The sequence below is a fragment of the Schistocerca nitens genome, chromosome 8 (assembly GCF_023898315.1).
Source record: "Schistocerca nitens isolate TAMUIC-IGC-003100 chromosome 8, iqSchNite1.1, whole genome shotgun sequence".
Lineage (NCBI taxonomy): Eukaryota > Metazoa > Arthropoda > Insecta > Orthoptera > Acrididae > Schistocerca > Schistocerca nitens.
Genome location: NC_064621.1, coordinates 244,840,045 through 245,128,402, shown reverse-complemented (window position 1 = coordinate 245,128,402; position 288,358 = coordinate 244,840,045). Strand labels below are relative to the sequence as shown.

Below are 288,358 nucleotides of genomic sequence, written 5' to 3'. Positions count from 1 at the left end.
ACACAAGATCCTTCACTATCAAGCTGGTGTCATCAGCAAACAGAAATATTTTTGAATCACCTGTAATACTAGAAGGCATATCATTTATATAAATAAGAAACAGCAGTGGCCCCAGCACTGACCCTTGGGGAACGCCCCACTTAACAGTGCCCCATTGGGACTGAACATCACTACCACTCTCAAAATTGCAGAGAATTACCTTCATCTTTCTGTTCTTAAAGCAAGAGGCGAACCAATTGTAAGCTACTCCCCTTACTCCATAATGGTCCAACTTCTGCAGTAATATTTTGTGGTCAACACAGTCAAAAGCCTTCGTTAAATCAAAGAAAACACCTAGCGTTCGCAACCTTTTATTTAATCCGTCCAAAACCTCACAGAGAAAAGAGAATATAGCATTTTCAATTGTTAAACCATTTCTAAAACCAAACTGAACATTTGACAGCAAATTATGTGAATTTAAATGCTCCAGTAACCTTGTATATACAATCTTCTCGATAACTTTAGCAAACACCGATGGCATAGAAATAGGTCTATAATTGTCAATATTATACCTGTCTCCCTTTTTATAAAGTGGCTTCACTACTGAGTACTTCAATCGGTCAGGAAACCGACCACTCCTAAAGGAAAAGTTACAGATATGGCTAAGTAATGGGCTAACATACATAGAACAATACTTCAGTATTCTGCTAGATACCCCGTCATATCCATGAGAGTTCTTGGTCTTTGGTGATTTAATTATTAACTCAATCTCCCTCTTGTCAGTATCATGGAGGAGCATTTCAGGTAACAGTCTCGGAACACTTTTTTCTAAGAGTGCTATATGATTCCCTGTTGGGACTAGGTTTCTATTTAGTTCACCTGCTATATTCAGAAAGTGATTATTAAATACTGTACATATATGCGACTTATCAGTAACACGGACATTCCTACTATGCACTGATTCTATATCCTCATGGTTTTAATTTTATCCTGAGACTTAGCTATTCTATCTGCACACCACATACTTTTTGCCTTCCTAATAACATTTTTAACCACCTTACAATACTGTTTGTAATGGGCTGCTGCATTTAGATTCTGACTGTTTCTAACGTTTTGATATAATTGCCACTTTGTTCTACAAGATATTCTTATCCCTCTAGTCAGCCACCCAGGCTGCCTGTTTGTGCTAGTACCCTGTTTTGAACGTTCTAACAGAAAGCAACTTTCAAAGAGCACGAGAAAAGTCTTGAGAAAAGCATTATATTTATCGTCTACTGTATCAGCGCTATAAACATCTTGCCACTCTTGTTCCTTGATAAGGTTTACAAAGGTCTCTACAGCAACTGGATCAGCTTTCCTAAACAGCTGATGACTATATTTAACACGTGTTGCAGCACAAAAACCTTTTAGAGTTAAAATTTGTGCATCATGATCTGAAAGGCCATTCACCTTTTTGCTAACAGAATGCCCTTCTAGAAATGAGGAATGAACAAAAATGTTGTCTATGGTTGTTCTACTGTTCCCTTGCACTCTCGTTGGAAAGAATACGGTTTGCATAAGATTATATGAATTAAGGAGGTCTACCAGCATCCTCTTCCTTGCACAATCACTTTATACAATGAATGTTGAAGTCACCACATATAACTAACTTTTTGTATTTCCTATAAAGTGAACCAAGAACCTCCTCTAGCTTTAGCAAAAATGTTGTGAAATCGGAGTCTGGGGATCTATAAATAACAACAGTTAGAAGTTTAGCTCCATTAAATTTAACAACACCTGCACAACATTCAAACGCCTTTTCAGTGCAATACTTTGAAACATCAAGACTCAAATTGGATGCCGTTTTTCACATACATGGCTACTCCCCCACACCGCAAAGAGCTCCTCGAAAAGCTGCCAGCCAACCTGTATCCTGGTAAAGAAAGCCTCTGAATTATCTTCTTATTTAAGAAGTGTTCAGATATACCAATAATTTCAGAGTCAACATCTATAAGCAATTCACTAACTTTATCTCTAATACCTTGTATATTTTGATGAAATATACTAATTCCCTCATTACTCGGATACCTAAGATTTGTCAAAAGTGGTTCCTTTGTTAGAGAGACTTCCCTTAAGGAGGAATACCTATCAACTGACTTCAATCTAAAAAAGGTGCGGCTCTAACACCCACTACTGCAGGAATTTTCCCGAGTGATCCCACCAACCCCACCTATGCTGTCACCTATAAGCTTTGCAACCTCCGCTTCCCATACCTGTTGAGGTAGTCTAGTGAAACCCATCCTGCTGATAGACTCCACCGACACCACTGAAATGTGACCCATGCTTTCTGTCATCAGCGCACCCCCAAGTCTCATGTTATTACGCCTGACGGCTGTATTAAGATGAGGCCGATCGTGACGCTGAAACAGTTCCACGAAATGCACATTCGTGTTGCCAGTCTGAGTGGCTATCTTTTCCAGGTCACCATCTATGTCATACTCCCCATCCCTATCAATACTACTACCAGCCCCACCCACTATCACTACCTGATCCTCTTTAGTAAAATCTCTACATAACCAACCTATGTTAACAGTCACCTGAGCCAATCCTGCATTAGGCTTCACAATGCTGGTGACCTGGTACTCACTCCCGAGCACTTCCTGCAACTGCTGGCCTACACCTCTGCGATGAGAACTACCTAACAGCAGAACCTTCTTCTTCCTCTTTGACTTTGCAACTGTTCTAGCCACCGTAACTACTGAGGTCTGTTGCATACTTCCTACATCTACAGCTACTAGAGATTCCTCTCCACTAGACTCTGACAGTTGATCATATCTATTGTAAACACCAATAGTAAAACTATCTGAAAATCTTCTTCTCCTAGCAGATCTCTTGCCAACAGCCAGCTCCCATTCCCCAACCCCTTTCTCCCTCCTCACCCTATCTAGCTCCTCCTGTGCATTTTTCAACTGCACCTGAAGGGCACAGATCTTACGCTCCTGCTCCTCTATTAACTTACTCTTGCAACATAACCTGCAGTTCCAGGAGAGGATTTCACCAGAATGCCCACTGGCTTCCCCACTGCATTCCCCCCAGTGAAAATACTTCGAACAAGTCTCACACCGCAATCCACTACTCACGAACCTACGGCAAAGCCCACACTTCTCACTCATGGTAAAAGTTTACTTTTTCTAAGTTCCGCTACTACAATAAGAAGATGTTAAAAACCTGACTGCAATAATCACAAACTTACTCTACAAGGGAAGTAACTACTATTATTAACAGTATTAATAAACAACAAATGTGAATATAACAAAAGACTAATACAGAAAGAGAATCAAACGTCTAATGACACAGTAAGGAAGCTGAAAACAGTTCCCAAAAGGTTCTTCTGAAATTATTTCACCAGAAAACACAAAAACACCGGTTGAAGACTACTAAAGTTCCTAAATAAACCACTATACACAAACAATTAATTAGTACTTAGCTTTCGTTGCGCCGCTACAGCTGCAACTGCTCAGCGTGGAATGTAAACACAGGTAAGAGGTTACGTTGCTCGATATGAAACACTTACAAATATCAGGTCACAACACAAGAAAGGCAGAGGTGAATGAAGAAACCACTAATAAGTCACTTATATAGTAAATGTTATCACAAAAACCGTTAAAATATGTATCTGAAACCTAAAAATATATAAAAAACTTAGAGAGCGATCTCACACGCAGTCACTCGCTTATGACGTCACACCAAAGATCTGAACGTAGGAGTCCTATGATTGACAAGAGGCACAGGTAATTGTAGGGGCTATACAAAAATTGTTCTGTAATGTACATGCATGTCATTTTATACTGATAGCTGACCACATGCCTCTTGTAGAAATTTCACATCCAGAAATTTTTTCACCTCTTTTATGCATCAGTTACAGGTGAAGCATGATGATTAATTATCTTTCTCACTTCTACTCTATTTAGGTACGAGTGTGGTCAGGTACAAGCACTGCATTACACACACACACACACACACACACACACACACACACACACACACACACACGGACACTTGTCTCTGGCTGTTGTGGGCTGACTGCAGACTGCAAATGCATCCAATGTGAGCAGATATGTGGGGTGGGTGGTGTGGGAAAGGAGGTGGCATGGGGGCAGGGAGAGGAGGGATAGCCATTATGGGCTGGGTGAATGTGGGGAGAGGATAGGGCTGCTGGGGAAGGGGGGGGGGGTGAAGCAGAGGAAGGAGACAGGAGAAGATAAATAAATAGAGAAGGAGGAAAACTAGTGTGAGCATTGGTGGAATAAAAAATGTGTGTAGAGCTGGAGTGGGAGCAGGGAAGGGATTAGGTAGGTGGAGGACAACAACTAGCGAAGGTTGAGGCAAGGGGGCATATGGGCACGAAGGATATGTTGCAGGAAGAGTTACCAGATGTGAAATTCAGAAACGCTGGTGTTGGTAGGAGGGATCCAAATGATGCAGGCTGTGAAATAGTCATTGAAATGAAGCACATTATGTTGGGCAGCATGCTCAGGAAGTGGGTGGTCCCACTGCCTGTTGGCCACAGTTCGGCAGTGGCCATTCACGTGGACAGCCAGATTGTTAGCTGTCATACTCATGTAGAAAGGAGCATACTAATTGCAGCTTAGTGTGTCAATCACAGGGCTGCATTACAGGTAGCCATGTCTTTGATGGGATAAGAGATGCCTGTGACGGGACTGGAGTAGGTGGTGTTGGTGGAAGATGTATGGGAAAAGTCCAGGTTTTTTACATCTAGGTATATTTTGTTATTTCATCTTGGATTTTCCATTGTTTGATCAGTTACTTTCATATTTTTCTCTCACATTTAGTTTGCTGTTATAACATTACTATCTAGTTGTTTGAATACAAAAAATGTATTATTTGATTTTTGCATAAATGGTTTTGCTTTGCAAGTGAATTAGTTGGAACATTAACCCAGTACATATCACAAAGAGTCAACAGTTGATTGGATAATAGTTAGAATAAAATATTGTCAATACTATATTTTTATTCTGACTACAAAAGTCCAGGGTTCTTCAAGATAAATATTAGCCTGATGACTTCTCATTTATTTTTTTTCAGATGCAGCACATATACACAAATTTTAGCAAAATTTGATTCAATTTACCTTATTAATCCAAATGCTGGTATTACTAATGAACAAATCATAACTGGTAAACAACTTGTAATTGGTACTTCATACAACTACTGCCATATTATAACTTCAATAATCACTAGCTCTGCAGATACAGCTGCCATTGTACATACTGCCATGAGCTGTACTGCATGCAGTGATGCAGTGTGGCATAGTGATTAGCATTCTTAGCTGCTGTGGTGAGGGTCACCAGTTCAAACCTGACCCACAATCATTTGTTATTTACTGTTTATAATGTCTGGAATGTTCTCAATTTTTTTTATGTTTGTAATTGATTGTGACTGTATAAATATCAGCACTCTCCATCTAGGAGTTCAATTGTATTCTGATTGTACATCAGTGTTCATAAGAAATATGTCTTCAGTGCTAAGTGTTGTACATCACTAATGACCCTACTTTCAGATTTGGACTTCATTCTGATTATGACATGACACTGTTTGGTTAAGAAGCTGGATACTTTAAAACACACATATGCTGTGGTACGTTTTAGGCAATGTAAAAGTCATTGTGTGCAAGATTCAGGAACTGGTGAATACAAGTGGTGCATTGTTCCCACAGTTGGCGCATTCAGGAGACCAAAGGATTCCAAGCCAGTAATAAGTCAGCTGCACATCAGGCATCCTCCACTATTTTCTGGAGATCCTGGTCATCACAGCCCATGGTTTGAGAGCAATAAAGAGATGCTCAATAGCAGGAATGAATACCAGTCTAAACTGAAGAAAACATTCAGTGACAATCGGCAGCAACTCTGCTTGGCAGAAGAACATATGAAGGACAGGTCTCAGCATCACAGGGGAATGACGCAGTCCTACATACAGAATGTTTTGGCTTTATGCCAAGATCTTCTGGGAGACATTACAACAACCGATGAATTTATCAAGTGGTACCAGCTCATTGAGGAAATGCAACAGAAAGAATTGGATGAAAGAAGCATAACTGCCTCCTGAATGCAGTCTGTGCAGCAGTTGTAGAAGACCACCATGACCTAGCTTTTCTCATATGCCAGGTTGTAACAGAATAGATATAGCAATTTATGGAAGCCAGAACTGCCACATCAAGTAAGCATGAACTAACAGCCATGAATTTTGAGCCAATATGTCAGGAGGTAACAGAGAACACCGAAGAAGAGTTTTATCAATCTTTAGCACCAATCTCCACAAGCTGCCAAATGTAGCAGGAAGAACATACTAGACTAAGTCACACTTATTCTACAGCGATTGAATGACAATGCAGCACCCAACCAACACAGTTACAACCAACTCTTACCCCGGGTATAATAATCAGTGGAAGAACAGACATTTTGTTTTCACCAAGGACACCCTACACATGTTGTATGCCACTGCAGAGAAGTAAGGAGAGTTTCGATTAATACACTATCAGATGTCAACCACCACAACAGTTCTATTCATGACACTCAACTGCAGGTGATTATAGTTGATCACCAAGCTGTCAAAAATATCATTGAGGGCATTATTGATGGCTACCCTGGCCAAGTGCTAGTCAGTGCAATGGCTTCCTCTTATGTAATGGTGGTCATCAGCTACCGAAAACTGTGTTCCATGATATGAAAGCGATTCTGCTGAAAGTAATAAATGGGAAAAACATCCTGCTGACATTAACATGTATTGCATGGGTAATTATATATAATGACAGAACACAGCCTTTTGAATCTGTCATTTTAACAGAAGGTACACATTACTTTCAGATGGGACTTCTTGTGTGACCACAAGCAGTCATAGACTGCAAGATCAGAGGCCCAGACTGACAAAGATGTTCCAGCAAGCACAGATAACAAAGATTGCTGTAGGCGGTTGTGTGTTGTTGAAGACATTGTTATCCCGCCATCATTAACGAGACAAGTTCAGTCATTAATCAAGAGGCAAAGTTAAACTGAAGTTTTTGTTAACTGTAAAAAGCTACTCAAAATCACAAAAAAATCTACATATTAGTGACATTCATAAGTATTTTATGTGACTTGATCAGCACCTAAAGTTGTGTGTCCAGGGATGGATGACCAGTCCAGGAAGGATAACAGCTTAGTTTCATCAATGAACAATCATACTCAGCTACCACTACAAATAATGATGGGGAGGAAGCTACTAACAAACTGCCAGTTGGATCTGACCTGACTGAGGAACAATTTCAGCAAGTGTTAGGCATTCTGTGCCAATTTTCAGATGCTTTCAGATCTGGGATGGAGAGAAGACAGACCAAGCAGCCTACAAAAAACACTGTATCAATACTGGGGTTCAGCCAATAGTTAGTTGTGCTTATGTAGTATGTTGCCAGCTGAACAACAGATAATCCAGGAGAAAGTGGACAAGATACTGCAAGATGACATAACTGAATCTTAAGAATTTTCTTGCCCAATTTGTATGATCCTTGTGAAGAAGAAGAAGAAGAAGAAGAAGAAGAAGAAGAAGAACAAGAAGAATGGTACATGGAATTGTGTATCAACTGTCAGTTAATGAACAAAATCCTGAAGAAACAGGTCTGTCCATTGCCATGCATTGATGACATCCCAGACTGCCTACGCTGTTGAAAGGAACAAAGTATTTCTCAAATATGGACAAGGAGACATGCAACTGGCAAACTGAGAAGACTGATAGGTTACAGGCTCTCTTCATATCTCCTGACAGCCTCTCTGTGTTTCAAGTTATGCCATTTGTATTGTGTAATGCACTACCCACCTTTTAACACATGGAGGATAGCCTGTTCTGACACTTTAAATGGATGATGGATGACACTGTTATTTTGAAGACATTTGAAGAACATCTAAGCCATGTGATAACTGTGATGAAGTGTGTTTGACTGCATGCTTCTGACTAAATTAGAAAAGAGTCTCTTAACTGCCTGAGAAATAAAAATCTGGGGGCACTTAGTGAATGGTGATGCAGTCCATCTTGGTCCAGAGAAAACAATAGCATCTACATACTTTCTGATGCCCTTGGCACATTCATGATTTTTTTTTTGGGTCACATATCAGAACTGTAGAACATGATGAAAAAAGAGAAGTTAAAAATGACTACACATTAAGTCCAATTGATGGAAGGAAAGACAGCTAAAAATAGGGACTTGGAGAAAGGTACATAAAATACTCCATAGAGAAATGAAGATCCTGAACTAAAGGTTAAATATCCTTCGCCATTTTCCACAATGGATAAAAGGTAAAACACAGTCAACAGTCCGTGCGTTGTTTGCTAAAATGGCTGATAAATCAGACAGCTAACATAAATGAGAACGTAAATGGTTAAAAAAAGTGTATTCCATTAGGAAATGGTGAACTGTCAAAGGTTGAAGGCAGTGAGCACAAAGTGGTGGGGGAGCAACACATAACAAATGGTGATGGCTAAAAAGATAGTGCCCAATATGCAACCTAATTAAAATGATCTCCTCATGGCGAGAGGGCCAAGAGGAAGTCATCCTAGCCACTGGGAAAGGAGAAAGGTACATAAAATACTCCATAGAGAAATGAAGATCCTGAACTAAAGGTTAAATATCCTTCGCCATTTTCCACAATGGATAAAAGGTAAAACACAGTCAACAGTCCGTGCGTTGTTTGCTAAAATGGCTGATAAATCAGACAGCTAACATAAATGAGAACGTAAATGGTTAAAAAAAGTGTATTCCATTAGGAAATGGTGAACTGTCAAAGGTTGAAGGCAGTGAGCACAAAGTGGTGGGGGAGCAACACATAACAAATGGTGATGGCTAAAAAGATAGTGCCCAATATGCAACCTAATTAAAATGATCTCCTCATGGCGAGAGGGCCAAGAGGAAGTCATCCTAGCCACTGGGAAAGGCTTAATTCCCCAGAGCTTGTTCTCATGAAGGGAGGACCGGTGATCATGCCAAAGTGACACCATCTGTTGACAGATGGCAACACAAAGATCATCAGAGGGAATGGAAGAATTAGCAGGCTGGGGTACCAGGACTGCAGCCTTGGCAGCAGTATCAGTGGCTTGGTTTGCTGTCAGACTGAAGTGAACAGCAACCTACATAAACATCACAGTGGCTCCATCAAGAGCGAGCAAGTGACAGCTTTCCTGGACTCGTTGCACTAAGGGATGGATGGTGTACAGCACACAGAGGCCCTGAAGGACATGGAGAGAGTTGGAGCAGCCAATGCAATTGAAAAGCCTATGTAACTGGATGTACTGCATGGCCTGATACAAACTGAAGAGCACCACTGTAAATACTGAACCGTGTTATGGAAGCCTATACCGAAAATCGTCGGTGCCAATGATGAAGGCACACCCGACACCACAGTCAATCTGAGAGCCATTAATGTACACAGAAGTACAATCATGAAGTTCCGTGCAAATGTCGTGAAACTAATGGCGATACAGCGAGGCTGGAATAGTGTCCTTTGGAGGTGAATGAAGGCCAAGGTGAACACGGGCCACCACACAAAGCCAAGGTGGTGAAGAGCTCACACCCATTGGGAAAGTGGCAGGTAGCATGAAGTTATGCTGCTGGAGCAAGAGCCAAAAACAAACTGCAGGAGGTAACAGAGAAGAGGGGTGCGCTTCATACTGGCGATCAAAGACATCATCAAAGGAGGCAGCATAGGATTGGTGGCCAGGCATGGCAGACAAACAGCATTCATATCTGCTGAGGTGAAAGTCACAGTGGTATGACATCAATAGTTTGGCAGGTTCTGCATACAGACTCTCAACTGGCTTAGTATGAAAGGCACCAGTGGGCAAACGGATGCCACAATGGTGGATAGTATTGAGACAGCTTAAGAGGGACAGACGTGCTGATGCATAAATGAAACACCCATACTCTAGTTCCAAATGGACATCGGCCCGGTACAAATGGAGGTACTTCCCAGGAAGTACCGCTGAGGACACGTAGGACATTGAGGGGCCACGTACAATGGGTGGCCAGATAAGAATTTCATAGTTTCAACGAACAGAAGAGCAACAGGCCCAAATGTAAAGACAGTGGAGAAATCAATTGCATTGTAATAAATTCATACAAATGGCTTTGTCAGTGGAAAAACGAAAGCTTCATGAGTAAAGACGATTGAGACATCACTGAAAATGCTGCACAAGGAGACAAGACCATGGAGAACGGCAACAGATGACAAAATCGTCAATGAAAAGGGATGCCCGTCGGGAGACAGGCCATAATAGGGTTAATGGTGATATCAAAGAGAATGACACTGAGGACAGAACCCTGAGGCACACCATTTTTCTGGATGAAGGTGTCTGTCTAGGCAGAACTCACATGCACCTTGAAAACACGGACTTTTAAAAATCCCTGAAGGAAATGGGGCATGCTGCCACGGAAACACCCGTTTGTAGAGAGTACAGAGGATACCAGTACTCCAGCAGGTGCTGTAGGCTTTCTCCAAACTGAAAAACACGGCCACAGTCTGGTATTTGTGCAGAAAACTGCTTATGGCATGGATTGACAAAGTGACAAGATGGTCAGCTGCAGAAAGGCGCACTCAAAATACACACTGTGCAGTGGTCAGTAAATTGCAAAACATGAGCCACCATACTAGCCAGGTATGAATAATATGTTCCATCACCCTGTAAACATAGCTGGCGAGAGAAATGGAACAATAACTAGAAGGAAGGTGTTGGTTCTTACCAGGCTTAGGTATGAATATGACAGTGGCTTCATGCCAAAGTCTGGGAAACATGCCCTCTGCCCATACACCATTGTACATATCAAGGAGAAAGTGCTTGTCCGCAAAAGAAAGGTTCTGCAACGTCTGAACATCGACTGGCCCTTGGATAGAGGACTGGGATGAAGTGGGAGCATTATCTAACTCCCTCATAGTAAAGGCGGCATTGTGGCCTTCATGATTCTGAGCAGAGAAGGGTATTGCCCGAGCCTGCCCCAATTGTTTCTGATAGAGAAATTCAGGGTGATAGTGGGTGGATCTCAAAATCTCCACAAAATAGCGACCCAAGGTGTTGGAGATATGTAGCAGTAGGGTCCACTATGACATCATCTACTATGGCCAGGCGGGAAATTGGGGAATGGGCCTTGGTCCCAGAGAGCCGTTGGGGGTTGGTCCACACGATGGAAGAGAGAGTGGAACTGTTAAAAGACCTAGTAAAGGATTTCCAGCTAGCTTTTTTGCTACCCCAAAGAACATGACAACATTGTGCATACAACTGTTTATAATGAATGAAGTTTACCATTGTAGGATAATGGTTAAAAATGCAGAGAGCATGCCTCCACAAGCGAATTGCATTGTGGCATGCCTCAGTCTACCAAGGGACCAGGACATGGCACGGTAAAGAGGAACTGCGAGGAATGGAACGTTCTGCAGTGGTAAGGATAACATTTGTAAGACACTCTACCTGGTCATCACAACTGGAGAAATGTTGTTCATCGAAGGTCGCCCAGAGTAAAGCCTCCAGTCAACCTTGAAAAGCTGCCATTTGCATGTGCACGTTGTGGGGTAGGAGTCAGCAAATGGATAGCTCATCGGAAATGGTTACTCGAGTACATATCAGAGAGAATGGAGCACTCAAGATGATGGGAAAAGTGGGCAGTGTAGAAGGACAGATCCAAATGTGAATAGGTGTGTGTGTGTGGAGTCTGAAAGGAACATGGGTGCTCCCATATTAAGGCAAATGAGGTTAAGTTGATTGAGAAGATCAGCCAACAAGGCACCTCTTGGACAGTTTCTGGGCAAACTTCTAAGGAGATGGTGCACATTAAAGTCAGCGAGTAGCAGAAATAGGTGAGGGAGCTGCCCAATAAGCTGGAGGAAGTCTGCTTTGGTGACACCAAATGATGGAGGGATGTAAACAGTACAGAGGGAAAAGGTCAAGTGAGGAAGCAAAATGCAAACGGCAACAGCTTGAAGCTGGATAGTCAGGGAGATGGGTTGACTATGAACATAATCCTGGATGAGTAGCATGAGTCCCCCATGGAATGCTGTCCCTGGGGGAGAAAGGCCAAAGCAGACAGGAATGAAATGCGAGGGCTCAAAGAGGTCGTGAGGATGCAATTTTGTTTCCTGGAGGTGGGAAACAATTAGATGCTGTGATTCCAAGCACAGCCATAAGTCCGCCTTGTTACATCAAAGGCCACAAATGTTCCATCGGAGGAGAGTCATGACGAGGAAAGGGGAGAAGGGAAAAAACGAAGGGGTGTCACCTCGGCAGCTGCCGAGGGCAAGCCTTTGAACACTCACTGCTACTTGGCACAGAGGCTGGAGGATTCTGCTCCATGAGATCTACAGAGGCATTGGAATTCTCCTTCTGTAGGTCTGCAGAGTCGAGAGAGGCTGGAGAATTCTGCTCCATGAGATCTACAGAGGCATTGGAATTCTCCATCTGTAGGTCTGCAGAGTCCAGGTCAGAAAAATGGTCGGTAGTGCACATCAGTGACATGGAGGTTGGCTGGGTGAAGGTATCATGTGGTGACACCATCAAAGACGATCTCCAAATCAGCAAAGGAGAAGTCCATTTGTCCTTGTTTGATTTCTTGGAGTCTTTCTGGTGGGCAGAGGAAGACTCAGATGTTTATTGGCTGGAGGTACAAAAGAAGTCTTCTCAGGAGTATTCCTTCTGTCCTTTCTGGGCTGCCAGTTGTGTAGCAGCTGACTTTGCCCCATTAGGTGAAAGGTTGGTGGCTTGTTGCACAGCTGGAGGAGCAGATGGGGATGCTGCCATGGCACTGGGTGATTTGACAACTGTAGTGGTGAATTTGTGGTTGCATGTCTGTGTGGCCATGTCCTTCATGGAGCAAGATGTAGCAACAACAGTACTACAGGTGCCAGCTGGTTGAACGCAGGATTTATGACTAGCCAAAAACTTGCAGGGTAAGGCACTTTTCCTTCACCTGGATCTCCTGGATGGCCCACCCATTGAGATACAGGACAATTTTGGGAGGTGCTGGCATGGTCACCATTACAGTTGATACAGTAGGGAGAAGGAGGTGGACAATTGTCCTCATGAGCATCCCTACTACAGGTTATACATTGGTCAGCTGTCGACAGGACATTCAAGTGTGGTTGGAACAATGACACTGGTAGCAGTGCATCAGATTTGTAATGAATGGTTGAACTGTGATAACTTCATAGCCTGCTTTGATCTTTGACGGAAGCATCACTCTATCAAAAGTGAGAAAAAAGAGTGTGTGTGGGCACTAAGGCTGCATCTACCTCTTTCACCACCTGATGAACTGCAGTGACACCTTGATCAGAGAGATATGTTTGGATTTCTGCCTCAGTCAGACCATCGAGCAGCCTAGAATTCAGCATTCAATGGGCCTCGACATGAAGAGGATAGCTGTCGAGGAATGAAGCTGCAAGCAGTTGTGCTTGAGAATCAGAAGTAGTCTCCAAAAGCAAAGTACCATTGTGTAAACGAGAGCAGGATTTAACAGGGCTGGCAACGGTATCAACACCTTTCTGAATAATAAACAGATATACCATAGCAAAAGATTGACCATCTTCAGTACATGAAACCACAAGTAGCTGTGGTGGAGCTAGGAGGGTCTTTGAATCACTAGCCTCATTCTGTTTACATTTAGTAGACATTGACTGTGAAGAAGATTGGCTCATTCTGAGAAGATCCCCCATGATTGCCAGCATCTCAAATGGCACGTTCTTTCGATCTTGGGTCTGCGCTTTAGGTAATTGTTCACATCTAAGGTCTCACCTTCTTAACACCTGACAGAGGGACCAATTGGCAATTTGGGAAGTTAGCAGCTTAGGCAGTCACTCCTCTCTGAGCCTGACCCGTACCAGGGGGTATATGTGAACCCTACCTGTCGATCTGTGGCTGGAAATTATGTGTTACCCAGTATTCTGTTATGCATAAGATCTATGGGCCAGCCTTCAGGAGCGCAGACGGAGGAAGCAGCAAAAGAGGAACATCAAATGCCGAAGTGAAGGAAGGATAAGAGAAAGGGAATGAAGAAAGAAAAAAGGAAAATAAACAGTGGGGAGACTTCTGATACTGGCTACTGAAAATACAGAACACATTTCCAACAATGTCCCAGAAATGTTCCTCAAGGAGGGGAAAACAGCAGTAGGATAGACATGCAGCACGAAACGGTAAAGAGGTTGGAAAGGCTGGGGATCCTCCAAAGAGTGGCGAGCCCCATGGGGAGGGGGGCACATTCATCTTGTGAGAAGTTTTCTCAGAAAGCGCTTGTATTACTGGTGATTTGCCTGATAGGTATGTAAAGTCTGCTGGCGAGATGGGCATTAAAGTTTCAGGAGTATGATGTCGTAGTGGTACACAAAATTGAATGAAAACATGATGACACCAACTGCCGTTCAAAGGAATTGCTTGGTAGAGCAATTCAGTATATATGAAACCTCAGTCATCTATGCATTAAATGACATTATTGCTGAACAGAGGGGAGATACAATGCTGCTGAAAACTACAGAAGCCCAGACAAAGGAGGTGCCACCAAATGAGAATTCCTATCAATAAAAGGAGTATTGTGTAAGATGAACTATGATCCAGCAGGACAGAAATTTTGTTTATATCCCAGTTCATCTACAGCCAGCTTTTCTGAAGTATTTCCATTATGCTCCAACTTCTGATCACCAGGGCTTGTGAAGACTCTAGACTATTAATCTGGTAGACACTATGTGAACGAATACAAGCAATACCAATAATGGAAGCATATGCCTCTGTTACCTCTGGGGAATACAGTACTAAGTCTTCCTGCAGCAGCACCGTTCCAGTAAACTGGCTTCAAACTCTTGGGGATATTTCCAAAGTTGACAAACAGGTATCAATGCATGACAGTTTACACTAACTACCTAACCTGCTACACTGTCCCCAAAGCTCTATAGACTGCCAAAGCTCTAGAAATTGCAAGGTTCCTTGCAGAAGACATTTTTAAGCAAGGAACAACCTGTGTGATAATCTCTGATCATCAAAAATTTTTCATTTGAGACTAATACCTGAGGTAATTTCACATTGTGATGTCAACCATAGGATGACAACTGCCTATCATCACAGGCACATGGCCTCGCAGAATACTTTAATTAGATTTCAGCAGATATGGTCTTAATGTATGTTGATGTCAACCAGAGAGACTGGAATACCGGACAGTCCATTGTGACGTTCACATACAACATGGCAAAGCAAGATGCTGTAAGCTTCACATCATTCTGTCTGCTCCATGGTCATGAGGCCTAAATGATCACAGATACGATGTTCCCATTTCAACTGGATGATACTCAGGATGACTATGTTTAACACTCAACAGCAGGACTGAAGAAGCATGGAAGCTGGTTTGTATACGGGCCCTGAACGCCAGGGGAAAGACCAAGAGCACTGTAACACCAAGCAAAAGCCAGTGAGATACAGCCTGGAAGACTTGGTATGTACTTTTACACCTGTGCAGGAAAAGTTACTAATGTGCTGCTTTAGGATGTATTGTATCCTTTATCACTTGTCGGACATCACTTATGAAGTCACGGTTTATGACCCATCATGAAGACGACAAAAGTGAAGAGACATTGTCCATATTCTGTATATGAAGCCCTACTACAGTCCAGAGGTGCAGACTGATGATGGGAAGCTCAAGGAAACTGAAGACCTACATGATTATTGTGAAGATTGAATGGGAGGGGCTATCATCAATTCTCATCCTACTGAATAGGATGTAACCAGATGTCCAGAATCCAAGGAACTGCCAGAACTGTCCTACAGAGAACCACTGACAAGATCTAGATCCAAGCTGCTGCAATCGGCTCCAATGAGAACTTCTGAAACAGTGTGTCACTCTTTCTCCAGGAGAGGGAATAAGTGGTGTAGTGGTTAATGCTGCAGGCTGGTGTGCCATGGGTCACCAATATGTAGCTGACCAATAGCAATGATTCGTTATTTAGTATTGTGTGTTGGTGTACGTAATAAATGTACCCCAGTACTAAAATATTTTGCTTGACAAGTCAGCTTCAGATTTGGACTTAAGGATGTTCATGTCACAACAATATATACTTTTATGAAAAAAACATTTTAGTTACCATAACAATACATACCAATCACACATTTAAATTTACAGAAAATTCTTGGCAGGGTTTGGAATTCCCCTTATTTGTTGAAACTTCCCTCTTATAAAATTGCATCAATAATTTTTTAATTATACAGTTTATAGTTAAACCAAAATCACTTCACTGTCTAATGTGTGTTTGTATTACCTACACTCAGTCAGTGACAGTAGTGGATACATATGGGGGGCGCGTGGGATGTGTGCCCCCCCCCCCCCCCCCCCCTCACTGCCCCACCTTGTGGGGCCGCCCGCATTACCACCTGTGCTGCCCCTGCCAGTCAGCCCACATGCTATTCGTTTGTTTCTTTCATCAGTCGACTCAACTGGATCGAGTAGTTGTACTTTCCTATGTAACATGCGCGTCCACATCATCGTATTTTATAAGTTTCTGTCTGGTACATAGATAACTAACACCTACCCACTGGAAAAGTCACTGCCATTCTAGACATCTTGATATGTTATTCTATCTGGCATTTGTTCGAGAAAAGTCATGAATATTTTACTATTTTATTATACAGAGAATGGCTTAGCTGTTGAACACTCACCCTGACATTGATTGTCCTATTAACGATGTAATTAACCAATTTGCCAGGAAGAATAGGCGCACAGAATTCATTGTTTAAGGAAGAGAAGCACAATTGTAACTTTTTTATATAATAAGATGGGACTGTCTTGTATATGTGTATAATCAGTTTAATTTGCATGTGACTTGATTATTTTTTACTACAGTAAAAGTAAAGGTAGCTCAAGATATCTTTAGTGCCACCTCCTTGAGGTTTTTCTGTATCTGCTGCTGGTCAGTGATGAGCATTCAGTCAGTAGAATCACAGTCTTAATTAGTCTATCAGTCAGTCATAGCTGAGTAGTGAATGAGTACATATACTCGTCGAGCAAACTTCATGCTACATTTTGGAGTTATGAAGTCACTAGTGGTCTTTCGACTACTGATTTTTGCAAGTGCGTGTGAACAACCCATTTCCTTTGTAATGTGTGTGTTCAGATGCTATGAGAAAGGCAGAGTCGACTTTTAAAGGATATCTTTTGATTTGGTCACTGCCAGCCGCTTTGCACAATCCCAATTCTCGGAGACACAACCAGGAGTACATATGGTGCCATATCCCAGTTTCTAGCAAAAGAATACATACAAATCTAAAATGAGTTGAACTTAACAAAAGAACTTAGTTAAAAAATAAATTTTTAGCAGTCAACTGTGTTTTGTAATCTAATTACAACAATTTTGATCTGAAAACATAAGAATGTATGCCCTAAACAGTATGTATGATGATGAAAAACAAAATGTTACCTTGTCATGTGTGTCAGTACATTTATTTATGATGGCTAAAAGGTTTGTATGCTAGAAGCCAATATTAAACAAAGAAAAAGTGTGTGTTCCGTGTCGCAGTATGCCGTTTCAAACCAGTGCTGCATCGAAAATGTATCACAAGCATGACACCCTTATCGTTAAATGTCAGTTAATAAAGTATCAAAGCTATAAGGCTTCAAGAGATATGATGATCGAGGCAAGAGACAAAACTCATACAATTAATCTATAGTGTGATGGATAGCATCGTTGTTTACAGAGGTGGCAGGTTCGCATTCTGCTACATGCTGACATTTTTTTCTTTACATCTTAGAGTTGCTAACACATTCTGCAACTATGTTATGAATGTAATACAAGTATGTTCTGCAATATTCAATCTTATTTAACATTTCCTTCTGTATAGACAACAAAGGATGGAATAAATATTTGGCTGTCCATTTCCAAATATTTGGTGATTTCTGAGTGTGTGGTCAGGTAAACACCTAAGAGGACAGCCTATATTGCTGTGACGAAACATGCAGCAATAAAATTCATATTCTTCCCCATAACAAATACTTCACTGTTTATTTCCAAATGTGTGGCGATTTCTGAATGTGTGGTTAGGCAGGAGTCACAGAGGACAGCATTAATTCCTGAGATGAGTAGCAATAAAATTCATATTATTCCTTCTCACAAATTTTAGCTCTTTGTTTCCGAATATGTGATGATTTCCGAATGTGTGGTTGGGCAGGAACCTAAGAAGACAGCTTCAATTGGTGTGAGTGAAATGATGAGTAATAACATTCATATTCTTCCTTGTTACACATATTTTGCATGTTGCGCAACCACAAACACATTCCCATACAGAACTCTCTTTACAACTAAGAGTCTCCTGTCACTACCATATACATAAACATCAGCTTGGTGCTATCGATATCGACAAATCGACACCCGCATTTCTGGTCACCTTCACAATGCCACTACGTCATGGTTACACCAGTTCCCACGAAAAGTAGTGTGAAACATACTCAATGCATATAGATACCTTGTGTTAGTCAGTTGACACCCAGTACTAAATGTGTAAATGTCTACGTCAATCCCATGTGTCAGTACTATTCAGTCATAATCTAGCATGGAAAGAACAGAGTTACTACATCAGTTTGTGGAAATTTGTTGGATCCCTCAAAGCCTGTGTGAGTTGCTGACCTGTGTTGTTAAATCTATCAAAGACACTACTCTGAATTCAGTTTTATGATTTCCAGCTTAAAATTCCACAGAATTCTAATTTTTTGTAGAAAATAGTTGAATATTAAAGGTGATAAGCCATCCCATTATCTAACACCAGCTTTTATTTATTTTTATTTATTATCCTGACAAGTCGTAATAAATTCATCATTAACTGATGTCATTATTGCATACATACATACATGTACAAACAGATATATACATTGTGAAGAAGATATGGTAAGATACATATATTAATTAACAGGTACTCTTACTGATCAATACACTATTTGTCTGTCATCAATTCATGACATATTAATTACATATAATATATATGCTTGTGTGTAATTAACATGCTGCTGTCAACACATTAGAGGGCTGTACTTGTATGTATGTGTAACTTCCTTGAGTTTTCGTAAATCTGATCGCTTGGGTGGCTACTGTTTTTGGCATGTGTCGTGTTAATGAACAGACTGTCAGAGTTAATGGTTCTGTTACTTTTCCTTTGTGTGTATCAAGCAGTGTAGCTGTTAGCACTTTTTTATTAGTGTGGCCTACAATATTCATTACTTAGACTCCAACATTGCAACCAGCTGTACTTTTTTGCTGGATAAGAAATTTTTTCTCCAGATGAATTGCCCCATACATGTGCCAACTTTGTACATATATATTTTGCATGATATTTTCATGTTAAATTTAAGCTAAGAAGGCCCCAAGAAATTTAGTTGTACATCCATTGTATCATGCTTAATACATAAAGTGAAAGGAATATTTAGTTTGTTTCCATGAACAACATGTAGTTAATTGATTTCAAAACATATGCTTGCTTACTTTGATATTTTAAGGGTTCGAAGTCTTTCTCAGCTGTAACACATGTGCTGTTAACTCCATATGCTGTGCAGTTACAAATCGCAATGCTAAGCAACTAGTTCACATACATTATGAATACCAAAGATCCAAACACAGAACTCTATAGCACACCATATGTGACCTCAAGAAAGTTTGATCTGCTTTTGTTGAACTGTACAATTTGTTCTCTGCCACTCAGGTATGATCTGATTAGAGAGTTATGAATCTCAAAATCTGTAATAGGAGAATTTTTTAACTGAATTATGTGCTGAAAATGAATGTAGTGCACAAACATATCACACAAAAAATAGCAATAATAGCAAATATTGCAGCTGAAATGGAAGTATTACATTTTTTAAATTTAATTTTGTCCTTAATGCATGGAGCTGGATGATGTCTGTGACTGTATGATGAAATTTATAAAAATAAATTTTTTTCTAGTTTCAGTCACATTTATTTTACCCAGTATTTTCTGCTACAACACATTTCGGCTGCATGCTGCCATCATTAGGTGCTTCATTGTTACCTGCACATAATTTGCCAGTTACAGGCTGCTGTGAAGTGAGAGTGTAAAAAAGGTTCAATGAACACACAAATGCCTTAATTAAGGAATAGTCACTCAAATTAAGGATACTGGGCATCCATTCCATGATATTAAAAATTATATTCATATATTAAACAAAGTGGAAAAGGAACATCCAATGAAACTGCAGGAAGAACTAGAAATTTTCATCAATGACTCAATATATGACAGCAGATTGCTCAATGACAGGTTTGAAAGTAAAAATATAAATTTCTTTCAAAATTTCTTCAGCACTGAATGCATGTTCCTTTAATAATAAATACATTTAGAGAATTCTTAGCCAATACATAAAGATAATTAGTGACCGCTTGTTACAAAAACAGCAGAATAAGTAAATAATGTACCATACTGTATAAATATCTCATACTGTAAATATGTTTGAAAAAAGTTTATACAATTACTCATAGTGTAATGTGGGAACACTACTCACATTATTGCTGGTGAAATTCTGTGTGGCCCAGGTGCAGACACGCGACAGCTGCTGTGGCAAATGGACAGCGTCCAATGGGGGCAAAGGTTGCATCAGGGACATCCACTTGTGGGAACACTGTCTACAATGAAAACGGTACATAACTACTACAGGTGAAGTACTGTAGTTTATTATTGTGCACTTGCAAAAGGATACAGCACAAAACAATATTAGAAAATCAACCATAGAAGTAAGACAATAAGTTGGAATAAGATAATTGCACAAAAGATATTACACACTATATCTCTTCAGCAACTGTCTTTAACATTTGATTAATTGTGTTGCCACATATATACGAGGGTCATTCAATAAGTAATGCCCCACATTTTTTCTCAGAACATATTTATTGTTAAGAGTCAGAATTTGGTGACAAGACACATCAACATGTCTTGTCCATGTCCTATTTTTCTACATCAAGTTCTATGGCTGTATGCCAATGTTGTGGAAGAGCATGTATTCCCTGCTGGTAAAAGCTCTTGTCCTGTGGATGTAGCCATTGTATTCACTGCATGACTGACACTCCTGTCATCTTAAAAGTGCGTTCCCATAGAGAATCTTTAAGCAGCCCAAAGAGATGGAAGTCAGAGGGTGCCAGGTCTGGACTGAAGGATGGGAGAGACAATGATGTCCAACCTAATTTGGCGATGTGTTCCCGGGTTCTCAGATTTGTATGTGGGCGTGCATTATAGTGTTGGAGCACAAGCTGGATTCTTGTCTGGTTTAACACATCGGAAACGGGTCTTTATTCAGAATCTACATGTATGCCTCTGAATTGATGGTTGACCCTCTTGGCATCACATCCACCAGAATGACGCCATCACAATCCCAGAAGATCGTCAAAATGAATTTTCTGGCAGAGGGGGTTGTCTTGAATTTCTTCTTTTGTGGTGAATGAAGATGATGTCATTCCATGGATTGCCTTTTTGTTTCTGGCGCAAAGTGGCGCACCCAGCTTTCGTCCCCTGTAACGATTCATGTCAGGAAGGCCTCTCTGTTGGTCTTAAAACGCTCCAACAATTCAGATGAAATGGCCTTTCTTTGAATCTTGTGGTCCACTGTGAGCATTCGTGGAACCCGTCATGAGCACCTCTTTGAATATCTGAGAGTCTCGATCATTGCAAACGAACTCCCAATGCTGACCAACAACTGCAGAACCAATTGCCTAGTTGTGATGCGCCAGTCGGCAAGAATAACGGCATCTGCACGATTCAGCATGTCTAGAGCAGTGGCTGTGACAGGGCGTCCCGAGTGTGGCTGATCATGGTTATTCTGCATTTCCCGAGGCTGTAACTTTCTTTACCTATCGCCCAGCTGTACTCCTATCAACTGCAGCATTGCCATACACTGCAAACAAACGTTTATGGATGTTCGTCATGGTTTCTTTTTCTGCACACAAGAATTCAAAAACAGCACGCTGCTTGTAACGTGAGCCGTATGTAGGCGCCATTTTGACGCTGCACTACGGCCCTGCCATACGCCAGAACGATTCGAAACTTTACTGGCGCACGTAACAAACATCAAATGTGAAGCACCAACAAGGACTTTTGTCTATGTATATTAATGGCTTTTTAAAAAATGTGGGGCATTAGTTATTGAACGACCCTCATACTAACGTAGCAGTGAATGTATTGTAGCATACAACCACAGCAGATATGGAGACCCTGGAATATCAAAGGTACCAAAAGATGTCTCTGTTGTCACTAAACTGCAAAGTGCAAACTATACTGTGTTAGCCATTCCAGCAGACGAATTACAGCAGTAGCTCATTATATATTCAGTTGGTGTTTTCATTACAATTCTAAAGCTTCGTTTGAGAAGACTTATTAGCTTCATATAAATCATTTAACTTATTATGTTTGACAAAAACTAACAACAAGTTCACCAATAAGCATGTTAGGTTAAGATAGCTTCATCTGTTGTGGTTTGGTGGCTTAATTCGAAATGCCCCATATAACAAATTTCAAGATTTGGATTTCAAATCCACTGCAGTGTTAGAATTTGTCACTTCTTTCACCGCTCGAAACGATTTGTTAACGTGAAAAATTTATATGAAATCCGTGCTAAAGTGGATAATTCAGTTCTGACGTGGGACAATGGCAAGGGCATACCAGGTACAAAAGGATCATTACAGTGGCACCAGAATTCGTTTATTACAGTGCTCTATAGGTTTCCATTTCGGCACTGCAAACCATTGTGCATTGCATGACAGGAGAATACTTCCCATTGTGCCATCTATTAGTATTTCTTCATCTAACATCTGCATATGGAGGGGAGGAAGAATGACAATTTAAACGTCCATGTGCGTACAATAATTACTCTAATATGCTGCGAGCTGAACAGTATATGTAGATTCTTCACTTTTGCTGGTTCTTGAAACTTCATTAATACTGCTCACTGTGTGCCGCAAGAGTGCAGTGCCAAATTAATGCATGCAGCTCAAGTGATAAGATGTTTGAATGCATTAATCGCACATCTGTGATCGGTGAAAGTCGGCTTACTTTGAGCAGCTCCGGAATGTTCATGGTCGCTTTCAGCATTAGCTACTTAGTAAGGCAAGGAGCAGATTGAGATGTGAATAGCTAGCAGTTTGGGAGAGGGCTTTTGTACCGCGCATATGGGCAATGGTATTGGCTTACTACCGAACTTTACAGTCATTGAGTAATGTTTCGTTTTTCTCCTTTTAAGTTCTTGATCGAGTTATTTACATCTGTATAGCATTGCTGGTTTGTTTCGTTATTGTTTTTCTTTTGTTACGAACAATGCACAATTCAATGGTGAGCCATTAGCCACTGGGATCATATCTTCTGCCTCCACATTTTCTTCAGTTCGTAGGAGGGGACAGACGATTCATCCTGAGGGTAGCGAACTCGTAGGGAATATTAGAAAATAACGTGATCAAGGAAGAACACAGGAACTTTTAAATATGTAGTGAAACAAGGTTGTCTACATTCTCTCTATTATTCTGGCATATCTGTAGAGCCGTGGCGAGCTGGCTCCAGTGTTATTTTGTTCATGTATCATTGAGATCGATTGTGGTTGAGCTAAAGCGGATTAAGCTGGTGGATGTATACATATATATTGTATGTAACCTGTTCATATATGAACCTGTTTCCTTAAATATTAGGGACTGGCAACTGGCTAAACCTTAAGCTGCATAGCATCAGCTGAGTTCCTTGTGCAGTCCTTTCTAGTAATTTTTTTATTAACACCTCTGAGCATGTGAACATTTATTTTTAAAAATCAGTGTTTCTGCTGTAGTTTTTTTATTTAAGTAATTCTATCATGTTATGTAATTGGATCTTAGCTTGGCACAAGTGTTGAACTGTCATTAAGTCACCTTTTACTGGTTGGTCTAATTGTTTTCATTTCTATAAATACCTGGCACATTAAGTTTTTATAACTGTCTCTTAAGGGACTATTTATTTGAGTACTGAGTACGATGGGTTTCAAACTGTATTTGCAAAGCTTTATCTAGTGGCTCACCCACAATTTGTAATTGTAAAATTCCTTAAAAGGTGTAATGTCAATAAATTGTCTTAATTATAAATTGTGACTACCAACCATGATTCCATCCAGATTCCTCTTTTATGGTATTTAAGATATGGTGTGTAAGTGTGGTACGATTAAGGAAATCACGTACCATCTTTACAATCTTTTACAAAAATTCGAAAAGTGGATATTTCCACAGGTGTATCCTCCGTGTGCTTCTGACAAAAAGCGTGCAACACCTGAAGTGTGTAAGTTTCACTGTGATAATCTGGATATGGATGTAATAAGAGACATTATTCAAATGGTTCAAATGGTTCTGAGCACTATGGGACTTAACATCTGTGGTCATCAGTCCCCTAGAACTTAGAACTACTTAAACCTAACTAACCTAAGGACATCACACACATCCATGCCCGAGGCAGGATTCGAACCTGCGACCGTAGCAGTCGCGCGGTTCCGGACTGCGCGCCTAGAACCGCTAGACCACCGCGGCCGGCTAAGAGACATTATACTATATGCATGTAGACATCATGTTTTCACTGTAAACTATCAAAAGTCGAGAAATGACAATGATTTAATCATGACGAGAAAAAGCTTTCATTGGTTGCAAACATGGTATCAGTATTAATAAAACTATTATGCAATAGTCTACACAGATGAGGAATGCGGTCAGTAATAATTAGAAAGTATCAGTAGCCTCAGAGAGTCAAATGTTGCGAATTCTTCATTAATGATTGAAGCAACGCTTTGTCCTCAGCTTTAGCATCCAAATCTGATGCAGAACTCAAATGTGACAATAATAACTCTTTTATTCGTAAACCATACAGTGCCAATTTTCTAAGCCATGGGTGAGCAACCAGTGTCTGGTGCGTGCACCTCACTCCTCTTGAAGGGCAAACTCGTCATCTACGTCTCAATACAGGGTGTTACAAAAAGGTACGGCCAAACTTTCAGGAAACATTCTTCACACACAAATAAAGACAAGATGTTATGTGGACATGTGTCCGGAAACGCTTAATTTCCATGTTAGAGCTCATTTTAGTTTCGTCAGTATTTTCTTCCACCTACGCTCAATGGAGCACGTTATGAGGATTTCATACGGGATACTCTACCTGTGCTGTTAGAACATGTGCCTTTACAAGTACGACACAACATGTGGTTCATGCACGATGGAGCTCCTGCACATTTCAGTCGAAGTGTTCGTACGCTTCTCAACAACAGATTCGGTGACCGATGGATTGGTAGAGGCGGACCAATTCCATGGCCTGCACGCTCTCCTGACATCAACCCTCTTGACTTTCATTTATGGGGGCATTTGAAAGCTCTTGTCTACGCAACCCCGGTACCAAATGTAGAGACTCTTCGTGCTCGTATTGTGGACGGCTGTGATACAATACGCCATTCTCCAGGGCTCCATCAGGGATTCCATGCGACGGAGGGTGGATGCATGTATCCTCGCTAACGGAGGACACTTTGAACATTTCCTGTAACAAAGTGTTTGAAGTCACGCTGGTACGTTCTGTTGCGGTGTGTTTCCATTCCATGATTAGTGTGATTTGAAGAGAAGTAATAAAATGAGCTCTTGTGTGTGAGGAATGTTTCCTGAAAGTTTGGCCGTACCTTTTTGTAACACCCTGTATACGCAGGACTGCACAGCACGTGTGGAACGTGCGCTTTGTGCTGTAATGTCGTGTCATTTCACACGTACCATAAGCATCTCAATTTTGGCTTAGCCTAACACTACTGTGCGCCGTAACAATAAGTAGGAAGTGTGTGGTTCAAATGGCTCTGAGCACTATGGGACTCAACTGCTGTGGTCATCAGTCCCCTAGAACTTAGAACTACTTAAACCTAACTAACCTAAGGACATCACACACATCCATGCCCGAGGCAGGATTCGAACCTGCGACCGTAGCAGTCGCACGGTTCCGGACTGCGCGCCTAGAACCGCGAGACCACCGCAGCCGGCGTAAGTGTGTGAATAGTGTCCAATCGTGTGCAGTGTTGTGGCTAATGAATGTCAATATTATTTTTAAAATAATGAGTGGAGAGATGTTGCCAATACCGGGTCCTTCTAATGACTCGCCATCAACTTTCATGTCACTTCTGCGACGTATTAACGTATTACATGTTAGTCTTTTTTGTGAACTGTAAGCTGGCTGCCCTGGAAGGACGCGGGCGGCGAGTCTTCACGAGCAACCAATGCACTACAAGCCGACAGTACTTCTCCCAGCAAGCCTCCGTAACTTATTGTTAGGGGCAGCTCAGCCCAAAACAAGAATAACCAATAGCTGAAATAGGAAAGCAGTCACTTGATGTTCCTCCGTTCGGCTGAAATTGGAAGTCGGTCACGTGACGCATCTCACTCGCTTTGTTGTGTGATCTTTGTCTTGATCGCTATATGTACGATACCATTGTTAAGGATACGATCGCAGCTAAATGTTTGTGACAAGCGAGCCGTTAAATGTGACTGCAGCTCTTTTCTTTCACAGCAACGTAAGCTGTGCTCTTCGGTTCCTTACTATCTACACCGTCGAAATCGTGACATATTCAGAAATAAACAGTCAGATATTTGTGACACGCTGGAACGTAAATGTGATTTAAGCTGTACTCTTTGATTTCTGGGTAAACACACTACCGGAAGTCGCGACATACTAGGGAAAAAACGGTCAAATATCTGTGCCAAGAAGGAATATACACTGGTATAGGCAAGCGTATTCAGTTACAGAGATATGTAAACGGGCAGAATATGGCGCTGCGATTGGCAGCGCCTATATAATACAAGTCTCTGGTGAAGCTGTTAGCTCGGTTGCTACTACCACTACAATAGCAGGTTATCAAGATTTAAGTGAGTTTGAACGTGGTGTTATAGTCGGCGCATGAGCGATGGGACACAGCATCTCCGAGGCAGCGATGAAGTGGGGATTTTCCCATTATGATCATTTCATGTGCGTATTGTGAATACCAGGAATCCAGTAAAACATCTAGTCTCTGACATCGCTGCGGCCGGAAAAAGATCCTGCAAGCCTTACGCCTCGCGTGGGCCCATCAACACCGACATTGGACTGTTGATGACTGGAGATATGTTGCCTGGTCAGACAAGTCTCGTTTCAAATTATATCAAGCGGGTGGACGTGTATGCGTATGGTGGCAACCTCAAGAATCCATGGACCATGCATAACAGCAGGGGACTGTTGAAGCTGGTGGAGGCTCCGTAATGGTGTGGGGCGTGTGCAGTTAGAATGATACGGGACCTCTGATACGTCTAGATATGACTCTGACAGATGATACGTACATAAGAATCCTGTCTGATCACCTGAATCCATTCATATCCATTGTGTATTCCGACGGACTTGGGCAATTCTAAAAGGACAATTCGACACCCCACACGTCCAGAATTGTTACAGAGTGGCTCCAGGAACACTCTTCTGAGTTTAAACACTTCCGCTGGTCACCAAACTCCCCAGATAAGAACATTGTTGAGCATACCTGGGATGCCTTGCAACGTTCTGTTCAGAAGAGATCTCCACCCCCTCTTACTCTTATGGATTTATGGACAGCCCTGCAGTATTAATGGTGTTAATTACCTCCAGCACTACTTCAGACATTAGTCGAGTCCATGCCACGTCGTTTAGCGGCACTTCTGCGTGCTCGCAGGAGCCCTACATGATATTAGGCAAGTGTACCAGTTTCTTTGGTTCTTCATCGTTGATGTCACTGCTGGATGTTTCACCCACAGCATTTTTATCTTTCCCTTTTTAGTTGGACTGTAGTCACGAAATAGAAGAAAACTTATTGCTGAGGGAGCACGCTCTTATTCACAAACAACATCAAATATTGCAGACTCAGCTGTTTTACGTGAATAAAAAGCTCCCAAGAAAAGGAAAAAAAATTGCACGTTCCTAGGCCGAAGATACGCCCCTAAGTTCCACAGCTGCGTGTCTCTAACAGGACGAGCACACATCGATCACTAACCATCTTTGGCTATGTAGGGTCCTTCCGTAAGAGCGTGTAGAAACTTACGGGGCATAGAGGATGCTCCACTGAACAGTCTGGGGTAGGGATTTGGGGTCAGAGAAGCCACCTTAAGGAGATAATAGCAATAAAATCACATTACTGTGTCCTTTTTTATTTACATTACTTACAGTTAACTGCAAATATCTTCATTGACACAATGAACGTACCACTTGTACTGTATCTTACAAAAAGTGCTGAAACTGACGCCATCAACCTCAATGACATAGGCGACACCTCATGGCATAGGCGAATGAGATTCTGACGCACCTTAACGAATCTCTCTTGTGTGTTTCGAATCACATCACAGGCACCTGCAATTCCGGCAACTAATTCCATCTCCGTATCTATTGTCGTATCATACACAAGTAACTTTAGATTTCCCCATAGGAAATAATCAAGGGGCCTGGGTTCAAGCCAGGTGACCCCGCAGGCCATGGAACACGGCCTTCTCTTCCCAGCGACCAGGAAATACACCATTGAAGTGGTTGTCGACATCCACACTGAAGTGATGCGGTGTACCCTCATGTTGTATCCACATCCTCTCACGAACAGCCAATGGTGCGCTCTCCAGCACCTCAGGTAGAACTCTTTGCACGAACTTGAAGTACAGGTGGCCATTCAGACGGCCAGGTAGGAGATACGGCCCAATGAGATTGTCGCCTATAATGCCGGATGATGCCTGTTAGGGAATCTGTCCCTGTACAGGCTTTCAGCAGCGAGAGCATTGCAACGTACTTCCCCGTACACAAGGTGTAAGTCAGTGAGTTCTGCGAAACTTTAACGATAGTGCTTCATCGTACTGTATTGTACATCTCTGAGTAGCACTGAGTAATGAATGAGGCTGTCGTTGACCCATAGTACGTTCTGTCATGGGACGACGTAAATACGATACAACAGAGCCATCTTACGGACAAATAAACAAAACCTGCATCACGACTTCCTAGTAATCAGGCTCGTCCTCCTTGTTTCCTTGCAGCACAGTACGTGTAAACGTGTACACATTTTAGTTGTAAATAAGCTGGAAAACAGTAATGCTAGTCAAAGCAGTAGACAAGTTTACTTCCATATCTCCTCAAGCTGGCTTCTTCGACCTCAGGTTCACTACCTCAAATTGTTCAGTGGAGCGTCCTCTGTCTCCTGTTGAATTTTTGTATGGTCTTACGGAAACACCCTATATAAGTGGTTATGTTCAAATCTGCTTAGGGCTTTTATAGCAGAAATGATATTAACTGACATTTAATTATAATAAATTGTATCTACAGTGACATGTCTGTGATAAACCTTCATTGCACCATTGCCTTGAAACGGCATACTATCATAACACATATGTTATGTTATGTTATGTTAACCGGGGACCTAGAAACGACGGAGAGGCTCCGTCCCTGCTGCAGCCGCAGTGGTCCGCAACCCCACGACGAGTACCGCAGTCCACTTCACCCCTCCACCGCCCCACACCGAACCCAGAGTTACTGTGCGGTTCGGCCCCCGGTGCCCCCCCCCCCCCCCCCCCCCAGGGAATGTCTCACACCAGACGAGTGTAACCCCTATGTTTACGTGGTTGAGTAATGGTGGTGTACGCGTACGAGGAGAACGTGTTTGCGCAGCAATCGCCGACATAGTGTAGCTGAGGCGGAATAAGGGGAACCAGCCCGCATTTTCCGAGACAGTTGGAAAATCGCCTAAAAACCATCCACAGACTGGCCGGCTCACCGGACCTGGACACAAATCCGCCGGGCGGATTCGTGCTAGGGACCGGCGCTCCTTCCCGCTCGGAAAGCCGTGCATTAGACCACACGGCCAACCGGGTGGGCATCATAACACGTAAGTCATACCCAAATACGATGACCCCAATTTGGCGTCTGGTAAGTAGCGAGTAGTGGACGTCACATGCCCCGAATGCTAGATGCACGCTGTGGTGCTTCCGAAGCAATCCTGTTGGCTCTCGCTACCCTGAAATGCTACTGCTTATTCATGTTTCAGGCCGAGCTGTCCCTAATGATATGTGCCTCCGTACAGAGGCCAAGCAAAAGTGTGCGATTATTACAAATTCAGAACAGCTTGCCACGTAGAGAAGTTAGAACAATAGCAGAAATGAACTCACAATAGCTCGTCAAATCGGCATTTTTCGTATTTCCAATTATTACATGCTCTTGTGCAATAGCCGGCCGGGGTAGCCAAGCGGTTCTAGACGCTACAGTCTGGAACCGCGCGGCCGCTATGGTCGCAGGTTCGAATCCTGCCTCAGGCATGGGTGTGTGTGATGTCCTTAGGTTAGTTAGGTTTAAGTAGTTATAAGTCCGAGGGGAATGATGACCTCAGACGTTAAGTCTCATAGCGCTCAGAGCCATTTGAACCATTTTTTCTTGTGCAATAATGTACATGAAACGTCAACAGATTTCGAAGGAACGGGGTAGGGGAACGGTACGGCGAGGGTGAGAAATGTATCAGTACATTTGAACACTGAGGTGGGAGCGGGGGGAGGGGGTAAAACCCCAAATCTAAATAATGGGGGGGGGGGAAGGTGCGGGGAGGGGGCCAGAAATACCTTGCTCTATCCCCCCTCCACCCCCCCCCCCAAAAAAAAAAATCGGCGCCTCTGCCCCTCGCGATAATAACAGTTGGGCATCTGATGATATCAGCATGCTATAGTAAGTATTGGATGAAATAGAAGTTGTGGTGTCACCGCCAGACACCACACTTGCTAGGTGGTAGCCTTTAAATCGGCCGCGGTCCGTTAGTATACGTCGGACCCGCGTGTCGCCACTATCAGTGATTGCAGACCGAGCGCCGCCACACGGCAGGTCTAGAGAGACTTCCTAGCACTCGCCCCAGTTGTACAACCGACTTTGCTAGCGATGGTTCACTGACAAAATACGCTCTCATTTGCCGAGACGATAGTTAGCATAGCCTTCAGCTACATCATTTGCTACGACCTAGCAAGGCGCCATTATCAGTTGCTATTGATATTGTAAATAATGTACAGACAAGAGCTACGTTGAACATTAATGGATTAAAGTTAAGTATTCCACCATCTGCGTCCGTTTTTCTAAGTTCTAATTTCCTTGTCCTGTTCCGGACCTCACGCCAGCCTGCGTGAGCTAAAACGCGTGCCTTTCGGCTTCCTCTAAATTTAGTGGGTTGGTCTCCTGCCAATCCACAACAGAAGTGACAGTATGGTAGTGTAATTTTATAAACTGACTTGTTTCGTGTAGTGGTGACTGCGTGGTTGGTGCCAGCTCAGCTGAAGGTGAAGAGCAGGACGGCGTAGGTGGTGAAGGTGGAGAGGAAGCCGGTGAGCAGGCGCAGGTCCAACCAGACGACGCCGAGCACGCTGAGCGACGGCGGGTGGTCGGCCAGCGAGCGCAGCATCAGCTGCATCTCGCAGGTGGCGCTGCCGGCGGCTGGCAGCCGCAGCTGCAGCCGCCCCGCCAGCTGCGACACGCGCGCCACCTCTGCCAGCGACAGATGCGCGGGCAGCGTCAGCGCCAGCATGTAGGCGCAGTCGAGCACCACCACGGTCCACAGGTAGCCCGCCGGCCTGCGCAGGCGCATTGGCTCGCTACGAAAACCCCTACAATTCCTGGACAAATCTGTAGAAACACCGCAAGAAATGCATTGTACAACATAAACGCAGCTGCTGGTCAAACTTGCACGTTCTGCTGTCGTACTTGGCCAAGAACGGCGCTTGGGCAATCTAGTCAATACGTTTGCAAGTTTCAGTTACAGTTGGAACAATCTTTTGTGTGAAATTACAAAGAAGTGAACACCCTTAGCTGCTTACAGGCGTTGACATACGTCAACGGAGACAGATGAAAATGTGTGCCGCGACCGGGACTCGAACCCGGGATCTCCTGCTTACATGGCAGACGCTCTATCCCGCTGTGCCACCGAGGACACAGAGGATAGCGCGACTGCAGGGATTTATTTCTGGCACGCCTCCCGCGAAACCCACATTCTCAACGTATTGTCCCGCATTACATTCGTAGTGCCCCCGCCCATTACACTCATTACTCGCGGCGCGTTGCCGATTTCCGTTAGAGTTCGGGCACTGTTTGTCCATTCGCACAGAAGAAGAAGATGGTCAAGTGGCCGGTGAGCCTTAACTGTATATTTGCGGGACAATACGTTGAGAATATGGGTTTCGCGGGAGGCGTGCCAGAGATAAATCCCTGCAGTCGCGCTTTTCTCTGTGTCCTCGGTGGCTCAGATGGATAGAGCGTCTACCACGTAAGCAGGAGATCCCGGGTTCGAGTCCCAGTCGGGACACATTTTCATCTGTCCCTGTTGACGTATGTCAACGCCTGTAAGCAGCTAAGGGTGTTAATTTCATTGTAATTTTATTCTAACGAGCTGCATGGTCACCGATGGTATCTGTTCTTTCGGACATGTCCGAAAGAACAGATACCATCTTAGTAAATATATAGTTAAGGCTCACCGGCCACTTAACCATTTTCTTCCTCTGTGCGAATGCACAAACAGTGCCCGAACTCTTACGGAAATCGGCAACGCGCCGCGAGTAATGAATATAATGGGCGGGGGCACTACGAACGTAATGCGGGACAATACGTTGAGAATGTGGGTTTCGCGGGAGGCGTGCCAGAGGTAAATCCCTGCAGTCGCGCTATCCTCTGTGTCCTCGGTGGCTCAGATGGATAGAGCATCTACCATGTAAGCAGGACATCCCGGGTTCGAGTCCCGGTCGGGGCACACATTTTCATCTGTCCCCGTTGACGTATGTCAACGCCTGTAAGCAGCTAAGGGCGTTCATTTCATTGCAATTTCATTCTAACGAGCTGCATGGTCACCGAAAGAACGGATACCATCTTAGTAAATCTTCTGTGTAGCTGTGAAGGCATTATGTCGGATCAGATCAGACAGTCTTCTCTAGGCAGGGACGTTTCTACGGTTAGGCAACAGTAGGCAGTTACCTAGGCTAGGCAGTTGCCTCGGGTGGCAAAGGGTAGAAAAAATTAATTTCAAATAAAACAGCGAAAAAATTGAGCAAATGAGGAGGGGAAATGAAAAAGAGGAAAAATTAAAACATGAAATTGTTTTCAAAAGCATATGAAACAGTTAGTTAATAACTTTTTACGTACTTTGACCGAAGAAGATGCTGAAAAAGATGACATTTATTCACTATTCTTGTGGTATCGATAGCTACGATGCCACGGCGTAGGTGAAAGTTCTTAAGTTGGCACTACGACAGACACCGAAGACACCGCCCTCTAGCCAGTGCTGTGGAGGTCTACGAGCTCCGCTACAGATTCTGCCCATTTGATCAAGAGCAGACGGCCGGGACACTTCGCTTGCTATTGAGACTATGTACTACTTACGACGGGTCTAAGACTTCGCACCTCATTACAAAGTTATGTAACCATTTATTAACTTGTTGTTGCCTATAGTAAACATCTATACTTTGACACACGCAGGACCGACGTGTTTTACCTTTTCCTGCTCCTACTCAAAAAAATGGTTCAAATGGCTCTGAGCACTATGGGACTTAACTTCTCAGGTCATCAGTCCCCTACAATTTAGAACTACTTAAGCCTAACTAACCTAAGGAGATCACACACATCCATGCCCGAGGCAGGATTCGAACCTGCGACCGTAGCTACTCACTACCTTCATTCGGGCAACCTTTCAGTTTTCAGGAGCAGCCCCACGCGCCGGCTTCCAGGCGGGATACAAAAATTCTAAAAATATTTCAGATAAAACGTAAAAGAAATAACATCACGATTACCTAGATGACGTAGTCTAATGCTTTGATATGTCTCCAATCAGTACAACACAATTTCTGAATATAAGGGAAAGTTCATTCGCTCCAGAAAATAGTTCCACACCTTTATTAGCCATTTTATTGCCATTAAATAAAAAAAGTAATTGTTGCCAAATTTCGTGGCATTGGTACATTCAGGTGACCCTTAATTTAAAATGTTTAGCGCATTATTCCTATTTTACAGTTATTTCGGGAAATTTCAAATTCTAAGAACAAAAAAATAAGAAACTGAAATCATTTGTCGTCACTCAGTTTTAAATCAACTGAGGACAAAACATGAAATTTGAAAACTGTCCTCAGCATGGAGTACGGACGGTCACCTTAGTTTAATAATTAAAAGTGTGATAGAAGATTTGCGTTTTTATGCCGTTGGATGTTGGTGGTGATGGAGGGGGTGAGACGGAAACGGGGAAATCAGTAGTAGTAAAAAAGAGGGCGGTGTCATTTTTCAGTTCTCATGTAGGGCGCTAAAGCACCTAGCAACGGCCCTGATCAGGCCAGTCTTCTGTATAGTTGCGAGTACGTTATGTCTTAGCTAAGTGACTTCAAACGTGGACAAATCACTACTGTTCGTATGGTGGGTCCTTCCGTAAGCAAGGCAGCGAACTGTTCTGTGTTTCAAGAGGCACCCTATCGAAGGCTTATACCCCATACAGGGGAAGCGGAAGAGCATCATCCGATAAGTCAAAATGCGGACGAAAGTGTGTGTTGAGAGATCGTGACAGACAGTCATTAAACAGGATTGTGACGAAAAATAAGAGGCCGAGAGCTGAAAAAGTCACTGCAGAACTGAATGTTGCACTCGCGAGCCCTGTCGGCACTAATACGACCTGAAGGGAGCTCCATAGGCAGGGAATTTCAGGAAGAACTGCTATTCCAAAGTCACTCATCAGTGGTGCGGATGTCTGTTAGAGGAAAACATTGTGTCGAACCCATAAAATCTGTATTATGGAGCAACAGAAGAAAGTCATTTAGTCAGATGAGTTTTGTTTCGCCCTGTTTCCAACTTCTGGCGGATGTTACGTCTCAAGAATGAAACATGGCGGCCATATCGTGCTGTTGCATGGGCCCCATGGTTACACTCTAATGTCACATAACTGCCAAGAACAATGTGACCATTTTGGCTGATCAGGTCCATTGCATGGAACAATGCTGTTCCTCTGTGATGCGGTGTTGTAAGACAACAGGTTGCCCGTTCAAACAGCTTCCCTAGACCAAAACTGATTTTGTTAGCTTGAGGATGAACTGTCACATCACACCTGGCCGCCAGTCACCAGATCTCAGTATTATTAAGCCTTCGTGGTCTACTTTCGAGAGAAGGGTGCGTGATCGCTGTCCACCTCCATCATCGTTAACCGAACTCGTCCGTATTTTGGAGGAAGAATGGTATGAGGGTCACTCCAAAAGAAATGCACACTATTTTTTTTTAAATCCATCTTTTATTCTACATGTTTGAAAGTTGTACAGAGTGTAGATAAATTCGTTAGGAACAGTATTTTCTAAATAATTTCGATCCCTCTCAACTGCCTTACGCCATCTTGGAACCAGCGCCTGTATATCCATACGGTAAAATTCTGGACCAACCTGCTGGAGCCACTGTTTGGCAGCGTGCACAAGGGAGTCATCATCTTCAGACCTTGTTCCACGAAGAGAGTCTTCCAGTTTCCCAAAGAGATGATAGTCACATGGAGTCAGGTCAGGATTGTAAGGCGGGTGTTTCAGTGTTGTCCATCCGAATTTTGTGATCGCTTCCATGGTTTTTTGGCTGACATGTGGTCGTGCATTGTCGTGCAACAGCAAAATATCCTGCTTTTGCCGATGTGGTCGAACACGACTCAGTCGAGCTTGAAGTTTCTTCAGTGTCGTCACATATGCATCGGAGTTTATGGCGGTTCCACTTGGCATGATTTCCACAAGCAAGAGTCCTTCGGAATCGAAAATCACCCTAGCCATAACTTTTCCAGCAGAAGGTGTGGTTTTGAATTTTTTTTCTTGGGCGAATTTGCATGATGCCACTCCATTGATTGCCACTTCACCTCTGGTGAAAAATGATGAAGCCATGTTTCATCACCTGTCCCAGTTCTTCCAAGAAACTCATCTCCACCATTCTCGTACTGTTCCAAAAGTTCGCTGCATACCGTTTTTCTTGTTTCTTTGTGAGCCACTCTCAACATCCTGGGAACCCACATGGCATAAACCTTTTTTAACGCCAACGCTTTCAGTATTCTGCAAACACTTCCTTTCCCTATCTCAACGTAGTGTGACAGTTCTTTCACTGTGATGCGGCTGTCAGCAGTCACCAATTCGTTAACTCTCTGCACATTATCTGGAGTGTGTGCAGTACGAGACCTGCCGCTGCGAGGACAATCCTCAATATTGCCGTGCCCGCTTTCATCACGTAACCTGCTTGCCCACCGACTAACTGTACTGCGATCGACAGCAGCATCTCCATATACCGTTTTAACCTCTTGTGGGTGTTTCCCACTGTCTCGTTTTCACAGCACATGAATTCTATGACAGCACGTTACTTCTGACGAACGTCAAGTGTAGCAGCCATCTTGAAAACATGCTTGACGGCGCCTGTAACGGAAACAGGTTGAACTAAGTTTGAAAACAAGCGGGAAGGATGTATCTACACACTGTAAAACTTTCACACATGCAGAATGAAAACTGTATTTTTACAAAATTAGTGTGCATTTCTTTTGGAGTGACCCTCGTATAAGATTCCCTTGGAAACCATACAGCATCTGTATTTATTCTTTCCGAAAGATTGGAAGCTGTCTTGAATGCTAGCGGTTTTCCTGTACGGTATTAGACATGGTAATGTGTCGTATTATTGATGTTCCCATGTTTTTCTTCATCTTCTGTGCACTGTGTGTAGTGAAACGGTGCGAAAGGTGTTACATTTTTATTTATTTAGCATACGGCAAAACTATACAAAATGTGACTCATGTAAAATAGAAAAGAAACCTCATCCATAGCAGAATTCACGACTGATATTTACAAAATCATTTCACCTGGTGTGCGAGATATATGAGACAGGCGAAATAGCCTCAGATTTGAGGAACAATGTAATAATTCTAATTTCAAAGAAGGCAGGGGCTGACAATATCAGTACTACCGAATCATCAGTTTAACGAGCCAAGGTTCAAAATATTGACATGAATTATTTACAGAAGAATGGAAAAACTGGTAGAGATGTAGGAACACGCGAGGCAATACTCACCCTTCGGCTTATCCTAGAATATGGTATACACCACGTGTACGCCCGCCGCGTGATCCACACCGATCCAGAGCATAGTGCGGGCTGTGTCACTGTGAGTGGAGCAGTGCAGAGGGGAGTGGGAAGATCAACCTGGTGGTTGCCCAAGCTGGCCATCCAGCTCACTTGATCTGTCAGTGCGCGATTCCTTTGTATGGGGAGCTCTCAAGTCTAAGGTGTACAGCAACAGCCCTCGTAGTCTTCAAGAAGTGCTGCAGAACATTTCCGATGCAATTGCAGCAATACTAGCAGTGCCGCTTCGATCCTCACACTGGAACTCTGTTCTCCGGGGCACTTTTATTCGCTCCACCCTGAGTTAATAAATAGAAAATTTAAGCACCAGTGCATTAGTCACATGTTCCGTCATCTAATTAGATTTGACCTGTTTATTCCTTTGAGGACCATATACGTAACGTAATGCTGTAGTGGTTACGTAGACAAAATTATAGATGCTTTATACACCACAATAATAAATATACTATTACCAAGAAACTCTTCTGAAACCGTAAAAAGACTGTCAATACGGAATATCGTTGTTACTGTGGTAGCCATTCTTGCACAGCAATTAAAGAAGCAATACATATCTTCAACTGGTGCATTCATTGCAATTTTGTGAACTATTGTTGCCTTTTCTTTCTTTGAAAGTGAGAACCTGCCGAATTCATACTCGTCATTTACGTACAAGGGGCGTTCAGAAAGTAAGCTCCGATCGGTCGCGAAATGGAAACGACTATGAAAATCCGATAAAGCTTTGCACAGATGTGTTGGGTAGTGTCTCTAGTATAACCCCAGTTAGCATCACGTCGCTCTTCTCATTTCTGAGCTCGCAGTGAGTGCGTAAAGATGTCTAGAAAATAGTGTCTGCCGCCAAGTACGAGGGCCTGGTGAGAAATTTCGCCTGAAGCTATGCAGCTAACATTACATAACTGTCGTGCTGTTTCTTCTTCAAGACAATTCTCAGCCGCATTCTGCAGGGGCAATGAAGATGCTCCTGCATCGTTTTCAAATGGAAATGTGAGATTACCCACAATACAGTCCGCAATTGTCTCCCCCTGAGTTTCATCTCTGGTCACATGAACCGCTGTCTTTGAAGACAACATTTTGACACAGACAACGAGGTGTAGGCCAGCGTGGAGAATTGGCGGAAAGCACTGGCGGCTGCCTTCTATGATGAGGCTATTGAAAAGTTGGTACAACGCTATGACAAAAGTCTAAGTCAGAACGGCGACTACGTAGAGAAGTAGCTGAAAGGTGTAGCTAATTGTTACAAGTAAAACATTTCTGATGTTCACTGTGGTTTCAATTTGGCAATCAATCGGAGCTTACTTTCTGAACAGGCCTCGTAATTATGTACTGCGAAAAGTACTGAACGATAAGCATCCCCAATAGTAAAACGGTGCTGGTTGTGTGAAGTATGTTGTAATTTGTGCGAAAAATCACGAATCACAGAGGGAAAAATGAACTTCTTCCTTTGCACTTGGAAGTAACTGAAACGACGAGAAAAACAGAAGCAGGTGCATTCCTGTACCAGTACTAGAATATATATCTTCTGCATGATGTTCTTGTTCGGAGAAGAAGTCTCCTAATATAAGTAGCTTGTAAATTTTCTTTTATTCTTTATAGATGGCTCAGACTTACGTTGTACTGGCATTTGCATGTTTCATCTCAGATTGTAAATTATTGACAACGACACTAGCTCCTGGGAGAGACCGCTATTATATGCACATAATATCGAATATTACAGAATATAATTTTCTTAAATTAATAGGTTGGTCCCAGAATCTTTTAGAAAAGCGAAGATTTTTTTGTTTTTATTTTAGACACAATAGGATGCGACCTAGTGCACCACCTACATTTCTCTTCATATCTCAACACTGCATCCTTTATGCCGCTGTAGAACGTTACAAATTGAAACTTCTTTTCTCATTTAGGGAACCTGAAGATTTCAGCCGCTGTTATGTTTTTACCTTATGTTTAATTGTAACAAATTGTAGTAATAACGGCGCGTTTTATTGAGATCCTTAGAATATGAAGCAGCATATATTCACAGAACATACATTCGAGTGCAAGTTTCAACTACGAGGGTTGGAACTTTAATAGTGTCAGCTATTTATTTACAGCTCGTACAAAATAGATCCGTGTATCAAAGTTTTACTGACCTTCAAAGTAGTCATCAGCATTGTGTATAGCCCGTTGCCAGCATTGTGGAAGTCGCAGGATACTCTCAGCAGTGCCAGTTGTGTTGACAGTTCGAGCGGCGCAGTCTATTGACCGACGAATTTGTAGCAGTTCTGAAGCGAATGCCGTGAAGTGTTTCCTCCAGTTTAGAAATCGAGTTGAACTTACGAGGGGTTAAGTCAGGGGAGTGCAGTACGTGGTATAGCACTTAGCATCCCCATCAGTCAAACAAATCACTAACAGCTTGCACTGTGCGTGCTTGAGCATTGTCCTGCAAAATGATGGTCAGGTCCTGCAGAAAGTGTCATCACTTCTGTCTCTATGCTGTTCATTTTTGGAACACAACCTACGACGACACTTTCTGCAGGACTTGACCATCATTTTGCAGGACATTTTACTGGTAGGTGGCGATGAGACGCAATATCGATGTTGAACTTGAACCCGCGGGCCGACATGGGTCAAATGCTAATCATTTCTCCGGAACGTACTAATGTACATGTCCTGTGAATACGATCATCCTATCTCTGGTGATTCAAGGTGCACTGTTTTTTGTGAAAACGAGCGTATTTTCAGCGCCGCCGAATTCCTTTGACAATGCAGAAGACAAGTGCTACCACGTACTTCAAGGTTGTTGACACATTAAGAAGTCTGGCTACCGGGTGGTAATATGTGTCGCTACTGTGGAAGCGGACGTAACAGCGATTTGTTGCATCTGCTAGCTGTTGGTAACGCCCTGGGGACGGGACTGGGCGCTGACTTTGGCCCGTGCTTTTAACAGCTGAACCATCGCAGGATCTTTAGTTACAGATTAGATGTCCCGTCATCAGGTTCATATCGAGAGGGTGGTGAGACAGGCCCCTGCCATAGGTCGAGTCAGAGAAGGCTAAAAGAAAACCTGGCCGTAAATAAAGCAACAAACCAAGACGGTTTTAGTATTAAGATGTTCATACAAATACCGAAATACTTTTGAGGATATGTACAATTATGTCAGTGACTACAGCATGTTGAGAATGCGGTTTTAGCAAATTAAAGGTAGTAAAAAAGTACTTAGGTCAATTATGGGTGAAAGCAAACTGTCGTATTTAGCTATCCTCTCAGTAACACTATGCAGCGTCTAAACTTCAGGACAATGACAGAGTCAATGAGTTTCCTTAGGTCAAGAAAATGTAACTTCAAATTGTCATATCAGTGCAATTTCTGGAAAGGTATTGTGTACATAGTAGGCGCATGCTCGCTAAGCCACAACTCCGTACCACGATGCCCTCGGCTGCCGCGATATAAAGCAGTCGGCGCAGCTGCTCAGCTCCGCCTCCCCGAAATTCTATGTCCCTCCAGATCCTCGAGCGCCATGCACCCCACCTCGTCTCCTGTATACGCGTCCCGTCCCCCACGCGGATCCTCTACGACCTGATTCGTTTCCCCCATCTCCTCCTATTCCTCGAACATATCCGCATACTCTACACCTCCTGCCACCTTGATCCCCTTCATCCCCTGGTTGCTCTTCACCTCTCCAACCCCCGCCCTCTGCCGCGCCTTCATTGTCGTGTCCCCCCTACCCTCCATCTCTACACCCTTCATCTCCTTTCCCAAGGTGGCTTCCGTCAACTCCCCCTCTTGGATTATGCTCTCTCTCCCTCCTTTTATCCCTCCTATCAGCTCTGATCCTCACCTCCCCTTTCCTTCCTCTGTCCTTTTCCTGGGCTCCCTCTCCCCCCTTCCATCCTGTTTTCCCCCCCCTACCCTCCCTCTGCCTCCCTTCTCTCCCCTGAGTCGTTTTGCGTTTCCTTCCTCTGCCTTTCCTCATACCCTCTCAGGTCTGCCCTGCCCCCCCCCCCTCTTCTGATTCCTTTCCCTCTATCAGTTCCCCTCTTTCGTTTTTCCTCTCCTGCCCCCCCTTTTTTCAGCCTCATCTGTCCAGGTCCCCCCCCCCCCCCCCAATCTGTCCTTGGCTGTGGTGTGTCGTCTTCGTGCCGACTTTTTAGTGCAATGTTTCCAGTGATTGTTAAGTGTTGTAAGTCTTTTCCGAAGTGTTGTGAACGGACATCATACTGTTGCTGGCTGTGATTTTTATATCTCTTGCGAACAGAAACCAGCCTGTCGCCGTGTCTTTTAATTGTCTGTCTACTATTTTTCCTGTCTGTTTCCTGTGTATTTTATTATCATCGCTCACCGTTTGTTTTAGGTTTTAACTTTCCACAATTTTCCGCTGCTTTACAATTTACGTCTCCGTTTTCTCGCTTGCTTTTATTGTTTCTTATCTTCTTATGTTTTAAAAATTCTGTAGGCTGAAGAGCAGCGTACTAAACTGCTGCCTGCCTGCCCCCTTGGGGGGGGGGGGGGTGTATCGAAATTCAATGAAGGAAAAAAAAAAAAACTGCTCAGCTCACTCGTACTTGGAGCCTCTTCCTTTTGACACTAATAGACGGACTCTGTTTCTTGTTATATCATTTGTAATGAGTCTTCGTATGTTTGGAGAAAAGCAACTTACGTAAATCTTCTGTTTACCGTGTTACTCGCTCACTGATCATTTCTGCTTCTGTCCATCTTCCCTATGGCGACATTTGCCGCACCACCCTGTAGCCCACCTCTCCGTGCCATTGTGTACGAAGTCGTATACGACAAGCCTCCCAAATAAGACTACGAAAGCTCACTCATTATATTTAAAGGTAACAATCTTTTTAGATTAAAATCATTTTTATTTCTTAAGTAACTAAGATGTATAAATAATTCACATGCTTAGTTAATAGCAGTTATATTGTTATTTTGTTCACTGGGAACTTACGTTAACCTAGAAATCATTCTGCATAGCTATGTTAACAATTAAAAATTAAACTTTTGACATGAAATATATTTTAAACTATTGACTCAATAAGCTCCAGCGAAAATTTTATCGCAGAAATGAGATTCTTAAAATGGCAGTTACGCCTTTTATATTTTCTGATAGTTAGCAAGTAGAACGAAAATGACTATAGTGATGTTTGAAGTATGTGCGGAAGCTGTTGCATGACATTATACTGTTGCATGACAGTGAATGAAGAGATCCTACAGACCGATTTTAGCACGTTTACATTATGTCATTACAGTGTTTGCAGCTTGTTTTTGACTGTACGTACATCAGTTGATTCTCTGTCATTTTCCTCTTACTACGAGGTTGGATTTTAGCTTCACCTGGCACCGAATTTATTATTCCGCCTCCTGTTCAGGCATGTTCCATGGGAAACCGAAGAAAACCGGAAGGGAAGCGTCCAAAAATATTTGCTGATCTAACGAGTTTTGAATTTGATTTTGCTGACATAAAGTTTATGATTCACAAAAGTTAACAGTTTTTACCAAGTCAGCTTTTAAACAGAATTCACTTTTGTTATATTCCGTTAAACACAATGTAAAATATAACTCAACTGTTCAGTGAAGGCTAACAGCAATCTTTTAATAAGAGAAGAATTTTTGTCAATAATTGTAATGAAAATTGTACTTAATAACTGTATGAGTAATTTAAGTGCGTGTCCTAACTGGACTGGCTACCGTTTACGGAACTGCTATAGTGTCGACAGGTTACTTTTTCTATGCTCATTCCGACTGATGACCATTGGCCTGTACGGCGTGAAACATCTGAAAAGAAACACGCTGCAACAATCGTCGGAAGGGTCCAGACCGGAGGAGGGAGCATGTTTTCGTGGCATTGCCTGGGTGATCTTGTCATTCTGGAAGGCATAAAGGATCAACACAAGTGTGCATACATCCTCGGGGACAATGTCTACTCCCCAGACAGTTTGTTTTTCCTCTGCACGATGGCATTTACCAATTCGACAACGCAACGTGTCACACAGTTTGCAGTGTACGAGCGTGGTTCGAAGAGTACCAGCGTGAGTTTACCGCATTCCCCTGGCTATCTAACTCCCCAGATTAAAACCCAATCGAGAATATATGGACCACCTCGATCTGGCTGTTTGCACCATGGATCCTCAGGTAAAAAACCTATCGCAGCTGGCCACAGCACTTTCGTCGGCGTGGCGGCAGATTCCTGTCGGTGTCTTCAAGAACCTCACCGACTCTCTTCCTCCACGCTGTAATGAGTGGTTATTCAGACTTTTGACAAGAGGTCACATTAATGTGACTGGACAGTATAGCATGATAATATTAAAACATTTCACGTGCTTTGTTTTATGATTATTAAAATCCTATGCGTAAAATGTGGATGTGATGGTAAGTTATACTTGGGGAGTGGGTACAGGAAGTAAAAGACTCTCACTCTTCCCCTCCATTTCCCCACAATGGACTATGGATCCCCGCCTGGGCGCAGCTTCATCTCGCTAAGGCTCTCCTGTCATAGGCCTCATTTTTTAGATTACGTTATTAGGGACTGGTGAGCAACTAATACAAATTTGTTACCTTTCTTGGTTGGCGCGAGAAGACGATAAGACGAATGTGACACAGCTGAGGTTCATGAGGAAGAAGAGCAGCACGGCGAGCAGGAAGATGGCGTGGTTGGAGACGTTGCGATGCGCCACCTCGCACAGGAGGTTGTAGCAGACTCTGAGTGTTCTGATGGAGTCCGCCAGGCAGTCGTCACACATTCTCGTCTGCCCTGAGGAAGGTCTGTCGGCCGGAACGTTGTCACCAGCACCGCCGGTGTGGCGAGAACTGGGAGTCGGCTGGACGTTAACGACTCGTCGTGTGTTGAGAGGAGGACCAGGCGTCTTGTCGAGACCAGGCGTGATGAAAGGCTTCCTGTGAATGCCTGGAAAAATCTTACTCGCTGTCTTCACGCGCTGCAGACCGAATTTTATCTTTCTCCACGCTTGTCCATCATGTGCAGTGGCAGTCATTAAGGTAGCAGGAAGTTTGGGAGCCATTAACTCAGCTGGATCTCTGGGTGAATAAATAGGGTCAACGGTAAAGACTTTCTCTTTATCCAGTCGATCTGCACGTTTCGAATGCATATCAAGACCAGCCAGCAAACCATCGGAAACGTTGCTTCCCTGTGAATGTAGAACATTCTTAAGAAATATATTGTGGCGTACGCCCCATCTACTAATATTACTTTCTGAGACATCCGCTATGGAACTTATAGATTTTTGTGTACGATTATTTGGAATTCTGTGTGCCAGAATCTTCAGATCGACAGGGGAATCAGTCACAACAGTCTTTCTGTCTTTGTTTCGGAGGATGACTTCTGCAGCGTCTGTAGAGTTTGGCTCGTAATCGTCGGGGGTTCGTTGAGGCAACTGTTGGTTTCCTGAGCCGATGTGAACACCTTCAGTTGCTTCGCTGCTGATTCCACTTTCCAGCCTGACCAACAATTTGTTTATGTGAGACACTCGACTGGACGACGTGAGCAACACACTGGTGAACCTGGTGAGTATCATGGCCAGAGAAGTACACTGGATGAGCGCAGATGCGTTGTGGATCGCTGCCGAGACCGTACCGTCCACGCTGAAGTAATACAAGTGACTCACAGAGTTTAAGACTAAAACGGCTGCTATAGCAACGCAAGTAACTCTCTTCATTTTGGTATACACTTGTGGGACTTCTTGCGGCAGGCGTAAGGCCACGTCCACTGAGGCAATGTCGACCAGAAACTGCTTGTAATGTTTCGTTCCGGAAACGCGATCTGAAATGGCTGTCGCAGTTACCCCGAAAGCCACCGCACAGTCACAAAGGAGAGCTATCACTTTCAGCATCATTCTTTCGTGTGTGTCTAGGGAGTGAATGTTTCCGTGCGAAGTGCCGTACCAAACCCCACAGCGCAGAAGCAGTAGGCTGAATAAGAAATAGATTTTATCCCACGCGGTGGCGGTAAACTGTAAGCTGGTCTGGGACTTTAGGCGGAAAGGTGACAGTCCCAGCAACTTGACCGCCCTGTGCAGCGGCAGGTTCGCAGCGAAGAGCTTCAGCGCTACCTCCTGCGTCTCTAACGGGTCGACTTCGCTCCAGCAAAGCCTTCCAGCACACGCGTCTCGCGATTTAGCTAAGCCGCTCGGCGCCCTGGCGCACGCCATTGCGCGAATATCAGACATTTCGCTCGACTTGCTGCCAGGTATGTGCGTCAGGCGACACTAGCAGTCTCAGTAGGATTTGGGGCTGCCACACGCAGACCTTTCTCAGCTGAGTGTAAGGAAAAGTGAAATCAACACCCTCGCGAAGACTTTCAGAGAAAAACAATGCCCTTGCGCGAACGACAGCGTCATTTGTCACTTCCAAACGATTGAACTGCCTGCCCAAAGTCCGTGGTAAATCCACAGAATGCGGACGAAAATACGAACGTAATTGCCGGTGAGACGGACACGTGTCAACGACGGGCTACTGTAGAAGATTGATGGCAGAAATAAGATACTAATTAGGGTATTAAAAAGTACTCTGCGGGAAAATAACTCATAACAACATTTTCTCTTCCTTTGATTGGCTTACTAAATGTCATACTGTCACAGAAGGGCGGAATTATTTTCTTTGGTGACTTCTCCTTTACATCAGAACCATCGCTGCAGTGAGACAGAAGAATTTTTTATCTTACTCGCGCATGCTTCGCTTCAAAATTTTTGAATCATCCTCAGAAGCCTGTAATAGATGACTGGAAACTAATATACAGGATATCACAAGCATTTATCAACAAAATTATAAAGATGTGGAGTATTTTAAACTGAGATCTTGAAAGGTAGTAACTAACAGTAGAAAATGAATAATGCGTAATTTGTACATCCTATAGCAAATATTCAAAACTGGTACAACTTGACCACGGGGCTCTAGAGAAATGTAGGAAAACCACAGCAATATTGACCATTCACTTATCTTAGAACATAGACAGAAGAAGTTCAAAACTATGTTTATAGCATTTGTAGATTTAGAGAAAACTTTAGACAGTGTTCATTAGAATATACGCTTTTGAAATTTTGAAGATAGCAGGGATGTACGAAGACAGAATGGTTATTTACACGTAGTACAGCAACCAGACTACAGAAAGACATGTAAGGGAAGCACTAGTTGAGGTGAGATTGAGAGAGGATTGTGCACTATACTCATGAGCGAGTAGCAAAGGAAACAATGGAAAAATTTCGAAAGCACATTAAAGTTCACGGAGGACAAATAAATATTTCGTGATTTGATGACGACACTGTGATTCTTTCTGTCACAGATGTCAAAGGATATGGAAGATAAGCTGAATGGAGCGCACAGTGTCTAGAAAAAAGAGGTTATAAGATGAATATCCACAAGAATTAAATCAGACAATGTTGGCGGAATTAGACTAGAAAATGAGACGCTAAAAGCAGTGCTACCAGTTGGGCAGAAAAATAAGTCATGGTAGCCAAAACAGACTCATTTAATAATTTTTTCACAATGCGGGGCCACAGTCATAATATATTTCTTTAAAGTTAGTACCGCCATTAGACTGTTGTTTATTTACAGTGTTACATTTACACTTACACAATCATTATTTCGGCTTCAAAGTGCCACTATAAAGTGTTTTAAGTGTTATAAATTGCCTGAGATGGCATACTGTCGTATTAAAATACACTATTAGACACATTGTCTAAGAGACGTTATTTCTGGCAGAGCCTACTGCTTTGTTTCATTACTGAGTACACCATCTTGACTGAATGACAGTCTAAGTCAACAACACTCGTGAGATGGTCGTACGAGAAAATCCCCACTTCATCGCTACCTCGGAGATGCTGTGTCCCATCGCTCGTGAGCCGACTATAACACCACGTTCAAACTCACTTAAATCCTGATAACCTGCCATTGTAGCAGCACTAACCGATGTAACAACTGCGCCAAACACTGGTCTTACATAGGCGTTGCCGACCTCAATGCTGTATTCTGGCTGCTTACATATATCTGTATTTGAATACGCTTGCCTATATCAGTTTCTTTGGCGCTTAAGTGTATTACGGAAGGTAACACCCAAATGCTTGTAACACATTACACTGGTGACTGAGTTATCCCGATGCGACTTTCTGAATGTAGATTCCTGAAAGAGAATGCACTGCGTGGTGTTCTCGTTGTATATTTTCACTGTTCACGACTGGTCCTCAAAATACATTGTGTCACGGTACATCAAGGCTGCAGGAATTTTGGTGATCAACATTGTAGTTATTTGAGGTGATGATTTGAATTCTGACGTAAGTGGTACGATTCATAGTCTGAAAGCGCTACTTTCATGTTACTAAATCGTGAATTTTCAAAGATTACCATGAGCTGAGGTCAAGCCCACAACAACCCATTTACTGTAATCACATTCAGCTTGCACTTTTCAGAGAATAACTCCCCTTTCAAAGATGTACTATAACATGGCAGCATCTCAACAAGTTGTGCAGAGGTTAGTGATAGTGGAAACTGAACTGAAAACAATTCTGCGTGCCCACTTGATTTCTGCTCCAGTGCATCAAGTGCACTATGCAATGCTGGTGGCTCGACAGTTGGTGAATATGTTTGCAAATCGTCAGTCAGGAAACAACGTCTGTCCTGCTCTGATATATCAAGCGCTTTATCATGAAATCTACACTCCTGGAAATGGAAAAAAGAACACATTGACACCGGTGTGTCAGACCCACCATACTTGCTCCTGACACTGCGAGAGGGCTGTACAAGCAATGATCACACGCACGGCACAGCGGACACACCAGGAACCGCGGTGTTGGCCGTCGAATGGCGCTAGCTGCGCAGCATTTGTGCACCGCCGCCGTCAGTGTCAGCCAGTTTGCCGTGGCATACGGAGCTCCATCGCAGTCTTTAACACTGGTAGCATGCCGCGAGAACGTGGACGTGAACCGTATGTGCAGTTGACGGACTTTGAGCGAGGGCGTATAGTGGGCATGCGGGAGGCCGGGTGGACGTACCGCCGAATTGCTCAACACGTGGGGCGTGAGGCCTCCACAGTACATCGATGTTGTCGCCAGTGGTCGGCGGAAGGTGCACGTGCCCGTCGATCTGGGACCGGACCGCAGCGACGCACGGATGCCCGCCAAGACCGTAGGATCCTACGCAGTGCCGTAGGGGACCGCACCGCCACTTCCCAGCAAATTAGGAACACTGTTGCTCCTGCGGTATCGGCGAGGACCATTCGCAACCGTCTCCATGAAGCTGGGCTACGGTCCCGCACACCGTTAGGCCGTCTTCCGCTCACGCCCCAACATCGTGCAGCCCGCCTCCAGTGGTGTCGCGACAGGCGTGAATGGAGGGACGAATGGAGACGTGTCGTCTTCAGCGATGAGAGTCGCTTCTGCCTTGGTGCCAATGATGGTCGTATGCGTGTTTGGCGCCATGCAGGTGAGCGCCACAATCAGGACTGCATACAACCGAGGCACACAGGGCCAACACCCGGCATCATGGTGTGGGGAGCGATGTCCTACACTGGCCGTACACCACTGGTGATCGTCGAGGGGACACTGAATAGTGCACGGTACATCCAAACCGTCATCGAACCCATCGTTCTACCATTCCTAGACCGGCAAGGGAACTTGCTGTTCCAACAGGACAATGCACGTCCGCATGTATCCCGTGCCACCCAACGTGCTCTAGAAGGTGTAAGTCAACTATCCTGGCCAGCAAGATCTCCGGATCTGTCCCCCATTGAGCATGTTTGGGACTGGATGAAGCGTCGTCTCACGCGGTCTGCACGTCCAGCACGAACGCTGGTCCAACTGAGGCGCCAGGTGGAAATGGCATGGCAAGCCGTTCCACAGGACTACATCCAGCATCTCTACGATCGTCTCCATGGGAGAATAGCAGCCTGCATTGCTGCGAAAGGTGGATATACACTGTACTAGTGCCGACATTGTGCATGCTCTGTTGCCTGTGTCTATGTGCCTGTGGTTCTGTCAGTGTGATCATGTGATGTATCTGACCCCAGGAATGTGTCAATAAAGTTTCCCCTTCCTGGGAAAATGAATTCACGGTGTTCTTATTTCAATTTCCAGGAGTGTATGTGCATGCTGAATTGATTTCTGTTGCTGCTCAGATGTATCAGATATTGCATTGACTGTCAGGGAGCTGCAGTACTGATGGAAAAATAATTGAAACCATGAAAACATATACACACAGTGAATAATAATAATAATAATAATAATAATAATAATAATAATAATAAATATCATTGAGACAGAGGCGTGGTTGAATACTTATAATCATGTGTATGAGTTAGCTTTTTTCTGTCTGAAGGCGGAATATCTCTGATGACACTTCTCGGTGATCAACCTTTCACTAGTGTATACTGAACACAACATCTGATGAGTAGATGGAGCAGAGGAGTGATGGTGATAAATAATTTGTGACAACTATTTTGGACTGTGCCTGCATCGCAAAGTCCACCATCTTAGATTCTGGCATTATTAGTGATGTCCTGGATCGCCATCTTAGATTTTATGAGTGACCGTCTTGAGTTCTATAATTAGCACAAGCGACCTACTTCCAGTGTGATGCTAGGGAAAAACTGAGTTGGATATTGCTGTACTGAAGCTAACAGGTCTTCAGTAACAGCACAGAGCACTTGCAAAGGCTTTGATGTTATATCTGATAATAACTTCATATCAGCATCATCAGTGTGTGGGTGATGTAGAACTTGTACCAACCTATTATGCTGGATCCATCCTAAAACTCTCACAGAACTCTACAGCTCACACGTGATCACTGTAGTATAGTGGTGTACTGGGTAATTTGTTACAATTTTTGCGTTGCAGGGATCGGTTTGTTAGAATTCATATGTAACATAGGGTATTTTCTTCCAATTTCATTGTAACATGGGGCAATTTGTTACAATTTCACTTTAACATTTTATCAGTTTTTCTGTAATTCGGGTGTTTTGCTGTAATATTGGGGTTTGAGCAACACTCGTGTTGATGTCTTAGCCATCAAATTCGTCTGATATAAACGCATCTGGGGCGTTATTGGACGTCAGCTCTACAACCAAAACTGTGGGAGTTGTATGTACATAAGATCTATGGATATCTGGAATAATCTGCTATAGCATTACTTCGCTAGCACATTTGATGTGTTGACACTCCTCAACAGTCCAATGCTATCATAACTTTTCACAACTTTGCTCAGTAAAACACTTCCTACACAAATGCTCTTGGTGAAGAAACCACACCTGCATTCATCGGAAATGATTTAGAAATCCTTTGGAAACACCAGATATCTATACTGTGCTTATAGATCCATATCCTGCAGACCAATGTAGCTATCCTGTTCAATGTGAGCACTTCTCTCTTGGAATATTTTATACGAACTAATTTTGACATGAAATTTAATGTTTTCGATGCTGAATTGTCTGATTTACTCTCGTTTCAGATAATTTTTTTCTTTGTTTTGGTTGATCTCTAACCTGATGTTTGTATACCTTCATCCTGAATCTTTAGATCTTGCTTTTCATTGTGCTAACCATGCGTTTTCCGATTATTATTTGGTCGTTGTAAGCATAAGAGAGAGTGCTCTTAGGTGAATTTGTCTGTGTTGCTAAAGTTTCTACTTCAAAATCGGATCTACAAGCCTTCAAACAGCGGACAGTAGAGGATAGCTTGTGTCAGTTATATTTCTTCCCTTTCGTACTGAAATCGTGAAAGGAGTGATGTGAGAACGACTACGTGCTTCCATTAATTAAGTGTTCTCTGCTAAGGAGCTTAGCTTATGTAGTGCTGTAAATGTCCGGTGTGGCTCAACATAGTACTGCTCTGCTGATTTTCATTTAAAATGTAGAACTAGGGAGGTTGTATGGCATTAAATCACCGCCACATTAGTCCTGTATGTTTTGCATTCTCATCTCGTATGCATACGTAACAGGAAATGTATTCATCTGCATGCATTTCACTTGAGAAAGGTGTAGACTATCCTACTGGTTCAAAAAATCATATTTTTCACTTACTTTAAACTTATCGAGGGTTTGTCCAGTCCCTGCCACACTTTATTTTGCGCGTGTGTGTGTGTGTGTGTGTGTGTGCGATTGTGTGTGTATACGTACACGTTACGATTTCATAAGGATGTTATGATAGTAACAGCCTGTCTCTAACTATTATATGTACGTCATGACGACACCAAACCCGCCGATGGGTACTTTAGAACTGAGTAGTTGTAGAAACTAGTTTCTTGAACGTCACATTTTGTCATTTCCCGAGAACTTTCGTTGCAAGTGCATTAACAGTATATTATATCACTGCACTCATTTCAGATTTTGCAGGGTCATAGCTTCTGTAGACTCTTAAGGGGTTCTCTGGCATCTGTGTAAGTAATAACATCATGGCATGTAAGTGTCTTGAGATATCATGTGTGTCATGTCATTGCCTTGCGGTGTGTACTTGGACAGGTACCTTAACTAGCTGATATATCATTATTGAACGTTAATCGTTCTCTTTATCTATAGCACTGCGTTTTGCTAGAAAAGTGTGTTGAACTCCATACATGGGGAAAAATTGTTAGGTGCTGGAGATAGATTTAGTGTTAATAACATCGCATTCCAGATGACTAAGGGACCTAAATTAGAAGCCACAAACCTTATAGAGGTGTAGCTTTAGTGCTTTTCTACCTTATCCCACGTTTGATGACTCAAAATAACTTCATAGCAGTAAGACTGATACACGACAATCTCTACTACAGAGGGTAGTGGGTACATTTGCAGGTGTTGTTGGATATGAACTATATGAGATAGCTGTTGTCCTGTTCTAAAATTAGAATAGTGTTAAGTCTGAAATCATTTAGTCAACTGTGGTGTCTGCACACTGTCTGTAGCAAAGAATAGGTATTTTTCTGCACTCCAGACCGCAGGTATATGCATGTCAGTGATGGTAGACTCTGGGTACATAAACACTGTCTGATGTCATGTGGTGCACAGGGAGTGGGAGAGGCTGTTGTTACCACTTCACACACAGCTCGCAATACAGTCTGATGTGGTAGCCCATGGTCATATGGTGCTGAGTGGAGCTACAAATTAGCCCTTGTTGATTCAGGAGTAGCCCACCAATTTACGGGATTCAGTGGTGGAACCATGAGATCTTTGAGCAGTCTGTTGCGGTGTGTGTTGAACAAATAAAACTCTTGTGACAGGCATACAGGCTGCACCAGTGGGCTGTACAGATTTAAATTCAGGATAACTGCTTTAATTCTGACAGCTAGTGAGCTTCCTTTCATTTTAAACATGGGGCAAGTGTATTTTTTTAATCTCTTGCTTAAGGCAAGAGATTTTTTTGAACTTCCACCATTTTAAAATTAGCACTTGTGGATTTTCTAAAAATCTAGTCATTTTAAATTAGGGTAATTGGGGTGGGGGAAACTGTTTAAACTTTGGACAAGTCAGTTCCAAACTTTGAGTGGTAATTGTTTAAACCGTGACATCAGAGCTCACAAAGCATGGGACCTTACTGGTGGAAACTTCATGATATGTGCATCTGGATACCACATAAGTCTCTCCCCACTGTGATATTTGTTTAAATAATAAAGAAATTGTTCCTATACTACCCCAGCAGTGGAGGCAGTTGTTTAGGCATAGCAATGGTGGACTGTAATGTCATAGGAAAACCAATGATTATTTGAATTTCTCACCACTTTAAACTTAAGACCAGATTCTATACTTATCAAAAATGACCTGGCAGCCATGCAAGCTGTGATAGTATTCACAAGCACCACAGTCTTCATTGCATACTCAACACAAGAGATCTGACAAGTGTGTAGACTGTACTAATATTCAACAAGTCAGTCATCTTGGTTGGTTGGTTTGGGGAAGGAGACCAGACAGCGTGGTCATCGGTCTCATCGGATTAGGGAAGGATGGGGAAGGAAGTTGGCTGTGCCCTTTCAGAGGAACCATCCCGGCATTTGCCTGGAGTGATTTAGGGAAATCACGGAAAACCTAAATCAGGATGGCCGGACGCGGGATTGAACCGTCGTCCTCCCGAACGCGAATCCAGTGTCTAACCACTGCGCCACCTTGCTCGGTCAGTCATCTTGGATTCTGACATGATGACTGTGATGTCATCTCCTGGCTCCAGTTTTTTGGATCATTATCTTGAATCCTGATGTCCTAGAGCCAGTGCAGGAACAGATATTTTGAATTCTGATGTTGTAGGGCCTGTCCTAGCATCTCTAGGTCCTCCACCTTGCATTTTTTGAATTTCACACCAATAGGACAGTGCTCCATCTTGGAGTTTTAGGATTTCCCACCACGTTACACTTAGGACAAGTACCCCACATCCAGTGTGACATATGAGTGGGGGAAAACGCAGCCTATTTTGAATTTACCACCAGTTTTTGAATTTCCACAGTATAAAACAAGGCGTGATTGACCTATATCAGAGGGATGGGGGAACGGGGAATCTAGCAACAGTGGACGACATCGTCGACGACAGGGTGTGTGAGGGGGATTCTGTCAACAATGCAGACTGTGCCAGAACCACCATAGTTATACTACATTGGAATACAGTATATGTTTCCTTTTAGGATTGTGGAATCACTCTAGAGGCTCGATTATATATGTTCTGCTTTCAGATAGGGAAAAATATCATCCCCATTAAATAAAAGGAACAGCAACGACCATGGCATAGCAGAGAAAGGAAATGTTAATACAGTATTAATTAACTGCCGGAGGGTTCATGGAAACTGTTGTCGCTAATAGATGGTAATGATGGAGAGTGACTGAAACCAGATGATAACAGTAGTGAAATTTTAAATTCAGACTGGAATATATGTCACAAAGAAAGATTGAATGCCTGCGGTTCAGGCGTGTTTATAGCCACAAAAATACTATCTAGTGAGAATAAGGCACAACTTAGGTGAAGATAAGTGTTAAAGGTGGCTCAGGCATGGTAATCGGATGCCTTTACAGACCTCCTGGCGCAGGAGCATTAGTGGAGAAACATTTCAGGGGAAAAATTCGAGAACATTGCACGTAAGTTTCCTTGGCATGATATATTATTAGGAGGAGACTTCAACGTATTGGCAGTAGTCTGGGGGACTCAAGTGCTTAGGACAGGTGGTACGTAGAGGGGACTGAGTGAAATTGTTAAAAATGCCATTTCCAAAAATTATCTTGACTAGTTTTTCTGAAACCCAACTCGTGAAGGTAAGATATTTGATTTCTTTGTTACCAGTGGGCCTGAACTTCTCGACTTGGTTAACGTAGAAAAGAGAATCAGTGATCATAAGGCCGTTACAGCATTTCAAAATACGGCTGTAGGAATGTAAAAAAAGGTGGGAAGATATTTCTATTTAGCAAATGGAATTAAAAACAGTTTTTACATTACCTGAACTGAAAACGTTGAGCATAACTGGAAAAAGTTCAGGGAGTATTGTAGAGTAGGCATTAGACAAATATGCGCCGAGCGTTGTTGTGACGAATGAGAAGGAGTCATCATACTGCGACAGCCGTGTTAGAAAGCTGTTTCAGTGACAAAGACAGTTTCCTTGCAGATTTAAACGTGGCCAGCGCCTCGCAGACAAACAAAAACTGAACGAAGTTAAAACTCGGTTAAAGAGAGCCATATGTGAAGCATACAACGAATTGGAAATTAAATTTCTGTCTAATAATGATAGAATATCCAAAGAAGTTTTGGTTTTATGTTAAACAAATAACTAGATCAAAGGCATCTGTCCAAACAGTCTGTGACCTCAACAGTATCGATACAGAGAATGACAGTATAATAGCGCTTGCCAGGTACTATTATAAACATACGACTACTATGAGAGCAGCGATAATGGTAATTTGGTGCTAATATTCAGTACGATAACAACATGTGTCTTATCTGGTGACAGTTGTTATTGGATGAACTTCCTATTTATTGTCTAATCCGAATCTTTAAAATTGACACGTTCAACAGGTTCACAGAGCAACAAAATGTAAATGTATGAACGTTGACTCTGAAGTTCTAACTTCATGGTATTGCATGTCGATACCATCCCAAGAGGGCCGTTAGGCAGGTAACGGAATTTCAAGATTCCATCCGACGTCGACAGCAGTCGCGGAGATCAGGCAGACCCAATGGCGCATGCTCGCTAAGCCACAACTCCGTACCACGATGCCCTCGGCCGCCGCGATATAAAGCAGTTGGCGCAGCTGCTCAGCTCCGCCTCCCCGAAATTCTATGTCCCTCCAGATCCTCGAGCGCCATGCACCCCACCTCGTCTCCTGTATAAGCGTCCTGTCCCCCACGCGGATCCTCTACGACCTGATTCGTTTCCCCCATCTCCTCCTATTCCTCGAACATATCCGCATACTCTACACCTCCTGCCCCCTTGATCCCCTTCATCCCCTGGTTGCTCCACACCTCTCCAACCCCCGCCCTCTGCCCCACCTTCATTGTCGTGTCCCCCCTACCCTCCATCTCTACACCATTCATCTCCTTTCCCAAGTGGCTTCCGTCAACTCCCCCTCCTGGATTATGCTCTCTCCCTCCTTTTATCCCTCCTATCAACTCTGATCCTCACCTCCCCTTTCCTTCCTCTGTCCTTTTCCTGGGCTCCCTCTCCCCCCTTCCATCCCGTTTTTCCCCGCTACCCTCTCTCTGCCTCACTTCTCTCCCCTGGGTCGTTTTGCGTTTCCTTCCTCTGCCTTTCCTCATACCCTCTCAGGTCTGCCCTGCCCCCCCCCCCCCCTCTTCTGATTCCTTTCCCTCTATCGGTTGCCCCCTTTCGTTTTTCCTCTCCTGCCCCCCCTTTTTTCCCCCTCATCTGTCCAGGTCCCCCCCCCCCCCCAATCTGTCCTTGGCTGTGGTGTGTCATCTTCGTGCCAACGTTTTAGTTCAATGTTTCCAGTGATTGTTAAGTGTTGTGAGTCTTTTCCAAAGTGTTGCGAACGGACATCATACTGTTGCTGGCTGTGATTTTTATATCTCTTGCGAACAGAAACCAGACTGTCGCCGTGTTTTTTAATTGTCTGTCTACTATTTTCCCTGTCTGTTTCCTGTGTATTTTATTATCATTGCTCACCATTTGTTTTACGTTTTACCGTTCCACAATTTTCCGCCGCTTTACAATTTATGTCTCCGTTTTCTCGCTTGTTTTTATTGTTTCTTATCTTCTTATATTTTAAAAATTCTGTAGGCTGAAGAGCAGCGTACTAAACTGCTGCCTGCCTGCCCAATTGGGGGGTATCGAAATTCAATGAAGGAAAAAACAAAACTGCTCAGCTCACTCGCACTTGGAGCCTCTTCCTGTGACACTAATAGACGGACTCTGTTTCTTGTTATATCATTTGTAATGAGTCTTCGTATGTTTGGAGAAAAGCAACTTACGTAAATCTTCTGTTTACTGTGCTACTCGCTCACTGATCATTTCTGCTTCTGTCCAGCTTCCCTATGGCGACATTTGCAGCACCACCCTGTAGCCCACCTCTCCGTGCCATTGTGTACGAAGTCGTATACGACAAGCCTCCCAAATAAGACTACGAAAGCTCACTCATTATATTTAAAGTTAACAATCTTTTTAGATTAAAATCAATTTTATTTCTTAAGTAACGAAGATGTATAAATAATTCACATGCGTAGTTAATAGCTGTTATATTGTTATTTTGTTCACTGGGGACTTACGTTAACCTAGAAATCATTCTGCATAGCTATGTTAACAATTAAAAATTAAACTTTTGACATGAAATATATTTTAAATTATTGACTCAATAAGCTCCAACGAACATTTTATCGCAGAAATGAGATTCTTAAAATGGCAGTTACGCCTTTTATATTTTCTGATAGTCAGCGAGTAGAACGAAATTGACTATAGTGATGTTTGAACTATGTGCGGAAGGTGTCGCATGACATTATACTGTTGCATGACAGTGAATGAAGAGATTCTACAGACCGATTTTAGCACGTTTACATTATGTCATTACAGTGTTTGCAGCTTGTTTTTGACTGTAGGTACATCAGTTGACTCTCTGTCATTTTTCTCTTACTACGAAGTTGGATTTTGGCTTCACCTGGCACCGAATTTATTATTCTTGTTCAGGCATGTTCCATGGGTAACCGAAGAAAACCGGAAGGGAAGCCCCCAAAAAAATTTGCTGATCTAACGAGTTTTGAATTTGATTTTGCTGACATAAAGCTTATGATTCACAAAAGTTAACAGTTTTTACCAAGTCAGCTTTTAAAACAGAATTCACATTTGTTATATTCCGTTAAACACAATGTAAAATGTAACTCAACTGTTCAGTGAAGGCTAATAGCAATCTTTTAATAAGAGAAGAATTTTTGTCAATAATTGTAATGAAAATTGTACTTAATAACTGTATGAGTAATTTAAGTGCGTGTCCTAACAGGACTGGCTACCGTTTACGGAACTGCTACAGGTAACGCGAACGAAGTTCTATTGTCTGTTTTGAACACTACACGCTCGTACTTAACTATATTTTTAAACACTGAACTTTGAAATCACTTTTATAATATTGCGCAGGACACAAAATCATGTTGAGAAATGACTTATCAATTTCGATACCTCGTTCATATTTAGGCAACATTTCACGGTCAAAATGTCTTTGACCTAAATGAAATCGGCAGGTTTACCTTTCAGTAAATTTAACATAGTTAAATTACTGTATTGCTTGGGGACAGGAACTTTAATACAGCTATTGTTGTTGTTGTGGTTTTCAGTCCAGAGACTGGTTTAATGCAGCTCTCCATGCTACTCTATGCTGTGCAAGCTTCTTCATCTCCCAGCAACCTACTGCAACCTACATCCTTCTGAATCTGTTTAGTGTATTAATCTCTTGGTCTCCATCTACAATTTTTACCCTCCACGCTGTCCTCAAATGCTAAATTACCGATCCCTTGACGCCTCAGAACATGTCCTATCAACCGATCCCTTCTTCTAGTCAAGTTATGCCACAAACTCCTCTTCTCCCCAATCCTATTCAATACCTCCTCATTAGTTAAGTGATCTACCCATCTAATCTTCAGCATTCTACTGTAGCACCACATTTCGAAAGCTTCTATTCTCTTCTTGTCTAAACTATTTATCGTCCACTTTTCACTTCCATACATGGCTACATTCCATACAAATACTTTCAGAAACGACTTCCTGACACTTAAATCTATAAAATTACGGCCGGCCTCGGTGGCCGAGCGGTTATGGTTACTGGCACTGGGACAGAGTTTATGTCCGAGCTGATACCACACATGTTCTACTGTGGACAGATCTAGGGATCTTGGCCGGCCTTTGTGGCCGAGCGGTTCTAGGCGCTTCAGTCCAGAACCACGCGGCTGCTACGGTCGCAGGTTCGAATCCTGCCTCGGGCATGGATGTGTGTGATGTCCTTAGGTTGGTTAGGTTTAATTAGTTCTACGTCTAGGGGACTGATGACCTCAGATGTTAAGTCCCATAGTGCTTAGAGCCATTTGAACCATTTTATAAAATTGCGGTCGCTGCACGACTTGGGAACCACATGGAGTCCACAATTCATCACTTAAATCTATACTCGATGTTAACAAATTTCTCTTCTTCAGAAACGCCTTCCTTGCCATTTCCAGTCTACATTTTATATCCTCTCTGCTTCGACCATCATCAGTTATTTTGCTCCCCAAATAGCAAAACTCCTTTACTAATTTAAGTGTCTCATTTCCCAATCTAATTCCCTCAGCATCACCCGACTTAATTCGACTACATTCCATTATCCTCGTTTTGCTTTTGTTGATGTTCATCTTCTATCCTCCTTTCAAGACACTGTCCATTTCTTTCAGCTGCTCTTCCAGGTCCTTCGCTGTCTCTGACAGAATTACAATGTCATCGGCGAACCACAAAGTTTTTGTTTCTTCTCCGTGGATTTTAACTCCTACTCCGAATTTTTCTTTTGTTTCCTTTACTGCTTCCTCAATATACAGATTGAATAACATCTGGGATAGGCTACAACTCTGTCTCACTCCCTTCCCAACCACTGCTTCCCTGTCATGCCACTCGACTCTTATAACTGCCATCTCGTTTCTGTACAAATTCTAAATAGCCATTCGCTCCCTGTATTTTACCCCTTCCACCTTCAGAATTTGAAAAAGAGTATTCCAGTCAACATTGTCAATAGCTTTCTCTAAGTCTACAAATGCTAGAAACGTAGGTTTGCCTTTCCTTAATCTGCCTTCTGAGATAAGTCGTAGGGTCAGTATTGCCTCACGTGTTCCAACATTTCTACGGAATCCAAACTGATCTTCCCCGAGGTCAGCTTCTACCAGTTTATCCATTCGTCTGTAAAGAATCCGTGTTAGTATTTTGCAGCCGCGGCTTATTAAACTGATTGTTCGGTAATTTTCACATCTGTCAACACCTGCTTTCTTTGGGACTGGAATTATTATATTCTTCTTGAACTCTGAGGATATTTCGCCTATCTCATACATCTTGCTCACCAGATGGTAGAGTGTTGTCAGGACTGACTCTCCCAAGGCTATCAGTAGCTCTAATGGAATGTTGTCTACTCCCGGGGCCTTGTTTCGACTTAGGTCTTTCAGTGCTCTGCCAAACTCTTCACGCAGTTTCATATTTCCCATTTCATCTTCATCTATATCCTCTTCCATTTCCATAATATTGTCCTCAAGAACATCACCCTTGTATAGACCCTTATAAAATAAATAAAATTAAATATAAATATTAATTATTGTATATTTATGATAATGATTGGTTGTAATTAATATTTGATTATTTGGAACGTGGACGTTTAATTATTTGGTATCAGGCGCTTGACAATGGCTTTTTCGTAAATGCAGTGTTATTCGTAGTTGACCGTGAAATAAGACTCAAATAATCGGATTTCGTATTTAAATCGTTTCCAAAGACTGCTGCGGTAGGTGCGGACTCAAAATCTCAATATTAGAATAATTTGCCAGCCATGTCAATACGTCGTACAGAGGTGACTGCCTACTAAACATAAAAAAGTTTACACAGTTAGTTAAATCAGATATATTCAACGAATAAGCCTACAGTTAAATAATTCAACTTACTTTCATAAATATATAATCTTTACAGGGTCGAGTGCCTAGTGAGATTGTGAACTCGCAGTGTTCTTATCTAACACCACATATGGCGGTGTGCCAGTTTGTAAAATATACGTGCTTCCCGCACCAGCTATTCTCCTCGACCTCCTTCTTCTTCATCAAACATGAGAGTGTCATAATTGTATTTTGTTTTATCAGCGGCATAGCGCTGCAGTTTTGTGCCATAGGCTTTATTTATTTGTCAGAAATTAATTATTTAATTAAGATTTCGCGTTTCCGAGGAAACTCACGCACGGCATGCAAATGTGCCTTTATATTGCCCCCTGAATTGCGAGGCGAAAGGACACACCTGCAGGCGAGCAATTCACCTAAAGGCACAAGAAAATCTGAGTTATCTACAACTATTTACGTGACATACATTAAGCAGTATATTATATACAAAATTTGAATGACGTGTGTGCGCCGTAAAAGTTCTTATGTTGGCAAAATAGAGTGCGCGCATGCGCAGAAGCGTCTATGTGCCTCCGGCACTGCCGTTATATCGTAAATTTAGATCATGCGGCACGGTATTGCAGTTCATATTGTTCGTGTGGGCGTGCGTTTCTTAGTCGTTGCATAAAGAAAATATTCCTCCAAGATTACATATGAAGAGTACATTCTATGACAGGTAACTTAATTTTAAAATTACAATATTTGTTATAATACAATACAACTTTAGATTGTCGAATGTTCTTAGTTACATAGTATTGCATTGAAATGCTTCAAAGAAAAATGTCTTTTTGTTTCAGGTGCGATGACCTATACACATAGTGTCGTTATTACAGTTTATATTCATCTGCTACACAGTAATGTTTCACAGGTTAGTGTCGTCGAGGTAAAGTTTTTTGATCACAGTAACATCGCTTTATAACAACGTAATTGATACATAAGCATGTCCATTTCCTATTTCCATTATAGTCGTTGTGATGCAGTTCGTTGTGACAACAAGCATTGTTTATTACAGATCGGACGTGACCCGTCGAGTAATTGGTCCATATGCAGTTCGTTTTCAATATTCCGTGGAAGCTTGGTTGCAGAACCTCGGACGGCACATAGCTGGCGTCGATCCTTGGACAGTCCAGGTAAGTGTGTCCGTCACATTTCGAGAACATTCCATTCCATGAATTTCCAACCAAAATTCTTCCACTCGTCGTGTTGTTTTCCGGACAGGCACGTTGTGACCATTTAATGCAGTTAACATCTTAAAGTTAGATACTGTAGTAATGTCACTAGACGATGCACCAATTACGCACTTCACATTTTCAGTTTTTTGCTAAATATAGCTCACCTAAATGTTTGTAGTTGCTTATCAAAGAAATCGTTCATCGCGTTTACGAAGGTACGATGCATGATGAATGTCATTAACAGTTTCTTTCACATAGGTTTCTGTGTAGTTGCAGACTTAGTAATGTACGTTAATGTCTGTGAACAGTGGTTCACATGCAATTTTTTTTTAAGTTTTTCACATTTTGGCACTCGTTATCGTTCAAATTTTCACATAGTAACAGTTACATTATACATAATTTTTTTAAAAACACATGAGTAATCACACATATACACGTCACATATTTTCTTAGCATAAACATAATACAGTTACACATAAACATGTTTACATCATCATTACATAGCTATAAATTATTACATTATGTCACATTTGATTACATGAAGCCGGCCGCGGTGGTCTCGCGGTTCTAGGCGGGCAGTCCGGAACCGTGCGACTGCTACGGTCGCAGGTTCGAATCCTGCCTCGGGCATGGATGTGTGTGATGTCCTTAGGTTAGTTAGGTTTAAGTAGTTCTAAGTTCTAGGGGACTTATGACCACAGCAGTTGAGTCCCGTAGTGCTCAGTGCCATTTGAACCATTTTTGATTACATGAATTGCAGATAATTACGTTCTCTTTAACGGTTTTGCTGGGATTTTATCGATGTTTTTTGTGATGTCATCTGAAATTAAGATAGGTTAGACACAACATTCATTACATCAGTAGGCAAGACCAGGCGTTTTCACTACTCAATAAATATTCAAAATAATAAGAGACGGAAAACTGTTAGATTCCTCGCGTTTTGTGTGTGTGTGTGTATAGTGTCTGTGTGGCCTTAGCTACTGGTAGATCCTTTTCTTGCTGAGAGATGTGCGTCTAATCTATTTCTCGAAGTAAAAGGTCCCTTCACAGATGACGTCTGTAGGTTCGTCGGGTGTCATACCAAGTCAGTGGTACCTACAGTCACAAATGTTCCGTGAAAATTTAATATATCATTCACTGCTACGTAATCATAAATTTTACTTTAATATTCAGTCTTCTTGGTAGAGCCGCGGCGTTGAAATAAAAGTTCTTCTGTCTTCAACTGCGTCACTGGTACAGCTGAAATGAAAATTTCTATACTACTTATTATCTATGTTGTAGCAAACAGGGTTTTGCGAGTTGCTTAGCAATGTTTTCATGGATATGACTTTGACATTATTTAGCATGAAATGCTCTAAGATCTCAGTGTGCGTATAGCCCAATAATTTTGTTAGTTCTAGGATGTTGTAACAGATACGCACCAAGATGCGGTATGTTAACAATAATATAAGGTCCTTCATATAGCAGACGCCACTTAGCATTGCGTCGTTTGAGTGCTACAGATTTATGATGAGTACGAAGTAGTACAAGCATTCCTGCCTTGAATTTTTGTTTTCTTTTTATTATGTTTGTGTGATGTTTGTTTCGTATCTGTGCGTGATGTTTCAGTGTAGTCAATACTTCTTTTATTTTCTGTTCAGGTGTGATTTCCTTGTCTGACAACTTAGGTAATGGTTCTATCCATTGATCGTTCTGTTTGCAGTTGAACATGATCTCGTTAGGTGCGTAATTTGTATTGTAAATATTTATGTTATTGTGTACGTCTTCGAAAAGACTTAGGTAGGACACCCAATTAGTATGTTTTGATGAAATATAGGTCCTCATGAATCGGTTTAGTTCTCGAAAAAGTCTTTCAGTCGCGTTACATTGTGGACTAAACCTTGAAATAAATATACTTTTAATGGTATTGTCCTTCAAGAAATTGCTCCGTTTGTACCCAGAGTAGTATGCTGCATTATCTGATAGAATTGCTTTAGGTTTTCCCACGTGCGTCAGGTAATCACTTGTGAGAATCTTCGTATTATAGCATTTGCAGTGGCGGATTTTAAAGCATAAAGTTTTACATGTTTAGAAAATATATCGTAAAAAGCTAAGACATTTTTGACGCCTCCAGAGCTTGCTGGATGCGGTCCACTGATGTCAGTACACCGAATTTCCAGGGCTCTACTCGGTAAAATAGAATGTAAATCTGTTTTTGTGGATAAATTCTGAGGTTTTGATTTTTGACATATGACACATGTTTTCAGTTCCCTGTAAATTTTTCTTCTCATATTGCTAAAATAACAGTATGTGCTGAGCTTTGCCAAACACTTTTTCGTCACATAATAACTAAGTGTGTGTGCCAAATCAAATTACGTTCAGACTCTTTGGGAATGCATACACACCAATTAGTAGCATTTGGATGTCGTCGATAAAATAATACATCATTGTGTAACTTGTAATACTTAGTCAAAGGATGATTGTGTTTTTCTACCAGTAATGTTATTATCTTATACCAGTGAGGATCAGATTTTTGTAATTTAGCCATGTTTCTGCACATATCAATATAATATTGGTGATACTGATTGTCTTGCATTCAGAGAATCCTCTAGTCATTTATATTTTCTAAGTCACTGTTGGTTTCATTCATACCTTGTGGAAGTCTAGACAAAGCGTCGGCAATGGTGTTGTCCTTACCTTTTATGTACTTAATTTCAAAAGAGTAGTTCTGAAGAGTAACTGCCCATCGTGATAGTCTAGGATGTACAAGTTTACAAGTTAACAAAAATGTCAGGGCCTGGTGATCGGTATAAATTACTGTATGTTTGCCAAATAAATAATAATTGAATTTCTTGAATGCCCATACTATAGAAAGTGTTTCTAACTCAGTAGTGGAGTATGTACACTCATATTCACTTAGAGTATGACTTCCAAAACCAATATTTCTTATCTGTTCCTTTTCTTTGTTCTTTACAACTTGAAATAAACAACAGCCCAAGCCAGAGCATGAAGCGTCACAAGTCATACAAAAATCTAAATTGAAATCTGGATGGCTCAATATGTTTGCATTCACTAAAGCATGTTTAATTGTATTAAAGTCATTCTGGCACTGTTCCGACCAGATCCAAACTTGATTCTTTCTGAGTAGATTTAACAGATGTTTACTGTTCAAAAGTGGTTGTGGTAAAAAACGTCTGAAAAATGAACATAGCCCAAGGAATGATTTTAACTGCTTTTTTGTTCGAGGGCTAGGAAAGTTTCTGATAGCATCTAATTTACTGGGATCAGGATGTATGCCCTGTGAATTAATGATATGTCCTAATTATTTTATCTCACTGCAACCAAATTTTCATTTTCTAAGATTGGCTGTGAATCCAGCTTGTGCAAATTTTTCTAAAATTCTTTGAAGTGTGTCAATGTGTTCATTCCAAGACTGTGTAGCCATCAGTATATCATCTACATAGTGTGTGACTGTCTCAACTAAATCATCGCCAAGCACGGTATCCAGGGCTGTAATGAATACTCCAGAACTGACATTCAATCCGAAGGGTAGAACACAAAACTGATAGGTTCGCCCCCAAATATAAATGCAGTATGTTTCCGAGAATCAGGAGTGATACCTACTTGCCAAAATGAATTAGCGAGATCTATTGTGGAAAAATATTTTGCATCTAGAAATTTCTGTAATTGCTCTTCTAAATTTTCGGGTTTTGTGTGAACCGGTAAAATTATTTCATTTATTGCTCGTGCGTCTAGCACTAGCCTAATGTTACCATTTGGTTTCTTGACAACAAGTAGAGGACTACAGTAAGGTGAGGTGGATGGTTCAATGACTTTCCAGTCTAACATTTGTTTTAGTTCTTGCCACACAGCAGGTCGTTGAGATGACTGTACGTTATATGTCTTGTGGTAGAAGATCTTGTGAGGCTTAACTTCAATTTTGTAGACATACGTGTTGATAACACCTAATCGTTTGGTAAAAACTTGTAAATATTTGGATAGCACTTCCTGTAGTTTCATACGTTCATGTACAGTGAGAGCTGTAGCTTCATTTATCTTATGATCAATCAATGTTTTCAAGTCCATTAGCTCTGTGTCAGATGGGTTTGTGTGCGTGTCTTGAATGTCATTGTCAAGTACTAACTGAACCTTGTACCCTGTACAGTGTTTGTCATGCTTTAGAGTTCTCCTGTCCAAATCAATAATAATTACACTGCCTTTATCATTTAAAATACATTTACCTTTGGAGAAGTCTATAATGCAGTCCTCGCTCATAATATCCAATCCTAATATGCAATTTTTCACAAGGTTTGGTACAACCAGGAATGGCCATTGTACGGTTCCATTACCTATTTTAATGTTTACAAAAACTTGCTTCGTAACCCTGCATGACTTATTACCTAGAGCAGTAGTTATTTTACAGTTTTGGGCAGGAAACTGAGGCACAAGCTCCAATTCACACATCTTTTTATAGAAATTAAAAGACAAAACGCTCACAGCTGCACCTGCATCTAAGATAACAGTAGTTGGAATCCCACCTACTTCACCAGTAGTAGAGGCTAAAACAATTTCATTTGTGTTTGAACGACATTGTGTACTGTCTTGCAAACGGTTCATCTGATGTATTCTCATTGTGGTTGTACCTTAGAAATAAAACAGGTAGTTTTTGCTTACAATTATTAGACATATCAATATTTTGTTGTTCAATGGTGGTGTCAAATAACTGATTAACATTGAAGTCGCCTCCCAAGAATTCATCAGCCACGACCTGGGGCATAGAAGTGTCTGTTTCTAGTTTGTTGGATTAGCATTTGTATTAGGTACTGACACGGATTGAGGTTGTGTATCAGGTGTCACTTCTATTATATTCACATTCGGATATTGCCTGTTGTGATCTCCAAGCTTTTGCGGTTGTTGTTGCAGTTGCGCATTATGACTTACCTGTCGGTCGTAAGGTATGCTCCAATTTTGTCCTGGTGGCTGCTGTGGTATAGCAGCGTTTGAATGAAAGTAGTGATCGCTACGAGTCCAGCCTTGATGCTGTCTTGGCTCGTAGTTATTATTGTTTCTGTTTCTGTTTGTGTTTTTGTTGTTATATTTATATCCGTTGTTACTGTTGTTGTTATTACCGCGGTGCCTTTTGTATGGATTGCCGCATGAAGTGTTATTACTGTTGTAACTGTTTTTTGTATTGGAATACGCGTGTTGATTTTGATTTCCGTATTGAGACGGCATGTGAGTTTGCTGTTTTTGCTGTACCGCGTATCCAACTGTCGGCGCGCTAGAATTGAGTTGGCAAGCCTGCATGTTTTGCATACCACTAGTATAAACATTGTGGCTGCTGTTTTGCCGCGCGAAGCGCTGATCTTCTAGTAACATGTCAACCGAATCTAAAGCTGTTAAAAAATAATCTGGATCGTCATCCGGAATATGTAAGAGTTTTTCTTTAATGTTGAAAGGCAATTTGGCCTTCAACGCACGGAGTATATCACGTGTTGCGACAGGTTCGTCCAAAAAATGTCCCATGTTCAAATATTTTTCAAAATATCTGCGTAAGTTACCATTTTTACTGTTAAAAGTTTCAGATTCTAAAATTTGTCTTCTGAGTCGCTCCTGGACGGATTGCGACCAGAATTTGTTCAGAAAGGCACGCTCAAACTCACTGTACGTGGTACATACGTCAGCTTGACTGTATGCCCAGACAGCTGCACCGCCTTGGATGTAACCGACAATATATGAAATCTTTTTCCGGTCACTCCAAGTGCGTGGAAATGCGTTACTAAAAGATTTAAGAAAAATCACCGGATGAATGGTTCGTTTTTCTGGGATAAAAGTCTGAAATTGCCTGTGTTTTATTAAGCTTTCTTCTTCCTTTGCATTATGATATGGATTTGTTCCACTGTAATTACTGTAATGTTCAGATGGCGAGTAATTACGATAATGTTGCCGTGGTTTACCATGATAATAGCTTGTGTTTGTGTTTGCACGACGTGGTATGTGTTGTTGTCGTGGTGTATTTTGTTCTTGTGTGTTTGTTGTGTGCGGTATGTGTGCGTCATATTCGTATGTAGATTGGTTTCTGAATTGTACATTTTGACTGATATTTTCGTTACATTCAGACTGTGGTTGATCGGTGAATTGTGTCATTGGTGCAGTGACAGACTGTACTGCGTCACTAACCAGCTGTTTGTTATTAGTGATGTATTCCGCTACGGAGTCGTGCACAATTGTTGGTAAATTTTCACGTATGCATCTATCAAAATGTTTGTTTTTGTTCTCTACCCAATCATGAAATTCTTTATTAATATTTTGAAAATGAGCTGTGGCATCAGATTGTAATCTGTCAGTCAGGTGTTGTTCAACATCGTCAAATTTATTCTGCACGTCAGTAATTCGTTTTTCAAGGTTATCATGTACTGAAGGATATGTTTGAATTTGTTCAGTAAGAGCTTCACACGTGACATTAAGGTTTTTTACTTGTGTCTGTAAAAGTGCTACGTCGCTTGTAGTCTTTTCTTGTATCGTATTAAGCTTGGAAAATTTCGTACTGAGTTCAGTCATCTGTTTGGTCAGTGTGGCGTCTATAAGTTCCACACGTTTACATAAAGTGTCATTACATGTCTTGATTGCTATAAGGTCAGATTTAATTTCGTCATTTTGTGTCTTTAAGGTTGCCATATTTTCTGCGTTTTGTTTCATTGGCATTTGTAACATTTTGGCAATGTTTACTGTTTGCAAGGTCACTGCCCCCGCCGCGTCATTAGACGTGACGTCATGTATTAACATGGGCTCTGACTGGGACTTTGAAATTTTTGTGGTGGACGGCCTATTGTCAAAATTTCCGTTAGCACTTGCGTCAATATTTGATGAATCGTCACTACCGGATGCTGTCGTAAAGTCATTTTCAAACAATTGTCTATCGTCCGAGTCGGATGCGTCTGAATAGTATGTCTTTGCTGTTCCATCTTTGAGTATTGTTTTCTAGTTATGACCATGCCACACGTAAGATATGCTTCAAGAAAATAAAGTTTGACACTGGTTTTAAAATAAAATGCAGTTGAACATGAATCGCTCGTAGCAACAATGGCTGTTTGTTAATTTAAAAATGTAACTGAATATGGGATTATTGTTAATGGCTGCTGGCCATGTTACAACGCATCGTACAGAAGTCGGCCATATTGTACACTCGTGTACTGGTATTGTTGCAGAAGTTATTGTTTAAGGAAAAGCACTGAGAATGAAATTTATCACTGAAAACTGCTACGCGCGAAAGAAATACTACAGAATCTACTGAAGAGCTAATACACTGAATTATGCGTCTGGTCAAGCCTGCCAATGCAAAGATGCTGCGTCTTACCTTATTTTGCTGGAAGCTTCGTTGCGTCTTCCGCAAAATTTTAGAATTGGAAAATATCTTCAGATTTTTGTTATTTATCATATATTCAAGTCACAAATGACAAAATAACAAGTCCGACACGCAGTCGCAATATAAAATAAATAAATAAATAAAATTAAATATAAATATTAATTATTGTATATTTTGTATAGTGATTGGTTGTAATTAATATTTGCTTATCTGGAACGTGGGCGTTTAATTATTTGGTATCAGACGCTTGACAATGGCTTTTTCGTAAATGCAATGTTATTCGTAGTTGACCGTGAAATAAGACTCAAATAATCGGACTTCGTATTTAAATCGTTTCCAAAGACTGCTGCGGTAGGTGCGGACTCAAAATCTCAGTACTAGAATAATGTGCCAGCCATGTCAATACGTCGTACAGAGGTGACTGTCTACTAAACATAAAAAGTTTACACAGTTAGTTAAATCAGATATATTCAACGAATAAGCCTACAGTTACATAATTCAACTTACTTTCATAAATATAGAATCTTGAAAATGAAATTGAAAAAAAACGACGCTATACAACAGTAATTAGACCCGAAGCTCTACGCATCTGAGACACTAAACCTTCAACACAAAACACTAAAAGAGGAATTAGAAGTGAAAGAACGTAAGATAATGAGGAAAATCCTAGAACCAAGAACTAAAGATGGGGTACATTATCCAAAACCCAATGCAGAAATATATAAAAATATCTCCAAAATAACAGACACAATGCGCATGAGAAGAATCCAATTCATGGGGCACTTAGAAAGAATGGACTCAAACAGGTTAACGTACAAAATCCATACATTTTTAAAGAACAAAACTACAAGACCGAACTGGTACAAACAGACGGAAAAAGACCTGAGAGAATTAGGGTCTCCAAATCTACATGATAGAAATGAAATCAGAAAAATCACAAACACACGGGGTTTTGAGGAAGAAGAGAGAATAACTAACCGACATACATGGTCCACGCAACGAAAGCTAGCCCATGCGTTGTTTATGAAGGAATACTGGGCGAAAAGGAAGTCCAACAAATGTTGATTACGCGTGGTCCTAAGTGATCCATCCGCGAAGAAGAAGAAGAAGAATCTTTACAGGGTCGAGTGCCTAGTGAGATTGCAACTCGCAGTGTTCTTGTCTAACACCACATATGGCGGTGTGCCAGTTAATAAAATATACGTGCTTCCCGCACCAGCTATTCTCCTCGACCTCCTTCTTCTTCATCAAACATAAGAGTGTCATAATTGTATTTTGTTTTATCAGCGGCATAGCGCTGCAGTTCTGTGCCATAGGCTTTATTTATTTGTCAGAGATTAATTATTTAATTAAGATTTCGCGTTTCCGAGGAAACTCACGCACGCCATGCAAATGTGCCTTTATACCCTCTATATGCTCCCCCCACTTTTCTGCTTTCCCTTCTTTGCTTAGAACTGTGTTTCCATCTGAGCTCTTGATAATCATGCAAGTGGTTTTATTTTCTGCAAAGGTCTCTTTAATTTTCCTGTAGGCAGTATCTATATTACCCCTAGTGATATACGCCTCTACATCCTTACATTTGTCCTCTAGACATCCCTGCTTAGCCATTTTACACTTCTTGTCGATCTCATTTTTGAGACGTTTGTATTCCTTTTTGCCTGCTTCATTTACTGCAATCAATTAAATTCAATATCTCTTCTGTTACCCAGGGATTTCTATTAGCCCTCTTCTTTTTACCTACTTGATCCTCTGCCGCGCGGGATTAGCCGAGCGGTCGGGGGCGCTGCAGTCATGGAATATGCGGCTGGTCCCGGCGGAGGTTCGAGTCCTCCCTCGGGCATGGGTGTGTGTGTTTGTCTTTAAGATAATTTAGGTTAAGTAATGTGTAAGCTTAGGGACTGGTGACTTTAGCAGTTAAGTCTCATAAGATTTCACACACATTTGAACATTCTTTTGATCCTCTGCTGCCTTCACAATTTCATCTCTCAAAGCTACCCATACTTCTTCTACTGTATTTCAGCTAAATACAGCTAAAGGCTTTCTAATCTGTGTAGATATTGTATCTTGATGGGAACCGTAAAGAGACAGACGTCAGTAACTAAGATTTCACGTACCCGATATTTCTTAGTAATGCTGGTGGTGACACATCCTTCTGGTGTTCACAACCAAAGGAAGGATAGTTTATGCTCTCGTCTTCTCCGCAGTCCTACAAAGAAGACAGTGTGATGGTGGTAAAATGGAGCCGTTATTTAAATCGTGCAATATTAAAAACCATGCGGAAAATAACGACAAAGAGTGCAATGAACCTACGGTAACAAGGTTTGGTCAGTATCGCTGGTGGTATTACGGGATAGTATCTTCCCCTAGTCACTTGCTGAGCTCTACATTCATTGTTACACTCTTTCCTAACGAGATTCTATTAAAAAAACACCACAGAGAAATTATGAGAATTGGGCACAAACTGATATTCATACAGGTATCGACGGAGTATGAAAAACTGTAAATTTTGGCGGCCGATGGATGAATGTGTGACGCTGCAGCATAATTTCACCGCGCAGCTGGCAAGAATAGTAAACAGGGTACGCCTCAATATCAGGGCATAAAATCTTTTTCCGTGTAATCAATTGGACAGTAACTATGCCTCCAGACAGGTGCGTGAACAATATAGGCAGATGTCAGCATTTGAGACAGGACGTGCAGTGGGGCTCAAAGAATCCGGTTGGTATAATCGACTAATCGCTTGACATTTGAATAGGAGCGATGGCACTGTTCGGCGATATTGGCAGAAATGGGTGAGCCATGTCCGGACACAGCTTTAAGACGCGGTCGACCTAGAGAGTCGACAGAGCCTGAGGGCCGACCAATCGCCAGAGAGGCACTCAGAGCCCCGGATTCATCATCATCGTCATTCCGACGTGCAAGCTGGTGCTTCAGTGACAGCAAGAACCATTAATAGGCGTCTCACAGAAGTGAGGAGCTCACAGTGCCCTTGCGCCGACTAACATTTACCTCTGTACACCAAGTCGGCAGCTGGTAGTCTAGTGGCTAGCTTTGCTGCCTATGGATCACGAGGTCCCCGGTTCGATTCCCGACCGGGTCAGGAACTTTCTCTGGCTGGAGACTGGGTGTTTGTGTTGTTCTCATCATTTCATCATCGCCATCATCATTCGTGTCAGTGGCTACATTGGACTGTCTAAAAATTGAGACTTTGTACGAGAGCTGATGACTGCGCAGTTGAGCGCCCCACAAACCAAACATCATCATCTCTACACACCAGAAAGCCCGTTTGCAGTGGTGTTGGCCGCCTTCGGCCTGGACTCTCATTGACTGAAGTAGAATTGTCTTCACTAAAGAGTCCTTCTTCGAACTGAGCCTCGATGATCAGCGAAAACATGTCCCGAGACGCCCTGGACAACGGTGGGATACCAACCTGAATGCCGCCCGCCATATGGCGCAAAAACCAGTGGTAATTGTCTGGGGTGCCATTTCTTTTCATAACAGGACCCCTTTTTTTGTCGCCGGCCGAAGTGGCCGTGCGGTTAAAGGCGCTGCGGCCTGGAACCGCGAGACCGCTACGGTCGCAGGTTCGAATCCTGCCTCGGGCATGGATGTTTGTGATGTCCTTAGGTTAGTTAGGTTTAACTAGTTCTAAGTTCTAGGGGACTAATGACCTCAGCAGTTGAGTCCCATAGTGCTCAGAGCCATTTGAACCATTTGAACCTTTTTTTGTCATCCGTGGCAGTCTTACAGCGTAGGGGTACATCGACGATATTCTGCGACCCGTTTTGTTGCCCTTCATGGCAAGCCATCCTGGGGTTACTTTTCAGCAAGGTAATACCCTCCAGTATACGGCGAGAGTTTCTACTGCTTTTCTTCGTACCTGCTAAACCCTACCTTGGCCAGCAAAACCGCCGGTTCTCTCCCAATTTCAGAACGTTTGGAACATTATGGGCAGGGTCCTCTAAACAGATCGGGATATTGACGATCTCACGCACCAACTGGAAAGAATCTGGCACGATATATCTCAGGAGGGTATCCTACACTCCTCTCACTCAACGTATAGCCGAATAACTGTTTGCATTAGGGCCAGAGGGGGACCAACGAATTACTGACTTGCTCAGTTTGTAATGCTCTTTCTCTTTAGTAAATCATCCAGTTTCTTCTCAAATTGTAATCATTTGTGTGTCTACAGGGTGGTCCATTGATCGTGACCGGGCCAAATATCTCACGAAATAAGCGTCAAACGAAAAAACTACAAAGAACGAAACTTGTCTAGCTTGAAGGATGAAACCAGATGGCGCTATGGTTGGCAGGCTAGATGGCGCTGCCATAGGTGAAACGGATATCAACTGCGTTTTTTAAAAATAGGAACCCCCATTATTATTACATATTCGTGTAGTACGTAAAGAAATATGAATGTTTTTGATGGACCACTTTTTTCGCTTTGTGACAGATGGCGCTGTAATAGTCACAAACATATGGCTCACAATTTTAGACGAACAGTCGGTAACAGGGAGGTTTTTTAAATTATAATACAGAACTTAGATACGTTTGAACATTTTATTTCGGTTGTTCCAATGTGATAGATGTACCTTTGTGAACTTATCATTTTTGAGAACGCATGCTGTTACAGCGTGATTACCTGTAAATACCACATTAATGCAATAAATGCTCAAAATGGTGTCCGTGAACCTCAATGCATTTGCCAATACGTGTAACGACATTCCTCTCAACAGCGGGTAGTTCGCCTTCCGTAATGTTCGCACATACATTGACGATACGCTGACGCATGTTGTCAGGCGTTGTCGGTGGATCATGATAGCAAATATCCTTCAACTTTCCCCACAGAAAGAAATCCGGGCCATGGTATGGTGCTTCGACGACCAATCCACCTGTCATGAAATATGCTATTCAATACCGCTTCAACCGCACGCGAGCTATGTGCCGGACATGCATCATGTTGGAAGAACATCGCCATTCTGTCATGCACTGAAACATCTTGTAGTAACATCGGTAGAACATTACGTAGGAAATCAGCATACACTGCACCATTTAGATTGCCATCGATAAAATGGGGGCCAATTATCCTTCCTTCCATAATGCCGCACCATAGATTAACCCGCCAAGGTCGCTGATGTTCCACTTGTCGCAGCCATCGTGGATTTTCCGTTGCCAAATAGTACATATTATGCCGGCTTACGTTACCGCTGTTGGTGAATGACGCTTCGTCGCTAAATAGAACGCGTGCAAAAAATCTGTCATCGTTCCGTAATTTCTCTTGTGCCCAGTGGCAGAAGTGTATACGACGTTCAAAGCCGTCGCCATGCAATTCCTGGTGCATAGAAATATGGTACAGGTGCAATCGATGTTGATGTGGCATTCTCAACACCGACGTTTTTTAGATTCCCAATTCTCGCGCAATTTGTCTGCTACTGATGTGCGGATTAGCCGCGACAGCAGCTAAAACACCTACTTGGGCATCATCATTTGTTGCAGGTCTGTGTTGATGTTTCACATGTGGCTGAACACTTCCTGTTTCCTTAAATAACGTAACTATGCGGCGAACGGTCCGGACACTTGGATGATGTCGTCCAGGATACCGAGCAGCGTACATAGCACACGCACATTGGGCATTTTGATCACAATAGCCATACATCAACACGATATCGACCTTTTCCGCAATTGGTAAACGGTCCATTTTAACATGGGTAATGTATCACAAAGCAAATACCGTCCGCGCTGGCGGAATGTTACGTGATACCACGTACTTATACGTCTGCGACTATTACAGCGCCATCTATCACAAAGCGAAAAAAGTGGTCCAACTGAAACATTCATATTTCTGTACGTACTACACGAATATGTAATAAAAAATGGGGGTTCCTATTTAAAAAAACGCAGCTGATATCCGTTTGACCTATGGCAGCGCCATCTAGCGGGCCAACCATAGCGTCATCTGGTTTCCCACTTCAAGCTAGACGACTTTCGTTCTTTGTAGTTTTTTCGTTTGATGATTATTTCGTGAGACATTTGGTCCGGTCACTATCAATGGATCACCCCCTATACATGTGGAGGACATCTACCGACTTCCGTCCCATTCTGATAGTTTTCTTGTTCCAGAGTGTGCATTGCTTTACAGAAAAGTGAAATACCTATAAGACTTGGTTGGATAACTATGTAACTTCATACACGTACACGCCATCGGCGGATATGCAAATGATTAGATTTTCATTTCTCTGTGATAGTCAGAACGGACACTAGAAGGCATTAGTGTCGTTCGTTTTAAGTGACGTGGCCTGGTAGGGTATATGAGGGATGTGAACAGTGCCAGCTGTTGAGTGATTACTGTGAAGGACACGGAGAACCTGATTAATCGTGTGAGACAGTGTTAGCAACACCTGACAGTCTGAAGGGGTCTTCATGGCGAATCTCCATTTGGCCGGCTGTTCGAATCGTGCAATATGTAGACTTATGGGCTTTCGGATGTGGCAGTAGTCCCAATACTGGACTTCACGAAAAGGCGAGGACAGGTACCTCCTTCAAGACTGACGACAACAAAGGGGGATAGCCGCATTGTGCACCAATTACACCGTAACCCCTTCACTGCTGTGTCCGCCATTCTACAAGTGGTAATGACTCCCTGCAACATTCTGTATCCTCGCGCACAGTGTTCAGCCGAACTAGGAGATTACGGTTCCACGCGTAGGCTGCCGTTATCACCACAACACAAACAGCTGTGTGAAGTGGTGCCACCCCAGGAAGGATGGACTCCTCATAAATCAGCGTTGAACTGCGTTTCTGTATTATCGCGGATCATCACTATCGGGTGGTATGTCGGCGACATGAGGAGACGTCCCCTTTTTTCAATGTTTTGGATGGGCACAGCGATCTTCGTCCTGACACCGTGGTGTTGGAGCTATCGGGTATCACTTCATGTCAAGCCCTATAATTACTGAGTGAACTCAGACGGCAAAAGCATACGGTCACGGACATTCTACGTCCTCGTGTCTTACCTCGCATGCTACTGTATAGTGGTGTCAGTTTTCAACAGGACAATGCTCGTCCTACCATGTTACGTGTTACTATGAACTGTGTGTATTTCCTTGGTCAACAAGATCCCTAAAAAAATGGTTCAAATCGCTCCCCTAGAACTTAGAACTACTTAAACCTAACTAACCTAAGGACATCACACACATCCATGCCCGAGGCAGGATTCGAACCTGCAACCGTAGCGGTCGCGCGGTTCCAGACTGAAGCGCCTAGAACCGCTCGGCCACACCTGCCGGCCAAGATCCCTAGATCTGTCCATAGTAGAACATGTGTCGTATCAGCTCGGACATAAACTCTGTCCCACTGCCAGTATCCAGGATATCAAGAACCATATACAACAGTTGTGGACCATTTTGCATCAGGAGATAATACAGTGACTTTCAAGACGAATAAATACATGGATACAGTATGTCGAACTGGTGAGTGGACTTATACTGCCAAGAGCTTCGTGCATTTGACTCGATATTGTAATTACTGAAATATTATCATGTATTCTTTCAACACGTAAAGTTTCGTGTCGTTTCCTCCGCTCACCTGAGTACTTCATTTTTTTTTCAGGTACCGCAGCTTTCTTCACCACAGCATCATAGCCCGGTGGATTAATGTACGCGACAAGCAACGTCTCCTTAACGACTTCCTTTCCATCCCAAAAGAGTCTGAACACATTTTTTGCTTACGACTATTCACATGGACAGTCACCGAATGTCTCTCCGTTGCCGGTTTCAGGAGTTTAAGGAAAGCAGGAAGATCGAGTTTAACGTTCCTCCGCCATGGAGGTCATTAGAGACGAGGCACAAGCTCGCATTGTGTCAAGGATGCAGAAGGAAATCGGCCTCGTCCTTTCAAGGGAACCATCCCGGCATTTGCCTGTAGCGATTTAGGGAGATCACGGGAAACCTGAATCTGGATGGCCATAGAGAGGGGGGGGGGGGGCCTTCCTCCCGAATGCCGGTCCGGTCCAGTATGCTAACCACTGCGCCACCTCGCTCGGTGGTTTTAGGAATTTGTAATAATACTTAACGTTTATGCGCCCACCTGCCAGGTAGCCGAGAGCGCTAATGCGCTGCTTCCTGGACTCGGGTAGACGCGCCGGTCCCGGATCGAATCTGCCCGGCGGATTAACGACGTAAGTCGGTATGCTGGCCAGCCTGGATGAGGTTTTAGGCGGTTTTTCACATTCCGCTTGGTGAAAACAGGGCTGGTCCCCACGTTCCGCCTCAGTTGCACGACTCGCATGCATCTGAAACACTTTCGCACTATTCCATGGCCTACACTAGATGCATTCAACTGGGGTACACTAATTCCACCCCGGGGGGACGGGGGGGGGGGGGGGGTTCGGAGTGGTGGCAGGAAGGGCATCCGGCCACCCTCTACAACTAACACTGCCAAATCAATAGTAACAAGGCTGACCCCGCATTGCAGCGGGACTTACACCTCAAGAAAGAAAGAAATTTAAAGTTTATGCGCTTCTCCAATGTGCACTGTCAAACGTACGTTTCGGCGACAGAGAGCTGGAGACGGATGTGTCAATAAACGTGAGCTACACCAGTGCGGCACGGCCGCCATTGCACGGAAATATTTCCGCAAGTATTGCGTTCGAGTTGCGTAAACACTAATGTAAAGACGAGCGAACGAATAACGCGAGGGAATTGTCCTTGAACTATGCCTTACTTATCTGACGTGACCTCGGGTCGCACGTGCAAATGCAGTCGCCTGAAAGCTCGCATTGCAGGAACAACTTGCTTATATTTGTGGACGTGAAATATCCACAAGACGGCGAAAATGTTCGTATTCATCAGAAACAGGAAGGTCCAAAGAAAGTGCTAGGGACAGAGACTGGGCCATTTTAAATGCCAGGGTCGAAAATCCACTCATGCCAGCTACATGTGAATTTTTATCTGTCTGCGAGTGCTATTACTGTGCGCTATCTGCTTCATGCTGTTGGTTTCGATCACTAAAAGCTTCAAAGAAAATAAACTACTGAATTTCGCTGTCGTGAAATAGGCATGTATTCTCGCTCCGGTTCCTCCCAGCTGGCAAAGACCAACACTTTGTGGGCGGTCTGACGAAAAACTGATTGTGCGGATCGAAGTGGCAGACTGTCTTTATGGAGACTCGATGATATCCTCTACTCTCAAAATAAGAGCTTGAATGTTGGGACTGGCTGACTGCCGCTGGAAAATTGCTTGAACTTAGATACAGAATGAACTCGGAGGGACATATGTAAAAATGCATTCGCCTCAACGCTCGCATTGCAGAAACAACTTGCTTCTCTTTGTGGCCACAATATGTATCATCAACCGTTCGATCTATTTATCCGGGGAAGAGATGCTCATCATCCACTTCTTGTACAACAGCAGCGCGTACACACGGAAAACAATAAAAGCACTGGCTGAACATATGCCGAGAAATATCAGCATTGTAATCACCTTCAAAGTCTCTAGATTTACAGCGCTGTGGACAAAAATATGGAAAGACCGCCGCAAATGCATCCTTGAACGTAACTGCAGGCGCTAGCCAAGCGCGCAGATTTATCTGTTGTAGCTGACCACGTACGGTACCTGCATTGTGTCATCGATACATTGCAAGTGTCAGTCGTCGCCACAACATTGTTCTGTATAGCTGTGAGTCCATTAGGTCGGAGCTAAGTGCTTTCGAGTGCACGCAAGTAGTATTGCTCGTATGGTGGTGTTTCCGTAACCAAGGTAGCGGAACTGTTTGGTGTTTCGAGAACCACCGTATCCAAGATTTATATCGCATTCAGAGGAAGCGGGAAAACGTCATCCGCTGTCACAAGGCGGTCTAAAGGGTGTGTTTAGTGATCGTAGTGGACGGTTATAGAAGAGAATTGTGACGAGAATTATGGGGACGACAGCTGCAAAAGAACTGAATATTGCACTCGCGAACCCTGCCAGCGCCACATCAACACGAAGGAAATCACAGGGCGACATGGAAATCCAAAACCACTCATCAGTGATGCAGATGCCCATAACAGGAAAATGTGCTGCCGAAGCCATAAAATCAGGGCTATTGATCAATCATTTGGTCGGACGTGCCGTGTTGCGCACAGTTTTGAACTAGTGTTCGAGTTTATGTCCTAAGAGTGAAACTTGGTGAGGGTCCGGTGCTGATTCAGGCAGCTCTATAGTCGTATTCCGTCGATACTCTGCAAGGTCGCTTTAGTACCACAGATTACGTGACCATTTTGGCCGATCAGGTCCATTCCATGGTACAATGTCTGTTCCCCAACGGTTCTGCTACTTTCCAAGACTACACGGCTCCTGTTTAGACAGCTGACATCGTGCAGGACTGGTTTTGTGAGCACGAGAATGAACGGCCTCATCTCTCCTGATCGCCAGTCACCGGATCTCAATGTTACGGAGCCTTCGTGGCCTTCCTTGGAGAGCAGATGTGTGATCGCTATCCAACTCCATCATCTTTACCTGAACTTGACCCTATTCTGCAGGAAGAAGGATATAAGACTCCCTTCAAACCATACAGGACCATTATTTATCCTTTCCGAAACAAACGGAAGGTGTTTTGAATGTCATCATGTTTCCTAGACAATATTAGGCGTGGTAATGTGTTGTACACTACAGGCCATTAAAATTGCCACACAACGAAGATGTGCTACAGACGCGAAATTTAGCCGACAGAAAGAAGATGCTGTGATATGCAAATAATTAGCTTTTCAGAGCATTCACACAAGGTTGGCGCCGGTGGTGACACCTACAACGTGCTGACATGAGGAAAGTTTCCAACCGATTTCTCATACACAAACAGCAGTTGATGGCGTTGCCTGGTGAAACGTTGTTCTGATGCGTCGTGTAAGGAGGAGAAATGCGTACCATCACGTTTCCGACTTTGATAAAGGTCGGATTGTAGCCTATCGCTATTGCAGTTTATCGTATCGCGACATTGCTGCTCGCGTTGGTCGAGAGCCAATGACTGTTAGCAGAATATGGAATCGGTGGGTTCAGGAGGGTAATACGGAACGCCGTGCTGGACCGCAACGGCCTCGTGTCACTAGCAGTCGAGACGACAGGCATCTTATCGGCATGGCTGTAACGGATCGTGCAGCCACGTCTCGATCCCTAAGTCAACAGATGGGGACGTTTGTAAGACAACAACCATCTGCACGAACAGTTCGACGACATTTGCAGCAGCATGAACTATCAGCTCGGAGACTATGACTGCGGTTACCCTTGATGCTGCATCACAGACAGGAGTGCCTGCGACGGTGTACTCAACGACGAACCTGGGTGCACGAATGGCAAAACGTCATTTTTTCGGATGAATCATGGTTCTGTTTACAGCATCATGATGGTCGCATCCGTGTCTGGCGACATCGCGGTGAACGCACATTTGAAGCGTGTATTCGTCATCGCCATGCTGGCGTAATACCTGGCGTGATGGTATGGCGTGCCATTGGTTACACGTCTCGGTCACCTCTTGTTCGCATTGACGACCGTGAACAGTGGACGTTACATTTCAGATGTGTTACGACACGTGGCTCTACCCTTCATTCGATTCCTGCGGAACCCTACATTTCAGCAGTATAATGCTCGACCGCATGTTGCAGGTCCTGTACGGGCCTTTCTGGATACAGAAAATGTTCGAGTGCTGCCCTGGCCAGCACATTCTCCAGATCTCTCACCAATTGAAAACGTCTGGTCAATGGTGGCCGAGCAACTGGCTCGTCACAATACGCCAATCACTATTCTTGATGAACTGTGGTATCGTGTTGAAGCTGCATGGGCAGCTGTACCTGTACACGCCATCCAAGCTCTGTTTGACTCAATGCCCAGGCGTATGAAGGCCGTTATTACGGCCAGAGGTGGTTGTTCTGGGTACTGATTTCTCAGGATCTATGCACCCAAATTGCATGAAAATGTAATCATATGTCAGTTCTAGTATAATATATTTGTCAAATGAATACCCGTTTATCATCTGCATTCCTTCTTGGTGTAGCAATTTTAATCGCCAGTAGTGTATTTTTGGTGCAAATGGCTCTGAGCACTATGCGACTTAACTTCAGAGGTCATCAGTCCCCTAGAACTTAGAACTACTGAAACCTAACTAACCTAAGGACATCACACACATCCATGCCCGAGGCTTGATTCGAACCTGCGACAGTAGCAGTCCCGCGGTTCCGGACTGAAGCGCCTAGAACCGCTCGGCCACCGCTGCCGGCTGTATTTTTGGTGTATCCATAATTTTGTCCACCCTCTGTATGTCTACAAGGAGTCTGCAACAAGTACTCCCTTCTTACAATGCGCCTTTTCTCTTGCGGAATTGTTTTAGGTAGACGACATGTACAACTTACCTTTTGGAAACCGCTCGTGATGCGTGTATACATGGCCAATCACATAAAACGTGCATCATAAATATTGTGGAAATGGAAAGCGCTATTTAGAGCGGTTTTCAAAGAACGATTGGTAGTCATGGGCTCGTATTTATAGCCAATAAACAAGTTGTAATAATACTTAGGAAGTATGTTTTTTGTGCATACATAATTTTTTTTAAATGGAACAAAGCCTATTGACATAAACACACTGAAAACAGGATAAATTAGAATGTCAGTGCTGATAGTTGCAGGATTCTATTGCAAGTCGTGTACGACTTGTCGTGTTGGCTCAAAAACGGGCTGTTCGAGCTATATGTGGTGTAAGTTCGAGAACCTCTTGTCGACCCCTATTCAAAAATCTGGGAATTCTGACATTGCCCTCACAGTATATATTTTCTTTAATGTCGTTTGTTGTTAGCAATATTAGCCTATTCCCAAGAGTTAGCAGCTTTCACTCAGTTAATACTAGGCAGAAATCAAATCTGCATGTAGAATGCAGATCCTTGACTCTTGTGCAGAAAGGAGTGCAGTATTCTGCTGCATCCATTTTCAATAAGCTACCACAAGAACTCAAAAATCTTAGCAGTAGCCCAAACTCTTTTAAGTCTAAACTGAAGAGTTTCCTCATGGCTCACTCCTTCTATTCTGTCGAGGAGCTCCTGGAAGAGCTAAAAAATTAAGCAAATTCCAGTGTTACATTGTTGATTGTCTTCATTTAAACTTATGACTTGTCACCTGAATATGTTTTTTTTTCTATATTTCATTTTATCTGTTTCTAATATCGTGTTATAATTTCATGTATTGACTCGTTCCATGACCATGGAGATTTCTCCTTAATTTGGTCCCACGGAACAATAAATAAATAAATAAATAAATAAACGAGATGTCGCAATTTGAAAAGTTTTCATGCGGACAGTAGTTTGTGCATTTCAACCTGCGTATTTACTAGACACAATGTTGTTATGTTCGATTACAGTGTGCTTGTGTGTTCCGTGAGTACACTGCGACTTGCTAGTCAGTATGTGACAGTTTAAGCAGTAGGTCGTGATAGGACGATCGGATTTACCAGTGAAGAAAAGGCCGACATGTTCATGGCGTATGGAGGATATAGGATCAATGCAGTTCGTCGTTATACGGTGTATGCGACAAGATATCCCAATAGACGTCAACCACCTCGGCAGCTATTTATCAGCCTCTTCGACCAATTACGTGAAAGTGTAACACCTATACAACGTAACAGAAGGAAACGAGCGACGATATAAGAGGGGAAAATGAACGTTCTTGCTGCTGTTGCAGTTGAGCTGCACGTTAGCTATCGTGCAATCGCACGAGGAAGTTGCAGGAGTCAGGCAGGTATCCTCAACATTCTCCATCGACATAGGTTCCATCCCTAACACACCTCTCTTCAACAAGAGCTGCAGGGAATCGATTAGTACAATCGTGTCGTTTTTGTACATGGGCATTAAGACAGGATACTCCAGACGTATCATGTAACTTGTTTAGTTCAAATGGTTCAAATGGCTCTGAGCACTATGGGACTCAACTGCTGAGGTCATTAGTCCCCTAGAACTTAGAACTAGTTAAACCTAACTAACCTAAGGACATCACAAACATCCATGCCCGAGGCAGGATTCGAACCTGCGACCGTAGCGGTCTTGCGGTTCCAGACTGCAGCGCCTTTAACCGCACGGCCACTTCGGCCGGCTTAACTTGTTTAGTATAAATGGCTATAAGCACTGTGGGACTTAACATCTAAGGTCATCAGTCCCCTAGACTTAGAACTACTTAAACCTAACTAACCTAAGGACATCACACACATCCATGCCCGAGGCAGGATTCGAACCTGTGACCCTAGCAGCAGAGCGGTTCGAGACTGAAGCGCCTAGAATCGCTCGGCAACAGCGTCCGGCTAACATGTTTAGTCATGACGCCACATTTACCAATAATGGCCAGGTAAACAGCAGTCAGGTGGAACGTCAGGGTACTTGGAGTGTAAACGTGTGGTGTAAGATAGTGAACCTTAGCTGATAGGCCCGTTTTTCGTAGACAGAACACTGAACGCGCCTGAGTATCGCAGCCTCCTAATACACTATCTTCCACGGATGCTAGATAACGTTCCTGTGCAGACTAGGAGAAACCTGTGGCACCAAAATGATGGGTGTGCAGCCCGTAGTGCACGAATTACTACAGCATGTCTTCACAAATTACATTGCAAGTCGTTGGATTGGATGCAGAGGGCCTGTGCCTTGGTCGGTCCGTTCCCCGGATTTGACGCCTGTAGACTCTTTCTGTGGGGAAAGTTGAAAAACGCTGTGTGCAAGGACATACCAGCTACACTCGATGATGTGTTACTGTAGCCTTCTCTCACATCTCCGCTGAAGTGCTAGCACGTGTGCAGCAGTCGTTCCATACCAGAGCGGAAGCGTGTACTGCCGCTGCCGGTGGTCATTTTGAACACAATCTATGACGGTCAGTTGCCTCGTTACTGGTCAGAATCCACTTCAATAGAATATGCACCTGTCTAGTTCTCTGGTGTGTTCCACTACATGTATTCTACAAGTGTCGGAGTGGAAACTTTTCAAAATACGGTATCTCCTAAACGACTCACACTAGAATCCTGCAACAAACACCCCTGACATTCTAACTGACCCAAACTTTAGTTTGTTAGTGTCAGTAAGCATTGTTCCATTTAAAAAAGTGTATATTTGCACAAAAACACAATTTCTAAGTATTGCCATCTGTTGATTGGCTAACAATACGAGCCCCCGATCACCGATCCATACTGTCAAAACCGCAGATCAATATTACTTTCCATTTCCGCAATATTTGCGGTTCAAGTTTTAGGTGATTGACCCTGTATCTGAATTACTTTAGCTGTTCTTAAATTATAACACCTTCATATGTCCAATTTGCTTGTAAAATGATCTACGGACGAGTAAAAGTGCTATTAACACTCTGCCGCCCGGCGACACCACAGTGGTGTCGTGAGCGTAGTATCGCGCAGTGGCCGGCGACAGCACTTTAGTATCTTTTGCGTTCTGTTGGTGTTTTGTTTTGGTAACAAGAAGTTACACACGTCAACAAGTTTTTTGTTTTTATAAGTACTTGAGCCCTTTCATCATGGTACACGAAAGAGACTATACGATTATTTACTATGAATGCGCGGAACAAAACTTGGCGGTTTCCACTACATCGCGTGCGTCTCATCGTGATCCGGTTGACAGATTTTCCGGTCACATAAAGCAACACCAACTGACAAGCCTACGTATTTCCGAAACGAATAAACGAAAAGAAGAAACTGCCATGTATGCTGAAAAAAAAAAAGAACTTAATGTGCAAGTCTTGTGGAGTTGCGTTACATCTTGGAGGATGTTTTGCTGCATAAGGGAAATACTAAGCACCAAAGACAATGCAAATAAACAAATTTATGAAACAAACAAATTTGGTATTTATTTACGTATGTATATCTTCGAAATTTCATGAAAATAGGGGAACAGAGTTGAGAACTTATGAGAACTAACGACGAGATTAGTAAAACGTTACAGTTTATAATATCCTAATAATATCAAGAACGGCCTGCGACAAGCCAAGTAATCCGAATTAGCGCTGCCGGCGCCAAGCGAATAAATTTGTACGAGACGTGCGGACGGCAAAGTGTTACGTATACATAGTCTTCTTTCGTCGAAAAACAAGAGCGCGAAAATATGTTAACTGAACGAAAATTTCATACAAAAAGAACAACCGCAGTTTGTCAACATTGGTATAAAACTATTGATCAAATTTTTCGCATCATTTCAATATAGTCGGCGCGACACTATTTGGTCCATATATTATAAGAATTTCACAGCGAATTTATGCAATTTACACGTTTTATTTACGGATAGTGCCGTCGCGGGTACTTCGACGTTTTTCCAATTGCCGAGCCATTTCATTCCCAGACTGTGATGCTTCTGTTATTTATCAGTGTCTGTAGTAAACGCAGAACATGTATTCTCTCCTGTCATTGTGTCAGTGGTGTTCCCCAATGGTCTTAGCGTCGGAAGATATCTAAAACGAGTCTTCTGCGACACGAGTCCCCACAATTACCATACCTGGTCACGTAATAAAGTGAACCGCCGTGACATTTATCTACGCGTTTAGATATCGGTAATGTCCAAATTTTGGATTCGCTTGTGGGCAACGTAGCGTGTCGAACTCGGCATGAACACCATATTCGCCATCATTATCGTTATCACATTAATCGTCATCTATGCTGCAGATGACTGTTAGATCCTAATTGTAACCTCCAAAATGTTAAAATTTATGTGAAATCTTATGAGACTTAACTGCTAAGGTCATCAGAAGCTAACACACTACTTAACCTAAATTATCCTAAGGACAAACATACACACCCATGCTCGACGGAGGACTCGAATGTCCGCCGGGACCAGCCGAACAGTCCATGACTGCAGCGCCCAGACCGATCGGCTAATCCCGCACGGCAATTGTAACCTCCAAATCTCCACAATTCGCGGAATAATTATTTCTGACTTAGCTGTTTGTATGCTTTATTTTCAGTGTAGTGGAGTGGAGAAGAATGCCAATCGCTTCTGTAATGGGCAGGTCAAGGAGTGTGGAGTTTACATTAATGAATAAACTGCACGTATAGACAATTACGACTTTATTAATAAGGAAACCCGAGATGTGTTAATCACTTTGTCACATGAGTAATGCTTTGATACCACAGTAGAATACTAGGGAACTCTCCTGACTCGCCCGTGACTACTTGCGAGTGCTCTCAGATCACTGGCTGATACGACGTTTGCCGTCACTGCGCCGTCTGCTCGGCTTGTGCGGTGAGAGTCTGCAGGAGGTTCGCCCTCTTCACTTTGCCCACCACGGTCCTAGGGATGGACGACACAAAGTGGACGCCGCCCCGTAGGTGCTTGTACGGGTAGCTGGACAGCTTGTCTGGAACACACACACAGGGTGCCGTTTCATCGTTGCTTTTCAGACAGACAAATTTATGGTTATATTTTTCGTGCATTTAATGCAATAGGACTGACACGCAACACATATCGCATAAACACAGGTAAAAAAACTAAATCATCTTATCAGTTAGGAAGGAAACGTATTTTGATTAATGCACTACCACTGACATACATTTCTCTCAAAACAGCAAGCATACAACAGTAACGCTAAAAGGACCAAAATAAACTTCACAGTTCATCATTAACCTCTTATCGTCCACTACTGGATACAAAGCTATTCCAAGATCCTGCACACGTTACCGTCATCTGCCTTTGGCATCCATATTTTTTATGCTTATTTTTATATTTTTAATCCATTTTCCATGAGATTAACTTCTAGCTCTTTTCTCATCACGTGGAATCCAACACATTCTTCGTCCATCTCCCATCCTTTGTCTCACTATATGACCAGCCCCTTTCCATTTATTTATTCAAAGGTCATTAAAAGCATCTGGCATCGAAATGAATCGATGGTAACAGGTGAAAATTTGTGTCGGATTGGGACTCGAACCCGGATCTCCCGCTTGACTCCATCGACCGCTTTGACCGCTTCGGCCATTCGAGTACGCTTCCCATCCGACAAAAATCCCAGCTTGTTACACACTGCTAGCACGGCGTCGGTACCCATGAACCCCTTACTCGCCATTTCGGATTGAATGGATTTTTGGTCGACGTCACATTATACAGGGTGTTACAAAAAGGTATGGCCAAACTTTCAGGAAACATTCCTCACACACAAATAAAGAAAAGATGTTATGTGGACATGTGTCCGGAAACGCTTAATTTCCACGTTAGAGCTCATTTTAGTTTCTTTCTTCCACCTACGCTCAATGGAGCACGTTATCATGATTTCATACGGGATACTCTACCTGTGCTACTAGAACATGTGCCTTTACAAGTACGACACAACATGTGGCTCATGCACGATGGAGCTCCTGCACATTTCAGTCGAAGTGTTCGTACGCTTCTCAACAACAGATTCGGTGACCGATGGATTCGTAGAGGCGGACCAATTCGTTGGCCTCCACGCTATCCTGACCTCAACACTCTTGACTTTCATTTATGGGGGCATTTGAAAGCTCTTGTCTACGCAACCCCGGTACCAAATGTAGAGACTCTTCGTGCTCGTATTGTGGACGGCTGTGATACAATACGCCATTCTCCAGGGCTGCATCAGCGCATCAGGGATTCCGTGCGACGTAGGGTGGATGCATGTATCCTCGCTAACGGAGGACATTTTGAACATTTCTTGTAACAAAGTGTTTGAAGTCACGCTGGTACGTTCTGTTGCTGTGTGTTTCCATTCCATGATTAATGTGATTTAGAGAGAAGTAATAAAATGAGCTCTAACATGGAAAGTAAGCGTTTCCGGACACATGTCCAGATAAAATATTGTCTTTCTTTGTGTGTGAGGAACGTTTCCTGAATGTTTGGCCGTATCTTTTTGTAACACCCTGTATATATATTTGTAGATTTAGATAAGCTTTTTGACGATGTTGACTGGATACACTTTTTGAAATTCTGAAGATACCAGCAATAAAATACACAAGGCGAAAGTTTACCTATGATTTCTGTTGAAACCAGACTGTAGTTATAAGATTCAAAAGGAATGAAAGGGACGTAGTAATTTAGACAGGCGGGAGATATAACTCTAGCCTAACCGCAATTTTATTCAATCTGTACCTCGATGAAACAGAAAAGAAAACCAAGGGTGAGAGGTGAACAAAGTTAACGGAGAAGAAATGAGAAAACATTAAGTTCTGCCTATGATAATGTTATTCTATCAGAGAAAGCAAAGGCTTGGAAGAGTAGTTGAACGGAATGGGTGGAGTCCTGAAAAAAAAAATTGTAATATTAACACGAATAAAAGTAAAGCAAGGATAATGGAATGCAATGAATACAGGCGATGCTGAGGGAATTAGATTATGAAATGAGACAGTGAAAGTAGTAAATAAGTTTTGACATCCGTGTAGTAAAGTAAGTGATGGCATAAGTGGAGAGGATTTGAAATGCAGTCTGGCGATGTGGTGCTACAGAAAAATGATGATGATTGGATGGTATACTGGATAAGTAATAAAGAAATACTTAATTTAATTGGGGAGGAGAGAAATTTATGGCACAACTTGACTAAAGAAGGGATCCACTGATATGATACATCCTGAAGTATAAAGGAATGGGAAAGGAGAGGGGACGAAGGCTTCATCACAGTAACGAAATGGATCAAATGGATGTCTTTCGCAGTACGGAACAGTTGAGGCGTATACAGGACTAACTAACGTGGAGAACTACAAAAAATCATTTATGAACGGTAATACTATTTTAAACATTCACCTAGGCTGAAAAACTCTTTATACGGTAGACCTTTCGTCGTGTATCACATTACATTGCTGGCCAGTTTTGGCAATCTCCGTTCGTTGCTACGGTCTTACGCCACCTCATGTGGGCCTGTATGGCCACATGATATCACTGTACTGATCCAAGTCGTACCCAGCCTCTTGGTGCATCAATCACTTCCCCATGATCGACTACTGCTTCCTGCGGAGTGCGTCTATCATTGGGCCAAAGAGTGGGAAGGCTGAAGGTCTGAGATGCTGGCTGTAAGGTGGGTGAGGAAGACTGAGCTCCTGTCGGGTGCGCAGACTTGCGAGGCCTTGCATTGTGATGGAGAAGGAGACGATCATTTGCATCTTTGTGGCGACGAACAGGCTGACGTCGTTTCTTCAGTTTCTGGAGGGTAGCACAATACATTCAGAGTTGATCGTTGCACATAAGGGAGGACAGAATAATCCCGTCAGAGACCCAGAAGACCATCGACATGCCTTTACCGGCAGAGAGAGTGGCTTTGAACTTTTTCTTCGGAGGAAGGGTGGTGTGGCATTGATTTGTTTCCGGTTCGAAGTGATGAACCCATCTTTCATCGCCTGTGACTATATTCGGCAAAAAATGGTCACTATCAGCCCTGTACCTCGCAAGCAGTTCTGCACAGATGGTCCTTCGTTGGTTTTTATGGTCTTCTGTTATGCGGCGAGGAACCCGGAGGGCACACGTCTTTGAGTACCCCAACTTATGGACGAGTGCGTCAGTACTAGCAACAGAGCCGTCCAGTTGCGCAGCGAGATGTTTGTGGTCCGTTGGTCACCTCGGACTAGTGTCTGCACGCCCCAGCATTGCAGGAGCCGTAGCTGTGTGCGGACGGTCGGCACGCGGGAGATCGAACGGGTTTGCGCGACCTTGTTCTCTATGACCACCCAACGACTCACCGTGCTTTTGTTTACTGCCATGTCTCCGTAGAGATTCTGCAAGCGCCTATGAATATCCGCAATGCTCTGGTTTTCCGAGAAAAGAAACTCCGTAACAAAGAGCTTTCTGCTTGGAACGCACCTCCGCTACAGCCGTCATTCTTAAGGCCACGGTAGTGGCACCTCCTGTCGGAACTTTATATGAAACTATAGATACTGAATCGGGAATATTCGTCGATGTACCACAACGAATTCCGCATTTTTTTAATCGAAATTTGCGGAGAAAAAATCTGTCGCTCTTATAATTGCTCACATTTTCTCACTTCGTGAGACGTATTGGCAGGACTATGTTGTCCAACCCTTCCTGTAGTGTATTCTCCCGCATTTGTTCAATCGAAATTGGCCGGTGAAAACGTGTGTTGCATTACTTATTGAACGCCCCCTGCATCACAAATATGACACACGTATGACCGATGCATCTGCATTTGAAAATGGCCACATGGAATGTGATAGATGATACGATAAAAACCACCTAGCGTATGGAATCTGTCAGCCTACGTGGATTTTAAAAATGTTTTTATCATTCAGAAATTAAGGCGAGGCTGTGGACCTTCACACGAAGAAACTAATTCATCAAAACCAGTTTTCGAAATGGAGATCGCATTAACCATGGTCTATCACATACTCAATATTTTTCCCTACCTTCTTTTTGGGCTCAACACGCAACTTTCCCAATACTCGTTGGACAGCGCGCAACCCGCATCCGTTAGATTGAACTGCGAGTATATGTCCGAAATATTAGTTTAACACTACGTTTTTCTTCTAAATGTCAAGTCTTTAAGTCCTAGAAATTTAGTGTAGACACGTAGTCTTTTTTTATACATAAAGGCGATCATTTCCTTCGAAGATATTTAGAAAATTTGCTTCATAAGCAACCGAAGAGAAAATCCCCCTTTGAAGGAACATCACGATAATGCTATGTAACACGGCTTCAAGCCTCGGTAACGGCCTCAGTTTGGCGAGGAAGGGAGGCGACAAGTTGCTTCATGTATGCCATAACTATCAGAAGGAACTCAGTGATTGGATCCCCGAATGCCGCAAAGCAACGTGCATGTTTATTGCTACGTTTCACCAGACATTTTGTATGGGATGAAGATGGGGTCATTTAACGCACCAGTCGTAGTGGGATACGGTTCCTGAACGTTCGCCACCCCAGAGCCGTCAGCGTTCAGCGCTACGAACACGGCTGTTGTCATCTTGGAAAATACCAGTATCTCCAGCGTACTCATCATGAAGTTGTAGAACAAAGGGCAACACTTGGTCAGTGAGAATGTAGATGTAAACATATCGGCTTATATTAAATAGGGAAACAGTTCCTAATGTTCTGCAAAATTATGTTTACTAGTATCACATGTAGTCGAAATTCGACCAGTTGTGTCGATGTCATAAAAATATAACTGCCCATCACAGGGAGAACGACCATACGTTGAACTCATTGGACATGACATATCTTGCATTGATACACTCCACGTAAAATTGTGTCTGAAATTTTAGTCTCAGAGCTGACCACAGCAAATACTGTTTTATAGCTACGAATACGAGTATTGTTGAAATAATTCTTTGATTTCTCTTTAATTGTTTGATCATTTGAAGTGAGCCTTCATACAGTGCGTTGAAAAATAAATTTGTGTTAACAGCGGTAAATTATATTTCCCTTATGACAATACAACTTAAACGTCGTTGTATCACGTAAAGTAACGTCAGTTGCGAAATGTTTTGCATCACAAAATCAGCATTGTAAATTCATCAAACTGCAGTTATAACTCTCAAAATTATTTGGAATTGCATTCAGTGCACATCTAAATGTCTGTTTCGAAACAGCAATAGAATTATCATTACTGATGTCCACATTATTCCTACTACTTTGTCTACGCAAAGATTGGGTGTCTCTAGGTCTTTGTCTTACAGGCCGACCCGTTAGCTTTTTTTTCCGAGGTACAGCTTAAAGCAAGTGTAGTTTCCGTGTTTTCCTCTGCTGACAACATCAATGGGCTCGCAGTCGTTGCATTGTAGCTGCCGGTAATACACTGATAAGCCAGAAATTTATTATTACCTACCTAATAGCCGATATGTCCACTTTTGACAAGGATGGCAGCGGCAACGTGTCATGGCATGGAAGCAATGAGACCTCGGGAAGTCGCTGGAGGGGTCTGGCACCATATCTGCGCACCCAAGTCACCTAATCCCCTTAAATTCCGTGGACGAGGGGGGGGGGCGAGTTGTGACGTCACGTTGAATCACATCCCAGATGTGTTCAGTCGGATCCAAATCTGGCGAGATAGGGGGGGGGGGGGGGGGCACTACATCAACTGGAACTCGCCACTGTGTCCCACGACCCAGTCCGTCTCTCTCCTGATCTTGTGACATGGCGCATTGTCTTGTTGGAAAATGCCACTGCCGCAGAGAAACACGATGGTCATGAAGGGGTGTACGTGGTCTGCAGCCAGTCTACAGTTCTCCTTGGCCGTCATGATGACTTGCACGACCTCCACTGGACACACGGATGCCCACGTGAATGTTCTCCAGATCATAATGGAGCTACCGCCAGCTTATCTCCGTCCCTCAGGAGCTGTTTCCCTGGAAGAAGACGGATTTGCGCCCTCCCATCGGCATGGTGAAAAAGATATCGGTATTCATCAGACTATGCGAAGCCCTAGCACTGCGCCAGCGTCACAGGAGGCTGTCAGAAGACGGAAGAGTTGCTAATTTTGCGAAAAAAGAGGAATATCACTTTCGCTTTGAGTGTTGTTCTATACTTTATTTACATAACATTTTCTCTGATGATATTATTACTGCTAATGTAGGCGAAATATATTGCCTTTAGATAGACGCAGACGTGGATTATTACTGAGTGGGTCATTGTCGGTCTTCAATGGGCATAATTCCGGGTTCGACCCCAGGTGGTCTTGTGACTTTTTGTTCGTCAGTTATCGCTTCTTTCACTTCCGCAAACGATATATTAATGTGAATAATGTCAAACTGCGCTGTGATTTGGATTCTACGTTGGACTGTAGGCTCTCCTATAACTGGCTCGACAAATCAGTTATGAGGTCAGAGGAAAGCAGCTCCGACATGGGTATACGTAATAAAGCATTGTATCGCTCAAGCCAACCTTCAGGATAAGGACAACTTTATTTCCTTATGTCATGACGAAGATCGGATGCGGAGCAGTTGTTTTCAAAATCAGAGAAATGGAAGAGTTTTCTTGCCGTGTGGAAACGTCGATTTTTTATGAGTCACTCCAAGTTTGAAATCCAGTGTGTTTTCTTTTAATACAAATGGCCAAAGTCAGAACTGCTCCCTTATTAGACGTTCTCGATTCTTTCTAATCTGCTCGTCAAAACCAACGATATTATCTGCACTTTAAATTCAGTCTCCATCTGCGACCCTTACCGTTCCCTTATAACAGTCTCTTAGTTTTAGAAAACAAAATTTGCTTATATATTAGCAGAAATAGCAGTAATTTTAGACAGTTTTCTTCTTTCCTGCATTTCTAATTGTTGTGAAGCACACACGAATACCATAATCGTGGTCGATTTTAGCAGTCAAATGCATCAAAAACTTCTGACGTGAAGAGAAGGTAATCACTTGGACTCACCTACCTGAACTTCCCACCCTTTCCGACCAGCTAGAGAAAATCAGAGACACTGCCTCCGGAACACCCAGCTCACGACTGGCTCCTGTTATGGTGTGACGAACCCGTTTCTTGAGAACGATAATTGATCCCAGTTCCAACTCCCTCACATGATTCTAGCTCACAGTAGTACCGAGTTTTACTATTCCACTTTTGTCGATGGCTCTTCACTGAATGAGCTTAGAGCCACACTTACCTGTCTGGCTAGAAAAGAAATGATACTACTGTGCCTACGAGAGTAACTTCTCTCTGCAATCTTAATTACTCATTGCTGGTGCACATCACCCCAGTTTTGAGTAATTTGGGAGTTTTCAAGGGTTTTTGCTGTTTTCAGGACATCAGAGTATTGAATCTCTAGTTTCGGATTTCAGTGGTAGGCTGCCGCTGGCCCTTGTCCCTTACGTACCGGCCACCAGGTCGACGAGCTGTTGTCGCGTGACGGAGGCGCCGGGGCGCAGGACGACGAAGCCGGTGGGGTGCTCCGTGTCTGTGGGGTGCGGCTTCCCCAGCACCACGGCGTCCGCCACGGCCGGGTGCGACACCAGCACAGACTCGATCTCTGAGGGTGACACCTGCAAAACAACGTAGGGAACACACTGTTTACTGGACAGCGGGACTTCACTTTGAGTACAAGCACACTTTCAGAAGGCAGCATACAGGGTGTGTAAATAAAGTTTCAAGACAAATCTAATCCTGAGTAGCGGTGCGCGCGCAGACCGGTCTCGCCACCTGCGCCAGGTGGTGGGGGGGGTGTTGGGTAAGCGAGCCAAGCATCCGCATTCGCTGGCGAAACGCTGGAGTGAAAACATCGCATGCGCAGAGACTGTGTGTTTCGAAACGTCGTCGAGAAATCGCAGCGTCCAAAATGCAGCGCCTCTTGGAGCAGCGGTGTTCTATCAAATTTTGTGTAAAACTGAACAGAACCGGTACAGAAACGTTAAAAATGACTCAGAAGGCCTCTAAAGAATACTCCATGTCAGATGTCATGGTTTTCATGTGGCACGTTCAAAGATGGCCGCGAAGACTTGGAGGACAATGAACGCTCTGGAAGACCTTCAACGAGGCAAACTGACGAAAATCTGGCCAAAATGCATCAAATTTTAAACAGTAACCGACGTTCGGAATCAGAATAATTTCAGATGAAGTGGGTTAGAATCACCAAACTGTATTTTAGCTGGTGACAGAAGATCTAATGATGAGAAAAGTGTGTGCGGAACTTGTCCCTAAAGTGCTCTTGCATGGGCAGAAGGACTGGCGCCTGGAAGTTTCGCAGGAAATGCTTGAACGTTTACAAACCGAACCTGATTTTTTGGACGAAGTGGTCACTGGTGAGGAGACCTGGGTCTTCGAATACGATCCAGAGTCGAAGAGGCAAAGCTTGGAGTGGCACACCACCTCATCACAAACCCGAAGAAAGCCTGTATCAGCAAGTCACGTGTGAAAAGCATGCTCATTGCTTCCTTTGACGCAAAAGCAGTGATCCACAAAGTGTTTGCGCCTATCGGACAGACTGTCAATGGTCAGTATTATACTGGAGTGGTCCGCCGTTTAAGGGATCGAGTCCACCGAACTCGCCAGGAGAAGGAGGAGGACTGGGTGCTCCACCACGACAAGGCGACCGTTCACACCTGCTTCGCTGGACTCAATTTTTGACCCGGTTCAATGTGGCAGCGCTGCCGCAGCCACCCTATAGCTCCAACCTCGACCCAAGTGTTCCGCCAAATGAAGAGAGACCTGAAAGAGAAGTAGTTTGACGGCGTCACATCGGTCCAAAAGGCTTCGACGAGGGTTTTGGACAGCATTCCGGTTAAGGAGTTCCAGGGAGCCTACCAGCAGTGGAAATATCGCTGGCAGCGATGCCTGCATTCTCAAGGCACATATTCTGAAGAATTTTAGTCTGATGTATGAAAGTAATCAATAAATTTTATGTTCTGAGACCAGTCTTGAAACTTTATTTACACACCCTGTATTCCAAATGCAATTAACAAATTGCCTGTCAGCTCCCGTCTCGGTTCCTTCGGCCGACGTTTGTTCGATGATTATTCTGAAATTTCATCAGCACAAGTGGCTGGCATTGTCAAAGCTTAACCCTCCATTTGCCGACATGGAAGTACCTGCTGTAGACAAGAGCTATCACACCTGCTTGTTCAGAGAAGCCATAGAAATACACAAACAGTTTTGCGACCATGAAACTCATTGGCAAATGTGGGTGGACTGCCATTCCACGTCTGTTGTACTCCTCATTTAGCACCTTCAGAACTCCATGGCTTTGGGCCTACGAAAGATGGACTGTGTGGTCGACAGGTTCCAGTCTCAGGTGTTGTTGTTTTTGTCTTCAGTTCTGAGACTGGTTTGATACAGCTCTCCATGCTACTCTATCCAGTGCAAGCTTCTTCAACTCCCAGTACTTACTGCAACCTACACCCTTCTGAATCTGCTTAGTGTATTCATCTTTTGGTCTCCCTCTACGATTTTTACCCTCTACGCTGCCCTCCAATGCTAAATTTGTGATCCCTTGATGCCTCAGAACATGTCCTACCAACCGATCCCTTCTTCTAGTGAAGTTGTACCACAATCTCCTCTTCTCCCCAATTCTATTCAATACCTCCTCATTAGTTATGTGATCTACCCATCTAATCTTCAGCATTCTTCTGTTGCACCACATTTCGAAAGCTACGTTCTCTACTTGTCCAAACTATTTATCGTCCATGTTTCACTTCCATACGTGGCTACACTCCATACAAGTACTTTCAGAAACGACTTCCTGACACTTAAATCTATACTCGATGTTAACAAATTTCTCTTCTTCAGAAACGCTTTCCTTGTCATTGCCAGTCTACATTTTATATCCTCTCTACTTCGACCATCATCAGTTATTTTGCTCCCCAGATAGCAAAACTCCTTTACTACTTAAAGTGTCTCATTTCCTAATCTAGTTCCCTCAGCATCACCCGACTTAATTCGACTACATTCCATTATCCTCGTTTTGCTTTTGTTGATGTTCATCTTATATCCTCCTTTCAAGACACTATCCATTCCGTTCAACTGCTCTTCCAAGTCCTTTGCTGTCTCTGACAGAATTACAATGTCATCGGCGAACCTCAACGTTTTTATTTCTTCTCCATGGACTTTAATACCTACTCCGAATTTTTCTTTATGTTTCCTTTACTGCTTGCTCAATATACAGATTGAATAACATCGGGGACAGGCTACAACCCTGTCTCACTCCCTTCCCAACCACTGCTTCCCTTTCGTGCCCCTCGACTCTTATAACTGCCATCTGGTTTCTGTACAAATTGTAAATAGCCTTTCGCTCCCTGTATTTTACCCCCGCCACCTTTAGAATTTGAAAGAGAGTATTCCAGTCAACATTGTCAAAAGCTTTCTCTATGTCTACAAATGCTAGAAATGTAGGTTTGCCTTTCCTTAATCTTTCTTCTAAGATAAGTCGTAGGGTCAGTATTGCCTGACGTGTTCCAACATTTCTACGGAATCCAAACTGATCTTCCCCGAGGTCGGCTTCTACCAGTTTTTCCATTTGTCTGTAAAAAATTCGTGTTAGTATTTTGCAGCTGTGATTTATTAAACTGATAGTTCGGTAATTTTCACATCTGTCAACACCTGCTTTCTTTGGGATTGGAATTATTATATTCTTCTTGAAGTGTGAGGGTATTTCGCCTGTCTCATACATCTTTTTCACCAGATGGTAGAGTTTTGTCAGGACTGGCTCTCCCAAGGCCGTCAGTAGTTCTAATGGAATGTTGTCTACTCCCGGGGCCTTGTTTCGACTCAGGTCTTTCAGTGCTCTGTCAAACTCTTCACGCAGTATTGTATCTCCCATTTCATCTTCATCTACATCCTCTTCCATTTCCATAATATTGTCCTCAAGTACATCGCCCTTGTATAGACCATCTATATACTCCTTCCACCTTTCTGCTTTCCCTTCTTTCCATAGAACTGGGTTTCCATCTGAGCTCTTGATATTCATACAAGTGGCTCTCTTTTCTCCAAAGGTCTCTCTAATTTTCCTGTAGGCAGTATCCATCTTACCCCTCGTGAGATAATCCTCTACATCCTACATTTGTCCTCTAGCCATCCCTGTGTAGCCATTTTGCACTTCCTGTCGATCTCATTTTTGAGACGTTTGTACTACTTTTTGCCTGCTTGATTTACTGCGTTTTTTTATTTTCTCCTTTCATCAATTAAATTCAATATTTCTTTGGTTATCCAAGGATTTCTACTAGCCCTCGTCTTTTTACCTACTTGATCCTCTGCTGCCTTCACTACTACATCCCTCAGAGCTACCCATTCTTCTTCTACTGTATTTCTTTCCCCCATTCCTGTCAATTGTTCCCTTATGCTTTCCCTGAAACTCTGTACAACCTCTGGTTTATTCAGTTTATCCAGGTCCCATCTCCTTAAATTCCCACCTTTTTGCAGTTTCTTCAGTTTCAATCTGCAGTTCATAACCAATAGATTGTGGTCAGAATCCACATCTGCCCCTGGAAATGTCTTACAATTTAAAACCTGTTTCCTAAATCTCTGTCTTACCATTACATAATCTATCTGATACCTTCTAGTATCTCCAGGATTCTTCCATGTATACAACCTTCTTTTATAATTTTTTGATTTTTGAACCTAGTGTTAGCTATGATTAAGTTATGCTCTGTGCAAAATTCTACCAGACAGCTTCCTCTTTCATTTCTCTCCCCAATCCATATTCACCCACTATGTTTCCGTCTCTCCCTATTCCTACTCTCTAATTCCAGTCACCCATGACTATTAAATTTTCGTCTCCCTTCACTACCTGAATAATTTCTTTTATCTCGTCATACATTTCATCAATTTCTTCATCATCTGCAGAGCTAGTTGGCATATAAACTTGTACTACTGTAGTAGACATGGGCTTCGTGTCTATCTTGGCCACAATAATGCGTTCACTATGCTGTTGGTAGTAGCTTACCCGCACTCCTATTTTTTTATTCATTATTAAACCTACTCCTGCATTACCCCTATTTGATTTTGTATTTATCACCCTGTATTCATCTGACCAAAAGTCTTGTTTCTCCTGCCACCGAACTTCACTAATTCCCACTATATCTAACTTTAACCTATCCATTTCCCTTTTTAAATTTTCTAACCTACCTGTCCGATTAAGGGATCTGACATTCCACGCTCCTATCCGTAGAACGCCAGTTTTCTTTCTCCTGATAACGAGGTCCTCTTGAGTAGTCCCCACCCGGGAATCTGAATGGGGGACTATTTTACCCAAGAGGACGCCATCATCATTAACCATACAGTAGAGCTGCATGCCCTCGGGAAAAGTTACGGCTGTAGTTTCCTCTTGCTTTCAACCGTTTGCAGTACCAGCACAGCAAGGCCGTTTTGGTTAGTGTTACAAGGCCAGATCAGTCAATCATCCAGTTGCCCCTGCAACTACTGAAAAGGCTGCTGCCCCTCTTCAGGAACCACACGTTTGTCTGGCCTCTCAACAGATACCCCTCCGTTGTGGTTGCACCTACGGTACAGCCATCTGTATCGCTGAAGCACACAAGCCTCCCCACCAACGGCAAGGTCCATGGTTCATGGTGGTAGGGGGGGGGTCAAGAACAAGTCTCAGATGTTGTCGACAAAATAGCAAGGTTGGCTGGCCGCAGCTGTTTCAAGTTTATACCACCGCAGTGTAGATTCCTGTTCATTGTTGGCAAAAGTGTGAGAAGAATGGTGACGACAAAGTGGAAAAAGCACCGTATCAGATGAAATCCTGCTGTATTTGTTTTATTTCCCTTTCTATATCTGAGGTAATTTTAATGAAAACAAAAGAAGCATTAGAAACAGAATTTTTCCTCATAATAACGTTAGCACGTGGACTGTACGCTAGTGAGCTTGCGCGGCTACTGACATGTATGCCCTGGAACTTGATGAGCTCCTTGACGCGGTCCACGACGAATATCCAGCCGGCAGGCTCGTAGTGTCCGATGTCCCCGGTGTTGAACCACTGGTCCGGGCCCACCGCGTTGCAGGCTGTGGGCCCACGGAAGTGCAGCTCGCCTTCCTGGCCAGGTCCCAGTGTTCGGCCCGTCTCCACGTCCACTACCTGCAGCATACAAAGGCGCCTGCTGGAGAGCGTAACCTTTCAAGACAAAGTGAGTATATTGAAAGCGCTGTAGACCACTGGTGGTCAAACTGCGACCCGAATCAAGTTTTTATATTTTTGTGTTTTTACTTCGTGCAAATATAGAGTATTATACAAGATTTTTCGTGCGGTCCACGGTGCTCAGCCACATTTTATACACTCATGCTCATAAATTAAGAATAATTGCAGAATGTGGTGCCACACAACGTGGTACTTCGCAAAATTGGTGCTAATAGAGTAGGCACATAGGCAACACACACGTCACAGATGTGTAAGTTCACGATATTGGTTATAAGTTGAGAAAACCGTCCTGAAACACATGTGCTACAAAACGCCACTGTTTCCTGCGCATGTGCCCCGACATCAATATGGGATATGATCACCATGCACACGTACACATGCCGCAGAACGGGTTGGCGTACTCTGGATCAGGTGGTCGAGCAGCTGCTGGGTTATAGCCCCCCATTCTTGCTCCAGTGCCTGTCGGAGCTTCTGAAGTGTCGTAGGGTTTGAAGACGTGCAGCGATACATCAACCCAGAGCTTCCCAGATGTGCTCGATGGGGTTTAGGTCTGAAGAACAGGCAGGCCACTCAATTCGCCTGATATCTTCTGTTTCAAGGTACTCCTCCACGTTGACAGCTCGGTGGTGCCGTGCATTATCATCCACCAGGGGGATGGTGGGACCCACTGTACCCCTGAAAAGGTGGACATACTGGTCCAAAATGACGTCCTGATACACCTGACCTTTTACAGCTCCTCTGTCAAAGACATGCAGGGGTGAACGTGCACCAATCATAATCCCACCCCACACCATCAAACCATGACTTCCATACAGGTCCCTTTCAAGGACATTAAGGGGTTGGTATCTGGTACCTGGTTCACGCCAGATGAAAACGCGGCGATAATCACTGTTCAGACTATACCTGGACTCGTCTGTGAACATAACCTTGGACCACTGTTCCAATGACCATGTACTATGTTCTTGACACGAGGCTTTACGGGCTCTCCTGTGACCAGCGGTCAGTGGAATGCACCTTGAAGGTCTCTGGACGAGTAAACCATGTCTGTTTAGTCGTCTGTAGACTGTGTGTCTGGAGACAACTGTTCCAATGGCTGCGGTAAGGTCCCGAGCAAGGCTACCTGCAGTACTCCGTGGCCGTCTGCGGATACTGATGGTGAGATATCGGTCTTCTTGTGGTGTTGGACACTGTGGAAGTCCCGTACTGTTGCGCCTGGACACGTTTCCGGTCTGCTGGAATCGTTGCCATAATCTTGAGATCACACTTAGTGACACACAGAGGGCCTGCGCTACGACCTGCTGTGTTTGACCAGCTTCCAGTCGCCCTGGTATTCTACCCCTCATAACGTCGTCAATATGTGTTCCTTGAGCCATTTTCAACACACAGTCACCATTAACACGTCTGAAAACGTCTGCACACTTAACTCGCTGCACCGTACTCTGACATGCACCAACATACCTCTGCTATGTTGACTGCTGCCAGCGCCACCGTGCGACGACCGCAGGTCAAATGCACTGCATGGTCATACCCCGAGGTGATTTAAACCCGCAAACCTCCCACCAGAGCGTTGTTTCATCATGTATCAGCATTATCCTTAATTTGTGAACACGAGTGTAGTAGTTTCTTAAGAGTTTAGTTTTTCTGTTCAATAACAAACAAAAATTCTTACAGAGACAGCAACATTTTAAAATCAGCGTAATTTTGATTGACGCTGGGGAATTCGACCGTAAGCTGAGGAAGTTGGCGCTTATCTCAGAGGCAGGTAATGTGGGTGAGGGAGGGGAGGAATGTTTCATTGTTCCAGTAGTGACAACTTGCAGGCGTGCAAGATTCATACCGATCAGCTCCATGGCATAAATTCTGATTCAGAAGTAACATGGATTCGTGAACCACATTTTAGAGACGGACGTCTTCAAATGCAATACCTATTTGACCAAAAAATACGAAATTAAATTAACGAATAAGTGATTAAAAGAAGTATGATATTCAAATCATTTAGGAAACATTTCAAAAGCAGAAATGGAAAAGGTTCTAAATGCCAAATCTCAAATTTGTCAGGAGAATCAAAAAGCACTGTATCAGTTTTTGTACAGTACTTATTTGTATCCAAAATATTGACAAGATATTCGCATACTATAGATCAGACAAATTAGAAAATAATTTATTAAGATCGTTCGAAATGCCACACTAGGAAACTGACTTATTCTATGTGCCAAAAAGAAAGTTTTTGCTTCAAGTGCCATTAGGCTAATACAGATGCACTACATTTCATTTGTGGTAATACAAGTACAGAAATGAAGCGGTAATATTTTAACTGGCTGAACAGCGGTCAACAAAAACCATGCACCGTTTCTTTTAAATTTGTTACAACAGTAAAACATAAATAAAAAAAGGTCTCTCGGTGCTGACTTCCATTTGTTACAAAACACTGTTCTTGAGATCAGAGGGTGTGAAATTTACTGTGGGATTTTCCATGCTTAGAGGAAGAAACAGCAACATCATCAACAGGCGTTTCAGCTTTGCAACTGATAAATATAGCTGGTTCTTCAGATGAAGCACAGAATGGCAAGCATCTACCATGATCTTTCCTCTTTCGAATACATTGACGTTTTTCTACTCTTACACTGTTACACAGTAAACATTTTTATATAGGTTTTTGGGCAGGATGAGTATGAGACACATTGCTCATAATTCGGAGGTCTTACAGATCTCCATAGACAATGTTCTGGCAGTGATTTGTAGGGACTGGAATTACATAGAATGGGTTCATAGCTGCAGTGTGGTAGAGAGCTGGTGTTGAGTGAAAGGATACTGCACCATAAATTTATTAACATATTTATTAAAGACACAAACCAATTTGTTAGAACACAGAAAATGATACAAGACAAGCTGAGTAGCTACTCCAAGGATTAATCGAATTAATTTCCAAGAACACAACTGTTGGAGGATATTACATAACTGTTAGAAAAAAATTAATGAATTTAAAAAAATTGAGAGAACATTGAGTTTAAAAAACACCATATTTTCTTGCAGATCGATGCGTAAGTTGAGAACGGCTCAACTGAGGGCTGACATCAAGTAAATGTTAGTAGTAGGATGAAGAGAGCATCAGGCCATTTTGTTACTGCCAGTTGCCTACACCAGGGGCAAGTATATATTTAGGGTCAAACCTATTGTTCTGTTCCATGTCAGCCCTTAACCTATTGTTCTCTTTTGATTGAGAGGTCCTTAAGCTATTGTTCTACTAAGAGGATTATGGCCCCTGTGGATAATCCATCCTTCTGAGAAACCCTCCCCTACCCCTCTCCCCCACCCCTCTCCCTCACTGATACAAGCACACTTTGGGTATCAAATTATTGGCTAATTAATTTAATCGATGAAATTAATTGTCCAACAATGTACAGGAGTCAAATAGGGCACTTAAAATACTCACTTCCACCTTCTCCATAGTAAAGCTCCACCAATCCCCCAACAGTCACTTCATGAACCCCTGCTGTCGTGGGAAAGATCAGACAGGTTGGCGCATTGTTTGTACCTAACCGCCCGTCACAGGCTAAGCTAATCCCCGAATTCAAGTTGCTGAAGCCTCGTGACCACTCCTGCCACTAACAAAGCAAGCAGCTGCTGCCTGCATTCATACAGTGCCTCCAACCAATTCCACTCCGAAATTGACATGCCAGTTTAAAAAATCCACATTACCCAATCTGATATGGCAACATTCTTGACTGCACACCTCAAATTTCTCACACTAAATGCAAATTTCCTCTTTTTATACGAGTTATTTTCGAAGACAGAAGAAATCGGATCACATACACGTTTCCACATCTCAAAACTATCGTTACTTATGTAACAGTATGGCATGGCTACATTTACTCTAAGTTTTCTCTCATCAGGTAAAAAAATCTATCCTAATCAGCTTAATATCTATTGCATGCTGCATCACAGCACTAGAATATTAAAATGATTTTTGGCTCATGATAGAGTGCTAAGATCTACCTCTGTCTCAGGATGTCTTCTCACTTTCGAACTCTCACAAAGTAACAAAATGCTTCGCCATATATGAAGTCTACAAGAAGTTTCAAATATCAGGTTTATACTACATACCACTTTATAAATTCGGTAGTACATGTGACATTATTATGATGGTCATCTCTCCATGTGTAGTAGGGATATTGAAATTTTGTTAAAAGAAAAGATGTCTGATTACCACTCCCAAATCATATCAGTGGTACCCTAGCCATCTCCTCATCTCCTGCACCTACCATGTGGTATGTCATTGATACCAAAGCGATATGCCAATTAATTAAATTGGTCAAGAGAGTCACCTTGCATGGTGAGTTACTTTTCTTTTCAGCAGTCAGAGCACACTCGCCACTAGCTAAAATGGGAAATCCTGGAGAGAAGATGATGTTCATTCCAAGGAACACCACTGAGAACCGACATTTGAAGCTGAATGCAGAAGGATTCTACCACTGGCAACATACATTTCGGATATTAAAAACACTATTACAACGACTATGTTACTGTCACTCTGCATAGAAGAAATGTACAAAAGCCTAGGCCCAGTACACTGGCTTTTCAGATCTATAGTATTACATTGTTTGGTAGAAATGCTGCCTGTGATTTGGAATCAAGTCTTTCCATTCAATCACATACTTGCATTGGATCCTATGGAGATATCGTACAGTTTCTGGTGAATCATATTCGTACTACACTCATATCACAAAACGAGTCACCATTTTGGACCTGTCTCCTAAGGACCCCATACAGCAAAACTCTAGTGTGGTTTTAGATAGTCCCTCTGCATGTTTTAACTCTTCCTCTATCTTGCCCTCCCTTCTACTTTGTCGAAGTGATCATGCCAACTTATATCAGAACTGACCAGAAGTTGGAGTGCATTACATGTAAGACCTTCTGCATCCGATGGAGAAATGGGGCGAACTGAGCTAATGCGACAGAACCGTATTTTGACTAATTGGTGGAAATGATAACATGTTGTCAAAGCTCCGCCAGCTGTGAAGAATGTGCAACGCCAGCGCCAAACAAAGCTTTCTCCTGAAGCCCGATGTAGTAGAAAAAACAGTATGAGCAATTACAGTGGTATTTGTTGTTGGGAAAATTATGAAGAGCATAGATCATATGGTAACTGGAGGAAGGATGAGAATTTTGCTACTGCATTGTGGTATATCTACAAACTACATACAGGTACTGCAATCTGAAGGAGATCTGCATCCCTCATGGTGCATTCATGTCTGTCACACAAACATTCTCTCTATCCTCATTATTTTGTGCCATTCAACAGAGAAAAACTATGAACTATAAAAACTCTGCTACTGTCACCCAGTAGATAAATCGATAAGATGTTACCGCATCCATCTCTTCTGATATATTGAAAACAAATACTGTCAACGTGCTGACATCACGCGTATGTGGTGATCCTATGAAATAAACAAGTACTGGTCTCCAGAATGAAATTTTCACTCTGCAGCGGAGTGTGCGCTGATATGAAATTTCCTGGCAGATTAAAACAGGGAGTGGCCTCTTGAGAGAGACAGAGACAGAAAGTGAGTGTGAATTCCCGATCAACAAAATGCCGTCACTGGATGCGTTGTTTGGGAGCCACAAGACCAAAGGGGGCTGATATCCGGTCTGTGGTCGGCGGTATTTAGTAACGTGATCTGTAGTTAGGACATTGGGCGGTTCTGACCTACGTGGAGACACTGATGACAGAAACACAGGTGGGAGACCGCAACTGGTGGTTACTATATCACACTTCATTCCATTCTTCAGTGATTGCAGTTATTACGTCATGGGAATGGGGTGTGTGGTGCAGATGTGAGTTGTACCCAAGTGGGGGTTTAAATGAAGAATATGCATCAATATGTTATTGACTTTGAGTTGAATCATGCTGTGAGATCCTTCCTGTCTAGCATGGAGTGAGTCCTTTTCCTGCCAATTTTTTCTTGGAGGGGTAGGGTGGAAGCTGGGTGAGGGATGGAGCCATGGTGTGGACGTCCTCTGGTGGTGGCACTGTGCACTAGCTCTGTCAATTCTTGCATGTCAAGGTGAGTACACACACGAAAATATTCCAACAAGACGACACTTCCAATCTGCAGCAGTGTGATTACAAAAATAGGACATGTAGCTGTTGGATGTGACCTTTTCCCACAAAATGAAAGATATCCAACCTCTGAGAATTGAATTTTTTGAACAGACTGTATATCCTTTTGCTATGTAATTGGCATTGATTTGAATTTCTGAGAGTTGGAGGGGTTAATTAACTGATTGATTTAATTAACTGGTCAGTTAATTTGATATCAAAAGTATGCTTGTATCGGCGAACGAAAGGGGTGGGGGAGGGTGGTAGGGAGGGTTTTTCAGAAGGACTGATTATCAACAGAACAATAACTTAGGGACCTCTCACTCAAAAGAGAACAATAGGTTATGGGCTATCATGGAACAGAACAATACGTTTGCCCCTGAATGTGTGCTTGCTCCTGATGTAGTCAACCTGCACTAACAAAGTGGGCTGATGCCCACTTTACTCCACTACTGGTGTTTTGATGAGTTTTCTAGGAATCAGGAACCAACGGATGCTATACACGAGATGCTCCTGCACCCAGTTCTCTAAGGTGGCAGACACGAACCCAACACAGCACCACAGTTGACTCTGGCATCTTGCAAACTCAGATGCCGATAGCAAGTCTGGTGCTGTGCATTGTGCGGAGGTAGCTTTTTCAATGACTAATCTTTAGGGCTGCAGCTGACCATCAGTCCAACTGAAACTGCAGTGACCGAAAACGCAACTTTTAGCAGAGGGCCAAGGATACTGTCAGCCCTGATTTTAGGGCGTTTACTCCATCCGCTGTCAAACGCACTGGTCAACAACCTGACACTTCGAATGCGCACCTTGGATGCAACACCACATAAATGCTAGCCCACAGACCTGCCCTCTGCAAGCGACAAATCGCTCTAAAAGCTGTTGTGGCCGGAGAGGCTAGTAACAAGCTGGAAATGTAGATGTCAAAACGCGCCCACACAGCACTATAGCTTCAGCTGAGTCAATCTTGCATGAATATTGTGGAACAAACGAGTTTCTGACTTTTCTACGTTTCTTTATAATTGGAAAATTTCTGTCAAAGGTAAGTAAGCTGCGTTCACTAAAAAAAAAATTTGTGTTATCTTTTCAAACCACTCCAGATTAAATGGAGATCTTGATGCTTATCAATTGGAACTAAACTGGGGAGCATTGCTGGCCATGAAGACCGTATACCAGTGTCTGATACTTGGACCGAGTCTAGGGACATGCAGCAGAGTACAGAGAACACAACGGTACTGAAAACGCGTTTTGTGAAAAAATGGCATTTAGAACGTTTACCATTTTCACTCTTCCTTTGCGATCGTGTCTTGGTAGGGGCTTGTATTGTTAGTCAACAAACAGATTCTAATGATACTTAGAAACTGTATCTTTTGTGCAAACACACACTTTCTTAAATGGAACAATGCTTAGGGACATTAACAAACTAAAAGTAGGATAAATTAGAATGTCAGTGGTGTTTCTTACAGGATTCTAGTGCGAGTCGTTTACGAGATATTGTATTTTGAAAAGTTTCCACACCAACACTTGTTTGTGCCATTCAACCTTTGTTGTGTTCCTCAAGTGCATTGCGACTTGCTAGTCAGTCAGTGTGCGACAGTCCAAGCAGTAACTCGTGAGTAGACAGTGGGATTTATCAATACAGAAAAAGTCGAGAGTGTAGGAAGAATGGAGTTCGTTCTTGTACAATGTATGCAGCATGATGTCCCAATAGAAGTCAACCATTTGTGCAATTATGTACCAGTCTCTTCAGCTGGTAATGTGAAAGTGGTAGTGTAACACCTAGCCAACGTAAAAGAAGTAAACAACTGGCAACAGAAGAGAGGGGAATTAGTGTTCTTGCTGCTGTTGCAGTTGGTCTTCATGATAAGCATGAGGAAGTGGTATTAGGTAACTATCCTGCACATTCTCCATCGGCGTAGGTTCCATACCTATCACATCTCTCTCCATGAAGAGCTGCATGGAGACGTTTATAAGAATTTTGATAACTCCTTTTTTATACAGGATAGTCTATATGTATCATGTATCTAGTTTAGTTATGAAGCCACCTTTAGTGACCATGGCCAGGTGAACTGCCTATATATATTCTATTGATCTGTTGACTATCCCTGTTGGCTTCGCCGGGTGGAACTTCCTCGTCCATTGAGTGTAAACGTGTGGTGTGGGATGCGGAACTATTAGCCCACACCCCCGTTTTTCATAGATGGAACCCTGAACGTGCACAGGTACTGCAGCCTCATAACAGAACATCTTCACAGATGCTAGAAGACATTCCTCTGCAGACTACGAGGAACCTGTGGTACCAATGTGAAGGCTGTCCAGTCCATAGTGCACGAAGTACTAAAGCACATCTCCACGAATTGTTTCCAAATTATTCGACTGGAAGCAAAGCCAACTGTGACTTGGCTGGTCTTTTCCACGTATTTGAGGCCTGTAGAATTTTTCTGTGGGGAAAAGCTAAAAGACGCTTTCCACAAGAGCATACCAACTACATCCGATGAGAAGCAACTACTTATTACTGCAGCCTGCTCGGACATCTCCGCTGAAATGCTGACATATATCACATGTGCAGCAGTCGTTTCATATTCGTGTATTGCCGCTGTCGGTTGTTATTTTCAATACAACGTGTGATGGTCAGTAGTTTCATTACTGGACGGAATCCACATAACTAGTGTATGCACTTGTGTTTTATTTTAGTGTTTGCTACCACAGGTACTACCGAGCGAGGTGGCGCAGTGGCTAGCACATTGGACTCGCATTCGGGAGGACGACGGTTCAATCCCGCGTCTGGCCATCCTGATTTAGGTTTTCCGTGATTTCCCTAAATCACTCCAGGCAAATGCCGGGAAGGTTCCTTTGAAAGGGCACGGCCGACTTCCTTCCCCACCCTTCCCTAATCCGATGAGACCGATGACCTCGCTGTCTGGTCTCCACCTCCAAGCAACCAACCAACCAACCACAGGTATTGCACAAGTGTAGGTGTGCGAACTTTTCAAAATACGATATCTCGTCAACAACTAGCACTAGAATCCTGCAGCAAACACCACTGACATTTTAACTTACCCGACTTTTAGCCCGGCAATGGTCTTGCCGCAGTAGATACACCGGTTCCCGTCAGATCACCGAAGTTAAGCGCTGTTGGGCGTGGCTGGCACTTTGATGGATGACCATCTGGGCCACCACGCGCTGTTGCCATTTTTTGGGGTGCACTCAGCCTAGTGATGTCCTCCATTGAGGAACTACTCGACCGAATAGTAGCGGGCTCCGGTCAAAGAAAACCATCATAACGACTGGGAGAGAGGTGTGCTGACACATGCTCCTCCTATCCGGATCCTCAGCTGAGGATGACACGGCGGACGGATGGTCACGATGGGCCACCTGTAGCCTGAAGACGGAGTGCTACTTTTATCCTGTTAATGTCAGTAGTCATTGTTCCATTTAAAAAGTGTATGAATGTACAAAAATGCACTTTCTATGTATTATTACAATGTGTTTATTGGCTAACAATACGAGCTCTGACTACTAATTCATTCTGTGCAAACCGCACATCAATAAGAGTTTCCACTTCCGCAGTAGTTGGGGTGAAAGTTATAGGTGATTTTCCCTACGTTTTTCATGATGGAAAGAATAGAAAACGAGGTAAGAAACATACTGAGCCGGCCGTTGTGACCGAGCGGTTCTAGGTGCTTCAATACGGAACCGCGCTGCTGCTACAGTCAACGTTCGAATCCTGCCTCGGGCATGGATGTGTGTGATGTCCTTAGTTAGGTTTAAGTAGTTCTAAGTCTAGGGAACTGATGACCTCAGATGTTAAGTCCCATAGAGCTTAGAGCCATTTGAAACATGTTGTTGTTGTGGTCTTCAGACCTGAGACTGGTTTGATGCAGCTCTTCATGCTACTCTATCCTGTGCAAGCTTCTTCATGTCCCAGTACCTACTGCAGCCTACCTCCTTCTGAATCTGCTTAGTGTATTCATCTCTTGGTCTCCCTCTACGGTTTTTACCCTCCACGCTGCCCTCCAGCACTAAATTGATGATCCTTTGATGCCTCAGAACATGTCCTACCAACCGATCCCTTCTTCTAGTGAAGTTGTGCCACAATCTCCTCTTCTCCCCAATTCTATTCAATACCTCCTCATTAGTTATGTGATCTACCCATCTAACCCTCAGCATTCTTCTGTAGCACCACATTTCGAAAGCTTCTATTCTCTTCTTGTCTAAACTATTTATCGTCAATGTTTCACTTCCATACATGGCTACACTCTATACAAATACTTTGAGAAACGACTTCCTGACACTTAAATCTATACTCGATGTTAACAAATTTCTCTTCTTCAGAAACACTTTCCTTGCCATTGCCAGTCTACATTTTATATCCTCTCTACTTCGACCATCATCAGTTATTTTGCTCCCAAATGGCAGAACTCCTTTACTACTTTAAGTGTCTCATTTCCTAATCTAATTCGGGCCACATCACCCGATTTAATTCGACTACATTCCATTATCCTCGTTTTGCTTTTGTTGATGTTCATCTTATATCCTCCTTTCAAGACACAGTCCATTCCGTTCAACTGCTCTTCCAAGTCCTTTGCTGTCTCTGACAGAATTACAATGTCATCGGCGAACCTCAAAGTTTTTATTTTTTCTCCACGAATTTTAATACCTACTCCAAAGTTTTCTTTTGTTTCCTTTACTGCTTGCTCAATATACAGATTGAATAACATCGGGGATAGGCTACAACCCTGTCTCACTCCCTTCCCAACCACTGCTTCTCTTTCGTGCCCCTCGACTCTTATAACTGCCATCTGGTTTCTGTACAAATTGTAAATAGCCTTTCGCTCCCTGTATTTTACCCCTGCGACCTTCAGAATTTGAAAGAGAGTATTCCAGTCAACATTGTCAAAAGATGTCTCTAAGTCTACAAATGCTAGAAACCTAGGTTTGTCTTTCCTTAATCTTTCTTCTACGCATTTGAAGCATACTGAAATAATTAGGACAGAGAGAATAGTTATACATCTTAAAGGCAATAGACCTACAGGAAAGTGAGATACTGGAAGACCAAGGAATAATTGGCTCTTTTGAAGACGGAACAGACTATAAGCCTCCTTGAAATGAAGCAGAAGAAGAAGAAGAAGAAGAAGAAGAAGAGTTCGCCATTGGACTTGGGTAGAGCGGGCTGAGTTCCCGCTGTTGCTCTCACCCTGGCCTGCGTGTAGGCGTTGATGCGGCCCACGGATCCAGTGGGCGGCAGTGCTCCCCTCTCGCCCTTGGTGATTCCGGCTATGGGAAGCACCTCTGAAGTGCCATACCACTGAGCCATGCGCAGGCCCAGCCGTTCGTGCAGCAGCGCCGCCTTGCTCGAGTCCAGCGTGGAGCCCGAACTGACCGGGAAGCGCAGCGACCGGAACTGCTCGTGGGTCGAGTCCTCCATCTTCGTCAACCGCGTCCACACGTGCGGCGGGGTCAGCACGGTCGTTGCCTACCAGCACACCAGCGTAAGACATCAACAGGCACTGCCACATGTCACTAATACACTAAGGTGATAGAAGTCGTGGGATATCGATAAGTACATACACAGATGGCAGTGGTAGCGTGTACACAAGGTATGAAAGGGCAGCGCATTGACGGAGCTGTCATTTATACTCGGGTGATTCATGAGAAAATGTTTCCGATGTGGTTACTGCTGCAGGACGGCAATTAATGGACTTGGAACGCGGAATGGCAGTTCGAGATAGACACATGGGACATTCCGTTGTGGAAATTATTGGGGAATTCAATATTTCGAGATCCACAGTGTCGAGAGTGTGCCGAGAATACCAGATTTTAAGCCGACAGCCTTCACTTAACGACCGAGAGCAGCGACGTTCGCGTAGGAGTGTCAGTGCTAACAGACAAGCAACACTGCAAGAAATAACCGAAAAAATCAATGTCGGACGTTAGACAAACGTATCCGTTGGGACGGTGTGGCGAAATTTGGCGTTAATGGGATATGTCAGCCAACGACTGACGTAAGGGTGATTCCTAATAGCGCGATATCGCCTGCACCGCCTCTCCTAGGTGCATGACATATCGGTAGGACCATAGACGACTGTAAACTGTGGCCTGGTCGGATGAGTCCCGATTTCAGTTAGTAAGGGCCGATGGCAGAGTTCGAGTGCGGCACAGACTCCACGAAGCCATGGACCCAAGTTGTCAAAAAAGCACTGTGCAAGCTGCTAGTGGCTCCACAATGGTGTAGGCTGTATTTTAATGGAATTAATTGGGTCCTCTGGTCCAACTGAATCGATCATTGACTGGAAATTTTTATGTCCAGCTACTTGGAGACCATTGGACTTCATGAATTTTTATGGAAGGCAATGCCTATGTCACCGGGCCAAAACTGTTCCAGACTGATTTGAGGAACATTGTGGACAATTCTAACGACTGATTTGGCGACACATATCAGTCAACATGAAACTATCGAATATTTATCGGACATAATCGAAAAGTCAGTTCGTTCACAACATCCTGCTCCGGCAACACTTTCGCAATTATGGACGGCTTTAGAGGCAGCGCGTGTCAATATTTCTGCAAGGGACTTCCGAAGACTTGAGTTCGTGCCACGACGCGTTAGTGTACTACACTGGGCTAAAGGAGATCTGACGTCCGACACGATATTAGGAGGTATTCCCTGACTTGCCACGTCTGTGTAGGTACACGTTGTGGTATAATTTCGTAATCGAGTATCGATTAAAATCGAACGCCACACCTAGCAACTGACACCATGTCTCTGACCTAAACTGATATTATGGAAATTCTTCTTAGAGTTCCGTACATTAATCGGTGAAAACGTAACGGTTATAGGATGGCTTTGTTGTCCGACTGACTGTCAGACTATTAAGAGCCCTTTTCGTAAGGAATGGTTATATGGATCAAGTTGAAATTTATGTTACGTACTAAGGTCTAAGATCCTGTGGTAGTGTAAAACATTTAAACTTCTAAGTCAATGCAGTTAAAAAATATGGCCATTTATGTTACATATTTTGACACCTGCAAACTTACTTGTCAAATATTACAGGGTACTTTCCGTTGACCTAGAATCATGAAATTTGGCAAGAAGCAGGGTTTCACAGGTCAATTAAAGGAAAAAATCTGAAAATTGTCAGATTATAATTATATCATATAAAAATATCGTTCTGCCGTTGAACTTAAATTGCATTCGTCATACGTAAAAAGCATAACAGGGAAATATTACTGCACGAAAACGTAAAATTTAAATTGTTGTCGTGTAACAGTAATGAAATAAAATGTTTTATGAAATCTTTTCTCATTACCTACATAAACAGAAGTCAACTACTCCGTTCTTTTTTATGTCCAGGTTAATCTCAAGAATTACTATAGAGATTTTGATATGATCTTGGAATTCCTGGAACTGAAATCTTGTCAGTACTGATATCGATGACAGGAAACTATCGTCGAAAAACTCGATTCCAGTGATGGATAAACGATCTGTAAGTGTACATAATTAAGTCTGTACAAAACCCTCAGTGCGAGCGTCTTCCTTGAACTTGTCCAGTTCTTTTTAATACGTCATACATGTTTGTAAGAACAGCACAACATCGAGAGTTACTTTCTGATTTCTCAGATACCACACAATCCTTCGGAAATGATATTTTAGGCTTCCTGTAAGAAACCTATATTTAAAATGTTGAAACCAGTTAAATTCATTACCTCATGTGTCACTACCACGATTTGTGGATTTGTAACAGCTAAAGATCTGAATTGGATAGTAATTTTCATGGGAGACCTACCTATTTGGTTAATCCCAAAACTAACACTGGCCTATTAACAAAAGATGTTATTCACTAACAATGAAATTAAATGGAACGGCTGTTTTGAAAAGTAACGTTAGTTCAAATAATACTAGACAATGAAAGAGCAAATTTTACACATGCAACTGTAACTCACGTGCAATAGGTGAATTAATATTAGTAAATTATTAATCATAATATTAAAGTCACTAAAACTTCAGAAAAATTGCAGACTCTCCAAATCTAAGGCAAGTTTTGGAATCAGCACAAAATTACCTTTAAGATGAGACATTTTACTCATCATTTCATAGTCGTTTGAAATTTCATAAACGATCAGTGAGGTGTTCGCAATCGATTTCGCGTGCCTTGATTTCTGGTATTATTTACTGGCGCTACTATTGGCAGCTCGAATCGATTGTAGCTTTTCGCTAATTATCTCTGGCTGGGCGACTCGTAAAATACGCCTTGAGCAGCGAAGGTGGGGCAGTGAGAGCGAGGCAGCGCGTGACAGCTGACTGGAGGCCTGGGCCGAGTTCCAGACGTAGTGGGTTAATTCGCCGTTAGCTCTGTAGCACATTGTTGGGGACGTGCTTACCAATTCATAGGATTCCACTCTTTGATGCGCATTTGAAGTTTTAATTTGACTTGCTTTGGCGTCAAAATAGGAAAGTTACGATGAGCAGTGAGTTTACATTATCTGTTCGAAGTCGTTTTGTACACTCATTGTCAACAGATATTTGGAAAAAAGTGCTTTACAAACTAGCTAATCAAAATGATAAGGAAACAGTGAGATGTCTGCTGGACGCTGATGGAAATTAAATAAAGCCTCTCCCTGGTTGACATTTTTATACAAGTACGATCTTTGTTTTTAAATTCCGCTACAGATTTCACGTAGGCATCATGTTCTGCTAACTTGCGATGGAGAGAATGTCTATGACCCTTTTTTTTCTATTTGAGAAGGCCTTAGTTCACCGAACACTGAATGTAGAAGCTAAACAGCCCGTTGTCAAGTCTTCTGCCAAACGATGGTCACAGTAGTCAAGTTGTGGTTAGCTCGATATATCACGAGCTCGACATACCACCTCAAACTATCCCAGAAGAATCACCCTACTAAAGGATTGCAGTCTCCAGAGACGAGCTTCTTTTGCCAAGGGTTAGCTATTAGAACTGAAGACTGTGCCACCAAAGCATGTGCACAGAAAATGTGGGCCGGAAGTCCAAGTAAGCGAGATCTATTCACTGTCGAGTCCCGTCTATGACGAGTTTTCAGTCATTTCCCATGGGAGCCATGGTACCAGTACTAGACATAACACGCATCTGTCGCAGATGTAAACACTTGGGTAGTCGAGAGAGAGCTGTATGGGTGGTCATTCTCCGCACTGCTCATGGTTAGTAAGAACTTGCTTAAGAACACAAACTTTGTCAGAATGAGTTCATGGAGAGAACTAAAGGAACGGAGTCACAAGATCAGATATGCCATCATAGCGATTTCACGTGAGTTATATAGGTCTACTGTTAATTGTCTTCTTCTGGCAAACAAGGCACTGTCCTCACTCTTATAAGTTGAAAATATTAAACACTGTAGAGTGTCAACTCTAAAGTGCCTTTGAATTTAATAATGGAAAAAGAATTAAAGATAAAATCTGAAAATTCTAGCCGGCCGTTGTGGCCGAGCGGTTCTAGGCGCTTAAGTCCGGAACCACGCTGCTGCCACGGTCGCAGGTTCGAATCCTGCCTCGGGCATGGATGTGTGTGATGTCCTTAGGATAGTTAGGTTTAAGTAGTTCTAAGTCTAGGGGACTGATGACCTCAGATGTTAAGTCCCACAGTGCTCAGAGCTTTTTGAACTATTTTCTTTTATTAATTCTAGACTTGATGCATGTGGTGTAATATTTCGCAGCCTGATACTCATGAAAAAAGGGTTCCAATTAAGCCGCGCTTGGATATATTGAGACTTCCCTGAAAGCCACAGAAGATGGATGTATACTGTTTAACTGAAGTGTTTGCTCCGCTCTGAAAGGGGTGTCCCGTTTAGAGGCGTAACTGACAAATGAGGGATGCAGACGCTCTCCACGGGCCTGAGAAAACTGAGTGAGGGCTTAAAGGCATTTTTGTTTGTCTGCAGCGTTCTCGATGGCTCAGAAATACAGAGACACTACTGCAGGAATCCTCAGTGGTTTTCACAGGAAAATCCGGGATGTAAGCCACTAGGGACCCAGAGACCAATGGCGATAGATGCAACAATGCAGACGAAACAGTGTGACAACATTGCGAGAACTCCCCCTTGTTACACTCTAGTCGCTGACCAAGGATTTTCAAAGTAAGATCGGAAAGTTTGGTATCCTGTATGGAAACTAGCAGGGGTGGTCGCCCAGCGTTGATCGTTCATTGGATGACATTACAAACTGATTCCGCCATTGACATAGATGATGATATCGAAAATTCAGACCTGACGTAGGGGGGGGGGTGCAGGTGGGGGGGGGGAGGGGGGCGGCGGCGCGAACACGGTATCAACCTAGGTATAATTCAAACAGACTGATCCATCAGTTGGAGATCAGTGAAATGATTCTGGGGCTCTTTTGGTTAAGGAGTGGAAAATTGGATTCGAGTATCCTGAGAGAAATCGGAGGACTTACATACTGATTTTGTTTTCTGCAAGCGTGACGGTCTATTTTCTACTCAGTTTTTAGACTGAGTCTGATCAGTGCATTCGTTGCAACGTCTATTTTCAGTCTGTGAGACATTCATTTCCCATTCTGTATCATACGGTCTTTCTTGTGGTCTGATACTTGCATTTGACCACAGCTTCCAAATACAACGCTGACACTATGCCTACGTCCAATTACTACTGCCGTGAGCGTGTTGGGAGCCGGAAAGTGTCTACTCGACACTGTAAGGCCAATAGCATCACACTGGCTGCCGGGTAGCATGCTACTTGGAGTGGGGGGAAGTAAGCTGTGAGGGCAGAAGGGCATGAAGATTAAAGCTGCTGCCTATCAATCAATGACCGCGCAACACCACAAGAGATCTAACAGCGGTCAGCACACGACGCCGACATTACACAAACCACCTATGCCTTTATGTAACGCAGATATTGTCACATGGCTAATTGTCGCTCCGCTCCCCTTCGACCCCGTTCATGCCCAATTACTGAGTCAAACCTATGCCCAGTCAAATCAGACCTAATTTTATTTTCGTTTTGATTGTTTAGAAGATGTGGTGTGACACATCACTTTCATTTCGACGAATTACGTCCGCTTTTTTGAAAAAAAAGGAATTTTCTTGTTGGTTTAGTGGACGTCTACGACCGGTCTTCTAAGCGCGGTATTTTTGGCATTTTCTGTGCATGTACCGTATGCTGGGGTGACCGCAGCACGTGTGCAAAACGGGGCGGTGGCAGCGATATTACGGCGTGTTGATGCACTTGCTGCAGCCAGAGATTACTGCATGCCACTGGCACCCAGCCTAGGAGATACGCTCTAGGCCATAGAACCAACATGATTTGGAACATTGCTGTTAACGTCTCTGATGTTAAGTCAGTCGTTGCTTGACAGTAATGACGTACGAGGGATGATGTAACAGCTCATACTGTATAGCTTGACTTTGGAGGCAACTTTTAAATGCAACATACAAGTTGTAACGGGAATTTAATATATTACAAAGAAGAAGAGATCTCGGTCATTGAGTAATTGCTGGTTTTCTAAGTAAATTTTCAGGCTGACACAGCAGTGGAGGAAAAGGAATCTGTAGCCCAGGTATCTGAGCAACGGCTACTTCTGCAAGTGATTTCAGATGTAAGAAAGTAGAACTGATAATCTGCAGTCACCGAAAACTATACGCAAATACACTGAAGCGCTAAATAAAATGGTATAGGCATGCGTATTGAAATACAGAGATATGTAAACAGGCAGAATACGGTGCTGCGGTCTGCAACGCCTATGTAAGACAACAAGTGTATCGCGCAGATGTTAGATCGGTTACTGTCGCTACAATCGCAGATTATCAAGGTTTCAGTTAGTTTGAACGTGGTGATTTAGTCGGCGCACAAGCGATGGAACATAGCATCTCCGAGGTAGCAATGAAGTGGGGATTTTCCCGTACGATCATTTCGCGAGTGTATTGTGAATGTTAGGAATCCTGTAAAACATTAAAGCTCCGACATCGCTGCGGTCGGAAAACGATCCTGCAAGAACGGGACCAACGACGACTGAAGAGAATCGATCAACGTGACAGAAGTGCAACCCTTCTGCAGATGCTGGACCATCAACAAGTGTTAGCGTGCGAACCATTCAACGAAACATCAGCGATATGGGCTTTCGGAGCCAAAGGACCACTTGTGTACCCGTGATGACTGGACGGCACAAAGCTTTATGCCTCGCCTGGGCCCATCAACACCGACATTGGACTTCTGATGACTGGAAATTAGTTGCTTGGTCGGATGAGTATCTTTTCAAATTGTATCGAGCGGATGGACATGTACGGGTACGGAGACAACCTCATGAATTCATGGACCCTGCATGACGGAAGGGGACTCTTAAAGCTGGTGGATGCTCTGTAACGGTGTGGGGCGTGTGCAGCTGGAGTGATATGGGACCCCTGATATGTCTAGATACGACTCTGACAGGCGACACGTTCGTAAGCATCCTGTCTGATCACCTGCACCCATTCATGTGCATCGTGCATTCCGACGGACTTGGGCAATTCCAGCACAACAATGCGACACCACACACGTACAGAGTTGCTAAAGAGTGGCTCGAAGAACACTTTTCTGAGTTTAAACACTTCCGCTGGAACCCAAATTCCCCAGACATCAACGAGCATATCTGGGATGTCTTGCAATGTGCTGTTCTGGAGAGATCTGCACCCCGTCGTACTCCTACGGATTTATGGACAGACCTGCAGGATTGATGGTGTCAGCATTACTTCAGACATTAGTGAAGTTCATGCCACGTTGTGTTGAGGCACTTCTGCGTGCTCGCGATGGCCCTACATGATATTAAGGAGGTGTACCAGTTGCTTTGTCTTTTCAGAACATACAGACGCATCTAACAGTGCAAATATAATTGTAGTTAACTGTTACCATGATTTAACATTAATGTAAATTTTTACAACATTTTTGGTGCCTAATATGGAGCATTTTCTTTTCAGTTCCTCAGTTCTTCATATTTTCGTGCCGAGTGTGGGGCCTTTTCAGATTCCTTCAATGTATTAGAGTAGTAATCATAATAAGGTGTTATTTATTACTAAGGTATCTGTGAAAAAATAAATTATTTGTAACAAGCTATGATACGAAACAGAAGGGCTGAAAGTGCATAAGCACCCTCTGCTGCATCGGATCGTATTCGAATTTCGTTGAGTGGTTTCGAAGGGTCCCTATTGTTTCCACCCTATATACCAAACGGCGCTCTAAATAGATGCGATCTCGATCAGTGTGAGTGCTAGTCCGCGATGTCCTTAAAGATGGTCTGAACCGTCCTGAGGGCCTCAGCAGTGTCAGCGGTTGTCAAAAACGTAGTTCTGTTGCTCGTCATACTGCGGACTGTCGCTTTTGACCGCGAACTGTGTAGTAATCAACGCACCAAGAGAATGCGTCGTTTCATTGACGCCATTTAAGCCACCCCATAAGATCTCTTTTTGTGTAGTTGCACTTTCTGGTACAGTGGAGCAGGGAATGCCATGAACAACATAATAGAAATCCTGAGCGGTGGTGGGTGAGTGTTGGAGTGAGGTTGCGTTTGAAGATAACTTTTTTACCTTTTTCTTGAACAACTCGAAAAACGCAGCCTCTGGCGAAAACGAATCCCAATACAAAATTAAACTGAATTAAATTTCCTACAAAACAGGCCCTATTCATTTATCTAGGACTTTGCGCAAAGAGAGCGAGAGAAGATTGAAAATCTGACTCAAAGTGTATGCACTGTAGCTTAGGTAGTTTTTGTAGCCCAAATGGAAGTAGTTTCCAGACCAGAAGTGTCGTATATCAAATTACTGTACGTCATTGTGGTACATTATAAACAGTCACTGTTTACACCTTGTATTTCCGCTCTTGATTTGAAAAGAAAAAGTACAATTTTAGAAGCCCAGTCAACAGTTCACTCAAAAGTTCATAAACATTACTTCTCGTCCTTTGACATGGGATCATACGTTGTTGGTGACCATGGGAGTTGCACAAGCTGTTATCCTCAGCCACCACTTGCATGGAGTGGATCGCAGTGTGACTCAGGAGTCACTCTCTTCCCAATGGCTCACTGGTCTCTCTCCCCCCCCCCCCCCTTCTCTTCTCAGGAGGAACAGATCGGTTCACTGCACCCCTTGGAGCGGATCCCAAAGTAACTCAGGAGACACACTGCTCTCTTGGCTCATTCCCAGATTCAGATAGCTGTTTGTTCCTCCAATCTGAGTTCAGATCTGCTGGATACAATTCTTTGTAGTGATAATGGTACGTACGTTACATAATTATTTTTGCATATATCGTAGTGCATGTATATATCAGTTGGTTTTGCTTTTATTTTTTATTTATTTAACCTGATCATATTAATGCTTTCAGGATGCCTCTTACATCAGACCAGCGTTTTGTACTTACTTACAGAACACATTAAATCACAGTTACTTAAAGACATACATTTTTTAAATATGATGTGTCTTCTCTCTGCATGTATCAGGCATTTTTTTTTTTTTGCCCACTTGGTTAAAATTATTGGTCTCTTCACCTTTTCTTCAGTCTCCCTGAAGGTCTTCTGCCCACTGAATTATTCATTTTGATGTTCTGTCGTCTTCCACTCTTAGTCTCTTCAGTAAAATCTTTTTTCCGTAATGTGCTCATTTAAGATTTCATGCCCAGTTCTTCTCTGATGTCAGTATTCATCCTTCTGTCAGTATGTACCTAGCTACTTTCCTTAGGAGTCACATCTCCAACGTTTGTATACTTCGATCATTTCTTTTTGTTACAGTCCATTCCCTACGTCACACATGATACTGACAACGTTTTGTAAAATTTAGATGCAGTTTCCTTTCTTACTTTAATTCTGATGGATCTACAGATTATGCTTTTGTTGTGATTGAATCTTTCTCCTCTCGAATGTCCTTTTCTTGTTATGTATGAGACCATTTCGTAAGATGTTGAGCGAGTTTGCTCTATTTATTTCCTGATCATTTATTATTATTTTACTGATAAGTGGCTCCAGGTTATTGGAAGCCATTATTTTTGTTTTCTTTGTAGACACTAATTATATAATTTAGCTGTTGTGTATAAAATATAATGCCAGAAAAAACCTTAGTACGCCCATTTAGATGGTTCCAATTCACTCATGACCTGTTGTAACAACAGTGCATGTGGAGTACATGAAATGATTATACTTACAAACCAGTAGCACAAGCGGTTCTGAGGTACCAGGTATCGACCCGCGATGAAACACACATATTAGTACATGGTGTAACTACCTTAGCCCTCTTCTATGTGCTGTGGTAGCCGTGTGATGTACCACTGCTTTCCTTACAATATGACAATCCCGAAAAGGCTGTGCTGCTTGGTCATCCAGAACCTCGTCTATGGGTGTTCATGTGACTACTGATTCCAGCATCGCTGCACAAGTGACGCAGCACATCCAACTTACGTAACAATTCTGCAAGAGGACCGTCCCATTACTCGGAAGGCCAAAATTTGATTCCTTTCAAACTCGCTCAGTTGACTGTACGAAGCACGAGTGTGTCTCCATGGCATGGTTGTCTGATTGTTTCATACATTTGCACCACACTGAGCCATCTGACTGTCAGCAGTCACTATTAAAGGGTAGACACAGTAGCGCTCTGTCACCTATGCCACTACGCTACCTGTTTGTTGACAGGTGGCATATGCTGTCATCAGATGGAAATCAACGTTGTCTTTCCTGGTGCACTAATTTTTATTTTCTTGGCAGTATATGAGCAGCTGTTTGGAGTTCTAAGCTCCGAGGAACTGACAGACCTCGGCTGTACAGTGGTTGTCAGACTAGACCAATATTTATCTGAGGCACGTTTGCTGGAAACAGCGGTCTCAAACTAGTGGGAAACCGGAAAATTGCTGTACCAAACGCTATACCGATTAATTCTGAAATTAGTATGTGTTCAGGTAGGTCAGCGGCCTATGAGCATACCATTTCAAAAGCAGAAATGTGGACAGAGAAAAATATCTGATTCTGTTTAAGTAAAATTGACCATCTTCATCATGTTGAGACCACAACTGATATTAATATATCAATGATTAATGAAAACCATTTCAACTTTAATACAGAAGAGTGTTCCTAGAGTCGCTTTAGGATCTCTCCTTGTGAAGGGAGTGACACTCGAGTCACTTCTCGATCCACTATATGCATGATGTTGCTGAAGACCACAGCTCGTGTGACTCACTTTATTGGGGTTGGGTTATTTGGGGAAGGAGACCAGACAACGAGGTCATCGGTCTCATCGGATTATAGAAGGAAGTCCGCCATGCCCTTTGAAAGGAACCATCCCGGCATTTGCCTGGAGCGATTTAGGGAAATCACGGAAAACCTAAATCAGGATGGCCGGATGCGGTATTGAACCGTCGTCCTCTCGAATGCGAGTCAAGTGTGTAACCACTGCGCCATCTCACTCGGTCACATTATTGCCAACAACATGCAATGCCAAATCAAAGGATGAGAAGTAGCAATTCACTTAAAAGTTTATAAACATTAACTGGGATTCTGAAATTTGATTTTTCTCTATTCAGATCCAGAGTGGAAGTACAGCATGTAAACGATAACTGTTTACAATGTACCATAGTGACATAGAGGAAGTTGAGATAAACAGTTTTATCATAAGACACTTCTGGTCTCTCAGTTTTCAAAACTATCTCAAACTGGGCTACGAAATCTACCTAAGCTACAGTGCACTTTGTGCAAGATTTTCAGTGTCCTCCCACTCTGTTTGCAGAAACTATTACTCCGAGATAATAATGAATAGAACCTGTTTTGCAGGAAATTTAATGTAGTTCAATTTTGTACTGCTATTCATTTCCGCTAGAGAAAATTGTAAAAGGTTCCTTCAAATGGGCCCCCACTCCCATACTCTCCCCCCCCCTCCCCCTCTCTGTTCAGGATTTATAGAATGTGGTTTTCATCAACCATTAGCATAAAATAGGACATTTTATTTATAAATCTATTAGTTAAAACCAGTCTTGGTTGCAATTTTAGTTTTTTATTTTTCAACGACGTGTTTCGCCTTATTAAGGTATCTTCAGGTTATCTTTTCTAGATGGACGCGAGAGGCACCAAGATCTGCATAACGTGTTCCCGTTCACAGGAGCGTCTTTGAAAAATAAAAAAAACTAAAATTGCAACCAAAACTGTTTTTAACTAATACTGTTCAAAAATGGCTCTGAGCACTATGGGACTCAACTGCTGTGGTCATAAGTCCCCTAGAACTTAGAACTACTTAAACCTAACTAACCTAAGGACAGCACACAACACCCAGCCATCACGAGGCAGAAAAAATCCCTAACCCCGCCGGGAATCGAACCCGGGAACCCGGGCGTGGGAAGCGAGAACGCTACCGCACGACCACGAGATGCGAACTAATACTGTTAAGCACTGGTTTGCTGTATGCCACATATGGATTGGAAGAATTTCTATTTATAAACAGTAATAATGATTAATTTTTTTCTTCTTGAGTTCATATATTGTCATACTGATTGTATGACCAGAATTAAACAGGCAAGGTGAAATCCTTTTATTTATTTTCATGAGTGAATGGTGAGTCATGAAAAAGAGCTAATTCATTCCAGTGTGTGAGCTATACTGATCTGATCTCTGAAAATAATGGTTTTGTCACATCTTCTAAGAACCTTCATCAGAATGATTTCTGGCTGATGAAAAAAAAAAACAATGTGGGCAAAATGAGCAAATCAGAATTTTAAGTTACATATTGGAATGTTGCAAACTTATGACATCTACGTAAGTATATTATGGATGAATTAGCCTTTCACTGCTGTCCAGTAAAACCACACCCATGTTAATAACATGTGTTTTATTGAAAATGCTTTCTAAGAGATCCACATAAAAAAAAATTAGATGCATTACTTTTCAACACGCCCTCATAGTTTAGAGGCTTATTTACTGACAGTTGATTTAAGAGAGCACATACAAAATTTCTGAAAGTAAAAGTGTTGTTACAATGCGACTACGGAAATTAATTGCATGACTGGCTAAAATGAAATGACTATTAAAAAAATGGCTCTGAGCACTATGGGACTCAACTGCTGTGGTCATAAGTCCCCTAGAACTTAGAACTACTTAAACCTAACTAACCTAAGGACAGCACACAACACCCAGCCATCACGAGGCAGAGAAAATCCCTGACCCGCCGGGAATCGAACCCGGGAACCCGGGCGTGGGAAGCGAGAACGCTACCGCACGACCACGAGATGCGGGCGAAATGACTATTAAATGTAATAATATATTCATAGATTTGTGGACTAAAAAAAGGACTTGACATTTAATGCTGAAGTAAGTTCTTAGGAAATTCTAACTACTCTGGAGATAAAAAGCAGACAGAAATAGCACATAATATCTATAAAAATCAAACAAAAGTAACAGGAGAGGAAGATTCAGAAGGGTAAGTTCAAAATTCCAAGGTTCTCAGAAAGGGTAACAGCTCATTTTTATTATTACTTGAAGCTGTTGAAAAGACCAACGAAGAAAGTGTTAGAAAAATCTGGGAATAATGAAAGAGCAAGGAGGGCATAACAATCTAAAAATTCACAGACGACTTAGTCCTTTAGTCAGAGGATTTGTAAGAAATAGGTAGACTATTTGAAAACTGGGGTGATGCAATCAAGAAATGAAATATTCTAGTAATTAGGAATCGATGTAGCCAGAGACGACTGAAGCTAGGAACGAGAATGAGCAATGAAGTTAATTGTGGTCAAACACCAACATAAAATATTTCAGTGGCTAAACTGGTTCAGAATGACCAGTCTTTGTCAACAACACGTCAATAATTCTTGCCTAAGGCTGTGTGAAAATTTGTTGTGACATGCCATTTGTGCGGGGCTCCTATCATTAGACTCGAAAAAATGAGATGACCAAATCATTGGAGACATCAGAAACAGATTGGCATAAGTAAAAGTAGTATTCGTCACCAAGATAAATCTAGGTCTGAAAATGTGAATTTTGAGAAAGTAGTTAACTTATGCTGGAAGCCTAGATCACTATACTGTACGGAAGTGAAATGTAGGCTGTGGAAAAATAGAAGTTGTAATCGAAGCTAAAAGAAAATGCATTGCCTAAAATTGGATGGTTTCATAAACAGATAAAGAAAGAAATTGAGAGACACTGGATAGTACTGATGAAGTAAGAAGCCTTTGAAGTAGAATGAGAGATGTGAAAGTCAGCGGGATTAATTTGCTGGATACAGGTGCAGATGAAGTCTGTTAATAGCGCAGAACTGTACTGATGGACAGGACTGTTGCGAATTGGTGGATACCTATATGCATAATGGGAAAAAATTAGATATATTCTTACCTGGTATTTTTGTATTGCGTCACGAAAGGCTGCGGGGTCCATGCCTTTTACTGCCACCACTTTGACAGGGAAATCCATCGACATCAGCGTGGCGACTACTTGTGTCACCCAGAAGAATGGCGTGTTTATCACGAACACATCACCTTCACGGTAGTTTGAGTCTTTCCTCCTGCGGTAAACACGAAACGAAACAAGCTGTGAATTTCAAAATAGTGACACCCATCCATACATGGTACAAAAATGTGTGTGTGTGTGTGCATATTCCGCATCTCCTCCTAAAGCACAGGACCGACTTCAACCAAATTTTCTACACACATCCATTACTGTCACGAAACAATCGCTACGGGGGTAATAACCATCTACCTATCATAATTCAGGAGATGCGTGAAAAGCTGCCACATCATGCATGACGTTCAAACTTGTTACTTCTTTGTTACCAACTCTATTCGCAACATACGTCGCAGACAGTACCCCTAAATACACTGCTGAATGTACCTACATAAATATATCTCGAATGACACGCAGTTCAAGAGACACAAAATGAGACACTGAGATGCGTGAAAAATGCCGCATTGTATATGAAATTTTAACACATTTATATTTTACAATTAAGACACTACTACAGTCATCTTAAGGAAACCCTTAACAGTGCTTTCGACAACTTTCAAAGGTGAAGCTCAAACGGCTGTAGGCAAAAACAATAGCCGTCTATAGGGCTTTGATCATAAATACAATTACAAAATCGCGTTGTAAACACATGCAGCAGCTGCGCCCACCGTACAGAAACTGGACACGCGGCTAGAAATATTGCCTACAATCAAGTTCTAAGTTAAATAAATATTACTCTTACCTTTGTACAGTTTGTATATTTTTTGTAGTACTGTTTTATAACTCCGAAGGTGTTTTCACTACTACATGGAAATGAAATTTTTTCGATATTAAACTACAAACACAGGTCATTTTTTTGTTTTAGTTTTTAATATCACATTGGTAAAATGAATACCTGGATGTTGAGTTTGTCCGCTAGTTGTTAAATAAACAAACAGCACATTAATTTGTTTCTTGGTGTTTGTAAACACTTGAAGGAAGGAAGGAAGATTAAGAATTACCACCCTGTCCCCGACGAGACAAGAGACTCAACACAAACTCTGAATGGGGAAGGCTGTGGGAGGTATTCGACCACACTCCCCTTGAGGACCATGTAAGCATTCGCCTTATACGATTTAGGGCAATAACGGTAATTACAGATTTGAAGTGGACTCTCCGTGCTCTAACATGGAACTTCCTAGAGGATTAAAACTGTGTGCTGGCCAGAGACTCTAAATCTGGACTTTTGCCTTTCATAGGTAAGTGCTCTATCGGCTTTTTATTTTTGTTCTTTCTTCCAATTTTTATAGACAAACTGTTTCTTTAAGAACAAAAAAAGGATGTACTGTGTCCCTCTTAGTGGCAGCTTTCCTTGCCGATTCCGTTGCACTTCGTGTTGGAGCTGGCCACGTCTTCACATTTTTTTATACAAGTCTAAGGAAGAAGAGGAACCAAAACTCTCTGAAAATGCAACCACTCAGACAAAATACACCCTTTTCTAAGTTTATAGCGATTCATCCACCGGACGCTCTTCAGTAAGGAAATGACAGGTGTTCTCTAATAACTAAGAAAAAGAGAGAGAAAAGAAACACGTGGTCTTGTAGAACTGAAGGTGATAACCGTTTCGTCATTGCCACAGTCTCCTCATAGTGTCCAACATCAGCTTCTCATTGGTGAGAAGTTCCAGCTGCACAGAGTATCTCGTAACTCACTTCCCACGAAGTTAGGCAAATATTGTCGGTATTTCTGGTTCACGCCATTGCCGTATGTCGTGGATACAGATGGTTCCAGAAGTTCGGCGCATTCTTTGGGCCGTCGCGAAGCAGATGATGCACCGCTTGCGCTCTTAGCCATGTCACCGCGCTGGTATTAGCTCGTGGATAGCATATTCTGTCTGGAAAAAGAATTATGGGAGCAATGGCTTGTTGTCTTACGGGCAGATGGAAGGCAATTATCTTCGCCACTAGATGCAACATTACCGCAGAGGGGCTGCACGTAAGACGGTGGGCGTCTTCGTCTTTAACCTGACACACGTGGCACAACGTTGAGGCAGAATCCGGTGACTTGTTTACCATTAGTTACCAAGTTCCACATTTTTCGTGTTTCTGTGCCATGGGTTTAATGGTGAATTGTCCGCGATATCACCGGCCCGTGGGATGTGGGGTGTCGTGCTTCCACAGGCTTGGCAGGCACCTGCTTACGAGTATTCGATAGATGTCGCTCGCTGTCGTCAGTCTGTTGCCCGTTTAATCGGTCATTATGTAGCTATATTAAAGGAAAAAATCTCTGATATGATGAAATGGGTGGGAGATGTCCTTCACCATTACCGATGCAGTTCTGTAAGCCGGCGCCAATTTGTCTTTCAAGAGCGGAATAGACTCCGCTCTTGTCTACCCCATGTTTTCAATGTCACATTGATATAAAGCGCCACCATGCGACGGTCAACGTGCACTAGCCCGATGCTTCCTCTAGCAAAGGGAAGAATCAGGGCGCCAATCAGATATTTAAGAGTAATCCCGTCGAGCGACCGTCTTTGGCATCGGAGGTATCTGTGTGTAGTGGGAGATACGTGACGTCAAGTAGGTATTTATTTAGGTGACCCATTGAATCATGTCTAAGGCGTGCAGACTGTTCCCTCCGACGCAATTCTAAACGGCTTGGAGCAACCTCTAGAAGAACCTCGATATGTTGTCTCGCGCCGACCGCTGTTTCTTCCAGATGAGAACGCATAATAGCAATGATTTTTACTTTGGCTCGTTGTACCACCACCTGTCGGTGGGAGAGGAGGCGTGATTGGCACATTCTCGTAATATCGTGAATTACAAGTTTAAAGTCTGCCGTCTCCGCGGTGAATGTTCACGCCCAAAGGCAGTCAGTGCATTCTGTATCGTCGGTTTGGTACATTCCAACCGACAAAGTACTGTCGTAGGGTACATCCGTCAACGCCCTTCACGTGATAGCCAAACTTCTTCACAAACTTCGTGACACTCTGGAGTTTTAAGGGGGGCCACACTCGTTTTACATAGTCCTCAGCTTCGCCACACCTGCTGTCTTCGGAGGGCGATCGTGCAGATGTATACCGTGTGGTCGGTGAAGGCCACTGGCCGTTGTTATGTCTCATGGATGCCAAGTTGGAGATGGAGTGTGACGTAGATATGATATGCGATTGGCAGATTGGCTGTTTACATATGTATATCTGGTTCGATCTCTATGGACATGTTCCCAGCCCAGTGTTCTCAATTCTGGGGACGGGTTATAACGTGGGAATTGATCTTTCGACGCCAATACACAATTGAAGTCGCGGCCGTGGCTGTAATGAGCGTGCCGTTCTAGAAAGAGCAAAGCTATTTCTTTTGCCAAGAAGCGTCATCGTTCTCTTTGTTTGTCCGTACCTGACGGCGCATAAATGATGATAAGCTGCACTCCATGTACTGCCAGAGCCATCCCGTGTGCCGATGGTAGGTAGGTGACGTCCTTCTTACCTTCCTTAGGGAGTATCGCTGTTCCACTACCGGTTTTTGAAGCTGGTGCCATCAAGTTATCGTAACCACAGAGGGACTGGAATCGTCGGCGTATACTTCCTGTAAAAGAGCGGCATCTATATCTGCCGCATGTAGCCCGTCGCTGAGTAAGGTGTCTTGACCCTTGGTCTGATGTACCGGTATTAGTATTTCTGGATGCGATGTAGCCGTCCATGTTAGGCGCACAATATCCATTTCGGTTCTCTCTCCGCAGATGGCGTCAGTATGTCGGCCATCATCAGTTATGATGTGGGCTCTGATACAGACAAAGCAATAGTCCAATGATGTGCGACGTCTCTTTTTTCGCCGTTTTCGTAACCTGTTTGCACCTTCCTTTTCTTCATCGGAAGCACTCTGAGCGTACGTGGCCCTCCTTGACACAACCCAAAAAGGGCTTGGGCTGCCCGTCGTAAAAAATTATCGGTCTACAGCCACCAATATGAAAGTAATGCGGGACATGCCTCGTAAGCTCGATCCGAACTTCCCTCAGTTTAGAACGGCACATGTGATAAAAGTAGTCCATTCGTCGGCGACATGGCTGATTATGCGTCCATATGGTCATAAAGCATTGACCATGACTTCTTACGGAACCCCGAAGGGAAGTTCAAAAACCCTAATAGTGCTTAGTCCTGGAACAGCTTGATCGATTGAATTTGTGGTCAGACACGGACTATGTCGTTGATCAATTTAACCTAAACCACTCTACTCATAGTAGAGAGATGGATGCCTATGGATCTAGTCTGACCTTTCCCGTAATAATCGTTCGATTTCGAATGCCTTAGGTCACGCGAATCCATTAGAGAAGCTGATCTTGATGGTTGGCTTTCTATGAGTGAGCCATGTTGCTTCTATACAGAAGAGCCAAAGAAACTGGTACACCTGCCTAATATCGTGTAGGGGTCCCGCGAGCACGCAGTAGTGCCGCAACACGACGTGGCATGGAGTCGACTAATGCCTGAAGTAGTGCTGCAGGGAACTGACACCATGAATCCTGCAGGGCTTGCCATAAATCTGAAAAAGTACGAGGGGGTGGAGATCTCTTCTGAACAGCACGTTGCAAGGCATCCCAGATATGCTCAATAATGTTCACGTCTGGGGAGTTTGTGACCAGCGGAAGTGTTTAAACTGAGAAGAGTGTTCCTGTAGCAATCCTGGACGTGTGGAGTGTCGCATTGTCCTTCTTTAATTGCCCAAGTCCTTCGGAATGCACAATTGAGATGAATGGATACAGGTGATCAGACAGGTTGCATAAGTATGTGTCACCTACCAGAGTCGTATCAAGACGTATCAGGGGTCGGATATCATCCAACTGCACACGTCTATCACCATTGAAGAGCCTCCACCAGCTTGAACAGTCCACTGCTGACATGCAGGTTCCATGGATTCATGAGCTTGTCTCCATACCCGTACATGTCCATCCGCTCGATACAACTTGAAACGAGACTCGTCCGACCAAGAAACATATTTCTAGTCATCAACAGTCCAATGTCAGTGTTGATGGGCCCAGGGGAGGCTTAAAGCTTTGTGTCGTACAGCCATCAAGGGTACACGAATGAGCCTTCGGCTCCGGAAGTCCGTATCGATGATGTTTCGTTGAATGGCTCGCACGTTGACTCTTGTTGATGGTCCAGCATTGAAATCTGCAGCAATTTGCGGAAGGGCTGCACTACTGTCACTTTGAACGATTTCTTCAGTCGTCGTTGGTCCCGTTGTTGGAGGATCGTTTTCCGGCCACAGCGATGTCGGAGCTTTGATGTTTTACCGGATTCCTGATATCACGGCACACTCGTGACATGGTCGTACGTGAAAATCCCCACGTCATTGTTACTTCGGAGATGCTGTGTCCCATCACTCGTGCGGCGACTATGACACCAAGTTTGCGCCGACTATGACACCAAGTTCAAATGGATGTGAATTCCTAGCCGGCCGCGGTGGTGTCGCGGTTCTAGGCGCGCAGTCCGGAACCGCGCGACTGCTACGGTCGCAGGTTCGAATCCTGCCTCGGGCATGGATGTGTGTGATGTCCTTAGGTTAGTTAGGTTTAAGTAGTTCTAAGTTCTAGGGGACTGATGACCACAGCTGTTAAGTCCCATAGTGCTCAGAGCCATTTTTGTGAATTCCTAAGGGATCAAACTGGTGAGGTCATCGGTCCGTAGACTTACACACTACTTAAACTAACTTATACTAAGAACACACCCATGCCCGAGGGAGGACTCGAACCTTGTTGTCTAATGTAGGCCTTACCGACCGCAGCGCCGTAATGTGCTTGTTGATGTATCTCTCTATTTGAATACACACTCCTATATCAGTTTCTTTGGCACTTCAGTGTATAACGCAGTTACTCGAGAGAAATGCAGTAAGTAAACAACACTGTGGGTGGAACGCTCATCGGCATGGACGTGAACAGTTGTCCGAGCCGCTCCGCCACTGGAGGCGAACTGTCGGCTGAGCTACGCGAGCACGAGTCACTACTGTGCTCACAATAATAGTGTCCAAAAGTGTCATCTCGGGATTAAGAAAGGCCTCTGAAGGCGGAATTGCAAAGCCAAAGCATGCCGATGACCGCAGACGGACCACCACACCGCAACAGGATCGATGTGTAGCCCTAGTGGCGAAAAGGAACAGACATCTCACTCCTAGGCAGATCGCTGTAGGCCTTGCAGCCACTACCGGTACATGTGCATTGCCAGAACCGTTTCGCAGCGATTTTGTTTACTTGGAAGGCTGTTAAATTCATCCCACTTCAACCACGCCGTTGTCGAGAAAGAGTTGGTTGTTGTAGGGAGCACGTTGTTTGGGGCCACCTACAGTGCTTAAGAGTGATGTTCCCCGACGAATCTCTCTTCACTGTGATAAGTGATTTTGGCTACCATTTAATGTGGAGAGAGAAGGGAACACGTTAACGTAGTCTTCATGAACATCGTCAAAATTGCCTGCTGTGGGCAGCCATTATGCACAATAGCCGAAAACCGTCGCAGATTTTTGCTCTAGATACCGTTAGAGAACAATGGTATCGCAGGGAAATTATTGCGAGTCATGTCCGCCTGTAACGGTACTAGCGCAAAGATATGCGGCAGTGCTCGGCTATTGTGCATGATGCCTGCCCGCAGCATAACGTGTAGGCTGTACTGATGACTTTCACGAACATTCCGTGCAACGTGTTCCCCTCTCACTCCACACTAAGTGGGTACCAGGATCACCTACCACAGTGAAGCGAGATTCGTCAGAGAACATCACTCTTAACCACTGTTGGTGACCCCAAGCAGAATGCTCCCTACACCAACGAACTCTTTCTCGACGATGGCGTGGTTCAAGTGAGATGGGATGCATTTAACAGCCTTACGAGAAAAAAAAGGTGCGCAATGTTTCTGGCAAAGACACGTATACAGGTAGCGGCTGCAAGGTCTACAGCGATCTACCTAGGAGTGAGGTGTCCCCTTTCTCCACTAGGGCTACATATCGATCCTCTGGCGGTGTGGTGATCTGTCTAAGATCACCGGCATGGTTTGGCATTGCATTTCCACCTTCAAGGGTCTGTTTCAATCGCGAGATGATGATTTTGGACACAGCCATTACTGAGGCCATAGTAGTTATAATTTGACAAACTTCGAGCCGTACAACTGCTCGTCCACGGTTGTAAGCACTCATATTTTGCAGCGATGTTGCCGTACCACACGAAATGTCGGTCTACTCAGTTCCACAACATTCGTCAAACACCGTAGGGCGTGAACCGTCAAATGCATGCAGCACATTGGTGCAAAGATTTCGATGCAGTTAACACGTTCCACCCTTTAAATTTCCATTTACTATCATTGATCGCCCCCCCCCCCCCATGAACCATGGACCTTGCCGTTGGTGGGGAGGCTTGCGTGCCTCAGCGATACAGATGGCCGTACCGTAGGTGCAACCACAACGGAGGGGTATCTGTTGAGAGGCCAGACAAACATGTGGTTCCTGAAGAGGGGCAGCAGCCTTTTCAGTAGTTGCAGGGGCAACAGTCTGGATGATTGACTGATCTGGCCTTGTAACATTAACCAAAACGGCCTTGCTGTGCTGGTACTGCGAACGGCTGAAAGCAAGGGGAAACTACAGCCGTAATTTTTCACGAGGACATGCAGCTTTACTGTATGATTAAATGATGATGGCGTCCTCTTGGGTAAAATATTCCGGAGGTAAAATAGTCCCCCATTCGGATCTCCGGGCGGGGACTACTCAAGAGGACGTCGTTATCAGGAGAAAGAAAACTGGCGTTCTACGGATCGGAGCGTGGAATGTCAGATCCCTTAATCGGGCAGGTAGGTTAGAAAATTTAAAAAGGGAAATGGATAGGTTAAAGTTAGATATAGTGGGAAGTTCGGTGGCAGGAGGAACAAGACTTTTGGTCAGGTGATTACAGGGTTATGAATTCAAAATCAAATAGGGGTAATGCAGGAGTAGGTTTAATAATAAATAAAAAACAGGAGTGCGGGTTAGCTACTACAAACAGCATAGTGAACGCATTATTGTGGCCAAGATAGACACAAAGCCCATGCCTACTACAGTAGTACAAGTTTATACGCCAACTAGCTCTGCAGATGATGATGAAATTGATGAAATGTATGACGAGATAAAAGAAATTATTCAGGTAGTGAAGGGAGACGAAAATTTAATAGTCATGGGTGACTGGAATTCGTCAGTAGGAAAAGGGAGAGAAGGAAACATAGTAAGTGAATATGGATTGGGGGGAAGAAATGAAAAAGGAAGCCGCCTTGTAGAATTTTGCACAGAGCATAACTTAATCATAGCTAACACTTGGTTCAAGAATCATAAAAGAAGGTTGTATACCTGGAAGAATCCTGGAGATACTAAAAGGTATCAGATAGATTATATAATGGTAAGACAGAGATTTGGGAACCAGGTTTTAAATTGTAAGACATTTCCAGGGGCAGATGTGGATTCTGACCACAATCTATTGGTTATGAACTGCAGATAGAAACTGAAGAAACTGCAAAAAGGTGGGAATTTAAGGAGATGCGACCTGGTTAAACTGAAAGAACAAGAGGTTGTAGAGAGTTTCAGAGAGAGCATAAGGGAACAATTGACAGGAATGGGGGAAAGAAATACAGTAGAAGAAGAATGGGTAGCTCTGAGGGATGAAGTAGTGAAGGCAGCAGACGATCAAGTAGGTAAAAAGACGAGGGCTAATAGAAATCCTTGGGTAACAGAAGAAATATTGAATTTAATTGATGAAAGGAGAAAATATAAAAATGCAGTAAATGAAGCAGGCAAAAAGGAATACAAACGTCTCAAAAATGTGATCAACAGGAAGTGCAAAATGGCTAAGCAGGGATGGCTAGAGGACAAATATAAGGATGTAGAGGCTTATCTCACTAGGGGTAAGATAGATACTGCCTACAGGAAAGTTAAAGAGACCTTTGGAGAGAAGAGAACCACTTGTATGAATATCAAGAGCTCAGATGGCAACCCAGTTCTAAGCAAAGAAGGGAAGGCAGAAAGGTGGAAGGAGTATATAGAGGGTTTATACACAAGGGCGATGTACTTGAGGACAATATTATGGAAATGGAAGAGGATGTAGATGAAGACGAAATGGGAGATAAGATACTGCGTGAAGAGTTTGACAGAGCACTGAAAGACCTGAGTCAAAACAAGGCCCCGGGAGTAGACAACATTCCATTGGAACTACAGATGGCCTTGGGAGAGCCAGTCATGACAAAACTCTACCATCTGGTGAGCAAGATGTATGAGACAGGCGAAATACCCTCAGACTTCAAGAAGAATATAATAATTCCAATCCCAAAGAAAGCAGGTGTTGACAGATGTGAAAATTACCGAACTATCAGTTTAATAAGTCACAGCTGCAAAATACTAATGCGAATTCTTTACAGACGAATGGAAAAACTGGTAGAAGCGGACCTCGGGGAAGATCAGTTTGGATTCCATAGAAATGTTGGAACACGTGAGGCAATACTAACCTTACGACTTATCTTAGAAGAAAGATTAAGAAAAGGCAAACCCACGTTTCTAGCATTTGTAGACTCAGAGAAAGCGTTTGACAATGTTAACTGGAATACTCTCTTTCAAATTCTGAAGGTGGCAGGGGTAAAATACAGGGAGCGAAAGGCTATTTACAATTTGTACAGAAACCAGATGGCAGTTATAAGAGTCGAGTGGCATGAAAGGGAAGCAGTGGTTGGGAAAGGAGTGAGACAGGGTTGTAGCCTCTCCCCGATGTTATTCAATCTGTATATTGAGCAAGCAGTAAAGGAAACAAAAGAAAAATTCGGAGTAGGTATTAAAATCCATGGAGAAGAGATAAAAACTTTGAGGTTCGCCGATGACATTGTAATTCTGTCAGAGACAGCAAAGGACTTGGAAGAGCAGTTGAACGGAATGGACAGTGTCTTGAAAGGAGGATATAAGATAAACATCAACAAAAGCAAAACGAGGATAATGGAATGTAGTGAAATTAAATCGGGCGATGCTGAGGGAATTAGATTAGGAAATGAGACACTTAAAGTAGTAAAGGAGTTTTGCTATTTAGGGAGTAAAATAACTGATGATGGTCGAAGTAGAGAGGATATAAAATGTAGACTGGCAATGGCAAGGAAATCGTTTCTGAAGAAGAGAAATTTGTTAACATCGAGTATAGATTTAAGTGTCAGGAAGTCGTTTCTGAAAATATTTGTATGGAGTGTAGCTATGTATGGAAGTGAAACATGGACGATAACTAGTTTGGACAAGAAGAGAATAGAAACTTTCGAAATGTGGTGTTACAGAAGAATGCTGAAGATAAGGTGGGTAGATCACGTAACTAATGAGGAGGTATTGAACAGGATTGGGGAGAAGAGGAGTTTGTGGCACAACTTGACTAGAAGAAGGGATCGGTTGGTAGGACATGTTTTGAGGCATCAAGGGATCACAAATTTAGCATTGGAGGGCAGCGTGGAGGGTAAAAATCGTAGAGGGAGACCAAGAGATGAATACACCAAGCAGATTCAAAAGGATGTAGATTGCAGTAGGTACTGGGAGATGAAGAAGCTTGCACAGGATAGAGTAGCATGGAGAGCTGCATCAAACCAGTCTCAGGACTGAAGACCACAACAACAACAATCATTGATCGAGTGTTTTGCAGACGTTGTCGGTTGTTCATGGCAATTGGGAGTTGTTCCTTAGCGGTTGTCAAGCCGTGTACAATTTTGAAGTAATTTATACACTACTGGCCATTAAAATTGCTACACCACGAAGATGACGTGCTACAAACGCGAAATTTAACCGACAGAAAGAAGATGTTGTGATTTGCAAATGATTAGGTTTCCAGAGCATTCACACAAGGTTGGCGCTGGTAGCGACACCTACAACGTGCTGACATGAGGAACGTTTCCAACATATTTCTCAAACACAAACAGCAGTTAACCGGCGTTGCCTGATGAAACGTTGTTGTGATGCCTCGTGTAAGGAGGAGAAATGCGTGCCATCACGTTTCCGACTTTGATAAAGGTCGGAATGTAGCCTATCGTGATTGCGGTTTATCGTATTGCGACATTGCTGCTCGCGTTGGTCGAGATCCAATGACTGTTAGCAGAATATGGAATCGGTGGGTTCAGGAGGGTAATACGGAACGCCGTGCTGGATTCCAAAGGCCTCGTATCACTAGCAGTCGAGATGACAGGCATTTTATCTGTGGTGTCACCGCTAGACACCACACTTGCTAGGTGGTAACTTAAATCGGCCGCGGTCCTGTAGTACATGTCGGACCCGCGTGTCGCCACTGTGGGATCGCAAACCTAGCGCCACCACAAGGCAGGTCTCGAGAGACTGAGGAGACCTCAGCCCAGTTGTACGGACAACATAGCTAGCGATTGGACGTGCTAAGCCTTGCTCTCATTTGCCGAGAGATAGACAGTAGAATAGCCCTCTGCTAAGTTAACTGGCGACCACCTAGCAAGGCGCCATTTGTATCAGTGCCTATAGCTTACTAATATTCAAGAGAGATGTATTCCAAGGACTAATTAAAAGTTAAGTAACAAGCATCTACGTACTTTTCTTCTTATTCATTTATAAGTCTCATGTTCCAGACTTCACGCCCGTCTGCGTTAGCATTGCGTGCCCTATCGGCTACAGCATTGTGTCTAGGCTGTATGGTCTAGACACAACATTATTGGCGACGAGGATGGGATTTTGTATTAATTCGTTTGTGTCATGGCTTCGCCACATTCTCCGGATGTACTGTCCGAATTTTATCGCTTGCAGAATCAGCAGACGCAGGCGTTATTGGATGCACTTGGACAGCTCGTCCAGGGTCAACGTGCGCTGCAACCCGATGCGGCAGCCGCCGCTTCTTCGCTACCGCTGCCACAAAACGCTGTTGCACCTCCCTTTAGGCCATACGTGGCGGCCGAAGAAACATGGCAAGAATGGTCCCGCCAGTTCCAGTTTCATCTAACAGCCTACAGAATTCAAGGTAACGAGCGGCAGCCGTTTTTGCTTTCTTGTGTCGGTGTGTCTACCTACCGTGTGATAGTGAAATTGTTTCCCCGACGCGACGTAGCAACTCTGACCTACGAAGAAATTTTGTCTGCTTTAGATGCCTATTTCAAGGAAACAGTGAATGTCGTTGCAAAACGGTATACGTTCTTTCGTACAAAACGTACGGCCGGTCAGACTAATAGGGAGTGGGTTGCGACATTGCAAGGACTTACTAGGGAGTGTGCGTTTGAATGTGAATGTGGCCTCCCTTATTCAGATACTATGGTGCGTGATGCAATTGCACAGAACGTTTCTGATGTTCGCATACGGGAACAGATTTTGAAACTAGTAAATCCCTCCCTTCAACAAGTGATAGACATATTGGATAGGCAAGACACACTTGACTCTGCTCAGGACTCATTTGAAACTTCGCCAGCAGTGTGTCACATTAACCGGCCCGCCGGGCCCGCTGCACGGGACGCTACGCGGCCCTCGCGCCCGTCACAGCAGCGGCAGCCTCCCTTGCCAACACGTGCGCCGCGTAAGCAAGCAACTGCAGTGAAATCATGCCCGCGGTGTGCAACTAGACATTCGCGTGAAAATTGCCCGTCACGCCAAGCTATTTGCTTTTACTGTCAAAAGAAAGGACATGTTCAAAGTGTTTGCCAGAAAAAGCTTAGATCAGACAATCACAATAATTCCAGGCCCTTTGCTTCGCGCCGGAATCGAACCCAGGACAATCAGGCTCGTGGACCTTCGCCCATGGACATTCATGTAGTTCATTCCAACCAGTCCAGTGACACTTTAGCTAACAGTGACTATGTTCGTCCCACCAAAAGTGTGCGTCGACGTCGCCGGAAATCCCGTACAGTCGCCAGTGCTTCTGTACCTGTATCAGTTCAAATTGCACGTGACAGTCGCTCTTGTCGTCAGCAGGACAATAAACTTTTTGTGGACTTAGACTTTGACGGCACAGTGATACCATTCCAGCTCGATACCGGAGCTGCAGTTTCATTGCTCAATCACGACACGTACAAACAACTGGGCAAACCGCCATTGCGTGCCGCAAATGTTAAGTTACATAGTTACTCTGGACAGCATATACCTGTGTTAGGACAGTGCAGCCTTCTTGCCACATACATGGGACAGACAAAACTTGTATCATTTTACGTTCTTCGTTCTACTTCTGCAGTGAACTTGTTTGGTTTAGATTTATTTCAATTGTTTAATATGTCTATAGTAAATCAGGTCCTATCAGTGAATCAGACTGTGCCTTCCGCCAGTGTTTCTAGTCTTTGTGAAGAATTTGCAGACATTTTTGCACCGGGCCTTGGTTGCGCTAAGAACTATGAAGCGCATTTGGAACTGCAAGAAAACGCGCAACCGAAATTTTTCAGAGCGCGCAATGTTCCCCACGCATTGCGTGATGAGGTCGCCAGAACATTAGCCGATTTAGAATCTCAAGGTGTAATTGAACGTGTGCAGGCTTCTCTCTGGACCTCACCCTTAGTAATTTTGCCAAAACCTTCCGGTAAACTGAGACTTTGTGTGGACTTCAAGGCAACAGTGAATCCACAACTTGTGAGTGCCACTTTTCCTTTGCCCCGCCCGGAAGATCTTTTTGACAAACTGTGCCCGGGAAAATATTTTTCAAAATTGGACCTAGCAGATGCGTACTTGCAAATACCTGTGGACGCAGAATCCCAGCGCGTCTTGGTGGTAAACACGCATCTTGGCTTGTATCGCTTCAAAAGACTGCCATTCGGGTGTGCATCCGCCCCTGCTTTGTTTCAGCAATATTTACAAACTGTTTGTGCGTCGGTCCCTACTGCTGCGAACTATCTGGACGATATTGTGATCTCAGGAAAGACAGAAGCCGAACATTTGCAAAATCTCCGAACATTATTTCAGGTCTTGCGTCAGAATGGTCTTCGCTTGAGGAAGGACAAATGTGTGTTTTTTGCTCGGGACTTACCCTACCTGGGGCATGTCATAAATGCCCAAGGTATACATCCGAGTCCAGAGCACCTCCGTGCCATACAGGAGTTGCCTTCGCCACGGGATGTTAAACAACTACAGAGTGTGCTGGGTAAAATTAATTATTATGCAAAGTTTGTGCGCAATGCTTCTTCCATTTCAGCTCCGCTTCATCGCTTACGCCGTAAAGGTGTTCCGTTCGTCTGGACGACGGAATGCGAACGCGCCTTTCGCCAGTTGAAATCGGCGTTACTTTCAAATACGTGCCTTACGCCATTCGATCCCCAGAAACCCCTTTTGTTGATAGTAGATGCATCGGATTTCGGGATCGGTGCTGTGCTTGCGCACAAAGATGGATCGCATGATCGCCCTATTGCCTTTGCGTCCAAATTGCTCTCATCTGCGCAAAGAAATTATTCACAGATAGAGAAAGAAGCTTTAGCTCTCGTGTTTGGTGTTACAAAGTTTCACGATTTCTTGTATGGTCGTCACTTTACCATCATCACGGACCACAAACCTTTGACATCGCTTTTTCATCCGACCAAGCCTGTACCTCCACGTACAGCGCAGAAATTCATTCGCTGGTCACTTTTTCTCTCGCAGTACCGCTACGATATCTTGTATCGGTCCACTGCTAAGCACGGAAACGCTGATGCGTTGTCCCGTTTGCCTGTTGCTGAGGATAAAGCATTCGATTCTTCCGAACTTGCTTGCATGTTCATTGATTCGGAAACCGATGACGTGGTCGAATCGTTTCCGATTGATTTTCGTCGTGTAGCTACAGCCACAGCTGCTGACCCTGTCCTTGCTACTGTTTTGCGTTTTGTTGCTACGCAATGGCGCTTGTCCAAGTCACGGATCGAGGATCCTTTGGTTCGTCGTTTTTTTGCTCACAAGGAGAGACTTTTTGTCCGACGTGGTGTTTTGTTGTTGCGTTCCGATAATGATCAGTCCAGAGTCGTGGTCCCACGTTCGTTACAGTCCTCTGTCTTAAAGCTTCTTCACCAAGGACATTGGGGTATAGTGCGTACGAAACAACTTGCTCGTCAGCACTGTACTTGGTTCGGAATCGATGCGGCGATTACGAATATGTGCTCTTCTTGCGTGGCGTGTGCCGAACACCAATCCGCACTGCCGCGGAAATTCTTTGCATGGCCGAAAGCCAATTCCCCTTGGCAACGCTTGCACATCGATTTTACTGGTCCATTTTGGAATGCTCGATGGTTGGTTGTGGTCGATGCTTTCAGTAATTTTCCTTTTGTTGTCCGGATGTCTTCCACGACGTCTTCTGCCACAATCCAAGCCTTGTCTGCTATCTTTTGCATTGAAGGTCTTCCGCAGACTATTGTTTCCGACAATGGCCCACAATTCATGTCCGCAGAATTTCAGTCCTTCTGCGAGGCCAATGGTATTCAACATCTGACATCCGCGCCGTTTTCGCCTCAGTCAAACGGTGCCGCTGAACGATTGGTCCGGACTTTCAAGTCACAGATGTTGAAATTGAAAGAGTCGCATTCTCGGGAGGACGCTTTGTTGCTCTTTTTGTCTTCGTATCGCTCTCAGCCCCGCGATGGTCGCTCGCCGGCTGAATTGCTCCATGGTCGTTCTCATCGCACCTTGATGTCTTTGCTGCATCCACCACATCAGGTTCCTGTGCAGCGGCAGACTCCTGCTTTTGCTCCTGGCGACGTTGTCTATTATCGCACCTATCGCGGTTCACGGCGTTGGCTCGCAGGGCGCATTCTTCGCTGCCTCGGCCGCACGATGTATTTGGTTTTGGGGGCCTCTGGTGAGGTGCGTCGGCATCTCAATCAGCTGCGCCTCTGTCGTCGCCTGGGTTCTGCCGCTCCCCGTCTGCTTTCAGCGACGGAGCCGTCCGGTCAGCGCCTTGGGGACCCATCTACTGGCTCGTCTCATCCCCAGGTGTTACCGACGCTGCCTTCCCTTTTGCCTCATGGCGTCGCGCCGCCGCCGCAGCCGCCGCCGGCGCCGCCCGCAGTGGACGCTTCGCTGCAACCGCCCGGCGCCTCCCAGGGTCACGCGCCGCCGCTCGCTTCCCGTGACCAGCCGTCCTCCGCCATGGACCTCTTGCCCGCTCCGGACCAGATGTCGTCATCGCGCGTCGGATTCCCCGACGCAATGGAGGTCGACCCTTCGGCCCCTCCTGTCTCATTACGTGCGCATACGCCGCATGTTGACGTGCACCCTGGACTAGGTTTTCAGGCGTTTCCTAGCTCCCCTCGGACCGAATGGCCGGGTGCGGGTGGCACAGCCTCGCCTGTTGTTAGGCTCCCCACCTCATCGCATACGTCAACATGCGGTCCTCCCCACGGCGGGCGGAAGCCTTATCTCACGACCGTTCGCCGATTTGCGGGGGAGGAATGTGGTGTCACCGCTAGACACCACACTTGCTAGGTGGTAACTTAAATCGGCCGCGGTCCTGTAGTACATGTCGGACCCGCGTGTCGCCACTGTGGGATCGCAAACCTAGCGCCACCACAAGGCAGGTCTCGAGAGACTGAGGAGACCTCAGCCCAGTTGTACGGACAACATAGCTAGCGATTGGACGTGCTAAGCCTTGCTCTCATTTGCCGAGAGATTGACAGTAGAATAGCCCTCTGCTAAGTTAACTGGCGACCACCTAGCAAGGCGCCATTTGTATCAGTGCCTATAGCTTACTAATATTCAAGAGAGATGTATTCCAAGGACTAATTAAAAGTTAAGTAACAAGCATCTACGTACTTTTCTTCTTATTCATTTATAAGTCTCATGTTCCAGACTTCACGCCCGTCTGCGTTAGCATTGCGTGCCCTATCGGCTACAGCATTGTGTCTAGGCTGTATGGTCTAGACACAACATTATCCGCATGTTTGTACGGATCGTGCAGCCACGTCTCGATCCCTGAGTCAACAGATGGAGACGTTGGCAAGAGAACAACCATATGAACGAAGAGTTCGACGACGTTTGCAGCAGCATGGACTATCAGCTCGGAGACCATGGCTGCGGTTACCCTTGACGCTGCATCACAAGCAGGAGCGCCTGCGATAGTGTACTCAACGACGAACCTGAGTGCACGAATGGCAAAGCGTCATTTTTTCGGATGAATCCAGGTTCTGTTTACAGCATCATTATGGTCGCATCCGTGTTTGGCGATATCGCGGTGAACGCACATTGGAAGCGTGTGTTCGTCATCGCCATACTGGCGTATCACCCAGCGTGATGGTATGGGGTGCCATTGGTTACACCTTTCGGTCACCTCTTGTTCGCATTGATGGCACTCTGAACAGTGGACCCGTGGCTCTACCCTTCATTCGATCCCTGCGAAACCCTACATTTCAGCAGGATAATGCACTACCGCATGTTGCAGGTCCTGTACGGGCCTTTCTGGATACAGAAAATGTTCGACTGCTGCTCTGGCCAGCACATTCTCCAGATCTCTCACCAATTGGAAACGTCTGGTCAAAGGTGGTCGAGCAACTGGCTCGTCACAATACGCCAGTCACTAATCTTGATGAACTGTGGTATCGTGTTGAAGCTGCATAGGCAGCTGTACCCATACACGCCATCCAAGCTCTGTTTGACTCAACGCCCAGGCGTATCAAGGCCGTTATTATTGCCAGAGGTGGTTGTTCTGGGTACTGATTTCTCAGGATCTATGCACCCAAACTGCGTGGAAATATAATCACATGTCAGTTCCAGTATAATATAGTTGTCCAACGAATACCCGTTTATCATCTGCATTTCTTCTTGGTGTAGCAATGTTAATGGTCAGTATTGTATATCTTCACTTCTAAATTTGACTTATTTGTCTTGTAGGAATAAAGATAGTTGGTGATGACCAAAACCTGTAATATTGCAATTGTGCGTGATTTTGCCGGAATGTAAACTGATTTCAAAAGAAGCTTGTGAGCAGTCACTAACATTACCACCAGGACTGGAACGTCACTCATTGCAAACTGCCAGCGCTGCGGAGGCCTCCAGCGATGTTGGTCTCACCTGATGACGTCGAGCAGCGCAGAGAAGCTGGACTGGGAGTGCAGGATGGTCTTGGGGTCGCCCGTGGTGCCGGAGCTGTGCAGCGCGATGACGGGTCGGCGCGCCTCCTCCCCCTTAGGCGGCGGCCGCGACAGCTGCTGGGTCACGAAGCGCTGCACGTCTGCTGCCGGCACGGGGGCGGCGGCGCCCAGGGGCTGCGGCTGCACGGGGCTGGCCGCAGACACCGCCCTCAGCGCCGCCTGCTCGCACTGCACCGCCGCGGGGGACAGCCGCACCAGCAGCCGCCGCAGGTCCTCTGCGTCACAAACAGAAGTGCACACGTGTGCTCTCACAAGAGGAAAACAGGAACGGCTAAGATCACGCGGGGTCTGTAGCAAAGCCGGCCACTGTGGCGAGCGGTTCTAGGCGCTTCAGTCCGGAACCGCGCAGCTGCTAAGGTCACAGGTTCGAATCCTGCCTGGAGCATGGAGCTGTGTGATGTCCTTAGGTTAGTTAGGTTTAAGTAGTTCTAAGTCTAGGGGACTGATGACCTCCCACACCGAGCGAGGTGGCGCAGTGGTTAGCACACTGGACTCGCATTCGGAAGGACGACGGTTCAATCCCGCGTCCGACCATCCTGATTTAGGTTTTCCGTGATTTCCCTAAATTGCTCCAGGCAAATGCCGGGATGGTTCCTTTGAAAGGGCACGGCCGACTTCCTTCCCCATCCTTCCCTAACCCTCTGAGACCGATAACCTCGCTGTTTGGTCTCTTCCCCCAAACAACCAACCAACCTCCCATAGTGCTCAGAGCTATTTGAAACCCGCAAAGTTAGCCGAGCGCGCTAATGCGCTGTTTCCTGGACTCGGGTAAGCGCGCCGGCCCCGGATCGAATCCGCCCGGCGGATTAACGACCAGGGCCGGTGTGCCGGCCAGCCTGGATACGGTTTTTAGGTGGTTTTCCACATCCCACTAGGTGAATGCTGGGCTGGTCCTCACGTTGCGCCTCAGTTACATGGCTCGCAGACATCTTAACACTTTCGCAATACTCCATGGATTTCACTCGTCGCAGACAGTTTGGATACACTAATTCCTTCCCGGTGGGTACGGGGTGGCGGCAGGAAGGGTATCCGGCCACCCCTTTCTACTAACCTTGCCAAATGCCTTCCTAACTATGTCGACCCAGCGTCAGTCCGGGACATGGCACCAGTGAAAGAAGAAGTGCTCAGAGCTATTTGAACCATCTGTAGCAAAGATGAACTGCACTGCACCTATTGAGCAATATACAGACTTGACAAAAGTCATAGGATACGGCCTGATGTCGTATCAGACCTCCTTTTGCCCGATATCGCGCGCAACTCGATTTAGCATAGACTCAACAAGCCGTTGGAAGCTCCCTGCAGAAATATTGTGCCATGCTCCCTTTATATGGATGGAGAGGGTTGCATAGGCTTACGACGGCAAGGTCTTCAGCGCCCACTCAGTAACAGATTGAGACGAGCGTCAAGAAAATACTCAGAACTGGAAGATAAAACAGAACGGAAAACGCAGGTAACAAGGTTGGAAAAATATGTGCCGACCGACACCGAAGCGTGGGACGAAGCATACCGTCAACAGTAAAGTGCGGACAGCACAGGAAGAAAGTGGTAGAGTGAGGTGAAACAATATAGCAGATGGAAGTGGCTGACTGCAAGGAAAAAAGGGAGGAGCCAGCCACTCTACAATACACTAAAACCTCCAGCCTAAAAGTTTAGGCCAGAGTCCAGACATATCACAAAACTTTAAAACCCTAGACACACACGTCTCATCGTTAGCTAATATACAGGGCAGATCCCCATCAATTTGTGCTTCTGCCCTTGCATCACGGTATAAAATGCAGTCTGTTAAAATGTGGCGGACAGACATGTGCACACCACAAGTATCACAAAACGGGGGTTCCTACCGCCTTAATAGAAAGCTATGTGTGAGAGGACAGTGCCCGATCCGAAGACGCGTGAGGGGCACTTCTTCCCGCGTGAGTAACCGGCAGGAGGAACGCCATGGCCGAGTTGTTGACTTCACCAACCGCAGTTTATTGGCCGTCACCACCAGCCATTTTTCCTCCCACAAGTCCATGCACTTCTTGTGGAGTGCAGAAATGACAGACTTCAAAGGAATAGGACACTGGACCACATCCTGCTCCCTGCAGGCCTCCTTGGCAGCCCGATCGGCCTGTTCATTGCCACATATTCCTATATGACCAGGCACCCAGCAGAAGGACATCTCCTTACCCCGCCGTTGGAGCAAGTACAGTTGGTCATATATCAGCTGGACCATCTCCTCAGTTGGGTACAGATTCTGCAATGATTGTAAGGCACTAAGAGAATTGGAGCAGATGGGAAACCGATTGCCCCGAATACGATTCATCTGCTCCAGTTCCTTCAGGATCGCGTGGAGGGAGGCGAATCCAGATAACATGATCAGAGAACACTACAGAACAGCCAAGGAAATTCCCTTGTTTGGAGCCATCTGTGTAAATGACGGTAAAACCGTGAGGCACATCTAAAATGTTAAAAAACAGAGATGGGAATGTAAAATTTGGCGTACTATCTTTCTTAAAATTAGTCAAGTCTAATATGAGTCTGGGTCTCCGGAGCAGCCAAGGTGGAAATCTGCTCCAACCGCGAGGGAAAACAGGAAGACCAGCCATATCCATCGCAGAGAGGCAATCCTGTGCGCGAATCCCATAGCTGCCTTTAAAGCCGTCCATAACTGCGAAAATGTTACACGTGCAGGTTTTTGTACACGAAATGACCTCTCTATTATGTCCAATGAATGATCGATGGGATTAATGTCGCTCGAATTGTCCAGAATATTCTACGAAACAACTGTGAACTGTTGCGGCCGGGTGACATGGCAAGACGTATCGTCATCCATAAAAATGAAGTCCATGAATGCCTGCAAATGGTCTCCATGTAGCCGAACATAACCATTCCCAGTTAACGATCTGTTCAATTGGACAAAAGGACCTACTCCATTCCATGTAAACATAGCCCAGACCGTTATGGAGCCACCACCGCTTCGCACAGTGCCTTGTTGACAACTTGCGTCCACGGCTTTGAGGTATCTTCGCCACACTCGAACCCTATCAGCTCTTTCTAACTGAAAATGGATTTTATCTGACCACGACACTATCTTCCAGTCGTCTATGGTGCAACCGGATTGATCATGAGCCCAGGAGAGGTGGCGCAGGTGATGTGCTGTTAAGCAAAGGCACTCGCTTCGATCGTCTGCTGCCATAGCCCATTAACGTCAAATTTCGCAGCACTGCTCAAACGAAGAAGATAGTCTTACGTCTCACATTGATTTCTGTGGTTATTTCATGCAGTGTTGCTTGTCTGTTAACACTGACAATTCTACGCAAACCTTGCTGCTCTCGGTCGTTAAGTGAATGTCGTCTGCCTCAGTGTTGTCTGTGATGAAAGGTAATGCCTAAAATTTATTCTCGACACACACTTGACACTGTGGATCTCGGAATGATTAATTCCCTAACGATTTCCGAAATGGAATGTGCCATGCTACTAGTTCCAACTACCAATCCGTGTTCAAAGCCTGACAATTCCCGTCCTGCAGCCATAATCAAGTCGGAAAGGTTTTCACTTGAAAAATCTGGGTACAAATAGCAGCTCCACCCATGAATTGCCCTTTTTTACCTTGTGTACGCGATACTACTGCTATCTCTATATGTGCATATCGCTATCCAATGGCTTCTGTCACCTCAGTGTATAAAGTACATCAAAAGGATATAGAGTGCAATGGATATTCTATTGTTAAATGCAGAGAAGAGTGTGGACATCTGGAAAAGAGTACCCTGAAGGCTTCTACGAGAGGGAGAACTTGTCTGATGACATGATAGAACAAGGAGTCGCTACGGAAAAGATAGGCAATCCAGTACTAGAATCAGAATTTAAAGGAGCTTTGGAAGACATAATATCAAACAAGGTAGAATGGATAGACAAGATTCCTCCAGAATTTCTAAAATCATTGGAGGAAGTGACACCAAACCACTATTCACTTTTGTGTATGTGAGAGGCTGGCGATATAAAATCTGACTATCGTAAAAATATCATCCATGTGATTCCGAAGATAGCAGAGCCGAGAATTACCGTACAGTCAGCTCAACAGCTTGTGCATCCAAGTTGCTGACAAGAATAATATACAGAAGAATGGAAAAAAATTGAGTATCTGTTAGATGACGATCACTTTGGCTTTAGGAAAGGTAAAGGCACCAGAGATACAGTTCTGACATTGCGGTTGATAATGGAAGCAAGGCCAAAGAAAAATCGAGACTCGTTCATAGAATTTGTCGACCTGAAAAAAAGTTCAACAATGTAAAATGGTAAAAGATGTTCAAAATTCTGAGAAAAACGGTAGTAAAGCTATAGGAATATACGGATAGTATACAATATATGCAAAAACCAAAAGGGAACAGTAAGAGTGGGAGACCGAGAACGAAGGGTTCCGATTAAAAAGGGTTTGAGACAGAGATGTAGTCTAGGATCTACTGTTCAATCTGTACATCGAAGAAGCAAAGACGGAATTAAAAGAAAGGCTCAAGAGTGAGATTACAATTTGAGGTGGAAGGACGTCAATGATATGATTCGCCAACTACTCGTACATTGCTATCTTCAGTGAAAGTGAAGGGTTGAAGCATTTTTTTGTTTCGTTTTGTTTTAGGGTGCAAGAACAACTGGGGTCACACGCGCCCAAATCAAAGCTATCGAACAGAGAGGAGCTAAAAACGACTACACGTCAATCCCAGTCGACGTAAGAGAAACAGCGAAAAACAGGGACGTGGAGTAAGGGCTATAAAATACACCATAGAGAAACGGAGATCCAAGACTCAAAATTAAATAGCCTTTACCATACTGCTATGACGGATAAAAACTAAAACGCGGCCGACAGCCCGCGCGTCGTTTGCTAAAACGGGCGATAACTCAGGAGGCAAACCCAAGCGGGAACGTCAACGGTTAAAAAATGGGCATTCCGTCAGGAAATGGTGGACAGTTGAAAGTTGGGAGCAATGTGCATGAAGTGGTGGGGGAGAGCCACTTAACAAATGGCGATGGCTGAAAAGGCAGTGCCCAATACGCAACCTAGTTAAAATGACCCCTCCTTGCGGTGGGAAGGCCGGAAGGAGGTCGTCCAAGCCGCTGGGAGAGGCTTAAATACCTGGAGCTTAGTCCCACGAAGGGGGGACAAGTGGCCATGCCAAGGCGACACCACGTCCTGACAGACGGCAACACAGAGATCAACAGAGGGAGTATAGGAACTAGTAGGATGAGGCACGAGGTCTGCAGCCTTGGCAGTAGCGTCATCAGCCTCGTTTTCTGACAGATCGACATGTCCAGGAACCCAAATAAACATCACTGTGGCTCCATCAAGAGTGACAGGTTTCCTAGATCCGTTGGACTAAGGAATGGGCGGTGTAGAGTGCACAGAGACTTCGAAGGGCGCTGAGAGAGTCTGAGGAGATAACACAGTTGAAAAGCCTGAGTCGTCGGATGTGCTCCGTAGCCTGATACACAGCGAAGAGCTCGGGGGTAAATGCTGAGCAGTGTGCCGGAAGCCGATACCGAAAAACGTCGCCGCCAATCACGAAGGCGGACCCGACGCCTCAGTCATCCCGAGATACATCAGCGTACACAAAGGTAATATAGCGGAGTTCCGTGTGAAGGTTATGAAATTGGAGGTGATAGAACGAGGTTAGAGCAGTGTCCTTAGGAACCGAATGAAGGCCAAGGTTAACATGGTGGGGTAGGAGTTCACATTCACCGGAAAAGTTGAAGGTTGCGTGAAGATCAGCCGCCGGCGCAAGTGCCGAAAGTGAACTCCAGGAGGTAGCAGAGAAGAGGGACGCGCCCCATACTGGCGATCAAAGGAGTTATCGAAGAAGGAGGCACAGGATGGGTGGCCACGTATGGCAGACAAACGACATGCATACTTCCTGAGAGAAAGTCACAACGGTAGGTCAGTGGTAGTTCGTTTAGCAGCTTCGGCATACAATCTCTCAACTGGGCTAGTGTAAAAAGCACCAGTGGCCAAACGAATGCCACTCAAAACATTAAATAACTAAGAAGTGCACGGCACAGTCACTGTATACGTGTATTGAACCATAACGTATGAAGATTTGTGAGATAATTGCATTCTTATGACTTGTAGTTGGTGATAATTGATAACGATGATTGGTTTGTGGCCCGCATCTCGTGGTCGTGCGGTAGCGTTCTCGCTTCCCACGCCCGGGTTCCCGGGTTCGATTCCCGGCGGGGTCAGGGATTTTCTCTGCCTCGTGATGGCTGGGTGTTGTGTGATGTCCTTAGGTTAGTTAGGTTTAAGTAGTTCTAAGTTCTAGGGGACTGATGACCATAGATGTTAAGTCCCATAGTGCTCAGAGCCATTTGAACCATTTGATTTGATTGGTTTGTGGGGCGCTCAACTGCGCCGCCATCAGCGCCCGTACAAAGTCCCAATTGTAACACAGTCCAATTTTTTCGTAGTCCACTCTAGCCACTGTCACAAATGATGATGATGATGATGAAATGATGAGGACAGCACAAACACCCAACCCGGCCGGGAATCGAGCCCTGGGCCCCCTGATCCAGAGGCAGCAACGCTAGCCACTAAACCAGGAGCTGCGGGCTTGGTGATCATTGATGTTTATTATTTGAAGTGATGCTTTATTACAGTTTTTCCCAGAATCTTTTTTTTTTTTTAGTCTGAGCAATATCTACGTGAAAGAGACAGGCTATTTATTCTTTGGAAAAGCTAGAAATTCCATTGGACACTGCAATTTTATCAGCCGTGCGTAGGTGCGATGCCTCTTCTCTAGCCGCACGCAGTCAGATACTAGAAGATCTCACGGCTTATTAGCTACTGAAAAATAATGATTATTAGGGATTTAATTTACGCCCATTTCGTGATCTGGATTGATAAAATTCTGATGTGTTTCCTGAATCCATGCTGACTGTGTCAACAGATCGTTTTCCTCGAGCAAATTCACAATGTTCGAGCACAATATACGTTGCAAAATCCTCCGGCAAATCGGCATCAATGATCTGGATCTACAATTCGTAGGATTATCCCTACTCATTTTCTTGAATATTATTGTAAGCTGTGCAGCTTTCCAGTATTTAGGTTCAAATGGCTCTGAGCACTATGGGACTTAACATCTATGGTCATCAGTCTCCTAGAACTTAGAACTACTTAAACCTAACTAACCTAAGGACATCACACAACACCCAGTCATGACGAGGCAGAGAAAATCCCTGACCGCGCCGGGAATCGAACCCGGGCGCCCAGTATTTAGGTACGGATCTTTCGTCGTGCGAGCAGTTGTGCATGATTATTAAGTACGGAGATCTCTTCCACATGAATAAGCAGAAAACCTGGTTTCAATCATGCATCGGAGATGTCAAGTGATCGTTGACGCTGTGGGTGACTACGTATTTTGTAATTTCATTTGTCTCTTGTTCATATATGATGTATGTACACTGATGTGCCAAGTCATTATGACCACCTACTTAAAGGCTTGTTGGTCCGCTTCTGGAACGCAGTTCAGCAGTGATTTTACGTGCCATGAATTCAACTAGTACTTGACCGAGCGAGGTGGCGCAGTGGTTAGCACACTGGACTCGCATTCGGGAGGAGGACGGTTCAATCCCGTCTCCAGCCATCTTGATTTAGGTTTTCCGTGATTTCCCTAAATCGTTTCAGGCAAATGCCGGGATGGTTCCTTTGAAAGGGCACGGCCGATTTCCTTCCCAATCCTTCCCTAACCCGAGCTTGCGCTCCGTCTCTAATGACCTCGTTGTCGGCGGGACGTTAAACATTAACCACCACCACCACCAACTAGTACTTGATCGTTTTCAGAAGTTTTGTGGCACCAGATGCCTACACGCAGGTCACACACTTTCCCTAATTTACTGGCGGTTGGTTTGTGGGCACGAGCTGCCGCCCGATAGCGCCCCAGTTTGGTTTCATCGGTTTCAGATAACCCGAATTTGATGGCCAAGAGGTCAACGTGAGTTCACATGCTCACCAAACCGCTGCAGCACGATTCTGGCTTATGACACGGAGAGTTATACAGTTGGAAGATGCCACCGCAAGTCCCATGGAAGCCCAGGTTAATGTCCCCCACAGACGCAGGCCGTAGGAGCAGTATTACGTTAAGTGCGGCATTCACAACATACTATTGCTCCCATCGGCCTGCGTCCGTTCTGGACACGACCATACACCTGGTTTAAGAATAAACGGGATTCATCCCACCAGGAGACACGATTCCACTGATCCGCGGTCCAGTCCCGACGATCCCGTGCCCACTTTAATCATAACTGACAATATTGTTGTGTCAACATGGGCACACGCAGGAGTCCTCTGAAGCGGATCACAATGTTCAACACTGTACACTGAATGGTGTGCTCCTAAACGCTTGGGTCTTTGCCAGCACTGTACTCTGTCGCCAGATCTGCTACAGATTGCCGCCTATCCTGCTTTAGACAGAGGGCAAGCCTTCGATCCCTACGTTCTGTGATGAGGCATGGAAATGAAACTTCTTGTCGCCTAATCGTTGTATCAGCATTGTGTGTGTATAAAACCGAGGACCTAGAAACGATGGAGAGGCTTCGTTCCGCCGTAGCATCAGTGGTCCACTACCGCAGAACAGGTCACAGCAGTCCACCCACCCCACCGCCGCCCCACACTGAACCCAGGGTTATTGTGTGGTTCGGTCCCCAGTGGACCCTCCCCCCCCTGCCCCCCCCCCCCCCCCAGGTCCCCCGGGAACGTCTCATACCAGACGAGTGTAACCCCAAATGTTTGCGTGGTAGAGTAATTATGGTGTACGCGTACGTGGAGACTGTTTGCGCAGCAATCGCCGACGTAGTGCATAGTGTAACTTAGGCGAAATAAGGGGAACCAGTCCGCATTCGCCGAGGTAGATGGACAACCACCTAAAAACCATCCACAGGCTGGCCGGAACACCGGGTCTTGGCACAAATCCGCCGGGCGGATTCGTGCTGGGGACCTGCACGCTTTCCCGCTCAGGAAGCAGTGCGTTAGAGCGTGCGGCTAGCCGGGCGCGCGATATCAGCATTCAATAACAACTTTCCATGGATTTTCAGTATGGTAGCACGCGAGCAGCCGACCAGCTTCGCCGTTTCCGAGATCCTCGCTACCAGGCAATACGTCACAACTATCTGGCTTTTATCAAAGTCGCTTAAGTCGGCGGATTTCCACATTTGCGCTACTTATCGTTGCTAGAATGAATCCCCATTCGTCTCTGCTCCACTGATATACTTCTCTTACCGCGTCACGTGCCTTCGGCGCCACCAGACAGCGTACAGTCTTGGGGTGGGCAGTGATCATAATGTTTTGGCTCTTCAGTGCATTTGCTTAAGTTTGTTTTCAAACAAGGCAATGGCCTTGCCGCAGTGGATAAACCGGTTCCAGTGAGATCACCGAAGTTAAGCGGTGTTGGGCGTGGCCGGCGCTTGGATGGGTGACCATCCAGCCACCATGCGCTGTTGCCATTTTTCGGGGTGCACTCAACGTCGTGATGCCAATTGAGGAGCTACTCGACCGAACAGTAGCGGCTTCGCTCAACAATACCATCTCACGACTGGGAGAGTGGTGTGGTGACCCCACGCCCCTGCTATCCGCATCCTCCTCTGAGGATGACACGGCGGTCGGATGGTCCCGGTAGGCCATTCGTGGCCTGAAGACAAAGTGTTTTTATTGTCAAATACATTCCTCTACTCATTAGTTAAATCACGATCTTACTTAACTGACTCTATAGCAGTATAGTCTGAAAGAAATCTGATTGGTGTTCAGTCTGGACTGAAGAACTTCGCTTTATTAACTGACGTAAGCTGCTTTGCTACTGCGAGGATTTCTACCTCTACGTTACTCTTGTTGGCAGCTGTTCTCGATGCGAAATCAGGTATATTTACTTCGTCTTCTTTGGTTTATGACTTTCGGGAAACTGTCACCTGTACCATTACCTTTGCTGTCGCGAAGTGAATGTATTGTGTCTTTCCGATGGCGTATTTCACTTATGACCAGAATCTCTCTGGTTTTCTGCTATATTTCGAAACAGAGTTTAGTTGTGGAGTCTACTGAAAGCACCTGTTTTTGTGTTTGTGCCAAATTTTGAACTTTTGTAAGACTTCGCCAATCTTGGGGATTTTGCATTCTCTTACATTCGGCAAGCTGTTTTCGTTGCTCCTGCAACAACGTTCTGACCTGTTTTGTGTACCATAGGGAATCAGTTCCGTCAATTATTAATTTTTCGTTATAAATATCTTCTGCAGTCGGTGCTAACACTTTCGTTATTGGTTATGAATGGAAGCTGTCTTAGATCGTTTATTTAATGAGTCTCTTCAGCTCCCTCGTTTTCCGCTTAGCGCCTGGAAGCGAACTCACCTGTGGGCTGGTCCGGGTTGAGAGGGACGAAGATGGCGTCGCGCGCGATTGTTGCCAGCATCAGCGGCGCGAGGTGCGGGCTCCAGCTGCAGCAGGCCACCACCATGTCGCCGGCGCCGACTCGCAGCACCGAGTCCTCCGCGGCCGCGCGCTGCAGCAGCCACTGAGCGCTCGCCTCCTGGGCCCCGCCTCCAGCCTCTGGGTACACCTGCGACCACGCACTCTGCTTCAGTTTCTTCAGAATTATTACCACGCGGCTGCTGCTGTGGAAGCCAGTCTGAGAACCCGTCCAATGAAATTACACTACTGGCCATTAAAATTGCTACACCACGAAGATAACGTGCTACGGACCCGAAATTTAACCGACAGGAAGAAGATGCTGTGATATGCAAATGATTAGCTTTTCAGAGCATTCACACGAGGTTGGCGCCGGTAGCGACATCTACAACGTGCTGACTCGAGGAAAGTTTCCAACCGATTTCTCATACACAAACAGCAGTTGAACGGCATTGCCTGGTGAAACGTTGTTGTGATGCCTCGTGTCAGGAGGGGAAATGCGTACCATCACGTTTCCGACTTTGACAAACGTCGGATTGTAGCCTATTGCGATTGCGGTTTATCGTATCGCGACATTTCTGCTCGCGTTGGTCGAGATCCAATGACTGTTAGCAGAATATGGAATCGGTGGGTTCAAGAGGTTAATACGGTACGCCGTGCTGGATCCCAACGGCCTCGTATCACTAGCAGTCGAGAGGACAGGCATCTTATCCGAATGGCTGTAACGGATCGTGCAACCATGTCTCGATCCCTGAGTCAACAGATGGGGACGTTTGCAAGACAACTGTGGTGTCACCGGCAGACACCACACTTGCTAGGTGGTAGCCGTTAAATCGGCCGCGGTCCGTTAGTATACGTCGGACCCGCGTGTCGCCACTATCAGCGATTGCAGACCGAGGCAGGTCTAGTGTAGACTCCCTAGCACTCGCCCCAGCTGTACAGCCGACTTTGCTAGCGATGGTTCATTGACTACTTACGCTCTCATTTGCAGACACGACAGTTTAGTATAGCCTTCAGATACGTCATTTGCTACGACCTAGCAAGGCGCCATATTCTTCAAGAATGTATTCTGAACAGATGATATTGTGAATCATGTACCGTCAAGAGCGACGTTCATCATTAATGGATTAAAGTTAAGTATGAAACTAATTGCGTCCGCTTTCTGAATTCTAATTCCTTTTCACGTTCCAGACCTCACGTCAGTATATTCCTTCCCTCCTCAGGCCAGCCTGCGTTAGCTAAGCGCGTGCATTTCGGCCTTCTCTCGTAACACAATGTGATCGTTTCATAAGCTTTGGTTACTGATAATAACTTGACAACAGTGCCTATGAGTTTAATTTGTACACCATAGCACTGAAGATGATCACTATGTGATAGAAAATCGACTTTGCTGTCAATAAATCATCAATATTACGGCCAACTCTGACCTTCTCTCTAATAATTTTGACTAATGCTGTTCGTGTTACGACTCAAATTGTGCACAACAGGCTGCATGACGCGCAACTTCACTCCCGACATCAATGGCGAGATCCATCTTTGCAACCACGACACAATGCAGCGCGGTACAGATGGACCTAACAACATGCCGAATGGACCGCTCAGGATTGACATCGCGTTCTCTTCACCGATGAGTGTTGCATTTGCCTTCTTCGTTGGAGACCTGTTTGGAGGCAACCCGGTCAGGTTGAACGCCTTAGACACACTGTCTAGAGAGTGCAGCAAGGTGAACCTCCACCTGCTGTTTTTGGGTGGCATCATGTGGGGCCGACGTACGCCGCTGGTGGTTCTGGAAGGCGCCGTAACGGCTGTACGATACGTGAATGCCATCCTCCGACCTATAGTGCAATCATATCGGCAGCATATTGACGAGGCACTCGTCTTCATGGACGGCAATTGGAGCCCCCATGTCGCTCGACTAGAGTGGTCAGCATGTTCTCCAGACATGAACCCTATAGAACATGCGTGGGATGGATACAAAAGGGTTGTTCATGGACGTGACCCACCAACCACTCTGAGGGATCTACGCCGAATCGCCGTTGAGGAATGACAATCTGGAACAACAGTGCCTTGATGAACTTGTGGATAATATTCCACGGCGAATGTAGGCATGCATCAATGCAAGAGGACTTGCTACTGGGTATTAGACGTACCAGGTGTGTACAGCAATCTGGACCACCACCTTTGAAGGTCTCGCTGTATGGTGGTACAACATGCAATTTGTGGTTTTCATGAGCAATAAAAAGGGCGGAAATGAATTTATGTTGTCACAAACATGACAGAACTGAATAGTATTAAGTGAAGCTACTTGAGCCAAAAGTGCAAACTTAACACCATTTGCAAATTGTAACAGCCCTATACTCAGATATAGTCTTGTAATTTTATTAATTTTTTAATTATACCCATATTTGTACCTTCAACTAATTGTTTTTGTAACTGTATTAACTTTTCACTATTTTTTTGTGTCTGTAGCTCTAACCATTACTTAATTTTAGTTACTGCTAATACTTTTTTCATTTTCTCAGTTTATTCTCTTCCGTTCTGAATTAGTTCTATTGCAATTATTAGTTTCTCCTTTAGTTCATTAATCACCCATCCCTTCGGTTTAAATTGTACATAACAAAAATCACTATCAGTATCACTTTAGCAAATTTCAATCTAATTGTAGCTTCCTACGATAATCACTACCAGCATCACTTTAGTAAATTTCAATTTAATTCTAGCTTCCTACGATAATCTATTAATTATTAAGCTTACTTCTCTCTGCTGGCAGCATCGGCCTCTTAAATCACTCCCTTTTCCCTTATTTCCACCCTAAGCTGTTTCAAATACGCTAATTACATTTCTCCTCTTACGACAGAGGATACACAGTGACACACAGCCGTCACTATTTTGGTCATATTCTCCTTGCACCGAATACCACTAATCCATTTTCTATACTCCCGCAACCTCAGGAAATCTCTAGCAGTCGCCTTACTTTCGGCACTCGCGGTGTCACACACAGGGCGCGCAAAATCTCGGACACCCCTGTGTTATGTCACTTGGCGGAAGCAGCGGCCAGTGCCCCTCGCGGCAGGTAGTGCCTAACAAAGGGACAAACCAGTCTGCCACCCTAGTTCAGGCTGCCCAGCGGAACGCATCAGAGCTTTTAGCAGCTCACTGCAACATCCAGTCTTTACCTGCACATTACGAAGAACTTAGCCTCCTCTTCAACCAACTAAACTACCACGTAATCCTCTTATCCGAAACGTGGTTGAAACCACACATATCCTCTGCATCTATTCATCTCCCAGGGTACACATTTCTTAGGGCAGACAGATCAAAAAAGCGAGGTGGCGGCGTCGGCGCGTATATACGAACAGATCTCAAAGCGAAAGTCTTATGTACGTCAAATCCTGCTGAAGAAAAAGAGGCTGAATTCATGTTCATTGAAATAAATATACAAAGTCGGAAATTCTTGACTGGCGTCGTGTACAAGCCGCCAAAAATAAGCTCAATGAGTTCCTTCCAGTCGGAATTACATTCACTTCAATGTCAATACGAACATGTCATCGTAATGGGTGACTTGAACATAGACCTGTTAAGAGACACTCCCTCCGCAATAAACCTAAGAAGACTGTTTAGTTGCAATAGCATGAACATTCTTCCATTACAACCTACACACCATACGGCGCACAGTCATACTCTTATAGACGTAATCGCAACGAAACAGACTGACAAAGTAAGAGATGTTGGTCAAACATCGGCCCCTGGCCTCTCAGCACATGATGTAATATTCCTGGCCTACTCTGTGCAGCCCCCAAGGATCAAATCGCGTTACATAACTTGTAGGAACATGAAACGTATTGACCTTGACGCTCTAACAGCCGATTGCTCAGAAATCTCATGGCATCAAATAATCAGAAAACCCACAATCGACGGCAAAATTAATGAACTTGGTGATAAACTCACTGCCCTCTATGACAAACATGCACCTGTGCGCACAATCCGTGTAAGAAAATCTCCTGCTCCATGGCTGACAGCTGAATTACGTCAAATGATGACTAATAGGGATGCTGCCCACAGGCATTTCAAGGCAGATCCGAAACCCGAGCGTTTCGAAGAATATAGAAAGCTACGGAACAGAGTGAAACAATGCATTCGCAATGCTAAAATCAGGCACGCTCGCTCCCTTGTATGCAGCGATCTGACGCCCACGACTCTATGGAAGAATCTCCGTAGCTTGGGGGTCGGAAAGGCAAAATCGGAAACCACTTTTCATGTGTCAGCTAACGAATTAAATGAATTCTTCTCTGCACCTCTGAATACCAGCACAGCTGATAATTACCGTCCACAAGAATCCCTAAACAGGATAACTAACAACGATACCTTCCATCTAAAACATGTAACAACAAATACGGCAAGAAAAGCAATAATGAGAATCTCTTCTGATGCAATAGGCAACGACAGTATCGGTATAACCATGATTAAGAATGTTGCCGATATCTTAGTGCCTGTCTTAACTGACATATTTAATTTTTCCCTCGTGAACGGAATATATCCCACTGCATGGAAAAGAAGCCTAATTCGACCCATCCCTAAGATCGAAAACCCGCAACTGCCTAGTGATTACCGACCAATTAGCATACTGCCTGCTGTTTCCAAAGCACTTGAATATATTGTTCATGACCAAATCACTGAACACTTGCATGAATTCAGCCTATATGACAAATTTCAATCCGGTTTCCGTAAACATCACAGCACAAACACTGCTCTAATTAAAGTAACTGATGACCTGAAATATGCCATCGACAATCGAAAGGCAACAATATTGACGCTACTGGACTTCAGCAAAGCTTTTGACACTGTTAACTTTGACATAATGCTCAGAAAAATGCAACAGCTTAATTTCTCTGAAAGTGCAATGAGATGGTTTGAAAGCTACTTAAAAGACAGACAGCAATGTGTTGTCTGCGTAAATGAAAAATCTTCCTGGAAACATGTTTCCTCGGGAGTGCCACAAGGATCAGTCTTAGGACCACTTTTGTTTTCTTTATATGTCAACGATATTTCATCGGTTCTGTCCTCCTGTAAATATCATTTCTATGCCGACGACCTCCAGCTCTACCTAAGCGTCAGACCTGAAGATGTAAACACTGCAATCGCTCAGATGAATGATGATCTGTCTTCAGTAGTGACATGGGCGAAAAACCTGGGGCTTAAACTAAATGCAAAAAAGACGCAAGTAATCTTAATAGCCCATCAGAAATTAATAAGTTCAGATTTCCGCGAACGGCTACCTCCTATTCTGCTCGACGGTACTCCAATACCATATCAGAAAACAGTGAAGAACTTGGGTGTAACTTTGGATGAGCATCTCAACTGGGCGGAGAATACAGTCGCAGTGTGCCGAAAGACGTCTGCTTGTCTCTATGCTCTCAAAAAGTTTCGGAACATATTTCCACAGGACTTGAAACGCCAGCTCGTGCAAGCACTCGTTCTACCGAACCTCCACTATTGTGATGTGATTCAACAAGGCATGAGCAGTGAAAACAAAAGACGGCTAGAGCTAACCATGAATGCCTGTGTGCGTTACACCTGCAACATTCGCCGATACGATCATGTTAGTGCTTCATACTCCCAGCTAGGGTGGCTGCGGCCGGACAAATTGCGCGACTACCACACTCTATGTCTACTCCACCGACTCCTCGAGGCGCAAACACCCCAGTACCTTGCTTCAGAGATTAAAAACCTGTCATGTCATCATAATCGAAACACGAGGTCACTCTTATTTGGTATCCTAACTGTGCCCACTCACAAAACAAAAACTTTTGCAAACTCCTTCTCAGTTGCCGCTGTCCGCCTCTGGAACAAACTGCCCCTTACCTTGCGCAAAATTCAATATCCTGCTGCTTTTAAGAAGAAGTTGAAGCATTTCCTACTATCATCCTTATAACGTTCTCCACAAAATTAATGTACAAGGACAATCCCCTCATCTGTCAAATAGCAAAGCTAGCGTCTCCTATGTTGCTCCTGAGATGCCTTCCTCTTCATCTATCTCTATTAGCCACGCAATATTCTTTTCCTTTATATTTCCTTAATTATGTTTCATCATGTCTCTCTATTCTTCTCCTCCCTTCACCATGAGTCTCCCTCATACTCCCTGCTGCCAGCACTCCTATCTCAAATCTGCCTGTTCAATAATGTCTAATTATAACAGTACTTGTGATCTAAGAATATAAACTCTATATGTATGTATTTTTCCAGGTGTACCTTTCAAATTGTTTATTTCACTTTTTGTACTAGATGTAGTTTAACATGCCTACTAAAACATATGAATGTAAAATAAGTAGAACGCCTGGTTAGATGTAAGAGAGGGCCTGATGGCCCTAATCTTGCCAGGTTAAATAAATAAATAAAAAAATAAATAAATAAAAATAAATATTCCAATTTTCTGAACAAGTTTCGGAACTTTTAGAACCGATGTGATGCAATGCATTTTTTATGTGTATTTGTAACAGTATTACAGCAAACTGTCAAACCTAATGAGCACAACCACGAAAGTACGTCAACGCGATCATATTGACTCAGCCATTCGAGACAGTAGCTACTGCTTTCGCTAAAAATTTTTTCGAAATAATCCTAGTAATTGAGGAAAGAAGGCAGCACCAGTCAAGGAACAGAGAGCGACATGTCCGTACATTTTTCTCATACGAAATGAGTCCAGCTCTCAGGTGATAGGTGGTTTGCATGTCAAGAAAATCATGGACCGTCTGCCAACAACACGAAGTTGCGGCCAGACCTATGATCGGGCTTGGTCTGCAAAGTGTTAAAGGTGACATGCAAACACAGTGGGTCACTCCTCAAGTGCTGACACCTTGTTACATATAACGTGGAGCAATGCTGGGTGCGACTGCTCACAGGTATGATATGAACGCGACATTCTGTCGACAGCTGACTAAGTGACTAATCACTGAAATGCAGAAGACGACGCATTTTCAAGTCCTGAATTGGCACACGTCAATAAACTGTGGCCCAACTATTAATCACGCTCACTTTGTTGATGGAGTTTAACGCTGACCTCTACTAGCAAACTCGAGACAAAAAAATGTAAGTCAGTACTAAAAACGAATGTAATTTCTCATTTTCATTGATTACCTGAAACTATCCTCACTCGCTGTATGAGTTGGAGCGATATTAACCTATGAACAGTCCTTGTTAGCACGTTAGAGGCAACAAAGGTGCACTTCAAAAGATGAAAGAATGAGAGAAACAAAAAGTAAGAGCAAATAAAAAGTCAATAAGATGATGAAAATGCAAAGTAGTAAAAGTGGTAGTACTACAGGTAAACCAATTAACTCAATAAAATAATAATCAAACTCTTAGAAAGATTCTAATTAATATGGCGCTTAAAGCCTTGTCGTTCTAACACGATTGTCGATTGATTCGCGGTAGACTTAACATGTTGGCACTGACGTTACAAAAATATAGTTTTGAAGTAAAATACCAACTAGGGAAACGAAACATCATAGCAGATGTGCTCTCTATATTGGCAGTCTGTATAGATATTACTTTGCAATGGTAAATACATCAGTACATCAGTTATCAGGTATATTCCATTTAAAATTTATTTGAAAAGGACTCTACAGGATATGAGGAATGAACAAGCTGATGACTCCAGTTTGAAGATGATTAAAGCTGTTCGTTTTTGGAGCATCACGTGCAACTAGCTTTGCGAAAGAAGCGGCGACACTTTCTGCGCAACCCACCCATCATTTTGCTCGACAATGCGCGGGCGCATACAGCGCAAGCTGTGCTACTCTGTTCAGTCGATGGGACTGGGAGGTACTGTACCATCCACCGTACTCCCTGGACTTAAGTCCTTGCGACTTTGATTTTGTTGTGTCGGCAGACTTGCCAACACTACGCACACTAATTGAAAGAGGCGGCCAAGATGCACGCACTAACTCACGAAGGATGGAGTGAGGTCTGAAACAGGAGACTTAATGAATGCTATAAAGAAAAGTACGTAGCTCCTTTGGTACTTATCTTTTAATCCATCCTTTGTATACATCGTTCTTTATGAGACATCTGGAGATTGTGGCGATACAAGTGAGACTCTTTAGATACAAGCTATCTAAGGCTAATGGCGCCTTGCTAGGTCGTAGACATGAACTTAGCTGAAGGCTATTCTGTCTCTCGGCAAATGAGAGCAAAGGCTTCGTCCGTATAGTCGCTAGCAACGTCGTCGTACAACTGGGTCGAGTTCTCGTACGTCTCTCGAGACCTGCCGTGTGGTGGCGCTCGGTCTGCGATCACACAGTGGCGACACGCGGGTCCGACATGTACTAATGGACCGCGGCCGATTTAAGCTACCACCTAGCAAGTGTGGTGTCTGGCAGTGACACCACAGATTTCATTCCGAAGATGAAGGAACCACTTCGTGACATTCGCTTCAGAACTGTTCCAGATATTCGACAGGCAGTAGACCGCTCCATTCGCACCATCAACAGATGAGGCTCTGTTAACAGTATACTACGCCTTCCACATCGCTGGCAACGGGTTCTGCACAACGCTGGTGACTACTTTGAAGGACAGTAACTCTCTTGTATCGGTTGTGAATAAATAGATACGACTATTTAAGTTCCAACCTACGTAGATGACAAAACGCATGTACATTATTACTCTGAGCTCAGCTAAAGGAGGGTTTATATACGTGTTAGTGGCACTGAACGTCTTATCAAAATACGTAAAAGCATATCCTCTAAGGAAAAGTACAGTGTATGCTATAAAAAGTTATGAAGAAAGATTTCTTATAAAATGTTGGTAAACCAAGAAATGTCGTTAGTGATAAAGATCCACAGACTGGATCATAAGTGTCGTAAGACTTATTAACGTTGCTAATACTAGTATTTCAAAGGAATTCAACACAGTAACCTCGGTTCACATATTTGTTCACAGCGCCCAATACATTTTCAGTTATATGTACTTGCTGCAGAGGGCAGTACAGTCTACAGTTTTCTGAACAGCACCAACATATAGCGTAGGAATCACTTATTCCCAGCATCCTCGCCACCATGGTCTATGTAAAGGTGGATGAAAAGCTGGACTGGTCGACAGATGTTGGTGCGATCCGGCTGCCGGAGAATGATGCATCTTACTTTGTCATCTCTGCCATGCCACACCTCTTTCATCACGGCTCTTTTCACCAAGAATTGTGGTTTAATATCCTCCTGAAGTAAAACATTCCCAACTCCTTGTTTCCTTCTTGAAGCACCTTATGGTAGCTTCTTAGTAGCAGGAGGTACTCCTTTTTCCACCTACGTCAAATGTTGTCATTGATCTTTTGCCTTAGAACTTCATTTCAAGATTCCTTCCAGTTACTGGTTCTGGCCTGCATGGAATGGTTATCAGTTTACCACCCTTTAAGAAGTGAGCTGGTGTCAGTGCCATATCAATCTTTCCTTGAGTGATGGGTCTTGAGTTCACTGCAGCTTCTATACCTATCAAAATGTTGTTAAGGCTCTCTTCACCCACTCGATGGCGACGAAGCACCTTCCTCAGATAACGCTTGATGGAACCTATCAGATGTTCCCATCAGCCTCGCCATCAAACCGCCCATGGTGGTCACTTCCAGATGGTTCCATGGTGAGCACAGTACTTCTGTATGTCAGAAGTCTACCGGTGGACGTATTGACGACAAGTTCAACATGAATTGCACATGTTGTGGCGCACATGAATAGGACCATATACAATATCTTGACATGGTGTCCAGTTTTAGCATATAATGGTCCAGCGATATCATTGCCTGTTACTGCAAATGGTGTTGCAAGTTGAACTCTGTCCAGTGTTAGTAGAGTCTCCATTTCTTCATATCGACGACTGTATATTATTTAGAGGGCAAGCAAGAGCGAAGAACTCTCCGAATACCTTGTTCTTGCAAAATCCAGAATTCTTTCCCCAGTTCTCCAATAACAATGCGTCCATCAATTTGATGCAGTATTATATGCATGTGTTTGATGAGAAACTCAGTGAAATGACGACGTCCGTCCACTGCAATTGGCTAGTTCTCTGAGTTGTACGGTGCAGCCGATTGTAGGTTACTACCCACCCGAGTCACGCCATCCGACAGCAAAGTATTGTATCTAGCAATTTTCGATTCTTTGGGTAACTGTTCTCCCTTACGCGATGCTGAGAGCTAGGCATGGAACAGCTCGCCTTGCACTTTTCAGAACTGGTGTGTATGGCCGTTTTGTAACTCCAGAGGACTCAAATTACCAGTATTCCTAAACTTATTCTTCGTGGTCTCAATAATTCGAAATACAAGAGCAGTAACGTGCAATGTTCCCTCATAGGAACTAGATTTTGGAATGTTGAACAGGGGATCAGCGATGGTGATCAGAGTGCATTTTTCCGGGTTTTGGCTTCTGCACTGATTTAGTTGGAGGTGGAATGTCAAGCGGCCATGACTGTTTGTCTTCTGAAAGCCAGATGCCAAGTGTTACTGGTAGGTCTGCTTCAAGTCCCCATGTGAGATGATCTGCGGGTTTTTGATTTCCAGACCAGTGCCTCCATTGACTTAACGTTGTGGAGGCTACTAGTTCTGCAAATGAAAGTGTTCGATTTGCGTGGGTCATTTTGTTCCCACTCCAAGGTGACTGTTGAGATGCTCCACAGAGGAGCTTTGTTGGCATCAAACCCTGTTTCGTAGCAAAAGCAACGAAAGAGTCGTAAGCCAAACAATGCTCCAAGTAATTCCAACCTAGGTAGGGCTACCTTCTTGATTGGAGGCAGCATGTTCTTCCTGCAAACAATGCGTGCTCTGTAATCGACTTCAGTAGTTGTCCTTACATACAGGATAGTATAATAGGATCTTTCAGGCGCTCATGCACTTCTGTAGAGTCTTGTGTCTCTCATAGCTATCCATCGGGTAATGCACAAGGATGATAAATGATGAAATTTCGAGGCCCAAGAGTGCCAACCACGTGCAAGATCTTGAAAGACAAGCTTAGCAACAATCCCAATGGGTATGAACGGACCAAGGGGGTCATAAAACTGAGCGGCTGGTCGAAGAACGTTTCTCTTGGTTGCCAGTTTGTCTGTTAGGGCTTCCGTTATATTTTGGTAGGCAGTAGAGTCATCTTCTGTACTGCGATTGATTCCCCGGTTTGCATTGTGGACTTGGTTCCTGGGTCTTTGGCATGCTTTGTTGGCTTCAGTTATTTTGAATTAGTCACCCATTTGGGAAGTGGAAGGCTTATTTGCAGTGATAGTGCTGTCATTTCATGATAAGCAGTTGAAGCATCGTCACGTTCTCACACTAGCTACAGTGTAGTCTATGAATATACAGCAGAACTGTCAATGAGTACTGACACTCGTGGATATTTATCACTGTTTAGTGCTGTTAGCTCCCTTATAGCAGCTGACAAAAGGAATGAGCCTGGCCGAAGTCCAAATGGCTAACGTTTGAAGCGATATGTTATCACGTCAGTTTGTTCAACACGATACCAAAGGAACCTACTGAAATCTCTGTTCTCTTCGTTCATGGTCAACTATAAGAAGAAATCGCCAGTCATATTCTCTCTTTCCCCAAGTCTCCAATAAAATTGCCCATTAGAATTTTCATGTGATTTTGTGAAATTTTGAAAATTATATTTTCTACCTTTTCTCAAGACTTATTTACTTTTACTGGGTTTGTTTTATTTCTTGGTTGATCGGCATATTAACATTAATTACTGTGCAAATTTTATTTGGGGGAGGGGAGGGGGGAGAAGGAGGGAAGGAGGGAGAGAGGGAGAGGAGGGAGGAGAGAGAGAGAGAGAGAGAGAGAGAGAGAGAGAGAGAGAGGGGAGGGGGGGGGGGTAAACAGTAGCTCGTACCAGACTCGAAACCTGGATACGTTCTTGCAGCTAGTTAGTAGCTACTCTTCCGCTGGCGTTACCTACTTTTTTGCATCTATAGATTTTATTGACGATGAACATCATGATGTATAATGCGTAAGTTGGAGAAAAGGTTACATTTTGCTGTTGTCATGATCATCAATCCGAAGACTTGCTTGATGCAGCCCTCCACCCAACTCTACCTTGTGCAAGCCGCTTCAAATCTGCATAACTCCTGCAACCTACGTATATCTACACTTGCTTGCTGCTTTACCCCCGCCCACTCCCGAAACATTTCCCTCCATTACAAAATTAACGATTCTTTGGTGCCAGAGTGTGTGTCCTATCAACTGATTCCTTCTTTTAGTCTATTTAAGTCATACATTCCTGTTCTTCCCAGCTCGATTCGGTATTTCCGCATTACCCAATCTACCCACCTAATCTTCAGCGTCCTTCTTTAAAACCACATTTCCAAAGCTGCTATTTCCTTTTTGCGAATTTTTTATTGTCCGTGGTTGACAACCGTACAGTGCTACATTCCAGACAAATACCTCCACAAAAGACTCCCCAACTTATTTCTAAATTGGATGGCAATAAATACATCTTTTTTTCAGAAAGGTTTTTCTAGCTATTACCAGTCTTCATTTTATATCCTCACCACTTCAGCCATTGTCAGTTACTTTGCTTCCCAAATAACAAAAATCTGACTATTTTGAACTACTACTAAATGCTGACATTTACATGTGTGTAATTATTTGATTCTCTTTAATAATTCGGAGTTATTATTGAGAAACAATGTTATTCTGCATTTGTAAACAATGGTGTTATTTATTATGCATGGTATTACCATGGACAGATTATCAGAGTTTTTTACCCGTATTTCACTTCTTTCTGTAAGAAAGCTAGATTGACTGGAGATTCATGGATATCATTTTGCACCTATTTGTGAAAACCACTTCCAAACCGCAAGGGATTGTTAAAAAGAAATTTCATGAGAGAATTTACAGAATAGTTATAATTAAAGTTTAGCTATTTGAGAGAGCCCACATAACAACTGAGTAATTGTAAGTGTGGCGTGCGAGTATTGCGGTTTGATTGCGTTTTGAAAAATTACAGCAATATTACAATAAAACTAGTTACTTATTATTAATGTAACTTGAAGCTTTATTTAATCACTGCTTTTCCCGGCTAATGATCGTGATTTTGTTAAAGAAATCTCCACCTGGGAACGTGTAGCATTGTTGTCTGTCAATCAGTGTAAATGGCACTAATTTCATGGAAAAAAGTAATCATATACAACCAGCAAACAAGCTAAATATATGATAAGTAATCTGAACTAAACAAGAGTAATGAAGTAATGATTTTTAGTAATTTTCAGTGCTGTTGTATAATAGTCTTTTTACTAGATGCAGATCGTTTATCGAATTTAACGCTACTGTTATTCGAGGTGGCAACACTTTTCTTTAAGCAAAATGAACAGTTTCGTCGCACAATACCACACGCACACAACACTAATGTATTTTTTCTGTCAGAATATTTCATAAAAGTTGTTACGAAATAACCAGGCTTCCTACATCAGCATATAAGAATTTGTATCACGAAAGATGCTTTTTGCATTCATAGAAGTTCACTATAGAGATTATTCACAATCTAACTGGAATGTATTACCTCAGAGTGGGTTTTGGACATCCAATACACAATTATTATCGCAATTATGACCACCAACATTTATGTCTGTATAGAAAATGAATTTAAAACTGCCGCTGCAATATTTCACCAAGATGGCGGCAAACATAAGACAATCATTTACCGATTCTGCTTCAACAAATGGCTCTGAGCACTATGGGACTCAACTGCTGTGGTCATAAGTCCCCTAGAACTTAGAACTACTTAAACCTAACCAACCTAAGGACAGCACACAACATCCAGCCATCACGAGGCAGAGAAAATCCCTGACCCCGCCGGGAATCGAACCCGGGAACCAGGGCGTGGGAAGCAAGAACGCTACCGCACGACCACGAGATGCGGGCTGTTCTGCTTCAACCCCTGTTTCACTACTAACAAATAATATATATTAAATCTATTTGTACCTACACTACATACATTAACATTTCAAAACATTTCTCAATGTTAATCGCTTATTATTCAGCATTTACTAATAAACCGCGCTGTACATCAATAGCGCTAATGGCCGCGCTCCTTTGTAGCTTATCAGGAAACTTAACATTTATATAGGTCGAGAATCACTCTGAAATAAAACTCCAAACAAAGATTCATTTCAATGACACATAAACTCTAGTTTTGAAATATCTAATTAGCAACATAACACATTTTTTTACAGACGTCTGTGTTACGAGACATTAGTCACATCGTATCAGTACAACAGCTCGAAAAGGAGGAGGATTATTCCATAACAGATAACAAATGATTGAGATTTTCATTATCTTTTTCCATGGATATTGTCTGAGATATAATTTTTTACAAAATATTAAATTATGTCATTGACCATAATTATTTATTATTTTACTAACGATGAATGCCTTTTTGTTAATACCATGAGAATGTTCTTTCATATTCCACACACAATGCTGTCGTGAATATTATTCTGAATAAAATATGGGCGTGGATATTACATACGACTTTGAAACTTTGTGGCAAAATTTGTAAGGATGTACGGAAGAGAAATAACAAATGAACCTTTGGAAGAAACATTTCGATTTCGACAAGAGAGGGTAAAACTTGTAAATTGTGTACCACGTTTATTTTTCAGCTCACAAACATTGCTCAATGTGACGATCATTTGCATCCACGACAGCCTGGAACCGCACTAGAGATTGCTATACTGCTGCCCGAAACAGTGGGCTATCGAATGTTCAGCTATCGTGACAAAGCTAGTGCACTGCTTGATGGTCGCAAATTGATCCAGCGTTCTCAGCCGTGCCAACAGCAATTTTTTAAGCAATTTTTGGCGCAACTGATCGTCGGCGTCTTCCATGAATAATTCCCAAAGCGCCAGTTAACTTCCGAATTATGTTCTTCAACGCTGGTTCGGAAAGAGGACCTCTGCGTATTTCTTTAATGCACCGATACTCGCGAAGAGCAGAACTATTGCTGTTGTTTTAATGTAAAACACTGATTTTTGCTCTTCAACCCTACCCTCCGCCACACACCGTCAGGTGGCTTGCGGAGTATGGATGTAGATGTAGATGTAGATACGTCGCCGTACTAGTAACGGCACCTAATGGCAAATCATGACACTAACATTACTAACAATGCAAATCCTACAGCGCGCTGTCTGATCGTTATTCCTATACAGTTGGGAACCGATTTGGTAAATAGTTTTTAGTATACGCGGGCTCGAGTAGCCAGAGTTTAATTATAACCACCTTGTGTTATGTGGCTGTGGGTAATACTCAAAGTTTCTTAAAGTGGCACTTATAAAATGTACGTCTGCGAACCCCGCACATAATTCGAATTACTTTCTTTTGTGACGTGAATAATTTTGGCTTACGTGACGATGAACATCATGATGTATAATGCGTAAGTTGGAGAATTTTGAACATGTGTATCATTGTTGATAACAAGCACGTAAAAAAGTCAAAGCCTACTGTGCCCGAGTACTGATGCCCACATGACAAGTTGGACTGAATTCTATCTCAGACGCTGATAAGTATATTAAAGTATTGCACGATACGTGGCCGAGCGGTTCTAGCCGCTTCATTCTGGAACCGCGCGACCGCTACGGTCGCAGGTTCGAATCCTGCCTCGGGCATGGATGTGTGTGATGTCCTTAGGTTAGTTAGGTTTAAGTAGTTCTAAGTTCTAGGGGACTGATGACCTGAGATGTTAAGTCCCATAGTGCTCAGAGCCATTTGAACCATTTTTGTTGCACGATATAATACAGTAACCAGTTCGAGTGTTAGAAGTAAATATAAATCGTTAAGTTTAGAAGGCAAAATGAGATTGGATTTTATCAACGAAGCCGGTGCTTCTGCCCGGAGCACTACAATATGGTATGGTGTTAAAGGAATAGAACATTCAGATTTTCGAGTTAATTTGGAACTAAAACCATGGAGTATATCCGTGATTGGGTGGGTGAAGATGAAGAAACGTTCGGCAACCAAATCCTGACGGTGGAAGAAATAAAAGAACAGGCACATGGAGTTTAGTAGCAATGAAAACTGTTGAACATAAGGGACAATTTGTACACACTTATCAATTTTGCTAACAATAATCCAAAATCACAGTCCAGTCACATTAATGTGACCCCGGTCTATATTAGACGTCAACGTGCAGTAACCATTCACAGAGGTCAGGTTGCAGTACTATCAGTGGAGGGTATATAAAGCATATCGGGGGGGGGGGGGGGGGGGGGACGTAGAAAACAGTGCACTCGTGATCATAATGAGGAAATGGAGCGATATATTTGAGATCTGAAAGAACATAATCATTGGTATTCGGGCCGAGAGTGGAAACATTTCCGAAACGGCTAAGTTTGCTAACTGTTCGAGGGCCACCGTGGTTGAAGTATATCATGCACCCAAAATGGCGCTATCTGAATCCGGCGCTGTGGCAACTGCAGAGTGCCACTGGCCGTGGATGACGGGCGTGAACAACGGCTACAGAGATGTGTAAGAGCGAACAACTGGCCGGCCATATGAACCAACAAGCTACTAACATTGCCTCTAAAATGATTGTTCAGTCGACATTGCTCCATATGGACCTCCACCGCAGGCGCCTGGTTCGTGCACAAACGCTGACTGCCTTCCAATGGCGACGAAGGCTGGAATTTGCACGCCATTATCACAGCTGGACGTCCTCTGAAAGCGACAGGTAACCTTTCCTTATGAACCACGTTTTATGTTCCATCGATCAGATGGCCGCTGGCGTGTACGGCGTGAAACGTCTGAAAGCTAATACCCTGCAACAATCCTTAGAAGAATCGAGGCCAGAGGAGGGTGCTTTATGGCCTGGGAAATGTTTTCATTGCATTTCCTAGGTTATCGCGTCATTCTGAAAGGCACAATGGCTCAAAAAAAGTAGCCATCTATGCTTGGGCACCAAACATGCAGTCTGTTTTTCTTCGGACGATGGTATCTACGAGTTGTACAATGTACCGTTCATACATTTCGCAGTACTCGTGCGTGGTTCGAGGAGCTCCAGAATGAGTTTACCGTATTTTCTTGGATTTAAACCCAATGGAGAATCTTTGGGCACCTCGATCTGGCTGTTGCTCCACGGATCTTCAACCGAGAAACCTAGCCCAGCTGACCACGGCGTTGGAGTCGGCATGGCTCCACATCCCTGTCGGTGCCTCGCAGAACCTCACTGACTGTTCCTGTACGTCTCACAGGTGTCCACGCTGTAGTAGGTGGTTATTTAGGGTTTTTCCAGGTGATCACGTTAATATAAGTGGACAGAGTATTACCTTAGACTAAAAGAGATTCTGGTCAACTCAGAAAAGAGCGGTACACAACGGTGCACCAAAAATAAGCCTTCTTTACGCCATTATCAACAGATACGGGACATGAAAATAATTTCCATGGCATCAACATCAGGTAGTAGTGCCTCTCTGGCTGCTGTGGACCGTACCGTTACGGATCCAGTTGACAGCAACCAATAACTAGTAAAGTACTAACAGTTCCACAATAAATCTAGCATATTAATTTCAGTCACAGTGCAGACTTTAATTTTTTAATAAATACAGTAATTTATTGGCCACTATATGTCAAAAGACGCGCAAAAGCCATCTACATCTACGTGATTACTCTGCTATTCACAATAAAGTACCTGGCAGAGGGTTCAATGAACCACCTTCAAACTGTCTCTCTACCGTTCAACTCTTCAACGGCGCGCGGGAAAAACGAGCACTTAAATTTTTCTGTGTCAGCCCTGATTTCTCTTATTTTATCGCGATGATCATTTCTCCCTATGTAAGTGGGTGCCAACAGAATGTTTTCGCAATCGGAGGAGAACACTGGTGATTGAAATTTCATGAGAAGATCCCGTAGCAATGGAAAACGACTTTGCTTTAATGATTGCCACTCCGATTCACGTATCATGTCTGTGGCACGATTTCCCGCATTTCACGATAGTACAAAACGAGCCGCCCTTCTTTGAACTTTTTCCATGTCATACCTCAGTCCCACCCGATGCGGATCCCACACCGCACAGGAATACTCCAGAATAGGGCGGACAAGCGTGGTGTAAGCAGTCTCTTTAGTAGGCCTGTTGCACCTTCTAAGTGTTCTGCCAATGAATTGAAGTCTTTGGTTTGCTCTACCCACAACATAATCTACGTCATCGTTCCTATTTAGGTTATTTGTAATTGTAATCCCACAGTATTTAGTTGAATTTACAGCCTTCAGAGTTGTGTGACTTATTGCGTAACCGAAATTTAGCGGATTTGTTTTAATACTCATGTGAATAACTTCACACTTTTCTTTATTCAGGGTCAAATGCCAGTTTTCGCACCATACAGACAGATTATCTAAATAATTTTGCAATCTGTTTTGGTCATCTGATGACTTTACAAGACGGTAAATGACAATATCTTCTGCAAACAATCTAATAGGCCTATTCAGATTGTCTCCTATGTCGTTAATATAGATCAGAAACAATAGAGGGCCTGTAACACTTCCTTGGGGAACGCCGGACGTTACTTCTGTTTTACTCGATGACTTCCCGTCTATTACTATGATCTGTGACCTTTCTGACAGGAAATCACGAATCCAGTCGCACAACTGAAGCGATATTCCATAGGCACGCAGTTTGGTTGGAAGATGCTTGTGAGGAACGGTGTCGAAAGCCTTCTGGAAATCTAAAAATACGAAATCCATTTGACATCCCCTGTCATTAGCTCTCATTACTTCATGAGTATGAAGAGCTAGTTGTGTTTCACAAGAACGATGTTTTCTGAATCCGTGCTGACTATGTCAAAAATGTTCAAATGTGGGTGAATTCCTATGGGACCAAACTAGTGAGGTCATCGGTCCTGAACACTACTTAAACTAACTTAAGCTAACTTATGACAAGGACATCACATACATCCATGCCCGAGAGAGGACCCGAACCTCCGACTGGAGTGGCCGCCCGATTCGTGACATGGCACCTCTAATCGCGCGTCGACTGTGTGTCAATAAATCGTTTTCTTCGAGGTAATTCATAATGTTCGAACACAGTATATGTTCCAAAACCCTACTGAAAATCAACGTTGGTGATTTGGGCCTGTAATTCAGCGGATTACTCCTATTTCCCTTTTTTGGTATTGGTGTGACTTGAGCAATTTTCCAACCTTTAGGTACGGAACTTTCTGCGAGCGAAGGGTTGCATATAATTGCTAAATATGCAGCTATTGTATCAGCATATAAACGAATGCAGGGAGTATTGCGTTTTCAGTAGGGAGGCAGTAACAGCAGAATGAGTTGGTCAGGAGAGCTCACTGATTTGAAATGTGGTCTCGTCACCGGATGTCTGCTGAGTAACAAATTCATCGAGGATATTTCAAACGTTCTGAAGCTGCCCAAGTCGACTGCTGGAGAGGTAACTGTGAAGTGGAAACGCGAACGAACAACCACAGCTAAACCAATAGCAGACAGGGATGAGGTGTTGACGGATAGGGACTGTCGAGCTTTGCGAAGTTTGTAGAAACGGCATAAAAGGAACCAAAGGAATCAATCGCCAGCACAATGACTGCCCACAGGGAGTTAAAGAATGGGGTACAATAGTCGAACAGCTCTTCATAAACCACACGTTTCTGTAGTGAGCGCTAAGCGAAGCTTGAGTTGATGAAACAGTGACGTCGCTGGACAGTGGATGTCTGGATGAATGACACTATACCTTCTGGCAATCAGATGGGAGGGTCCAGGTTTGGCGAATACCTGGAGAAATTTGCCTGTCGCCATGGGCAAATAGTGAATTGTGGAGGAGATGGTGTTACGATATGGGGGAGGAGGGGTGGGTGGTTCGGGGCTGCATTTGAACACATTTTACAGCGTTGTGTGCTGCGTGTGGTAGATGACCAGCTCGCAGACGATGATTGATTGTACTAGCATGACAGTGCATCTTTTTACAAAGCAGCATCTGTGATACAATGGATTGTGGACAATAACATTCCTGAAATGGACTACCCTATACAGAGTCCCGACCTGAACCCAACTGAACGCCTCTGGATGAGTAGAACGACGTCTTGCTTTCAGAACTCGGCGTCCAACATCACCACCCGCTCTGGTTTCGGATGATGAAGAACGGGATGCTGTTCCTCCAAAAAATGGTTCAAATGGCTCTGAGCACTATGGGACTTAACATCTGAGGTCATCAGTCCCTTAGAACTTAGAACTACTTAAACCTAACTAACCTAAGAACATCACCCACATCCATGCCCGAGGCAGGATTCGAACCTGCGACCGTAGCAATCGCGCGGTTCCGGACTGCAGCGCCTACAACCGCTCGGCCATCGCGGCCGGCTGCTGTTCCTCCACGGACATTCAGACACTTCATTGAAAGTGTCCCTAGTACAGTAAAAACAGTAATAAAGATGAAGGGTGGATACATTTCATATTAATTGGTGTCCAGATATTTTTAATCAGATAGTGTACAAGAAATGTTCGGTATGCAAGGGAACTTTGTAGGTAAAGCATTAGTCGAGAGTTAGGTACGATGTTCTCGTGTAATGGCATGAAGGCAGAAGCTGGCTTACCTGCACTATGCGATCGCCCATGCTAACAAGACTGCGAACCAAGCGCGTCGACAGATGCACGTCGAGGCGGGGCCAGTCGTCCCTGGGCCCATTCAGTATAGGTTCGCTGTCCGTAGCTGCCATTGTCACAGGTATCTAGGTGGCTGGTTTCTCTGTAACAACACATACATGACCAACTAATGCATTAGCAGTACCGAATATGGACAACCATCATCCGTACAATGACAGGACAACGAAAATTTGTGCCAGACCCGGATTTCCCGCTTGTCGAGAGCGGTCGCTTTAACATTTGGCTACGCGAGCACGGCTCGCAGCCGGATCCAAACTTCTGTACAGGGTGGTCCACTGGTCGTGACCGGGCCAAATATCTCACGAAATGAGCGTCAAACGAAAAAACTACAAACAACGAAATTTGGCTAGCTTGAAGGGGGAAACTAGATGGCGCTATGGTTCGCCCGCTAGATGGCGCTGCCATAGGTCAAACGGATATCAACTGTTTTTTTTTTAAATAGGAACCTCCATTTTTTATTACAGATTCGTGTAGTACGTAAAGAAATATGAATGTTTAAGTTGGACCACTTTTTTCGCTTTGTGATAGACGTCGCTGTAATAGTCACAAATATATGGCTCACAATTTTAGACGAACAGCTGGTAGCAGGTAAGTTTTTTAAATTAAAATACAAAACGCAGGTACGTTTGAACATTTTATTTCTGTTGTTCCAATGTGATACATGCACCTTTGTGAACTTATCATTTCTGAGAACGCATGCTGTTACAGCGTGATTACCTGTAAATACAACATTAATGCAATAAATGCTCAAAACGATGTCCGTCAACCTCAGTGCATTTGGCAATATGTTTAACGACATTCCTCCCAACAGCGAGTAGTTCGCCTTCCGTAATGTTCGCACATGCATTGACAATGAACCTGACGCATGTTGTCAGGCGTTGTCGGTGGATCACGATAGCAAATATCCTTCAACTTTCCCCACAGAAAGAAATTCGGGGACGTCAGATCCGGTGAACGTGCGGGCCATGGTATGCTGCTTCGACGACCAATCCACCTGTCATGAAGTATGCTATTCAATATCGCTTCAACCGCACTCGAGCTATGTGACGGACGTCCATCATGTTGGAAGTACATCGCCATTCTGTCATGCAGAGAAACATCTTGTAGTAACATCGGTAGAACATTACGTAGGAAATCAGCATACATTGCACCATTTAGATTGCCATCGATAAAATGGGGGGCCAATTATCCTTCCTCCCATAATGCCGCACCATACATTAACCCGCCAAGGTCGCTGATGTTCCACTTGTCGCAGTCATCGTGGATTTTCCGTTGCCCAAAAGCGCATATTATCCCGGTTTACGTTACCGATGTTGGTGAATGTCGCTTTGTCGCTAAATAGAAATCTGTCATCGTCCCGTAATTTCTCTTTTGCCCGTTGGCAGAACTGTACACGACGTTCAAAGTCGTCGCCATGCAATTCCTGGTCATAGAAATATGGTACGGGTGCAATCGATGTTGATGTAGCATTCTAAACACCGACGTTTTTGAGATTCCCGATTCTCGCGAAATTTGTCTGCTACTGATGTGCGGATTAGCCGAGACAGCAGCTAAAACAGCTACTTGGGCATCATCATTTGTTGCAGGTCGTGGTTGACGTTTCACATGTGGCTGAACACTTCCTGTTTCCTTAAATAACGTACGTATCCAGCGAACGGTCCGGACACTTGGATGATATCGTCCAGGATACCGAGCAGCATACATAGCACACGCCCGTTGGGCATTTTGATCACAATAGCCATACATCAACACGATATCGACCTTTTCCGCAATTGGTAAACTGTCTATTTCAACACGGGTAATGTATCACGAAGCAAATACCGTCCGCACCGGCGGAATGTCACGTGATACCACGTACTTATACGTTTGTGACTATTACAGCGTCATCTGTCACAAAGCGAAAAAAGTGGTCCAACTAAAACATTCATATTTCTTTACCTACTACACGAATATGTAAAAAAATGGGGCTTCCTATAAAAAAAAACGCATTTGATATCCGTTTGACCTCTAGCGGGCCAACCATAGCGCCATCTGGTTTCCCCCTTCAAGCTTGACGAGTTTCGTTCTTTGTAGTTTTTTCGTTTGATGCTTATTTCGTGAGATATTTGGCCCGGTCACTATCAACGGACCACCCTGTATATTGGCAACCTTGTGTCTACTACCTACACTACCTGATCAAAAGAATCCGGACACCTGGCTGAAAATGACTTGCCGGCCGTGGTGGCCAAGCGGTTAAAGACGCTACAGTCTGGAACCGCGCGGCCGATACGGTCGCAGGTTCGAATCCTGCCTCGGGCATGGATGTGTGTGATGTCCTTAGGTTAGTTAGGTTTAAGTAGTTCTAAGTTCTAGGGGACTGATGACCTTAGAAGTTAAGTCCCATAGTGCTCAGAGCCATTTTGAAAATGACTCACAATTTCGTAGAGCCCTCCACCGGTAATGCTGGAATTCAATATGGTGATGGGCCACCCTTAGCCTTGAAGACAGCTCTCGCAGTCATACGTTCAATCAGGTGCTGGAAGAGTTCTTGGGGAATGGCAGCCCATTCTTCACGGAGTGCTGCACTGAGGAGAGGTGTCGAGGGTATCGATGGTGGTCGGTGAGGCCTGGCACGAAGTCGGCGTTCCAAAACATCCCAAAGGTGGTCTATAGGATTCAGGTCAGGACTCTGTGCAGGCCAGTCCATTACAGGGATGTTATTGTCGTGTAACCAATTCGCCACATGCCGTGCATTATGAACAGGTGCTCGACCGTGTTGAAGGATGCAATCGCCAACCCCGAATTGCTCTTCGACAGTGGGAAGCAAGAAGGTGCTTAAAACATCAATGTAGGCCTGTGCTGTGATAGTGCCACGCAAAACAAGGGCTGCACGCCACCTCCACGAAAAACACGACCACATCATAACACCACTGCCTCCGAATTTTACTGTTTGCACTACACACGCCAGTAGATGACGTTCACCGGGCATTTGCCATACCCACACCCTGCCGTCGGATCACCACATTGTGTATCGTGATTCGTTACTCCACACAACGTTTTTCTACTGTTCAATCGTCCAATGTTTACGCTCCTTACACCAAGCGAGGCGTGGATCCTGATACAGTTTGGAATTCCTGTGTGATGGTCTGGATAGATGTCTGCCTATTACTCATTACGACCCTCTCCAACTGTCGGCGGTCTCTGTCAGTCAACAGACGAAGTCGGTCTGTACGCTTTTGTGGCGTACGTGTCCCTTCTCGTTTCCACTTCACTATCACATCGTAAATAGTGGACCTAGGAATGTTTAGGAGTGTGTACAGACGTATGACAAGTGACACTAAATCACCTGACCACTTCGAAGTCAGGGAGTTCCGCGGAGCGCCCAATTCTGCTCTCTCACGATGTCTAATGACTACTGAGGTCGCTGATGTGGAATACCTGACAGTAGGTGGCAGCATAATGCTCCTAATATGGAAATCGTATGTTTTTGGGGGTGTCCGGATACTTTTGATCACACAGTGTACACTCATACATCCATTCTGTATATTCCCGCACAGGATAGACTCAAGTAAAAATCACTCGCCCAGTGTCGGTGGATAAAGACGATATAGCAGTTCTTATGTTATTTCTAATTATGATGTAAAGTTCCTTCGTACATGCCTGTATGTCCGAAGGAAATCTGCATTGTAATTCGGGCTAACACAGACACTGTTATATCGTACATACATGTACACTCCTCAGAGTGCCTTTCAGGGAGAGGAGCGAGTGACAAAAGCTGTGCATTTGGAAAGATGTCAGCAGTTCATATCCATTGAAGAATGTAAATCACCGCTTTCTGTCGCGATCATAATGCAGGGGTACTTATGTCAAGAGGCGGACGCTTACGGCATCGTTTGTTTCATAGAGCTTGCGGTGCTTTGCCGTTAGAGCGAAGCCGCGTTACCGTGCTGTTACACAACGATGCCCCGTCGCTGCAGCTAAGTGCTTTATAGCCATCATATTCAGCTCCAATAAGTTGTTCTTAGATCGGTTGAGAAGACGTTAGTGGGAGGATGACATAATGTGGTGTGAGATACTGATGACAGATGGTTCATTCGGTGCGTGTATCGTGAGAAAGACCGCTTAAATTGTTGTCCTCCTCCAAATGGTTCAAATGGCTCTGAGCACTATGGGACTTCTGACGTCATCAGTCCCCTAGAACTGAGAACTACTTAAACCTAACTAACCTAAGGACATCACACACATCCATGCCCGAGGCAGGATTCGAACCTGCGGCCGTAGCGGTCACGCGGTTCCAGACTGTAGCGCCTAGAACCGCTCGGCCATCCCAGCCGGCTGTCCTCCTCCGCGATTGGCTGCTGATTTCGTAAGTAGCGGGCCAAAACCATAAACTTCTGTTATTAATATTAGAAACAAATCTGAACAGTGAATTTACTTGCATTTCATATAAAAGCATTTCTCAGTGGCAGGCGATCATTTCATTATTTCAAAACTATTAATTAACAGCAAAATAATAAACAATTGCTAAACGAAAGGCAGACGAAACACTTCAGAGACCTACGGATCGCTCCTAACTTGGATGGCGGGCGAAGTCGTTCGGCTGTAAGATCAGAGCTAGTTCAGCAGTCTCGGAGGACAGACATGTTGTCTGCCTTGGTCAGTATCGGTTAATGACTTAATTAGCAATCTGTTTATTTGGACAAGTAACCAAGAACAGTTAGATAGCAATAACGCTAATACGCAGTTCATGGTTCAAATGGTTCTGAGCACTATGGGACTTAACATCTGTGGTCATCAGTCCCCTAGAACTTAGAACTACTTAAACCTAACTAACCTAAGGACATCACACACATCCATGCCCGAGGCAGGATTCGAACCTGCGACCGTAATAGTCGCGCGGTTCCGGACTGAGCGCCTAGAACCGCTAGACCACCGCGGCCGGCATACGCAGTTCATAATCTTGTTTATTTTCTATGCAAGTATGAAGAATGGTAATTATTTGTGATTCATGAAGTAGTCTATAATTGTGAAGTTTCTCGTAGTCTGCTAATAAAAAGCAAGTGGCATCTCATTTAAACGAACAAGTTCCAAATTTAATTATTTGTACAATATCAGTTCCTCGTTAATACTTTATAACAGGCTCAAGATAATGGATTCACCACCTATGTGGTGTCTTCTGCGCAGGGGATAATAACTGTAGAAGACTACAGGTTGGTGAATTATTATTTAGAACTTACGCATTCGACTCAGGGCGGTGGAAGCAATTCTCCACCTTGTGTGTACTTCAATCTTAGTGCAAACGAGATCAGTGACACGTTGTCTGTGGTATGAAAGAATGAAATTTGCGGGGCAAGGGATTTATCACACACACATAAATCGCTCTCGTTATCTCCCATTCTCACTTGACGTACATATAATCCCTTGTGGGGACATCTTTGAAGTCTAAGTGTTTTGGAATTATGAAGCTATATTTAACCAGGGAGAACTGTGAACTGTAACCGACCAGTGAACTATGTAAGGATTGTCATACGTGTGGATTGTAAATGACCAGAGAACTGCATGGGAAATGTGATAAGTAGGCTTTCTCCTGCGTTTGAAATACTTTTGAATTTTAGTTTAACTATAATAACTGATGCCACAAAATCAAATTTTTTATTACCGTCGAAGTAGTATCGGTACAAAACTGAAATACGACGTGCTGAAGCACCAGATTATGTAGCGGCTAAACAGAATGAAGTGACTGACTGGAATGACGATAGCAGAGAAAATGACTCTGATGTCAACACTACCAATGAGCCAAAAGACGAGTTATGTACGTTAAGTCACGGTACAGAATCAGCTAACGCTTTGGCAAGTCAGGGTGATCAGAAAATAAGGTCTACGCTAAAATTAATTTTGAAAGCACAGAAAGTAGCAAAAGAAGAAAATAATTAAGAAAAGCACAGAAGAAAATAGATAAGGGGTTAAAAGAAGTTAGTGTAGGAATAGCTCAACTCAATTCTAAGTTCAATGTTTTGGAACAAAAGGTTATAAATCTTGAAGCTAAACTGAGGGATGGTGCAAGAAAATAGATTGTGAAACAAAAGAAGGAGATAAAAAATTAGAAGTTAGTAAATCAGAAATAAATCAAAAGACTGACCACGAAATCAGAAACTTAAATAATGATTTGCAGGACCAAATTGGGCTAGTACAAATAAGTGTTAATGAATCAGTAATGTAAGATAAGAGCAAAGCAAAACTGTCAAAACATGTAAGGATAAACACAAGATACTGTGGAGTAATTTACAGAGTATCAAAAACACCCATACCTTAGTCATAGTATTTCACATGGTAGAATCCTCTTGTAAAGGCAACACAAGTGCGATTTATAGTAATTGGGAGAAATAGATCAAAAAGTGCTTCTTGAGATGAAAGACAAAATAGAAAATGAAGTTAAAGAAAAAGTCGAAATTTGGTGTGAACAAGAAAGAAAGGTACTGTCCATGTAAGTGACGTTGCACATCATTCAAATGCGTATAAATTCTATCATTTCTCTAGTAAGGGAGTACACCAAGTAGCCTTCATTAGACAGTTCTAGGGCATCATTCCTGAAAATATAACGGAACAACAAAAAATCAAATTCGTGGCTAGCGGATTCGAAGCAGATGTAGTTTCATGGGTAAAGAAAGTCATCAACACATGTAAAACATATTTTAAGTTCGTACAAGTGTTCTTGAATCAATACTGGTCTTGTAGCACACAAAACAGATAGAGTGTTGAAGTATTTGTAAACAGAAGGTTTGATGGTGGAAAAATCATACCACAAATGGATAGGATTAAGGTACAAGAAGGTCCTGTACCAAAGTTCAATGGCATCAAGATATCAACAAACATAGACCTGAAAGCCAACTTCCGTCAGAATCCGCTATCAAAAAATAATCAGCGGTAAACCGCACTCGTCTACGGGAGAAAAAGCTGTCAGTTCAGTTCTAAGAAGCATCATATGGGGGTAGAGTACGTGGCTGAATTTGAAAAAGTTGTGAATGAAGTTCCTCATTCTACCACAGAAATACCACCGCAACAATTATTCAATGACATCAAAAAGTATTATGATTATTAAACTTCAGGGGGCAATAACGTTCTTTGTATTGTTTAGTCATTGACGTTTACCAGATGCCCAAGTTAACTGACAGAATACTTCATTTTCTTTTCCTGCTGTTAGTTCTTCCTCTTCTTTCATTCAGAACTGTACCTATCTTCCCTAACATTCTTCACTATGAAGATTAAAATGAGAAAATTTCCTGACTGACTGCGACAACAAACAAACAAGCTATGAGAAAAACAAAGTAGTCCAGCAGAATAAACTTCTTCATAGCACAGTTGAAAGACAGACATTTGACGGAGTATATGAGGACAGGCCAGAAATACGAAGGATAGGATTATATATACACCAGCAAGAGAATGAAATATATAGTTACAATGAATGCACTTAACGTAAAACAAGGTATATAGTGACAATTTTTGTACATTTGCAACAACGATAAACATAATTTTATGTTTGTAAACATTTTGAGAATAGGAAAGCAAGACGAGGGCTATTATATATAACAAAGATGAAATAACGCGTAAAAATAAGGCTAAGGCTGCAGAAGAAGAGGACGATGCTAAACCAGGTAAGTTAATATGACAAAATACATTAGAAGAAATTCTGGTGGTAAAAATAATGGAAAAAAAACTAAATGTGGTGTTGAGATGATGTACAGGTTGTGTCAAAACAGGTACATTGTGACTCTTTAGTAGGAATTGAAAGAATGATGTGGTTTCCGCTGTAATGAATTATGTTAAACTGATTGTGTAGTACTAGTTAAGTTAAAGAGGTTCATAGTTGATGGAGAGTTATGATTATTAGGCTACAAAAAAGTCGGACAATTATTTACATAAGAGAGAAAGGAGGAGCCTGGTTACTAGGCGACAAGAAAGTCGCCCAATCGTTTGTGAGGAGTGGGGGAGGAAAGGCAAAATGCGACGTGTAAGTCGGCCATTAGGCAGTATTTATGGGAGATGTGGTATACGCCAATTATGTTATGAAGTACACATTGCCGACATAAGACAACACTGACATGGAAAGATCATAAAAGACAAACGTAGTAAATAAGGTTTAAATAGAAGACCACATAATATATAGACAATAATGACCCATCCTGGTTTTAAATATGCAAGGCATATGGAATAAAGGTGAAGCTAAGAATAAGGTAATTAGCCCTTACATATTACAAAGTCACAAATGCTCGTGTATGAAAGTCAGTAGAAAATACACAGTTCCAATAGTATGGTTTATAGCAACAACGACACTCAAATACAAAAGGAATGGTACATCATTCTGTAGAATGAAGCAACGATTTGGTAAATGAGCGTTTGCGCATTATGCTTGAAGCAAGATTTTAAAAAGTTTTCTCGTTGTATTTATGAATCGCAATTGTAAGCCTCCATATGTAAGATTGAAAGTGCATAGCATAAGATGCCGGGTAGCGGCATGAGTCATTAGCGAAGCAGGTCAGTGTTAACAGATGGCATGAGCAAGCACCGAGTTCTTAATAATGCGAAGGACAATGCCCCAGCTGTACGTAAACAGTGGATACAGCTGTGATCAAAACTAAAACAACGATAAATCACTCTCGTGGTAGGATGTAAACGGTGGCATTGTTTATAAACAGCCAAAATCAAAACAAAAGATTACATATTATGTATTTATGTTGTAACAGTGTATGAAAATATGTTAGTTCAAAATTTCTTTAAGTTTACTAGGAACTAATTTAAGGCATTTTGAATTGCTACATGGAATTATGCCGGAGCTGTTTGTCAATTTGACGGAGACAAGAGCAAAAGTAAAGGTCCTTAGCAGAACAAGTGAAAGCTTTGACTTTAATGAAGGTCTAAAGCAAGGGGACACTTTCCTATTCAATATAGCCCTGCATAGTATAGTAAAATCAACAAAATAGGCACCAGATCGCTGATGACATTGCTATAGTAGGAAGAAATACCAATACCCTCCTAGAAACATACCGGGCAATGGAAATAGAAGCCTTAAAAATTGGCCTCATAGTAATTGAAAACAAAACAAAATATATGGTAATGTCACAATCTGAGGCCAGAAGTACTCATAAAAACCTAAACAATGGGAAATGCTTCACTGGAGTGTCCTCTTTTAAGTACTTGGGAGCCCAAATAACAAATGACAACAGTATTGGAAAGGCTATAAGGGAAAGAATACAAGCAGGAAACAGGGCTTATTTTGCAAATATGCAGCTTTTCAAAAATAGCCTTGTTACAAGAAAAACTAAACTGCTAATATATAATTCCCTAGTCCGCCCAGTTATCACATACGGCTCAGAGATATGGACGTTGTCAGAACACGATAAAAATGCACTAAGAAGCATGAGCGGAAAATACTACGCAAAATCTATGGGCCAATAAGGGAGGAAGAATGCTGGAGAATATGCTACAATGCCGAATTACAAGAGTTAATACAAGGTAAGGACATAGTAAAATTTGTGTAATGACAGCGAATACAATGGCTAGGACACTTGGAGAGAATGGCAGAGGATAGAATTCCAAAGAAAATGATGAAAGGTATGATCCATTCAGTTAGGCGAAAAGGGAGACCTAGAAGAAGATGCATCGACGAGGTAACAATGGATGTCACCAATCTACATCTACATCTACATTTATACTCCGCAAGCCACCCAACGGTGTGTGGCGGAGGGCACTTTACGTGCCACTGTCATTACCTCCCTTTCCTGTTCCAGTCGCGTATGGTTCGCGGGAAGAACGACTGTCTGAAAGCCTCCGTGCGCGCTCTAATCTCTCTAATTTTACATTCGTGATCTCCTCGGGAGGTATAAGTAAGGGGAAGCAATATATTCGATACCTCATCCAGAAACGCACCCTCTCGAAACCTGGACAGCAAGCTACACCGCGATGCAGAGCGCCTCTCTTGCAGAGTCTGCCACTTGAGTTTATTAAACATCTCCGTAACGCTATCACGGTTACCAAATAACCCTGTGACGAAACGCGCCGCTCTTCTTTGGATCTTCTCTATCTCCTCCGTCAACCCGATCTGGTACGGATCCCACACTGATGAGCAATACTCAAGTATAGGTCGAACGAGTGTTTTGTAAGCCACCTCCTTTGTTGATGGACTACATTTTCTAAGCACTCTCCCAATGAATCTCAACCTGGTACCCGCCTTACCAACAATTAATTTTATATGATCATTCCACTTCAAATCGTTCCGCACGCATACTCCCAGATATTTTACAGAAGTAACTGCTACCAGTGTTTGTTCCGCTATCATATAATCATACAATAAAGGATCCTTCTTTCTATATATTCGCAATACATTACATTTGTCTATGTTAAGGGACAGTTGCCACTCCCTGCACCAAGTGCCTATATGCTGCAGATCTTCCCGCATTTCGCTGCAATTTTCTAATGCTGCAACTTCTCTGTATACTACAGCATCATCCGCGAAAAGACGCATGGAACTTCCGACACTATCTACTAGGTCATTTATATATATTGTGAAAAGCAATGGTCCCATAACACTCCCCTGTGGCACGCCAGAGGTTACTTTAACGTCTGTAGACGTCTCTCCATTGATAACAACATGCTGTGTTCTGTTTGCTAAAAACTCTTCAATCCAGCCACACAGCTGGTCTGATATTCCGTAGGCTCTTACTTTGTTTATGGGAGTTCGGGGTGTGGAAAAGAGCAGCAAATAACCGAGAAGTGTGGAGGAAGATTGTTGAAGAAGTCAAGTCTCACCAAGGGCTGTAGCGCTACTGAAGAAGAAGTACGCCAATTTGGAGATGGGAGAATGGACTGACAGTTGTTGAACTCGATGCCATCTGGGAAAGTCTGAAATTTCACATTTCAAGACCACATTGTGGACAACAAAATCATCGGTATGGGTTGCTGTTGTGGGCTGCTTGGGTATGTTCTGGTAAAAGGTGTGAGTGTAATGATCTTCTACCACCACATACGTGTGAAATGTATAGGTGTTGTGTTTGTTTTATTTGTAATCATGTGAAGCGGATGTCTTTATGACACACATACAAATATAAATTAGTGCAGAACGACATTGTGTCGACATAATAGTGAGGAAAAGTGTTAAGTATAAAGAATGGCTTGATGAAAGCACCTGATGATGCAAATGTTTCATCTTATTGAAAGCACACCAGTGTGCCGATAGTAGCTGAACAGCGGTGTAACTTATTATGACAAACAGTTGGTCAATTTAAAGAACGGCAATGCGCCAAAGGTGAATAGCAACATAAAACCTTCATTAAATATTTTGTTGAATCGGGGAAGGCAATGCACCAGTAGTAGTGGTATAGCAATAGACTTCTGAAGAGAATTATTTTATTAAATTTAATGTGCCGATAAGAGCTTAGCAGCAGTATAAAAGCTTGTGATTGAAACCTGGCTAGGACATAATGAACTGCTATAGAATTGTCTAGCAGAAATAAAGCAGTAGATTTTAAGTTAACAAAAGATTACCAACAACATAGAGGTGCAGAATGATCCTACTTTCAAAATCTTTACTGTTAAAATAATAATTTAATTAATATAGAAAATGTAACTATAAGTTAATGATTTTGTCTGAACGCATTATTGTGGCCAAGATAGACACGAAGACCACGCCTGCTACAAAAGTACAAGTTTATATGCCAACTAGCTCTGCAGATGACGAAGAAATTGAAGAAATGTATGATGAAATAAAAGAAATTATTCAGATAGTGAAGGGAGACGAAAATTTAATAGTCATGGGTGACTGGAATTCGGTAGTAGGAAAAGGAAGAGAAGGAAACGTAGTAGGTGAATATGGATTGGGGGAGAGAAATGAAAGAGGAAGCCGCCTGGTAGAATATTGTGCAGATCATAACTTAATCATAGCTAACACTTGGTTCAAGAATCATGAAAGAAGGTTGTATACATGGAAGAACCCTGGAGATACTAAAAGGTATCAGATAGATTATATAATGGTAAGACCGAGATTTAGGAACCAGGTATAAAATTGTAAGACATTTCCAGGGGCAGATGTGGACTCTGACCACAATCTATTGGTTATGAACTGTAGATTAAAACTGAAGAAACTGCAAAAAGGTGGGAATTTAAGGAGATGGGACCTGGAAAAACTTACTAAACCAGAGGTTGTACAGAGTTTCAGGGAGAGCATAAGGGAACAAATGGCAGGAATGGGGGAAAGAAATACATTAGAAGAAGAATGGTTAGCTTTGAGGGATGAAGTAGTGAAGGCAGCAGAGGATCAAGTAGGTAAAAAGACGAGGGCTAGTAGAAATCCTTGGGTAACAGGAGAAATATTGAATTTAATTGATGAAAGGAAAAAATATAAAAACGCAGTAAATGAAGCAGGCAAAAAGGAATACAAACGTCTCAAAAATTAGATCGACAGGAAGTGCAAAATGGCTAAGCAGGGATGGCTAGAGGACAAATGTAAGGATGTAGAGGCTTATCTCACTAGGGGTAGGATAGATGCTGCCTACAGGAAGATTAAAGAGACCTTTGGAGAAAAGAGAGCCACTTGTATGAATATCAAGAGCTCAGATGGAAACCCAGTTCTAAGCAAAGAAGGGAAAGCAGAAAGGTGGAAGGCGTATATAGAAGGTCTATACAAGGGCGATGTACTTGAGGACAATATTATGGAAATGGAAGGATGTAGATGAAGATGAAATGGGAGATATGATACTGCGCGAAGAGTTCGACAGAGCACTGAAAGACCTGAGTCGAAACAAGGCCCCCGGAGTAGACAACATTCCATTAGAACTACTGACGGCCTTGGGAGAGCCAGTCCTGACAAAACTCTACCATCTGGTGAGCAAGATGTATGAGACAGGCGAAATACTCTCAGACTTCAAGAAGAGTATAATAATTCCAATCCCAAAGAAAGCAGGTGTTGACAGATGTGAAAATTACCGAACTATCAGTTTAATAAGTCACGGCTGCAAAATACTAACTCGGATTCTTTACAGACGAATGGAAAAACTAGTAGAAGCCGACCTTGGGGAAGATCAGTTTGGATTCCGTAGAAATATTGGAACACGGGAGGCAATACTGACCATACGGCTTATCTTAGAAGCTAGATTAAGGAAAGGCAAACCTACGTTTCTAGCATTTGTAGACTTAGAGAAAGCTTTTGACAATGTTGACTGGAATACTCTTTTTCAAATTCTGAAGGTGGCAGGGGTAAAATATAGGGAGCGAAAGGCTATTTACAATTTGTATAGAAACCAAATGGCAGTTATAAGAGTTGAGGGGCATGAAAGGGAAGCAGTGGTTGGGAAGAGAGTGAGGCAGGGTTGTAGCCTATCCCCGATGTTATTCAATCTGTATATTGAGCAAGCAGTGAAGGAAACAAAAGAAAAATTCGGTGTAGGTATTAAAATCCATGGAGAAGAAATAAAAACATTGAGGTTCGCCGATGGCATTGTAATTCTGTCAGAGACAGCAAAGGACTCGGAAGAGCAGTTGAACGGAATGGATGGTGTCTTGAAGGTAGAATATAAGATGAACATCAACAAAAGCAAAACGAGGATCATGGAATGTAGGCGAATTAAGTCGGGTGATGTTGAGGGTATTAGATTAGGAAATGAGACACTTAAAGTAGTAAAGGAGTTTTGCTATTTGGGGAGCAAAATAACTGATGATGGTCGAAGTAGAGAGGATATAAAATGTAGACTGGCAATGGGAAGGAAAGCGTTTCTGAAGAATACAAATTTGTTAACATCGAGTATTGATTTAAGTGTTAGGAAGTCGTTTCTGAAAGTATTTGTATGGAGTGCAGCCATGTATGGAAGTGAAACATGGACGATAAATAGTTTGGACAAAAAGAGAATAGAAGCTTTCGAAATGTGGTGCTACAGAAGAATGCTGAAGATTAGATGGGTAGATCACATAACTAATGAGGAGGTGTTGAATAGGATTGGGGAGAAGTTTGTGGCACAACTTGACTAGAAGAAGGGATCGGTTGGTAGGACATGTTCTGAGGCATCAAGGGATCACCAATTTAGTACTGGAGGGCAGCGTGGGGGGTAAAAATCGTAGAGGGAGACCAAGAGATGAATACACCAAGCAGATTCAGAAGGATATAGGTTGCAGTAGGTACTGGGAGATGAAGAAGCTTGCACAGGATAGAGTAGCATGGAGAGCTGCATCAAACCAGTCTCAGGACTGAAGACCACAACAACAACAACAACAACAGTTTTTCTAATCACAAAATTAAGTACATGATTCATTAATAATCTGAGAAGGAAAAAATATAAAGCGGACTCAAGTTCTGGAATACAATAACGAATCGCATATATGTATAGTGGAATGGTGTGGCTCTGAAGAGGTAGCTGAAGAATTTATAAAAAAATATGAGTAAAAGTTTATTTCCAAAATTTTTTGTGAGAACATCCAAATTTTAGGAAATCTCTGAATGAAGGGGATGTGTAGGATTTCTGTCTTTACAGCCACCATATTCTGCTACAAGAAGTAGTTCTTCGAGCAGTTGAGAAGGTAGCAGTGGGAAGATGAAGTAATGTGGTGTGAGATATCAGTGACAGATGGTTTATTCGGTACATATATTGTGAGAAAGATCTCTTTAATTGTGACCCTTCTATGCAACTAGCTGCTGATTTTGGAAGAAGTGCACCAAAATGATAAACTTCTGCATTAGCATTAGAAGAACTAAACAATGCATTTACTTGCATTTCACATAAACGCATTTCTGAACAGAACGCTATCATTCCATTATTTCAAACGTGTTAATTACCAAAAGAATAATAAACTATTGGTAAATAAAAAGGCAGACGAAGAATTTCGGAGGTCTTCAGATCTTGCCTAACTTGGATGGAGGGCGGGGTGGTTTGGCCATTAAGATCAGGCTGGTTCAGTAGCCTCTGAGGACAGACATGTTGTCTACCGCAGCCTGTATCAGTTAAGACTGAAGTAGCAGTATCTTGTTTGTAAATGCGATAGCTCGATCAGCACTGCTGGAGGACAGAAATGTTCTCTACAGCATTCAGTATCGGTTAAGAACTTATTTAGCAATCTCTAGTTATCCTGATATAATTGAGAAATAGGTTGATAGTAATTATTCAAACACGCCGTTCATTTAAGTCAGAGTGAGAAGAATGGTAATTTGTGATTCATTAAGTGAACTATAACTGAGCAGTTTCTCGTATTCTGCTAATACAAAGCGTGTGGCATCCAGTTTTAATGAACCAATTCAAAATTTAATTATTTACACCAGTTCCTCGCTAACAGTTTATTACAGCCTCGAAGTAATGGATTCACGACCTAATGCTGTTTTCTGCGCAGGAGACAACAACTGTGGAAGACTATAGTTTGGTGAACATTATTCAGAACTTATACATTGGACTCAGGGTGGTGGAAGCAACTAGGCACTTCGCACGTACTGCACTCTTACGTTACTACAAATGAGATTAGTTACATGTCATCTGTGGTAACACAGAGGAGGTAAGAAGGAAGGACATTTTCGAAGGAAGGAATTTATCATACACGTAGAAATACTTGTCGCTAATTTCTTGCTATTTCTCATGCCACACATTTCCAAACTTCCAGCGACCTTAGGAAGATAAAGACGTGGTGTTATTTTTTGCTTGACTTTGACTTTTCTGCCATTGTATAAGCTCCCTATTGTAAAAAATGGATGTTAGCAATCAATATAAACGATACCCTTCGCATTCATCCCATATTTATTCAAAAGTTACCCTTCTGTCTGATTTCAGTACTGCTATTGCATTGTATAATAAAAATAAAGGGGAATGTCATCATTAGACTGTGGTACAACTCACTGTGAAGTTAATATCACGTTCCGATCCACATTTTGGGTAAGTGCAAAGCAGCGAATGATGTAACACATCCAAGAGGACCATGCTGAGTAAAGAAATGTGGTGTTCAACTTTTAGGTTGAAGACTGCTTTACCTCTGAGTTTGTTGAAATCTATAATTACGAAAAATTATCCTACTTGCTCACGATGGTGACATTGTTGGTGGTTGTGGTGTTGGTTGTGTGGATGGTGGTGATCTGGTTTGAGTACATTACTAGGTTCTTAGGACATATACTAAAATATGAGATGGGAGTGGTTAAAAGTGATAAAACTAAGAATTTAATAAGAATCAAAGTGCAACAGTTTCCCTGAAACTATGTGCACAGCCACTCACCCAACCAACCTTCCATCTACCCTATCACGCACAGTCGCACGAACAGTCATACGCACAGTCACGTCTACAGGGAAGATCTAAAATAAAACATATAAAAGTGGCCAGTCGATCACGTGACTGAACGGGAGGAGCTAGTAGAAAATAGCTCCGTCAGCACCAAATGGATCATGACCGTTTTTCTGAAGTACATCAAAAATTTAGCACAATGTTTTGAGCAACTTGATCGTTTTTACAAAAAATAAAATAAAAAATCTTGTCACATAAAGTGCTTCCATATCTAGGAGTGACTATCGAGAGCAACTTGAATGACCACATAAAACAATTACTGGGAAAGACAGATGCCAGACACAGATTCATAGTAAGAATCTTAAGCAAATGTACGTCATCCATGAAGGAAATGGCTTATAGTAAGCCGCTTGCTCGACCGATTCTTGAGTACTGCACATTTATCTGGAATCCCTACCAGGTAGGACTGACAGAAGAAATAGAGAAGATCCAACGATGATCGGCGCGTTTCACCACTGGATCGTTTAGAACACAGGAGAACGTTACGGAGGTGCTCAGATGGTCAACGAACTCCATTGGCAGACGTTACAAGAGAGGCATTGAGCATCACGAAGAGATTTACTATTGAAATTTCGAGAGAGAACTTACCAGAAAGAGTTGGACAACATATTAGTCCCACTCCCCCCCCCCCCCCCCTTCTCCCTCCCACATATGTCTCGCATAATGACCACGATGAGAAACTTCGAGAAATTAGAGCCAATAAAGGGGCTTACCGACAATCATTTTTCCCATGCGCTATTCGCGAGTGGAACAGGTTTGGACGACTCAATTAGTGGTAAAAAAGTACTCTCCACCATACACTTTTAGTTGGCTTGCAGAGTATGATGTAGATGTAGATTCACATGGCAGCCACGACATTCTTACTAAAGTGGAAGTCAGCATCGTGGAACGATAAATCACGATCTCGGTACGCCACAATCTTGCCACTCAGTGTCCGACACATATTGCTTAGACGTTTCTCTTCTTCACATGGGGCTTTATAGATCTTCTCACAAACAACCCCAAAGGTGTTTTCTGACCGAGAAACCCAGAGAGAGAGAGATCTGAGAGCGTGCTGGTTAGACCAGTAGTTGAATGTCCTCTGTATCGAGGCAAGTCAAGACAGCACTGGCAGCGTGTGCTCTTGCGTCATCTTGTTTAAAGATAACGTCACAAAGACCTTTAAGATAAGGCGCTGCCATCGCGCCGTCTGTCTTATATACGGGATGTAGACTTACGTACTTTCTGTGTGATGAAATGCTGATCATTTTCATATTCTAGCATGTAGCACAGTTCGTGTCATTTTGACGTTTATTGTAAAACGCGGCGTGTGGCCTGTGGCCTGTCGAAGGTAATTTCCCCCTCTATATACATGCGCTATTTAAATGCGTTGCATTCATCTAGAGCAGTGGCTCCCAATCTTTCTGAGACCATTACCCCCCCCCCCCGATGTTTGTTAGTACCCAACCACCCTTCTCCGCCCCTTGCCCCCATCATTAGGGCCTATGGACATTAGCGCGTAAGTTAACTGTATAATGAAAAAGAATTTTCTTTGAACATTTCTCTTTTTAAAATGACAAAAAAATGGAGTTTTTGTAGGTGTTTCACTAAACAACGAACTAATGAGTCAGTGAGACAATAATTGGTACTGCTTTTATCTAACAGAAAGATGCAGTTCTCAGTGGATCGCGAATCCTGCCTGCAATACCTTTTGAGAAAAGAAAACTAACTATATGCGTTGAGGGTAGACAATTGTTGCAGAAAATGCTTGCTCTCCAGTACTACTTCCCCTAATGACATCTGCTTCATCCCGACCCTGCACCCACAATCAAAATTAACCAAGTTAAAATGTGTACTTTGCACTTACTGTTTGTAAATCACTTGACTGCTGGTCTCCGTAGTTCTGAAATGGCAAAAAATGGAAGACTTCAGGGTGGCAACCCTTTTGCGTCTAACCATTGCTACCAATAATAGTAATAGTAATAATAATGACCATACTGCGTACGCCCCCAGAGCAATGGAATAGCTATTACATACTTATTTTGTGTAGCGCTACCAATTACTTCATTTATCCATTGCGAAGTAAATAATGAACCTATTTCTGATCGATCCACTGTGGAAGGTACCTGCGATTCCGAGAAACCATTTTAGTGAGATATTTAAGCATACAATATGTGTTTATCTCCACTTTACTGGCGCAGAATGAAGGTAGAAAGTGCAGAGTATGTATGTAGTGGGTTCACTATGAAGATGATGATCATACATTCGTTTCAGAAGTTGTAATATCCTTCACATTATGTCACGTGTTAATGCTAGTATTTGAAAAACTAGTTTAGGTATTGGGAACTTACGTAATCATTATTGCAGTCTTATGAAAAATGGTAATGGTAATAAGCTTTTAAAAGTTATTTGGTTTCATTACCGAAACACAACTAAACCCTTTTGTTTTTATCCCTCAGAAAATTCCATTTTACCCCTCCGTGTGTAGCTACTCCCATGTCGAGAACCACTGATCTAACTATTTTGAGTAGCGGGAGAGTGGAGAGTTGTTCTAGTGCTATGTCAACACGAGTTAACCAGCGTGCTGTTATCGAATTTTTACTCCTAGTTAGCTTCATCATCGTTTAAAGATGGTGCTGCTGATAGGCGTACTGTAAATCAAGAGGTAAAAAAATTCGTGGTAGCGAGCCTGGAAAAGTCATAACTGCTGATGAAATACGCAGCAGACGTCCGATCACTGCCACAGACGATAAACATCGCAAACTCGTCGACGATTTGATTCAAAATGACCCGCGAATCGCTCGAAAACGTATCACAAACCACAATGGAATATCCGAGGAACATGTCGGCTTGAGCCGGCCGCGGTGACCGAGCGGTTCTAGGCTCTTCAGTCCGGAGCCGCGCGACTGCTACGGTCGCAGGTTCGAATCCTTCCTCGGGCATGGATATGTGTGATGTCCTTAGTTTAGTTAGGTTTAAGTAGTTCTAAGTTCTAGGGGACTGATGACCTCAGCTGGTAAGCCCCATAGCGCTCAGAGCCATTTGAACCAAGTCGGCTTTATTAATGAACAATTAGGACGCTGTAAAATCTGAACACAGACAGGAACAAAGAGCGTCAATTGGAATGCTTCGAGCAAATTATTCAGCGCTATCGTGACGAAGCAGAAGATTTCCTTTCGAATACTGTGGCGGCGAACGAGTTCTGGCTCCATCATTACCACTCAGATCCGAAAAGATACAGCGCTGAATATAGACATCTGTCTTCTCCACAGGCGAAAAAGTTCAAGATAATCATCTAGAAAAAAATATCTTTAGGCTGTGTTTCTGAATGCTCAATGAGTTTACGTGACTGACTATCAGGTACAAGAGGCAACGGTAAATTCTTCTCAGTGCATAGAGACTCTAGAATGCTTCCGACATCGAGTTTGTCATATTAGAGGCGCCCTAGCACCAATAATCTCATCATTCGCCCGCACACCTCGCCCGCAGCTGAAGTGGTTTTGCGAAAATTCAACTGTGGACAGGTTCCACACCCTCCTTATTCCCCCGATCTCGCGCCTAGCGATGTTTATTGTTTCGCTCTTCTCAAGAGGGACGTCGAGGGCCATCATTGTGCCTCGGATGACGAGGTGAGAGCAGCTATCTAGTCCTGGATTCGAGAAAAGGCGGAAGAATTTTTCAGCGATGGAAACAAAAAAGTGTTACAAGTTGGGAGAGATGTGATAGCCTTAACCGTGGCTATGTTGAAAAATAAATATATTATTTTGAAGCTTAAGAATTTAACTTTGATGTGCTTTTCACTCCATCTTCCTAATTGTTTTGCTCGTGTTCTACATGCACGTCTACGTTACATTTCAGCCTACCCTTCAAGTTTCCCATGCCATTTCGTGTTGTACCGGGTGATCAAAAAGTCAGTATAAATTTGAAAACTGAATAAATCACGGAATAATGTAGATAGAGAGGTACAAATTGACAAACATGCTTGGAATGACATGGGGTTTTATTAGAACCAAAAAAATGTCCGACAGTTGGCGCTTCATCTGATCAGAATAGCAATAATTGGCATAACAAATTAAGACAAAGCAAAGACGATGTTCTTTACAGGAAATTCTCAATATGTCCACCATCATTCCCCAACAATAGCTGTAGTCGAGGAATAATGTTGTGAACAGCACTGTAAAGCGTGTCCGGAATTATGGTGAGGCATTGACGTCGAATGTTGTCTTTCAGCATCCCTAGAAATGTCGGTCGATCACGATACACTTGCGACTTCAGGTAACCCCAAAGCCAATAATCACACGGACTGAGGTCTGGGGACCTGGGGGGCCAAGCATGACGAAAGTGGCGGCTGAGCACACGATCATCACCAAACGACGCGCGCAAGAGATCTTTCACGCGTCTAGCAATTTGGGGTGGAGCGCCATCTTGCATAAACATCGTACGTTCCAGCAGGTCTTTATCAGCCAGGCTGGGGATGATGCGATTCTGTAACATATCGGCGTACATCTCACCCGTCACAGTAGCAGTTACAAAACCAGAATCACGCATTTCCTCGAAGAAAAAAGGCCCGATAACGGTAGATGTGGTAAATCCAACCCATACCGTGACTTTTTCGTTGTGCAATGGATTTTAGGTAGCCCAAATACTGCAGTTGTGTGTGTTGACAGACCCTCGGAGCGTGAAATGAGCTTCGTAGGTCCACAAAACGTTACTCAACCAATCGTCATCTTCCACCATCTTTTGAAACGCCCACCCGAAAATACCTTCCGCTTCACTAAATCGCCAGGTAACAGTTCATGATGCCAATGGATTTTGTACGGATAACATCGGAGGGTACGCCTCAGTGCCAACCAAACAGTAGTGTATGGAATGCCGGTGCGACGTGCGACTGCACGAACGCTGACTTCCCGATGCATAGACGAACCCGCTACAGTCCCCATTTCTTTCTGAACTGTCTCAGCACCATTACGCCTTGTGCTCGGTCGGCCACTACGGGGTCTATCGTCTAAACAACCCGTGGCTTCGAAATCATTCTCTCCACAGCTGCATTTGTCAACGGACCTTTACCCATTCCAATCCCCTTCCTATGGCAATAGGATCGTAACGCTGAACTAACACATTCCCCATTCTGATAATACTGCTTCACTAAAAGCGGCTTTTCAGGTGACGTAAACATGCTGCGACTGTTGGCGCATCTGATTCTCTTTCTCATTACAACTCCTTTTATACACGATTGTCATGGCCAGTCACTGACGTTTTGCTGTTCAGCGCCATCTGTCGGACATTTTGTGAACTTTTTTTTTGGTTTTAATAAAACCCCATGTCATTCCAAGCATGTGTGTCAATTTTTACCTCTCTATCTACATTATTCCGTGGTTTATTAAGTTTTCAAATTTATACTGACTTTTTGATCACCCGGTACTTTCGGGTCTCCTGTCAGACTGGCTATTCCTGGCGACTCTGTTGGTTGGTTCAGTTGGTGATCTGGTGAGTATTAGCAGCTTAGACACCAAAAGGACTGCGTGAATATTAGAATAAAACTGAAAGCGTGACTGGGCAGAATATCTGAAGATATTACGTCGTGGGAAGGAGATATTAGAGTTAATCATTACCTTCAGTATTTGCTGCAAATAGGTAGTCCATGTTTAGTGCATATTTATTGGATTTATTTAACGATACCAGGTAGTAATGGCCAAACGAATACAGGACGTACTGAAAACACTAACAAATGATAACTATAAATTTTACTCTATAGCCATTATACATCCCAGAGCCAGCTGGCATACATGTAACCACATGAACAAGTACCGTATAGCATAGAGACGGTTAACATAACTTAAGAGTATAATACACTGAAGAGCCAAAGAAACTGGTACACCTGCCCCCGCGAGCACGCAGAACTGCCACAATACGACGTGGCATGGACTCGAATAATGTCTGAAGTAGTGTAGGAGGGAACTGACACCATGAATCCTGCAGGGTTGTCCATAAATCCCTAAGACTACGAGGGGGTGGAGATCTCTTCTGAACAGCACGTTGCAAGGCATTCCATGTATGCTCAATGATGTTCATGCCTGGGGAATTTTGTGGTCAGCGGAAGTGTTTAAACTCAGAAGAGTGTTTCTGGAGCCACGGTGTAGCAATTATGGATGTCTCGGGTGTCGAATTGTTCTGCTGGAATTGCGCAAGTCCGTCGGAATGCACAATGGACATGAATGGATGTAGGCGATCAGACAGGATGCAACGTGCGTGTCACCTGTCAGAGTCGTATCTAGTCGTATCAGGGGTCCCATGTCACTCCAACTGCACGCGCCCCACACCATTACATAGCCTAAATCAGCTTGAACAGTCACCTGTTGACATGCAGGATCCATGGATTCATGAGGTTGGCTCCATACCCGTACACGTCCATCCACTCGATACAATTTGAAACGAGCCTCGTCCGAGCAGTTGACATGTTTTCAGTCAACAACAGAGCAATGTCGGTGTTGACGGGCCCGGGGGAGGCGTAAAGATTTCTGTCGTGCGATCGTCAATGGTACACGAGTGGGCTGTCGGCTCCAAAAGCCCATATCGATGGTGTTTTGTTGAGTGGTTCGCACGCTGATCGTTGTTGATGGCCCAGCATTGAAATCTGTATCAATTTGCGAAAGGGCTGCACTTCCGTCACGTTGAACGATTCGCTTCAGTCATCGTTGTTCCCGTTCTTGCAGGATCTTTTCCCGGCCGCAGCGATGTCGGAGATTTGATGTTTTCCCGGATTTCTGATATTTACAGTACACTTGTGAAATAGTCGTACGGGAAAATCCCTATTTCATCGTTACCTCAGAGATGATGTATCCCATCGCTCGTGCTCCGACTGTCACACCACGTTCAAACTCAAATCTTGATAACATGCCATTGTAGCAGCTGAACCGATCTAACAAGTGCTCGTCTTATGTAGGCTTTGCCGAACTCAGTGCCGTCTTCTGCCTGTTTACATATCTCTGTATTTGAATACACATGCCTATACCAGTTATAATAATTCCAATCCCAAAGAAAGCAGGTGTTGACAGATGTGAAAATTACCGGACAATCAGTTTAATAAGCCAGAGCTGCAAAATACTAACACGAATTCTTTACAGACGAATGGAAAAACTAGTAGAAGCCGGCCTCGGGGAAGATCAGTTTGGATTCCGTAGAAATACTGGAACACGTGAGGCAATACTGACCTTACGACTTACCTTAGAAGAAAGATTAAGGAAAGGCAAACCTACGTTTCTAGCATTTGTAGACTTAGAGAAAGCTTTTGACAATGTTGACTGGAATACTCTCTTTCAAATTCTAAAGGTGGCAGGGGTAAAATACAGGGAGCGAAAGGCTATTTACAATTTGTACAGAAACGAGATGGCAGTTATAAGGGTCGAGGGACATGAAAGGGAAGCAGCAGTTGGGAAGGGAGTAAGACAGGGTTGTAGCCTCTCCCCGATGTTATTCAACCTGTATATTGAGCAAGCAGTAAAGGAAACAAAAGAAAAATTCGGAGTAGGTATTAAAATCCATGGAGAAGAAATAAAAACTTTGAGGTTCGCCGATGACATTGTAATTCTGTCAGAGACAGCAAAGGACTTGGAAGAGCAGTTGAACGGAATGGATGGTGTCTTGAAGGGAGGATATAAGATGAACATCAACAAAAGCAAAACGAGGATAATGGAATGTAGTCGAATTAAGTCGGGTGATGTTGAGGGTATTAGATTAGGAAATGAGACACTTAAAGTAGTAAAGGAGTTGTGCTATTTGGGGAGCAAAGTAACCGATGATGGTCGAAGTAGAGAGGATATAAAATGTAGACTGGCAATGGCAAGGAAATCGTTTCTGAAGAAGAGAAATTTGTTAACATCGAGTATAGATTTAAGTGTCAGGAAGTCATTTCTGAAAGTATTTGTATGGAGTGTAGCCATGTATGGAAGTGAAACATGGACGGTAAATAGTTTGGACAAGAAGAGAATAGAAGCTTTCGAAATTTGGTGCTACAGAAGAATGCTGAAGATTAAATGGGTAGATCACATAACTAATGAGGAGGTACTGAATAGGATTGGGGAGAAGAGGAGTTTGTGGCACAACTTGACCAGAAGAAGGGATCGTTTGGTAGGACATGTTCTGAGGCATCAAGGGATCACCAATTTAGTATTGGAGGGCATCGTGGAGGGTAAAAATCGTAGGGGGAGACCAAGAGATGAATACACTAAGCAGATTCAGAAGGATGTAGGTTGCAGTAGGTACTGGGAGATGAAGAAGCTTGCACAGGATAGAGTAGCATGGAGAGCTGCATCAAACCAGTCTCAGGACTGAAGACCACAACAACAACATACCAGTTTCTTTGGCGCTTCAGTCTAGAAGACATTGAAATATACTTTTTCCTCATCAAACAACCAAACTGCGAAGCATTATGGTAATATAGTGTCAGATGCTACTTACCGATGCAAGTATGAGATATAGGCTCAGTCAACAGTGGCATGATAATTAGCAACTGCCATTATCATAAACCAGAATGGTAATTTAACCATCTTTTTAATAAATAATCGTCATCTTCATCTTCTCTTCAGGTATTAGGCAGGAATTGTTTGTTACAGTACCCATCTCTGTCACGGTCTTCCTCTGTCTCTTCTCCCAGGGCACTTATAATTTCTTGCCTTTAAGGGAAGTCTCTCTCTCTCCATTCTTTGTAGATGGTCGTTCCATTTTCTTCTGTAATCTCGAATTTTATCATTGAGGCTAAAGATTTGCAGTTCCTCTCCAATATCTTGATTTCTTAGCCTGTCTTCTCTTGTGCAACCTTTAACACCTGTAAGGAATTTCATTTCTTGTGTCTGAATCCGGCTTTCTTGCTTCTTGGTAGTCACCCATGTCTCACTCCCATAGAGCAGTGTGGGAACTGCAACAGTTCTGTAAAGTTTAATTTGAGTGCTTTTCCTGGTTTTGTTTTTTAGGTTCCTGTTGATTGTTCCACATACCCGACTGAATTTACTAAGCTTAATTTCCACATCTCTGCTGTAGCCATATGTCATTTCACATCTGAGGTAATGAAAATGGTTTACTTGCTCTAAAATCTTCTGATCTATCACTATTTTCGTTGTGATTGGTTCTTTCCGAATGAAGGCCATTGTCTTCGTTTTTCATTTTGAAATTTCTATGTCAAATTTTGCACTTACTTGTTTTAGCAAGTAGATTCCCTTCTGAGGGTCATCTTCCTTATCTGCTAGGATCACTGCATCATCAGCACATAGTAACGTCCCTGTCTAGGTATGTGCCTTTCTGATATTCTGATTTCCATATATATATTTGATTAATGTAGATGTTGGACAAAGTTGGAGAGTTGCAGCAGCCTTGTCGTACCCCTTTGTTAGTTGGTGCCTCATTAGTTGTTTTACCATAGAGATCTAGAGTGATATTTGTGTCTTGATATAAACTTTTTATCTCATTTACTAAATGCTTTGGATATCCGCGATTAGTCATTATTTCCCAAAGTTTCTGTCTTTTGACATTGTCAAAAGCTTTTTTAAAGTCAATAAAAGCAGTGTATGTTTCTGTATTATACTCTCTCCGTTTTTCTATTATATGCTGCAGAATAAAAACTGCATCTATTGTGGAGCGTCCTTTCCTAAAACCCATTTGTTCCTTATGCAGTACTGCTTCTGCTATGTTTTTAAGTCTAGTATTTAAACTCTTAGCATACACCTTGTATGCTGAGTCCAGTAAACTTATTCCTCTGTAATTACTGCATAGGCTTTTAAAAAAAATTGATATCACTCTAGCTGTTTTCCAGTCTTTGGGAATACTCTTCTTCTTCCAACATTCATTGAAGAGATGTAGCAGTGGTTGGTGTGGCATCATTCCTCCATATTTTAATAATGCAGCATTGATGACGTCTTTTCCTGTTGCTTTTCGGTTCTAAGTGACGTTAGTGCAGATGTTAATTCGTCAGACTGTATTTCATCTAATCCTTTCTCGTCTAGTTGTTCAATTTCAGTTTCTTGTGCTGTATGATCATACCACAATTCGCTGTAATGATTTATCCGCTGTTTTTCTTCAATAATATTTATTTGTATCTTCTCTTTTTCTGTTGTGTTTAAGGTTTTTAAAACCTTGTATGCCACTTGTTGTCTTCCGTGGATATCATGTTCTATTAGAAATAAACCTATTTCCAGTGTTCTTTATGTGCTTTCCTTTCTACGCATTTAGCGTTATTTCATTTCTCCTTATAGTACTGTTTGTTTTCAATAATGGGGTTGCTTGTTTTATATATGCATCCTGTTTTTCTTTGACAGCTTTCATTATATCACCATTCCAAATCTTTAGGCATTTTCTTTTCCGTATTCTTTTCCTTTTACCAAGAACTCCTCCTGCTACTCTGCATGCAGTATTCTTCAGAGTTTGCCATTCTTCTTCTATATTGTCTTTATTTTGTAAGTTTGCTAGTTCTTTATTTAATCTCTTTTGGTGTAGGTGTCTGATACTGTCGTTTTCAAGCAAATATACCTTATAAACGCTTTGATCTTGTTGGTTTGTTACCTGTTAGTTATTTCTTCCAATTTGTAAAGAGATCTATTCTGGAGATTAGTAAGAAATGATCTGATCCTATATTTTGTCCTCTATAAACTCTGGTATCCCTTACTTGGCCCGCTATCTTATTATTTACCAAGATGTAGTCAATTAATTACTGATCTAAGACCTTTGCTGGCCCAAGTATACTTGTGTATATCCTTTCTCTTAAAAAGTGAATTTGTGATTTTTAAATTGTTATAAATGGCAAAATCTCTTAGTAATTTTCCCTTTTCATTACATATTGGTGCTCCAGACGGACCTATACCGTTTGTTACTGGGATATTTTCTGTTCTGGCATTGAAATTACCCATCATCTGATCAGTAGCACTGTATTTACTCAGAGTCTTCTGTAGTTCTTCATAGAAGCTTTCAGACTCATCTTTTTTCTCTTCTTAAGGTGCGTATACACTTATCAGTTTCAGCCTGACTAAGTTTTCTTTCACTTACGTATGTACAATCTGTAATGTCTTTTTCCCATTTTTTATGCAGGAGTAGTGCTGCACCTTTGCTTGCTCTTTTATGTTGTTCAACACCAATGTAGAATATATTGTAATCCCCTACATATTTATGTCTTCTTAATTTCGTTTTAGTTTCTGTTAGTGCTACAGCATCGATATTCATGTGGCTTAGTATATTTACTAACTCTACCTACTTTTGGGAAATTCCTCTCACATTACAGGTTGCTACTTTGATGTGTCCATTTATCCATTTTCGTTTGTCCTTTTTCATAGCCTTGTCATTTACCTCTGAGACCTGTTTCCGAGGCTCGTCTGGGTACTGGGAGTTGTCTTTGTTTTCTGAGAGTCGGTTACCAACCATCTGCTCAATCCCCTTCTAGGAGGACCAGTATTTTCTTTCGGGGTTATTTGCCTTAGCCGATATGTTCCGGTTATTTAAAGGTGAAGGAAATAAGTTCGCCTTTCATCCTCTCCCATTGGCTTTGTAGCCTGTATCCACTGTGAGTCATACATTGTCTAGGGGTCTCACGACTCATGCCTTCTAGTGTGTGGGAGTAGGGCTTGTTGGTAGAGCTGTATTGAAATCCTTAAGTCTGATTGATTTCTCAAATTTCAGTGGACATTTCCCATTGTTTTGTTTCTGAAAACAAGTATCGGCTGCCTGACCAGACTACAGGGTCCTCTTCCAATCTTTTATTGTTGGAGAATAGAAAAGAGAAATGAAAGACACCCCCAGGCCTCGAAACCTAATCCCATTGGGGTCGAAAGAGTAAGAGTTGCTCAAGGGAGGTCGATAGAAAGAAAACAGAAGAAGCCTGACACAAGTAAATGGAAGTAATGTCAGACTTGGCTAAGGTTCAAATGGCTCTGAGCACTATGGGACTCAACTGCTGAGGTCATTAGTCCCCTAGAACTTAGACCTAGTTAAACCTAACTAACCTAAGGACATCACAAACATCCATGCCCGAGGCAGGATTCGAACCTGCGACCGTAGCGGTCTTGCGGTTCCAGACTGCAGCGCCTTTAACCGCACGGCCACTTCGGCCGGCCTTGGCTAAGGGCCCAAGTGGTTGCCACCCACATACTCCCAAGACAGGAGCCTCCTGGTGGGACTACTCTTTGTCTGGAATCTCACCAACTGACCTGTCTGGCACGGGTGACCCTATCGGAAGCACAGCTCCCATCAGCAAAGCTCAGTGGATCACTGATACACACAAACCTCCCCACCAGTGTTAAGGTGGTAGTCCTTGAGGATGTTTAACAAATAATGTAACTCATAAATAATCTGTAACCATGTTATGTAGATAATTTTGACACGTACTTGTGTCCGTTACTCATGTAACGACCAGTCACATTTATGCTTCATCTTCACAATTTTAACTTCATTGCAGCTCCTATTTCATTATGCTTCGTTATTGTAATAATTATCTCTGTACACAGCGTGTTAAGAAATTACCGTTACAAACTTCGAAGACTTGTAGAGGAGAGTGAGCAGATAATATATTGAACTGAAACTCCTAGCCGGAAAGGTCCGTTTCCGTGATACAACCATTTGAATACATGTTGGTAACGCGACCATTCTTACAAGTTATTGATTACGCATAATCCAGTACATAACGTGTTTTACATTTCCGCTCGTTAACAGCCAAAGAAATTGCTCTTGCTCGTTGACGGACTCTCTTCAACGTGATGCAGTATGATCTCCTTGGAGCACCACAGTCTTGCCTGATGACGGTGAAGGCACCCTTTTTCGAAGCCGTTGCGTACTTGTGACGAAAAGAGTGTGCTATGCAGTCGGACGTTGTGGAGAACGATCTTGGCGAATGCGACGAGCGGCTCTTCCATTACCGTGAGCTTCGCCATTTACAAGGATCATGTCGATGTATTCTGCGAACGTGTGCTCAACAATGTTGCTGTAACACTCAAAGACACGTGAATGAGACTCGAACCAGGTCAGGGAGTCAGGACAGACGTCAGATAACATTAGCCCATTCTACGTAACCAGCCTCCACCATGACTACCCTTTTGCATGCGTACCTAGAGCCGGCCGAAGTGGCCGTGCGGTTAAAGGCGCTGCAGTCTGGAACCGCAAGACCGCTACGGTCGCAGGTTCGAATCCTGCCCCGGGCATGGATGTTTGTGATGTCCTTAGGTTAGTTAGGTTTAACTAGTTCTAAGTTCTAGGGGACTAATGACCTCAGCAGTTGAGTCCCATAGTGCTCAGAGCCATTTTGCGTACCTAGAAAACATGTTTTCAAAAGGCTGTAACACGGTAACGGTACGATTCCGGTCATGGGTTCCTGTTCAAAATGTTAAGCACTCATTCCTCTAGAAGTCCTAAAAGTTTTTAACGGGAATTTTCGAACAGCCTGTGTGGAAGGCAATGTCCCGACTAGCTGAAGCGCTCATCATTGCCCTGCCCAAATCACAAAGGTTAGAAAACTGAAATTTGCAGAAGTTGTTAACCTTATATTGTCGGCGTCGTTTAAGAAGGGTTATTTTGCAATTTCACTCATAAAGGAGTGAAATAGGAGATGAAAAGTTTTTTGAACATATACCACTATTAAGGCAATTTTGAAGCTAAACCTACGAAAATTGATTTCTCAGCCAAAATACATGTGCGTTCCTGAAAATTTAACCCCCAAGGGGTTGAAATAGTAGCTGAAAAAATTTTTGAACATAAATCAGTATTAGAGAAATATTAAAGCATTATTAAAGCTACATCTATGAATACTTCTCGGTTGGAAATTTAAAAACTTCGTGTTTCAGTGTTTTTGGAAAGTCAAGGCCATAATGGAGTGAAATAGGGCATAAGTTTTATGAAATTATTTCATTGTCAAATCATTTTAAAAGTGAAATCTATGGAATTTTGTATTTGGGTTCTCTGTCAGAAATAAATACGTGTTTCACAGTTTTTGTAAATTCAACACCTAAAGTGGTTAAATAGGGGACGAAAATTTTTAAGAAAATGTTTCGTTATATTAAAACAATCTTAAGGTTCAATCTATGAAAACTGACATTTGACTTCTCGATTAGATATAAAGAAATGTGTTAGAGGATGAAAGTTTCTATGGAAATATCACCATAAAAACGCAAAAGGGATGCGTAACAAAACATTTGGAGTCCAGCTACCAGAATCGCTTGTTGGTCAGAAGTGCATTATTCTACTACGGCCTTAATTATCGTGGAAAGTTTATAAGGTGTTGCAGTTCATGAACAAAAAAAATTCGGCTAAAGGGAAAAAAATACGAGAAGATCATACAGTCTACGCGAGTGAAGCAGTGGGTGCTAAGCTGGTTTAATGTAAAACACGATGTCACACCAGCTCTTTCATATCTCCGAATAACCTACGTTATACTATTTTTGTTGTTGAGTTACGTATTTCATTGCATTTAGTTTTTGTCTCTGTTACCAAAACCAAAGAGCGTTATTGTTACTGTATAACTTTAAAATATTGATTTCTTATTTTTTTCGTGAATTATTGTCACTAAGTCTACGCTTTAGCCGTATTGCTCCTCAAAATTTCGTATACCGGCTAACATCGTGAACACAGAAAATGGACAGTGTTTCCCTCGGAAAACATCTGACGCCAGAAGTATTTTAAGCTGATATTGTTAACAGTATGTAAGATTTTGTACAGTCACAATATTTTGACTAATGAATGAGAATCCTGGTTCCTCCGTATAATCTAAACCACATTGATAGTATACTACCGTGAGAGTTATCAATAAACGCAATGTGCGTGATTACAGATTAGAGGTAATCTTCTCTAGCTTTGAAAATGGCTCAAATGGCTCTGAGCACTATGGGACTCAACTTCTGAGGTCATTAGTCCCCTAGAACTTAGAACTAGTTAAACCTAAGGACAGCACAAACATCCATGCCCGAGGCAGGATTCGAACCTGCGACCGTAGCGGTCTTGCGGTTCCAGACTGCAGCGCCTTTAACCGCACGGCCACTTCGGCCGGCCCCCCCCCCCCCTCTAGCTTTGAATAGTAACATGATTTTATGTCCCATATGCATTATCGAACTGGCAGCCAAACTAATGACTTCGCGTATTAACATGATCGACACTATTCAAAGTAATTAACACGCAGTTACAGTCTTCGAACCAGATAGTCCGCAGCTCGTGGCCTCGCGGTCGCGTTCTCGCTTCCCGAGCACGGGGTCCCGGGTTCGATTCCCGGCGGGGTCAGGGATTTTCACCTGCCTCGAGATGACTGGGTGTTTGTGTTGTCCTCATCATTTCATCATAATTCCTGCAAGTGGCAAGACTGGACAGAGAAAAGGTTGGGAATTTGTACGGGCGCTGATAACCGCGCAGTTGAGCGGCCCACAATCCAAACATCATCATCATCGAACCAGATGCCTTCTTCAGTGTTAGTGTCTTATTAAATATACATCAAATATGAGTCATGAATTATGTTGTGTTGGCAGAAGAGCCAACACCGTGTTACTAGTGGGTAGGCCGAAATGCACGCGTTTTAGCTCACGCAGGCTGGCGTGAAGAGGGAAGAACTCTACTGACGTGAGGTCTGGAACATGACAAGGAATTAGAATTCAGAAAGCGGACGTAATTACTTTGATACTTAACTTTAATCCATTAATGATGCACGTCGCTCTTGACGGTACATGATTCACAATATTATCTGTTCAGAATAGTAACTGAATATGGCGCCTTGCTAGGTCGTAAGAAATGACGTAGCTGAAGGCTATGCTAAACTGTCGTCTCGGCAAATGAGAGCGTATGTAGACAGTGAACAATCGCTAGCAAAGTCGGCTGTCCAACTGGGGCGAGTGCTAGGGAGTCTCTCTAGACTAGACCTGCCGTGTGGCGGCGCTCGGTCTGCAATCACTGTTAGTGGCGACACGCGGGTCCTACGTATACTAACGGACCGTGGGCGATTTAAAGGCTACCACCTAGCATGTGTGGTGTCTGGCGTTGACACCACAAATTACGTCTTGCACAGTGACTGCACGGTGCGCTCGCCACACCAGCCATCATACGATAAACACACAGTTAAGTGATAAGCACCTCTTAGTTACACATTACGAGTCGAGTGCTTGTTGCTTCCCTGATCATTCTGATACTGATACATACTATTAACAGATTCAGATTTTTCGATAATTTTCTGAACGTCCATAAGGCACCGCATGATGAGGCCTTTGACTGATGACAAATGTAAATAAAACACTCTTCTGCATCAGACATTTATTTTGCCACAACGCATTTCGATGGTTCACACCGTCTTTTTCAGGTAGAGAATTGTTTATTACCTACCTGGTGTTAACGAAAAACACAGATGCCTTTACATAGAGACAGACTAATAGAATGTAGGTTATGTTGTGTCATTTGAGAGGTAGTACAGTCGTAAAAATAAATAGTAGTATGCCGACTTACGACTTTACTTCCCCTCCAAAGAGGCAACGTAGTCCACATTGCCCTTGGTCTACTGATGTGGAAAGGTATCCTTGTTCTTCACTAACACCAGCTGTGTAAATAAACAATTATCCACCTTTGGATGGTGTGAACAATCGAAACTCATAATGGCAAAACACGTACGTGTTTTATTTAAGGTAGTTAGTGGATAGTTTATAACTATTGACTTTGATGCAGGTATCAAATATGGCCAAACCTGGTCTTGGAGAAATGTATCAATGAATTATGAAAAAGTGCAGCCCATAACGAAAAGTGATTTCATCGTTTACAACGCACCGAGCCAGGTAGTGCAATAGCGAGATACTGTAATTTATTCCGGAGAACGGCGGCTTAATTCCTATTCTGAGCATCCACATTTAGATTTTCTGTATATTCTCTAAACTGCATGAGTCAAATGACGCAATGGTTCCACTGAAAAGGACATGGTCGATTTCCTCACCGCCATTGTCGAAAACGAGCTTGTGTTTCGTCTCAAATGACGTTAAAAATGGCTCTGAGCACTATGGGATTTAACTTCTGAGGTCATCACTCCCCTAGAACTTAGAACTACTTAAACCTAACTAACCTAAGGACATCACACACATCCATGCCCGAGGCAGGATTCGAACCTGCGATCGTAGCGGTCGCGCGGTTCCATCAATGACGTTAAATTCTAATTTCCCTGCCTTTAATTTGCACAAAATGAGACAATAGCTGAAAACATGTAATTTAGTTGTGTATCGGAATGCGGCAAGTGGTGAATGGCAACACCAACAGTTAAAGGGCAGAAGTGTATAGTAAAATTTATTCGTGATACCGCTTCTAGACGAGGCCTGTTTAGAATAGGCGGAAGGAAACACATATCGTTGTAGGTACCACGAGCCAAGTGGATAAAATTTAGTAGAATGCTAAAACAAAGCGAATGAAGAGCATAGTGCGCACGTCCCTTCGTGTCTACCTGTTTCGGTGAGATGCTGTAGCAGCAATAGACGTTACGGTATTAACTTAGTATTAAGAAAACAGTCTCAATCGCGTTTTTTTACTTATTTAATGCAGACCAGTTTCAGTCCATCGCAGGGGCCACCTTCGGGGCGAACATACTGTGAAATTACAATATATATCTTAGACAAAAGTAATGACAACCATCTTATAAGAGTGGATTACGTAAAAATAATGTTTTACCTGCTGGTCGACTGCTGGCGGTGTCACGTCTACCAAGGTGTGGCAGGAGACTGTAAAGAATTTGCTTTATGCCTGGGCTTATATAGCAAGCTATGAGCACGTGAGCGTAACGGCATTAGCTCCTAGGCCCAGCAAGCGTGAAGGCCTCACTTCAAGATGACTACATGTTTCGCTGTTTATTATCGGTTTCGATAATTCTTATCGCTATTGGCGGATAAAAGTACTCCTGTACCGCGCGTTATATCATCTGAACAACAGCAGCACGTGGCTGGGAGAAAGAAATGAGCTACCATGGTATCTTAATGTCACTATCTTAAAATGTTGACAAGACTACTTGAAACTTGTTTTTGTCATTCTCTGGCGAGCGGCTTTTATCACGACACCATGACGTGCCCGATGAAGTCAGAAACATCTGTTGCTCTGTAGGCCGAGTCGTGTGTCAAATATTGCTTTTTGAATCACCATGATTTGTTCGTCGTGTGTTACGTTGAAACAGTCTGGGCAAAAAGGATTCCTCTAGCTTCTTGGACTTTCATCTTTCAGAAGCACGCCCCATGACGCGTACATTTGCATTAATCATTTTGGTTATAGGACGTAACAAGCCTCGAAGCGTGAATCCATGGTACCAGTCCGTTAGTGCCGTAACCCACTGCAGAGCGTACGCTATCTGATCGATACTATTCAAACACCCCAGGCAATGTGTAACTGACTACCACATGACAATAGGCGGAACTGCCAGTATAAGGGAATGTGGGAAATATTGTGAGTAGAGGAGTAGTAACAGTAAAATGGATTCGTCAGAGAGCTCTGTGGCTCGTAACGTGGACCAGTTGTTGGATGTCAACTGAATAACATATCCATCAGAGACATTTCAATCCTTCTTAAGGGACACTACCGTCTCATTTTTGAGCGTCGACATTCAGAAGAGTCCCTGAGCTTCTATACTACACAGCAGGACAATGTTGAAAGACCGTCGTGTGATGTCGCAGCTGGTTCATAACATACCCACCAGAGACACTTTCTCGTAGTTCATTGTACCATCATAAAATGCCGAAATTTAACTTGAAGTAACTTGCAATAATTTCTGTTGTACTTGATGACGAAAAAGAACAGCAGGCAATAAGAGTTCGTGGTATCGTACTTGAATAAACCGCATCAGCCGTTCAGTGATGGTTTACGTATTAACGACGGGTTTCACTGCGTTACAGCAGCATCTTCAATTTCTTATAAATAGGAAAGGAAGCGTTCCCGTAACCTGTCCATTAAAAAGTTGATTAAGCCCAACCAGTAATAGTCAACCTAATAAATCTACTTACAGTAGTGTCAGATGCCTAAGGACACAGACACGCCCCCAACGTTCGTAGTCAAATAACCCAACCCCACGAAGCGGGGAGTCGTCAACAAATAATAAGGGGCAGAGCATTGGTGCGAATAGTGCAGGGGATGGCAGAACAAACCGTAGTTAACGTAATAAATATAGTTAAACTGTAATACAAGTAGCATAACTAAGATAATATAACGACTCCTTAGAAAAATTTATAAATGACAGTGCTGGAAAACATTTACGTTACTTGATTTTCAAACAGCTGAGGAAAACTGAACGTACTCAGACATTTCTCTCTTTACTTATTCTGATCAACACTAAACTGACACAATATTTTTAGCGCAACGCAATTTGACTTTCAATAATCCCTACAAAAGAATGGCCCTGACTGACAATAACCTATACCTTTCATGAATCACTTACCTCACAAAAATCGTCGTTACTCGAACTACTGCAATACAGCGAGCGCCAATAGTGCGAGCTAAATAAAAGATTCTAACTACTGAAGGCCTACTGATAGGCATAGTTAGCAAATGAAAGATTTTGATGGGGAACAAACAATGTATATATGACATCCAGTCTTACAAATTTCCTGACGGACACACGTCCAGATCGTCCGCTCTCAAAACTCTGCCATCTCTCTCCCCACATCCACCACTGCTGACAGCTCACCTCCAACTGCGCAAGCGCTGTTCACATCCAACTGCCCAACACTACAATAGCGAATATTCCAACAATGCCAACCAGCCACAGACTGCACACAGCAGTCAGTGATTTTCATACAGAACGCTACGCGGCGTTACCAACATAAAAACCTAAACAGCTCACTTACAACACGAGAGGAGTGCCTGCCTGAGAACCGTGACCCATTAACCAGACTCGTTACGACAAAGAAAAAAGTAAACAATTCGGGAAGGATAAAATTACGGAAATTAAGAAATCGGCAAGCGAGATGTTGTCGGGCGAATATCTGCATCCATGTGCAAACTAAATATAGAGGAAGGGCTGACAGTATAACAAACTTTGTAATGTTATGAACTTTACTTAAGACCTTTACCCAAAAAACAGTACGAACCGAGAATAAACTGCAAGTAATAGGGAACACCTTTTATAAAGACAAACGTAGCAACGAGAAGAACAGATTAATGGTCCACCTAGGGTAACCTAATTGTCCAAATATATCAGCACAAGAAATTTACATACCTCATAGTTGCTTATCGCAAGGGCACAGCACTGGAGACGGTCAGCTGTATACTAAACTGGCAGCGATCACCGTATGACAGGGGGCGCTAGTTTACGGTGATAGGGGCGGCAGGATTTTGAACTTCGAAGACTGGGGAACGCCCTAACAGTATATCATTACATCCAGGAAGCAATGAGCACAGTGCTCCCTGCCGCCGTTAGATAAGCAGCTGCAGCAGCAAGTCGTATAATCTTAGCTCACTTATTTGCTACAAAGTTTAATTCTTAATTTCTTTGCGTGTTTTTGGTACTTGCATTGTTTAATTAATAAATTTCGGGCGTATTATAGTATTTGATGGTGCAGCATCGCGTTTTAGTACCTGAATAGTGTAAACTCGCGTAGTCTCCTTCCGCCGCCGAGCAGTGTGTCAGCAGTGCGCAGGTAGCAGCATTACTGCACCTATTAGGCAATCTTGTATTTTAATAAACGTTTAAATTTTGTGTCTAATTGTTTGTGCTCTCTGTAGATTAGTTCAGACGTTCTTTGCACAACAGTTTTTAGCATGGATAGGGACTGCAACTGCTGTGTTCGGATTCAGGCTGAGTTGGCATCCCTTCGCTCCCAGCTTCAGGCAGTGTTGGCTTCGGTCACACAGCTTGAGGCTGTTGCCAATGGGCATCACTGTGGGGGTCCGGATGGGGGTTTGTCGGGGACGGCCAGCTCCTCCCATGCATCCCCCGATCGGACTACGACTGTGGCTGCCCGGGATACTGCCCACATTGAGGCTGATCCCTCACCTGTGGCAGAGTGGGAGGTCATCTCGAGGTGTGGCAGGGGGCGAAAGACATTCCGGAGGGCTGAACGGAAGGCCTCTCCAGTTTGTCTGACGAACCGGTTTCAGGCTCTGTCCCAGGCTGATACTGATCTTCGGCCGGACATGGCTGCTTGTCCTGTTCCAGAGGTTGCCCCTCAGTCTGCAAGATCTGGGCGGTCGCAGAGGGTGGGCTTACTGGTAGTTGGGAGCTCCAACGTCAGGCGCGTAATGGGGCCCCTTAGGGATATGGCAGCAAGAGAGGGGAAGATAACCAATGTGCACTCCGTGTGCATACCGGGGGGAGTCGTTCCAGATGTGGAAAGGGTCCTTCCAGATGCCATGAAGGGTACGGGGTGCACCCATCTGCAGGTGGTCGCTCATGTCGGCACCAATGATGTGTGTCGCTATGGAACGGAGGAAATCCTCTCTGGCTTCCGGCGGCTATCTGATTTGGTGAAGACTGCCAGTCTCGCTAGCGGGATGAAAGCAGAGCTCACCATCTGCAGCATCGTCGACAGGACTGACTGAGGACCTTTGGTACAGAGTCGAGTGGAGGGTCTGAATCAGAGGCTGAGACGGTTCTGCGACCGTGTGGGCTGCAGATTCCTCGACTTACGCCATATGGTGGTGGGGTTTCGGGTTCCGTTGGATAGGTCAGGAGTCCACTACACGCAGCAAGCGGCTACACGGGTAGCAGGGGTTGTGTGGCGTGGACTGGGCGTTTTTTTTTAGGTTAGATGGCCTTGGGCAAGTACAGAAAGGGCAACAGCCTCAAAGGGTGCGGGGCAAAGTCAGGACATGCGGGGACCAAGCAGCAATCGGTATTGTAATTGTAAACTGTCGAAGCTGCATTGGTAAAGTACCGGAACTTCAAACGCTGATAGAAAGCACCGAAGCTGAAACCGTTACAGGTACAGAAAGCTGGCTTAAGCCAGAGATAAATTGTGCCGAAATTTTTACAAAGGCACAGACGGTGTTTAGAAAAGATAGATTGCATGCAACCGGTGGTGGCGTGTTCGTCGCTGTTAGTAGTAGTTTATCGTGTTGTGAAGTAGAAGTGGATAGTTCCTGTGAATTATTATGGGTGGAGGTTACACTCAACAACCGAGCTAGGTTAATAGTTGGCTCCTTTTACCGACCTCCCGACTCAGCAGCATTAGTGGCAGCACAACTGAGAGAAAATTTGGAATACATTTCACATAAATTTTCTCAGCATGTTATAGTCTTAGGTGGAGATTTCAATTTACCAGATATAGACTGGGACACTCAGATGTTTAGGACGGGTGGTAGGGACAGAGCATCGAGCGACATTATACTGAGTGCACTATCCGAAAATTACCACGAGCAATTAAACAGAGAACCGACTCATGGAGATAACATCTTGGACCTACTGATAACAAACAGACCCGAACTTTTCGACTCTGTAAGTGCAGAACAGGGAATCCGTGATCATAAGGCCGTTGCAGCATCCCTGAATAAGGAAGTTAAAAGGAATATAAAAAAAGGGAGGAAGGTTTATTTGTTTAGCAAGAGTAATAGAAGGCAGATTACAGATTACCTAACAGATCAAAACGAAAATTTCTGTTCCGACACTGACAATGTTGAGTGTTTATGGAAAAAGTTCAAGGCAATCGTAAAATGCGTTTTAGACAGGTACGTGCTGAGTAAAACTGTGAGGGACGGGAAAAACCCACCGTGGTTCAACAACAAAGTTAGGAAACTACTGCGAAAGCAAAGAGAGCTTCACTCCAAGTTTAAACGCGGCCAAAACCTCTCAGACAGACAGAAGCTAAACGATGTCAAAGTTAGCGTAAGGAGGGCTATGCGTGAAGCGTTCAGTGAATTCGAAAGTAAAATTCTATGTATCGACTTGACAGAAAATCCTAGGAAGTTCTGGTCTTACGTTAAATCAGTAAGTGGCTCGAAACAGCATATCCAGACACTCCGGGATGATGATGGCATTGAAACAGAGGATGACACGCATAAAGCTGAAATACTAAACACCTTTTTCCAAAGCTGTTTCACAGAGGAAGACCGCACTGCAGGAACGAATAGAAAAGCAACTGTAATCACTCAACAGAGGAAAGTCCACTGGACCTGGCGGGATACCAATTCGATTCTACACAGAGTACGCGAAAGAACTTGCCCCCCTTCTAACAGCTGTGTACCGCAAGTCTCTAGAGGAACGGAAGGTTCCGAATGATTGGAAAAGAGCACAGGTAGTCCCAGTCTTCAAGAAGGGTCGTCGAGCAGATGCGCAAAACTATAGACCTATATCTCTGACGTCGATCTGTTGTAGAATTTTAGAACATGTTTTTTGCTCGAGTATCATGTCGTTTTTGGAAACCCAGAATCTACTCTGTAGGAATCAACATGGATTCCAGAAACAGCGATCGTGTGAGACCCAACTCGCTTTATTTGTTCATGAGACCCAGAAAATATTTGATACAGGCTCCCAGGTAGATGCTATTTTCCTTGACTTCCGGAAGGCGTTCTATACAGTTCCGCACTGTCGCCTGATAAACAAAGTAAGAGCCTACGGAATATCAGACCAGCTATGTGGCTGGATTGAAGAGTTTTTAGCAAACAGAACGCAGCATGTTGTTATCAATGGAGAGACGTCTACAGACGTTAAGGTAACCTCTGGCGTGCCACAGGGGAGTGTTATGGGACCATTGCTTTTCACAATATATATAAATGACCTAGTAGATAGTGTCGGAAGTTCCATGGGGCTTTTCGCGGATGATGCTGTAGTATACAGAGAAGTTGCAGCATTCGAAAATTGTAGCGAAATGCAGGAAGATCTGCAGCGGATAGGCACTTGGTGCAGGGAGTGGCAACTGACCCTTAACATAGATAAATGTAACGTATTGCGAATACATAGAAAGAAGGATCCTTTATTGTATGATTATATGATAGCGAAACAAACACTGGTAGCAGTTACTTCTGTAAAATATCTGGGAGTATGCGTGCGGAACGATTTGAAGTGGAATGATCACATAAAATTACTTGTTGGTAAGGCGGGTACCAGGTTGAGAATCAGTGGGAGAGTCCTTAGAAAACATAGTCCATCAACAAAGGAGGTGTCTTACAAAACACTCGTTCAACCTATACTCGAGTATTGCTCATCAGTGTGGGATCCGTACCAGATCGGGTTGACGGAGGAGACAGAGAAGATCCAAAGAAGAGCGACGCGTTTCGTCACAGGGCTATTTGGTAACCGTGATAGTGTTACGGAGATGTTTAGCAAACTCAAGTGGCAGACTCTGCAAGAGAGGCGCTCTGCATCGCGGTGTAGCTTGTTGTCCAGGTTTCGAGAGGGTGCGTTTCTGGATGAGGTATCGAATATATTGCTTGCCCCTACTTATACCTCCCGAGGAGATTACGAATGTAAAATTAGAGAGATTAGAGCGCGCACGGAGGCTTCCAGACAGTCGTTCTTCCCGCGAACCATACGCGACTGGAACAGAAAAAGGAGGTAATGACAGTGGCACGTAAAGTGCCCTCCGCCACACATCGTTGGGTGGTTTGCGGAGTATAAATGTAGATGTAGATGTAAAAACAAACCGTGACTATCATCTGGATAAATAATTGTACGAAAGGGAATGCTGGAAATATACGTCGTGAGGGAATACGGTACCAAAAGTGAAAACAAAAGACCTGTGACCCAAGGAATTAAATGATTCAAATGGCTCTGAGCACTATGGGACTCAACTTCTTAGGTTATCAGTCCCCTAGAACTTAGAACTACTTAAACCTAACTAACCTAAGGACATCACACACACCCATGCCCGAGGCAGGATTCGAACCTGCGACCGTAGCTGTCACGCGGTTCCAGACTGTAGCGCCTAGAACCGCTCGGCCACCCCGGCCGGCCCAAAGGGATTACATTCAAATTTTTAAACAATCAAAATTACTTAGCTACTCCAATGTCTTAGTTTGGGTACCAAGAAAATTAAAACATTCAGATTCTGAAGTAGAGTTTCACACTGTTTACAAGGAGCTGGAAGAGGAAGAATAACCTTTTTTCAAATACGAGGGGTTGGAATTTAAGTAGTGACAAGTATTTATTCACAACCGATACAAAAGAGTTACATGTTTGCACCTGTTACTGTCCTTCAAAGTAGTCACAAGCGTGGTTTAGAGCGCGTTGCCAGCGATGTGGAAGGCATAGTATACCATTAGCAGAGCCTGTTCCGTTGATGGTGCGAATGGAGCGGTTCAAAGTTATGGTGATTCTCGTGTACGACTGTGATGGTGTTATCCTAACGCATTACGTTCCTCCACGGCAAACCGTCAATGCAGAGTATTACTGTTCGTTTTTGGAGCATCACCTGCGACCAGCTTCGCGAAAGAAGCGGCGACACTTTCTGCGCAACGCACGAATCATTTTGCACGACAATGCGCGGGCACATACAGCGCAAACTGTGGCTGCTCTGTTCGGTCGATGGGACTGGGAAGTACTGTACCATCCACCATACTCCTCGGACTTAAGTCCTTGTGACTTTGATTTGACTCCGAAGATGAAGAAACCACTTCGTGCCATTCGCTTCAGAACTATTCCAGAGATTCGACAGGCAGTAGATCGCTTCATTCGCACCATCAACAGAACAGGCTCATTACTACGCCTTCCACATCGCTGGCAACGGGTTCTATACAACGCTGGTGACGACTTTGAAGGACATTAATAGGTGCAAACATGTAACTTCTTTGTATCGGTTGTGAATAAAAAGTTGCCACTATTTAAGTTCCAACCCTCGTGTATCCAAACAACAGCTTTTTTATCTCATAATATACAGACTGGAAATGGAAGAGGATGTGGATGAAGATGAAATGGGAGATATGATACTGCTTGAAGAGTTTGACAGAGCACTGAAAGACCTGAGTCGAAACAAGGACCCGGGAGTAGACCATTCCATTAGAACTACTGACGGCCTTGGGAGAGCCAGTCCTGACAAAACTCGACCATCTGGTGAGCAAGATGTATGAGACTGGCGAAATACCCTCAGAGTTCAAGATGAATATAATAATTCCAATCCCAAAGAAAGCTAGTGTTGGCAGATGTGAAAATTACCGAACTATCAGTTTAATAAGTCACGGCTGCAAAATACTAAAACGAATTCTTTACAGACAAATGGAAAAACTGGTGGAAGCCGACCTCGGGGAAGATCAGTTTGCATTCAGTAGAAATGTTGGAACACATGAGGCAATACTGACCTTACGACTTATCTTAGAAGAAAGATTAAGGAAAGGCAAACCTACGTTTCTAGCATTTGTAGACTTAGAGAAAGCTTTTGACAATGTTGACTGGAATACTCTCTTTCAAATTCTAAAGGTGGCAGGGGCAAATACAGGGAGCGAAAGGCTTTTTACAATTTGTACAGAAACCAGATGGCAGGTATAAGAGTCGAGGGGCACGAAAGGCAAGCAGTGGTTGGGAAGGGAGTGAGACAGGGTTTTAGTCTCTCCCCGATATTATTCAATCTGTATATTGAGCAAGCAGTAAAGGAAACAAAAGAAATATTCGGAGTAGGTATTAAAATCCATGGAGAAGAAATAAAACATTCGAGGTTCGCAGATGACATTGTAATTCTGTCAGACACAGCAAAGGACTTGGAAGAGCAGTTGAACGGAATGGACAGTGTGTTGAAAGGAAGATATAAGATGAACATCAACAAAAGGAAAACGAGGATAATGGAATGTAGTCGAATTAAGTCGGGTGATGCTGAGGGAATTAGATTAGGAAATGAGACACTTAAAGAAGTAAAGGAGTTTTGCAATTTGGGGAGCAAAATAACTGATGATGGTCGAAGTAGAGAGGATATAAAATGTAGACTGTCAATGACAAGGAAAGCGTTTCTGAAGAAGGGAAATTTGTTAACATCGAGTATAGATTTAAGTGTCAGGAAGTCGTTTCTGAAAGTATTTGTATGGAGTGTAGCCATGTATGGAAGTGAAAGTTGGACGATAAATAGTTTGAACAAGAAGAGAATAGAAGCTTTCGAAATGTGGTGCTACAGAAGGATGCTAAAGATTAGATGGGTAGATCACATAACTAATGAGGAGGTATTGAATAGAATTGGGGAGGGGTTTGTGGCACAACGTGACAAGAGGAAGGGACCGGCTGGTAGGACATGTTCTGAGGCATCAGGGGATCACAAATTTAGCATTGGAGGACAGTGTGGAGGGTAAAAATCGTAGAGGGGGACCAAGAGATGAATACACTAAGCAGATTCAGAAGGATGTAGCTTGCAGTAAGTACTGGGAGATGAAGAAGCTTGCACAGGATAGAGTAGCATGGAGAGCGGCATCAAGCCAGTCTCAGGACTGAAGACCACAACAACATCAAGATACAAACAAGAATTACGAAGAGAAATCCAAAATTTAGGCGTCCAGTAGCCCCATGACAGAAAGTGATTGTGTGTTTAAGGTATCGTTGCTACCGGGCCACTCCTTGGCACCAATGTTGCGGCGTCAGAATGCGGTGGTCGCCAAATGATTATGAGGTCCAGCGTAGAGTGGGGTGAGTGGTCCAGCGTACGTCCGGTGTTATCAGTGATAGAGTGTTATCTGTAATAACACTTATTAATCAGGCAGAGATTATAAAGGTATGACTTTCTTCAGAGTTACAATCGGCAGCCAGATGCGAGCACACATCCGGTGAGGGAGTGCTGGTGACTCGTCATTGAATCCCCGTGCCGTGCTGGCTTATTTTGTAATGGTGCTCCGTCGGTGAGCTTACATATTGTTACCTCACTGTGCCCTCCCTGTTAAGTGTCACGTTGGTGCTTGCGTTTCTGTCCGCCCCGTTCCGAGGTCTGTTGCACTGATGCCACGCCCTGTCGAAATAATATCTTCAGTTCCGAGCTCAAGTGAGAGACCTTTAACAAAATGTTAATGCTGCCCTATGAAACTATTCTACTGTGTAACATTCCTCCCCTGTATCAAGAAATTAGTCTCGAATTTTACCCCTGTTTATCCTCTACACTCTTTCTCTCTTGGGAGCTGGCATACATGGGTCGTTTCTTAATTCTGTATTATTATTATCCTAGACTTTTGGTTTGGTGAGCTTATTTTTCATTTACGTCCCATTATCCTTATTTTCTTGGTACAAGTTTTACTAAATTACGATTTTCTTATTCTAAATTTCTTGGTTTACACTGGCTAACCATTCGTTAGGTATCTGATGTGTTGATGGGTCTGGAGGACGGAAACGTCCACATTTGAGACAAAAGTAAAGTACGCATATTGCTATCAGTAATATGGCAAATTAGTGGTTGGCTGATTGGTTACTTCGAGAAAGCGGACCAAACAGCGAGGTCATCGGTCCCATCGGATCAGGAAGGGATGGGGAAGGAAGTCGTCCGTGCCCTTTCAAAGGAACCATCCGGACATTTGCCTGAGGCGATTTTAGGGAAATCACGGACAACCTAAATCAGGATGGCCAGGCGCGGGTTTGAACCGTCGTCCTCCCGAATGCGGGTCCAGTGTGCTAACCACTGCACCACCTCGCTCGGCAAATCTAGTGGTGACAAAGCTTGTAGTTAGCACGTCTCGGCGTCGGTTCTCCTGGTATTGTTGAATATACTGTAACATTTATCCCATGGATATTTTGGCCTGCTAAGAGGCTTTCAATGTGTCTACAGGATGTACGAGATCAGGATTCAGGGTGTTGTCAAAGAATGTAAGGTTCTGTGTTGGTAATACTTCAGACGGTTTCTCTGGCCAATACAATGCCGAGGGAGTGAATGGAGTACAGTCGTACCAAGAAGCGTAGCTGGGATGCAAAAGTTCGTCACCGCTCTCTCACAAGTTTCACCGTTCGTCAAAATATCATTATACTTAACTCTTTCTTTGCAATGCCCTGAGGTTCTCATACACTGCAGAAGTTCATAGTTGAAGTTTCTGGTGCAGATACTGGATACTTCCAATATGCTCCTATATTTTGATAATGAAGCCGTAATGCCGATATTTCTTTCCAATATTCCGTTGCCTTTGTTTTCCCCAAAAACAGCTGCATCTCTTACGTTCATCAATCAGTCTACCCTTCTCTGTAGGTCCCTTATTGACACAAGAGCGTGAGCGTGTCCATGCTGAGAAATAATTAACACCTCTCTCGTCCTTACTTGTACCCATTTTCCCACGACTGCTCGTATCGCAGGATGAGGGTCAACCGTGTAACATCGATACTACGCGTTCATCCCTACCACTGGTAGTCGAACTTCGCTCTGTCCATATTTACTTCAACATTTTCTACGTCATAAAACATTGATGTTTTACTCTGACACTTCTGCCGCGTCTCGAGCTCTGTAGCGAATTCCTTATCTGTTAGTTGTGTCCCTGTCAAGAGGTGTTGTGCCGGGAGTAATATCGAACTTAACTGTCGGTTTACGTTGTGGTGGACTGCTTCCCGTAGTAACACTACATCAACTCTTGCATTATTGAGTCGATCTGCCAATGCTATAAGAGTCTAGCCACTCCTAGTTTGCTATCCACTAAGCTCAGTTGTTTTCGTATTTCATCTAAGTCACTGTTTCACTTATATGTTGGGTGTATTGAGCTAACCCTATGGTTAACTCTCATACCATCCTGGTGTTCAGAATGTCTTGCTCTAAGTTTGAAAACTGCGTCGTATGCCACCTTACTATAGCTTTGGTAGTGTCTGTAACGTTTGCACTTGCCTAACCATGTTATTCAGCTACTGGATATCTCGTCATCTGCTGCCCCAAATACCGTTCTTAAGATTTTCCCTCCTGCGTCCAGCCACTCTCTTTTCCTACGAATTAACGTCTACGGTATGATGTCAGTGATTTGCGTCAGCCGAACTATAAGTTTGCGTTATGACAGTCACAATTCCTTGTATTCACGTTGTACCTCAGTGAGAATTGCGTTACCCTGCACTTCCTTACACTGCTCTATGAATGCTTCCTGGCGTCTACGAACTCTGTTTCTTGTCTCCCACACATAAATCATCAATCTCATGTCCAATGGTAACTCGTTAGCAACACTTCTGGTTGTCGAGAAAACAACGCCCCTGCCTCCGACGGTTGAATGAGAGCGGCATGATTTGCTCTTCAGTTGATGCTGGGCAGCAACATCGGGATTAGCACAACCCATACAGCTTCTGCTGGTGATCTACCTCTTAAGGAAAGGAACTTCCGTCACCCCCTCCCTCCTTCGAAAACTCCTATATACGCTAAAATATCTAAGAGATATTTTTGTTAGCTGACTGTTAACAGCCGTCCAATAATTCATGAAATGCACATATGACCATCAGCTACTCTACTGAAAACCTTGAGGTGCAAACACAGATAAATATAGTGCTGAGAAATATGTTAAGAAATTATAAAGAGGTACAAAACGAACGAAAATACATACAAGATTAAATGCAGTTTAGCTCTCATCTCATTATTTGAAAATGGATAAATCTCAGAGGTTACAATACGTAACAAATTCCAGTATAGTGAGGCTACACAGTACATTTAGAGTGCACTCACAAGGGAAACTCCCCATCGCACCCCCATCAGATTTAGTTATAAGTTGGCACAGTGGATAGGCTTTGAAAAACTGAACACACATCAATCGAGAAAACAGGAAGAAGTTGTGTGGAACTACGAAAAAATAAGCAAAATATACAAACTGAGTAGTCCACGCGCAAGATATGCAACATCAAGGTTAATGTGAGCTCAGGAGCGCCGTGGTCCCGTGGTTAGCGTGAGCAGGTACGGAACGAGAGGTCCTTGGTTCAAGTCTTCCCTCGAGTGAAAAGTTTAATTTTTTATTTTCAGTTTGTGACAAACTCTTATGTTTTCATTACTTTTTTGAGAGTGATTATCACATCCACAAGAAAACCGAAATCGGGTAAGGTAGAAGAATCTTTTTACCCATTCGCCAAGTGTACAAGTTAGGTGGGTTGACAACATATTCCTGTCATGTGACGCACATGCCGTCACCAGTGTCGTGTAGAATATATCAGACGCGTTTTCCTGTGGAGGAATCGGTTGACCTATGACCTTGCGATCAAATATTTTCGGTTTCCATTGGAGAGGCACGTCCTTTCGTCTACTAATCGCACGGTTTACCGGTGCGGTCGCAAAACACAGATACTAAACTTATTACAGTGAACACAGACGTCAATGAACGAACGGACAGGTCATAACTTTGCGAAAATAAAGAAATTAAACTTTTCACGGGAGAGAAGACTTGAACCAAGGACCTCTCGTTCCGCAGCTGTTTACGCTAACCACGGGACCACGGCGCTCCTGAGCTCAATTAACCTTGATGTTGCCTATCTTGCGCATGGACTACTCAGTTTGTATATTTTTCTTATTTTTTCATAGTTCCACACAACTTCCTCCTGTTTTCTCGATTGATCTGTGTTCAGTTTTTCAGGGCCTATCCAGTGTGCCAACTTATATCTAAATCTGAGGGGGGTGCGATGGGGAGGTTCCCTTGTCAGTAGTGGTATCAGTTAACAGGACAATATACCATATGCACTTGTGAGAAAGCTAGAGAAGTAAGTACTATCATGGTACAAATACTGAAGACAAACTGCCTATTGGTTTCTGTCTCGGGTTCTTCGGCCGACGTTCATCTAATGATTTTTCTGACGTTTCGCCAGCACGAGTGGCTGGCATTGTCAAAGATTCATCCTCCATTGCCAGTGGTGAACTGGAGCCGAGCTCGCGGCCGCAGGCTATATGTACCTGGCGCGCCAACGTCCGAGGGCTTCTCCGCGGTCATTTCCGGTGCGGTTCTCCTCTTGCTACCTGCGACGGTCGTTCGCTGCAGTACGGGAAGCCAGGATCCGTTGACCTTAAGGCTTTCCTCTTTCTTGTTCAAACTGTTCGCGTGTTTTTGTATTTCTACAGCTTCTCTAAACAAGCGCGTGTGATAGTGCTTCTCTACAGCCAGAACTTCCGTGTCGGCGAATTTTATTACGTGGTCGGTCTCATTCAGTGCGTGCTCTGCCACGGCCGATTTCTCCACCTGCCCCAACCTGCAATGTCACTTATGCTCTTTGATCCTGGTGTTAATTGATCGTCCAGTCATTCCGACATAAACTTTTCCGCATGTGCATGGTATACGGTATATTCCCGACATTGCAAGTGGGTCTCTTTTCTCCTTCGCCGATCTAAGCAAAAATGGCTAAGCAGGGTTGGCTAGAGGACAAATGTGGAAGGTGGAAGGAGTATACAGAGAGTCTGTACAAGCGCGATGTACTTGAGGGCAATATTATGGAAATGGAAGAGGATCTAGACGAAGATGAAATGGGAGATATGATACTGCGTAAAGAGTTTGACAGAGCACTGAAAGACCTAAATTGAAACAAGGCCCGGGAGTAGACAGCATTCCATTAGAACTACTGATAGCCTTGGGAGAGCCAGCCCTGACAAAACTCTACCAACTGGTGAGCAAGATGTATGAGACAGATGAAATACCCTCAGACTTCAAGAAGAATATAATAATTCCAATCCCAAAGAAAGCAGGTGTTGACAGATGTGAAAATTACCGAACTATCAGTTTAATTAGTCACAGCTGCAAAATACTAACGCGAATTCTTGGAAAAACTGGTAGAATCCGACCTTGGGGAAGATCAGTTTGGATTCTGTAGAAATGTTGGAACACGTGAGGCAATACTGACCCTACGACTTATCTCAGAAGGCAGATTAAGGAAAAGCAAACCTACGTTTCTAGCATTTTTAGACTTAGAGAAAGCTTTTGACAATGTTGACTCGAATACTGTCTTTCAAATTTTGAAGGTGGCAGGGGTAAAATTCAGGGAGCGAAAGGCTATTTACAATTTTTACAGAATCAAGATGACAGTTATAAGAGTCGAGGGGCATGAAAGGGAAGCGGTGGTGGGGAAGGGAGTGAGACAGGGTTGTAGCCTATCCCCAATGTTATTCAATCTGTATACTGAGCAACAGTAACGGAAACAAAAGAAAAATTCGGAGTAGGAATTAAAATCCATGGAGAAGAAATAAAAACTTTGAGGTTCGCCGATGATATTGTAATTCTGTCAGAGACAGCAAAGGAGCTGCAAGAGCAGTTGAACGGAATGCACAGTGTCTTGAAAGGAGGGTATAAAATGAACATCAACAAAAACAAAACGAGGATAATGGAATGAAGTCGAATGAAATCGGATGATGCTGAGGGAATTAGATTAGGATATGAGACACTGAAAGTAGTAAATGAGTTTTGCTATTTGGGGAGCAAAGTAACTGATGATAGTAGAAGAAGAGAGGGTATAAAATGTAGATTGGCAATGGCAAGGAAAGCGTTTCTGAAGAAGAGAAATTTATTAACATTGAGTACAGATTAAGTATCAGTAAGTCGTTTCTGGAAGTATTTGTATGGAGTGTAGCCACGTATGGAAGTGAAACGTGGACGATAAATAGTTTGCTTTTGAAATGTGGTGCTACAGAAAATGTCAAAGATTAGATGGGTAGATCACATAACTAATGATGAGATATTGAATAAAATTGGGGAGAAGAGAAATTTGTGGCACAACTTACCTCTAAGAAGGGAGCGGTTGGTAGGACATGTTCTGAGGCATAAAGGGATAACCACTTTAGTATTGGAGGGCAGTGTGGAGGGTAAAAATCGTAGAGGAAGACCAAGAGATGAATCCACTAAGCAGATTCAGAAGGATGTAGGTTGCAGTAGGTACTGGGAGATGAAGAAGCTTGCACAGGACAGAGTAGCATGGAGAGCTGCATCAAACCAGTCTCTGGACTGAATACCGCAACAACAACGATGTCCTGACCTTAACTGTGTGTTTTTACGTTTTTTTTTGTAATGTTAACCAGCTGTTCTTAATATCCGTTACTTAAAGACCCCACCCCCCGTCGATCCATTACTGGGTTTCTCTCTATGATTTAGCCTGGAGTGGTCGCGCGTCGTCTGACAGATGCCAGCTACACTTCATTAACTCACTGTTGTTCAACCGATACACTGGCCGACGTGTGGTGCCATCTACCTTTCAGTTAACTAAATACAGACGTTTTCAGCTCATCAATATCGCATTAGTCGTCGTACAGTGTTGGAGGGAAGAGAGTGTTTCCGGAGCTGCATCGCTGGAATCTACCAGATGCCACGCGACCTTTGCCGTTACTGGAGGTATATATTAAATTTTTTATGTAATGTAGTAGTTTATAATAATTGTTAGTAGCAGCTGTTGCTAACAGATATTTTTTTACCTTCAGATCCAACATAACTTCGCAGAAGACCTACAATTTGGCAAATGAACGTGATAGGGAAATTGTACTCCGACTGTTGTTCGAGGAAAATGATGAATCGGATGATGAGTTTGATATTTATAGTCATGTGGAAGAAGACAATGTGGAAATAAGAGAAGAAGATTCGAACACTGAGCAAGACGTGGACTCCAGTCAGAGTGACAGTGACGAATATGTTGATGAATGTTTTGTAGGAAGAAGCACATCCAGAAAATGGTCAAAAGTGAGTCCCCCCAAAAATGTTAGTATTCTACGACAAACGTTGTTACTAATTTACCAGAAGTGAAAGGAACCGCTAAGAATGTGGTGTCACTGCCAGACACCACACGTGCTAGGTGGTAGCTTAAATCGGCCGCGGTCCTGTAGTACATGTCGGACCCGCGTGTCGCCACTGTGTGATCGCAAACCTAGCGCCACCACAAGGCAGGTCTCGAGAGACTGACTCGAACTCAGCCCAGTTGTACGGACGACAGAGCTAGCGACTAGACGTACGAAGCCTTTCTCTCTCATTAGCCGAGAGACAGAATAGCCTTCAGCTAAGTTAATGGCTACGAACTAGCAAGGCGCCATTAGCCTTACAGTGATTGTAATTAGAGTCTCACTTGTGTTCACCATAGAGATGTACAAGAAGACATTAAAGATAAGTATATGAGAAGCTCCGTTCTTTTCTTCATAGCATTAATTACGTATCCTGTTCCAGTACTTCACGCCCGTCTGCGTTAGTCTCGCGTGCCCTTTAAGCCACCTCTATCTACAAGGTGTTGGCCCAGCTGCCGACACATCAAAGAATGCCAGAACACCGATGGAATGTAGGGAATTATTTTTCGATGGTGATATACTTTCTAGTATTCTTGTTCACTCAAATAAAAAGATTTATGAAGTACCCAAAAATTATTCCAGATAAAGGGATGCTCAACTGACAGGCATATCTGAAGTAAAAGCTGTTTCAGGAAAATTGTATTTATGTGCTGCGAGTAAAGATAACCATACTAACACCCAAGATATTTGGGCAGGCAATAAAATCGGAATTGAGTTATGTCGTTTGATAATGACTGAAAAACGATTTAGATTCCTATCGTATTGCTTGAGGTTCGGAAACAAGGATATCTGAGAGGAAACGAAGAAGTTGGATAAATCTTCCGCCATATGTGAGGTGTTTTCTTCCTTTGTGGAAAATTGTGAAAATGCTTATTCTTTTGGGGAGTACTGTACTATTGATGAAAAGCTGGATGCTTTCAGAGGCAAGTGTTTCTTCAGACAGTACATCCTAGCAAACCAAGTAAGTATGGGCTGAAAATATTTGCTTTGGTGGATGCTAGGATGTATTACGCAGCCAACCTGGAAATTTACTCTGGTAAGCAGCCTACAGGGCCATTTGTAATTAGAAACAAACCAACAGATGTGAAACCGTGCGGCTTCCCCCCGTCGGAGGTTCGGTTCCTCCCTCGGGCATGGGTGTGTGTGTCGTCCTTAGCGTGAGTTAGTTTAAGTTAGATTAAGTAGTGTGTAAGCTTAGGGACCGATAACCTCAGACGTTTGGTCCCATAAGACCTTACCACAAATTTCCAATCATCTCGCCGGAGGTTCGAGTCCTCCCTCGGGCATGGGTGTGTGTGTTGTTCTTAGCATAAGTTACTTTAAGTTAGTTTAAGTAGCGTGTAAGAGCAGGGACCGATGACCTCAGCAGTTTGGTCCCTTAGAAATTCACACGCATTTGAACATTTTTTGTTGTGAAAACGTTTCACTAATGAGATCTCAGGAACTGGACATAGTATAACTGTAGACAATTGGTTCACACCATTAGAATTAGCTGATTACTTGCTTCAGTAGAATCTTCCTCTGGTTGGAACCATGAGGAAGAATAAACCTGAGATTCCGCCAGAGTTTAAGCAAACAAGAAACAGGGAAATAAGAACAACATTGTTTGTGTTTCAGAAAAACTCAACTCTAATGTCATATGTCGCCAAGAAAAACAAGACGGTTCAGATACTATCCACAATGCATCACGATAACGCAACTGATGCCAGTTCTGGCGATAAGAAAAAGCCACAAACGATAACATTTTATAATGGAACCAAATCAGGAGTTGATACTGTCGATCCGCTATGCAGCATTTACAATGTGTCAAGAAAAACCAACAATGGTCAATGGTGATCTTTTATGCCATGATGAACATTGCAGATATAAATTCAAATAACAGCAGCACCAGGCGCAGTGAGTTTCTGAAACTTCTGGCACGTAATCTAGCTTACGATCACTTGCGTCAACGTTCTCAGTGCTTGTCGTTGCCAAGAAATCTCAGACAAGATATTCAGAATCTTTTTCCAGATGCAGGCGCTGTCCAGCCTGTAGTAGGGGACACAAGCTCAAAAAGACAAAGGTGCTGCGAATGCGGTCATTCAGAAAACCAGTACACTAAGTGCAGATGCCGCAGCTATAAGACATTTTTGTGTTCAGAACATGCACAGCAAGTATGCACTGACTGCTGAGAGTAATGCTCACTGAATGTCATATTTCTGTTATGCAATTTTTTGACAAGTGTATGATACGTTTCACCTTTGTGATGAAAGGCATTAAAAATTGCATAAAGTGAGTATTGGAACTACACCGTTTCTACCCCAAAGTATCGTTATCCAAGATGACAGCGATGACGTCATCCAAGATGGCGGATTTTGGCGGGAAGCTTGAATTTTGGCGGGAAAGTGCCACTCCCCCCTGGCCCAGAAAAATGACGAGAAGTTCATATTCCAACATGATAATGCGCCACGCCAAGAAAAATGGCGGGAAAAAGGGACTTGTCTTTATTATGTAACCAGTTTCAAGCATGTGTGTTCTCCACGAGCTCTAGACCCCAACTGGCTTAGCTGATATCGTCGCCAGCAGAGAGCGCCACCTTGATGTCATCCAAGATGGCGTATTTTGGCGGGAAGAAGGTCAATTGTGCTACCTCCACTAACCTAACCCCCCCCCCCCCCCCCCAGGAAATGGCAGGAAGTTCAAATTCCAAGATGATAATGCGTCACACCTAGGAAAATGGAAGGAAAAATGTACTTGTCCTTATTATTTAACCAATTTCAAGCAGATGTGTTCGCCACTGAGTCTGGACTGCAACTGACTTAGTTCATATCCGTGCCATCAGAAGTTGCCACAGTGACGTCATCCAAGATGGCGACAGTGACGTCAAGATGGCTGCACCCAGTGTATCCACCACATGGCTTGGTACACAGAGGACGCTGTCTTGACGTCAGCTGAGTACCATTATCCAAGATAGACTGGAATTGGCAGTGCACATTCAGTCTTTGCTGAGCTGTCGTTGTCAAACCATCGTCATGCGTTCGATCATCGAGATGAATGTGAAGGATAGAGCAGCTTTCAATAGCTGCATTACATGTAGACATTCGATGGAGGACGGTAGCCACAGTTCACTACATCACGTATGGAAGAGTATGATAATGGAGGAGTGTAGGTGGAATAAGTACAAGAATTCTGTTCAGCAGATTTCGGCATTGCAGAGGGATGGAGCCAGGATGCATATTATAGCACTCTCTGTCTGTATTTCAGATTTAAGGGTATTAATGTTTGTGCGTAGTTCAATACCTTTTCCTGACTGTTTTAAGACTTTGTTTAAATCACCAATATCGTAGGCACCAGGTTGTATTTGTAGAATCTCCTTCCGATGGTCGATTTCCAGATTCAGTTTATTGTTGCTTTTTGTGATATTTGGAATGCTGTTATACGTCTCCAGACCATTCAGTGCAGTACTCCAGTCCCCTGAACTTAAATCAATCGGCGGAGAGTAATTTGCACGTAATACTGATCCTCTCTCTTTTAAAGTCAGAGTGTACGACATTGCATCTAAACGTGAAATGATGGGCGTGCGTTCAGTGATGACTCTTTTATATGTGTGGATGTTCGCACACCGGCTCTTACGAGGAGAGGAGAAATCGCGCATTCCAGACTTCTCACCGCTCGGTCTAAATATAGCGCGCATTCCAGAGGTTCGCTGATACAGGCAAAAGCTAATTTTCCATGGCTGTGATGAGGTACATAACGCAGAGATGCCCACACAGGTATGTGTTAAAGTCCTGATATCGCCGGAAATTGTAGAAAATACTTCTTTTGCTGGTGAAGTACCGTTGTAATTCTTCAGGCTGCTGTAAATCCCCAAATGAATCGAAATATTGTACTGTATTTGCAGGACTTTTTTTATTTGTGAAGCGGCCTAGTCCTTTCCTGTATGGTTTCAAGTAGAGACCCTTTCCGATAGCTGCTGCTTCCATGGCCCGATTATGTCTTCTGGCTTCCTCTAGTTGCGCTTGTGCATTCTGTGCGTTTTTGACCGTTTTGGCTACAGCTGCAGCCCCACGTGTAAGTGAACCTACCGCCGACAGAGCTGCAAGGGCTGGAACTATGAACGGAATAATTCCACCTGTTGTCTTTGGTAGTGGTAGGACCCTAGGTGGTTTAATTGCAGTCTTCTTTTTCTACAAAATTTGTGCCGAACTGGTGCTGGATAAATTCCCTTCAGACGGCGAGAAAACCAGTCTTTTGTGGTTTAACAGAAAACAGTTTAAGGGAGCCACTGATGTCTCTGTGAATTGACATGCCCCAAAGCAAGTATACAAACGTAAAACAGAGGTCTTCAATGTACAAAAAGGTTCACTCACCACAACAGGTTGTGCTGGTACTGCTAAACGGCGCTATAGACGTAGCTTCACTACCACCAAACTCCTGTGATAGCAGCCACGTCTGACACCAATGATGTGACCCACCCACTCCCAGGCAACAATGCTGCGGCGTCAGAGTGCTGAGCCAAGAGCGAAGGTTAGTGGTCCAGCGCACGTCCGAAGGCGTCAGTGATACAGTGTTATCTGAGGAGCAGAGTTTACGAAGATACGACTGCCTTCACAGCTGCTCTTGCCAGCCAGGCGCGAGGACAAATGCCGTCAAGGAGCATTCTTATCACAGATTCTTCCTTAAGCTTCTTATGTCTTTCTTTTGTCTTTGCTTCCTTATCTCGAAGATCTTGTTTCTTTTTTGCTTTTGTTTTTACCAGCACAATTTTAAATAGCGAGCTTGAAACTTTTTCAGACTTATGTGCATTGACTTTTGCACTTCGGCAAGAGGTGAATATCAGAAAGCTGAGCGGTTATTTTCTTCTTTCCGTTGCCTTTAGTGCCAACGGCCTTGCCACATTGGTAAAATCAGTTCCCGTCAGATCACTTGTCGGGCTTGGCTAGCACCTGGATGGGTGACTCCCGGGTCAGCCGAGTGATGTTGGCAAGCACGGTGCACTCAGCCCTTGTGAAGCCAAATGAGGAGCTACTCGACTGAGAGGTAAAGGTTCCGATCACGAAAGCTGACAACGGTTGTGCGTTCAGTGTGGTGATCACATGCTTCTCCATGTCCGCATCCACTGATGCCTATAGCCTGGGGGTGACATGGTGGTCGGTCGGTACCATTGAGCCTACCGAGGCCTGCACAGAGGGAGCTTCCTTGATTGTATTTAGTCTTACGAAGAACATCTGATCCAGTTTTGGATCGCTTTGAATGTTTCGCTGCTATTATTTTCAAATTTACCTCACTATCTTATCAGCTATCTCAGCTCTAGTTAGTCTCGACAATGACTATTGGAATCATTAAATCTTTTATTGGGAAGTGCATTTTTTTGTCATGTTTCTTTGAAATTGGTGAGCTTTCTATATCCCTGCAGCAATGAGAAATCTCATATGTTCCATGAAGGCCTACAGGGACAAGGATCAAGTAGCCACGAATAGGGACGGTGGGATTGTCTTCGTAATTTGGCATGCTTTCAGAAACCGGGTGATGTTTCTTATTCACTGAAGAAAGGGAAAAATCTTCCTTAGTAAACACCTTTGGGTTCACTGGATGTGTTCCAGTTACCTAAAACCCGTTAACAGCTTTCTCAGTAGTTGATGCACTGCTGTAAGCGTCTCTAAATATAGCACTGTTGTGCTATTGAGCACAGCAAGTCCTGGATTGATCTCCATCCATTTCTCCACCTCTACTACATATGGCGCCTTCACAGAAACAAAAACGGTTGTCCAGAGGTCGTGTTGTATGACTGGTACGGGGCGGCAGAGAAACCACTGTTACAAAATTTTCCGTGTAAAATTTCACAGCCAGAAGACTTAGATGACTAGCCTGATTATTTAGAAGTAACAAAACTGGATCTGTTTCACTTGGTTTTCTATGATGAGCGAAATGCTTCAGCCAACCAACGAAGATGTCAGTAGACACATAGCTTCTGTCATAAGTAAGGGGCAGTGTTCCAGCGGATGCTTCGCTGTGACGTTGCCGCCTCATCCTCTTCTTGGCAATTATCATGGCTGCTAGTACGAGGATTGGGGCTATTTATTCACAACCGATACCAAATAGTTACATGTTTGCACCTGTTACTGTCCCTCAAGGTAGTCACCAGCGTTGTGTAGAACCCATTGCCAGCGATGTGGAAGGCGTAGTATACCGTTAACAGGGCCTATTCTGTTGATGGTGCGAATGGAGCGGTCTACTGCCTGTCGAATCTCTGGAACAGCGCTGAAGCAAATACCACGAAGTGGTTCCTTCATCTTCGGAATCAAATCAAAGTCACAAGGACTTAAGTCTGGGGATTATGGTGGATGATACAGTACTTCCCAGTCCCATCGACCGAACAGAGCAGCCACAGCTTGCACTGTATGCGCCCGCGCATTGTCGTGAAAATGATGGGTGGGTTGCGCAGAAAGTGTGGCAGCTTCTTTCGCAAAACTGATTGCAGATGATACTCGAAAAACGAACAGTAATATTGTGCATTGATGGTCTACCGTGCAGAAACATAATGCGTTGGTCGTACACGAGAATCACCATAACTTTCACCATACTAGGACTCTGACGCACTTCCGACAGTTGCTTCGACCCATAATGCTTTGCGAAAGAAGCGGCGACACTTTCTGCGCATACAGTGCAAGCTGTGGCTGCTCTGTTCGGTCGATGGGACTGGGAAGTACTGTACCACCCACCATATTCCCCAGACTTAAGTCCTTCTCAATTTGATTTGATTCCGAAGATGAAGGAACCACTTTGTGGTATTCGCTTCAGAACTGTTCCACAGATTCTACAGGCAGTAGACTGCTCCATTCGCACCATCAACAGAACAGGCTCTGCTAACGGTATACTAAAAATGGCTCTGAGCACGATGCGACTTAACTTCTGAAGTCATCAGTCGCCTGGAACTTAGAACTAATTAAACCTAACTAACCAAAGGACATCACACACATCCATGCCCGAGGCAGGATTCGAACCTGCGACCGTACCGGTCGCTCGGTTCCAGACTATAGCGCCTAGAACCTCACGGCCACTCCGGCCGGCTAACGATATACTACGCCTTCCACATCGCTGGCAACGGGTTCTACTCAACGCTGGTGACTACTTTGAAGGACAGTAGTAACTGCAAACATGTAGCCCTTTTGTATCGGTTGTGAATAAATAGTTGCCACTACTTAAGTTGCAAACACCAGAAGCACTAAAACAGGCAACAATACTAACAATTTGACTTCTTTCCCATGAAGACACCTTACAGACCCCTTTTTCACCTACTGGTGAATTACTTTGGGTGTTTTGTTAGGCACTGTTGATTGCCAGGCGTCATGCCAGTTAAAGATCCTACGAGGAGGAAACTTCTATCATTCATAAACAGATTTTCAGTTGTCAAAAAAGCTTTTAACTTGTATTTTATTAAAGCCGATTGCCATTCCCTTGGTATAATTATCTGGCTGTCCAAATCCTTTTCAACCATTTTCTTTTCAGTATTAAATTGGTCACTTAAACCATTAACTTCAGCAATATGAAAAGCAATTTGCATGGTTTTCTTCCTTGTCAAACCGTAAGACCGTACATCTGAATCTCTGCATATACTTGCTGGCTGTTCTTCCATTTCATCACAAAAAATCTTCTTGAACCTCCCAAGAGAAGTAAGGACATACCCCTGTGGAAAAAACGATTATTAAACTTTTCACTGAATGACACGTCAACACTAACAGCAGGGGCGAAAAATTGCTATATAGATGCGATCTAAAATTTACACTCTCACCTTTTAAAGAGGGTTTCGAAGAGTAAGTCATTCTTTGCCAAAAGATTTGTAACTTGCCTGTTTCTTTCTTCGGCGAAAATTAACATCGTCTCGGTTTTTATCTGGTGTACGTGCCCATACTATACCTGAAATACTAATAATTTAATTATGAACCCGCTAAGAGTTATCAGCACAATAAAAACAAGTAATGTATACACGAAAGAGGGCGTTGAAGACTGCGCATGCGAACGCTGCTCAATCTCAGCCGACGTCTTGAGCACAATTGACATAAAAAGCCTAACATCAAATCTTACTTTCCTCCACAAACCCTATACCGCAGTATATTACATTATTCAATACTCAAGTATCTGATCTCCATAATGGTAATTATACTGACCCAATGTGATTGCTGTATATTGCCGCTAAGCTGACTGAAAATATTGTAAGAAACTACTAAATAAGATTTCATATCTGCTAATCTGGCCGGGGTGATCTCAAGCGACGTCACACTCGACAGAAGGCTCCGACTGTCTGGCTGGTAGCATGACGTGGCTGATCAGATTAACCAATTTAAAAATATAGCGATTCGCACTGTTACCCGACCATACATTCTTTCCCGACTTTTCACCTGTTTCATTTTCTTTCGCAACTTATTCCTTCACTTCTACAACTAAGAACGTCCAGCCTGGTAGTTGAGTGGTCAGCGCGACGGAATGTCATATCTAACGGTCCGGGTTCGATTCCCGGCTAGGTCGGAGATTTTCTTCGCTCAGGGACTGGGTGTTGTGTTGTCCTTATCATCATCATTTTCATCCCCATCGACACGCAAGTCGCCGAAGTGGCGTCAACTCGGAAGACTTGCACCAGGCGAACGGTCTACCCGACGGGAGGCCCTAGCCACACGACATTTCCATATACTATTAAGAATCTAAAATAAAATACTGTAAGTCAGTATTGTTTTCCAGTACATGTTAGATACATATGCAGTGCGAGTCAGTGACGAATACTTTCATATTAGATCACACTGAGTACTTAACGTAATAGTTGTTTGCCCAGTACCCTATTAATGTTTGTGAATGTGTATTAGGAGTGAATGACTTTAAACACATAGCTATTTGTTATTGGTCTTTAGATGTATGACCAAATGTTGCCCCCTGGTATCCATAATTGAAAAACTTTCGAAAATAGTGAACCTACCGATACCATTCGACTGTTTTGTAACATAATGTCATCAAAATGAAGATGAACCATGACGCATTTTGCTCCGCTATTGGAAGAAAGTGGCAAAATTTGTAAAAAAATCAACTTTTCAGATTAATTTAATTTCTTTCTCATTGAACTATGGGCCTACGGTCATTGTTTATGGTGCCGTGCATTCTTCCTACTGGATCTCATACGCATCTAAAAGTAATGCAATGGTTTCAGAATAAAATTGGGTCCTGAAGCTTTTACCGTTTACGAGCCGTAGTAATTTAACACCATCATCACTTCTGTGGTGTCTGACAGGAGCGAGAGCAGCAGATTTACAGTTCGGAGACAATCGCACGTAATTTGCGCTTGCTCAGAACGATCGTAAGTGACTGTTAAATGACCCGCAAATAATCACAGGGACGAGCTTTGCCTACAGCAGAAAGAAATCAATGGCTGAAAGTGAATTGCATTCGGCACATTGTGTCTCTTTCTCATGATCTGCTGATCTCGCAGTTACAGCTAGTTTTACTGAAACAAATACTACAAATACCATAATTCATGTACAGCTTAATAATTGCGGGGAAAACTATTAGTGTTGAATGACAACAAGAATATGACATATTTAATCATAAATTAAATTTATATCTACTACAGAGACATGTACACAAAATACTTCTGCTCAGTCTGATGGTGACAAGAGAAGTGGGGGAAACTCGTTTGCTGAGATGAGCTTCGGAAAAAACGAAAAAAATATGAAACTACAATTCCTCCGATTCATTCCAGCCACAGGCTAATTTCTGTGAAATCGCTGATGTGAATTTACAGTTCATAAAAGTTTTTCTAATTTTTAATAGACAACTTCAAATATTTCTTGAATGGAAGAGCACACATTCGCACAAGAAATTTACTTTGGAGTAATTTATAGAGGTAGGGGTGTAAATGTGGAAACCCAGTTTGTTTTTGCTGTATAACAAAATGTTTACTTCTCTTTCAGCTTCAAAAATCAGACAAAGCTAATTCATAATGTTTTAGCAATGAGTGTAATATTATGAAACACAAAAACTAATTATGTTAAAAATTAAAAAACATTTTCTGCTTGCACAACAACTCACTAATTTTTCAAGAAGTGCGTGTAATGTGGAAACGCCTTAAAATTGTGGGAAACTGACTACTTCAAACGAAAACTATTGAAAATGTTAGAAACTATTTTATTTTATATTAAATTTAAATTACACAAAAGTATTTTTAAACGCAACTGTACTAGAAAAATGCCTCATAAGCGAAGTTCACTTGCAAAAATTGCATATGTAAATATCTCCATTTCCGGCACACAAAGAGTGACTCCACTCCTCACACACTACACACTTAATCCACAATTCTCCCCGAATGTCTTTGGAAAATGCGCCTTCACAAAAGATACAAATTGCATCTTCTTCAGTAGGTTTTTCTTCCCCAACTGCGAGATCCAAATGTGACTCGCCGGAAGAGACAGTTGGTGCATTGTGCTCTTCATTTGAACCCTCAGATAACTTAAGCCGTTTTTTACGCGGTTTTCAAGGAGGAGCTTTACGTTTTTTCTTGCTTTTGGCAGGTGCCTTAGGAAGCTTCTGTTTACCCTTCAGTAAGGAGTCTTCAAGGCGTGTTTTATAAGGCGAAGATGTCAAAACAGCTGATGAACCTGGCTTACGACCTCTGTTGGAAACCGTCCTCTTTAGAGGAGGGACTGGCATGATATCTTGTGGAGACACACACGTATTTGATGAGGTATTTGACAACGATGTTGACCTTCTGTTTTATCCATTTCAGTGAGATACTGTACCAACTGTTTCTTAAAAGTATCAGGTAGTACATGCTTACGTCCAAGTCTCAAAGAAACACAATATTCAGGTGACATATCACTATGCACAAACCTTTGAAGTGTCGTCTGAGGTACACTGAAAGCTTTTACTGCTCTTCTTAACCCCACCTGCTTCCCCTTGAGGCTATTATAGCTTTAATCATGTTTTCAGCTTCTCACTTCTTCACAATAGCTTTTGGTTTCCGATCAGTTAGCTTTCGTGGCATCTAGAAACAGACGCAAAACGTATTACAAGTAATGTATTTGATGTTGGTATTGTGGAAACGTTTCCACAATACCATAGTATGTATGCTTCCACATTACCTACACAACGGCTATTTTAAATTTCGGTAGATTACATTAAGCAACTATGCATTTAAGGTTGACGAAGGACTGCTAAAACCTTCTATGCACCGCCATTTATAAGCTGTCAGACGTAAAGAAAGATAACTACAAAGGATATAGATAAATATAATAGCACAACTTACCTCGAAAAAGGTTTAGAAAATGCGCAAACGTAAATTGCACCACTGTCACGGCGTCTGTTGCTCAACTGACTTCTAACCCTCTACCGTGACAAATAGGAACTATTAGAACAATTTCTGGCTGCCCCACTACAGTGCAGCACTCTGCAGGCCAGATACTAGACGTTTCCACATTACCCACACGCTTCCACATTTACACCCCTACCTCTACAGGAAAAGCGATGAAATTTTTCAAGTAATGCTTTGACCAATTACTGAAATATACACGCAAATTAAGTTGGCACTCGGCCCAGTAGCTGAAGGTAGTGATCGCAAATTGGATGGTCGCTCTCATGAGCCACTGCGCCGAATGTCAAATTAGTTTGCGCCTGTAGCACAATCTGCGTAAAATAGTGCCATGACAAGAATTATAGCAGTTCGTATGATATCACATTCACTCCATTTGCCCGTTCACAGCCAAACTACCACAGTTCATTCTGACGTAGACCCCAAGCTTTGCTGCATATCAGCATATTACTTCCATTGAAATTTCTATTTATATTTGTTGTGTTCGGCGACTCACAACGCTTTCTAACCTAACATATACCGGGACTGCGCTGTAAATGAGTCTTGTCACTACAACCTACTTTTCAATAATTGTTTCCAGTTTTCTGCTCTATCTGTTTTCGCACACTGAAGACATCACACACCACGCTATCACTACGTTATGGTTAGATCCAACATCTGGCACAAGCAGATGCAATTGACCACATCTTTCTATATTCATTTCCCTGATGCTGAGGAAAATATGTGTAAGCTACAGAGTAGGCCAATGTTTCTGACACCAAACTGGAAGCATAGGACTCACAGAGTTTTAAAACTTAAGTTAATTCAAGAAACATATATTTTTAGCTGCCGTGTTCTTAAAAAAATCTAGCACTGTATTCCTCAATTTTGTAAAGACTTAGTACATTTTACTGTATGTTATATATATTTTTATTCGTGGCATTGATAAACTGATGTTGTCAGGTACTTGCAAGGGGTGAGCCCTCAGTTTCCAGCTAGGTCATTCGACTGCGCACTCCGCAGTGTAAGAAATGTGCCTTGCTATAGTTGACATCATGATGCACGAAGAGTTGCCTAATCCATCGTAAGCAGACTGCCTACGCATAGGACAAGATTCCTGGGACATGTGGAACTTCCCCACCTGCTTGTGTGCTGTAGTCGGGAAACACGTGCAAATTGTGGTCCAAACCAAACAGTGGATCCCGGTTTCACAAATATTAGTAAATATTTTCAGTACTTTTTTGCGCTTGTTGAAGCGAAGTACAAGTTCATAGCTGTGGACACAAGGTCATATGACAGAAATAGTGATGGGGCATATTTTCCCGTTCTAAGCTGGGGAAAACATTAGGAAATGATAATCTGCTGGTGCCAAGAGAAAAGCCATTTCCGGGTACTAATGTCGGGAGTGCCCCATGTAATTGTTGATGATGAGACTTTCCTCCTGAAAACATGTTTATTAAGGCTGTGCACCAAATGTCCATAAAGTGGAGGCAGCAGTGAAACAGTTTTTAACACCAGCTTATCCTTAGCACGGTGAAAGTCTGAAAATTAATTTGGCCAACTAACCCAGAAACTTTGCATTTTTTTTTGCATTAATGCACTACTAGAAAATATGGACACAATAATACAGACAACCTGCACCGAGCCTAATGAAATAAAATTCAATGTTACAAGAGAAACTGAAGCAACAAGATGAACCCTTATCCTGCAGGACGTAGGTGGACAAAGGGATTCAGCAACATTTGAGACCTGAGTTTCTCCTAGCGTACACAACTTTCAAATAACTTCCGGGAATTCAGCCAAGTAACACTTTCAGCGACCGCCGATATTTCGGCGGGAGAACACTCCGCCATTTTCAAGGCAGTCGCTGAAAGTGTTACCTGGCTGAATTCCCGGAAGTTATTTGAAAATCATCTACATTTGATGTGACAGAACTGTGCAAGGAATCAATTCCTCACGTAGTGCACTTCCATAGGAGTAATAACTGTGTTGTAAATATTCTCTGCTTTCATGTGACCTAATAAAAAAGTCTTCAGAGACTTTTCTATTTCTTAATAATAATAATAATAATAATAATAATTTTCTGCTCTAATCTTTCTCTGTCTCTCTCTCCTTATCCGAACAAGCCTCGGAAGGCCCAACGGTATCGACCGACCGCCGTGCCATCCTCACCGATAGTCGTCACTGGATACAGATATGGAGGGGCATGTGACCAACACACCGCGCTCCTAGCCACTGTCAGTTTTCATGAATAGAACCGCTACTCCTGAATCACGTAGCTCTTCAGTTGGCCACACATGGGTTGAATGCACCCCGCTTAACTTCGGTTCGAATCCTGCCTCGGGAATGGATGTGTGTGATGTGCTTTGGTTAGTTAGGTTTAAGTAGTTCTAAATTCCAGGGGACTGATGACCCCATAGTGTTCAGGGCCTTTTCAACCATTTGAGCTTAACTTCGGTGATATGACGGGAACCGGTGTTACCAACGCGGCTAGGCCGTTGGCTACTACCTCTAATCTTAATACTTCTGCAGTTAGGAATATATTCTGAGGGAGGCGTCTTGCAATAGTCACCGAAACGTCGGAATTTTATAGTTAAGAATGCGGCCTCAAACCAGAAGAATTTTATTGACAGTTTCAAAACTGTTCAGGGAAACTTGGGTATACAGAAATACAAGTCACTTAGGGATGAAGTAAACAGGAAATACAGGGGACGCTAAGGCGATATGGCTGCATGAAAAAATGTCAAGAAATGGAAAAAGAAATGATTGTCGGAAAGAGTGGCTCAGCACACGGAAAAGTCAAAACAACCTACGGTGAAATCAAAAGCAAGGACGGTAACACTAAGAGTGGAATGGGAATTCCACTGTTAAATGCAGAGGAGAGAGCGAATGGGTGGAAAAAGAACATTGAAGGCCTCTGTGATGGGGAAGAACTTATCTGATGATGTGGTGGAAGAAGAAACAGAAGTCGATAGGGAAGAGATACGGGATCCAGTTTAAGACTAAGAATTTAAAACAGCTTTGGAAGATTTAAAATCTCGTAAGGCGTGGAGGAATAGATAACATTCCATTGGAATTTCTAAAACCACTGGGGGAAATAGTCATCCACATAATTCTGAATGGCAAGAGCGGCAAACGCGAGAATTATCGCACAATCAGCGTAACAGCTCATGCATACTAGTTGCAAAGAAAATTGAGGATCTGTTAGAGCTCGATCAATTTGGCTTTAAGAAGGGTAAAGGTACCAGAGATGCAGTTCTGGCGTTGCGGTTGATAATGGAAGCAAGACCGATGAAACATAAAGACACGTTCATAGGATCTGACGACATAGAAAAATCATTTGAGAATGTAAGAGGAGCAAGATGTTCGAAATTCTGACAACGATAGGGGTAAGCGTTAGCAAAAGAAGGGGAAACAATCAAGAGGGAACAATAAGACTGGAAGAACGAAGTGCTTGGATTAAAAAGGGTGTAAGATACGTATGTATTCTTTAGCCCCTGCTGTCCAATCAATGCATCGATGAAGCAATGACGGAAATAAACGTTCGCGAGTGGGATTAAAATTAAAGGTGAAAGGATATCCATGATAACATTCGATGGTGACATTGCTGTTCTCAGTGACTGAAGAAGAATTACGGGACCCTTTGAATGGAATGCATAGTCGAATGAGTACATAATACAAACCGAGAGTGCATACAAGAAAGACGAAAGTAATGAGAAGTAGCAGAAATAAGAAGACTGAGAAACTTACACTAGAATTGGGAATCACAAAGTAGATGAAGTTAAGGAATTTGGCTACCTTGGCAGTAAAATGACCCATAACGAGCGTATCAAGAAGAACATAGAGAGTAGCACTGGCATAAAGGGAATTCCTGGCCAACAGGGATCTAGTAGTATTAAATATAGAACAAAAAATTGAAGAAGAAATTTCCGAGAATGTACGTCTGGAGCACAGCATTATATGATAGTGAAACATGGACTACGGGAAAACCGGAACAGAAGAGAATCAAAGGGTTTGAGATGGGATGCTACAGAAGTATGATGAAAGTTGAGTGGGCTGATAAGGTAGAGAGAATGAGGGAGTTCCCCATAGACTCGGCGAGGAAGGAATGTATGGAAAACATTGACAAGAAGAACGGACAGGATGGTAGCACATCCGTTAACACAACAATGAATAAGCTACATGGTACCAAACGGAGCTGTAGAGCGTTGAAACTGTACAGGAAGATAGAGACTGGAATACATCGGGCAGATAAGGGAGAATGTAGGATGCAAGAGTTACTCCGAGATGAGAGGTTAACGCTGGAGAGGCATCCGTGGCGGGCCACATCAAACTAGTCGGAAGTATGGTGATTCAAAGTAAGCAAATTGGCAAGCATGAAAAAACATCTTGCGAAAGAATACTAAATGCCTTGCATACAGACAGTTCGGAAGCCCACTCCTGGTGGAAATATATTATACCTAATGGCAAAAAATAGACCTGAACTCTTTGATGATGGCCAAATTCAGAGTGATATCAGTGTTGTGAAGCAGTAGTAGTACCAATGATCATCAGAATAGAAGAGCTACTAAAAGAAGCAAGAACATTTATATCCTAAGCAAACTAGATAAAAGGGCAGTTAGCAGTATACCCTGAGGAAGGCGTCTTGCAATAGTCACCGAAACGTCGGAATTTTTGTAGTCAACAATGCGACCTGAAACCCAGAAGAATTTTATTGACTGTGACAACGGCGGCAGAAGCCTACGTTTACATTTTTGAACCTGCTCCTTTCGTCGCTCAGCTGATTTTTTTTTTTTTTTTTTTGCCAGTTACAAATCCTTAATTACCTCGATCGATTGTTGGATGATGAAATTCTCCTCCAGTAATGACAGCAAGACGGGAGAGGATATTTACTGAGGCGCCAAGGTTCTCTTTAAAGCTTTTTTGTTTTTGAGCTTTGCACATTAAGCAAATACAAAATTTTTGTATCCATTATTTTGCTATATTTACATATTCACCCTTCTTAATGTTCTATTTGTCATTTTGATTGTAGACTGTGAATGAGTTCTAGGCGAATGTTGAAATAATAACTGCATGATGGTCGGCTCTCATAGAGAAAGCAATAGTGCTCCTTTCAAATAGTGAAGAGACAACTGCCGAACGTAAGATAAAATCGACTGCTGAGACCAAAATTTTTCATGTTGGAAGTAATGTTGTGAACTATCGTGTACTATTATAAGGTTAAATTTGTCTGCAATCCCGAGAACCCTTTCGCTAAGGTATCGCTTTTACGCAGCCCCAAGCTCTGTTATGTTCAGTAAAGTCCCTCCTGTGACGGATTTTGTCATCCACTGTCAGGTCGGTTTGTGTAGTATCTTTTCATCTAATATTCATGTTTGTATGGCTGAATTTGATATATGAGGTCTATTGATTTTTTTAATGTACAAATCCTAAAGAAAATCTTATATTTAAATGGAATTAATGTATGTTATGTTTTATGTGAAGTCAACGAAATTCTTAATTCATGCAGAAGAGAGAAGATAAAAAGTATCTCCGAAATTTAAGCGAAACAGGGAGACTACTGAAAGTTGGAGTTTGAAGGAGGAGCGTGACCTGAGATAGAAGTTTGTTAATAGAGGAACGGCTTGTATTTTATGGAAGGAAGAAGTATTTTGTGGACGGTATCATGCCGAGAAGGGTGCTGAAGAAATATTGTTAGAGATAGAGAACTGATATTGGTTTGGAGACTGTATCAACGAAACGAAGAGGTTACTGGAAATGGTGTACAGGAATCATATTGTATTTTTCGGTGGAATATTAAATTTCTAAGTTATTCGACGGAGAAGAGAGCAGTACGAGATAGAGGAATATAAGTTGGAAGTAGAATCCGCATATTATCAAAAAAGAATAAACGAAAGCCGACCGCTATGGCCGAGCGGTTCTAGGCGCTTCAGTCCAGAACCGCGCCGCTGCTACGGTCGCTGGTTCTACTCTTGCCTCGGGCATGGATGTGTCAGATGCCCTTAGGTTAGTTAGGTTTAAGTAGTTCTAAGTGTAGGGGACTTATGATCTCAGATGTTAAGTCCCATAGTGCTTAGAGCCATTGGAACCATTTGAAAAAAGAAAATGTAGGGGTCGCCCACCACCGAGCTGGAAACAATACAGGCCGAGCGTCTATATGGCATCATTAGACGCAATAAAACAGTAGTCAAGATTATACCATTTATCACTCGTAATACAAGACGTTGTGGTGTCTTCTGTGACGACTGGTGGCTACGTAATCCGCTGAAGCCATCAGCGGGCTCACGGCTGCCGAGGATGCTGCTCCAGGTCTGAGTGGAAGTCAATCATATCCTGGTGCGGCGATTTTCCACCCGCTTTCAGGGTAGGCACGCTATGTCTGGAGCCCCGCTTGGAGGTAGCAGGGACCGCGACGTGTGCGTTTGATACACACGCCGTTTCGGGGAGTAATCAGTCCCTCCCAGATAACTGCCCACATTGTCCCATCAGCTGAATAGCGATGTCTGATGGCGTGGTGTCGTGCTGAATGCTGAACCTGGCCCGCCAGTACGGTAGGCGTCAGACTCATGCGACTTTTAGTGCAGCGTCTCCCCTGGACCAGGGCCGTGTTGGTTGACCCTTTGAATATCCATCAGTGCTGTCTGCAGTGCTGACTTCAACAGGATGCCGGACTCCATTATCAGTGGCTATGGATCGCTCATATTCTTGTAAGACAGCAAGTGTAAGACTAACACCAGAACGATGTTACACACAAGATGCTACCAAACTATAACCAGAGCATCGGACACAAACGACACGAACGCCATCGGTTTGCACTCTTCTAACGATTTCCTGCTGAACGTTCGCAGTCTCGCTCAAGGGTGTCGAGGTTATTGTCTTCCTGACCGAGTAATGGAGTTGAAATGTTCACGCTTCCCGGCTAATGGCTGTTTATACTTCCGCGCGATTGAGTAACGCCTGCTGTTAAATTTAACGAAAAATTTTGGCGTGCAAACATATTTGCGCTCTTGTAACACAGAACATTCTAAATTCTTTTACCCAGTCTGTCTTTGAAGTCAAGCCTCCATACTCAGCATCTTCCTTTCACTGCCATTCTCTATATGTCTCCTTTATCTCCCATTGACTTACAGTATATCTCACTGCCACTGTCTCTTATCTTACACTGTCTTTTGTCTTTCTGTACCACTGACACTGTCTCCACCATACTTCAGCAGCTCAAATATTCTGTGAGTCTAACTTACTTTTTCCATATACCCGTGTCTTAAAAATTTCGGTCACTTCGCTATGCCTACGTGTTAATGTTCGCTGGTCAGGGAGAGTCCAGACGCTCCAAGCCTACTTATGGTCTCCACTCCTCTGTGTTTTTTCATTTCTACTGTCTCCGCTGTCTTTTGATCCCACCGCTACCATCTACAACCATCTCTCTTTTTCTTTTACTGCCACTATCTCTCACTGAACCACAATATTTCCTCTCACTGGCTCACGTTGCCATTCTCTTCGTCCATCTCTCTTTCTCTGGCACGCTCTCTCTCCCACCATCACTGTCTCCCCTCCCTTTCTCTCCCACTGACGTGTCCTCTCACTTCCGCCGTCACTGTCTCCATGTTACTCTCTTTCAGCACAAAAAAGAACAGATATATTCACATGCCAAAATTTTTGGTGAGAAAGGTGTCATGATTATTGATTCAGTTGCTTCCTCATTTTTCTATCAAAGTCTTTTAAAGAGAAACACATTTGCCACTTTTGTGATCTGACAGTAGCATTCTTCCACCAGTGCTACAGCAGGGTTTGCTGTTTATATAAAACGAATTCTACAGGTGAGTAAATTTTTGGCAATTTATTTATACACTTTGACCCATTTATATACTTCGACACATATAAACAACAAATAAATACTCATAAGGTTAATACATAATAGTTTGCTTTAGATTTTTCTGAATACTTTGCTAATCGATCGCAATCCATCGAAAACATCTGGCCAATTTTTTGACTCTTACAAGAATAACACTGATATTAGGAATATCCTATTGAATTTGCAGTCTTTCCAGTTTTGCATAATTTATGGCAGTCATTTTATGTTTTCTTCAGGCGTGTTAAGAGTATAACCCATTTTTGTCACTGCAGCACTGCTTCGACCGTTTGTCTAGACGTTAAGTGCCTATTATACAGAGACAGTACGCCCTAAGTTTTATTGGTGAAAAAATGTTAAGTAGAACATGACTTGGTGACATCGGAACCCTTGTAGTGACTCTAGAACTCTTGCCATGTGTTCAATAGGTCAGTTAAAACTGCCTCAGAACGGATATTACATACGTATTTTACACGCACAGGTCGGGTAACTGACCTCTGATCTCGGTAACTGATAACAATACGGAAGTTCTCGAAGTTCTCTGAAAACATCATCTCAAGAACATATCATAAAACTGCAACAATTCTCCTTGAACAGAAATTATAGAAGTGGTCATCTCACAATTGGTACGTTGGTACTTAAAAATCATGGTCATTCGGATATATGTTGATAATGGATGCAGACTTCCGAAAACTGGAAACTGGTTTTTCTACAAGTGTCTAAAGAATTTTTATTTAAAATTTTAGTCATTTGCTATGGCTAGTTGTTCAGATAATTGGGGCCCATTCAGAAAAAAACAACTAAAAACGGTTTTTGAGGTTTTATGACAACACGTTTTGATGAAATTTGGTATGGAGATAGCGTGAAAACCTTGTCGAAGAACACACGCTGCTTTAGAAAGCATGTAGTACAAGATGTTTATTAATTTGAAGAATATAACGCAAATTAGGGAAAAATATTTACTCTTTGAGAATGCTATTTACTCTTCGCTTTTTCTTTCTTTATCATACTTGTGTAACTGCTTTTATTGGTTGATATGTTCTATGAGATACGATTCAAAGCAATGGTAACCGATAATGATATCGAAAATAGTTTCGAAGTTCCCCGAGATCATCATTTTAAGAACTTGGGGTACAGTTTTCGACGATTTGCCGGGAATAGAAGTTATCAATGTGGTGATCCCCAATATTAGCACTTTTCATACAAAAAAATATGGTTTTTCGTGTTTTTCTCAGGAACTACCAGTGAACAAATGGTGCGTTTGTAATGAGCCTAAGATTCACTATAGACCACGACAATGCAAAAGAACCAACCGATTTGGTCAGTTTTTCTGGGCTGGAGGAAGTATATAATGTTTAAATTTTGACAATGTACTCTAGGATACCTATAGTATGTTCTTTCTTCAGATACGTATACAAATGGTCACTAGGTCAAGGGCTACCCAAAACACTTGACCAACTATCTCTGTTATCAATAGAACTCGAGATATGACCTCTGAAAAATTATGTTTTCATGCGCTGCATTTTGGTTCATATCTGAACCCATTATCTTAGAAAAGTATTTACAATTGGACATCGAAAATACTACGTGCATTATAAAATTGTCACGAACATATCAGAAATAAGAGTCAATTTCCATAGTTAATACTAATTTACTGCAAATGTAATAAGTGATTAAAAATTATCGTTTTTGATGACAGTTATAGAGCCTCCCTCTCGCAACCTAGTTTACAGGTTCAAACCCAGTTGAGGACAGTGGATGTTTTATTTACTTTTGAGACTAAAAAATCCATCGCACGTGATGTGTAAGTGAAGGTAGGAAATTCTTTAATTCATTCCTGTTAAAATTCATGTATAAGGTTTATATGCTCAAATTTCTGCCAGTGGCGCAGACTAAGAAGGAAAGTTGGTGCTGTTCCCTTCATGGTATTGCATTTCCACACTGTTTCTGAGCTACACCTAGCATTTTTGTAATTCTTTCTTTCTACCTTTATTGTGATTTAATACTATATTACTATTTTTCTCGTATCCTAGCTGCCAGAGTCTTCTATCTTTCGAATCTCACGGCTGCAAATTCCTCTCTGTGACATAATTGTTCTGGTTCGAGCTTCCCGTGTTGATTACGAGAATCTTTTTTTTCTATTCGTTGGATTCCGTTCCATCATCTTCTTTGACCAACCGTTCTAATTCTGACCCTCTGTTAATTTATTTTTGTTCTGGTGTTATTTTTATTATCAAACTTGCATATCAGTAGTTTTGTTATAACAGTGATGGTAAGTAAGGAAGCTATTGTGTGTGCAATAATATCAGCTGCCCTCACATGTCTGCCTGTCCAGGTGAGCATAGCTCATGGTGTTCATGCTGCTCTCCCCCCTCACAAGCTGTCCCCATGCGTGATGTATGGGTATGTGCAGCATTGCTACTGACCAGTGTGTACAGAATGCATGGGCAGAAGCGCGTATCCATGCATTGTGCTACTGAAGTAGCTGTACATTATACAACATGTACGTTATGTAAAAAATGGTGTGGGAGTATTCTGGTGTCACCACCAGACACCCCACTTGCTAGGTGGTAGCCTTTAAATCGGCCGCGGTCCGGTAATATACGTCGGACCCGCGTGTCGCCACTATCAGTGATTGCAGACCGAGCGCCGCCACACAGAAGGTCTAGAGAGACGTCCTAGCACTCGCCCCAGTTGTACAGCCGACTTTGCTAGCAATGGTTCACTGACAAATTACGCTCTCATTTGCCGAGACGATAGTTAGCATAGCCTTCAGCTATGTCATTTGCTACGACCTTGCAAGGCGCCATTATCATTTGTTATTTATCTTGGGATGCATGTACAGTCAGACCGATATTCACCAATTATGGATTAAAGTTAAGTACTCCAGCAGCTACGTACTTTTCTTGATAGTATAATTACTTTACCTGTTCCAGACCTCATGCCAGCCTGCGTGAGCTTAAACGCGTGCCTTTCGGCTTCCTCCAAACCCCGTGAATTGGCTCCTGCCAATTCACAACATATGGCGACGAGAATTTTGCGTTCGTATTTGCCCTGATTTACTTGTGTCATGGCTTCGCCACAATCTCTAGATGTACTGTCCGAATTTTATCGCTTGCAGAATCAGCAGACGCAGGCCTTATTGGATGCCATTGGACAGCTCGTCCAGGGTCAATGTGCGATGCAAAACGATGCGGCAGCCGCCGCCCCACCGCTACCGCAGCCTCAACATGCAGTTGCACCACCTTTTCGTCCTTTTGATGCGGCACTGGAAAGCTGGACGGAGTGGTCACGCCAATTTGGATTCCATCTCGCCGCCTACAGAATTCAAGGTAATGAGCGGCAGCCTTTATTATTATCGTGCGTTGGTGTGTCCACGTACCGTGTGATAGTGAAATTATTTCCCCGACGCGACGTAGCAACTCTGTCCTACGAAGAAATTTTGTCTGCATTAGATGCATATTTCAAAGAATCAGTCAATGTAGTTGCCAAATGGTATACGTTCTTTCGTACAAAACGTACGGCCGGTCAGACTAATAGGGAGTGGGTTGCAACCTTGCAAGGCCTTACTAGGGATTGTGCTTTTGAGTGTCAATGTGGCCTCCCTTATTCAGATACTATGGTACGTGATGCAATTGCACAGAACGTTTCTGATGTTCGTATAAGGGAACAGATTTTGAAACTAGTCAATCCCTCCCTTTAACAAGTGATGGACATATTGGATCGGCAGGACACACTTGACTTTGCTCAGGAATCATTTGAAACTTCGCCACCCGTGTGTCAGGTTAACCGGCCCGCCGGGTGAGCTGCACGGAACAGTAAACAGTCCTTGCGCCCGGCCGCGCCAAAGCCGCCTGGCTCTCCGCCACGTGTGCCACGCCGGCAAGCAAATGCAGTGCTAAAATCATGCCCACGGTGTGCTACTAGACATTCGCATGAGAATTGCCTGTCTCGCCAGGCTATTTGCTTTTTCTGTAATAAAAAAAGGACATGTTCAAAGTGTTTGCCAGAAAAAGCTCCGATCGGACGCTCAAAACCATTCTAGGCCCTTTGCTTCGCGCCGGAATCGGAATCGAACCAAGCATACTCAGGCTCGTGAAGCTTTGCCCATGGAAATTCATGTAGTTCATTCCACTCCGCCCAGTGCCACTCTCTCTCACAGGGACTGTGTTCGTCCCACAAAAAGTGTGCGTCGACATCGCTGGAAATCCCGTCAAGTCGCATGTGATTCTCTACCAGTGTCAGTTCACGTTGCACGAGACAGTCGCTCTTGTCGTCAGCAGGACAATAAACTTTTTGCAGACTTAGCCATTAATGGCAACGTGATACCATTCCAGCTCGATACTGGAGCTGCAGTTTCACTGATCAATCAAGACACGTACAAACAGCTGGGCACACCTCCGTTGTGTGCCGCAAATGTTAAGCTCAGTAGTTATTCAGGACAAGCAATTCCTGTGTTAGGACAGTGCAGCCTTCTTGCAACATACAAAGGACAAACAAAACTTGTGTCCTTGTACGTCCTTCGTTCTTCTTCTGCAGTGAACTTGTTTGGTTTCGATTTATTTCAGTTGTTTAACTTGTCTATAGTAAATCAGGTCCTCTCAGTGAACCAGACTGTGCCTTCAGACAGTGTTTCTCGTCTATGTGAAGAGTTTGCAGACATTTTTGCACTGGGTGTCGGTTGCGCTAAGAACTATAAAGCACATTTGGAACTGAAAGTAAACGCGCAACCGAAATTTTTCCGAGCGTGCAATGTTCCCAACGCATTGCGTGATGAGGTCGCAAGAACGTTACACGATTTGGAATCACAAGGTGTGATTAAACGTGTGCAGGCTTCTCTCTGGGCATCACCCTTAGTAATTTTGCCAAAACCTTCAGGAAAATTGAGACTTTGTGTGGAGTTCAAGGCAACAGTGAATCCACAGCTAATGACTGCAACTATACCTTTACCCCGCCCGGAAGATCTTTTTGACAAACTGTGCCCGGATAAATATTTTTCGAAGTTGGACCTAGCAGATGCGTACTTGGAAATACCGGTGGACGAAGAATCCCAGCGCGTTTTGGTGGTTAACACGCATCTTGGTTTGTATCGCTTCAAACGACTGCCATTCGGGTGTGCATCCGCCCCTGCATTGTTTCAGCAATATTTACAAACTGTTTGTGCGTCGGTCCCTACTGCAGTAGACTATCTGGACGATATTGTGATCTCCGGAAAGACGGAAGAAGAACATTTAGCCAATCTCAGAACATTATTTCAGCTCTTGCGACAAAATGGTCTTCGCTTGCGGAAGGACAAATGTATGTTTTTTGCTCGTGACTTACCCTATCTGGGACATGTAATCAATGCCCAAGGCATGATCCCAGGCCAGAGCACCTCCGTGCCATACAAGACTTGCCTTCGCCGCAGAATCTGAAGCAGCTACAGAGTGTGCTGGGAAAAATCAATTATTATCATCGCTATGTGCGCCACGCCTCTTCCATTTCAGCTCCGCTTCATCGCTTACGCCGTAAAGGTGTTCCGTTCGTCTGGACGACGGAATGCGAACGCGCCTTCCGCCAGTTGAAATCGGCGTTGCTTTCCAATACTTGCCTTACGCCATTCGATCCCCAGAAACCCCTTTTGTTCATGGTGGATGCCTCAGATTTCGGGATCGGTGCTGTGCTTGCGCACAAAGATGGATCGCATGATCGCCCTATTGCCTTTGCGTCCAAATTGCTCTCGTCTGCGCAAAGAAATTATTCACAGATCGAGAAAGAAGCTTTGGCTCTCGTGTTTGGTGTTACTAAGTTTCATGATTTATTGTATGGTCGTCGTCGCTTTACCATCATCACAGACCACAAACCTTTGACATTGCTTTTTCATCCGACCAAGCCTGTACCTCCACGTACAGCGCAGAAATTTATTCGCTGGTCTATTTTCCTCTCGCAGTACCGCTACGATATCTTGTATCGGTCCACTGCTAAGCACGGAAACGCCGATGCGTTGTCCCGTTTGCCTGTTGCTAAGGATAGAGCATTCGATTCTTCCGAACTTGCTTTCATGTTCATTGATTCGGAAATCGATGACGTGGTCGAATCGTTTCCGATTGATTTTCGTCGTGTAGCTACAGCCACAGCTGCAGACCCTGTCCTTGGTACCGTTCTGCGTTTTGTTGCTACGCAGTGGCCCTTGTCAAAGTCACGGATCGAGGATCCGTTGGTTCGCCGATTTTTTGCTCGCAAGGAGAGACTTTTTGTACGACGTGGTGTTTTGCTGTTGCGTTCTGATAATGATCGGTCCAGGGTCGTGGTCCCTCGTTCGTTACAGTCCTCTGTCTTACGGCTTCTCCACCAAGGACATTGGGGTATAGTGAGAACGAAACAACTTGCTCGTGAGCACTGTACTTGGTTCGGAATCGATGCTGCGATTACGCATATGTGCTCTTCTTGCATGGCGTGTGCCGAACAACAATCCGCACCACCGCGGAAATTCTTTGCATGGCCGAAAGCCACTACCCCTTGGCAACGCTTACACATCGATTTTGCTGGTCCATTCTGGAATGCTCGATGGTTGGTTGTGGTAGATTCATTCAGTAATTTTCCTTTTGTTGTCCGGATGTCTTCCACGACATCATCTGCTACCATCCAAGCGTTATCCGCTATCTTTTGCATTGAAGGTCTTCCGCAGACTATTGTTTCCGACAATGGCCCACAATTCATGTCCGCAGAATTTCAGTCATTCTGCAAGGCCAATGGTATTCAACATCTGACGTCCGCGCCGTTTTCGCCACAGTCAAACGGTGCCGCTGAACGATTGGTCAGGACTTTCAAGTCACAGATGTTGAAGTTAAAAGTGTCGCATTCTCGGGAGGACGCGTTATTGCTCAATTTGTCCTCGTATCGCTCTCAGCCCCGAGATGGTCGCTCGCCGGCTGAGTTGCTCCACGGTCGTCATCATCGAACCTTGATGTCTTTGCTACAGCCACCGCATCAGGTTCCTGTGCAGCGGCAGACACCTGCTTTTTCCCCAGGCGACGTTGTATACTATCGCAACTATCGAGGTTCACGGCGTTGGCTCGCAGGGCGCATTCTTCGCTGCCTCGGCCGCGCTATGTATCTGGTTTTGGGGGCCTCTGGTGAGGTGCGTCGGCATCTCAATCAGCTGCGCCTCTGTCGTCGCACGGGTTCTGCCGCTCCCCGTCTGCTTTCAGCGACGGTGCCGTCCGGTCAGTGCCCTGGGGACCCATCTACTGGCTCACCTCAGCCCCAGGTGTTACCGACGCTGCCTTCCATTTTGCCCCATGGCGACGCGCCGCCGCCGCCGCCGCCTGTTCTCCCGCCGGCGACGCCCGAAGTGGACGCGTCGCTGCAACCGCCGGGTGCCTCCCTGGTTCACGCGGCGCCGATCGCTTCCCGTGACCAGCTGTCCACCGACATGGAACTCTTGCCCGCTCCGGACCACATGGCGTCTTCGCCCGTCGGGTGCCCCGCCCCGATGGAGGTCGACTCTTCGGCCCCTCCTGTCTCTCTAGGGGCGCATACACCGCATGTTGGCGTGCACCCTGGACTAGGTTTTCAGGCGTTTCCTAGCTCCCCTCGGACCGAATGGCAGGGTGCGGATGGCACAGCCTCGCCTGTTGTTAGGCTCCCCACCTTGTCGCATACGTCAAAATGAGGTCCTCCCCACGGCGGGCGGAAGCCTTATAACACAACCGTACGCCGGTTTGCGGGGGAGGAATGTGGTGTCACCACCAGATACCACACTTGCTAGGTGGTAGCCTTTAAATCGGCCGCGGTCCGGTAGTATACGTCGGACCCGCGTGTCGCCACTATCAGTGATTGCAGACCGAGCGCCGCCACACGGCAGGTCTAGAGAGACGTCCTAGCACTCGCCCCAGTTGTACAGCCGACTTTGCTAGCAATAGTTCACTGACAAATTACGCTCTCATTTGCCGAGATGATAGTTGGCATAGCCTTCAGCTACGTCATTTGCTACGACCTAGCAAGGCGCCATTATCATATGTTATTTATCTTGGGATGCATGTAGTGTCAGACCGATATTCACCAATTATGGATTAAAGTTAAGTACTCCAGCAGCTACGTACTTTTCTTGATAGTATAATTACTTTACCTGTTCCAGACCTCACGTCAGCCTGCGTGAGCTTAAACGCGTGCCTTTCGGCGTCCTCCAAACCCCGTGAATTGGCTCCTGCCAATTCACAACAAGTATGGATTAAACACACTGAGAATTGTATTAGCATTGTATTTATTACTTTGAATCGTATCACTTAAGACATATGAATCAATAAAAGCATTTTCGCAGTTATGATAAAGACAAAAAGTCAAAAAGATAGCATTTTCAAAGAGTAAATATTTTTCTGTAAGTCACGTAGTATTCTTCAAATCATTAAGTATCTTGTGCTACATACTTTCTAAGGCAACAAATGTTCTTCCTCAAGGGTTCACGCTATCTCCATACCAAATTTCGTCGAAATCGGGCCAGCGGGTTGTCATGAGAACGTCAAAACTGTCACTTTTGAATTTACAATATTAGTATGCGTAAAACTTTCAATTACGATATCTTTTTTCCGTCCCCAAGCAATACTCATGTTACTCCGAAACCCCAAGAATATTCGTCTAGTACTTTTTACGATTATTAGTATAGATACCACAAATTGTTTTTAAATGAATTTCTAATGCTTCATGTCTTATACATAAGAATGAAGAACCAGCTACCTGCTGATGTAGAGTGGGCGTGGAGAGGGGAAGGAGGAGGCAATACCTAGAGGCGCCACTGTCAAATAGGTGCGAGAGAACTGATCAATGTTACCCTTTTACAGAGCCTGGGGATCGTCACTCTGAGCTACTTCAGTGAATAATTTGTACTAGCGTCAGCAGATAGAATGTAAATTCAAAATGTTATCCTTTTCGCTTATAGCCTGTTCCCCACCTGAAACTGGCGCATTGTCCCTTCTCTGTCGTTCCTGAAGGTTGGAATCATCATCAGCAAAAGAACTTTACATTAACTGATTCGCCAGAAACCTCTCGAAGGATGAATACAACTTCGGTGTACAGAGAACAGTAAGCTATTTACAGAAAGGGGCAAATAATGTAATAATAAAATGATTTGTAGTAATGCAGCATTTTGTCGTAGGGGTAGTCGATGCTCTTTTATTATTTAATGAAGAAAACTTTGGTCACGTTATTTATTTTATTTATTAAGACCCGTTTCTTCAGATTTAACCCAAAAGTATTGGATGACTGTTGCAATGCACACCAACTGACAGTGGTAGCAACAGTCCTGGATTTTAGTGTCAAATATGAAGATCGCATAATTGGCTCATAAATGTTAATAAAAAAGCGATTTAGACGGCTTTTTCATTAAAATGATCCGGGTCATTCTTGCCGGTTGTCGCGTTGTATATTTTGGTGTACAGACTTCTGTGATTCAACATGAAAGATCATACTGGCAACATGGCATTCTTGATGCTTCAGACGCACACATCTCTCGGTCAAGTTTTACGAGAACTTTTTAATTGTTTTTGATTACTTTATCTTAACTCGGCTTACATTGCTTTACATTGGTGCTGAAGGTCATTTTGCCAGACAGTTAAAATACATATCACCATCATCATCAAATCTTATCTTACAGAAGTTCACTGGTGGCATTAGGGAAATCCTGTTTTGCTCTTCTAATCAAGGTATGAGCGTCGCCGGTACTCATTACCTCCTGAACTCTTTGTGAAGCATTGATGAAAGCTACTAGCGTCCGTGTAGAGTTCTGGTTTGGACAATTTTGGAATGGTCGAGCGAGATACCTGGCATCTTTAAAAAACACCGAAGGAGACCAGGATGCACACGATGACTATTTTAAACTCTCTCAAGACACTGAGCCAATGCTTGGAATTCAGTTCAAATGTATGGCGCCAATTATCTAAATCAAGGTTTGTCCGTTATATATGCTTCTTCTTTAGTGGGCGTAATTCTGTTGGTGAAATTTTCTTCCTATACGAGGACTCGAGACACCAACCTTCGAGTCGAAAGTCGCTGGTTAAAAACAGTTCTATGACCTCGGCCATGGACGGAGCTATGAGCCAAGGTGTTTTGCTCACGTGATGTGCAAAGTGTAGACCCATATTTGATAAGGCTCGGGTTATTAGCTTTCGCATTTCAGACGAGTGGCAGCGTAAACAGATCTTCTCACAGAACTCGTTTAAGTATGTCACAGCAATGCCTTGAAGGTTAAGTTCACTTACGTCTGTTTCCAACTGCCGCTGCGACTAGATGACGCTGCTCTCTTATCACTCCATCAGCCAATATTGTTAGTTACCAAGAAACACGTTAACGGCTGCAGATTTTGCTCACTGACGGTAACATAGCTAAAGGCAATTTTTTTTCATTACTTTAACACAAGGTAAATGCTGTGAAGTCTGGCCGGGGAAAGATTTCATGGAGCGGTCGTGATAATGGAGATTTTCGAGATTTTCACGGTTCAAATCTCGCCTGGGAATATTCATCTACCCCTGTTATACAAATTAAGTCTCTGCTGTAACCTCTAATGGTGTCTATGTCGACTGTCAGTTATTGATTTTCTATCACATTACTTAACTTTCGTCTAAACACATTTGATACGGTGCCGAAGTGACAAATATTATGTGGTTCTTATGTTATGCAAGCCAAGCTGAATCGTCAATAACCAAGCCAAGCTGTAACTGTGGGATTGGTTTTTATCGTCATTATCTTTCATCTCTGCGAAGTTCTGCATGATATTCTCGTGTGATACCTGCAGTGGTTGGAAAAAAATATGGAGACAACGCGAGAAATGCATTTTTGAACACAAATGCAGATGACAGCCAATCTTGCAGGTTGCTCTGTGGTATTTGACCACCAGCGGTACCTATGAAATGTCCTCAATAACTTTCGTCAGTCGCGGTCCGAATAGTGTTCTGTGTAGGTGTGAGTGCATTATGTCGGACATAAGTGACTTCGGACGTGGTTAAGTCGTTGGTGCTCGTATGGCTGGTGCTTTCGTAATCAAGAGCACCGAAGTGTTTCAGGAGGCATCATATCAAAGATTTATATCGCATACAGAGAAGGCGGAAAAACATCATCTGGTAATTCACAACTCGGTCGAAAGAGGGTGTTGAGTGATCGTAATAGACGGTCATAGGAGAGCATTGTGAAGGATAAAGGGGGGACGACAACAGCTAAAATCACTGAAGAATTCAATGTTACATTCGCGACACTTGTCAGAATCAAAACAACGTCAAGGAAGCTTCATAAGCAGTAAATAGTAGGGCGAACTGGAATTATTAAGTCACTCATCACCTCCTTAAGAGGAAATCGTGGTGCTGAAGCCAGAAAACCTGGACTATACAGCAATAGAAGAAAGTCATTTGATTGTACTCGTCTCGATGCGCACTGTTTCCAACTTCTGACGCAGTTTACGTCCAGGGAGTGAAATATGGCGGGCGGTTTGGTGATTAATTGTGGCAGCCATATCGTGGTATTCTATGTACCTCATGCTTACCCTGCAATATAGCATTACTGGCAAGGTTTATGTGACCATTTTGGCACGTCAAGTGTATCCCATGGTAGAGAGTTTTTTCCCCAACAGTGATACTGTGTTCCAAGAAGACAGGGCCCCTGTTTGTACAACTCACATCGTCCAAACTGGTTTTGAGAGCATGAGGGTGAGCTGCTACGTCTCCCTGACCACCACGGTCATATCTCAATATTATTGAGCCACTGTGATCCACTTTAGAGAGAAGGATCCATGATCGCTGTTCGTCTCTATACACCGTACTTTAACATGTTACTGTTTTGCAGGGAGAATGGTGTAAGGTTACCTTGAAAACCGCTCAGGATCTGTATTCATCCATTCCAAAAGGGCTGGAAGCTGTTTTGAACGCCAACCGTTTTCCTACACTGTATTAGGCATGGTAATGTATTGCGTTTTTGGTCTTTCCATATTTTCGTCCACTTCCTGCACGTGCTGTGCTGACCACATTGTCACTAAATCTCGTCACTGTGTTAGATTACTGTTTCACAAAGAAAATGAAACACCCGACACTGAGAGGAAAGGAAAAGAAGTTCACGACTGACAGTCACGAAGTACAACAGACACTTTGGGCACTTACATATGAAGCAAGGCTATTCAGGCCAAATATATCCTAATATTCAAAGGTCTGTTGATCTGCCAAACCTAGGATTTATTGAGTTTACTGAGACACGCCGGTCCTGCCTACTCATCAGACAAAGAAGCGACCGTCCCACTTTTCTTCTACTTCACTCACCAACAGAACGGCTGTACCATTAGTGGATCTCGAAAACCACGTCAGCGACAGATTTTGGTTGGATAGTACGAAAAACCTTTTTTGGAACCAAGCTGCCTATCACGCCAGATTACTTTTGCGATTGTTCAAAGGATTTAGAGGGTCGTTAATAAATGGCTTTCCACTTACAGTATGTGACTGGCTCGAAATTCAAACATAGCTGACGTGTACGCATATACCTGAACTGCATTGTCCAGATGTGCATCAAAACCTCTGACCTCTAAGGTGATTGGAGAATATCCCACAGTATTCATCACGTATGAAGGTTCGTGGCACTTACAAAAGGTTATGATGCATTCTCTTCTCCCACACACTGACATACACTTTAGGACTAAACAACAAATTTATTCAGTTTTCATGATAGTCCAAAACAATCAAGTGGGTATGGTCAGCCAAGGACATATAAAAGGAATAAAAGATACGATAAAGAACAAAACATTTTCCTATGGATTCGTTTAATACACGCGAGAACCTCAATGACATGCTCAGTGAAATTCGAATGGCTTACACTGCAGGAGAAGGATCGTGCATCTCGGAGAAGTTTACTGGTAAAATTCTGAGGTACTACGTCCTGAGGACAGTCGAGTAACGTACTACTTCCTCTCGTACATATAGCGTTAAATTATATGGAAGCTAAAATCAGAGAAATCTGAACTCATAAGAAGGCTTTCGGACGATCATTCCTCATGCTCACCATAGGGATAGAGAAGGGGCAAACAGCGAAGTACATTGCACCACACACCGTATGGTGGTTTTTGAACTGTAAATGAAGTAATAGTCGTTGAATCATGCTAATTATTAAATCCATAATAAACTGTCTTAGAAAGCTGTTTTCTGTACGACAGGTATATGGGAAGCAGAAATTCGAGCATCATAAATTTCTCGAATCCTTTAGAAAAAGATTGTAACGGATCCAGTGTGAAAGATCGTGCTGGCCATTCCATCACTTGACGTTGATGAAACTCGTCCAGGAGACGACCCATGAGTGTCGAGCGTTGATGTTTTGAGACATTATGTACTGGGCCTTGTAACAGGACCGTTTGTTGCAATTTTCAGTAAAATCACACACGAAATCAAGAGTAAGAAATTTAAGTTCACGAAAGTGCGAACCACTTTCTTTTCGTAGAACTGTAATTTGAGTTGAATTACGATAAACAGTAGCTTACGTGCCCATGAATACACTGCCACGCCCTTTGATAGGACTGTACGAAGTTGAGAATTTTTCTCTGCCTCTGAGGAAATTTACAGAATCTACGGCCACGTATTGCAAAGTGCAGCACTGCCGGCGCGTCTCGCTCTCTTGGCTGCAGAGGACGGCCACAAGACTTTTACAAGGGGACCCTCCATACGGTGAATCACGGATTTTGATGCGCTTCAAAGATGTTGTAGAGGCACTTACCCTGAGTACCTGGCTATCCGGTTTTTTTTAGCAACGGGCCTTGGTTTTTAAGATAAATGATTTTGAAGTTCATTGCGTGTTATCATTACATATTTCCCGAGCAAGACGGCGTAACGCAGCGGTAAAGGTTCGCGGTTACCTCCCTGGAGGTATCATGTTCGAAACCTGGTCGTGTACTTTTTTTTTTCTTCAAAATCGACCGAATTTTTCAATTTTATTTCATGGAATATCAACAAACAGTGTAACGTGTGCGGCATTATAAAGATATATTCAGTTATTAATTTCTTCTGTCATGCAATATTACGAAATATTATTTTTCATCGTCCACGTTGCTTGATGTGCCAGAATAATATTGTGGGTGATACTTATCGTAGAAACAACCGAAGCACAAATTTTCGCAGCACCACGCGCATTTTATGACAGCAACCGTCTTGCAGGCGCACGGTTTCTTCATGAGCGATACCGGGAAACAATTCTTTTGCATTCAAAAAGATTTCTCTTTCATCCGCTAATTTCGATGCGAAACATGCGTATCTAATCGTGCTTTCAAAATTAGGTGCGCTGAATCGCGGAGTAGATTTTCGCCGTATTTAATGGCATTTGTGATTTCGCCTTCTGATTCTTCGTTCAAATCCTCTGCTTGTGGATCATCTTGTGGCTGCACTACTGCAGAAACACTTGGTTCTTCCATTTCACGGAATTTTTCTAGCACGCGGCACTAGAGACTCTTTGCGAGCGATTGACGCTGTAGTTAGATGCGAACGCACAGGAATGCAACTCGCAGACTCATTGGCCGCAACTAGGAGCTGGGGTTCCCGTATCGGCTAACGGTATTCACGGGAGAGGGGACGATAATGGGCGGAGATCGATTTCAGGTAATAGAAGAAGCGACCGTTGTGCGAACATTTGGAACTCCAACTGCGACCCCAAACGGAATGAATATTTGAAAAAAATTAATAACTGAATCTATCTTTATACTTTAACACACCTTACACTGTTTGTTGATATTCTTCGAAATAAAATTGAAAAATTCGGTCGATTTTGAAAAAAAAAAGTACACGAGTAGGTTTCGAACATGATACCTCCATCGCGCTAGCCGCGAAACGTACCGCTTCGCTACGCAGACTTGCTCGCAATATGTGTAATGTTACGGGTATACAAAGCGGGCAATGAACTTCTAAACCATTTTTCCCAAAAACAAAGGCCCGTCGCTAAAAAAACCGGAGAGCCAGGTACTAAGGGTGAAGGCCTCTACAACATATCTGAAGCGCATCAGAATCCGTGATTTGCGGTATGCAGGGTCCCCTTGTTAGTCACAAAAAATAGTCGCCTGCCCAGCCTTCCGCGTGTCACTACCCCGCGAGTGTTCATCTGCACTTCCCCAGTTGGACCTCTACGTATTTCTGTTCTTGACGAAGCTAATCTTGCCCATTACGCTGCAAAACACAGGGAGAGTCAAAAGTCCTTGGACACCTTCATAAGTTGGAAGATTAAAGGGAAAATTGAAATGTGATGATGGGAACATAGGTTTGACCTGGGGCCGTAACTTTTGGAGTGAATGTCATTCATGGCTGCCATCTTGAAATCCGCCATTTTGGGTTCAAGTCATTGTTTTTAATGGGAAGGGGGGTGTATGACACATCAAATAACACTCACTTGAGCTCTGGAATTTAGTGGTGTAATTTGTTTTTGTATATCTTGTACAGTTTATAAGTTATTAATGTTCAAAATTGGGAAATTACCTTCATACCGACTGCTACAACACATGTTCTACGCGTTGTCCATCCCATGCAAAGCACAACTATAGTCGCCGCAACCACTGACTGCACACAGAGGAGAGTGACTCCTGCAATTTGGTCACAGGAGTGTTGTATGCGTTCCTTCAGGGGACATCTTAAGCAGATAGTGTATGCTCCGTGATTTGAGAGACCTGGAGGAACGCATACAACACTCCTGTGACCAAATTGCAGGAGACACTCTCCTCCGTGTGCAGTCAGAGTGGTTGCAGCGACTACAGTTGTGCTATGCATGGGATGGACGACACGTAGAACATGTGTTGTAGCAGTTGGCATGAAGGCAATTTCCCAACTTTGAACATTAATAACCTCTAAACTGTACAAGATGGACAAAAACAAATCACACCACTAAATTCCAGAGCTCAAGCGAGTGTTATTTGATGTGTCATACACCCCCCTTCCCATTAAAAAAAAAAAAAAAAAAAAGAAAAAAAAAGAAAAAAAAGAGGACTTGAATCCAAAATGTCGGATTTCAAGATGGCGGCCATGAATGACATTCACTCCAAAAGTTGCGGCCCCACATCAAGCCTATGTTCCCATCACATTTCAATTTTCCCTTTAATCTTCCAACTTATGAAGGTGTCCAAGGACTTTTGACTAGCTCTGTATTTATTGAACATTTTACTTATGTTCCTAACGTGCACTGTCAGATGAAAAAAATTAGGTACGCTCCATTAGAGGCTTCCACTTGACTCAAGGTTTAGTGTTATAACAGTGAATATGAAGGGCATGGACTGATTGCATTTACACAACAGCACCACAAGCGGTGCTGTGGTACCAGGTACTAACCCTTGCTGGAACACCCATATTAGCATGTGGTGTTAGCCCCCATTGACAGCAATGCAGGCGTTGACTGGCATCCTGTAGATCGTACAGATAGCGAAAACTGTCCTGGGAAACGTTATGCCTCGCCTGCTCGACCTGTTTACGTAGTTCTGTCAGAGCTGTTGGTTGACAAGTCGCGCGAGCCACTTCTCTTTCCATCTTATCCCACACTTGCTCCATTGGAGACTAGACCGGAGATCGTGCTAGCCAGGGAAGTTACTGCACGTCTTCCAGAGCACGTCGAGTCACACGGGGTGTATGGGCGAGCATCATCTTATTGGAACAACACCTCGCCTTCTTGTTGCAAGAACGGCAAAAGATCGGGTCTAAGAGCATTATGCACATACAGAGTGCTGGTTAGCGTCTCCTCTAGAAATCCCAAATATGAACGAAAGTTGTAGCATATCGCACCCGAAACCATAAGGTGTGGGGTAAGGTCAGTGTGTCTTGGACGAATTCACTCTAAGAGGCAGTGCTCATTGAGCCGTGGTAAAAACTGCTGTTTTGAAGAGCGCGCCGCAGCGTGTAGTGTGAAGTAGTCGTCCTCCGTTTCTGGCGGTGGCGCCGCTGTGGCAATCACAGGTTTGGTGTCTCCCTATGGTGGGAAAGGGGAAAGGTTTCCTGTTCACGTGCATTTAAGTGGTGCCATGAGCTCGTCAGTCCAGGCGGTCATCATAGGCCGCACCACCCGCTAAGGAGCATTTATGGCCGTCCTATCCACCTCACTCCTACCCTTAAATACCTTGGCCTCACGCTCGACCGCCACCTCACCTGGACTCCCTATCTCCTTACCATCCAAAACAAAGCTCACAACCGCCTCCGCCTCCTAAGACTCCTGTCCAGCCGGACGTGGGTTCTGCATTCTTCCACCATCCTTCACACCTAAAAATCCTTGATCCGCCCCATCCTCTTATGCCAGCGTAGCTTGGATTTCCGCCCCCTCCCCGGTTCTATAAAGCCCTCCAAATCTTCGAACGCCATGCGCTCCACCTCGCCTTCCACATCCGCCTTCCGTCCCCGACGCACTTCCTCTACGACCTCATCCCCTTCCCCCACCTCTCCTTTTCCTTTAACACATTCGCACACTATATATTGTCCACCGCCTTGATCCCCCTCACCCCCTGGTGTCTCCCTTCCTCTCCACCCCCAACCAGTTGCCTCGCCTTTACCGTTGTGTCCCACCCTCTCTCTATCTCCACACCCTCCACTCCATCTCCTTTCCCAACGCAACTTCCACCGTCTACCCCCCCCCCCCCCTAAATGATGAGCATCGCCCAGACTTCTACCCTTCCTACAAACTCTGACCCCATCTTCCTGCCTCTTCCTCAGGGCCCTCTCCTCCCCTTTCTCCTCCTGAGTGGCTTCCCCCTCCTACTCCCCCTCCATCTCTTGTGCCTCCTTTCAGTGTCTCTGCACTCCCTCCTGCCCTGTCTTCCCTCTTCATCTCCCACCCCACGTGTCTCCTGCCTCTTCGTGTTCCCGCTGATTCCCCTTACTCTCTTCATCCCGCCGTTTCCCCTGCTGCCCCTTGCTCTCCCCTCCTTTTCCTTCCTCTGACCTTTCCCTCTGCAGGTCCCACCTGGCAATTTTATTCTTCGTCGTGTGCGCTACAAGTGGGTTTTAAGTGTGTTGTTCTGGAGTGTTTTTAATACTGTGGCCGACTTTTAACCTGTGCATGTCCATTCAGAGTCTTCTGTGTTTTAAGAATCGCCAACTGTGTTTTTAACTTTCTGGTGACTTTTTTAACTGTCCCCCATGAACGTCTCCATGTCAGTCTATTTTCACCTCCATTTTCTCCATTTACTCTGTTTTATGTTCCCCCTTTTTATCGCCTTATGTATGTAACATTTTATTATTATTTTAGTTGCCATGTCACTCGGCTGAAGAGCGGCGGATTGTGCCACTGATAGCCCTCCCCTGCCCATATGGGGCAGGGGAATGAAATCACATTACAGAAAAAAAAGAACACTCGTCAGTCTGGGGAGTCGGCTCTAAGTTTCAGTCGCTGTTGGGCAGTGGACTGACTCGGGTTCGTCGTTACTCCGCTGTTGGACGAGTTGGCAGTCAGCAGCAGGCAGGTCCGCACGGTGCGAGTACGCGCCGGGACCGAGGTCGACACAGACGGAACGTCGTTGGTCGATCGGTCGGCTGGCGACATGTGGTCTGCTGAGCACTGACACCAGTATGTCGGGAAGAGTTGGCAGCCAGCAACAGTCGGATCCGTATGGTGTTAGTATTCGCCGGAACCGCTGTCGGCGAAAGCGGGCTGCCGTTGGTCGTTTGCTCGGCCGGTCGTCTTAGCCGACGACGTCTTTGATCCTCAGGATGAATACCATTTTCATAGCTGGGATGGGGTTGGACCTTGTTGGTTCGTTGGAACTGAGCAGCGACGAAGTCTCCTCAGCGCGAAGCCAGGCCGGGGCTTTTGGCGGCGGGCACGCGCTGTTGCATCTGGAGGTGCTAGCTGCGAGAGCAACTTTTCGATTTCCTCCGAAGCAGGATCCTCAAGTTGTGTAATTAGTTAGTTCTTTTAAATCTCGACTCTTACGATTTGTTCGTTACTTGTGGATTGTTGTTTCCTCAGCCGTTCACGCGTGTGATAACAAGTGGTGTGTGCTGTTGTCTACAAACCGCAGCCTCCTTCCGTAGTGATTTGGCAGTTGTGTTTTCTGTATTCTTTTAAACTTGTCTTGAGGGGTGTTAGATGCCTTGATCTTGGTGAGGCCGAGTTAGAAGGTGTAGGTATCTTGGTTTACTCGATATTCTCTGTTGTTTGTGCAGTTGAATCTGACGGTTGGAAATCTGTCAGATTGCCGGTCGGAGTGCTAGTATGTCTGTCGTTCGGAGCTGCCTCTGTCATGTTTGTCGGATTCGGCGTGTTAACGAATTTATTTCTTGGAGAGTAACGTCCTAATCCCTGAAATATGTTTTGACCTTTCCTATCATCTTTAGAGGCTTTATATGTGTACTGTAGAGCATGTTAAGTCGTTTGGCCAACCTTGTATAATTTTTTGTAAGATTGCATTTCATGGACTTTTATTTAAATGGTCATTTTAGTATATAAAGTTGCCACCCTTCCACCGTAAGACTTTTCTTAGAAGTTAAAATCAAGTTGCACCTTCCGTAGCAAGTTAATATTTTAATTTTAGTGTTTTGTGCCATTTCCATCCCTCCTACGGGGTGCATAGTTTATGTGCTTGTGTGAATTGTTAAAACTTTTAGTTTAAAGTAATCTGGTGTGTTGCAGATTTGCACCAGTGTAGTCTTTCAGAGGTTGTTGTGAGCGGTCGGGACTAGGGCCGTGTCAAAAGGGAGTGGCAAAGTTCTCAGCCCGAAAGCTCATACAGTCAAAAATTTCTTTCCGCCTCTGAATAAATTGTAACTTTATATTTAGAGGGTGCTTTCTGATTATAAATTTAAATCTCTTCTTTAAAAAAATAGCTTTTAGGAATAAAATTCCCATTTGTTAAAAGCAATTTGATTATGATTTCATCAGTTACTTCCTGGCAACTACTTCCACTCTCACATAGTGTGATTAAATGTGTTAATATTCTTGATGAATCGCTAGTAAATAAAGTTTTAAGAATATTCTTCGAAAAGAAATCCACGGTTCACTCATGAGGTATAAGTCGTACGCTCAAACGACCATCACTTGCGTACCGGCAGAACCAGCTTTCGTCGCTGAAGACCACGGCGCGCCATTCTAAGTGATCCTCTGACGGATGTGCACGTCGATGCTGTGACGTGAGTGGAAGACCTCAAGGGTGTGTGTGCTTGTAGTATAACTGGTAATAACCAGTTCGCAACAGTTCCTGTTGACACGTATGGCTCACAAGTCGTCTTATCTGTGCTGTGGCGGTTGCACAAACTGCCACTGCTGCCCTTTCCAAAGGACGAGCCTGGAGGGCGCCTGTGCTGCGTGGACTTTCAGAACCTCGCCTAAGTGTGAAAGAATGTTCACGTGGCCACTGGTACCAGCATCATTGTACAACTGATGCAACACGTCCAGCTTGAGTGGCAATTCTCCGAAAGTACCATCCCGGCATGCAGAAGGCTACAAGTTGACCTCTTTCAAACTCGCTCAGTTAGGAAGCACGAGTGCGTCACAAGTCGGCACCACGCTGAACCTTCTGGCTGTGGGCAATCCCTATTAAACAGTAGACACAGATGGCGCTCTTGTAGGCATACCACTACGCTATCTGTTGGCGGACGACGTTGAAACTATTATTACATCTACTATCCTCCATGTGGCATATGCCGTCATCGAATCAAAATTGACGTCGTCTTTCCATGTGTACGAATTTTTTTTTCATGGTAGTGTATTTTCCCAATGTCATAAGACACTTTATAGCATTCAACTTTTGTCACCAAGTGCCGAATTGATTGGATAATTAGATCTGCAATCAGAAAGATTAGAAAAGTGTTATGGCCACTTACCGTCAGACTTTCCCTGAAAAATCTAAAACTACGAAGATTTGTCGCCAACTATGAAGGGGCAAATTTTATTCATCGCTTCTGAACGAAACGTAACTGCAGTTAACTCTCGGAACTCGAATTTTTCTGAAATCTTTGGTAATAAAAATGGTTTTATTCTTAAACTAAAATACTTATATATTCCACGTTATTTCTTTCTGCGATCTCAAACACCAAATGGACAGTCTGACTAATTCAGTTGTAGCAGACTCGCTACCAATGCAAAACTCTACAGCGCAATGTGACCAAAAAGTTGTCATGTTAATAATTACTTTACAAAATTCGCTCAAGAAGATTTACTTTAACTAATATTCGCACCAAATTTAAATAAGAAAAGAGACCATGGAATTTATTAACAGTGCTTCAGCTCTGAGGGAGCTTTCAATATCGTATTGTTACGATGTTTATGACGAAAACGTTTTGTCGTAATCTCTAACGTCTGGAAAACTTATGTACACTAACTTGTCAATTATATTAACTTGAATAGAGAAACCAGAGAACTTGTTACGGTAAATAACAATTTAAAGGTAATTAACTTGAATTACTCTATTTTCCTATACTGCATCAGATATTTTGCTGTACTGACTGAGCTCTGGCAATTCTGAAAACGTTTAACAAACGTAAGAACAGCCTGTTTTGAGTATCTAGACGGTGAGATGCTGCTGTTGAGATGGCTGAAGACTGGTATCTTCACGTCACAATGAGGGTAACCATTATTACAAGCCCTTGTGTTCGTTCACGCCATTATGGTCTTTGTAGCCGCACCCAGTTTTAGTTAAGAAAAGTATTGCATTCCGCAACTTAAATAATAGAGACGAATTTCTCCCATCATCTCCTGCTGCCACTTCCGATATTAGACCTGGTTGCATTAATTCTGAATTCTCAACACTGCTAATGTGATGATGTTTAGTTTGGGGGGCGTTCAACTGAGCGGTCATCAGCGCCCGTACAGCTTCCCAATTTTTAACTCAATCCATTCTAGCAACTGTCACGAATGATGATGATGAAATGATGAGGACAACACAATCAGCCAGTCCCCGGACAGAGAAAATACCCAACCCAGACAGAATCGAACCCGGGACCCCGTGATCCAGAGGCAGCAACGCTAGTCTTCTTTTTTTTAATCTCATGTTCGCTTTCGTTCGTTTCATCTGCTCGGGACGGACTTCGTAAGACGAACTTAAGTTCGTCGTTGATCGATTAACTCAGTTTTTTTTTAATTACAGAGGGCAGCTAGACCTCTGACCGAACACGCTGAGCTACCGAGCCGGTGCCACCAGACCACGAGCTGCGGACTGCTAATGCAAGGATGGAACTCAACTTACGTCCGGTCACTGCCTACCTATACGCATCTGTCTTTTTCACCCCTTGTTCACTGCTCAGCATCACAAGATGACTTTGTCTGCCGAAATGAAAATCCGAGGTGGATCCCCTTCAAAACTACATTTACATTTTTTTTACTGATCGCAGACTATTAAAACTGAGAATAGCGTCAGTCAGCTTCTCTCACAAAATGGCAATTAATACTATTAATGTAAATGTGGCAAAGTCATGCAGGAGGCAGGCGACCATTACTATAATAATGAACAGTTATGAATTCAGGCTGACTGGGTCTCGAAGGTAATAGTCACACATCAGGCAGGGGGATGAGTACAGCTAATGTGACGCGTTTCCGAATTTATCCATCATCGGGCATCTACAAAAAATCAAATTCAAAAATATTCTTTAAAACACAGTAATGGATAGGTATAGAATACCTCTTGATTGAAATCACTTGGCACACGCTGTACTACTCAAGTGCGTTTCCTGCACGTCTCGGCGGCGTTTCAAAAGGTATGGGAAACAAACATTGGCTGACTACAGACACAGATCTGCTGTGTGCAGACCAAGAAGATACTTTTGCACGAGGTGGAATTAAAAAATGGCTAGTGGCGCGAAGGTGCATCAACTAATGTCCACTTTTTATGCCATATGTCTGATGTCTGTGAAGAAGCTTATTTTAATGGACATAAAATAAGCCGGCCGCTGTGGCCGAGCGGTTCTAGGGGCTTCAGTCCGGAACCACGCTGCTGCTACGGTCGTAGGTTCGAATCCTGCCTCGGTCATGGATGCGTGTGTTGTCCTTATGTTAGTTAGGTTTAAGTAGTTCTAAGTCTAGGGGACTGATGACCTCGGATGTTAAGTCCCATAGTGCTTAGAGCCATTTGAAGCATTTGAACATAAAATAAATATTTGCTTTATACATATGTTAATGACGAAATTGCAGTGATAAAGGGTTACACAAAATATTTGTTTCAATTCATTGACAGATATGATGTAAGCGGAGTGGCGCATCCTAGGTACTTTCTGGTATTGGATTTGATTTTACGGACGTCCAGTCCTAGTTTCAACCAAAATATTGTATTCCCCTTCCTTTGTTTTACTGCCTGTATTTGATTTTGGGACATATGTTTGTATGCTGTTTTATATGTAATTATATGTCTCTTGTCATATCGCACAGTCGTTCTGACTGTAGCTTTTGTGGATCTGTGGCACCACGTGATGTTCCCGAATGTAAAGAAAAATTCTGCATCATCTTTCATCACTGTAATATCATTACCATTTGTACAAAGAAAATGCTTCTTTTATGGCTATTATAATAAGTAGGTTCACAGACATCAGACATACGGTACAATAAATGCACATTAGCTGGTGCGCCTTGGCACTGGTATGCATTTTGTAATGCCACATGGAGGCAGAAATATATTGTTGGTCTGCACTCTGCAGAACTGGGTCTGTAGTTTGCGAATAATTGTTTCCGATATAACTTAAAACACCATATCTGCGTGCAGCAATCGCTCCTGGGTAGGTGTAGTACAGTTTGCGCCAAGTGATTTCAGTGAAGTGACGTTCTATACTAATGCACTACTTTTTTTTATAAAATATTTTTGTATTTCAATTTTTGTAGATATCTGACGGATAAATTCAGAAATGAATCATATGAGCAACAGTCATTCCTTGCTGATGTCTGGCTTTCACCTTTGCGACCCAGTCAGTCTGAATGCAGAATTACCGATTATTAAAACTATCAACATTTTTTTCATGTATGTTCATTCAGCTATCTTGCGTCCCGTCGGTTTCTAGGTGTCATGTTTTCCCCATAAGATTGTACCGTCGGTTTGAGAAATTTAACGTGCAAGTCTTTTTTATAATTATGGAAAATTCTGAACGTAAATTCAGGTTACGTTACAACTTGCATAGGAATATACGGACGTACTTAATCACCTAGAACGTCATCAGTTTAGACCTGTCCCATGGCCCTTCCTGTGTAATGACATGCGCGGTTCTCTGTGTATCCAGTTCGGTGCAGTGTACGTGTTAGCATGGCTACTTCAAAAGCTGCAGGGGAAGATGTTATTTTTGGGCACTCAAGACCATGGTTGTCACAGCCCTTAGAAATACTACCTGAGATGAATGTGGTTAACATATATAAAATGCAGACATGCCAAAAGCTAGATAAGATCACATATGCTCCCTCTCACTCACTCTCACATTAGCGCATACAATCAATGATAGAAAACTGTTAACACAATCTATAAGACGTTGTATTAAAATATGATTAACAGATCGAGTCAGTAAACGGTAGATGGCTGATCACTTACATAATAACTGGATAAGCCAGTCATCCTCTCCACACTGTAGAATCTCCTTCATAACAGTTTCGGTAAATGATCGGACTGAGCAAAAAATCTTTAAGCGTTTCATGACATGCGTCAGTCACGTTTTGGGCTGACACATCTCATGTATCAATGCGCATGATTCATTTTATGGAAATCTGTATCATATTTCTAGCAGTTGATCTGATGGTGGTAATATGGGTAATAGCAGTAACAGTAAAGATTGAGCCCCAAAAACATTTGGCAGTGTCCGTCTATTTCTGTAGTTAACTGCATGTCCTGTATTTATTGTGCTGTATGAATCTGCCATAGTCTTGGACGTGTCCTCAAGGAAGGACGGGGTAGGGGTTACTCACATCCAGCCCCCAGAGCTTCCCATTAGAGCTCTGCATTTCGATGAAAACAACCGCTCGAGAATTTCCCATTTCGTGTCGCTGCTCGACGGCTGGGAAAGGCCCACGCTGCGATACGGCTGTGGCCGTCTAACGCACCACGTGGCCGGTTGTCCTCCAGCTCTCTGTTATCGGTTGGACTGTCGAGCACTGCCGAGCACTCGAGCGTACTCACAATCTCGCCCGGTGACAGTACAACCGCCGCGCGCTATACAGTGCCGAATCGTATTAGAAACCGTGTGTAAACCCAGTTGACGACCTGGCTTTGAGCAGCACAGACAGCGTTATGGATAAACCAAGTATAGGTCGTAAACGTTCCATTCGTGAAACGAAGAGAAGTATTATGGAGAGAATTAGGAGCGGCTCATTAGTCCTGAAGAAGAAAGACATGTCGGAAGAGGAGGCGAAAAGTGAAGCTTGGAAATCGTTTGCACTTGTAGTGGATCCTGTCATGCAGGCTTCTGCTGGTTTTGTGCAATGTACCACACGTGATACCATACTTTCGTACCAGTCAAGCACAACGGGTATGATTCGGCACTGCGAAAGTAAATGCGGAGCAGAAGTCCACCGGCCACTTGCAGTACCAAGTAGCATAAAGAAAGTTGTTGTTGATAGGCTGGTCGATATGAGTGGAATAGATTTGCTACCGTTAAATACTTATAGTAAGATTGGCTTCAAGAATTATTCGCAGGAGCTCATCAATGTGGGCGCCACTTACGGCAAAGTCAGTAAAGAAGACGATCTCCCGCACCCTACCACTGTATCGCGGCATATTAAAGAAAAGGCAGACAAAATACGGGTCACAATGGTGCCCAAGCTAATATGTGCCTTAAAGAACAAAATGTGCGCTTTAGACACTGATCTGTGGTCTGATAACTACAAGAAGAGAAATTTTTTGCCTGTGACGTAGCATTATGTGAATGATGAGTGGCAGCTAGAAACGCTTGTTTTGATAACAACCGAGTTTCCGGACGTACCTAAGACAGGAGAGAACATACGGCATGAAATCGAAGAGCGGATGCTTGAGTTAGGAAACAACAAGAATGATCTTACGAAATGTTACTTTGTCACCGACCAAGGAGCTAATATGATGAAGGCACTTGAATCTTACGACCGTCTGCCTTGCTTTGATCACTGCTTGATGACTGCGCTTCGTCACACATTTCAAGATACGTTTTTAGAAGACGATGCCCCTGAAATCCCGTCGTGTCTACTATCAGCAAGAGCTATAGTAGGCTATTTGAAGAGATCGGGTCACTCGGGGCGTCTGCGACACTCTGTGAAGCAAGAAGCTGTAACTTGGTGGAGCAGTATGCTGTTAATGCTCAATCCCGTCATAAGTCAAATCGACGATATTCGAGATCTACTAGAATCCCGGGGGCAATCGACACTCTTAGAAAACTTCCAAGAAAGGTGCGTACGAGGCGTTGTCGCTTTTCTAACCACCTTTAAAGAAGCGAGTTTGGATTTGGAAACTGCAAAGATAACAACGCTGGAACGTGTGCTGCCGTGGTACGAGAGTGTTACATCACTGTGAACCAAAAGACAGTGACAACGAGGTAAGAACACTTTCTATAGGTTACGATCCTTTATACAACTGTTGAATTATCAGAGTGCAGTTATGTATGTTGGGTCTCCATCGCTAGGTGGGAAAACAGGCCAATGGGCGACGTAAAAGAGATATCTGAGAAGTGGGGCATCGGTGCCCTGTTTCTGAGAATTGTATACGCCGGAAATAGCCCATTGAATAACTATTAAAACATTTGCTGGATGAGAAGTAGACCTGCTGTTCTTTTAAAAAAAATGTCCTGAGACACTTTGGATGGAGACGAGGAAGCAGACCGTCGCGGCTTGGAGACGTGAAAAAGCAGACATTTTGACTTCGGAAATACGGTGGAGGCCGGACTTGCATTTCTGAAGGTCGGCCAACCACATGGCGGCCGATGTATGGCGGTTGGCGGGAGACTCCGCCTTAAGCAGGATCCGATGCTGTGACTCATCGTCTGCGGTGAGATTATCTTGCAGTAAAAAAAATCCAGGATAACTGGGAAGGAAGGCAGTTAGGCGTTTTTCGGTCCATTGTTTCTAAATTTGATTAGGTTCCGTGCGGGTTTCATATGTCTTTCCTATATCAAAGGGTTAGTCATTGCACTGGCATCTGCATTTAGGTATTTTCTAGAATGTCTTGTTGAGACAATGGTCAGTTCCATCCCACTTATTACTTGCGGACTTCGCCAAACTACTCCACCTCTGTATATGAATGCTTCAACCCTAGCAGTGCCAAGGCATTTCCAATAACACGCATCACGAAGAAGGGCGGGATACTTTATACCCATCCATAAATAAATTATAAAAAAATTTCATCAGTTGTTGAATTATTTTAACAACATACTCTTTAAAGAGGTACTGATATGTAAGTAGTGTCCAGAACGTGAAAATACCTTCTAGCATACTTAAAACAATATCAATGCACATTCAATTACACGTACTACCGACGTCACGACTACCACAAAAATATTAAAAAGGCAAATTTCGCTCATTGTTGTTGACTTTTATTCTCAACACACATTTCAAGATGTATAGGTGTGTAAGCAAGGCCGTGAACCTCGAAATACTGAATACGACATTCACTGAGGTAAGTAACATCTGCTATTGAGATTTAAATTTTTGGGTTTAATTTAACTGTAAAATTTAAAATATATATAAATCTGGCAAAAGAATTCATTAAAAAGAATACATTCTTTTTCCAGAATTCTAAAATATTAAGTAAGTGACTAAATTATGAGTTTTCCAATAGATGAGCACAAAGTACCTCCTCCCGCCATGGTAATACGAGGGTTAATGTTCGTGATTGGTAGTTCCTCTCACTTCGTAATTAATAGCTCACATGAACGATTATGTAAGTGCTTACGGAATAATTTTAATGAATTGGGGTTGAACTGGGCCAATAATTTTAATTCACTAGTTAGATAGACCTCATCTAATTAATTAAACCTTTAATGCTTTTTGTGAGAACCAGCACCCAGAATTCATTTACGAGGGGCAATCTGTTCATATTGCTCAATCCGTTGCACGACATATTCATTCCCGTGTTTGGGTTAGTGGAAAATGATCCGTTTATCAGCCTGCCCAATCGGTAAACACTGAAGAGCCAAAGAAACTTCTACACCTGCCAAATATCGTGTAGGGCCCCCGCGAGCACGCAGAGGTGACAACGCGGCATGGACTCGAATAATGTCTGAAGTAGTGCTGGAGGGAATTTGCACCATGAAAACTGCAGGGTTGTCCATATATCCGTAAGAGTACCTCTTCTGAACAGCACGTTTAAAAGCATCCCAGATATGCTCAATAATGTTCGTGTCTGGCGAGTTTGGTGGCCAGAGGAAGTGTTTAAGCTCAGAAGAGTGTTCCTGGAGCCACTCTATAGAAATTCTGGACGTGTGGAGTGTCATATTGTCCTGCTGGAATTGCCCAAGTCCATTGGAATGCACAATTGACATGAATGGATGCAGGTGATCAGACAGGATGCTAACTTACGTGTCACCTGTCAGACTCGTTTATAGACGTATCAGGGGTCCCATATCACTCCAACTTCACACTCACCACACCATTACAGACCCTCCAGTAGGTTGAACAGTCCCCTGCTGACAAGCAGGGTCCACGGATTCATGAGAATGTCTTCATACGTGTACGGGTCCATTTGCTCCATACAATTTGAAACGAGACTCGTCTGACCAGGCAACATGTTTCCAGTCATCAGCAGTCCAATGTCGGTATTAAGGGACTAGGCGAGGCGCAAACCTTTGTGTCGTGCAGTTATCAAGGGTACAAGAGAGGGCCTTCGGCTCCGAAAGCCCATATCGATGATGTTTCATTGAATAGTTCACACGCTGTCACTTTTTGATGGCCGAGCATTGAAATCTGCAACAATTTGCGGAAGGGTTGCACTTCTGTCACGTTGAACGATTCTCTTCAATCGTCTTTGGTCCCGTTCTTGCAGGCCGCAGCGATGTCGGAGATTTGATTTTTTACCGGATTCCTGATATCACGGTACACTCGTGAAACGGTCGTACGGGAAAATCCTCACTTCATGGCTACCTCGGAGATGCTGCGCCCCATCGCTCGTGCGCCGACTATAACACCACGTTGAAACACACTTAAATCTTGATACCCTGCCATTGTAGCCGCAGTAACCAATCTAACGGCTGCACCAGACACTTGTCTTATACAGTCGTTGCCGACCACTGCACCGTATTCTGGCTGTTATCATACCTCTTTATTAGAATACGTATGCCTATACCGGTTTCTTTGGTGCTTCAGTGTATATTACCGTATTAGCCAAAAGGCTAGCGAGTTCGTTTGTCATCCTAAAACCACGTCACTTAAAACTATTGGGACGTCTGATAAAAGAAACTCAATTTTGCTCTCTCTTCACGATATGCGCAAAATTCATGCATGTAAAATGTGGTGGATGGTAAGCAGTACGCCACAAATATAACAGAGTGAAGAGTCTACACATCTTTGGCAGAACCATATGTCAGGGGGCTTTGACTCTTAATCAGACTTCATCGAGCTAGTTGGCTGATCTTATAGTCCCTTTTATTGATCACAACTTGGTATCCATCATGTGTAGTCCCTCTTCCGCCCAGAGAAGAATTGTGGACCTTCTCAACAATAACTTTGCTGCACAAAGGAGGATGCGACACTGGATTACATTCGGTAGGGTACCTGACCCATTGGCTGCAGAAGAGGCTCACTTATTCCTAAGAATTATCACGTGTTCCGGTATCCAACTGAATAACTTCTTCTTACACTGTCTTTGTCACTGGATAAGGGTGTTCTAGACATTTTGGCCTGCTTTAGCTGCTGGTTTCAGGTGCTGGACGGTCTCTAGAGCACAGAGTTAATCGGAGCAAACCAGACTGTTCAATTCCTGATCATGTCTCATCGGATACACAGAGTCGCATAGAGCTCAGCAAGAAATACAATAAACTCACTGGGCAATTCGATTCTGAGGCCAAGGTCGTAACAAACGCTAGAACAACTAACAGTGTACTAGTGCTCCCCCTGTTTGGATCCATCAGTGCATACTACATTAAAATAATAACACTTAGTTTAAAATAATAAAAAAATGTTCTAGAAATATAGCCTTGAGTGAACAGTTTGTAATACTGTGTCAAGTCTAAGGGTATTCTGGGCTTTATCAACAACAACAATGTTTCTTTTCTCTATCCCTGCCACTGTACGCATTGAGTTGATCCAGTCCTTAAAAAATAAACATTATTCCACTGCGTTATCTCACGGGAATTTAAGAAAGACTGATCTCGATTACAAATAACGGACACGGACTTCTTATCAGATAAATTACAACTGTTCTATCACACTTTTATTTCTGCCTCTTATGTGTCAACTGTAATTGACTAGAGGACAATGTAGGAGATGAAGAGGAGCAGAAAATGGAGACGTCGTCCGCAAATAAAGAGCAGTTTGCAGGACTCCTCATTGCGAACGATTTGCCATTTATAACACGCTTGAGGGATTTTAACTTGATGAAACCTATAAGAGAGAGTATTCCATAGTCTACACTTAAAATGACGTTCGGCAAGAAACGACAACACAAAATGGAAAGACTGAAGTCTCTGACAGATGGTACTGTGTCTAGAAGTAATGTTGTACGCCTTTTCAGTGTCGGAAAAAACATACGAGTATTACATGTTGCTTATGTTATGCCACCTGTATAAACTCCTCCCGTAGCGTTAGTTATCTGGAGTAGAATAATATCTTCTGAACCCAATGTGAAAGCGACTTACGAGGTTTCTAAACTCTGTGTACCTACAAGACGGGAACTGATGGTCCACTCTAGTGTCTTCCCTACGCAGCTGCTAAGAGGGATACTGTGGCAGCTGCTAGGATGTGTTCGGTCTTCCCGTGCATTAAGAAATGGAATCAGTACTGCAAGGGTTGCGATACTTTTTTCAAAAATAAAGGAAGATTTATTTCGATTCAGGGCTATGGAGTTGCAGTTTGGCACATTATATTAAGTCCGGCCTTTTGGTGATAAGAGCTACAAATAGCATAGTGTCCAATACCCACATTGAGATATATAAATTATAGGCCTCCTCATTGTTGAAGTTGAAATTATCTATCGAACAGCAGCATTGGGACAAGGCCAGTTATCCGGCGATGACGTCATCCAATATAGCGGCCGTGACGTCATCTGATGACATCCAAGATGGCAGATTTTGGCGATAAAGAAAGGTCACTTGGACTATCCCTACTAACCTAAGAAAATGGTGGGAAAATAGGTCAACTGGGCAATCTCCACTAACCTAAGTCATCCAACCTCTTCCTAGGGATTAGTGGGAAAGCGACTCAGCCTGTGCTGGGCTGCTGGAGAGAGGAAGGAGTCCACTTTATTTATTTTGGAACAATTTATTTAGGGATAGATTTTGTAATATAGCATATTTATCATAGCAATACAGAACACTTGCTCTGACATGCTTGGGGTCATACCACACAGCCTACAGACCTGCAAGCCTCTTGTAAATAATGAAATACATTTATGCCCAGAGAGCCAATCGACTCGTAAATTGTCAAAATAATAATCCATCTAAAAGACTCTGCAAACACGCTTGCTAATTGCCAGGAGTAGAAATCATGCACCAGTCTTTATCTAAACAATTTGAGCCACTACCACCATCCAGTGTGGTCGCCATAGGGTCCTGAGTCCAACTGACCTAGTACACAGTACCACCAGCAGAGGGCGCTGTCATCCATTCTGTGACGTAATCCAAGATGGCAGTCGTGACGTCAGCTGATGCCGCAAGTACCATTACCCAAGATGGCGAATTTTGGCGGGAAAAAGTGTGTTCACCATCAGGTCTGGACCTAGCAGACAGTATTGCCACCAGAGGGTGCTGTCGTCCATTCCGTGATGTAATCCCAGATGGTGGTCTGGTGGTGGAGAGGAAGGGCCTCATAACAGGAAATTCAAGGGGTATATTGTTTACTTATAAAAAATCAGTTGTCTGGGTAGGATTTCTCCTGCTCATCATTCTCTGCTGCTTGGAAACATGTAGGTCTTGTATGAAGTAATTACATGGAGCAAACATGTTCCATAACCAGATGTTCGGCACTGTACTCTGGGTGTCTCAATGTAATGTTTGACCCTTTGTCGGCACTTAACCTGTTGTTCAACCAAATTAAGTAATTAGTTATGTCTTCCCACGGTTTTCTGGTACACTTTACAAATTTCACGTGCTTTTGAACGTCATTTCTGGCACATTCTTCTTTGTCACCCACCCCCTTAAACTATTGCACTGCGTTTTACATAAAAATTGTGGAAATTAACTTAGTGTTCTGAACTTAACCTGCTGTTCTGCTCCATGTCACCCACTCATGCACAATCTCCCCTTAATTACTGTACCACTAACACCACGTTGATATAAAAAATAAATTATGCAAATTAATTAAATCGATATTTTTCACATGTATGGGGTAGCTTTTTTTAATTTGCAGCATTCTATTGATTTGTGAAATCGATGTAATATAATTTAAACAGAAGATCTCTAATAAAAAACACATCCACTCAGTGCCCAACACCGCCGCCACCGCCACCGCTGCCCCCGGCCCCGAACCCTCCCGACTGCGGCCGCCACATAATCGCTCTGGTGTCCATGGGGCACCCGGCCGCAATCTAGCAGGTTAGGGCTGCAGAAACCAGGATGCCTCAGGGCAGCACGTGTGTTACCCGTTGCTGACGCTAGACCTATGGATACTGACATCACAGATCATGCTATAGAAATCTGTTCCAGAATAGCATAGGCTGCTTTCTCCCTAACGAACCTAATGGAACGTATGAGCTGCATGCAGCCATGCTTACCTGTTCCAGCGTGACTGACACCTTGTAGACAAATGTCCGTGCAGCGACTCACCATCTAAAAGGTTCTTAATCTTATTCTGACATCACATGGCTTTGTAAAATAATAGCCAAGTCGACCTCTCGGAAATTGCATAGTGTCCCAGAAATAGTTAACGGTCGCTTTTGTGAGCTTTTCTGATGTCTCAGCTTGTACATATGGAAATTCTTGTCCTAACAGAACCTGTTTACGAAAATGGCGAGGAATAACGCCAAATGCATTCTTCTTGATGGTCGTAACATGGCGCCCTGTCTATCACATATTACCCTTCCAGCTTTCGACATACACAAACGTTCTCACCACTATGTAGACTCCCATAGCCCAGCACAAAGGATATCTTGTGAAATGAATCGAACAGTATGATAGCTCTTATCGAATTTACCCTCTGAATTACTGATGTCGCCAGTGTGGAGGCATCGTCCATCTTTTTTTTTCTGTCGACCAGATTTTCAGCAGTTATTTTTCACAGATCGCCATATTGCACTGGCAATGAAATCTTACAAACTACCCTACATATCGTCAAATACAGAAAGACTCTTATTCACTTACACTGCCCTTCTATCGAGGACAAGAGCTTGAATATTAGAACGTGAAACATCTCAGACCCGTCAATATATCATCGCATACTGTGTCAATATAGAAAACATGCAATTCACATTCTGCGCCATACAAAGTCAGCCCACCATTCGTACATATAAAACGAAGACAGACAGCACTGTACATATACTCGCGGCACTAGATACTTACTATGAGGTCTGGCGGTCGTCCACCCGTAATGCGTGACCGGAGCGCCATCAGTGATTGGAAGGCACTCTCAGAACTGTTCTACAAATTCGGTCTCGTTTTCCCTCTCGGCACAAATGCGTTACTGTTCCTGGTCCGGACTTGCTTGCTCGCTTTTCTACACCCACCTCCAGATTCTGGGATTACAAGAACGTATCTAATTTCGCATACCATTTTCATGATACTTCTCGATGTAATTCTGAAGATAAAGATTGGAAATTATTTCTCTAGAAACCCATAACTTTAGCTAGGTGGGGGTGCTGTAAACCAGCGACTAACTAGGAACTTGTCACGTCTGCGAAGACATTTACTCGTAAACTCGAAAAAAAAAAAAAGAGAAAACTGATATTTCCACTCGTGAATACTGATGGCGATGATGTAGCAGATTCCAAATCATCCCTACAATTTACAAGGTCAACTAAGGTGTTTCTCATGTCTTGAGAATCGGCAAATGTGTCTTCCACATGCTAGATGCACACACCACAATCGATCTTCTCTCAATTAAATAAAGGCGCGAAAAGTGCAGAAGTAGTCAACTGAACAATTTACGTGGGAGGAAATAACGGTCTATCGCAAATCACCTCCATCTTCAATCGTCTCAAATTACCACGCGATCACGACAGCTATCCAACACATACTAAGTATTAGTTCGCTATTCGGTCGTGTAGAGGAAAACACGGTTAGTTCATCTACATTCCTACACTCCAACAGGCCTCTCAATTCTGGCAGCTCCTACCGTTAATGGGAAACGTGAATCACCCCCGCACAGTTGACCGGCACTGCAGGCTGAGCATGGAGAGGTAGAATCATCATCCTAGGAAACCGGTCACATATATATTTTATCTCTTTACTCACAACTAAATGTTACGATCGCAGTCTCAGTTGAATGGCAGTCGACAATGAGCGAAGTATCGAAAATACACCCTGTTGATGGCTGTGGCTCTGAAAATAGAAATATCAGTATCATTCTTGACATACTCTTCCCTTTGCTATCACAGTACTCGAAGTCAAATCAATACCTTAATTTTGAGTGGACGTAGTCATTTCCTTTGTATATGTCAGGATACAAAGACATACTTTATAAGCCTGAAGCTCAAGGCGAACCTATTATGCATCCCTACTACGAAGTATAATACTTCATCAATAAGTGATCGCTGGCGATACAAAATAATATTGACCGAAAATCAACTATGGGTGCACATGTCTCATAAGTTTGTCTTGTGAGTACCACCACTGAGTCTTAGAAAGAGATGTTTGATCGTCTTACAAACCGCCAGATGTTAAAAAAACCGATCCAAACAACTACTGTCTGTTACTGTCACAAGCGGTCTTGGTTCTACAGAAGCACTCAAGTATCCATGTTAAAAGCTATACTGGCTTTATAAATCCACGTATGGCATTACCTACGAATGACATGGTTTTTCCAGACAAATACCATGACACTAAATACAGACGGTGATCGCCAGAGAGTATATTATCACACCAGCAGGGTGGTTACAAGTCGCCGACGGCGCACCCTTGTTATAAAATTATCCGATTTTGAAAGTGATTTGGCTAAGGAGCGTGATATGAAACAGGTATTTGCAACCCCTCACGCAACCACCACTAGATATTTCTCCAGTATTTGTAACGCATTCTGTCTCGATGCCATGTCATATTTGTGGCACTCTCATATCTCGAACCAAGCCACCTTTCTCGAACCTATCTGCTACAGTTAAATTCCTACATATTTTTAAGTAGCCCCTATGTATCTTGAAACTACCCCTCAGACTCTCCGCTCCCATCCCTTCAGCTTTGTGCATGTGATTGTTCCAGTGTAAGTCGGAACTGAGTAGAAGTTTCAAGCTACATCTACCACCTTTGGCAACCCGTGTAGATACAGGGGAAGCTGAGTTACTGTGACAGAAGTGTGTTTGGACCATTAGGCAGAAGCAAAGCCTGCTCCTGAAACATGAGGTAGTATAAAAGACTGTTAGGAAACTGGGGGAAGGACGTGGATTTTGCTACTGCATTGTGGTGCTTCTCCAAACTACAAGCAGGTACTACGGATCCGCGTCCCTCAGAGTCCATTCACGTCAACATTCTATCATCGTTATTCTGTTCCATCCACCAGACAAAAATTACGAACCATAAAAGCTCCAGTAAATTTATTTGATAGAGAAGTCGATAAGATTTTTACCACAACTCTCTCCTCCCATACATCGAAAACAAATACCGCATGCATGCTGGCATTGAGCACATGTGACAATCCTATTAAATATACAGGTATTGTTCCACTTCACAGACCAGTTTAAAGTTTCATCACCTGTACTGTCGGAGGACGACCGCATCCCACAGACTATACTGTAAGTCACAAGAGACGCTCCCCGTGACCCTGTGCGATTGTTTGAAACATTGTTCTTTTCTGCAGTAACACGCTTTGTACAGTGCCATACATTTTGTTTTTCCACCACAACTTCGAGGTCTGCATCAGGTTTTAAACTGACATTAACACGCCTTGATCCATTATCTCTCGCAGAAAACTAGAGGCTGCACGATGTAAATCATGTTGTTACTGCACCTACCATAACATGCCTCACACGTTGGATGATTTTAAATAAAAGAGAGTTACAACATAAGGAAACTGGAAGAGTTTTACAGCGTTGGCATGGGGTTACAAACTACATTTAAACTCATCTGTCACATTGACCGAATAGCTCCGCATTCCATTTCGACTGATTCCAAATATTGCAGTCATGTATGCGATCATTGTTTCGGTGCTATCCATCCCCAGAAGGTGTTATTCCTCCACCGGAACTCTTTCTCCAACTCAAACAAGCGATGTCAGTCAATCATTATGTGGTAACCAACAGTGCACCAGTGGATGGATGGGATGGAAAAGACACCCCCAATGTGCTGAAATAATAAGCATTGCAGTTGATTATGTGAGCAATTTTACCAATTTCAACACCGACCAATGATGTGACACAATGTTTCTCAATTTCAGTATCATAGCTAAACCACCATCTCCCCCACTTTGCAAGTATAATTGCGAATGTGAATAGATGACTGTACGTCCATGCATTGTTAATTCTCCAACAAATCCACATCAAAGTATATCAAACAGTGCTCTACATATTTTTAACACTTCGAGCATAGTGCTTAATTTACAATCTATCTCTATGGTGATGGGAGTCACTGAGCATTCTTGCAGTCTTAGTGTAAAATTAGAGACTGAAAGACCCCCCTCACATTGCCACTGACCAACCCGCCCAGCAGCACCATTACTGATTTAATCTGCAATCGACCAGAAGTAGACCACTACATTCCACGTCTCGTGAATGAATGGAAGTTGCCGAGTCATCGCTCATCCAAGTGCACAAGATTTCTCGATATGTGTCCATGTCGAGGAGGTCAGCACTCCTTATCGATGTATAGTAACAGATTTGAAAGTGTTGTGATGTAATAGCAGACGGTTAAGAAGAACAAGAAACGGGTGATTTTTATGCGTGATGGAGCTCCAGACTGATGGAGTTTGAGGCATTTTTACGTAAATCAACCAAGCTATCAATTTTAAAGTATTATTCCATAGTCTTGGATCAGTAGCTGGAGGTATTGGTAAGAGACAACGTAAACACATGCACTCTTAAGGCTAAAACGTTCCCCACTTAAAACGGGCTATAATGTAAGATCGCTTGCATTTCTGACCTATCAGTCATATGGAATGTAGTGCTGTTAATATTTCAATATAAGAAATATATTCCAAGCACACACCCTTCTTCCCGGTTTCTCCATTATAAACTATGTTATCGATTCATAAAACGAAAAAACTATTGCCCTAAAACATCGCCTCTGTGTGATATGAGCACAATATAGCTTCCCAGAGATGTATAGCGTCTACTGTTCACATCCGATCAATGTTCAGAAATTATACTACGCCTGCCTCAGTCCTATATACAGTGATCGTTAGTAACGGGGAATACCTCTTACAAGGGAACAGATAAACGCATACCAGCAGCGTCCGACATGTGAAAATTACAAGTATTTCCACTACTAACTCTGCAAACAGCACATCTGTCAGGTAAATGTATACATGGGGATTGCAGTGCCTCACAAGCACCTATCGCTAACTTAGTTATGAAGCTGAAGTCTCGATTTTACACCCAAGATGCGACAAGGGGATGGGTTACAACGCATAAATCATAGTTTGTTTAGAGGAATGTGTCACGATTCATCACACATGAGATGGTAGTCCTCTGGTGACTGACAGGTTTACCGTTAACGATCGCAAGTAGTCAGTGCCTTAAACCACATACAGAACACGTGGCTGTATACGAATAGTACGCAGGCTGTGTCACACGACTGCACACGACAGCACAATGGAAAAATTGACCTGCAGCAACTTCTCCCTCTCTAAAATGTATCATCAGTCTACCATTAAATTGTACCTCATTACAGCTCCATCTCAATCGATCGCCCAGTCCACTCTCTGTCATCCTTTAACGCAGATGCATATAAGTTTACAGGCGTTTGGTCCTCTGTCTTCCTGAAACGCGTCAAATACAGTAGTCAACTCGCATGAATCACCGGTACCTCAATAGACATACAGTATAATGCTGCCTCGACGGGGAAAAATTGACTGCTCCCATTAGTCCCTTCACTTCCATGTCGACGTTTTCTCAGATTCCTCTTGCTGCCACGTACTTGTCCCCAAATACAAATTGTTCTGCGCGAACCGGAAGATACGCAAGCACTTCCTCAATTTCCCCGCATTTCGGTGTATATTTGGTCAATTTATATCCATCCCCCGTCATTTTTCGCAATTCAATCGATTTTATGTCAGATCTATCCACGCGATCATGACATAACCTTTCGTTCCGTGTTCTAAAATTGTTTGTAAGTGTAGCACAGCTGCCAACACCTAGCCCAAATGCACTGATCGGGAGGTGTAGTATAGCACTGTAATCGATTGTGCCAAGTAACCTCCACACTGGAGAGCATTTGCTCTGTTTTCTGTATGTTGGTGTATGTCTGTGTATGTCTTTTATACCACCTCGTGTTGCAGTAGCAGGCATTGTTTCCATCGAATGTTCCAAATACACTTCTGTCACAGTAACGCAGCTTCGCCTGTTTCTACACGGGTTGCCGAAGGTGGTAGATGTAGCTTTCTCCGACTTCTACTCAGTTCCGGCTTACATTGGAACAATCACGTGCGCAAAGCTATAGGGGCGGTAGCGCAGAGTCTGAGGGGTAGTTGCAAGATACATAGGGGCTACCTAAAACCATGTTGGAATTTAACTGTAGCAGATAGGTTCGAGAAAGATGGCTCGTTTTGAGATATGAGAGTTCCAGAAATATGGTATGGCATTGAGAAAGAATGCGTTACAAATTCTGGAGAAATATCTAGTGGCGGCGGCGTGAGGGGATTGCAAATATCTGTTTCATATCACGCTCATTAGCTGAATCACTTTCAAAAATGGATAATTTTAATACGAGGGTGCACCATCGGCAACGTGTAACTGCAGTGCTGGTGTGATAATACACACTCCGGCGATCACTGTCTATATTCAGTGTCATGGTATTTGTCTGGAACAAATAATGTCAGTCGTAGGTAATGCCATATGTGGATTTATAAAGCCGGTATAGCTTTTAATATGGATACTTGTGTGCACCTGTAGAACCAAGCCCGCTTCCGACAGTAACAGACAGTAGTTGTTGGGATCGGGTTTTTTAACATCTGGTGGTTTGTAAAACGATCACCGTCTCGGTATTTGTCTGGAAAAACCATGTGATTCATAGGTAATGCCATACGTGGATTTATAAAGCCGGGCTGTAACGTGGGTACTTGTGTGTACATGTAGAACCATGACCGCTTGTGACAGTAAAATACAGTACTTGTTGGGATCCGGGTTTTTAACATCTGTCGGTTTGTAAAGTGATTAAACATGTCTTTCTAAGACACGGTGGTGGCACTCGCAAGAAAAACTTATGACACCTGTCCACCCACAGTTGATTTTCGGTCAGTATTATTTCGTATCATCAACGATCAGTTATTGACGAAGTATTATACCGGGTGATCAAAACGTCAGTATAAATTTGAAAACTAAATAAATCACGAAATAATGTAGATAGAGAGGTACAAATTGACACACATGCTTGGAATGACATGGGGTTTTATTAGGCCGAGGGGGGAAACGGTTCTGAGAGTGACTTCAATCCACTGGGGGCGCTCTGGTCACACGCATAACAAAGTAAGACAAAGCAAAGATGATGTTCTTTACAGGAAATGCTCAATACGTCCACCATCATTCCTCAACATTAGCTGTAGTCGAGGAATAATGTTGTGAACAGCACTGTAAAGCATGTCCGGAGTTATGGTGAGGCATTGGCGTCGGATGTTGTCTTTCAGCATACCTAGAGATGTCGGTCGATCACGGTACACTTGCGACTTCAGGTAACCCCAAAGCCAATAATCGCACGGACTGAGGTCTGGGGACCTGGGAGGCCAAGCATGACGAAAGTGGCTACTGAGCACACGATCATCACCAAGCGACGCTCGCAAGAGATCTTTCACGCGTCTAGCAATACTTTTTTTGGTTCTAATAAAACCCCATGTCATTCCACTCATGTGTGTCAATTTTTTACTATCTATCTACATTATTCCGTGGTTTATTAAGTTTTCTAATTTATACGGACTTTTTTATCATCCAGTACTTAGTAGTAGGGGTGAATAATAGGTTCGCTTTGAGCTTCAGGCTTATAAAGTATGTCTTTGTATCCTGACATATGCAAAGGAAATGACTATGTCCACTCAAAATGAAAGTATTGATTTGACTTCGAGTAATGTGATAGCAAAGGGAAGAGTATGTCAAGAATGGTGCTGATGTTTCTATTTCCGGAGCCACAGCCATCAATAGGGTGTATTTCTGATACTTTGCTCATTGTCGATTGTCGTTCAACTGAGACCACGATCGTAACATTTAGTTGTGAGTAAAGAGATAAAATATATATGTGACCGGTTTCCTAGGATGATGATTCTACCTCTCCATGCTCAGCCTGCAGTGCCGGTCAACTGTGCGGGGGTGATTCACGTTTCCCATTAACGGTAGGAGCTGCCAGAATGGAGAGGCCTGTTGGAGTGTAGGAATGAAGATGAATTAACCGTGTTGTCCTCTAGACGACCGAATAGCGAACTAATACTTAGGATGTGTTGGATAGCCGTCATGATCGCGTGGTAATTTAAGAAGATTGAATATGGAGGTGCATTTGAGCTGGACCGTTATTCCCTACCATCTAAATTGTTCAGTTGACTGCTTCTGCACGTTTCGTGCCTTTATTTAATTGAGATAAGATCGATTGTGGTGTGTGCATCTAGCATGTGGAAGACACATTTGCCGATTCTCAAGACATGAGAAACACCTTAGTTGACCTTGTAAATTACAGGGATGATTTGGAATCTGCTATATCATCGGCATCAGTATCGTGAGAGGAAACATCATTTTCTAGTTAGTCAGTGGTTTACAGCAAGCCCCAAATAGCTAAGTTTAAGGGTTTCTAGAGAAATAATTTCCAGTCTATATCTTCGGAATTACATTGCGTGAGCGGTACTGCTGTGCAAGCGATATTAATATGTGTTTGATATCGGAAAGTAACGTAAAATGGTACGATATTCTAGCCAGTCATGCGAAATTACATACGTTATTGTAATCTGGAGATGGGTGTAGAAAAGCGAGCAAGTAACCAAGCAGGTCCGGACCAGAAATGGAAACGCGATTGGGCCGAGGGGGGAAACGGTTCTGAAAGTGACTTCAATCCACTGAGGGCGCTCTGGTCACACGTTGGGGGTGGACGACCGCCCGACCTCGCAGTAAATATCTAGTGCTGCGAATATATGTACTGTGCTGTCTGTCTTCGTGGTAGATGTATGAATGATGTAAGAGGTCTGACTTTGTATGGTGCAGGATATGAATTGCATGTTTACTAGATTGATACGGTATGTGATGATATATTGATGGGTCAGAGATCGGTTTCATGCTGTAATATTCAAGTTCCTGTCCTCAGTGGGACAGCAGTGTAACTGAGTAAGAGTCTTTCCGTATTTCACATATCTAGCGTAGTTTAATTGCCAGTGCAATATGGCGATCTGTGAAAAATAACGGCTGAAAGTCTGGTCTACAGAAAGAAAAAAAAAAAAGATGGACGATGCCTCCACACCGTTGGCATCAGTAATTCAGAGGGTAAATTCGGTAAGAGCTAATCATACTGTTCCATTCATTTCACAAAACATCCTTTGTGCTGGGCTATGGGAGTCTCTACATAGTGGTGAGAATGTTTGTGTATCTTTAAAGCAGGAAAGGTAAGACGTGATGGACGGGATGCCATGTTAGGACCATCAAGAGGATTCATTCGGCATTATTCTGAGCTATTTTCGTAAACAGGTTATGCTAGGACAAGAATTTCCACACGGACAAGCTGAGACATCAGAAAAGCTCCTACAATAGCGACTGTTAACTATTTCTGGGACACTAAACAATTTCCAAAAGCTCGACTTGGCTCTTATTTTACAAAGCCATGCGACGTCAGAATAACAATGAGAAACTTTTAGATGGTGAATCACCACGTGGACTATTCGCAGCGTGGTGTCAGTCGCACTGGGGCAGGTAAGCACGGCTAGACGCAACTCATATGTTCCATTAGGATTACTAAGGAGAAATCAGCAGCGAGAAGCCAGGTTGCTGCAGCCCTAACCTGCTAACCTGAGGGCGGGAGGCCCATGGACGCCAGAGCGATGCTTTGGCGGCCGCAGTCGGGTGGGGTAGGGGCCAGGGGCAGCAGCAGCGGCTGTGGAGAGGGCGGCGGTGGTGTCAGGCACTGGGTGGTGGGACGTGTATTTTATTAGAGATCTTTTGTTTAAATTGTATTACATCGATTTTACAAATCAATAGGATGCTGCAAATTAAAGAAAGCTACCCCACAGGTGTGAAAAATAATGAGTTAATTAATTTACATAAATCTTTTATGTCAACATGGTGTTAGTGGTACAAGAGTTAAGGGGAGGGTGTGTGTGAGTGGGTGGCATTGAGCAGAACAGCAGGTTAAGTGCAGAACACTAGGTTAATTTGTATAATTTTTATGTAAAACGCAGTACAATAGTTTAAGGGGGTGGGTAACAAAGAAGAATGCATCAGAAATAACGTTCAAAAGCATGTGAAATTTGAAAAGTGTACCAGAAAATGGTGGGAGGACATAACTAATTACCTAATTTGGTATCAAAGGCGGTAGAATAGTTTAAAGAAATGGCGGTGACATGGAAAACGACTTAAGAAAACAGTAGGTTGGCCAAACATTACGTTAAGACACCCAGAGTACAGTGCCAAACATTTGGTTATGGAACATGTATGCTCCATGTAATCACTCCTTACAAGATGTACATGTTTCCAAGCAGCAAAGAATGATGAGCAAGAGAAATCCAACCCAGACAACAGATTTTTTATAAGTAAACAATATACTCCTTGAATTTCCTGTTATGAGGCCCTTCCTCTTCACCACCAGACCACCATCTGGGATTACATCACGGAATGGCCGACAGTGTTCTCTGGTGGCAGTACTGCGTACGAGTTTCAGACCTTATGGTGAACACATTCTTTCCGCCAAAATCCGTCATCTTGGATGAGGGTCCTTGCATCATCAGCTGACGTGACGGTCGCCATCTTGGATTACAACACAGGATGGACGACACTGCCCTCTGGTGGTGGTACTGTGTACTAGGTCAGTTGGACTCAGTACCCCATGGCGACCACACTGGATGGTGGTAGGGCCTCAGATTGTTTAAATAAAGACTGGTGCATGAATTCAACTGCTGACAATTAGCAAGCGTGTTTGCAGAGTCTTTGAGATGGATTATTATTTTGGCAATTTACTAGTTGTTTGGCCCACTGGACATAAATGTATTTCATTATTTCAAGTGGTTTACAGGTCTGTAGGCTGTGTGGTGTGATCCTAAGCATGTCAGAGCATGTGTTCTGTATCACTATGATTAATATACTATCTTACAAAATTCATCTCTAAATAAATAAAGCGGACTCCTTCCTCTCTCCAGCAGCCCAGGACAGGCTGAGCCTTTTTCCCGCGAATCCCTAGCAAGAGGCGGTGGTCGGATGGCTTAGGTTAGTGGAGGTAGCCCAATTGACCTACCTTCCCACCAAAATTCAAACTTCTCTACAAAATCCGCCATCTTGAATGATGTCATCAGATGATGTCACAGCCGCCATCTTGGATGACGTTATTGCCGCTATCTTGGTTAATGGTACTTTGGGTTGGTACTGGCCTTGTCCCAATACTATCAGCAACCACTTGCATAAAATAAATTTAGTTTCTTAATCTGTTACGGGTACTTAGTGCCCGTCTGCAGTAGTTTATGCTCATCGCATTATTTGCGAGGGTCAACAGCCATATGCATACAGTAAAATGTCATGATCGTATGACTCATTTTGTTACATGACCACTGCATTGTTCTGTATGCATTTTACTGCTGACACTCGCAAATAATACGATTGGTATAATCTTTTGAAGAAGGTCTCTTAGTGCCCAAAACCGGTTAAGAAATTAAATTCCTCTTATGCAATTTGTTGCTGATTATTTCGATATATACAGCTACATTTGCTGAGGATGGATAAAATACTGAAGTTGGATATAATTAGGCCCTCTTCCTGGCTTCTCGATAGTTCTTGAAACCTGGAACATGACTGATCGACGATGTTACACCTGACGAGTAATGCGCCATGGTGTGTATTGTCTCCGCTGGTGTGATTATGAGGACTCCATTGCGCCGTACGGCAGTTAACGGACATGAGATTCTTTCCCCGAAGATCTACGTTACCGACTCTCGCCCTGCGGTGGCGGATGTCGACCTGTTAATGCGCTTCTAAAATTTGCGCCCCTGCTTTATCCTGCCCTGGCCGAAAGAGTTCACGATTTTAAGCAGCTGGACTGCGTTCTAATCTTTGCAGCGCTTTGCTTCTGTCCCTTATTGCACAACGACATTGATCGTTCGACCAGGGAACACGTTGCCTCATTTTGGCATGGACGTATCAGCGACAAGACATTTGTAATGCGGATCACGTTTGCACGCTGTCTCAGCTGCCTCGCAGCGT

At 43.3% G+C, this 288,358-nt stretch overlaps 1 protein-coding gene and 1 pseudogene across 2 annotated transcripts; one reads left to right on the top strand and one right to left on the bottom strand.

Moving 5' to 3' along the window:
- Positions 1 to 85,727: 85,727 nt before the first annotated feature.
- Positions 85,728 to 229,088, bottom strand: LOC126198879 (probable 4-coumarate--CoA ligase 1). Of its 2 annotated transcripts, none has more exons than XM_049935483.1 (9): positions 228,862 to 229,088; positions 173,666 to 173,817; positions 153,056 to 153,263; positions 142,619 to 142,913; positions 124,572 to 124,740; positions 110,463 to 110,741; positions 98,911 to 99,105; positions 93,415 to 93,580; positions 85,728 to 86,016 (listed from the first exon to the last, which is right to left on the bottom strand). In XM_049935483.1, exons 2-9 carry the CDS (start codon positions 173,786 to 173,788, stop codon positions 85,874 to 85,876), a joined length of 1,578 nt encoding a protein of 525 aa, XP_049791440.1. In that variant the 5' UTR covers positions 173,789 to 173,817; positions 228,862 to 229,088; the 3' UTR covers positions 85,728 to 85,873. The 2 variants fall into 2 exon arrangements, with proteins under 2 accessions (XP_049791440.1, XP_049791442.1); XM_049935485.1 differs by lacking the exon at positions 228,862 to 229,088 and adding an exon at positions 207,633 to 207,761.
- LOC126200023 (5S ribosomal RNA) lies at positions 108,340 to 108,457 on the top strand (annotated as a pseudogene).
- Positions 229,089 to 288,358: the final 59,270 nt, after the last annotated feature.

Excerpts from the sequence above, each read along its gene's own strand:
- LOC126198879 (XM_049935483.1), bottom strand. The coding sequence starts at position 173,788 with ATGGCAGCTACGGACAGCGAACCTATACTGAATGGGCCCAGGGACGAC. Across the intron at positions 153,264-173,665 it reads TGGGCGATCGCATAGTGCAG|GTGTACCCAGAGGCTGGAGG; the intron begins GTAAGCCAGCTT and ends GCGTGGTCGCAG. Across the intron at positions 110,742-124,571 it reads ACGCAATACAAAAATACCAG|GCAACGACCGTGCTGACCCC; the intron begins GTAAGAATATAT and ends GTGTGCTGGTAG.